This window comes from Saccopteryx leptura, chromosome 2 (assembly GCF_036850995.1).
Source record: "Saccopteryx leptura isolate mSacLep1 chromosome 2, mSacLep1_pri_phased_curated, whole genome shotgun sequence".
Classification (NCBI taxonomy): domain Eukaryota; kingdom Metazoa; phylum Chordata; class Mammalia; order Chiroptera; family Emballonuridae; genus Saccopteryx; species Saccopteryx leptura.
The window spans coordinates 38618982-38862774 of record NC_089504.1 but is presented as its reverse complement, the minus strand read 5'-3'; the positions used below and the strand labels follow the sequence as shown (position 1 = coordinate 38862774).

At 48.7% G+C, this 243793-nt stretch overlaps 12 protein-coding genes, 1 long non-coding RNA gene and 1 pseudogene across 26 annotated transcripts; 3 read left to right on the top strand and 11 right to left on the bottom strand.

Moving 5' to 3' along the window:
* Positions 1-3626: 3626 nt before the first annotated feature.
* Positions 3627-125336, bottom strand: CNTFR (ciliary neurotrophic factor receptor). 3 transcript variants are annotated; one of them, XM_066367808.1, is made up of 10 exons: positions 125324-125336; positions 35605-35700; positions 22519-22603; positions 17779-18012; positions 10440-10557; positions 10094-10260; positions 8832-8995; positions 4909-5089; positions 4332-4500; positions 3627-4242 (listed from the first exon to the last, which is right to left on the bottom strand). In XM_066367808.1, coding segments are annotated over exons 3-10 (1119 nt in total). In that variant the 5' UTR covers positions 35605-35700; positions 125324-125336; the 3' UTR covers positions 3627-4241. The 3 variants fall into 3 exon arrangements, with proteins under 3 accessions (XP_066223905.1, XP_066223904.1, XP_066223906.1); XM_066367807.1 differs by lacking the exon at positions 125324-125336 and adding an exon at positions 44724-44913 and having other exon boundaries at positions 35605-35704; XM_066367809.1 differs by lacking the exons at positions 35605-35700; positions 125324-125336 and adding an exon at positions 32648-32881.
* On the bottom strand, positions 67992-69606 carry RPP25L (ribonuclease P/MRP subunit p25 like). Of its 5 annotated transcripts, none has more exons than XM_066367773.1 (2): positions 69534-69606; positions 67992-68767 (listed from the first exon to the last, which is right to left on the bottom strand). In XM_066367773.1, exon 2 carries the CDS (start codon positions 68732-68734, stop codon positions 68243-68245), a length of 492 nt encoding a protein of 163 aa, XP_066223870.1. In that variant the 5' UTR covers positions 68735-68767; positions 69534-69606; the 3' UTR covers positions 67992-68242. The 5 variants fall into 5 exon arrangements, with proteins under 5 accessions (XP_066223870.1, XP_066223874.1, XP_066223871.1 ...); XM_066367777.1 differs by having other exon boundaries at positions 69494-69545; XM_066367774.1 differs by lacking the exon at positions 69534-69606 and adding an exon at positions 69367-69504.
* DCTN3 (dynactin subunit 3) lies at positions 71113-78731 on the bottom strand. Of its 2 annotated transcripts, XM_066365667.1 has the most exons (7): positions 78585-78731; positions 77283-77367; positions 76501-76587; positions 74115-74198; positions 73097-73155; positions 71624-71683; positions 71113-71429 (listed from the first exon to the last, which is right to left on the bottom strand). In XM_066365667.1, exons 1-7 carry the CDS (start codon positions 78678-78680, stop codon positions 71340-71342), a joined length of 561 nt encoding a protein of 186 aa, XP_066221764.1. In that variant the 5' UTR covers positions 78681-78731; the 3' UTR covers positions 71113-71339. The 2 variants fall into 2 exon arrangements, with proteins under 2 accessions (XP_066221764.1, XP_066221765.1); XM_066365668.1 differs by lacking the exon at positions 71624-71683 and having other exon boundaries at positions 71415-71488.
* Positions 79289-85819, bottom strand: ARID3C (AT-rich interaction domain 3C). 3 transcript variants are annotated; one of them, XM_066365666.1, is made up of 7 exons: positions 85523-85819; positions 83616-83688; positions 81669-81852; positions 81211-81500; positions 80531-80704; positions 80211-80300; positions 79289-79804 (listed from the first exon to the last, which is right to left on the bottom strand). In XM_066365666.1, exons 1-7 carry the CDS (start codon positions 85817-85819, stop codon positions 79704-79706), a joined length of 1209 nt encoding a protein of 402 aa, XP_066221763.1. In that variant the 3' UTR covers positions 79289-79703. The 3 variants fall into 3 exon arrangements, with proteins under 3 accessions (XP_066221763.1, XP_066221761.1, XP_066221762.1); XM_066365664.1 differs by lacking the exon at positions 80211-80300; XM_066365665.1 differs by lacking the exon at positions 80531-80704.
* On the bottom strand, positions 95218-97845 carry SIGMAR1 (sigma non-opioid intracellular receptor 1). Its single transcript, XM_066367771.1, has 4 exons — positions 97583-97845; positions 97256-97456; positions 97033-97125; positions 95218-96205 (listed from the first exon to the last, which is right to left on the bottom strand). Exons 1-4 carry the CDS (start codon positions 97731-97733, stop codon positions 95979-95981), a joined length of 672 nt encoding a protein of 223 aa, XP_066223868.1. The 5' UTR covers positions 97734-97845; the 3' UTR covers positions 95218-95978.
* GALT (galactose-1-phosphate uridylyltransferase) lies at positions 106191-109502 on the top strand. Of its 3 annotated transcripts, none has more exons than XM_066367768.1 (11): positions 106191-106339; positions 106639-106808; positions 107037-107112; positions 107202-107250; positions 107404-107533; positions 107680-107736; positions 107897-108019; positions 108288-108420; positions 108523-108606; positions 108922-109076; positions 109333-109502. In XM_066367768.1, the coding sequence occupies exons 1-11, from the start codon at positions 106258-106260 to the stop codon at positions 109420-109422; spliced, it is 1149 nt and encodes a 382-aa protein (XP_066223865.1). In that variant the 5' UTR covers positions 106191-106257; the 3' UTR covers positions 109423-109502. The 3 variants fall into 3 exon arrangements, with proteins under 3 accessions (XP_066223865.1, XP_066223867.1, XP_066223866.1); XM_066367770.1 differs by having other exon boundaries at positions 106197-106332; XM_066367769.1 differs by having other exon boundaries at positions 106197-106421.
* Positions 111256-120680, top strand: IL11RA (interleukin 11 receptor subunit alpha). 2 transcript variants are annotated; one of them, XM_066367765.1, is made up of 13 exons: positions 111256-111346; positions 114380-114479; positions 114750-114810; positions 115559-115728; positions 115862-115976; positions 116128-116160; positions 116255-116421; positions 117105-117268; positions 118665-118806; positions 119130-119249; positions 119362-119458; positions 119706-119788; positions 120293-120680. In XM_066367765.1, exons 2-13 carry the CDS (start codon positions 114380-114382, stop codon positions 120307-120309), a joined length of 1269 nt encoding a protein of 422 aa, XP_066223862.1. In that variant the 5' UTR covers positions 111256-111346; the 3' UTR covers positions 120310-120680. The 2 variants fall into 2 exon arrangements, with proteins under 2 accessions (XP_066223862.1, XP_066223863.1); XM_066367766.1 differs by lacking the exon at positions 111256-111346 and adding an exon at positions 113096-113165.
* Positions 120779-121638, bottom strand: CCL27 (C-C motif chemokine ligand 27). The gene is given in 5 exon segments (XM_066362858.1): positions 120779-120865; positions 120867-120927; positions 121119-121251; positions 121398-121508; positions 121608-121638. Coding segments are annotated over 5 exon segments (423 nt in total).
* On the bottom strand, positions 124795-125812 carry LOC136394533 (uncharacterized). The gene is made up of 4 exons (XM_066367822.1): positions 125759-125812; positions 125390-125457; positions 125108-125167; positions 124795-124957 (listed from the first exon to the last, which is right to left on the bottom strand). Exons 2-4 carry the CDS (start codon positions 125434-125436, stop codon positions 124801-124803), a joined length of 264 nt encoding a protein of 87 aa, XP_066223919.1. The 5' UTR covers positions 125437-125457; positions 125759-125812; the 3' UTR covers positions 124795-124800.
* Positions 125406-128361, top strand: LOC136394534 (uncharacterized). The gene is made up of 2 exons (XR_010749203.1): positions 125406-125544; positions 128028-128361. It is a non-coding gene; the product is annotated as an uncharacterized lncRNA (long non-coding RNA).
* A 15504-nt stretch (positions 128362-143865) lies between these two features.
* CCL19 (C-C motif chemokine ligand 19) lies at positions 143866-145823 on the bottom strand. The gene is made up of 4 exons (XM_066365662.1): positions 145569-145823; positions 144730-144856; positions 144215-144308; positions 143866-144125 (listed from the first exon to the last, which is right to left on the bottom strand). Exons 1-4 carry the CDS (start codon positions 145687-145689, stop codon positions 144105-144107), a joined length of 363 nt encoding a protein of 120 aa, XP_066221759.1. The 5' UTR covers positions 145690-145823; the 3' UTR covers positions 143866-144104.
* Positions 145824-185109: 39286 nt separating this feature from the next.
* On the bottom strand, positions 185110-188214 carry LOC136391288 (beclin-2-like; annotated as a pseudogene).
* Positions 188215-194335: 6121 nt separating this feature from the next.
* CCL21 (C-C motif chemokine ligand 21) lies at positions 194336-195975 on the bottom strand. 2 transcript variants are annotated; one of them, XM_066367821.1, is made up of 5 exons: positions 195832-195975; positions 195612-195732; positions 195348-195524; positions 195186-195267; positions 194336-195048 (listed from the first exon to the last, which is right to left on the bottom strand). In XM_066367821.1, the coding sequence occupies exons 1-4, from the start codon at positions 195896-195898 to the stop codon at positions 195234-195236; spliced, it is 399 nt and encodes a 132-aa protein (XP_066223918.1). In that variant the 5' UTR covers positions 195899-195975; the 3' UTR covers positions 194336-195048; positions 195186-195233. The 2 variants fall into 2 exon arrangements, with proteins under 2 accessions (XP_066223918.1, XP_066223917.1); XM_066367820.1 differs by having other exon boundaries at positions 194704-195267.
* A 27876-nt stretch (positions 195976-223851) lies between these two features.
* SPATA31F1 (SPATA31 subfamily F member 1) lies at positions 223852-230083 on the bottom strand. Its single transcript, XM_066362857.1, is given in 4 exon segments — positions 223852-227686; positions 228680-228740; positions 229272-229317; positions 229940-230083. Coding segments are annotated over 4 exon segments (4086 nt in total).
* Between the last annotated feature and the right edge of the window lie 13710 nt (positions 230084-243793).

Below are 243793 nucleotides of genomic sequence, written 5' to 3'. Positions count from 1 at the left end.
GTCGCTGGCTTGAGCAATGGGTTACTCAGTCTGCCGTAACCCCCCAGTCAAGGCACATATGACAAAGCAATCAATGAACAACTAAGGTGTTGCAACGAAGAATTGATGCTTCTCATCTCTCTCCCTTCCTGTCTGTCCATATCTGTCCCTCTCTCTGATTCTGTCTCTGTAAAAAAAAAAAAAAAGAGAGAGAGATATTCAGTACTAAAACTGAGAAAGTCCTAGGCAAGCTAGGACTAGTTGGTGATCCTGTTGTCAGACCCATGTGCCTTCAGAGTAGTCTGTCCTCAGACTAGACCGTTCAGACCCTCCCTAGATCGGCCTGTGCCCTCAGACTGGCTCTCCCAAACAAGCTCTCTTCAGCAGCATGTCCCAGACCAGCCTCCCTGCAGAGTAATCATGTCAGACAGGCCATCTCAGACCCACTCACCTTCAAATTAGCCTTCTTCATCAGAGTGGCTCTGTCAAATAATGCCCCCTCCAGCCTCTCCTCAGACTGGCTCTATCAGACTCCCCTCTCAGATCTCCTTCCCTCCTCTGCCCTCATCCAGAAGATAGAGGGTGTGAAGACTATCCCCCAACCCTTTCTGCCCCCAGCACTTTAGCTCTGCACCCCTAGACAGGCGCCACCATCTGAGAGTCAGGTTCAATAGTTCTGCACTATGGGCATAGTGAACATGTGGGCCTCAAAAATATAAAGACACAGGTGCAGGGTGCAGAGCTACAGACTGGAGCCAAACATTCTCTTCTCTCCGTGTGAGAACAAACTTCCTCAGAACCCCAGCCTAGGGAGTTAGTGAGCTCTCTAGCTCTGGAGTGTGCTTAGAGTTGCAGGCTACTCAGGAGGGATTCCTGCCTAGTGTCTCCCAACCACCTCCCTCTCTCCTTGCTGGATGCTGGAAGGCAGATGTGGAATGTGTGTGCAGATAGCCGCCTGACCAGGAGCAGGAATAAAGGGCAGGCACGTGGCCGAGAGGGGGCAGCAGAAGCCAGGACAGCCCCCAGCTCAGGTCAGGGAGGCACAGTGGCCACAGACTACGGTCTGGACCAGTGCAGAAACACACAGAGGGAGGCAAAGAAAGGGAAGGACTGACAGTGACAGCGTCAGGGAAGAGGCACAGAGACACAGAGCTGGAGATACACACAGCAAGAGACAGAGGCACAGAGACTCCAAGATATGGTGATGGACACACAGAGATAGGGAGAAAGGCAGAAAAAGGGAAGATTGAGAGATGGAGACAGAGAGACAAAGACAGGGATGTAGACAGAGAAGAGACGGCTAGAGAAACAAAGAGGGCAGCAGAAATAGGAGATGGAGACAGAGGAGACAGAGATGGAATAGAGACATAGGAAACACAAGAACAGGGACCAGGGACAAAGACATATACGGAGAAAGGAACAGATTCAGTGAGAAGAGGGTAGGGGCAGAGTCAGGTTAGCATTATAGAAATGAGTCACGGGGGTTCCTCATCCTCAGAGCCCCTTGGGAAAGCAAAGAGAACTAGTGAGCTGAGAGGTTGGGCTGCTATGCACATCGGGCCTGGGATCCAACTGTCTCCCAGCAGCGTTTTAATTCTCTGGATTGTGACTTAGCTCCAAGAAATGATGTCTATACTTATCTCCAGCTCCCCAGAACCACCATGGGAAATAGTGGATGTGGAAGAAAAACAGAGGCAGCAGCAGATAACAGTCAAGGTCCTTCAAGGCAAACAGCCTCTGTGAGGTCAAGGGCCAGGACTCCCAAGGAGAGATGACTCCAGGCCCAGGCCCAGTCTGGTTAGAGGCATGACACTGCCCTCCAGCCACTTTGAGTTTTAGGAAGGGGCTGGGTCTCTCTCTTGGGGTTGGGGGCAGGGAGATGCCCTAGTCCTCCTTTCCATCAGCTTCCAAGGCTCCTGCAGGCCTCCTTCCTCCCTCCTCCTCCTCCCCAAGCCCCACATAATTGCTTTCCCATGTTGCTAATGGAGGCCAGATTGCTGATGCCCAAGCCCTGGGTGGGCGGCTGGTAGGTCAGGGTTGACCAAGGCTCTCAGGCAGAAAGTCAGCCCAGACCAGAGATCCCCTAACTTCAGGCCTCCTACCCCAAGGACAGTAGAGAGACCCATTCCAGGAATACAATGTATTTGCCAAGAGCTGCTGGACCTGAGTGCAGGTTCACGCTCGAGCCACAGCTTGCTGGGACCAGATAGACAGGCAGAACTGGGGGCCCAGGGTACAGAGGCAGCTCCACAGCCACTTATCAGATGTTCACCCTGGAAGCCTCTTCCTGTGAACAAGGAGTCAGGTACTCCCATAGCTGCCTATTCAGCTTGAAAAGCCCCAGGCCTTTCTACTTTGACTTTAGGCCTTTGCTTTCCATGGGGTCTCCCACCTGGAACACCCCTCTCCTCTAGTCTGGCCTGTAGGAGAGCCAGTCACCTTCACTCTGAGCCTCTCACCCGGCCCCAAGTCCTGTCCAGGACTGACTCATCAGGGCTGAGGACTATGAATCCTCTTCCCAGAGCATGACCCCAGGCAGGCCTGCTGAGACCAGTAAGGAACGTCTGTCTCTGGACCCTGCCAGAGGAAAAGGATTTGAATTGGGGTGCGTGTGACATGGGATTGGGGCTCAGCAGAGGTGCGGTGTCAGTGCCTGCTGTGGGCAGTGTGCGCCCAGGTCCATGTGCTCATGGCCTTGATCTACTTCTCTCCTCTTGTCCCGGCTCAGAACAGGGCCATGCGTAGATCCCCAGCTTGGAGCTTTCATCTACCCCTTTGCCCCTACCCCCATTCAGAGCTGCCTATCAACTTGGGTCCCAGACCTGGACATTCTCTGCTAAGGGTCCTCAGTGAGGTAGCTTCTACAAGGAGGGCCAGACCTGAGCAGGCCATTGGCAGCCAGGTGCCCCTCCTCTGCGGAGAAATCAAAGGGACCCTGGAGTCCCAGTTGAGGAACTAGAACGGTGTGTGTGGGGTGTGGAGAGGGACTGAGCCTCTTTGGTTGTAAAACCAAAGGCTGATTGTCCTCTGCTCACACTGAGTCCTGTGATCTAACCCCAGGGTAAACCTTGGACTCCACATTTCAAGTCCTGAAGCACAGGCCTGATCCCTAGTCAGAGTTCAGGTGGCCTCCTGCAGGTAGCCTGCCTGCCCAGGCCCAGGCCGCTCTGCACTCAGCCCTCTGACCTGATAGCACCTCCGGACTGTCACTTGGATGGCAGGGATGACAACCACTCCCCAAGCCCCAGGATGAAGTCTGGCCTCCTCATCCTGTGTCAAGCCCTGGCCTAGGTACTCAGGGAGGGCAGCTCCGGAGACGACCCTTGCTAGGCGTCTGCCCCAAGCCTCCAGGACTGACTGGAGGCCCCATCTGGTACCTGCCTCACTGGGCCCCTTACTCCCCACCAGTCTTCCCTTGACCTCCAGGCATCCTTACCCTCCAAAGCAGCAGAAAGCCCCAAACCCAGACACACGTGCCCGAGAGCTGGACTGCCTCTCCCCACCTGTATGGAGAGACTTGTCTCTCCAACTATAATTTCTTCTTCCTCCAGGCCTGAAAGAGGAGGGATCCTTGGAAAAGATACCCTCCCAAAACAGGTCTGTTCCAAGGACTCATGAAATGGTGACATTTAATGAGAACCCCCCCCCCCACTTCCCACCCCTCTATATACATCTATAAAAAATTCAAATACAGCAAGTTACCATTGAGTCAGACTAGAAGGGACAGACAGGGCATTAAATACTGTGGGGTAGGAGCAGGGAAGTGGGAAGATCGTACAAAACAGGAGCAGAGGTGGGGGACTGAAAAGTATGGGCACTGGAGGGAGGGGGATGGCTGGGCCCCCCCAGTGTCAGGAGCTTATAATCTGATGGTGGCAACAGAGACCCTGGGACAGACAGGAGGCTAGGGCAAGAGGAAAACTTGTGGGTGTGACGGGCTCCCCTCAGGCTCCCCAAGGGCTCCTGGGAGTCGCTGGCGTTGGAGGGTCCAGCCCAAGGGGGTAGGATGGGGTGGGGCGGTCTTTGGTGGGTAGGTTAGCTGCATGGTCCTCCTCCCCTGAGGGAGGGCGGAGGGCCGCTGTGGTGTGGCAGGACTAGGGGGTGGCAGGCCCGGGCCTGCCGGGGTCTCTACAAATTGTGTCTGAAGAGAATGCAGAAGGTCCTCCTGCCCGTGTGCAAAATAGAAACCGGGGTCTGCGGGTTCAGCTCCGGCCTCCTGCTCCTCTGCAGGTGCGCTGGCATGTCCTCACGGGATGCCGGGCTCTGGGGAGACAGGGCAGGGCTGTGAGGGGTAAGGGTGGGGCGGGGATCCCCTCAGGCTCTCCTCTGCTGCCCAGCCTCACTTGATTTACCAGATCAGGAGATTGCTGACAGTGGCAGCAGCGGCAGCCAGGGCCAAAGCGACAGGGACACTGATCAAGAAGGGCGCTGAAGGTCCTCCGCTGCTGCCCAGGTCCCTGGGGTCACAGATCTTCGTGGTGGGTGGGGGTGCCAGTGAGCTGGTGGTGCTGGTCGTGGTCTCTGGGGAACATTGGGGAAACTCAGGGCAGGTCGGGGCTAGAGTCCCACCCAGATCTGGGCGTTCAAGAGGAGCACTGTTCTTGCTTCCTGTGTCAGACCAGTACTACGTCCCCCATCAGACAGCCCTGCCTCCGCTCTCAAACATGCCCTGCCTCCCCCATCAGGCAGATCCTGTTTCCCCCAAGGCTCAGAGATGACCCCTCTACCCAGTGACCTCTGCCAAGAACGTCCAGACAGCAAGGAACAGGAACAGCAGGGTCTGGGCAGACAAATGGAACTGTGGCAGCCACACAGAATGTGGAGACCCTGGGGCAGAGGGTCCAAGTCCCAGGAGGAGCTAGAGGGAGCAGGTAAAGCCAGGCAACAGTGCAGGCTGAATGAGAGCACAGGGGGCAGGGGCTGGCTTACCTGGAGCCTGGGCCTCGGTGGTAAGGTGTCGTGGCTCCTCAGTCCAGGGTGTGGCGTGGGCGGCCACGCTCCAGTCACTCCACGTCCCGATCTCGTTGTCCTTGGCCGCCACCTGGATGATGTACTCCTTCCCAGCATAGGCGTCCGTGATGGTGTGTGCAGTGCCGTCAGACAGCTCCACCTGCAGCCAGACCACAGGGGTGGGGGGACACAGGGAGTCAGAAAGGTGAGGCATCCCCAGAGGAAGTGAGAACAATTCTGGGGAGAGGAGAGTGACAACATCGCTTGACCAGGCAGTGGCGCAGTGGATAGAGTGTTGGACTGGGATGCCGAGGACCCAGGTTCGAGACCCTGAGGTCGCCAGCTTGAGCGCAGGCTCATCTGGTTTGAGCAAAAGCTCACCAGCTTGGACCCAAGGTCGCTGGCTCGAGCAAGGGGTTACTCGGTCTGCTGAAGGCCCATGGTCAAGGCACATATGAGAAAGCAATCAATGAACAACTAAGGTGTCACAATGCACAACAAAAATCTAATGATTGATGCTTCTCATCTCTCCGTTCCTGTCTGTCTGTCCCTGTCTATCCCTCTCTCTGACTCTCTGTCTCTGTAAAAAAAAAAAAAAAAAAAAAAAAAAAAAGTGAAGACATCCCTGGAGGGAATGAGGACTTCCCTCGGGGAGAGAGGGGATATTGAGAATAGTCCTGTAGGGGAGTAAAGACATCTCAAGGAGGAGACCCCTCAAGGGAGGGAAGACGGTCCTGAGGAGAGTAAGAAAATCTTTAGGGTGACTGGAAGCACCCGTAGGGAAGAATAAGGAGAGCTTTGCTCAGTGTTTGGACTCTGCTGTAATCCCACTCAGTCTTAACCCTCAGCCTGAGACTTGACCTTAGTCCCAGCCTGGAGGTGATAGGAGTAACAGGTGGGAGAGGATGGCACTGTGCTCTCTTCTCTCATCAGGAAGCCGCTTAGAGGGAAAGTTACAAACACAGACATGGAGCCAGGCTACCTGAGTCCAAATTTTAGCTTCATTCCCTACTACCTAGGTGCCCGGGTTACTTAACTTCTACAAACCTTGCGGCCCCCATCTGTAAAATGGTGTTAACGATCTATCTCATAGGGTTGTAATGAGGACTCACACACACATGGTAAGCACCAGACTTCAGCCAGCTCTGCCATTATCATGAGTTCCAGCTTCGCGCTAGGGTTCCCAGATGCCCGGTGCACCTACCAGCCTGGCCCCAGCTGGGCCTCCCCTACAAGAAGGCCTCAGTGTGGTTATGGCCCTGCCTGAGGCTGAAAGGAGTTGGGGGACAGCTCCTGGGGAGGGAGAGGACAGCAGAACAGCTGCTCCATTTCCTCCTGGAGGCATCCCCCCCAAAGCTAGCCTTATCCTGCTGGTCTCCCCCCATACTCCAGGCTGGCCTGCCTGTCCAGCTCCCCTCCCAGGCCCAAGCTGGGCTCTGGTTCATCTCAGCGGCACCCGCCGGCTCATTAAGCCGCCTCGTAAACAGGGGCAGCAGGCAGAGGCGGCAGAGGAGGGGGCTGCTCTGGGCCACGTCTGGCCTCAGGGCTTTTTTGGTCCCTGTTCCAATCTCCCCCACCCCACCCCAGAAAACTGGGGTCTGGGCTACCTGACCAGACAGGCTGTGAATACATGCATGCTTGTTTATGTGTACTTGTGTGTATGCAGCTGGGTGCAAGTGGAGTGGGAAGCCCCTCCAATTCCCTGTGAGTCTGTGGCCCTGAGGTGGGAGCCACTGGTAAAGGTCAGGGTAAGGGTGAGAGCCATTCTGAGCTCAGACCTGAGCTTAGTGAGTCCTACTCCCAGCTCTGGAAGATCAGTGGATCCCACAGTCCCTCCTCTCCTGGAGTTGGGCTCCACCTCCACCTCTGGTCCTGCGGCTCCCTTTTGCTCTGCAAAGACTTCCTCTGGCTGAGCAGCCCCAGCTCCTTTAGCTCCTTCTCAACAGGATGTGGTCCCTAGTCCCCTCCCTGTCTCCCAGACCTACGTGTGTGTGTCTTTCCCCAAAGGGAGAGAGCCATGGGAAGCAGATCAAACTACCTCCTCCTTGGTGGGCTTATGGTAGGCACCATACCTCTAGGAATACATCACAGAAGCCCAACATCCTCTGGCAGCCTTATCACTTAGGCCTGGGCCCTTCTTGCTAGATTGTCACCAACTCCTTAATCCACTCCCTTAAGAGAATGTACCCTCAATTGGCAGGAATTTCCTAGTGGCTGGCTTCAGCCTCACCCCTGAGTTCCCCATGCAGTTTCCCGGCCTCCCCGAGTTAGGGCCAGAGCAGAAGACTCCAGGAAGGGGAACCCAAGCTGGGTCCCAGTATTCGCCTCCCCCTTGTCCATGGACAGACAGCTCAGGCCTCATGGTGCCCATTCTTGTGCCATTCCTGGCCTGTATCTCTCATTTCCTCCTGAAAACCCAAGTGATATTTTTCTCTATTCTCCCCTCTGTACTCTCACCCCCAATTATACACCTGCCTCTCTCTAAGGTCAAGAATTAGGGAGAGTAGATTCTATTCAGAGCAAAACTCAAGTTCAAAAGAGCCATAAACCTGGCCAGCTGCACTGCCAATGAGACGTGGAACAGAGCTGGCATGTGCCACAGGCCACACATATTCTCGCTGCAGAGCCACGCATACTTTGCCCTGCCCACCTCAGTGTGGAGATCTGCTCTGCCGATGGTGGAGGCCAATGCATGGTTTTGCCATGTTAGTCACATGCATGTATGGTGCATGGTTCCTCCTGCGGACCACATGTGTGTGTGCATGTACCGTGTGTGTGGTGGGCAGTGTGCCAGGTCCACTGCAAGGCGTGTGCGCCGCGACGTGCGCAGGGCTGCTGCCTGTAGCTCGTTAGCGGGGGAGGGGGGCTTGTGAAACTAGACCCTGGTTATTAGCAATGCATTAGGCGCGGGCAGCTGGCCAGGCGGGAGGGACTCCGGCCTCTGTCAGGGAACATGTGAGAGTATGAGCAGCCTTTGTGGAGGCCAGGCCTGCAACCCGGACAGGCGCCCTGGAATCGAATTACGCACTTTAAAGGCTATCTGGAAGGGGGGTATGAGGAGATGGGGATGGAGCCTGGTGGACTCAATGGGGATACAGGTTGGTCCCCAGGTGCCAGCCTGAGTTGCCCCATGAAGCACCCTCCCAGTCCTAGCTCAACAAGAACTCACGGGCCATATGGAGTACCCACAATTCTATGGACCTAGGGCTCTCAAGGAGAGAGAACCTCAGGTGTACCCCAAAGTCCTGTCTGCTCCCCAGAGCTCTGAATCACAGCTTGATTAACATCCCAGACCACAACTTAACCCCATACTGCCCCTTGTCCATTGCTTAGTTCCTAGCCCAGGCCACCTTCTGACCCATAACCTTAAGCTGACCCCTAAGTCAGATCTGACTTCGGAGCCCAGACACTAGTCATGGCCGGAACTCACATCCTAAACCAAACTTGGTTCCACTGCCTAATTCTAACCCCTTGAACCCACCTGTGAGTCCTTGAGGACAGAGACTGTCCTGGCCCTTGGGTCCAGCACAGGCCCAGAGACTGGGCCAAAATATGAGGAAGATACCTACTTAGGGCTGAGAGCCAGAAGTAAGGAAACTGCCTACCCTGCCTACCATTCTCCTCCCAGCATTTCTCTCCACAATTCTGGGGAGCCACTAAGACAGATGTGTTCCCAACTAACGGGAGTCTCTGTGAATCCCTAGGGGCCTTAGATCCGGATACCCTCCTCAGCTCCATCCTCCTCTCAGGCCCAGCTGGTGCCTTCTCCCCTTGGAAAGCTTCTCTGACTGCCCTCAGGCTTTCTACTGGCACAGCTACCAGTGGGGACACAAGTATCTCCCATGCCTGGTGGCTCTGATTCAGGCAGTTGGGGCCTGGGTAGGGTAGGTTAGGGCACTCACATGCTGCCACTGGTCCAGGATGAGGGGTCGGTAGCGCAGAAAGAACTTGAGAGGAAAAGATTCAGGGTCGGGCCAGGTTGAGGGGGTCTGCCATGTCACCTCTAGCCGGCGAGGGTTGCTGGGCACTGGCCGGGCTACCACATTTTCTGGAGGATCAGGCTTCACTGTTCAGGAGACATAGCTTCATTACCACACTAATCTCTGGGAGCAACACGACTTCCTCAACTGAGCCTCCACGTCCACCATGTCTCATCACCAACCACTGTCATCATCGTCATGGTAGCCATCCCTCTTCTCTGCTGTCAAGCCTGGCAACCCCATTAATAACCATCTCATTACTTGAACCTCTCACATTCCTGCTGTCATCAATGACTGTCATTATAGTCGTTGTCACTAGTTCATGATGTCAATATCCCAAATTTCATCCCACCATCCCAACCCCATTCTCATGAATACCAGTCTCCCAGTTACTGAGCCTATGTGGTAGCTCTCCCAGCACCCCCATCACCACCTGATCACCCCCCTGCACCACATCACACACTCCCCACCAAGGCTGCCTCTCCACTTCAGCTTCTCCATTTCCAGACTGAGACGTGGCCTCCCTTGGAAGAGTCTGGGTTTGAAGCTGCTCTATGGGTCAAGGTTAAAAGACAGCCTACAGGTACTGTAGATGTAGTCCAGAGGTAGGCTGAGGATCTGATGGGAACATATAAAGGCCTCGCTCATGTAGAAACAGTCTGCCTGGGGGTCCAGCAACAGGGTGGGGAGGCAGGCAGAGGGTCTGACTTGGAGTAAGAGAAGGCAAGGGGTCTGGCTGGGATGGAGCAGAGATAGGCAGAGGGTCTGGCTGGGATGGGGGTTGAGGGGAGTGCAGTTATCTGTCCCAGTCCTGTCTCCTGTTCTGACACCTCATTCATCACAGGCCGTAAGGAAGCTATTAGTGCGTGGGGGGGTGGAGGCTGCAGCTGCACAAGGGTCTGGCCCAGCCTGCCCCCCTCCCCCTTCTGTATGCTGCGAGAGCCAGGAAGATGATGGGAAGAGCTGCTGGAGAGGTCTCTCGGCCCCTGCAGGTGAAGGACGTTCACTCAAACGTTCACAGGTATATACATGCCAAGCATATCTGTACACGTGTATTTACATTCCACATATACCTTGCACACATGTGAACATCCCACCAATGCTCATATACACCTCTGGCACATGCCCACTTACACAGTCCCACTGAAGTATGCAGCAGGAACCCTCCCCCACTTCCCACGCACCGATAGTGAACTCGTCGAAGGTGATAGCTGTGGCGTTGTGGCCCAGGGCATTGCTGACACTTATCGAGACCTTGTACTTGATGGTGGAGAACAGGTGCATGTAGCGGATGTGGCAGCGGTTCTTGAGGGCTGGGTCCTTCTCACAGACCATAATTTTGGAGCCGTGCCTGGGGAGGGGTGCGGCCCAGGCACTGTTATTAACATCAAGGGTCAGGTGGGGCAGAGGTTGGGGGAAGGTCAAGCCAAAGGCTGGGCTAGGGTCTGGATTGTGGGCTGAGGGTAGGGGAGGTACAGGGGAGAGGTTAGAGGTCAGAGCTGAAACCAGGTCACAGGCACATCTACTCACAGCACAGTCACATTGAAGGTGTTGGGGATGTAGGTGGGGGCAGGCAGATGCCAGCTGCAGTAGAAGCCCTTGGGGTAAGTGTTGGAGCGGCAGCTGAGCACAGGCTCCCGTGGTGGCACTGGAGGTAAAGACAGCATGATCAGGGCATTCTTGGAGTCCCCAGTCCCTTGTTCTAGTATGGGGACAGGTGGGCCCCAGAACCCCAGCTCTCCCCCTCCAACCCATCAGCAATGCCAGAGGTTGGGGGGGGGGACTGTCAGCGAGGGTCTGAGGCTTCCCAGGCCACAGAGAGCCAGATGTTTAATTAAAGAAAAACAAGGGCTGTAAGGAGAGGGAGCCCCCCCCCCACCTGCTCAATGGAGGCAGGAACTGTGGGGAGCAGGGGGCTGCGGGCCTCAGCTCATCAATCACAGGATGGAGGTGATGTCTGGGGGAATCAGCCCAGCCCCACGTCTCCTGCCACACTGTGTCCATTCCCAAACTGTGCAGCAGAGGCCAAGGGGAGTCTGGTTGCTAGGGTGATCAGGGTGTGCTCCCTGGAGAAGAGCCACCCCAAGCTTCCCCTCAGTAGAGAATGAGAAACACAAACACAGGCCTGGTGGTTCCACAGGAACAACAGTACTGGGTGGCTGTTCACGTTTGTATCTGTGCATGTCTGCATGCCTGGGTATATATGTTATATGTGTCTGGGTATGATATAATAAGTGACCCACAATGGGATGTAGGTACCTGTATAGGTGCATCTATGTGCATGGCTCTCAGAGTGTGTCCATAGGTGACTGTGTGTCTGTGAACATGCCTGTTGAGAGGAAGCTTGGTGTGTATCTGGCCCTAGCCCTAGTTTCTTCATCATAGATCCCTTAAAAAGCCCTTGACATGGTCAGCAGCTGGCTTCACTCTGAAATAGGGAGGCCCAGAGAGGGAGAGAGACCTGCCCGGGGTCACATAGCAAGTCAAAGCTGGGACTATAACCAAGGATGGGAATACCACCTACATAACCACAAATATACTTGGGAAGTCTTTTCTGCTGTTTAACCACATTCTGGCTGCGATGAACACTTAGTCCAGCTGTCCCACCCTCAGGCGCTGGGTAAGGCGTGAGGACAGCCGGCTCAGGTTCCTGGAAGGAGGCAGCTTCTGTGATCTGACCCAGGCAAGGAATGTCCTCGGTGGCTCCAGGGACACTGACACCTCCCTCCTATGCCCCCCTCCCCCCCTCCCCACCCCCTGCCTGACAGGTGGACAGGAAATAGGAGGGGGGCAGTTCAATAAGCCAGGGACAGTGAAGGGGAGTACATGCCTATGCTTGCTGAATGGCCATGGTGACACACGGGGAACTGTGGGTCTTTATCCACAGCGTGCACACGACTATGAGTGACTCTGTGATTGCATGTACATGTCCAGTATGTGTGAAATATGTATGTATGTTTGGGCTGAATCCCAAGGACGCTGTGTGGCTTTGCAGCAGGAGAAGGGCTCCGAGAAGCATCAGGAGAGCTTGGGTCTATTCAGTGTAGTGGGCAGAGGCAGCTGCATGCCCCAGACCTGCATGGGAGAGCCAGAGCCCGGCTGAGCCGGCACCAGGGCAACCTGCCGTTCACCCACTGCTGTCTGCCTCCCCTGGAAAGTCTTCCTAGCCCTGTGTCCATCTCCTGTCTGTTCCATGTTCATACTGTATGCCTCCCATATCCCTTCCCTATCTGCCCAGGGGCACAGAGGCGTGGGGGTAGGGTGGGGGGCGGCCAAGGACACAGGAAGTGCCCTGTGGGGGCCTGTGGGCCAGGCCAGGCCAGAGTTGTTGGCAGCCACACCAGAAGGAAAGGACATTCCGAGGTCGCTGAAAAGCTTCCACTCCTCCCTTCTGCTACCCCCCCCCCCCCCCGAGCTTCAAAGGAGAAGGGCGTGGGGGTAGGGGATTGAAGCCTGCAGAGTCAGCTCCTTGCCACCTGGGACTCTTAGGAGGGCAGAGCGGGCCATGGCACTAAACTCACAGACCCCCTCCCCCAACCAGCCTCCTCATTGACCAGCCTCCTTCGTTCCTCTGACAGTCCTTCCCCCTCAAACCAGCCTCCCCTCCAGCCCCTCCCCCAAGTTTCCCCCTCTAACTGGGCAGGTCACCGAGGGCTGGGGGGCCAGGCAGGGCTTTGTCTGTCATCCGGCTACTCCTGCCTGGCGCAGGGCCCTGAGTGAGGAAGGGCTTGGGTTTCCTGACAGGGACCAGGTTTCTCAGAGGGAAAAGGAGGAAAGAAAAACAAAGAAAAGGAAGAAAAGGAGTGACTTGCTGCAGCTGGAGCCCAGCTGAGGGGCCGGGTGGGCGGGGGTGGGGGCGCTGTGAGAGAACAAGTGTGAGGCTGGGACAGTGTGCGATCAGGGGCCTGCTGCGAGCGCACTGCGGGTCAGGGGAGCAGCAGTTTCCTAAGACATGCGATTGTGAAGCGATGTGTGCAACTCTGAGGCTTCATGTGTGTGACAGAGTCTCTGCAGTCGTGGAACTGTCTGATTGGCTATGTGTGACTGAATGACTGCGTGTGTGACTCAGGGAGAGGCTGTTCGAGTTTGAGACTATCTGTGTAAAGCTGTGAGGCTGAGGTATTCTGGGAGAGCATGTGTGAGTGTGCCACGATGTCTGAAACACAGTGACAGCAAGACCACATACCTGAGACACTGTATACAGATGGAGTTTAAGTCTGAATGCATTTTTCAAATCAGGTATGGGAAGGTGCCCAAAATTCCAAGTGTGTTCACACAGATGCACTGCACACCATGTGAGCACGTTAGAAAAGTTTGCATGCATACATACCACAGTATCACTCTCTGGGCACACGAGTGTGTTCCTGAACGCCCAGGCATCCCGAGTTGCCTCTTATGGGGATTTCTGAGATGTCCAAGTGATGCTGTCAGCCAGAGGCAGGATGTCTCTGGGTCCCATGCGGGCCCATGTGTGCGTGTGCATGTGTTCATGTGCCCTCACTGGCCCGGGGTTTGTTTGTTTTCCTCCTAATTGGCTTGTTTTTCCATGTCCATCCCACCAAACCGCATGTTTTTCCTCTCATCTCGCCAGCCCGCCTGGGCTGGAGCCCCCGGCACGCACGAAGCCTGCCTGCTCGCCCAAAGAGGAGGAGGGGCAGGCTGCCCACACCCCTGGCCAGCCCAGATCAGGCTGGGGGTAGGGATCCTTCCAGTTCTAGCCCTGACCAGGCCCCACCCAAACTCCTCCTCCTGCCTGGCATTCAAGGGCCACGGCCTGTCCCAACCTCATTTCATGGCACCCCTTGATACACTCCAACTTCAGGACTCCCAAATGCCCCCTTTCTGCCTCCTACAGGTTGCTCCTTCCTTCCCAGCCAAACAGGGCTGAGGGCAAAGCAGTATAGAACCAGGGGGTCCGGAGCTCCCATCCTGACCAACCAAATACAAATTTAAAAAAAATGGATAAGGAACTGTCCAATTTAAACTTAAGTCTATTAATCTCTGATTTGTTCTAGCTTAAAATCAAAATAACACTGCATCAGCTGTGTCTACTAAACAAAAAACTATTAAAGGGAACCCTTTGACCCTATTTCCTAATGTGTGTGGGGGGGGGTCCTTTCATCATCCTGGGCAGGGGATTCCTCGAGCTGTTTGTGAGTTTCCACCTGAATGCAGGAAGGTGGATTAAGAGAAAGCAATTCAGGGATCAGTCTGATTAGCAGGACTTCCAACAGAATATTTTTATGACCAGGTTGCCATGGAAATAGAGAAATAAAAATCGTATATGTTTAAGATAAACATTAAATAATTTTTTGTTTGAATGACCCACAAATCAGGGGTAACTCTGTCCTGTTCTCTGAGCTGGCAAGAAGGATAATTTGATATCGAGTGTTGCCAAACTCAGTCTCTTGTTACTAATAAAAAGTGACTGAGACAATCATGATTAATGTCCCCTGTTCCTCTGACCAGCTCTTTAGAAGGCAATAAGGCAGTAAGAGATAAGTACCTGTTACTAATGCTACAGCCAATTCGTGGCCAGATCTGCTCTGACAGGCAGGCCGGGGGAGTGGTCAGGCCCTGGGTTCTGATCACAGCATGGTAGCTGCGGGCATGTCCTATGGGTATGGTCTATAGCCATTCCTTCTAGACCCAATTCCCCTCAAAGAAGATCAAGTTGTCAGGGGGCTCAGGGTCACCAAGGTCCAGCCATTACTGCCAACTTTGTCCATCTTGAAGATGTGTGGGAATCAAACTGAGAAGTCAGGAGTGTAAGTACAGTGCCAAGTTGGCCTCATCCTTCTTCCATGACACTAAGTATATGGCCTCTCTACCCCCACTCTCATCCTTCCCACCCTGGTAAGAGCTGGGGGAAAGGCTGAGTCCTCCACTGCAGGTGGGTCAGGGAGGACACCCGTAGGCTGGTCCTGCATTTTTAGACCTGGCCAACAGGGATTACTCCACCCCTGGTTTGCAAGTAAGCCATTTGGTTAGGAACATCATCATATCAAAGGCTTTTCTGTGGGTAAAGGAACATCCCCACCAAAACATTATTTCCACGCCTCCTCTAGCCCTACTGATGGGTTAGTGTTTTTGTGGAGGACCCTGAGCAATCCTTTAACCTAACATTTCCCATGGTTGTCCACACCAATTTCCTGACAACAGGGCAAAGGCCTGCTCCCAGGTCTCTCAAGCATCTCTCCCCTTGGTAGCTGCCAGGGGGAGTACAGAAACCAGCTTCAGATAGTGGAGTACATCACTCAATTGGCATGAGGCTAGAGAAGCTTGAATCTTTGGCTCACGGAGAGAAGAAAACTGTTTTCTGAGTACTTATTCTGTCAGTGGAACCTCTGGCTGGGATCTGGGTGTCAACCCTCAACAACACTGATAACCTTAGCCTTTCAACTTCTCCAAATTCCTCTTCTGAATCCCACTCACCTGGGCTTCCCTGTACCTTCCTGCTGGCTCCTTTTCCTCGTTGTGGCTTCTCTCCATCAACCCCTTATAAAAGGATGGTCTTCGGGCTCGTTCTGGCTCCTCTTCTCTCCTCATCCCACAATCTCTCCTTTAGCCATCTCATCCCTCCCTGGCCTTGATGCTGACAAGTCCCCACATTCCCATTGCTAGCACAGACCTCTCCCCTGAACCCTAGGCCTTCAGATTCACTGACTATCAGCCATCAACTCCTGGCTGTTACCCAAGGAGCCCAACAAATGCATCTATAACAGATATAGGTGGTGCCACAGATCTGTCACCCATACCCACTGCTGCTTCTGCAGTTATTTGCCTAAGAGCTTTCTCTGGCCACTGAAGCCTGCGTTGCCTGCCGAGGCATCAGGCCAAAATTACTAGAGAACTACAACATCCCTGCCCCCACCCAAGGAGAATCCCCCAGCTAAGGATGGACAGGAGTTGGTGTAAAAGCACCCAAGCTCCCTTACCCCTCTGGCAGGAGACCTCTGAGATGCATGTTCCGCCTGAGCCCAGATTTAATGGCTGATAACTCTTTATTGACTAACTTAACTTCCTTTTACTATCATTTTCCCATTCCCCTATGGTGTTTCTATCACCTACCAAACAAACTACTTGCATATGAATTCTCATCTTGGGATGTGATTCTAGGGAAACCCAAAAGACAGTGTCCAAAGGGAACATACTATCTTACACTTGAAGATAGCCTCCTATCATGTCTCTGTTGTAGTGATTGGTAACACCAGGTGTCTTGACTCCTCTTGCTCTCTACTCTCCAGTCCTCCTCCCCACCTCCAAGCCATCACCAACTCCTGGAGGTCTAATCACCCCCTCTCAACTTCCTTGACTCCATGCCCTGGTCCCAGGTCCTCATCATCAATCCTGCATCCACAAACAGCCTCCTTCTCCTGCCTGGCTTTGCCCTATCCAGCCTGCTCTCTTCACCACAGTGGAAGGAATCTTTTAGGACTGTAACCTGATCTTGTCATTCCCTAGCTTCTAGGACAGGCATGGCCAATATACGGCCCGCGGGCCAGATCCAGCCCGCATAATGAGTTTATGCGGCCTGCGATTAAATTTTTAATATGCTCCGCTACTTTAAAATCTCAGCTACTCAGAAGCGGAAGTGTCTTTGTTATTGGAAATTGAGATATTTAAGAAGATAGTGATACGCGGAAAAGAATTCCAATAATTGGTCAAATGGATTTGCGATACTTTATTTTTAAAAATAATTCCATTATAAAGATTTACAACTTTCGTACTCATCTGTACTTGATATGAAGTGTTTGACGTTTAGCGGCGATGTGAAACCCACATTCTTTTAGGCGGAGTTTGCCAGTGCGCACCCAAGGTCAAACAATTCGTTATTTTTGTGGTCAAGTGTGCTGAATCAAGTGGCATTGTAGCATAGACAGTAGCTGCAGTTGATAAATGAAAATGTGTCCAGGCTGTTTGTAAAACGAAATAATTGTTTTATTTGCGATATAACCCCTTCAAGCTCATTCTATTAGTTAAATATTGTTTCGATTGATTGTGATACAGTTTGGATATTTATACGGTATATAATTATATTTTTATTAAAATATTATATATTAAAATTTTTTCACTCACATTTATTCATAAACAAATTACATAATAAAATTTTGTTTGCTTAAACGAATTATTTTTGTATTTAACATTTTTTAATTTTAATATTTCGCCTGGCCCGTGAAAAAAGTTTTCTTTCTAATCTGGCCTGGCGGCAAAAACTGTTGGCCATGCCTGTTCTAGGATCATGATCTGCCCCTTGCCTCCCTTCCCCCATTTCATGCTCTCCCAGCCTTGCAGGCCTACAGTCACACTGCTCTCTGCCAGAAATAACTTTTTCAATGTATTTTCCAAATCCTCTAAGTCTCCACATGCCTCCCACTTGAGGAAGCCTTCCTTCTTCCCTGTGCCTTCCCGAGTGCCCACACCTATACCTAAGTAACCACAGATCCCACCTTCCCCATAAGGCCCTCATCACCAGCCCCGAAGAGCACAAGGTGGAATGTGGCTGCTCTTGCTCCAAGCTGAGACCCCAGGATTACTCCTCATCAGGCCCCAGGAGGGCCATGACCCGCCAGCCCTCCTCCACCCATCTTGTCATAGGAACAGGATTTCAGGATCTCAAAGACCCTGGGGAAGGGAAGGAGAGATACATGTGCAAAATACCCAGGGGTCTGGACTCAGTGGGCAAGACTTGGCTAGGAGCTCAGAAGAGTAGGTTGGGGTGGAATCAGAGAACAAGGGTCAAGGTGATACAGCCCTCCTCCCTCCACCAACAGGAAGGGGACTGGATCCAGGCCAAGGGTCTGGGCTTCACTGATAACCCCTTTGAGTGAAGTAGGACATCGGATGAGGGATTGAGAGCAACACTTACAGCCCACATGTAGGAGAACTTGGTGGCGCGGGTGCCAGGAGTCATGGTGGAAGCAGGCGTAGAGGCCGCTGTGGCCCAGTTCCAGGCCACGAAGCATGAGCTGAGAGCCATTGAGCAGGTCAGGGGCCAGGTCTGTCCCGTTTACCCGCCACGTCACAGCTGCATCCCAGTTGGCAGTCCCACATGGTAGAGTCACATCTGAGCCCAGGCGCTCGTACTGCACGTGGGGTGCCTCTGTGGGGTTGGGGAGGGCACAGAGCAAAAGTCACAGGTCCCAGCCATGCCCAGCAACCAGAATGTGCAAGGATGACAGCCTGTGAAAGTGCACAAGTGAGGAGTCCAGGCCAAGAGGCTCTGTTTCTAATGTTGTGTCTTGGGGAGATGAGGAGTGTGCACAATGTCTGTGGCTGTGCAAGAGTACAGGTATGTGTCTCTAAATTTGTGTGTTTGTAAATGAGCATTCTTGAGTGTGTGTGTGTGTGTGTGTGTGTGTGTGTGTGTGTGATAGAGAGAGAGATTGCTGGGAGGTATTTTAGAACTTGGCGAAAACCCAGTTCACCTCCAGTCTCTAGGTTCTCTTAAAAAGTTTTCTTGACCCCCATGACCCTAACCTCTTACCACCAACAGTCCCAGGCCCAGTCACTGACATCTGCTACCCAGGCAAACTGGAGCTGAGGGGCCCCATTCCTGGATTCCTTTCTCTGTCTTCCCCATCTGCTTCTCTTCCCCATCCTTATCTCTTTCTGTCTTGCCTTTTTCTCTCTCTCCTACTCTGGCCCCCCTAACAAGCCCCCCCCCCCCGCAACCAGCCATCCAGGGCTTGGGCAGCAGCAGCAGAAGAGAGAATGGACCCGGTGGAGGACCAGAGCCCTAGGGAACTGCTGGCAGCTGTCAACTTTGTGAGGCAGGAACTACTTGGGTTGGGGGTGGGGGAGTGCTGGGACTGAGGGAGCTCTCTGACCATTCCTCTCCTGCCCCCAGGAGGGGCCTGTCAGAGCCAAAAGCAAACCCCAGCCCTGGCCTCGGCAACCCAGGCGTGATGGACAGTGCCCAGGAGACTGGAGTGGAAGGGCGGGAGGGAGCACCTGTCGAGAGGCAGTGCTAGATGGGGGAGACATGTGGGAAGGAGAAAGTCCCAGACACCCATCTACAGACACCAGCAGAGAAACAGGCATGGAGGGCCTGGAGATGCAAATCTGTTCTCTACATCCTGCCCCCCAAGTCTGGGAGGACAGATGCTTTCCTGGTCCCAGCCAGATCTGTGGAGTGAGGGTGGGAGGGGAAGAGGGGGAGCTATCTGGGTGGGGGGCTGCGGGATCCCTCGTTAACACTCGCTCAAGTCTCCCCTCAGAGAGCTACCCCACTGAGTTGGGAAATTTTCAGAGGCAGTTTCTGTTAACGAGCCAATTAAGTTGGGCCAGTGGCCTCTTAATTAGACTTGTTAACACCACCAGAACGGCAGGGGGTAGGGATCCCCTATGTCACAGCCAACCCCTTCCCTCTGTTGAAGCCCCCTCCCCAGTGCTGCTTTTCTCTGTGCTGGAACATCTGTCCCTGTTTGTTGCCCCTGTCAGGCTCCCTGTGCTGGGGCTCTCCTTGTCTCTGGGTCTCTCCATGTCTCCAGATCTCTCCCCGGCTGCTTGTCTCTGTCTTGCCCCTCTGTAAGCCTCCCTGTCCCTGTCAGAGGAGAAGGAAGCAGGAAACCCAGCCAGCCCTGACCATTCGTCTGTGGGGCTGGGACCAGCCGAACAGAGGATGAACAGGGCGGAAGGGCGGCGGCTGGGGGCCTTGGAGGCCACAGCTGTGAGGCTGGACCAGAGACTGAATGAGGGCCTCCCCCTGACCAGAGGCCCAGTGTCCAAGGCTCAAGCCATAGAGCCCCCCCAATCCATCAGTCCTAGCCACTTAGCCCCCCTCCAACCTCCCTTCCAAAAACCTGGAGCTTCCAGGAAACATGCCAAGCCCCTCTCTCTGCACCCCACCCCCCAGCAGAGACTCTGCGTCCAGCTGCCTGAGGAGGAGGCTGGAAACTGACCGTTGGGGAGGGGGTGTGGCCATCATGGTCCCAGCGGCAGCACATCAACACTGACCAACAGCAGCTCAGAACTAACACGGACGCAGGATGGCCCTTCAGTCCTGGGGAGCAGGTACAGCCACAAGAAGAGGAAACAGCAACCCAACAGCACAGCAAATGTAATGGCAGTGGGGTAACACTTCCCCACTGTGCCTTATCCACCTCACAGAGGACATGGAAACACAACCCAACGACAATGACAAACCAACGACGTTAAGGACAGGGCAAGAATGAAAAAAATGACAACACAATGTCAGAAGAAAACTATAGGCTACAAGGCACAGGCAGAGGGGGGCAACATGACATGACAATCACACAGTGTCACACTGCTACAATAACACAACAACAGTAATACACACAGCCATGAAATAACCCCAAAGATGGCAGTGATTTAATCCTTTGTCTCGGGACAGCTCTCCTCCCACCCCAAGGGTGCCCCTACTGATGTGCTGTCCATTTCAGAAATTAAATCAAACAGCAGGAGGAGGATGGGGTTCTTGGCCCTGACGCGGTGACAAATGCTCTAAAGGAATCAGCTGTGAAAAGGTTGTTAGAAGCCAGGATGAGAGACAGAGACAGGATGAGGTCATGAACACAGAGAGCACAGAGGGACAGGACAGAGCTGACAGCTCCCTCACACCTGCGCACACAGGCTCACATGGGGACCACATGCCGGAAACAGTCCCCCCGTGCGTCCTAAGCAACTTCACATCGCCACACACATAGGATGAGGACATCATCACAAAGAACAAGCACACACAGGACAACTGTCCATAAGGTCACAGCCACACAGGGACACTGTCTCACTTCAGGGGTAGTAACACCCGATACAAGATCACATGCGTACACGGGAAGGGCACCACCACCGAAAGGCACAGTTACATATGGGAACGTGGTTTCATATATGGGAAGACAGTTTAAGAAGGATGCAAACACACAGACAGAAACACAGAGAAACTATCACACATGGGGTACAGTCTCAACCGTGACACAGTTCCACAAAGGGCACGATCACACAGACAATGTCACACCAGGGGACAGCACAGAAAGACGCAACCACACAGAGAAACACACTCAAATAGGTGCCTTGTCTCACCCACACAAAAACACAGCCTAATACACAAGAACAGTCTAACACACTCACAGAGATGAAGCCTTGGTCACATGTGGCTCTGGTTTATGCACAGGGCAGGGACCAGGCCAACAGTAGAGACTACTGCAGACCTAGGCGAGTCAGGTCAGCACAGGAGCCCAGGGCAGGCTGACTACAGGCAGGAAGTTGATGGGCTGGCCCAGTAGTGGTCCCTCTGGTCCCTGCCCATTGGGGAACAGCTCTGGGCAGGTCAGGCTCTTTGGGTCTCAGTGTTGGTATTACAAGGAAGAAGCTACAGGAATCTCAACCCACTGCCCCCCTTGAAGCCACAGGCTTGAGGGTGGCAGAGCTCAGCCATCAGGGTCTGCTCCGTGCCTGGGCCTCAGAGATGCCGTCACCTTCTCTGCCTCTACCCAAGCCAGCTGAGGTAGGGTAGATAGTGCAGACCACATCCACATGGAAGCTCCCTATTCTTGGAGCCTCCTTCGAGCAGTTTCGAAGTCAGCCCTTGTACTGATGTGGCTGTTTGAGGTGCTGCCTCAAATGCAATAGAAGGGCTGGTGGTCAAGTTAAGAGGGTGTCTGTTTCCCAGTAGGGGTGCAGCTCCTTGCCCTGCGGGCTGTGAGTAGGTCTCAGCCCTCACTGGACATTGGTAGGGGAGAGCACAAGGCTGCCAATGGCACTGCCTGAGTAATCCCTGCGTCCTCCAGCCATTTCATTCCAGCTGACTGACTGACCAGCCCATTTTCTTAGTGCTAGCCCTGCCCCATCTTGTCCTCAGTCTACCATCTCCATCCCTATATTCCCTCTAGGATAAGGGAAAGCATTCCATTCCAGCCTACTGTCTCTCAGTGTCTCCCACTGAATGTCCCAAAAGGCCATAGGGGAATTTCACTAAATACTGTACAGGGGCCCTGGCCCTAGTTGTCCCTAACTCTCCTCCCACCCATCTGTACCCCACATTCATCTTGGTGGAAAGAAGGACAGATCATCTCAAGCCAGAGATACCACAGTATGAAACCAACCAGGAGGGTCAGACCAGGTGGTGGTGCAGTGCATAGAGTGTTGGCCTGGATGCTAAAGAACCAGGTTCGAAACCCCAAGGTCACTGGCTTGAGTGTGGAATCATAGACATGACCCCATGGTTGCTGGCTTGAGCCCAAGGTCACTGGCTTGAGCAAGGAGTCAGTGGCTTGGCCAGAGCCCTCTAGTAAAGGCACATATGAGAAAGCAATCAACGAACAACTAAGGTACCACAACTACGAGTTGATGCTTCTCATCTCTCTTCCTTCCTGTCTTTCTGTCTGTCTCTTTCTCACCCAAAAAATAAATAAATAAAAGAAAAAGAAACCACCCAGGAGGGCCTGGAAGACTATGCCTATAAGACAACATCAGTGGGTCACCCTGCATATCGGTGTCATATGACTCATGTCTTTCTAGGTATTCATGGGTGATAATGCCAGCTTGTGCCAGTATGTGGCTCCTGGGTAGGTGCAGCTATGCCAAGGAAAGGTCATGCTTAGCTCTGAGAGGGGGTGGGCAGGGATGCCCCCTCCTCCCACCCAGCACTCACCCTGTGGACTGTGTCTCTGAGCGTAGACAACGGCAGTAGCGGCAGCAAGCACAGCACAGCAGGCCCATGGGACAGGAATGGCCATCTGTTGGGAGAAACAGGGGCAGCAGGGGAAGGGGCAACATCAGCCTAGGCAGGAACCTTCTAAGGAGCACCGCACCCCCTCTCAGGCAAGACTGGTAAATCCCAGCCCTAGGGCCAGGGCACCTTGACCCCAGATGCCCTTCTTAATAGGGCTCAGGATCCTCTTTCAAGCAATAGAAAAAACATTATTGGCATCTGTACACAAAGGTTTGCTAAGATGATAGACAGCAACCTATAGTGGTTTGTTGTTCGATAAGGCTGCTAGCTGCAGAATGTAGTCAACTGTGAATGAGTGATAGAACATTGGTAATGTTAGGGCCATTTTTCTTAAAATATATATATAGATAGATAGATAGATAGATAGATAGATAGATAGATAGATACACACACATACATATATTTATATATATAATCTTCACTGATGAGGTTGGCTAATTAGCTATAAACATTGCAAAAATGAAAGGGTAATGTTTTAACTTAGTGGGAGGTCTATACTTCTCCAAAGTGCCTTGGTGTGCTCCCGGGGAAAGAGCCCCAAACCTGGATGCTCAGGAGCCCCTCAGATTTTCTCAGTGAGCCTTGCCACTGGGCTCCGGGAAGTTCATAGCAGCAGGGTACCAGAGCAAGGGTCCATTGTGACCAAGGTCAGATGTGGGCTTTTGCTGTAGTGTGCACCAATGATCAAGAGAAGAATGAGGGATTTTCACATATAGGTCCTTGTCAGGGATCCCAGCCCATCCTTTACCCTAGCCACATGCCCCAGGAGCCTGGGTCCCACAGCCCAGCAGATATGCATCATTGTCTATACACACTCATATGGGTCCATAAAGTACACTCAGGACATGACCCCAGAACCCAGAATGGATCCAACTGCCCCCTACTCATTGTCTTGCTTCCTGGAATGGGTCTAGCAGTTCCTTTCCAACCCCACCTCAGCACATGCTCACACCTAAGAGCAGAAAAATAACTATTTCCTGCAGAAAAGGCTGCAAATATTATTCTTCCAACCCAGTCTGAGGACAGGGGGGACTGTCAACCAGACAGAAATAAGCATACAGAGAGCAACACTGTCTGACACTCAACCAAACCCTGCCTGTCAAAGGTGTAGCCAGACACACAGCAAAGATACTAGCCAGAGATGCTGCCAAAACAGCTAAACAGAACCCCAAAGAAACAGCTCCACACAGATAGAGTTAAGACTGGGAGACACAGCCTGACCTGTGGTGGCGCAGTGGATAAAGCGTCAACCTGGAAATGCTGAGGTCACCGGTTCAAAACCCTGGGCTTGCCTGGTCAAGGCACATATGGGAGTTGATGTTAATAATTAAAAAAAAAAAAAAAAAAAGACTGGGAGACACAATCAGACAAAGCCAGAGAACAGGTGATATACAACCAAAGGACCCACCAGAGACACTGTAAAAAAACTCAGTTACATGTAAGCCAACATATAACCAGAAAAAAGAGCAAGAAGCACAGGCAGAAAAACCATCAGCAACACAGCCAGAGAACCAGAGACACTGTTAGAAACCATGCCAGAGAAGCTTCCTGACACACAAGCAGAGAAACACCAGAGAAACTGATAGACACAAATAGGCATACACCCAGAAAAACAGCTAGAGAGAGAACCAGAGATGCAGCCAGATGCTCAGTCAGGAAGTATCCACACCACTAAAAACACTGCCAGGGACACTCAGACACAGACACACTGCCAAACACAGCCAGAGCCACTGTCAGAAATACTGCCAGAGAAACAGCCAGAGACACTGCAGACAGCTAGAACAGGAGACAAATGTGGGTGTCAGCCTGTAGGAGTGGGGGGTGAAGTTGGAGAGAACCGGACTTCTGTGGGCTCATCAATGGCAGAGGGCTCCTGTCTGCCTGTTGCTATACTCGCTCCTCACCAGGCGAGTCCCATCTGCCCTGGTTTTCCTCTAGCCACAGCCCCAGGTGCTCTGACTGCCCCTCCCTGGCACAGCTCATCTCTCTAGGTCCCATGTGCCCTTGGCTGCCGGTCTCAGGCCAGTAACTCCTAGAAACTTAGCTACCACGTGACCTGGCTCGTAACCCTCAGCTACACCCCCATCTTCAGCTACTCCCCAGGTCTAGGAGGTTAAGACAATGGCCAAAGTCACAGTCAGTGGTAGAAGGGCCAGGAAATGAACCCAAGACTGTTTGAATTTAGAGCTGGTGCTAGAGAAAGACAAAAGCTTGTTCTCCAGCTCCACCCTTGCAGGTAGCCCTCAGACCCTCCCCCACCATCTCTGCCATCTGCCTGTCTTTGTCTGCACAGCCAGGAAGATACTCCACCTCACTGCCACCCACTGCCCACCACATGGGAGTAGGAACCTTGACATGGGGAGGCAGCTGGGCAGACAGAGTGGATGGAGATTATGTCACAGGATGGGAGGAGAGGGACCAGGTGGCCCTCTGCTCCCAGCTCCTTCCTGGTCCCAGTTTGGGAGGCAAGGCGGGGCTGTGGAAATGACCTGGCATGGCATGGCATGGGTATACATGCATACAGGCACACACACACACACACACACACATTTGGGCCCCCGCAGGGGGAGGAGTGGCTTCTTCATCAAAGTCGCCTCCATCAGCCCGATGAGTTACTGTAAGGGCCGGGCCCTCGGCCAACCGGGGCTGCAGCCATGAGAGACGGGCGCTGCTGAGAGCAAGCACTGCAGAGAGTGGGGGATGGGGTACCAATCACAGACACCGCATGGTTTGGGACACTCAGAAAAGGAACACTGAGGCAAGGAGAGAAGGAAAACCATGAGTGGAGACCCAGAGGGATAAGAAGGGACCAAAATAGGGAGAAACAGAAGAGATGCAGGAAGAGAGATGGGGAGCATAGGAGATGGGCGGAGAATCAAGGGCAGAAGGAGAGACAGACCTAGAGAGAAGGAGACACACTGGCAGGGTCTCTACGCCCACCCAGCTCCTCCAGTGTGAGGGATGGTGTCAGAGCAGCAGTCCTGGCAAACGTGAGACAAGAAGAGCAGAGCCTTCCTGGGGACTGTAGGACTCTCTTTGGGGACCCAGAAGCCCAGGCCCCAGGGAATAAGGGTGGACTAAAACCCCACCCCATCTCTGTCCTGCAAATGCAGAAAGCCTCAGGCCAACTGCACTTGCCCCTTCCCTCAAAAGCCCAGCTGAGTCCACTCCCAGGTAGGACAGCTGAGGCCAGAGGCATCCAGGCTACACCTCCACGCTGCCTTAGCTCACCTCAAGCTGCCCATCCCAGGGCAAAGACCATCTTTCCCAGAAGTTTTCCAAGTCCACACCCCATGGTTCTGGGATAGATAAATCCCACAAAGCCCCAAATAAGGGCCATGCAAACTGACCCAAGCTCCCCGTAGACCCACTCCAGGGGCCAGCCTGGCTTCCAGCCCCAGTTCTGGAATGAGGAGGGAACAGAGGGCACCTAAGTAGCAAGAAAGAAGAACAGAGCCCAGCAGCCCAAACCCCTTGTCAGCACAAGGAGCCCAGCACTTCTGACAAGAATCTCCGAGTGGCATACACACACAGGTGACACATCAAGAGTCAAATCCTACCCTGGCCGGTTGGCTCAGTGGTAGAGCGTCGGCCTAGCATGCAGGAGTCCCGGGTTCAATTCGTGGCCAGGGTACACAGGAGAGGCGCCCATCTGCTTCTCCACCCCTCCCCCTCTCCTTCCTCTCTGTCTCTCTCTTCCCCTTCTGCAGCCAAGGCTCCATTGGAGCAAAAGTTGGCCCGGGCGCTGAGGATGGCTCTGTGGCCTCTGCCTCAGGCGCTAGAATGGCTCTGGTTGCAACAGAGTAACGCCCCAGATGGGCAGAGCATCGCCCCCTGGTGGGCATGCTGGGTGGATCCCGGTCAGGCGCATGCGGAAGTCTGTCTGGGTGCCTACCCATTTCCAACTTCAGAAAAATACAAAAAAAAAAAAAAAGAGTCAAATCCTGGGCCCCCAACTTACTGTCACTGCCCTGCTGTGACACAAAGATATCATTACACATTGCTAACAACACTCAGTATAAGTAACACAGTTGTACAGTTGACAATTGCACACGGGTGTTGACAAGTCACTATACTGACAAGGATGCAGTGACAGTCACATAACAATAACACCAACAAACAGGGCAATACCTGTTGACACTGACATAATCATAGTGACAGTGACTTCAAAATCAAAAATGCAGTGAAACTGACAGTCACAAAGAATAACAATGACAGTGATATCCACAGTGCCATAGGAATGTTAATAAGACTCAGTAACAGTCTACAGTAATGCTGGCACCATGAAGGGTGACAGTCACCAGCAGTGACAATGATAGACACAAGTGACAGACTCCAGATCAGGAACCTCAGTTATCTAGCTTCTGCGTCTGGCTTAGGATCAGCCCCAGCAAGGTCCCAGTTGCCCTTCACCCCCACCCTCAATCGCTGATCAGGTGAAGGCAGAATCTGAGGAAGGGGAAGTGCGTTTCAGAAAGCCCCAATTTATCCCTGCAGAAGCAAGACAGTTCAGGTTACACAGCCCAACATGGGAGGTTGTATGTTCGGAGCTTCAGGGTGTTGGTTGGTGTGGGTGTGCTGACGGTCAGGTAGGCTCAATCTGGCCTGAACAATGAATGAGCAGGGAGGCCCCAAGTGGTGCCTCCAAGAAATTGAGATCCAACGAAGTTCACTGGGCTGGACTGCCCTCACAGCCCAGGGCTGGGTGAGGTCAGAAACATTCATCTGATGGAGGGCAAATGGCCCATGGCAAGGCCAAGGTGACATCTCCACAGCTTCCAGGCCCCCTTGGAAACCCCAGACTTCAGAATATGTGTGAATAAGGAAAAGGCACTCTGTCCTGGGGCCTTGTCCCCTTCCCTTCTGCCCCCAGCAGCCCTAGAGAGCCTGTCTGGTGAATGAGGCAAGAACTCAGGACAGGACACGGCATGAACTGATTCAAAGGCTGGAGGAACTCTGGAGGCCTCAGAACTCCAGAGGAATTAGAGTGGAGTAAGGAAGAAAGACACCTACACTTGGGAGATGGAGAGAAAATGAGAGACAGCAGGGGCAGAGAGAGGGACAGGGATGTGGTGGGCAGGGAGGAACAGTATTGGCTGAGAGGGGGCCTGGGAGACAGTCCTGGCTGGCGGGAAGCTCCAGGAGAGGGAGGAGGGGTTGAGGCCAGGAGGCCCCCGGATCCCACCAGGACTAGGCAGCCTGGACCACGTGGGCGGTGGGGGCGGGGGCAGAGGCCTGGGCCGTCCAGAGGCTGGTGGGGGGTGCAGGCTGGAGGGAGGGCTGGCCCCTGGCGGCTGGCCCGCAGGCCCCCCACCAGGGAGGGGGTGGAACCAGGTCAGGGGCCAGTTCTTGGGCTGGGGCGGCTGGCCACAGGGTAGGCTCCCACTCCCTGCGGCGTCTCTCCCTCCTGCGTCTCAGTCTCTGCTCTGGCTCTCCTTTCTCTCTGGATCTAGACCTGGCCTTCCTCTCAGCTCTCGGTGCCCCCACCCCAAGGGGCACTGGACTCAGATGCCATGCCTGGGCTCCGGATTCAAGCCCTATCTCTTCCTAGGATACCACAACCCCACACACTCCAGGAGAAAACCCCAGTGCTCAGGGGATAAGACCCCACCCAAACTTTGGCCCCCTCCTCCCCACATAGAAGGGGGCAGGAGAAGCTGAGCACCCGTGGGAAGGGGGGCCAGGAGGGAGGCAGGGGAAACAGTTCCCCAGCTCCAGCCTTTGGCTGAGGTTGTGGAAAAGGAGGCAGCTCAATATGAGTGAGTTGGGGGGTGGGTATCTGCACCTGCTGCTGTGACCTCTGCAGCCGGAGATGGGGGCTGGGGGGGGGGGGACGACAAGATTCCGATGGATTTTGGCAGCAGCCTGAACTCTGAGTGCTCAAACCCCCTGCCCCCAGCCTCTTGCACCATAGGGACCCTGAGATCAGCATGTGCATGCCCTGCTGCACACATGTACGGGTGTGCTGTGGGGAGAACCTGGGGCCCGCCCATGATGGGCCTGGCTGGGCAGCTGGAAGGTGTCCTGAGGAGGTGGGAATCTGAACCCCACAAGCCTGTGCCTACATGTGGAGTCCCACTCCAGAGCGGGCTGCCTGGTGACCTGACATGTGCTTGTAGGTGAACCTACATGTAGGCCTGTGTTTAAGAAGCCCTCTAAGTGCAAAAGGCCTGGGCTTCTCCCTCAAAAGTCAACTGATCCAGCCTGGCCTGTGGTGGTGCAGTGGATAGAGTGCCAACCTGGAACACTGAGGTTGCTGGTTCGAATCTCTAGGCTTGCTGGGTCAAGGCACAAATGACAAGCAAGCAATGAACAACTAATGTGAAGCAACTATGAGTTGATACTTCTCGTTCCCCTTCCTTTTCTCTCTGTAAAATCCATAAATAAAATCTTTAAAAAAAATTAAAAAAAAAAAAAAGATCAACTGATCCAGCTCCCTGCCTCTCAAATGGAAAGCAGGAAGGGACAGATAAATTCCTATCCTCCCTCTGGGCATATGGGCTCTAGAAGGCTTTGCAGAACCTGAGGCACAAACACCAACTCCCCCATCCCTTAACCCCAGTCCAGAGTCCCCTCTGGCTTCTAGAAGAGTGAGGAAGATCCCTATACCTAGAAAAGTCCCACACACCAGTCAGGTTAATTCTGTGAAGAATAGGCTGCTCCTCTTGGAGGGATAGAATGCTGCAGCAGGAGGTTAGACAGCCAGAAGAACTCCATGAAAGGTGGGGGATGGGCAGAGAAATGGGGTTGAATGAGACTTCCCTTAGCTGATGGGGCAGAGGGCTCGCGGCAGATGAAGCAGCAGCAGGATGGAGGTTTTAGGGCCTTCATGGAGACAGAAGGGACAAACTAGCTTTCGAGACTTGAGGGCTGGGACAAAGACCTACTTGCCCTAGCATCTCCCACTACACGCCACCCCTACCCCCATCACAGCTATGGTGTAGACACACCCTCAAATACATGCACAGAAGCCTATGCTTGTAAGTTTGTGTACACCAAATAAAATGGAAAGAAAAAAAAAGCTTGTACACACACACCGGGACTGGGGAGGCAGTGCATGTGAAGAATTGGTTTGTAACAAAAAGAACTGAAGATCATTTTTCTAATAGAACCAGAGTTGACTGGGGGGATGGGGGAAAGACACAGAACTTTAATTGTCTTTGTGTAACAAGGTCCTGTTCTCTCTACCCCCCCCCCCCAACATGCACGTACACTGCACACACTTTGAGGAAGCTTCTGGTCTGCTGGGCAAAAGCAAGCCATCCTTCCTCCCCCTTGCTCCCCTCCTCACAGTGGGGAAGCCAGAGCAATCTGTTCCTGATGGGTAAACACAGGCATGAGTATGCACACACACATTCTCACACACACACCAGCGATTCAGGGTCATATCATACCCAGTGTTCACTCCACCCAGAGTCCTAGCACACACTTGGGCTCTCATGACCACCCTGCAGAACTCCCCAAAGCCCCCACCTCCACATACACGCAGCCACAGCTTTAAAGACACACCCAAAAACCTCTTGCAGACTCTGGCACTCAGAGTCTACCATCATGGCCACATATCACAGCCTCCCACATGGACACCCGCTGCCACAGCCCCACACACGCTGGTGTGCATGCACACATGCATTACACAATCACACACACAAACTCTCACACGTGCTCACTCAGAACAGTGATGGTCTCACATATGGATACCATCACACAGAACAGTTGATCTTCTACACAGATACCATCGCATCTCCAGAAACTCAGAGCTCCCCGGTCACCCTCAGCCCCTCACACCCCTCTATTCCACAGGGGGAAATACTTAGATACACACTCAGGGTAATGACTCTATCCTGGAACCTGGGGTTGCCCAGGTGGTGCTTGTGGGGAGCGGGGGGGTGTGGGGGGGAGAGCTCAGGATAGCCTAAGGCCAAAGGAAAAGGGAAGGAGGAACTCCACTGGTCCCTAAAAAGTGAGTAAATACATTATTATTCCCTAGGCCAGCGATTTTTTAACCGTTTTTATCTCATAGCACACATAAACTAATTACTAAAATTCTGCAGCACACCAAAAAATATATTTGTTGACCATCTGACCAAAAAAATAGGTATAATTTTTATTAATTCACACAGAATGGCTATTGTGCTGGCTGTTGTCATTTTCTTATTTGTCAACCTAAGGGAAAAAAAAGGTCAGTGCCCCTGACTAAAGTCAGGTGTTGAATGTTTTAAATTCTTGCTCTAGTCAGGTGGTTCTGTGGTTAAAGCATCGACCTAGCTGCAAAGGTCATGGGTTTGACCCCGTCAGGGTACATATGAGAAGCAATCAGTGAGTGCACAACTAAATGAAATGAGTTGATGCTTCTCCCCCCCCCCCCCCCATTTCTCAAATCAATGAAAAAAAATTTTTTTTTATTTTTGCAGCACACCAAGATGCCATGGCCAGGGCACACTGGTTAAAAATTGCTGCCCACGTCAGACCTGTGGCAGCGCAGTGGATAAAGCGTCGACCTGGAAATGCTGAGGTTGCCGGTTCGAAACCCTGGGCTTGCCTGGTCAAGGCACATATGGGAGTTGATGCTTCCTGCTCCTCCCCCTTCTCTCTCTCTGTCTTCTCTCCTCTCTCTCTCCCTCTCTCTCTCCTTTCTAAAATGAATAAATAAATAAATAAATTGCTGCCCTAGGTGCAGCTACTTCCTTCCCCAACCACACTTTCACCAGCGTCTGGGAATGATGGGAGCTCCAGGCCGGACAGAAGGGTGAAGAAGCCCCTGAGTGCAGAGATGGTGACACTGGTAGGAGTAGAAGCCAGGAAACCCCAGAAACCAGCTTACTCCCTAGGCCCCCACTGTCTCCCTTCCCCCTCCCCTCTTCTCTGGGATGAGGATCAGCAGTAGCTCTCAGCCTAGCTATCTGCTGTGTGATCCCAGCCTCTTCACAAGCTCTGTGCCCACAAGTGTCTACAGGGCACCCAAATGTCAGGCCTGGCTGCAGGAGGGGAAGGAAGGGGAAAGAGATGGGGGCCTTAACCTCAATTTTTAGCCAAAGCACTGTCATCACTGTAAGGTTCAAAGAGAGATGGGGATAGCACTGACCAAGCTGGTACTCCCCTAAGTAACCACTGAGAAGAAAAGAACCCTAAAATGTCTTTGGAGCCTGGGGCCCTGTGCCTCGCCCCACCCCCCACTCTTCAACACAAGAAAACACCATGTTGCTGTCAAGGCAGAATGGAATCTAGGCTGTGCTGGCCAGGTCTCAACCAGGAAAATGCTGTTGACATCCTCACCACTTGCCACTCCAGGTGTAGCTTGGACCCTGATGCCCCATCCTAAAGGGAGCCTGGCAGGGCCCCATAGAAGCCAGGCAGGGGAGCAAACACCAGGCAGCAGGACCTAAGGGAAACAGGCAAGGAAGTCCCATAAAGCCAGGTGATAGAGACTTGTGGAAAGCAGGCAGTGGGAACAAAAGAAATCGGGCAGAAGGGTCTAGGGAAATTGGGTGACAGGGCCCAAAAGAACATAGGCTGTGGGGGCCAAATGAAACCAGGCAGTGGGGACTAAAGTTAGCTAGGAGGTGGAGACAAATGAGGCCAGGCAAGAGGCCCACAGGATGTGAGGAAAGAAAGATATCAGGAGCTCATCCCCTCTGTCTAGATGTCACCCCCACACCCTAGGCCTCTCTCTCAGTAGCCCCCTTCCCACCTAGGTGGTGGTCCCCTCCACCAGGCCAATGGATACAGTCAGAATCCCCCCCTCTCTCAGAGGCCTGGTCCAGTTGCAGCCAATGGGCCCCCAGCCCCATCCCTGAGACCTCAGGAAGTCCCAGTCCCTCCCACCGGCTGCAGAGGCAGGGGGGCTTTCGCGGGGGGCGAGGGGTGGAGAAAGAGAAGAGACAGCTTGGCAGGGGGACCGCTCAGAGCAGCCGCGGGGGGCGGGGGGCGGGGGCCGAGGAAGGAGCGGGAAGCGCCGAGGCAGGCTGGCTGGCGAGCGCGGGCGGGGGCGTCTCGGCGGCGGCAGCGGAGGTGACAAGTTCTGCGGCCCTGCGGCAGCGCGGCCACTGACCTGTGTCCCCACGCAGGCGCCCTGTCGGTGCCTCCGGCGCTCCGTGGGTCCGCCCGGCCGCCTGCGGGCATCGGGCCCCAGGGGCGCGGGGCTAGGGCCCCAGCGGCCCGGGCCGGCCCCGGAGGCAGAAGCTACCCCCCCTCCAGAAAGTCCTGGCGGGCGGGCGAGGGGCCGTGCTGAGCTGCGAACGAGCGAGGCGGCCAATGGGCCGGGAGGAGGGGAGGAAGGAGCGCGCCGCGAGCGAGCGAGCGAGCGAACCCAGCGAGCGAAGCGAGCGAGTGAGGGACGGCAGGCAGTGAGGTCATCCTTTGAATCTAATTGTCTGAGTCAGGAGGAGATGTGGCACTTGATGCAGCGGGAGGGGAGGGGGAAGGGACCCTCCCGGCTCTGGGCAGGGGGGCCCTCGTCGAACTCAGAGGCAGCCGGTGCCTCCCGGACCCTACCCAGCACCAAGCTGCCTCAGGCCAACCCGGACAGACCCTTGACTGTCTCAGGACTGACCTCTGCTGCCAGGGGGAATCAGTCCCACACCAGCCCCAGAGAGTTGGCGACCTTCCTACTCTCTGGGGGTGATGAAGACCCCCTCCCAGGCCCAGGTCACCTCTCTGTATTTCTGAGAGTAATGGGAAGCCCAAACCCATGCTTCTGCCCTCTGAAGAGAAAGGGGGAACTTCAACCAGCCTTCTAAGTTATTCTGTTCCCCAAGTTTCTTCTCAGTGGAAATTTGGGGGAATCTAGACATTGAACCCCAGCTTCCTGTCCTCTGAGAATATTAGTGCAATGTCAGCCCGTCCTCCAGTTATTGCAGCATCAGGACCCCTACCTGACCCCATAGTCTTCCTATTCTTCATGCCCCACCTTTCAGGAAGGGCAGGAGCCTATCCAGACTCTTAGGGAACTGCCCAGAGAACCAAGCTGCTCATGTGGTGGTGGTGGTGGTGGTGGGAGGCGGCAGCTGGTCCCTGGGCCTGTCAGGTGTGTACACCCAGGCACGCAGCCATGAGCACATGCACACATGTGTACATACACACTGGGGGGGGGGGCACCAGGCAGCTGGGATGCTCACACCAAGGGCCACACACACCTCCCCTCACCCCCATGGGGGAGGGGTGATAAATATTTCAGGGGCTTTTAGCTCTGAAGGGGCTGAAGCTGAGGGAGGGAGGGGTATCCATGATGTCTGATTAATGGGGTTACAGGCTTGGATCAATCCGTCCGCCCGCTGCTCCCTCCTCCTCCCTCCTCCCTCCCTCTGCCTAATGCGCTTTATCAGGAGACGCTTTTCTGACTTGGCAGCGTCGGGTGTTTTAAATAGACCCATTTAGAGCAGGGGTTGGGGGAAAAAGGAAGGGGGGAAGGGAGACAGAGATTGAGACAGGCTGGGAGACAGAGACGAATCAGAAGAGAGACAAGCTCAGAAGAGAGAGACTGGGAGAAAGACAGAAGGAAATCCAGAGACACGGAGATAAGAGACAGGATGAGACTCCCACAGAGGCTGAAATGGGGGGGGGGGAGTGATGGGAGGCCAAAGGAAAGCCAGGGATTGAGGAGCAGAAAGAAAAAAAGAGACAAGAGACAGAGAGAGGAAAGGAGCCACTGGCAGTGGGAGAAACCCAGAGAGAGGCTCTCTGCAAGGGCTCAGCGCTAGCCTGGGAGACAGCAGATATCTGTTATTTCCAAAAACAGTTTTTCATCCACTTTGTTAAATTAAAAAGCTGTTTTTAAAGTGGAGCTGGAGGTGCTGCTGGGGAGGGCGGACAGAACGGCCAAGTCCTCCTTCCAGCCTCCTCAGCCTTCACAGAAGCTGCTTCAGCCTGCACCCCCTGGGAAGGGGTTCTCCGGCTCCCCTGCCCTCTGAGATCCTCTGGGATCCCTGGGGACAGGGTCAGGGCACCTGAGCTACTGTTCATTGGCAGGAAGTTCTTCCTGCTGTCTGGCCTCAGTCCCTCCTGCTTCAGGGAGCCCATTCTCTTGCCTGACTACTAGCCTGCTCTTCTTCAGCCCCTGTTCCAGCTCCCTAAGGTGTTCCCAATTTAGGAAGAGGATTATGTATCCTCACAGCTCAGGAGCTCAATTTCCCAACAAGCCATCAGACTCCTCCCAGGTGTGCCCTGTATAAATATTTATTATCTATTATTGTGTAAATCTGAACTTCTATCAGATGCCCCACTACATGTCCTTCAGTCCCTGGGAACAGTGTAGATGGAAGCTTAACTCTACAGCCCTCTGGAGCCTCCCTTCCTCCTCTTCAGAACCCCAGCCCCATTTTAAGTCTCTGTAATGGTCATGTTTCAGCCTGGGATACCCCATCTCATCCTGAACAACAGCCCAGTCCCAGTTCTGAAGAGTCAGTCCCACAACTCGGGACGGGAAAATGGCCAGTCTGTTTGGGAGCTGAGATGAAAAGCTCGGCTGGCCTTTGTGGGCCTCTGGCGGGTTTTGGACAATAGGCCCTTCCGTTCCGCTCCAGTGCCTCAATTCCTTGAACAACCCACCCCCGGGCTGCCAATCCAGGGGCCTTGCCTGGACTGAATGAAAGGCAAGGAGAGTCAGGCCCAGCCCTACAACCAGCCCCAGAAGATTTTGGACTTTGTGACCTCCCATACTATCTCCTCCAAACTCAGCTGCTTCCCCAGTCAAGCCAGAGAGATGCTTTGGGGGCAGAGAGGGAGCCTGACAATGAGATAGAAACATACTCCCATATCTGGAATCCAGTACCCTCATGCAGAACCTACTTTTCTGACCTGGCTTTGCTCTGGCCTGTGTGACTATGGGTAAGTCTCTCCCCCTTTACAGACCTGTTATAAGAGCACGGAAAGCCTCAGGAGGAAGAAGACAGGGGAAGAGAAATAAAACATCTCAGGCCCTCCTTCACTCGTTTCCCCAGACCTATAGTTCCAACCGCATCAGCCTGATGGCCTAAGACTTACTGCCTCACCTGGATTCCCAGCACATACCTCTTCACCACTGGCTGCACACCGAACACATCAATGTCCTCCTCCTCCCAACCAAACTCTTCCCGAGACTTCAGGGTGGATGATGTGGCAAGGCTGGATTCTAGAAAAGCAAAGGGCACAAATCAGAAGTCTCATAGGAGCCACAGGACTTAGTCCATTTCAGAGCTTTTTCCATACTCGTTACCCATTGTAAAAAGGGGAGACTGAGGCAGGCAGCAGAGAAGCATCTAGAAGAAGAAAAGTTGGGAGTAATCCAAACTCCATCTGGCACTCCTTGCTGACTTCAGGTTCTGAACCAGAGGGGCAAAGGGAGGCAAGAAGCCAGTGGCTGATACCACAGACAGATACACACTCATAGTTACCCACAGACCATCCAAAATCTCCACACAACCAGTTCACAGACACAAGTACCTCCATATCACACGGATTCTCACATGCATACTTACAGAGACACATGGCCACCAGCAGAGCATAAACACCCATCATCTTACCATCTTCTTCCTCTGCCTTATCACCACTCTGATTTACTGAGCATCTATATATTATGTGCCAGAAACTGTTAGGCACTTTATATACATTATCTCATTTAATTTTCTTGACTTTTCCATGAGGTAGATTCTAGTTCTATTCACATTTGACAGTTGAAAAAACTGATTTTCGGGTAAGTTAAGTAATGTGCCGAAGACCACATAGCTGATTAGTTCCAGGACACAGATCTGAGTCTTAGTTCCAAAGCCTTTCTGCTGTACTAGTTTGCCTCTGCAGATCTCTCTTACCTGCACAGTGCAATAATAATATAGTAATGGCTAACACTTGTTCAGAATCCAGACACCATGATAAGTACTTAACATACATTTTTGCACTGAATCATCAGGACAATCTTTGGAGGTAATCCTGTTGACATTTCACAAATGAGGAAACTGAGGCTCAGAGAACAAAAACACCTTGCTTGAAGTCACACAACTCATAGGTGGTAAGGGAGCTGGCCTTGTACTCAGTACTATCTTGAAAGCCACTAATGCTTCTGTGGGTTCCAGTCACTTAACGAAGCCTTCCCCTTCTACAAGACCCCAGGAGATCCTCAGGGTCCAAATGCCCTTTTGCCCCAAAAACTAGTTCCAAAGGCATGATGAGGTATCTAAACACATACTCATGAGAAAGGGACTTCATGTCATCTAACACTGCCCAGAGATGCAGAGAAGCCACCAACTAGGGAGAGATGGCCAGAAACTAAAACAAGGTGTTAGAGACAGGCTGACTGGTGGTAACAGATACAGACACACCAAGAGATAAGCCCAAAGTGAGGGAGGCAGAGAGGAAGACAGAGACAAAGAGACACACACCGAGCCAAACAATGACACAGACAGTGGGAAAAAAGACAATAGAGGGAGAGCAGGGCACAGACAGACATGAAAAACCACAGATCACACCAACATACACAGACCCAGAGACACATATAGAGCCTTCACAAGGAAAAAAACTGTGAAAGCAAACAAGTCTCAGGCCGTGTGTTGTGTGTTGGGGGGCAAGTATGCAGAGTCTATATCGCTACGTAGATTACACCAGCTGCTTCCAGCAATTTCATCTGATTAATAATAAATGCCCCATAATTACAGCCACTCCCCCAGTCCTTTTTCCTGTTTTTTGTCAGCTGCTGCCAGGCCGGCCCCCGATGGACCCCATGGCCCCCTCCATCCTCACCTGCTGCCTTCTAGGAGGCTGAGAGAACATGAACTGATGGGGGAGGCCAGACTCCCAATCTGAGGGGGATTACCCATCTTTCAATCTTAGATTAATGCCTTCTGCCTTCAAGCATAAGGTCACCTCCCTTAGGTCTTACTCAGAACTCTCTCTCTACCCTTGGTATAACCTGTGACTCTTAATACAATCCGGCCTAGGGGCCCAGTCTGAGATGCAGAGAGATGAACTCTGAACTCCCCTTGCCCACTCTTTATCACCCACTGGCTGAAAGAAGTCTCCATTCATAAACTTCCCCTAGCCTTGGAACCCCACAAGCTGAAAGGAGGAAGGGACCAGGACAGGGATCCCCACCCTGTCATTACAACCCAGGCAGCCCCAGAGTATTTGCCCACTTGTGTGCCCTCCCGCTCTGGACAGTTGGGGCCTCCACCTCGCATTCCTGAGCCGCCCTCCCCACCCGGGTCCACCTCCTCCCAGGCTGCCCACCCTAACTCTCCAAGGCAGCTCTATCAGAATCAGCTGCGGGTTTGTGCTGATCTGTTTCTAATCGCTGGGGCCTGGTTCACGCTTGCCCCCCCCCCAATATTGATTCCATTATTTGGAGAGTCATTGACGTCAGGGGCCTGGATGGGTGCCAAAACCGCCTTTTCTCTGGGCCAGGGCCCAGCCCCCAGCCCCTCAGCCCCGCCAGCCCACGATTTCACGGAGGGGTCCAGAAAGGTCAGCTCACCGATCAAGATCACATGGCATCTGCCTTCAGAGGCTGGGCTCTTTTTACCTTTTTGGGACCACTGTGCAGCTCCCTTTTCCTGCAGAGAGGGGCTACACAGAAGCCTGGGAGTGAGCAGTCAGGTGGGGGGCCTATAATAAGGGGTATACAAGAACCTCATTGGGACTTAGCCTTCAGTGAAGGGCTTTTAAGAGGTAGGCAGTGGTTCAGAAAAGTCTAGTTGGGGCAGATTTTTTTCTTTGCCACACACTTACTTTGGAACATCCTGAAACTGGACTTGAAATGGATATTATTGACTACTTGATTTTTATATCTGATATCAGGTGTATCTCCTGATACAGCTCAGAAGGAAGTTCTCTGTAGTGTGGGATAACAGATTACCCTAAATGTTGCCATAATTTGACTAACTGGCACCACTAATTTTATAAGTCTTTGTTTTACATAAAACAAAGGTCCTGTCTCCTGTGCATCTCCTGCCCATGCTGCCTCAGTCTCCCCACATTCTCCAAGTCTCTTCTGGCTCTGTGTCTGTCTGATCAAGATGCAGCCGCTGCTACACCAGCCAACACTGGCAACTCCTAGGCTCTGGTTGGACAGAGTATTTTTAGGATCCGAACCCTGCGTTCTCAGACTGCCATTAATAACCAATACAGACAGTCTGTGGTGCCCACAACAGCTTAACAACCTCAAAGCCCAGCCTCAGAGGCTCAGAGATGGGGTCCATTGCCTTGGCTAGAGTCCAAGAAACCCAGACCTAGAGAAAGGGACATGCTCACAACCCGGGGAGAGAAGGGCTTTCCCACTTTCTGAGAAAGCCTGAAGCTGGGGAGAGAACAGAAATAACCTCCAACTTCTGCCACAAAATCAGGGTCATTGTCCTGTTCCAGTCTAGACCTTTTAAAGGAAGAAGCAGTGTTCTTTGCTTCCCTTCCCTAAGTACAGGGAAGTCCTTCCTTTAGTCTAGCCTGCAAATTACTCTGGTCCTTTGACCAAATAGAGGTATACAACAGAGGCTATTGTATACAGTGGATCTCAAGCCACAAACCCCAGGGAGTGACCTCTCCCTGTGGTTAATTAACTGGCACCACTAATTTTATAAATCTTTTTTCCATATAAAACAAAAATCCTGTCTCCTGTGCATCTCTTGCTCATACTGCTTCAGTTTCCCCACACTCTCCCAGTCTCTCCTGTCCTACTCAATGATTCGTTCCTCAACATTTATTGAGCACCTAATCCCTCACAGGCACTATGCTGGGAATTGGGGTTACAGTTCTAACCATGAGGAGCACTCAGTCTAGTGGGAGAGAAAAAGATGTATTGTTTAATCAACACAGCCCTCCTACTGTGTACCAGGTCTGTGCCAGGGGCAGGATACCATGGGGATCAAAGCAGACCCAGTTCCTGTGTTCCACAGAGCCATGGGCAACCACTATGCACCCTTTCTGAGTGTTGTAAGGGGAAAGTATAGTGTACGGTGAGGCATACTGACTGCCCAGGTCTGGAAAAACCAATCTTCCTACAGGATTGATGATCCATCAGTCCATTCCTAAACCCCAGGACCAGCCCTTGCGCTGACCAGAGCCACTACCAAAATCTAACTTCAGTTCCTTCCACTATAGGTCTGGCCTCAGCTTCTGGAAACTGGTTCCCCACAGTGGCAGGGTCTAACTCTGTCCTCACATCTGCCCCAGCTCCTCCTTCCACCTCTGGCCCCCTCCCCACAGCTTCTGGCTCTGGTGACCCCCAATCCAGTATGACTCTGTTCTTTGGGGGGCTCTCTGCTCTCTGGGGGGACTCTCTGCCCTCTGCAGAGGCAAAGCAGGCTGATGACCTCAGTGCTCTTAGCCTACAGAGACCACTTGCCTTCCCAGCTCCTCTCCACAGGAAGCCAGGAGCCCTGGTGGGTGTGGTCACCCAGGGTCACAAGCGTTTACACAGCTGATGTCCCATAGCCTGTCTGGAAGAGGGGTCAGCTCTCTCTTCTCAGCCTCCTTGCTCTCTGGGACCCCCCCCCCAAACCAGGCACACATGGTCCCCCCCCAACCCATCTGCATTTCAAAGAAAATCCACTCCATATGTTTCTGATTCATTTACACTTCAACTCGCCATGGGGGGACAGAGAGCAGGGCGCCTTGCCTCCAAGACCCCACCCCCATAGGGGGGCTGGAGAGCATGTGTCCCCTTCAGGGACAGGAAGCACTTACAGCCAAGTCATCTGAGCCTGAGAGCCTGGTCCTGACTTCCTGGGTTCCCATGGGGTGATAGTGCACCTCAGGCACCCCACCCACTGGCCCCATAGTAGGAGGGCATGTAAAGCCCAGGCAGTGTCTCCAAGGCAGGTGGAGTCTAGGATTGGTTGCAACCTAACCCAACACAATCCTACCCCATCCCCAGAGCTATGGTTCTTTTGAGGAGTGGGGAACCCTGGACATTCCCTGGAGACAGGACAAGCTGCTTAACAGGCATTCCAGGAGACATTGTGAGCTATAACATAACTTGGCCCCTACCCCTCTCCAGCCAGGGCAGAAAAAAGAAAGAATGGGTTCCAATCTAGTCTCTTCCTTCAGTTACCTTCTCAGTGTCTACCACTTCCCTTAGAATCAGAGATTCATCTGACCAGATGGTGGCGCAGTGGATAAAGCGTCGGACTGAGCCCTGGCCGGTTGGCTCAGCGGTAGAGCGTCGGCCTGGTGTGCGGGGGACCCGGGTTCGATTCCCGGCCAGGGCACATAGGAGAAGTGCCCATTTGCTTCTCCACCCCCACCCCCTCCTTCCTCTCTGTCTCTCTCTTCCCCTCCCGCAGCCAAGGCTCCATTGGAGCAAAGATGGCCCGGGCGCTGGGGATGGCTCCTTGGCCTCTGCCCCAGGCGCTAGAGTGGCTCTTGTCACCGCAGAGCGAGGCCCCCAGAGGGGCAGAGCATCGCCCCTGGTGGGCGTGCCGGGTGGATCCCGGTTGGGCGCATGCGGGAATCTGTCTGACTGTCTCTCCCCGTTTCCAGCTTCAGAAAAATACAAAAAAAAAAAAAAAAAAAAAAAAAAAAAAAAAATTTAAAGCGTCGGACTGGGTTGCAGAGGACCCAGGTTCAAGACTCTGAGGTCACCAGCTTGAGCGCAGGTTCATCTGGTTTGAGCACAGCTTCACCAGTTTGGACCCAAGGTCACTGGCTTGAGCAAGGGGTTACTCAGTCTGCTGAAGGTCCACGATCAAGGCACATATGGGAAAGCAATCAATGAACAACTAAGGTGTTGCAATGCGCAACGAAAAACTAATGATTGATGCTTCTCATCTCTCCATTCCTGTCTGTCTGTCCCTGTCTATCCCTCTCTCTGACTCTCTCTGTTAAAAAAAAAAAAAAAAGAATCAGAGATTCAACACCCTGAAAGGGTCAAAGAAGCCAGAGGTCTACCCCCTCACCTCTCCCATTGTAAAGATGACTGGGATGGAAGAGATGGCTTGGGAGGACTTGAGTCTTATTCCCCCACACCTGACCCTCTCTACCACAGAAGGAATTGACCAAAACTATTTAAGGGGAATGTGAATGAACAAGGCACATGGGAGATTCTAAGGGTACATATCCCTGTACCAAAAAGCTACTCAGACCTTCCTTCCAAGAGCCTAGTCTCTTTACTTCCTTGGGAAAGTAAAGGCAGAAATGTTTAACTGGGTCAGTGTTTACCACCACCCTCTCCATCAGCCCATTACCCAAGTGAGCGATTTGAGCACACATATATCCCCTCCCCACCCCACTGACCTTTCGACCTTTTGAGGGGACAGATCTTGAAGCTTTCTCTATTCCTCAACCCAATTGCCCTGATATATACCAAAACCAAAAGAAAGCATGAACTCATTTGAATATGAGTTCTAAATTCCACTTAATACCAGTGTAATACCACAATCCTAGTGTGCATTTGGATGTTTGAGCCCCAGGATAAAAGTGTTATGATGTGATTCTAAGTGTGGACCCCAAGGTCCCCATGTGAATATGAAAGACTCAAGATGAAAGCAATGAGTCTGAGTGTGAGCACGAGGGCCCTAGAGCAAGTCTGAGTATAAGCCCCCAGATGGAAGGGTGAGTTTAATGTAATTGCCAGGGATATCAAATTGAGTGTGAACTTCAAGATGGAAGTATAGGTTTGATTGTGAACCCAGGTCCCACTGTGCATCTGACTGTAAGCCCCAAGACTAAAGTGTGAGTCCCAGGATTCCCACATGAGTCAGTATAAATAAGCATCAGAGTCCTAGAGTAAGTGTGAATGTGAGCCCCTAGACTTAAAGGCATTCTGAATGTGAGTACTGGGGTTCATTTGTAAGTCTGAGTGTGAATACTGGGTCCCTAAGTGATCCCAGGATGGAAGTGAGAATCTTGCGTGTGATCACTAGAGTTCTAGCTTGAGCCTGAATGTGAGCTCCAAGATGAAAGTGTGAGTCTACAAACCCATGTCCTATGTGAGTCCTCGAATTCAAATGTGAAAGGTCCAAGTTCCCCGTGCGAGTCTGAATGTGCCCCCTAGTCTTAATGTGACACTATGAGCCACAGGATGTAAGCGTAAATGCAGTAAACTCCAGGGTCTTAGTGTGAGTCCAATTGTGAGCCCTAGGACCCCAGTGAGATTCTGAGGTTTCAATGTAAGTCTTTTTTTTCTTTCTTTCTTTCTTTCTTTTTTACAGAGACATAGGGAGAGTCAGAGAGAGGGATAGATAGGGACAGACAGACAGGAATGGAGAGAGATGAGAAGAAGCATCAATCATCAGTTTTTCGTTGTGACACCTTAGTTGTTCATTGATTGCTTTCTCATATGTGCCTTCAGCAGACCGAGTAACCCCTTGCTCGAGCCAGCGACCTTGGGTCCAAGCTGGTGAGCTTTGCTCAAATCAGATGAACCAGCGCTCAAGCTGGCAATCTCGGGGTCTCGAACCTGGGTCCTCCGCATCCCAGTCCAACGCTCTATCCACTGTGCCTGGTCAGGCTCAATGGAAGTCTTAACCAAGTCTGGATAGTCACATGAATCTAAGTATGAGCCTAGACTCCCAGTGTGATTCTGAGTATAAACTCTAGGACTGAAGTGTATAGATGGGAATGAGCACCAGAATGTAAGTGTGAATCTGAGTGTGAGTTCCATTATCCTGATATAATTCTGAGTATGCATACATGTGAATTTAAGTGTCCCAGTGTGAATCTGAGGATGAATTCAAGAAGTCTTGAATGTGAACTTTAAATCCCTAGTCTTTGTATAAGGCTAGGGTTCCTGGTGGAGTATTAGCCCTGATGGAGTGTGAACCTTAGTTCCACATCACCATTCCTGACCAGGAGCTCCAAGAACCAGTCCAGAGGATTTGTATGGGTTTTAAAAGTGGAGACAGAAAGGAATAGTTTTTTGAGACACACAGGACCCTCCATCCCCAGTCCAGGCAAGCCCTACAGCCATAGGACTATCCAATTGTTGAAATCCCATCCCCACATATGCTAAAGTACACTATCACACCCAGAATTAGATACACAAAAATATACTAAGTGTTTCAGAGCCCCTGGACATACAGTAATTATAGATGCACAAACACACTCAGCATTTCAGACTCCCACCATTTCATTGATTACAGCCACACAAACACCCCCAGTGACACAGACACAATTATACCAAGTATCACAGGCAAAACAACTAATGTTACAGACACACTCCTAAAGAGGCATGCAGACACACACCCAGTGTTGCAGACAAGCTGCCAGCCACACAGACACACACAGACGCTTCTCAAAGAGAGACTAGACGGAAAGAGAAAGAAAATCCTGAATTTTCAACAAGGCGTGAAATAGTCCTGCCTGCCTAAAGCTACTGAAGGGGGGAGGGGGGCAAGGAAGCGGGCCGCGTGAGAGCTAGACGCAGGAGGAGAAGCTCTGGAGAGGAGAGGAACCGAGGAGGAGAGCTGTCCGTCTGGTGACCTCCCCGCGGCCCAGCCCCCATGCACAAGAGATACACTACTCCGAACAACACAGGGACACCCAGGCCGGCTTCCACAGAGCCGCACTGGAGGAGACACACACGGGCAGACTCACAAAGAACCGGTAATACATCATAAGCGGACTCACACGGATACGCAACACTGGAGGACTTACAAAGAAACACTGGAGGAGACCTACTACGTGGAGACAGATCCAGGCATACGCATGAGGGAACCACAGACAGGCTCACGCTCGCTCACACACACACGGATTCACACGGACACACAGACACTGGCAGACGCGTCTGTTCACACCCCTGGGCGCTTTGAAGTACAGATTTCTGCGGGAGAAGGAAACTGCCTCCGAGCGCGCGGGGGTCACTGCAACCCCCGCTCCGGAATTTTCCCAGACCCCGCGCGCGCTGCTGAGGGGTGAGGGAGAACAGGGACTCTAGGGCAATCAGCCCCGGCCACCACCCGCAAGCCGACCGTCCGCCCCTACTACCACCACGCCCAACCCCCGCCTCCCCGGTTTGCCCCGACTTGGATGGGGGGGAGGGGGCTCTTCTCCTGTGCCCTGGCCCCGAGTTTGCGGGCAAAGTTTCCTGTGAACTTTCCTGTCCCACCCCCCGCCCGTTTGCGGGGCCACACGTGCCCCCCCTCTTCCCGTGCGCACGAGGGCTGCGGGTCTGTCGGTCAGTGGGAAGGTTTGAGGGTCCAGCAGCGCTCGATCCGTCGCGGGGTACTCACCGCGCCCTCGGACCGCCGGGGCTCCGCGCCTCGTCCTTCTGTCGCCTCGGGCAGGGAGATAGGCAGGGAGCTAGGGGCTAGCACCGTTGCCGGATCCTGCCGCCGAGCCCTGCGCCGCGCGAGCTGGAGCTGGAGCCGCCGCCGCCGCCGCCACCGCCGCCGCCGCTGCCGCCCGCTCTGCACCGGCTCCTCGGCGCTCGGCGGCTTTAACCCCCCCATCCTCCTCCCTCCTTCGCGCGCTCCCTCCCTCCTTCCCTCGCCCATGTGACCGCGGGCGCCCGCTCGGCCGCGCGCACCCTTGCTCCCCTCCCCCTCCCGCCTTGTCTCCCGGTGCCTCCGCGGCCGCGCGCCACGACCCCCTCCTGGCCACGGCACCCGCGCGCCAACGCCTTGGCCCGCTCCCGCGTCTGACACACGCAGCCCTCTCGCGCGGGCACACTCACCCTGCGCGCAGGCCTGTGAGCCACCCCTCCCCAGTCGCCTCGAGCTGGGATGCGCCCCCCCCCCCCCCCACACCAGCCGCTGACACACTATTTGCCCACACGGGCATTCATGGCCCCCTCACATTCGCTCTTTCTCGGGAACGCCCTCAGAACGGCTGTGATCCCCGCGCTTCACGCGCAGCCCCGACCACGGGTCTCAAAGACGCGCGCGCGCACATACCCACACCCACTCCACCGGATCCCCTAAGGCCGCTGGGCGCGCACCCATCCCCCGGGGTCGCTCATTCGCACTCACTCTCTCACTCAGCCTTGGCCAGGTTTCTGCTGCTCACACTCCCGTACGTTCAGGGCCTGGCTGCCTTGTATGACACCCTGGCACACCCCAGGCCAACTCTAGGGGCCCTCCCGCCAGCATCTCCATAAGAGGAGTGTGAGCCAGAGTGCCCAGACCCCACTTTGAGCAGAGGAGGCCAGCCCTCTCCGCCCCTCCCCTATTCCTACCGCCCCCAGAAATACACACACACCCATCGCGTGGCGGGAAGGGGGCTTCACGCTCCTGGGATTCGGAATGGACTAGATCGGGGGCCCAGGTCTTCGCCTCCCACCAAATCTCCGGTGATACCAGCACAACTACCTTCTCCTTCCTCGTCCCCGGACACATGGCCTGGGAAGAAACCTCCACTGGTGTTAAGGGAGTAGGGAGGGTGCTCCTTCTATGTTTGGACGGCACGCGCGAGTTTGACACCGGAGGTCAAAGCTTGGACGTTCGAAGCTTGGACCTCTTAAGGGCGGTGTGCTCACTTCATAAACCCCCGCACCTCGGGTCTGGCTACAACATAGGGGGGATTAAGGTTAGACAACCCGATCAACTTCTGAGGACACGCGAGAACGCAACAGTAAGGGTGGATGCCAGAGGCGAAGTACAAGTGGTCCACTCCCATCTCCACCCCACGAATTTTTCACCTGACCTTTGACCCATAATCCCTGTGCCTTGCACCTCCAGGGAGCTGCTCCACGGCTGGAGGCGGGAGAGGAGAAGGAAATATCTCACTGTTGCCTCACGCCCTTCCCCAGCAGGCTGCCCAGAGCGCCCGGGCCCTTTCCCAATAAATGCCTCAGGGACTCCCATTACGGAGGAAAAACCTTCCCGCCACAGTCCGGGCTTTTCACTTTCACTTCCGTGGCTGCAGAATCCCCTCAGTGCAACCAGCAGGGGTGAGCGGGGCTGAGACTCAGAGAGGGCCGGCTGGGGGACACACAACAAAATAGTGGCTCCCAGCTGAGACCAGCCCACCCCTACCCTCTGTAGGTGTCCCCTATCTGGCCTCTCCGGACCCCCCAACTTCAGGTCCCTGGGCCGCAGACTGGGAGGAGATGGTGGATACCAGGAAGGAGCTGGGATCGGGGGCAACAGAATCTTTGAGGGGAGGGATCAGAAACTGACTCTTCCCCTGTACCGAAACTGGGCCTGGGCGTCATTGGGTACTCAAGGGGCCGCCCCTCTTCTGGAGGGAGAGCAGGAGTCGCGATCGGCGGGTCGCGGGTGGGCTGACTTGACCTCGGGATCCTCCAATGTCTGGGGCTCAGCCTCTTTCTGCCAGGTTGAGAGCAGTAGCGAGTTCCGCCTAGACCAACGTCTCCGCTTAGGGACGCGGGGGTTGCCGTCGGCAATGCCTAAACTCGCGGGTGCCGGGGCAACCGGGGACTGGGAACCAGACATATAGGTGTGTCAGAGAACTAGCAAGGACTAGAGGCGCACGTCGGACGCGATCCCGACATCTTTCCAGCTGCAGTTCCTCCCGGCGTAGCACCCAGCTGCCGCAACCGCGCACGCTTTCCCGGGGCCGCAGCGACATCTGGCGGATGATGGGGGACGCGCGTTCGCCCTTTGGTTGTGGCTTCTGCACCGAGGCAGCGCTCGCCTAGCAAACAGCCAGGTTACGGGCCCCCTCTCATTCCGGCCACCAGCGCCTGGCCCAGAACCGATTCTCCTCCCACCTGAGCTTGGCAACAGATTACTTGTGGATTTCTGCTCCTGCCACTTGCAATGCCTTATCTACATACGAGCTTCGGAGCTTTCTAAGCCTACGTGTTGAATCATCCCGAACCTCACTGAGGGCAAAGCCAGGCTTCTTAGAAGGGGCTTAAAAGCCCTTATAGGATCTGATCCTGTCTCCTTTCCAGTTTTATTAGGCGCCCCTATCCCAGGCCTCCCCAGTTGCACCAGCCCCCTTCTCTCCTGGTGCATTTATCCTTAAGCTAAATGCCAGTTCACCGACACCCCACCCCCAGTCCCTCCTCATCTTCACTATGCCTCTTCCATAAGGGGCAGCGGGAAATAATGCCCCCAGTTCGGAGTTCTAGTGCCCTGAAAGTGATGGTAATCCCAAATTTGATCATCCTAGAAGGCCTAGAATTGGGGAAAGTTCTTGACTTTGAGTCCCTTGAGTTTCATACCCGCCATTAAAGAGGGCTCTGTGGAAGGACTTTTGGCTCCACCTTGGCAGGTGGAGGACCTAAACTTGGACCACTTCTCACCCCCCTACTTCCTCAGGAGTCAACTATGCCATCCTCAGCCTTTGGGTAGCAAGGACCCTTCCCTGTTCCTGTTGATGTGTGTCCTCAGGAAGGAGAGCCCCTGCCCCATGCCCCACCTCCTCCCATGGTCTACCTTTTCCAGTGCTGCTTCAGAAAAGGTGCTTATTTCTAACCTGCTATACCATCAGAAAGTTCCTCCATGGGGCGCATACCTGCTACCCAGTCACAAACACTCACACACAGGCTCTGTGTCTCTCATACAAATGTCAAACTCATCATCATGTAAAGTCACACACCCAGTTTCAAAGAGTCAACCGCCTATATTTAACCTCGATGTAGCACTCTAGGAGTCAGGGTCTTCCGCTTGAGACTGGGAACTACAGGTCCCAGAAGAGACGAACTCCCAAATTGCACGCTTATACACAATACCTACACAAAGACAGTCACACAGCAATGTACTCAGTCACACTGCATGTCACACAGTCTCACATGCAGAGTCACACACTTTTAATCACACAAAGTCCCACACTGGGGTTTGGCCGAACGGCTGGCTCCGGGAGGTGGTTATGTAACGCCCTCACAGCCCCCCCCCCTCGCTCCTCCTCAACACCACCCCCCTGCTTCCTCACGCAGTGCCAGCGCCTGGGGCGGCTTGGCCGAGGCCCGGGAACAGCTCGGCCTCGCGGAGGCTCCAGGCGCCGAGAAACCCGATCCTGACACAGCCCTAGGCCGAGCAAGGGAGGGGGGCCAAGAGCACCCCCCCCCCACACACACACACACACACACTCAGGGTCCAGCCCAGTCCCCCTGGGATGACTCACTTCCCATCCTTAGACACCTCCCAGCACCATCCTGGGACAGCACCTATGGACCACTCACAACACCCCCCTCCAGCAGTACCCCTTCTGGAATCCTATCATCTGGACATCATCCTAAGTGTGCCCTGACCTTCCCACCTTTGGCACCAGAAAACAGCAAGATGCCCTAAAGGTAGAGAACGGGAGAGGGCTGAAGCCATAATGGGATAATGTAAACATTCAGCCTGGAATTGCCCCTAATTCTCTGGAGCTGACTCTTCCCTCCTCACTAGAGTCCTCAAAAGCCACCCTGATAGAAGGAGGTAATATCACTCCTTCTCCAGGTCCCCCTCAGATCTGCCAACTGCTTCCAACATATTCTCTCAGAATTCTAAATTATGTGTAAGATCCAAGGTTTCTCCTCCTTCTCTTTGACATCCTTCCTTCCTCCTTAGTTGGAAGTTCCAATTCTAGTCTAACCCCAATTCCTCCTGTTTTGCTAAGAAGGAAGTTTGAGGGCAGGCAACCTGAGACATTGGGAATAAAATACCCAAACGGAGGAGGGATTAAGGCCCAAGAAACCCCTAAAAGTCAGAAGTCTAAAAGAAGGGGAGAGAACATCTATGTCCACCTTCCAGTGTAACCCCCACCTAACGCTGCAGCCCAGACTCTATTTTTTATAATAGCTTTTGAGTATTTGCCTGGACTGCCGAGGCCCAGGCGAAAAGGGAATTTCCCCTTGTGTTCTCTGTTAATGAACAAAACATTTCATGTTGAAATTCCTCCTCTGCCCCCAACTCAGTGTCTCCAGGGCCCCCAGCCTGACCAAGCAGGGGTACCACTAGGAGAGAAATAAAAGAGTAAGGGACAGCCACCAAGGGAACTATACTTATATTGGGGGGCATATTTTTTCATAAATATAATGAGGGTGTCTTTTTTTTCACATTTGGCTAAAATTACCCACTCCTGTGGCAGCTTCCCAGAAAGGGCGGCAGGAGGGCGGGCGAAGCTGTCCCAAGGACCAGGACATGGCCCCCCTCTCCTGGGTGAGGAGCCTTCCCCAAGTTGTTTTCCTGGTCTCTTCCTCTTGGGTATTTTTTTGATTATTAATCACATTTTCCATCTGCAGACTTGATCCAGACCCCCTCCCCCTGGGGTTAGGGCTGGACAGAGGAAGGTGGGGCAGCCTCTAGGAGGATGAGTTGGGGACAAGATGGGCAGTGACCCTTGGTTTTGGCTGACTTGAAACAGGCTGTCAGTGGCATGTCACAGATCCCATTCTCACTATCCTGGTACATAGTAGGACTTTAATAAACACAAGTGGAGTGAATGAATGAACAAGTTTGCAGCTTTCACAGAACCCAAGTGGTAATGGAAGGCAAAGCCCTTGGAGTCCACCCCCTTATGCTACATATAGGGAAACTGCTCAGAGAGGAAAAGGCACCTGCCCAAAGTCACACAGCACAATAGTGCCAGGGCCAGAGCAAAACCCCAGGAGTGCTGATGGTTCCCCCATTCATCAGGCACTCAGTAAATATGTATTGATCACCTACTGTATGCCAGGCATTGATCTAAGTGATTGGATACAGCAGTGAACCAGACAGACAAAAATCCCTGCCCTTTCAAGGATGTAAAACAACTAGAACTCCACACACTGCTGATGCATGTGTTGATTGGTACAACCACTTTGGAACACTGTTTGGCAAGATCTGCTAAGCTAAATATATGTATACCCTAAGACCCAGCAATTCCACTCCTAGATATATACCCAAAATAAATTATTGAAGAGTTCAGCAAGCATGTTTTTTTTCCCACCAAGAATGTTTATAGCAGTTTTGTTCATAATAGTCTCAAACTGGAAACAACCCAAATGGATGAATAGATGATGGTATAGTAACAGCAATGGAAAAGAATCACCTATAGCTACACACAACAAAAATGGATAAAGCTCACAGAAAATGTTGAGCAAAGAAAAATAAAACCAGACACAAAGAATACATTCTGCCTGACCAGGCAGTGGCGCAGTGGATAAAGCATCAGACTGGGATGCAGAGGACCCAGGTTCGAGACTCCGAGGTTGCCAGCTTGAGTGCAGGCTCATCTGGTTTGAGCAAAGCTCACCAGATTGGACCCAAGGTCGCTGGCTCAAGCAAGGAGTCACTCAGTCTGCTGAAGGCCCAGGGTCAAGGCATTTATGAGAAAGCAATCAATGAACAACTAAGGTGTCGCAACGAAAAGCTGATGATTGATGCTTCTCATCTCTCTCCATTCCTGTCTGTCTGTCCCTGTCTATCCCTCTCTCTGACTCTCTCTTTGTCTCTGTAAAAAAAAACAACAACAAAAAAAACATTCTGAGTGATTTCATTAATATAAAGCTAAAAAACATGCAAAACTCATTTATGGTGATAGAAGTTGGAACTGCAGTTACTATTGGGGGGGGGGGTGTCCAAGAGTGTACATACATATGTCAAAAACTTGAGCTGTGCACTTAAGGCTTGTGTACTTTACTATTTCCTCTGCCTAAAAAATCATTAAAAAATCTCTGCTCTCATGAGACTCACATTTTAGTCAGGGAAGATGGATACTAACCAAAATAGGTGATTATATAATTTGTCCATGTGAGAGTACAGTGTCAGACTCCATAGCCCCCTTAGGCAAGAAGTGACAGCCTAAATGTCACCCAAGAGAAGCCTAGATGAACCCCTTTGTCCTCTCCTATAGTGCCATACTCTTTCCTGATAGTAATTAGTGTGTCATTTAGCTACCTAGTTACTTGTGGTGCCTATGAGCTCCATGAGGGCAGCCCTACAGACTCCATCTTCAGAAACCTTGAGCTGGGTCTTCCATAGAATAGATGCTTCTAAAATTTGAAATAGGTTTAAATAAATGTTGAATGAATAAATGAATGATGCAAGCAAGCAAGCAGGACAACATTGACCTGGGGGAGTAAAGTCCCAGGGTACAGGGGAGGAAGACCATCTGGATGGTTCACAGCCTTGAGAAATGGGAAAGAGTTTGGTATCCAGTAAGGGATTAAACAAAGACCCAGAAGGCTGTCTGAGTGGCTCAGAGACCACATCCTGAAGTATCTTCAGTGCCAAGGCCATGCAGGCATGGAAAGGCACAAAGCAGGTGAGGAACAGACCCAATTTTTGTTTTAGAGAGTTTATTGAGGATGCTGGGTAGAGGCTGGTAAGAAAAGCTAAGGCTAGAAGTGGGGCCGCCAGGGAGGAGGCATTTGCAGTGACCCACAGGAGAGAGCTTTCCAGCCTAACCTGGGGCAGGGCCATGGGGCTGAAGATAGAGGACAGGGCTTTGGAGGAAGCACTCAGATTATTCTTCTCCATCTGCTCCCACAAAGCCTGGAGGAACGCTCATGTCACTCTTTACACAGAGAACAGGCCTCCTGGACATCTTGTTCATGTCTGCCCTCCCAAGAACCTTCCCCTTGGGTGACCCTGGGGTTTGGATTAAACTTGAAAAGAGAAGCAGATAGTCAGGAGGGGATAGAGAATTCACAGGGGGAGAGGCCTAAGGGACAACAGGGAAACTAAGATTTAAGGGACTATGTGTCTGAAGATGGGAAAAGGGGCATGGACTTGCAAATCACAGATGCAGTTTTTCATTTTGTGTTGCATAAATCTGCATGAAACTAATTCCTGCTCAGAAGCATAAAGTCCCTCCCTTCCTCCTTCCCTCCTTTTCTCTTTTCCTTCGTTCCCACCCCAGTGGACCCTGATCAACCTCACACTCAGTTTGTTGTTGTTGTTGTTGTTTGGTTTTTTTTACAGGGACAGAGAGAGAGTCAGAGAAAGGGATAGATAGGGACAGCCAGACAGGAATGGAGAGAGATGAGAAGCATCAATCATCTGTTTTTCATTGGGACACCTTAGTTGTTCATTGATTGCTTTCTCATATGTGCCTTGACCGCGGCCTTCAGAGACCGAGTAACCCCTTGCTCGAACCAGCGACCTTGGGTCCAAGCTGGTGAGCTTTTTTTGCACTCAAGCTGGTGACCTCGGGGTCCCGAACCTAGGTCCTTCTGCATCCCAGTCCAACGCTCTATCTACTGCGCCACCAACTTGTCAGGCACACCCAGTTCTTCATGGAGGAGGCATATGCCTTCAAAGGACTATCCTTTCTGGCGCCAGCCCAGAGTCTGATCCCTGTTGATGTAGAGCTGCCTCCCTAATAACGGGGTTGGGATTTCCAAACAGGACTAACACTAGTTGGCTATGTAGCCCCAAGAATGGCTCCCTTCCTACATCTCCCACAGTTTCATTCCCAACCAGCCTGCACTCTCCTGAGACAGGGGGAGAGGGAAGACAAGAGGCTCTCAACTCGACTGGTCACACTGCCCCTCACATTCCTGAAACTTTATCATTGTGTTTCAGAAGAAGAAAAATTAGAGATTTGAAGACAATACCAGCGACACCCAGACCCAGGGAAACAGACAGAGGCAGAGGGGGAGTCCAAGAGAGAAAACGGAATTAAATTCAGTTTAATAGATATTTATTATCACCTACTGTGTGCCAGGCACAGAAGGAACATTGTGTACAAAAGCACAGATGACTCCCAGGCTTTTGGCATGAGTGATTGGGAGATGATGATGCCATTCACTGAACTGGAGAGAGTTGGGGGCTTGACATGTTTGGTTGAGGGTCTGTGGGATTATGACCAAAAGGGGGAGAATGGGGAAAAGAGAAGCTGAGAGAGGGCTGGCTGGTTGGCTGGCTGGAGGTATGTTGTCCCTGTCCAACAGCTCCCAGTGCCCACCAGACCCTCTGTACTAGTGCTGGTTGCGTAGGCATTCATCAAAGTCTTAGACTGACCTGGACACTGTGAGGGTGCTGGGAGATGACAAGATCAAGAAGCAGGGAGAGAGTGTAATGAGAGGGAGGGGAGAAAATGACTGTAGCCGAAATCCTGGGAATCGTGAGTAAAAGACAGAGAGGTACAAAGAGAGAAAGGAGTCAGGGCTGTCAAAGGACCAAAAAGAAGCTGGTGAGGCCACAGAAAGTTCTGGGGTTTAGCATCCAGGAGTAGGGTGGGACCAGTGGGACCAAGCTGGTGCTACAGAGCTGGCTGATGTATACCCTCCACTAGGGGCTTGTGAGCACAGTGTAGGCCCCTCCTTTCCCAGCCTCCCAGCTGTTCCAGAGCCCTGCTTGGTCTAGGGTCCTCTCTCAGCCAGGCACAGGGGAACAAGAGGATAAAAAAGCTGCCCTGCCCCCAGACTTCTATCCCTGATCCATTGGTGTCTGGCCTTCCCAGGAGGGGCCTGAGCCTTCCTCTAGCTTGGGAGCCTGCAGTGGTCAGGGAACCCTGGGGGCCCTGGGGTTAATTGAAACCAGGGCTAAGACATTAGAAACCATAACGATGACTCCCCAGCTTCCCCGGATAGTTCCTGGTTTTCTTCTCACCCTGATCCTTCCTGCTGCTGACAGCTCAGCTCTCAAGGCCCCCACCAGTTGGGCCAATGACCTTCCTCCCAAAATGAACTAGAAGAGGCCTCCAAACCAGATGGGGCCCAGAGCCAGCCCTCACGGACCTCTCCTCTGCGCTGACAACCTCATTGTACATTAGGTTATCTCCCCCATATCGAAGTTGTCCCCAAATTCTAATCTTAATCCTTTATTTCAGAACCTATCCTAGGGGGTTGAAGTTAGACAATAGAAAAGATTTCTCAATAGTGAAAGAAAAGAAAGAGGTAGGAGATGTGGGGCAGGAGTACCTCTCAACTAGCCGGTATGGGGAAGAAAGAATGAGTCTCAAAGCCTGGGCCCACCAGAACAAGGTGTTGGCTGGGCTGGATCTAAAACATAAGTAGTATAGACTGTACACCAGGTGGCAGGAAGGAGGAGGGAATTCTGTGGCCTACAGTTCCCCTTTTCCATCTCTCTCCTGGTTCTTATGTCTTTTTCTATCTCTCTCTCCCTCTGTGTCTCTCTGACAGAAAGGACAGAAAACATGTTTGTCAGCCTGATAGGAAGGCCCTCCCCCTTCACAGCTGTCTAATGATTCCAGGATTTCCAGATTCCCCAAGAGTGCTGGTGTGAGAATCTGTCCCTACCTCTCTGCCTCTGTATCTGTCTCTCTCCTTGGTTTTCCAGTGAAACCAAAGGGTTCAAATACCTAACTTTACCACTTTATGGCCTCAGGCAAGTGACTTAATAATGTCTCTGTGCCTCAATTGCCTCAGGAGTGAAATGGGATCATAACAGTGCCTATTTCCTAAGCCTTTTGTGAAGATTCAATTAAATGAGATAATCCAGTCAAGCGGTTAGCAGCAACCAGGTGAGTACTCTGCCAGCTCTGGCTTTCTTCCCACTGATGTCTGTCTCTTCTCCGTCAGTCTTTCTCCTCCTCTTCTCTATCTACATTATCCTCTGCCTTTCAGTCTTTGTCTCTCTCTCTACCTTCCTCCTGATCCTTTTTCGCTCCCTCCATCAGGCTCTGCCTGAAGTCCCCTTTCCCCCACAAAGCCTTGTCTGACCCTGCTCCAACCCCATTGACACAACTGGTCCAGGAGGAGGGGTGGGATGTCTGGGGAGGTTTTTAATTCAAACATGGAATTCCTGGAAGCAAGATCCTGCCCAGGCCTGAACATGGGTGAATCACAGTGGATGGTAAGAGTGATTGTGTCTGTGTCCTTTCTGGCAGGGAGGAAAGCTGGGGGCTCAGTCTGGCAGCTTTTTGGAGAAAGAGGGACTTGCCCTGACTGCACTGACCACCCCCACACCTGGGCCCAAGCCAGACCCCCCATCTCCAATGCCTGTCTGGAGGTAAGGTAACCTGCTCAGAGTCCAGGACCAAAAGGGGAAGCCCCCCCCCACCTCTACATACGATGATTTACCTGTCCTCAAAATACTCTGGCCCACCCTCACCCCAAGTTGTGCTCTGTGCTTCCCATACCCAGTTCAAACCTTGTGTGGAGGCATGCTGCCTCTATAGATCCAGCTTCTCTTGTCTCTCTCTATCTCTATTTCTCTTAACCTTGATCCATGATTTTGGCAGCTGCATATGCTCTCCATCCCCAAACTAAAGCTAGCTGCCAGGGATAGGAAACTATGAGGTTTGAAGAATCTTCTTTTCTTCACCTGGACCAAAGAGCCTATTCTTGTGTGAGTGTGTGTGTGTGTGTGTGTGTGTGACACAAAAAGTCCAGATGTCATTTTCATATCACTGTGGACATGTGAAGGCAGAGAATGGTGTGGACTAGGTGCTCTAGAACTGTACAGCAAATGAAGGAATGGCAAACAAAGGACCCCCAACAGGGAATTGGATCGCTGAGGCTGCAGCAGGCAGGAACATGGGTAGACTGTGGAAAGGTTCCTGCTTGACTCTGGCTCAGCAAGGAGTCTTCTCTGGGGGCTAGGATTGGTCTCAACTAGCCCCAGACACCCCCATACCTGGGCTGCAGCCAGACCCCTCACGTCAGCCCTTGGGCAAAGGGCCAGATATGTGAACCATTAAGACTCACCTCTCAGTTCCCTATTCCTGACACAATGACTCAAGGTGCTCACCAGCTTCAAGGAGGAATCCAGAGAGGGAGAAATACTAGGCAGGGTCACACAGCAGGTAGAAGCTGAGACAGTCCTGGTATCCTTGTGGCCAGCCTGGGCCTGTCAGAGCCATCCTGTGACAACACTGTGATAGGGGCCAGACATGAAACAGAATTTTATGTGGGGAGAGTACCTAGGAATCCTTGAACATGTAGGCTGCTGGGCCAGGGTTGGAGCATCACATTAGGCAAGGCAGATATGCAGCTTCCTGTTCTTCCCATCACATAGAGATAAGCACTGGGATAAGAGGTTCAAAGAGACAGAATCAGAGCAAAAGAGAGGCAAGAGAACCTGGGAGAGAGACCAAGAAATAAACACAATCAGAGACGGAGTCAAGCACAAAAATAGAGATATAGAGAAAGAAAGATGTGAGTCAGAGACATAGAGACAGGGAGATGCGGGAGGGAGAACTATGGAATGAAAGACACAGACAGAGCTAGGGAGACACATGAAATCAGAGAGAAACAGTGTCTGAGTCACAGCACAACAGTGACATGGAGTCAATGATAGACAAAGACAGAGAAACTCAGAGATTTAAAGACAAAAAAACAGGAGAGAGAAATAGAGACAGGGCTAGAGACAGAAACAGAGACAAAGCAAGATCAAGAGAGGCAGAGATATGGAGAGAGAGCAAAGCAAAGGGAGACAAAGACAGGCAAAGAAAGAGATCAAAACAGCAGGAACGGGAAAAGCAAAGGACAGAAGATAGTCTTCTTTTCTCCAGTCTCTCCAGTCTGGTCTCCCCAGGGCTTGGGCCCCCCTTGATATTCTTTGGTTTCCATAGTAACAGGGAGGGCAGCACCAAATTTGCATATATATTTACATCCTTTCTTTCTGCATAATTCAACAGGTTCTGTGCATATTCATGAGACTGCGAGTGAAGGTGACTCTCCCAATCCCTGCTTAAAACCTGGCTATGGTGCCCCCTTCTTGAAGTGCATGGTCGTGGCTCCAGGCCCTACCTCACAGGAGGCCCCAACTGTTCCTGCCACACCCTGCTAACAATATTCCCCCCTGCTCTCCAAACAATGCTGTGCACTTTCTTACCTCCAGAGCTTGTTCAGGTGATGCTCCTCTGCCTGCTGGGGATGTCTTCCCTCAGCATTAGTCCTGCTAATAGTACACATGCATGCATGCACATACCCACATGCATGCTCACATGTGTGTACGTATGAACTCTGGTGTAGGGAGTGACCAATGCTCACCCAGGTTCCCTGGTGGAGGATGCTCCTAAGTAACACTTCTTTTATTTATTTATTTATTTATTTATTTATTTTTTGTGACAAAGACAGAGAGAGAGACAGAGAGAGGGACAGACAGAGAGAGAGACAGGAAGGGAGAGATATGAGAAGAATTAATTCTTTGCTGAAGCACCTTTGTTGTTCATTGATTACTTTTTCATATGTGCCTTGACCAGGGGGCTCCAGCAGAGCGAGTGACTCCTTGATCAAGCCAGTGACCTTGGACTTTAAGCCAGTGACCTTGGGCTCAAGCCAGCGACCATGGAGTCATGTCTATGATCCCACGCTCAAGCTAACAACCCTGCATTCAAGCTGATGAGCCCTTGCTCAAGCCGGCAACCTCAAGGTTTCAAACCTGGGTCCTCTGCATCCCAGTCCAACACTCCATCCACTGTGCCACCACCTAGTCAGGCCTAAGTAACACTTCTATCTGGGTGTTTGTCAAAGAAGAGTGCATGAAAGGATCACTGGGGTGTAGGCTGAGCTTAAGGCTGACAGGCCTGCAGAGAGAAACCTAGGACACTGTGGCCTCCAATATGGAAACTGACGGACCGTGGTTCTAGCCAGACTAATCACAGCTGGAATAGTCAAAGAAGCCTCAGGAACAGAAGGACTGAGGTGGTTCAAATGGTGGAGGAGAGGGTGCTAGGACCAAGAACTCTTTCAAAATGCCAGGCTTTGAAAGGTCTTGTGGCGAGGAGTGGCTTATCCAGGGTCTAATCCAGCCATAGTTTTGGCTTCATCATCTCCCCGGGGATCCCTATGGCAGCGTCCTCACTGCTCTTCCTGCCCTGTGCCCCTAATCCACCTTCAGCACTGTAACAGCCAGAGCTATCTAATTTTATATAACATATCACTTCTTTCTGAAAGCCTTCAGTGACTCCATTGCCATAAACATAAAGTGCAAGCTTTTTGGACAGGCACTTAGGCCCTTCTAGTCTGGCCCCCACTCACCTCTGAACTTCATTCCTCATACTCTTGCCTTGAACTTCAAGCTCCAGGATCGTTTCTACATTCCTCTCACCTCTATGTCTTAGCTCATGCCTGCACTTTACTCAGAATGTCCTTTCCACTTTTCTCGAGATAATAGAGAAACATCGCTTCCTCTTCCTTGAAGTGCTGCCTGGACGAGGGCCTCTGAAATCCTGCAGTCTAATGAACTTCCCTAATCTCTGAAATCATCACACCAATAGTGAAATTATCTATATATGTGGTTTGTCTTCACTAGGCTAGAGGTTCCAAGCCCAGTGACAATATTGGTTACATTGTGGGTGATCATTAACTGTTTGTTAAATAACTGAGAAGTCACTGAACTGAGGGCCAAATTTTAAGCCTAGCCTAGCTTTTCCATCTTGAGGCTCCTGGGGGCCTCTGCAAACTCGGCAAAGGGAAGGGATGGGCTCTCCCTTTGGGAATGCTGCCACCTCGTGGCCAGACTCAGAAGGGCAACCAGACATCACCTTCACAAGGCAAGAAACAATGTGGGAAATGGAGGTAGGTGCCCTATAGAACCAGGCCTGATCCCTGAGTTCCAGGCTGGAGCTGATCCATACAATACAAGGGAGTGGGGAGGCAGGTCCTGAGGAGTGCTCAGGACCTGTGCCCAGCACTGGTGTCCTTTGGACATTCTTGATCAGTTCCAAGCAGACAGAATGACAAGAACAAAGGCTCAGTGGCAGAAAAATCTCAAGAGGCATTAGTGTGGCCAAAGCCCAAGGTCTAAGGGAACCAGACCAAAGAGGGGCTGAAGCATAACAGTGACCAAGCAAGAGGGTCCTTTTAGGCCATCCAATGAATAAGTTTGGTTCTTGTTCTCTAATCTGGGCCTGGGGAGACTAAGGGAGCAGAATGATAAATCTGGGTGTGGCCACACACTTGGAGGCTCACTATTCATTCACTCACCCAGTATTATTTATCAAGCACTGACTATATTCAAGATCCTTAGGTTACATTGGTGAGTAAAACAAAGATTCCTGCCCACTCAGAGCTTACAGTCTCATCAGGAGGAGACGGACAATAAATAAAACACTAAAAAACAAACAAAAACACCACTAAAGAAGTAAATTATATTTAAAAGGAAAAAAGAGCAAAAAAGATAGGATAAGGAAGTTCAGAAGTGCTGACTGCAATTTATTTTATGAGACAAATCTGTGTGTGGGAAAGCATCAATTCACTGCTCCAGTTAGTTGTACACCCATTATTTTTTTCTTTTCCAAGTGAGAGGAGGGAAAATAGAGAGACAGACTCCCGCATGCACCTGGACCAGGGTCCATCTGGCAACTCCCATCTGAGGCCAATTCTCTGCCCATCTGGGGCCATGCTCGCATCCAAGCTATTTTTAGCACCTGAGGTGGAGGCTCCATGGAACCATCCTCAGCTCCCAGGGCTGATGTGCTCAAACCAAATGAGACATGGTTGCAGGAGAGGGGGAGGGGGAGGGAAAGGGAGAGGGAGAGGGAGAGAGAGAGGGAGAGAGAGAAAGAGGGAGAGGGGTGGCGCCTGACCTGTGGTGGCGCAGTGGATAAAGCGTTGACCTGGAAATGCTGAGGTCGCCGGTTCGAAACCCTGGGCTTGCCTGGTCAAGGCACATATGGGAGTTGATGCTTCCAGCTCCTCCTTCCCTTCTCTCTCTGTTTCTCTCTCTCCCTCTCTCTCTCTCCTCTCTAAAAATGAATAAATAAAATTAAAAAAAAAAAAAGAGGGAGAGGGGTGGAGAAGCAGATGGTTGCTTCTCCTGTGTGCCCTGACTGGGAATCAAACCTAGGACAAACACATGCTGGGCCCACGCTCTACCACTGAGCCAACCAGCCAGAGCCAGTTATATACCCATTGATTGCTTCTCATATGTACCTCAATTGGGGCTTGAACTAGTGCCCTTGGAATAGAGCTAGAGCCAGAAACCTCAGTGCTCTGGGGGGGAAGCTCTATCCACTGTGCCACTGGCCAGGGCCATTGTCTGCAATTTTAAATGTCATTGAGGTGACATTTGAACAAGGACTTGAAGGAGTTAAGGAAATAACCATGGTATCTGGCAGAACAGAATTCTAAATAAAGGGTACAGCCACTGACTTGGTTTGGAGGAGAGCATGGGAGACCAGTAAGGAGACTATTGCAAGATGAGAAGCACAAACCAACAGAGATTGAGACTGAACAGACCTAGGAAGCAAAACTGGCAGGACTCAATGCCTTCTTGGATATGGGAGGTATGTAACTCCTCCAGTCTTACAGTATTTTTTTTTCTTTTTTACAGAGATAGAGAGACAGAGAGAGGGATAGACAGGGACAGACAGACAGGAACGGAGAGAGATGAGAAGCATCAATCATCATTTTTTCGTTGCAACGCCTTAGTTGTTCAGATTGTTTTCTCATATGTGCCTTGACCGCGGGCCTTTAGCAGATCCAGTAAACCCTTGCTCAAGCCAGTGACCTTGGGTCCAAGCTGGTGAGCTTTTGCTCAAACCAGATGAGCCCGTGCTCAAGCTGGCAACCTTGGGGTCTCGAACCTGGGTCTTCCACATCCCAGTCCGACACTCTCCACTGCGCCACTGCCTGGTCAGGCAGTCTTATGGTATTCTCGAGTCCTCACTATACATGCCACCTCTAAGGCAGCTAGTAAAAATGCTCAGTACACTCCATCCTGGATGACTGTATCACCTACCTAGATGCTCCCCCACAACCCTAACACACATACTACAACCTTCCCTGGCCTCTAATTCTTCAACTTCATCACCAGGGACTTTTCCTCCAGGCCACCTCGCTATTCACTCTTACAAACAAGTCCTGTCATCTCCTAAATCTCTCAAAGTCATTGACTCTTCCATTCCATCCTTTAGCTACAGCTATGGGTTGAATTGTATCCCTCCAAAAAAGATCAATTAGGCGTTCAAGTCCTAACCCTTAGTACTTCAAAATGTGACTTTATTTGTAAATAGGATCTTTAGCTGAAATGAAGTCATTAGGGTGGGCCCTAATCCAATATGACTTCTGTCCTTATGAAAAGGAGAAATTTGGACACAGAATCAGACATACACAAAGGGAAGATGAGGTGAAGATGGATGACTGGAGAGATAATTCTAAAAACTAAAAAAGCCAGAGATTGCTGGCAAACCAGAAGCTAGGATCAACTGAAGGATTTCCTTAAAGATTTCAGGGGAAAATGGCCCCGCTGATACGTTGATTTCTGATTTCTAGTCTCCAAAACTGAAGACAGTAAATTTCTGTTCCAAGCTACCCAGTTTGTGATACTTTATTATGGTAGCTCTAGAAACTGATAGTTATAATGTCCTCTCCTAGTTCTCTCAACTACTCCATCTCACCAAACATTTTTTAAAGGTTTTATTTATTGATTTTTTAATTTTTATTTTATTGATTTTAGAAAGAGGAGGGAAAGGGGGTAGGAGCAGGAAACATCAACTCATAGTAGTTGCTTCTCGTTTTGCGCAAGCCCGGAGTTTCAAACTGACGACTTTAGCATTCTAGGTTGATGCTTTATCCACTGCACCACCACGGACCAGGCTCACCTGATATTTTCACAAGGGTCTCCAGGCCACCAACTCCTGCTCCTTTCTATCTTCACTTCTTTCCAGACCCAGTTTGGATTCCTTGGTCTTCCACTATGTGCACTCTCTTGCTAGTCTCCTCACTATTCTTTCATCATTCCTGCTTGTCTTAACCTCAGTTGAGAATGCAAGTGCTTTCTGAGTCCTCACCTGTCCTACGGGTGCTCCTGGAGCTCATAATCCCTGACTGATGACCCTACATTTTCATGGTCACCAGCCTCAACAGGGCTTTTAACCCTGCCTGGCCATCTTCCTGTTCCTTCCTAGTTATTTCTTCCAATTGCAACAATGGTCTCACCGGCCTCCTCACTGCATCTTTAAACTCTCTTTCCCTGTTGGCTTCCTCCATCAGCCTACAAACACACTCAAGTCTCTGCCAACTCATTAAAAATAAATAAATAAATAAATTTCTCTCTGTAGTCTATATTCTTCTCAGCTATTTATCACCTCTCTCTGCCAATTCACAATGTTTTTTTATTATTAAGTGAGAGGCAGGGAGGCAGAGACAGACTCCCACATGCGCCCCCTACTGGGTTATGCTCTGCCCATTGCTCCAGGTAACTGAACTATTTTAGTACCTCAGGTAAGGCCATGAAGCCATCCTCAGCGCCTGGGGCTAACTTGCTCAATCCACTGAGCCATAACTGTGGGGGCGGGAAGGGAGGGTAGAAGAAGAAAGAGAGAGAAGGGGAGGGGTGGAGAAGTAGATGGTCGTGTCTCCCCTGTGCCCTGACTGGGAATCGAACCCAGAACTTCCACATGCCGGGCTGATGCTCTACCTCTGAGCAAACCAGCCAGGGCCCAATTCACAACTTTCTGAAAGAGTTGTTTAGAAATGGCATAACCGGCCCTGGCTGGTTGGCTCAGTGGTAGAGCGTTGGCCTGGCGTGCAGAAGTCCTGAGTTCGAATCCCGGCCAGGGCACACGGGAGAAATGCCCATCTGCTTCTCCACCCCTCCCCCTCTCCTTCCTCTCTGTCTCTCTCTTCCCCTCCCGCAGCCCAGGATCCATTGGAGCAAAAGATGGCCTGGGCGCTGGGGATGGCTCCTTGGCTTCTGCCCCAGGCGCTAGAGTGGCTCTGGTCGCGAGAGCGATGCCCCGGATGGGTAGAGCATCGCCCCCTGGTGCTAGTGCCGGGTGGATCCCGGTCGGGCGCATGCGGGAGACTGTCTGACTGCCTCCCTGTTTCCAGCTTCAGAAAAATACAAAAAAAGAAAAAGGAAAAAAAAAAAAAAAATGGCATAACCACCTGACCAGGTGGTGGCGCAGTGGATAGGGTGTCTGACTGGGATATGGAAGACCCAGGTTTGAGACCCTGAGGTTGCCAGCTTGAGTGCAGGCTCATCTCATTTTGTTTTTGTTTTTGTGTGGGTTTTTTTTTTTTTTTTTTTTTTTTTTGTATTTTTCTGAAGCTGGAAACAGGGAGAGACAGTCAGACAGACTCCCGCATGTGCCCGACCGGGATCCACCCGGCACGCCCACCAGGAGCGAAGCTCTGCCCACCAGGGGGGGCTGCTCTGCCCCTCGAGGCGTCGCTCTGCCACCTGGGGCAAAGGCCAAGGAGCCATCCCCAGTGCCCGGGCCATCTTTGCTCCAATGGAGCCTTGGCTGCAGAAGGGGAAGAGAGAGACAGAGAGGAAGGGGGGGGGGTGGAGAAGCAAATGGGCGCTTCTCCTATGTGCCCTGGCCGGGAATCAAACCCGGGTCCCCCTGCACGCCAGGCCCACACTCTACCGCTGAGCCAACCGGCCAGGGCCTGTTTTGTTTTTTTTGTTTGTTTTGTTTTGTTTTTCCTTTTACAGAGACAGAGAGAGTCAGAGAGAGGGATAGACAGGGACAGACAGACAGAAACGGAGAGATGAGAAGCATCAATCATTAGTTTTGCGTTGCGCATTGCGACACCTTAGTTGTTCATTGATTGCTTTCTCATATGTGCCTTGACCGCAGGCCTTCAGCAGACCGAGTAACTCCTTGTTCGAGCCAGCGACCTTGGGTCCAAGCTGGTGAGCTTTTGCTCAAACCAGATGAGTCCGCACTCAAGCTGGCGACCTCGGGGTCTCAAACCTGGGTCCTCGGCATCCCAGTCCGATGCTCTATCCACTGCGCCACCGCCTGGTCAGGCAGGCTCATCTGGTTTGAGCAAGGCTCACCAGCTTGAGCCCAAGGTTGCTGGCTCCAGCAAGGGGTCACTCGATCTGCTGTAGTCCCCTGGTCAAGGCACATATGAGAAATCAATCAACGAACAACTAAGGAGCCGCAAAGAAGAATTGATATTTCTCATTTCTCTCCCTTCCTATCTGTCCCTCTCTCTGACTCTGTCTCTGCCACAAAAAAAAAAAAAAAAAAAAAGGCAATGGCATAACCTTTTCTAAAAAAATATAGCCCTAGCCATGTAGCTCAGTTGGTTAGTGTTGTCCTCATACACCAAGGTTGTGGGTTTGATTCCGTCAGGGCACATACAAGAATCAATCAATGAATGCATGGATATGTGGAACAACAAATGGATGTTTCTCTCTTTCCCCCTTCCTCTCTCTCTCTCTAAAATCAATCAATAAAATATATATCAAAAAAATAAAAAAAATTATGGAGGCAAAAACCATACTGCAGTGGCTTAAGAATAGAGTAAGAAGTAAAAAAACTGAATTGGCAATTATATACAACTCTTACACTCCTTCCTAAGCTTACTCAGGCTTTCCGATCTCTAAAGGCCTCACTGCCCTCTGCACCCTCCCCGCATGTCCCCCTGTAGGCCCCAGTTGGGCCCTATAGAAGCCGAGGAGGGAAAAGGCCCCAACTTACTAGCCATCCCTCCCTTAGCCTATGGCCTATTTCTTGATTCTCTGAGTTGGAGACCAAGTTCTTCCCAAGGGATTTTGATTCTAACTCAGTTTCTCTCCACACTACCCCCGTCATCATCCCGGAGATCCCAGGTGGTGCTCTAATGATGAGCTGCCCAACCGGGAGCCCCTTCTAGGACTCTCAGAGCTTGTGATGTCACCTTACAGAATCACTCCTTCAGTACAGGTCACCTGCTTATTCCCCATGATCACTTTACCCTGACCAGTTGGCTGGATCAGGATGGAATGCTGAGCCAAAGATCAATAGTCTGCAAGTAGCCTGGTCCCAAAGCCCTGGGGACCAATGACATTTGAAGATCTGTTGATGGTAGAAGACACATCAGTGGAGACACTCAGAGAAAAGGCAATATGCAGAAACAAGAGGGAGCAAAAACAGGGAGGGAGCAAAAATTAGCCACAAAAATAGAGAGGTGTTAGGCAGTTGCTGATAACACACCTTAATTACCACCATAGCATCTAGGGGTATACTGGATGCTCCACGACTCTCTGCATTTGAGACCTGGCTGGGCAGCTGCTGAGTTTTCTGTCTCTCCTCTAATTGCCCCTGAATATCACCTGCTTCACCCTCAGGGTCTTCCACATCACTGAGCAACCTACCTTAGAAAGCAAAGGATGATGCAGTGTTCAAAGTTGACCACAACCTGCTGGCTCTACGGTCCCCTCATCCCTGCGCTATTGAGGCCTCAAGTCCTGTCCCCTGCCAACTCCAACTTGCCCATCTCAACTCCTCCTGTCTCTACTTAGCCACATATCACTTCAACACTCAAAATGTTGAGGTCACCCTGCTACATGAGCTCAGAAGAGAACTTTATGCTTTCCTGGTGACTGGACCCCCAGGCTACTAGATACATTGGAGAAGACCTCAAAATCCGGTGGGATGGCCCTGGCCGGTTGGCTCAGCAGTAGAGCGTCGGCCTGGCATGCAGGAGTCCCGGGTTCGATTCCCAGCCAGGGCACACAGGAGAAGCACCCATCTGCTAATCCACCCCTCCCCCTCTCCTTCCTCTCTGTCTCTTCCCCTCCCGCAGCCAAGGCTCCATTGGAGCAAAGATGGCCCGGGCGCTGGAGATGGCTCTGTGGCCTCTGCCTCAGGCACTAGAGTGGCTCTGGATGCAACAGAGCGACGCCCCAGAGGGGCAGAACATCGCCCCCTGGTGGGCATGCTGGGTGGATCCCGGTCGGGCACATGTGGGAGTCTGTCTGACTGTCTCCCCATTTCCAGCTTCGGAAAAATGAAAAAAAAAAAATCCGGTGGGAAGACTTATTAGAGATTACTTCATAAGTTATACACATATACCTAACCACTACACTGTACAAACTAATATATTGAACGTCAACTGTCATTGAAAATAAAATCCAGCCTGACCAGGTAGTGGCGCAGTGGATAGAGCGTCGGACTGGGATGCGGAAGACCCAGGTTCGAGACCCTGAGGTCGCCAGCTTGAGCACGAGCTCATCTGGGTTGAGAAAAAAAAAAAAAAGCTCACCAGCTCGGACCTAAGGTCGCTGAGCAAGGGGTCACTCGGTCTGCTGAAGGCCCACAGTCAAGGTACATGTGAGAAAGCAATCAATGAACAACTGAGGTGTCTCAAGGAGAAACTGATAATTGATGCTTCTCATCTCTCTCTGTTCCTGTCTGTCTGTCCTTATCTATCCCTCTCTCTGACTCTCTCTCTGTCCCTGTAAAATAATAATAATAGAAAATAAAATCCAGTGGGAGACCCAAACTGCTCAACTGTTCACTGAGTCTACTACTACCCACAATCCTGCTCTGATCCCTGCAGCTCTGTCTTCCATTGTAATCTTTACCTCTCTTCTCGGGATCCTGACTTGATTTTGGTGAATATGAGTCTAAGGCCAAGGTGAAAAAGAAAATGAGCAGCAAGGGCTTAAAAGGCAAAGATGAGACCTGGAGGGGAGACGTAAAATTAAGGTGTTTTTAAGATTTAAAAAAAAAGCATGTTTGTAAGCTGAGTCATTATTAAGCAATTAATATTTATACAGCTCTATATACCCAGGTGATATCTAAGAGTTATATGTGTGTATTTCTACATTCACTCCTCAAAAAACTCTATGAGGTAAGCAATATATCCCCTTTTTTTTTTTTGTATTTTTCTGAAGCTAGAAACCAGGAGAGACAGTCAGACAGACTCCCGCATGCGCCTGACCGGGATCCACCAGGGGGCGACGCTCTGCCCACCAGAGGGCGATGCTCTGCCCCTCCGGGGTGTCGCTCTGTTGCGACCAGAGCCACTCTAGCGCCTGGGGCAGAGGCCAAGGAGCCATCCCCAGTGCCCGGGCCATCTTTGCTCCAATGGAGCCTCGGCTGCGGGAGGGGAAGAGAGAGACAGAGAGGAAGGAGAGGGGGAGGGGTGGAGAAGCAAATGGGCGCTTCTCTTGTGTGCCCTGGCCAGGAATCGAACCCGGGACTTCTGCACGCCAGGCCGACGCTCTACCGCTGAGCCAACCGGCCAGGGCCGCAATATATCCCATTTTATGGATGAGAACACTAAGGCACAAAGCAGTCACTTACTAATAAGTTAGAGGCAGAACCAGGATTCAAATCCAGGCAACCTGGTGCCTACAACCACAATCATAACCACAATATATGCTTCAGACAGAGAAAAATGTCTCACCTGGCAGAATCCCTAAACTAGCCCAAAGCACATGGTAGACCCACCCAGAGGTCAGGTTACTGCTTGAGGCTAATGACTCTAGATCAGTGGTAGTCAACCTGGTCCCTACCGCCCAATAATGGGCTTTCCAGCTTTCATGGTGGGCGGTAGCAGAGCAACCAAAGTATACACAAAAAGATAGATTTAACTATAGTAAGTTGTTTTATAAAGATTTATTCTGCCAAACAGCGAAAATCAGACATAAAGTACTTGGTAAGTAATTATTATTATATGCTTTAACTTGCTGTAACTCTGCTTTATAAATTTTATAAAGTAACATTACTTCCCTACTTTATAAATCGCCATTACTGTGGAACCAGTGGACGGTTAGAAAATTTTACTACTAACAGAGATACAAAAGTGGGCAGTAGATATAAAAAGGTTGACTATCCCTGGGCAAGATCATCCCAGCACTAGCCTGAGCCTACTCTTCCTGTTTCCAACCTGTGAACTCCTAGGGGACAAGGGTAGAGACTGCCACCCCCTTAATCCCACCTCCACACAACAGGCTGAGCAGAGGGAGGCTTATCACATGAAACTGGCAGAATCTTTATTTCCTAACACTCCCTGGCCTCTGTCAGAAGGCAGATCAGAGGCACTGTAGATGGAAGGCAGAGTACACCTTTCTTAAGCATTATTCCAGAACCCAGCTGAGATCCCACACCTGTCATTCTTTGTAGCATCCCTTTTCCATATGCCAGAGGGAAAGGGAATCAGAACAGGGAGTCCCACTTCTGTGGATTCAAATCTTGTTGGGGATGTTGAGCAGTAACATAGGCTTCTCAGAGAAGGCACAGTCGTCCTAGACATTCAGGCTTGGAGAACAGCTTGGTCAGCAGGTCTTCAGGACCGGGTATCGCGAGCCTTTCTTCGGGGTCGGGGGCCACAGCTAGCGCTAGAAGTGGTGCCCAGGCCAGGGGGTGCCCCTGGAGGCTGGTAGCCACACTCATTGGGGTCCAGGGGGTCCCGGCTGAGCAGTACCCACACTGAAGGTACATGCCGGCGCACTGTGAGGGGATCTAGGCCCGTGTCCGGTGACGTTGGTACCCAGCTGTCCTCTGTCTGCAGGAAGCGTAGCTTGGTAAGCTGGTGCAGGCCTGGTACACGCCGCTTGACAATCTCAGCACAGCTGACAGCCTTCCCTGCAGCCCGGCCAGAACCTGAGAACACCACATGTCTTGCACTGCCGCCCTCCAACCGACCCAGCGCCAGCCCCAGCAAGTTGCGAATTTTGCTGCCATCTCGGACGCGCATCTCCAGGGTATCAGGTGGTAGCTGGGGCATTGGGGAAGGCGCTGGGAGTTCCACAGAGCCAGTTTTACGGTAGTGCTCCATCCTGCTTGCTGTTGCGCTGAATCTCACTGCCCACTGCAGAGAAGTGTCAGAGGAATGGTTGGCAATGTGCCCTAGGCCATCCCCCACCCTGGCTCTCCAGGACACAGCCTTGCTCCTCCTCCCAGACTTTCCAGCAACAAGACATATTTCCTCACTCTCACCTCTCACGACAGGAGCCATGCCTGCCTCACCTTGGGAATGGCTGTACCCCATACAACCCCATCTCCCTGGACAGGGCCATAACCCTCCCTCCACCCAAGGCTGAGATAGAAGCAAATTGCCCAAACGCTGGGCTCGTTAAAATAGGTTCAAGCTCCCTCAGAGGGGGACATCTCAAGCTCCCTAGGACTGGGACCAAGGCTCCCTCATCTTGAGTTCCTTAGGACAGGGTCTGGGCCCTGACCCCAGACTCCCTGAGAACACTGGGTGCTCCTCACCTCAAGCTCACCAAAGACAGGGACAAGGCTCCCTCACCTGGTGAGGGACAGGGCCAAGCCTCTACACCCAAAGCTCCCGAGGCAGAGACAAGAGCCCTCATCAAAATGCTCTCAAACATAGAAATGACCCCGCCATCGCCCAGGAATCCCCAGGACATTGACAAGCATCCCTCACCCCAAGATTCCCAGGGTTACCTCCCCTAACCCAGGTCACTCAGAAACTCAGCAGACGCTTGACGCGGAGGGTTGCTTGGGCCAGACTGCCTCCATCGCCACGGGCAGCTCCCAGTGTCCCGCCGGCCTCTCCTGCCGCCACCCTCACCTCCAGGAGACCCCCAAACCCGCGAGGTTCTGGCTCTCACCGCCGCAGTTAAGCCCCCTCAAGCTCGACCCAGAGCCAAGATGGCGCGCGGGCCGGGAGCGCGCCGAGACCGCGGAAGCGCGCATGCTCGGCGGGGCGGGGTCGATAGCTGAGGGGCGGGACCTGAGGGGCGGGGGCCTCGGGGCCTCTGCCGGAAAACTGTGAAAAAGTGTGAAAACTGGGACGTCTAGGAGTGAGCTCAGCCTGGATGTCCAGAGTCCAAAACCACACGCTCAATCTATGCTGTACCGCCCTGGGGAAGGAGCACTCCTATTGGGGTGGAGAGAGCCCTGAAGTGGAGAGGAGCGGCCATCAGAGGAGTCCCGCGTCAAAGGATGGGAAGGATTTGTCTCTAAGAAGATGGCAGGGACTGCATGACTAGTTCAGACACCGCAACAGTATAGCTGAACCTGCCGGTTTCACTTTGGACGGGGGCAATAGGTTCCGTTTGGAGGGGCTGCTGCTGCTTGGGCGAGAGTCTTGGCCACCGTGTTCTGAGTTTCGACCTCATTCGGTGGACACTGGCTGGTCATGGGGTGGGGGAGCGGTCATCAGGGGCCAGTCAAAATAGTTCGTGTGCATAGTTCACTCTGGCTGCAGTGAAGGAGGGGGTGAGGCAGGGAAATCGGGCTGCAATCGTTGGTGACTCCAGGCAGCTGGGTCCCAGGGATGTGGCCACGGAGACACATCCGGTGCCCGACGTTCAAATGTTTGTTAAATGATTTGTTGAAAGAACCAGATAAATGGCAGTGGGAATGGAGAAACGTAAATTAAATTGGGAGATATTAGGAGGTAGGTGAGGTGAGGAGCTGGCGACTGTTTGGACAGAGGAGGAAAGTGTCCAGGATGACTCCCAGTCTGACTTAATTCGTACAAGCTGAATTTGATATGCTTGAGACCGCTCACGTGGGGTGACATTGGCAGGTCGTTGAAAAGGGGTCTGAAATCACAGCATTCCCTGAGACCACAAGGGGGCAGCAAACACTTCGTGGGTCTAGTGCCAATCTCGGCTCTTTCTCAGCTTCCTCCTTCTCATTCCCGGACGGGTCCCCACCGCGCCCACCCCTTTGCCAAACCCCTGTATCCGAACCTTTTCTGGACTCCCCTTCTCGGCTAGTAGCACCAAGAAAGCTACCAACTGAGAAACTTAAGGGATCCTCTCTGCCTTTGTACATGTTACTCCTTGGTCTCTCAAAGACCTTGCATATCACCCTCTAGGGCTGCCTCTTCAATCCTTCCCTTGTGTCCTGAAGGACCCTATACCCACCTGGTGGGACTGCCCTTTTCCTTAACTCTCACAGTTAGCCTGGGTAGGGCAGGAATCAGATGGTCCCTGCCTGGCATGGAATCTGACACAAAGAGGAAACTTGGTAAATGTAGGATAAATGGATACATAAGTGAATGTTCCACTCATATCAATCAAATGAGAGCATTTGTCCTGAGAGCCCTACACCTCCCAGAAAGCCAGACCAGGATGAGTATAGCTTCTGGTTCAACCACTAGGAAGGTTGACAACTCTGCCCTCCACCACCCAATCCTCACCCTCATCCCCATCCTACACCAAGAAGCTGGCACACTCCTCCAGAGATCTCTCGTTTATTGTTACTGAACTAGGACACTAGCGGGGAGGGTTCAATGAAGAAATTCCAAATAGCCAGACCTGTGAACTCAGGATCCCACCTGAGTATGGACAGGTAGGCTGTGAATCCCATAAATATAGAGCTGCCTCTGCCCTGTTACAAGTGCAGTTTGGCACAGGGCCCTGGAGCCTGGTTGCCCTGGCCCTCCCTAGGATGGGGAGCAGCCATCATTCCTCCGCTGGCTTTACTTGCTTGGCGGCTTCTAGCTGGCAAAGTAGCTCATCCCACTGCACAAACTGCTTGGAGAGAAGCATTGTCTAGTTGCAGGTCAAGGTGAAAACAGGAGTCTGAGTAAGGTAGTGCAGATATTTTGAACCTGCCAAAGGGGGCGGGCAGGAGAATGAGAATAGACATGATGCTGGTTGGGATGGGATGAGAGAAACAGAGATGGAACAAAAGTACAGGGTTTTGGACAGCACTTCTCAGGAGCCTGGCTGAGCAGAAAGGATACAGTTTTGTTGTATTCCTCCAAGAGAGCCTTGGACTCCTCAGTGATCTCCACACACTGGTCCTGTGGGGCCAAGGTATGGCAGAGAAAGGAATTGAACAAAGCCACTACTTCCCATTAACCTTCCTGCATCTTCAGGGACCCTCAATGCCCTCCTCCCCTCCCCTCCAGTAGAGCCTAGATAAGGTGATGTTTAACCTCAGAGCTAAAAGGAGCAAATTTCTAATGGGGTACTTTTTTTTTTTTTTGTATTTTTCTGAAGCTGGAAACAGGGAGGCAGTCAGACAGACTCCTGCATGTGCCCGACCAGGATCCACACGGCACACCCACCAGGGGCCAATGCTCTGCCCATCCGGGGCATCGCTCTGTTGCAACCAGAGCCACTCTAGCGCCTGAGGCAGAGGCCATGGAGCCATCCCCAGCGCCCAGGCCATCTTTGCTCCAATGGAGCCCTGGCTGCGGGAGGGAAGAAAGACAGAGAGGAAGGAGAGGGGGAGGGGTGGAGAAGCAGATGGGTGCTTCTCCTGTGTGCCCTGGCCAGGAATCGAACCCGGTACTTCCACACGCCAGGCCAACACTCTACCACTGAGCCAACCAGCCAGGGCTCTAATGGGGTACTTTGAGGCTCCAAGATGGTTACACTAACAGCAGTCTTAAGGCTTATGGAAAGGGAAGTGGACCACATATTTAAGGATTCATTTCCGCTAGTATATGTCTCCTCCTACCTTGTCCCCTATTTCTGAACCCTTTTTGAATTTGCACTTGAGTCTGGGAATAGTGGGGAGGGGGGTCCCAAAACAGCTCCTCCCCCCACAGTCAAGGACAGCCATCCTCAGTGATTTTTTTTTTTTTTTTTCTGAAGCTGGAAACAGGGAGAGACAGTCAGACTCCCGCATGCGCCCGACCGGGATCCACTTGGCACGCCCACCAGGGACAAAGCTCTGCCCACCAGGGGGCGATGCTCTGCCCCTCCGGTGCATCGCTCTGCCGCGACCAGAGCCACTCTAGCGCCTGGGGCGGAGGCCAAGAAGCCATCCCCAGCGCCGGGCCATCTTTGCTCCAATGGAGCCTTGGCTGCGGGAGGGGAAGAGAGAGACAGTGAGGAAGGAGGGGGCGGGGGTGGAGAAGCAAATGGGCGCTTCTCCTGTGTGCCCTGGCCGGGAATCGAACCCGGGTCCCCCGCACGCCAGGCCAACGCTCTACCGCTGAGCCAACCGGCCAGGGCCCTCAGTGATTTTTTGATACCTCCTAATATCAACCTTTTAGTGTCTCAGAATAGCCCTACTTTGGGAGGCAGAAGACCTGGATGTGGCCCTAGGCAAGTCCCTTACCCTTTCTAAGGCAGACAGAAGATGAAGGATAAACCCCCAAGTTTCCCCTGGAGCTGGTATCAAGGGAGCCTGACACTATTTCTCCAGGCAGCAGGGAGTAGAAGCCCACCACTTCTTTACCTTCCAGTCCTCTCCCCTCCCATACCTGCTGCTGGATGTGGATCTGGGCCAGGCGCTGCAGGCAGGCAGCATGCTCAGGAACGGCTGTAAAACACAACGCACACTGCCCAATGATGCTTGTGCCTTCCCCCGGGACTGCTCAATAGTCTATTAGGTCTTTGGCAGGATTAGAGTATTGAGTGAAGAAGCTAAACAAACGCTAGGCTTCATCGACCGCTGCAGCTAGAGGTGGTGGTGGGGCTCCCTGCTCACCCCAGTCTTACTCTAGGACCCAAAAAGGAGGGTAAGACAAAGGCTCTTAGGAGATAAAACCATGGAGTCACCAGAATTGCCCCATTCCCCAACCCAGTGCTGTAAGCAGGGAGAGGTAAAGAGCTTTACCTATCATGGGATCTGTTTCTTTGCTTTTGGCCCAGTGGGACCAGGGCTGCCTGTCCTAGGGAACAAGGAGCCTGCAGGGGGGCTGAAGATAAATGCCAGTCCCTAAGCTGGCTACCTTAAATCCAACACCCAAAGCCTTGGCCACCACTGTAGGCCCAAAGCTTAAGGCTGTAAGATGCTCAGTAGGTAACTGATCAGTGGTAGGGAGGGGGAACTTAGAAAAATACCTCCAGAGACAGACAAGATGGATATCTGGATTCAATTAAAGTCACTGTCTGCTTGTCAAAACCCAGGCATAGAGGCTGCTTTCAGCAGTGTGGCAGAAAGAATTCACACACAGTCACATACTGGCCAGAGACTCTTAGAGTAAAATCTAGAATCTGCAGCACCTTGAAGGACAGATGCTAAAAGATGGGGTAAAAGGCAAAAGGAATTCCCAGAACTGGGACGCTGGGTTTACACTACTGTCCTTAGGCCCAAATTGCCTGGGATTCTGAAACTGAGCTCTGTGCTCTGGCAATTTTAATCCCAATGCAGGAGGGAGGTACCCCCAGGGTAAAGACAAGGAGCAGACCCAGCCTGAGGTCAGGAAACCTGAAGCATAGGGAAGCCCTGCCCACCCCCACCCCCACCACTCCCCCGCCAGCATAGTGGAGAGGTACCTTTGATATGAGCACTGTCCAGCATGGGCACCAAAGCCTCCACCTGCTCCAGGAGTGCAATCTGGGAGAGGACAAACTGCTCTTCTGAGGTATAAACAGACAAAATAATCACAGCGAGGTGAGTCTGTGCACTGCTACTCTAATGCAAGAGGATGAGAACCTGGCAGGGGAGATGCCTGGGTCCTGAGCTTGGGGCAGCTACTCTGCCCATTGCCCCCTTCCCTAGATGCACATTTCCCCATTCTGCCCCAATTTCTCCTGAATCCCTCGGGTCTGACCCATCTTGAGCCCAGAAAGCCTCTAAGTTTCTCCAAATCCCACTTTTTGCCAAATTTTAACTTGAAGGCCTCTTCCTCTGGCCTCCTATCAACAAATTCAGTGAGCTCCTCTGAGGAGACAATATTTCAGACTTAGGTCCCCATATCCAAGGACTGCTTGGGAGGGAAGGTCTGAAAGAGGAGACATGTGGCAGACTGCCAAGCAGGTTCTGCTCAGTGGCTCTGGAGAACTGGGACAGTAAGAGAAAAGACAAGTAAGGAAAGCATGGCCCTGCACAAAGGATTTCAATGGTTGCAAAGAATGGGAAGGGCATTGAAGAAGTAAGGACTGTTATGTCAAAATTTGGAGGCAAGAGTGCTTGTCAATCAGCAGAGGAAAACGAACTCATTTTGCTAAACTGCAGCATGAGGAGCACAGTAAACAGAACTGGATGGGAGGGTAGATCCAGCAGACTGCAGAAGGCTTTGAATGGCAGGCTAAGGATTTAGGGTTTTATTCTAGTAAAGAGAGAGAGATAGAGACTGAGGTTCTAAAGCAGATAAAGTAGAATGTTGAAAAAGTGTTTTGGGGCTATGCAAGAAGGGGAAGACTGGGATCAAGAAGAGGACTTAGGAGACTGCAACTGTTCATGTGTGAGGGGATAAACACTGAGGCAGTAGTCACAGGGAGGCATGGAAAGGCTGGACTCAAGTCAGTGCAAGAGATCTTCTGAACTTGATGTTTGGGCCATAGCAATGGCTTAGGTACAATCTGGTTCACCACTGTATATCTCACACCTAGAATAGTCTAGATTATAGTAGATGATCATTAAACATCTTTTCAATGAATGAACATACCCAGGTGCTTGGCAAACCTTATCTTATGAAGTAGTTAACTAACTGATGAGCAGCCATTGCCTAGAACTCTGAAATCCCAGAGCTTTCTCAAATGAAAAAAAGATGTTGAAGCCTGACCAGTGGTGGCACAGTGATAGAGCATTAACCTGGGACACTGAGGACTCAGGTTTGAAACCCTTAGGTCACTGGCTGAACGCAGGCTCATCTGGCTTGAGCCCAAAGGTCGCTGGCTTGAAGCCCAAGGTTGCTGGCTTGAGCAAGGGGTTACTGGCTCAGCTGGAGGCCCCTGGTCAAAGAACGTATGAGAAGCAATCTGCCTGACCTGTGCTGGCACAGTGCACAAAGCATCAACCTGGAATGCTGAGGTCACTGGTTTGAAACCCTGGCTTGCCTGGTCAAGGAACATACGAGAAGCAACTACGAGTTGATGCTTCCCGTTCCTCTCCCCCCACCTTTTTCTCTCTCTTAAATTAACAAATAAAATCTTAAAAAAAGAGCATGAAGCAATCAATGAACAACTAAAGTGCCGTATCTATAAACTGATGCTTCTCATCTCTCTCCCTTCCTGTCTCTGTCTCTCTCTCCTACTAAAAAAATAAAATAAAATAAATAATGTTGGTAAAGCAATAATAATGAAATGGAACAAATATAACAATATATTGTAATAAGTTATGTGAATGTGGTTTCTCTCTCATTGTACTATACTAACCCAATTTGAGGCACAACAGCAAAACTAGCACAAAATTTTCTTTTTTACCATTTCACAGAAATATTTGTTCTTTTTTTTTTCTTTCTTTTTCTTTTTTTCGAAGTTGGTAACGGGGAGGCAGTCAGACAGACTCCTGCATGCACCCAACCGGGATCCACCAGGCATGCCCACCAGGGGGCAATGCTCCGCCCATCTGGGGCATCGCCCCATTGAAACTCTTCTCTCCCAAATGCAATGTCCTCTGCTCCCACCCTTTCCTAGAAGCTCTCCTGTCTAGTGAGCAGAAGTGAGGAAGGTTCTAAAGGAAAATCCTAGAGGCAAACCATTAATAGGGCATTGGAGTATCTCCCACTGTGTCTAGCACCATGGCCTATAGCTGGCTCAGAAGTATACCATACCCAATGTCTACTAGAGAACCACAGGACCGCTTCAGGCCTCAGCCCAGATGAAGGCCAGAATTCCAGAAAGCAGCTTCCAAGGCTTTAGCTATTAGGACTGGCAGGGAGGCCATCTCTGTGCCCAAATTCTCCCACAACCTATATCCCTAGATGCTTGTGCACACCTGCTAAGATGAACTGCAGCTTAGAGGCATCAGGCATGGCAATGCGGTCAATGTACTCAGGATCCAGGTATTTGATCAGGTCTTCAACTAGAAAAGTAGCAAGATGGAAAATGGAATAAGGTTGAATAATGGGGATCTGTTTTATGGAGAATATTGGGGGAATAGTCCATCTTGGGGAGAGCCTTGAGTGAAGAGCTAACACACACAGTGTCCATTATCCGGCGTCTACCAGGGCCCCTATCCCCACTTCCCTGTTGCTCGCCACTCATCACCTGCTGGCTGACCTCAAACTTTACAACTGGGAGCATAATTGCCTCCACCACCCTGGGGCCCTTAGTATTCCCATTGACCTATGTTCACCAAAAGTGGACGACCCCTTGCCCCTCAGTGTCACCAAGATAATCCAGAGCTTTATCTGACGTCTAGTTACTGACCAGGTTTCTAGCTCTGACACAATCAGAGCCAAGGCTGGGGCTCTCAGTGCCTAATTAATTTCCTGTCTCTGAACCTTGCTGTGGAAATCCCATACCCCTTCTCCTTTACCAAAGGGATCTTTCAGGCAGAGCTCTTATCCCATAGCTTGGGGTACCGTCATGGGCTTGAAGTTTAACCATAAACTAGAAAGCACACCCCCAATTCACCACATCAGCAGATAAATCTCTTCACATTCTATCCCCAAATGGTGACTCCAGTGATCCAGTAGGCCAAAGAATCAGGGCCGAGTCTCGGGAAGCATAGGCATAGAAAAAAAAGACAGGCAGGCACCCCACAGAAACACTTACTCTTTTTGTACAGAATCTTCACCCTCTCCCTCTTGCTGGCAATGTTCCCCAAAGCTACCTGCACCTTGACCAGGCCATCAGTCACCTGTAAGAGGAGTGAAAGTTATTTCCAAGTGGTAAAACACTCTCATTCTCTCAGACTCGCAAATCTCTTTGCCCCAGAAATCTGGCTTGCTCAATTTCTCTTGTATTAAAGGAAATGCGATTCCACCTTCCAGGAATCCTCAGTGTGAAGAGGAAGATAATTACATACTCCTTGAGGAGTTTCAAGTCTGACTGGGTCGGGGCATAATTAATTATTTTAGAGTTTATGAGGTACTAGCATATACTATATATTCCCCGGTTCCTACCCCCCTAACTGAACCTACCTATACTTTAAGGGCAGAGGGTGATGAATTCCAATGTTAAAGAGCTGAATAGATGGAGAGGCAATGGAAATAAATGATCTTACTCAGGTTTTAGGATAGAGGGTGAGGAGTGCCAAAATTTAAGGTCAAACACATGGGGAGGCAAATAAGACTGAGCAAAGCAGCCAGAGAGGTAGGAGGAAAACCAGGAGGGTTAGCATCATAGATGTCAAAGGAAGATAGTGTTTTTGAAAAGTCAGTTCTCAAATGAGGCACCATCTGCTAGTGACAACTAATTTCACAAGAGTGTACAAACCATTACCTCTGATACACTTAATTCCACGGTATTCCTGACACTCCAACTCCAGTAAAAGATCTTCCCATAGTAAAGAAGGGATGATAACAGAGCTTCACAGTTGTCAAAATTCAGTAACTGGTGTGGAGTGCCTGTCTATATTGAAACACCCAGTAGCCAATCGCTTCCCCTCCTAATCATGGTCCTCTCAGACCTCACCTCGCACCCCCTGGAACCTTTCTTATGCACCTTTTCTCTGCTTCCTCTAAGTCCTACAGACCTCTTTCTGCACAATTCATTTAGCAATTAATTACACAGGGCTCCATGACGTCTCCTCCATTGTGGATTTCAACTCTTACTGAAACTCTCATTAGTCAGCTTTCCGATTATGTCAAGTCTCCCCCAACGAAACCTCGAGGGCAGGGACGGAGTCTTAGTCATATCACATTGAGCCCACTTCAAATTGCCTTAATAACCAGCAGTTCCCTGCATGTCGTGGTCCCCGCGGGTCCAATATGCTTCGGGAAGTCTCGGACTTCTGTTATTTCAAAGGCCGGACTACGGGTGACGGGACTGGAACGGCATCCATCCCGAATCCGTAGCCTGTAGATCGCCCTTGCTCAGCCCCAGAAAAAGACCACTGGACCCAAGATCGCTCACCTTCCGCGAGCCGCACGACCCTCCGGGTCCATACACCCAGCGCTCCAGCTCCTCCACACGGGTCTGTAGCCGCTGCACATCAGTCACAGCCGCCATAGTTGTGCTCTGCTCAGCTGGGGAATTGCCAGAGGGCGGGACGTCCGGCCAAACAGAGAAGTTTGGCCAATCCCAGTGCACCGGCGCAACTCCATATAGAAAGTGACGTCACGATTCAGCCTTCCGGAGCCGGAAGTGACCGGCGGGGCGGGCAGAAAGTGTCTAAAGCTGCCTGGTTACCTAGGCAACAGCCACCTGTCAGATCCTACACTGATTTCCAGTTCCTGCTTGTCAAGATAACCTTTACCTAATATCAAAGAAGGTGCCCCATCTCATTCCCCGAACTTGCGCATATAAATACACCCATTATTCTAGGATTGGTTCATTCCCGTATATCAATATGAGGCCCTGTGAAATACCATAATCTTTAGAGTCTAAAAAGTTCAAGCAATTAAGTGCCTTGCCTAGGGCATTCAGTACTATAGTGGTAGAATCAGGATTTGAACTCATGCAGTCTGATTCATGAGACCAAGCTCTTCTACTCTCATGGACCTTTGCTATTCTGTCTTCCCTCTGAGAACCCCTGTCCCAACACAGTTTGTATATACCACACAATTCCTTTCCAGCGCCCAGATCCAAAGAAGAAGAAAAGACATTGGGGGGGGGGTACTGCAGCTTTATTATCCAGATGTGACCTGAGGAACATCTCCTTCACAACATCCCAACCCAACCCTTCATCTGACTCCTGAAGAGAACCAGGTCTGAATCCAAGAGGTAGGGTCCTAGAGATGATATTGACACAGGGGGGCACATGAGGAGATGATGGGGGTTGCTGGGGCAGGACTCTTTGGTAGATGCTGCTGGAGTAGGCCAGAGAGGAAGTGCCCTCCCTTTACAATGAGGTAGATGTAACATCAAAAGAAAACTCTTTGGCTTCAAGTCCACATGGCATAGGGGTGAGGGTGGGGGTCACTTCCCAGGTCTGAGCCCTAGACTGGACCCTCTGAAGAATCAAGGTGGAGGGAGTGTCTCCTGCCTCCCCCTCTGCAATGGGTTGCAACTCTTAATTGCAAGTGGGAGCTCTCAGGGTGAGGTACTGGAAGGGGGCCCTGTAGAGTTTGGCGGTACAGGGTTAGTTGGGTCCTGGGAAGCTGGCACAGGCTGGCGGCGGGCAAAGAGGATGCCTGGCAAAGGCATAAAGAGATGGTAGAGGGAAAATACAATCAGGAGGGGGTAGGGAAGAGAAACAGAAGAAGGAAACAAAAGTTAGTGACCTGATTGCTAGAACACCACACACATACCTCTACCACAAGCCAATGAGGACAAACACCTTGGGTCAGTTAGAGACTCCTATGCCAATACAGATACTCTCAAACAGATAAACAATAAATATTTACACATGCCTTAGACCCCATGCCATGTAGACAGTACCTTTAACCCATGACAGTGTAGCAATCCACTGAACCCTGTATTACCCATGCAAGTTTGAATGCCCCTGAATCTCATGCCAGTAGAAAAAGTCTAAAATCCCCATGCCAATGTAAATACCCCTGACCGAATGCCAGTGTAGATAGCCTGCAGTACCCATACCAGTGTAGACCACCCCGTTGATCTCTAGGGCCATGTTGATACTGCTGATACCACTGCCTGCCAGATTGAGAGGCCCATCCAGCCGCTCTTCTGTCCAGGAGGGGGAAGGGGAGTCACATTTTTGGGAATCAGACTTCAGACTTACAAGCTCCCCTCTTCATCCCTATAGACAGCCCCCATTCACTTCAACCCCACACCTGTAATCACACAGTTACTTATTGAGGGGCTATCTGCCCCACCTCCAATGCCTGACAGCTGATGGGTCTGTCCTCCTACGGTGCACAAGCCCAAAGCCCTATCAGCAATTAGCCCTTCCTCACCCCTTAGGGGAACCTTGCCACGAGTCAGGAAACTGGGGGGTGCTCCAGGTCGAGGTGGGTCAATTGGCCCCATCAGCACAGCCCTCTTCTCTGGAGGCTCCTCTGGTGCCAACTTCTCCCTTGCAGATCCCAAGGCCAGGCCCACAGGTCGAGGGGTTGAAATCCCACTCTCCTCTGGAAGAATAGGTCATTCAGGTCCTCTGGGCCAACCAACAATCTCTGCTTTTGGTTCTCCCCCAAGGCCCGGGACCAAGAAGCGTTGGTCACCTAAGCTTAAGCACCAGGTTCAATTTCCATTTCCATCTAGAGTCTCAGCCCAAAGGCTCTGAAACTGGAGAGCCCAAAGGGCCTATATGTTGGTCCAAGACAATTTGGAGGATTTCCTTGTTCTCAGTTGTTAAAAAATACAAACAAAGTGTAGAATGGAATTAACTCGGATAAAGGACCTTCGGCCCTGTGCCATAGTACCCCTTATTCCAGAGCTCTCAAAGCTTCATTGACCCCAAACCTCAGGACTCCTAAACTTCAGAGTTCATCAAATCTTAGTGCCTCATCAGTCCCTACCACCCCATACCTCAACGCCTCTCACATTTTAGAGTCTAGATATTTTAATGTTCTGTATATCTCAGTGTACCCCGAGGACTCAGCGACCCCCAAACCGCAGCCCCAACCCCTCACACCTTTCTTAATGGGGCTCGGGCTCAGCTGCGCGCAGGCGTGTGCCGGAAGGCCTGAAGCTGAGAGCTGGGCAGGGCGGTTGCCAGGAGTGGGCGCCGGCAGGGCCGAGCCAGGACCGGCGGCCGGGCCTGGAGTGCCCCGAGGGGGTGGCCCTGCCAAGCCGAAGAGCGGGGTGGCAGTGTAAGCCTGACGACGGCCCTCGCGCCGGTTGCTGTCGATGGCGGCTTGGAGCTCCCCTGGGGAGCTGAGCGCCCGCGTCTCACACTCATATGGGTACAGGTACTTCATGTACCTAGGGGAGGACGGAATATGTGAGCAGAGGCTGAGCCCCACTCTCAAGCCCTACTCCGGGAAGCCCGCCCAGGGCCCGCCTCTCGGGCCTTGCCCCACCCTGCCCCTCCCTCCCGCCCCGCCCCGCCCCGCCCCGCCCCCAGCCTAGTGCTCGCGCGCCTGGCCTTACTGGGTGCGAAGAGTGAAGGCGGCCGACGTGATGGTGGTGGGCAGGCTGAGGCCGCGCGTGACCTCCCGCCACACCTTGCGGTTGATGACTTCCACCAGGCCGCCTTTAGCCGTCACTAGGCGAAACAGCGCGTACAAATCCAGCACCTGCTTCGCCATGATGGGCACGCGGTTCACTGGCGTCCCTGGTGGGGGTTGTGTAGAGTCAGGACAGGAAGACTTAAGACCCAGTCTGCGGGCATCGTCAGACACTTAAGGAGTCTGCTGCCTGGACGAGGCCGGGATACAAGGTGGGCCCTCGAGAAAGTAGGGGAAGAGGGGGGTTGGGAGTGCTATTCTAGGCAGACCCCACAGAGCTCCAAGAAGGGACAGGAGACTAGACTGGGGGTAGGCAAACTTCTGTAAAGGATCAGATGTTAAATGTTTAGGCTTTACAGGCCAAACGGTTCTTTCAGAACTACTACTCCACTCTGCCATTGTAGTCTGAAAGCAGCTCTGCGGCTGTGTTCCAATAAAACTTTATTTACGAATTCTGAAATTCGAATTTCATTCTGGAATGCTATTTGTCTTTTAGTTTTTTACACTATTTAAAAATATCATAACCATTCTTAACTCGCAGGCTGCTAGATTTTGTCCTCAAACTTTAGTTTGCCAATCCCTGGGGTAGACCGTGGGAAGGACTTCCTGACAGTGCTGAAGAGCCCGACTCCCTAAGCAGCAGCCGGCGGTGGCTGCCTGAGGCTGAAGGATTGTGGACAGGAGAAGAAGCAAGCCCTGCCTCAGCTTGCCAACTCCACCGCAGCCCGCGCCTCCCCCGCCGGCCAGCCCTGACAAAAGGGCCTGTCTGCGCTGAGCGATGGGCCCCAGTTAATTCCTTACCGATCCCGTCCCCTTCCGCGGCCGCCTTTGGACCCGAACAATTAGCTGCGGCCTGATTAATGGGGGAAAATTATCGGCCCCGCGAGACCCCCCTCCCCGCTGCAGAGGGAGAGAAGGGAGGCAGGACTCCAGGGAGGCAGAGCTCTGGGCCTGGTGGGGGAAGTCTAGAATACGCTAAGAGCACCCTACCCCAATCCCCAATGGAGGGGAGTCATCAAGGAAGGGGCTGGGAGGGTACACTGGGACCAGAATGACCAGGTCTCCCTGGGGAGCAAAAGGATCTGGGGCCTCACTGAAGGTTTCTGGTTTGGAATGGACTTGTAATGGGTGCTGGCCTGGCGTAGGGGTCTGAGGGACTTTGGCCAGCTCCTGCACTGGGGGGGGGGGGGGCGGGGGAGGCATGCCGTCTAGTTAATTAGCAGCTTATCAGGCCACACTGGAGTGAGTTAATTAGCTTTGTAGAGAGAGATAATGAGTCAGTCTTTGGACACATGAATCTGGGAGAAGCCTTAGTGATGGACTACCACCCACCCTGATCCCCTCCTGGACCCTTCTTGCATTCTCTTTTAGCTCTGAAATTTCTGGAAAGGAATTCCTCCTCCTGCATAGCCCCAACTAACATGGTCCTCAGCCTACCCCTTGAGAAGTCCTTCCTTCAGTCTAATCTTAGTCCTTCTGCTATAGGGCACATTGGGTGTCCCCTGCCTGAAGCAAGGGGAAACTAAGGAGAGACAAGGCTGGAGGAAGGATCGGGGCAAGAGGACCAAGGCATTCTCAGCCCCCTAGCCTGGGAAGGCCCCTGCACCAGGCCAGCCCCCCACCAGCTCTCCTTCCCACCCTCCCAATTGATCCCACACTCATTAACCTGCCAGTGGGCTGGCCACTAATTAATTGCTGGGTGGAGGAGGAGGGCAGGGTCAGAGGTTAAAGATGCTATTGAGGACCCAAAGGATAGGTGCTGCCATGCTCAGACCTCTGTAGAAGGGACCCAACCTGGGGACCAAACCCTAAAGTCTCCCATCCTCAAACCTCATAAATGGGGGTCCTTCCCTTACATCACCCCACTCACCCCTCTTCTGCATGAAGCTAAACAGGTCATCCAGAAATTCCTTCCTCTTGGGGTCTGCATCGAGCTCGTACAGCTGGGGAAGGACTGAGATCATTTTCCAGCTCTGCTTACCCCTCACCCCCTGGGACCCCAACTCAGGTTGTATCCTGAATAAGGGTCCCCAGCTAAATGGGTAAGTAGGGTCTGAAATGTGGACTCCCAAACATTAGGCTCTTTTCTTCTGGTACAGATAAGGGCACTTTTTTCTAATACACACAGAGACCCCTTACTGGCTAGTAGTGCCCTGGGCAGATCAAACCACCCATCTGGGGAGGAGGGGAAGAAAGGACGCCTTGGAGGTTCATCCTGCCCTGCAGGGCATACACAGAGTTCAGAGAGGAAGTGAGGTTGGAGCTGTGCTCCACAATTAGGAAACTGACAGATATATCTGAGGCATTCATTTACTCTTGTTCATTCCTGCAAGGCTTCTAGCTGTTGCCATCTCTGTGTGCCAAGGCCAGGGGTAATGACTCTAACCACCCCTCAGCCACGATGGATGCTCAGAAGCTCCTGGATTGAAGCCTGGGGCCCCTCAGCCCACCTTCTGGTCTAATCTCCTTCAGGGACAGTAGCCTGCCCACTACAGGAGCTGCCACAGAGGCAATGGCCTTGTACCACTGAGGACCTGTGGAGTCAAGACTTGAAAGGCCCAGAGGATAATTCCACACATTCCTAGTCACCTGGAGCCCCATCTCTAGCATCACCTTCTACATACCACCCAGGAGGAACAATCCCTGGGGTAACAGTCTTTTACCCAATAGTAAGGGTTCCTGAGTAACACCTATTGATGACATTCTATTCCTCAATAAGAAATCTCAGTAAAAAATACCCATGAATAACAAACCTCAATGATTCACCTTTAGAGCTATGCTCTCATAGGAACTGAGCCCTAAGTCTTATATGGATGTCCACAAATTACACACTCTCCAAGTAATAGTCCCCATACTTATATACCAGGAGAAACAGCCACTAGAGACCTATCTCCATAGTAGCAGAGTACTGAGTAACACTCCTTTTTATACTAATGTCACAGAGTACTAACCACAGATGAACACTTCTGGAAAATATCCTAGACCAATACCCTACAGGTAACACCACCAGAGTAGCACACCTGGAGTCATAGCCCTACAGAATACCTTCATAGTGAGTGGCTGGAGTAGTGCTTTACAGTAACATCCAAATGGGGTTTGCAGGGAGGAAAAACTCAAATAGGGCCCCTGAGTAAGATCCTGTCATTCTCAGCTGCACAGACCCATTAGTCACACTGTGCTTGTGGCCATCACAGGCTGGGAATTGTCACTCATAGAACGCAGGCCAGCAAAAGGATTTGGATGGGGGAATGTGACAGGGAAGAGATGAGGAGGATATCAGCTTGCCAGAGGAGTGGCAACCTCCATTCTGCTTCCAAAGACAGAAGTAGGCAGCCCCAAACACCCCACTGGTTGCTGAAATATAATCTTGTGACTTGATATGTGAAAAGTTAGGGTAGGATGGTGCTGGCATTGGAATCGCTAGTCCCAGGTGCTCCTCCCTCAAAAGAATTCTTAAAGGTCTCTACACCCCTCCTACTTTCCCTTCCAGCCTCACCAAGAGCCTCCAATCTGTCAGCCTCCATGTTTCTGGGTGTCTTCTGAACCTCTTAATGTTTGCCTATGCACTTCTTTCTGTGTCTCTGGGTGCCTGTCTCTCTCTTCTTGTCACTATCCTTCAGACTTTCCACTGTCCCTATCCAGGTCTCTGTGTCTCTGTCCTTCCATCCTGTAGAGGGCAGCCGGGGGGGGGATAGTGGGGGGAAGGCTACCAATCACCAAGCTTTGCTTTTTGTCCAGAGAGGAAGAGGGGAAGGCCTGACATTGAGGGGGTCCTACCTGCTTGAACTGTTCCTCATAGGTCCATTCATGGGGATGAGGTCCAGAGGGCTGGCTGGAAGGTGAGCTGGGGCCCCGAGTTCCTGGACGATTCTCCTCAGCTACAGCTTCTTCTCCCTCTTCATCCTCTTCAGTATCCTCCTCGTTATCAGCTCCAGCCTCCCCCAAGCCCCTCTCACTGGCCAGCACAATCCGGGGGCCAGGCAGAGAAGCCCGTGGTGGCGGTGGGTGTGGAGGGGCCAGTGGCACCACCGCCTGGGCCAGTCGAGCTGCCTGCTGCCTCTGCAGGGCTTCCATGACAGCTTCCAGGCGCAGTCCCCCCGCTGGTGGGGGGGCTGGCACCAGGCGGGGCCCCGAGGAAAGGGCCGCCTGTGGGGGAGGGCATTATAGGTGTTGAGCCCTGCTGCCCCCACAACCCCCAACACCAGGGGAAGTGGTCATAGATTCAGGGAAGTGCAGGGGGCGCATATGGAAAAAGACAGAAAGATAGCTTTCCCAAAGATTGACAGAGAGGTAGCAAGAGCAGGAGAGACAGAGCCAAAGAGACAGAAATGGGCATTGACTGAGGACAGGTAGAGATTGAGCAGATCAAAGAGGGTGACAAGGACCAAGAAACAGAGAAAGATGAGGGAGAGTGAGAGAGGCAATCCAACAGACAGAAAGAGAGAGAATGACAAGATGTAGAAATAGAAATGGAGATGGGACAGAGACAAGGAGAGAGAAAGGTAGGGAGAAACAGAGACTGAGATGGAGAGAGACAGAGGTATCAGGCAGAGACAAGAATGGAGAGATAGAGGGAAAAAAAGAATGGAGAGATGGCAAGAGATGAGATTGATAGAGATACTGGATAGAGAGACAGCGAAGGTAAGAGAGAGAGGAGCATGAGATAAATATCAAAGACCTGAGTGATAGGCAGGAGAGAGAGAGAGAGAGAGAGAGAGAGAGAGAGAGAGAGAGAGAGAATAAGTGAGACCAGGATTGAGAGAGAATGGGAAAGACCTATGCAGCAGGAGACAGAGACAAGAGAGAGATCAGAAAGAGACAGGGCGAGACAGTAAATAGAAGGGAGCAGACAGAGAGACAGAGGGAAAACAGAGAGACGCAGAGAACTAGAACCAAGGAGGCGCAGGAATAGAGGGCGGCGGGAGCAGAGCCCGGGACAGGGACCGGACCGGGTGGGCAGGGGACGGCGGGGCCTCGACGCCCGCTCTCTGGCTCTCGGCACCCCGCGGCCGCCCGCACTCACCATCCTGGCGCGGCCCGCTGCCCCCGGCGTCTCCACGGCTCTCCCTCTGCTACACCCGCTTCTCGGGCGGCCCCTGCCTCCGCTCGGTTCCCCACGCGGGGTTCTCCGCTGTGCGCTCTTGACGCCGTGCGCTCCTCTGACAACCGTGCGCTCAAGCAGCTTCGCTGGCGGCAGCCGAGGGGGCGGGACCCGAGCGGGGCAGGGCGGGCAGATACGCGGGGAGAGAGGCCCTGGTGGGCTCTGGCGCTCCCAGCCCCCCAACAGGTGTCTCCCCTCCACACAGCCAGCCAGTTTCGAGGGAGGGGCTCTGGGGAGCGCGGGGAACCCTGCAAAGGAGAGTGAGGATTCTACCGCCACTGGACTCGGGACCAGAACCCCATCCAACCTCACAAGTCTTGCCCCCCCCCCACACACACACACACTTAGTGACTGCCTGGCATTCACACACAAACAGCTGTATTCACACACCAACATACCCTGTCACAAGTTCAGGCACACAGCTGCCCTGATTCACATGCTGAGTTACATGGGCATTGCAGTGCCAGTGGCCTGTGATCACTAAGGGGAATCACTCTGCAGGATGTTTGGGTGAGTGTAGAGGACCTGGACATATCTGAAACTTCTCTCCATGCCTTACAGGTGCTGTCCCCAACTGCATGCATGCTGCAGTTTGCATAATATGTGCACACGGTGGTAGACTCACACCTGTGTACACACACTTGGAGGTCTCTGCACTGACTCCATACCTGCATCAGAGTACACATGCTCCACCAATATACACAGCCACACATTTTAAAAAGCTCTTTTGATGGTCTATTATGGACATGTTCAAACATATATACAAAAAGAGTGAAGAGTATAATGAACATTTCAACAGTGATCAGCATTTTGCTCATCTTCACACACATCCTTCCAGCCATGTGTGTGAATCCTGAGTCTGTATCTCCCGACCCCTTGAACCAACTGATTTAAGCCTTACCCTACCCTGTTATCACTCAGATGCTGAGATGCTGTTCCTTATTTTGGGGGTGCTGATGGCAGGTCACAATTCCTCTTCTGAGCAGTCTGAATCCCACTCCTCTCTGGCATTCTCATACATCCCCCAGTTTCTTCCTGTATGCAAGGGAACTGACCTACCAAAAGTAGGAGGGCCACACGGAAGTGATGCCAAGTGTGTGAGAACAACATGTGTCTGTAGAGGTGACACCTGGCATGGATGAGACACTGCTATGTCAAACCCAAATCCAGCTTGGGGGTCATCCTGATCTCATACCCAGTGAGGTAAGTTTCCTCCCAGGGCCAAGATTACCCCAGGAGACAGAAATTCAGGTGTGACTTTTGCTTCTTCTCTCCTTCTCACACCTACATCCCCACCCTCTCCCAACCAGTCCCCTCTTCTCAGACCCAGCTTGCCCTGGCCTTGCCCACCAGCTCTTCTCACCAGGATGACGCCCCTAACCCCTACCTGCTCTCCCTGTCTCCAGCCTCTACCCTTGTCCCCAACCCGGCTCCCACTGCAGCACTAAGGTCTTGTTGTCTTTGGCCCTTCCCTGGCCACAGTGAGGCTCAGTACTGCTCACAGCTTTGGCTCACTCCAGTGCTCTCTCATTCAGATTTCAGAACTGAGCATCAGACCCCTTCTCCATCAGGAAGCCTTGGTGATCCAGTCACCTTAAGTACTGATGCCCCTACCACATAGCTTTGTGTGGTCCTGGGGCAGTCAAGCCCCTTCCTCTGCCCAGCCCTCTCTAAAGCTGGAACCACAGAGGGGGACATCACTGAATGTACAGAGGCAGACGGACATGCCCTGGGGGTCTCCTGGGGGACTAGTGGGCAGACGGTAGAGATTTGTGGAACTCTGTTCCCAGCTTGTTCCTTTTTCCCCACACAACTTCCCCAGGCTGCTCAGAGAAGAGGTACCTGGAGAGAGCTGGACGGTAAGATTCTTCTTGGAGAGGTAGGAACTGGCTTGGGGAATTCCAGTTCTGAGGGTTTGGAGATTGCTTTGCAGGAGTTTGAGGGGAAAGAGAAAACGGGACTGGGAAGATACTCCCGAAAGAAAAAGAACCAATCAAACATAGGAAACCCTCTTTTGGAATCTGAGCCACAAGAGCTACAACTAGAAAGGGCTGAGGGGAAGGAATAAGCCTGACTGGGATCTGGCTTGTTTCTCTTCATCTGTGAAGAGAAAATGCTGTCTCTCACACCCACATATAACCCCTATCTGATCCTGTACCTCAGTGGTCCCCAACCCCCGGGCCATGGACCGGCACCGGTCCGCAGAGAAATAAATAACTTACATTATTTCCATTTTATTTATATTTTTTAAAAATGACCAGATCACCTGACCAGGCAGTGGCGCAGTGGATAGAGCATCGGACTGGGATGCAGAAGGACCCAGGTTCGAGACCCTGAGGTCGCCAGCTTGAGCACGGGCTCATCTGGTTTGAGCAAAAGCTCACCAGCTTGGACCCAAGGTCGCTGGCTTGAGCAAGGGGTTACTCGGTCTGCTGAAGGCCCATGGTCAAGGCACATATGAGAAAGCAATCAATGAACAACTAAAGCGTCGCAATGCGCAATGAAAAACTAATGATTGATGTTTCTCATCTCTCCATTCCTGTCTGTCTGTCCCTGTCTATCCCTCTCTCTGACTCTCTCTCTGTCTCTGTAAAAAAAAAAAAAAAAAAAAAAAAAAAGACCAGATTCCCTCTGTTACATCCGTCTAAGACTCACTCTTGTCACTTGTCTTGTAAGTTCGACAATTATATTTAAAAATACCATAGTTTTGGCCCTGGACAGTTGGCTCAGTGGTAGAGCATTGCCCTGGCGTGCAGGAGTCCCGGGTTCGATTCCCGGCCAGGGCACACAGGAGAAGCGCCCATCTGCTTCTCCACCCCTCCCCTTCTCCTTTCTCTCTGTCTCTCTCTTCCCGTCTCTCTCTTCCCCTCCCGCAGCCCAGGCTCCATTGGAGCAAAGTTGGCGCAGGCGCTGGGGACGGCTCCATGGCCTCTGCCTCAGGCGCTAGAATGGCTCTAGTTGCAGTGGAGCAACGCCCCAGATGGGCAGAGCATCGCCCCCTGGTGGGCGTGCTGGGTGGATCCCGGTCGGGCGTATGCGGGAGTCTGTCTGGGTGCCTCCCAGTTTCCAACTTCAGAAAAATAAAAAAAAAAACAAAAAACAAAAAACCACAGTTTTTATGCCAGTCACATAATTTTATTTTGTGCATTTATTCATCCCACCCTAAAGGCCGGTCTGTGAAAATATTTTCTGACATTAAACTGGTCCGTGGCCCAAAAAAGGTTGGGGATCACTGCTGTACCTCACAGAGACAAAGACAGACACAGACCTAGACTGTCAGTCTTCCAACACATATTTACTGAGCATCTACTTTTAAGTCAGGCACTTAAAAGTGTTGGACACAGGAGCAAATAAAGTTCTTATAATGGCATAATTCTACTGGGGAATAGGGTCAGATGGTGATAAGTAAAACAAAGAGACATAAATCCGGTCAGGAGACTATAAAGGGAAGGGTGTTATCAGTTATTTATCAATGTGTAACAAATGACATGCAAATGCTTAAAACATTTTTTTAATGATTTTTTTTAAAGAGACAAATTGGGGGCATCGATTTGTTATTCCACGTATTCATGCACTCACTAGTTGACTCTTGTATGTGTCCTGACTGGTGATTGAACCCAAACCTTGGCTTATCAGGATGATGCTCTGATCACCTGAGCTACCTGGCAAGGGAAACAGCAAACATTTTTTTATCATACTTCTGTGGATCGGGAATTCAACAGTTGCTGAGCAGAATGGTTCTGGCTTACTGTCTCTCATGAGGTTATAGCAAAAATGTTGGCTAAGGCTGCAGTCATGTTGACTGGGATGGGAGGATCTACCTCCAGGTTGGCTCACTCACACGCCTAGTGGTAGGAGACTGTTTTCCTCAGGTGGACCTCTCCATGAGAGGACTTCATGCCTGAGTGTCCTTCCAATATGGCAGCTGGTTTTCCCCAGAGTGACCCAAGAAGAGACTAAAGAGACAGCAATGCTTTTATGGCCTAGTCTTGGAAGTCATGCACTGTCACTTCTGCCATACATTATTTGTTAAAAACATATAACAGTCCAGCCCACATTCAAGGGTAAGGTAATTAGGCTTTATCTTTTTTAAAAAATTTTTCTTTTATTAATTTTTAGAGAGGAGAGAGAGAGAGAGAGAGAGAGAGAGAGAGAGAGAGAGAAGGGGGAGGGAGGAGCAGGAAGCATCAACTTCCATATGTGCCTTGACCAGGCAAGCCCAGGGTTTTGAACCAGCGACCTCAGCGTTCCAGGTCAATGCTTTATCCACTGCGCCACCACAGGTCAGGCTAGGCTTTATCTCTTAAAGGGAGGAATATAAGAAATTTTATGGAGGTATTTTAAAATGACCAAAGAAGGGCTGCTAATACACAAATGTTAGGAGAAGTACTCTAAGCAGGAATGGGGGGAGGTGGAAGAGAGTTATGGAGATACCTAGAGAAGAGCATTGCAGGCAAATTAGCAGATACAAATATCCTAAGGCAGAAGTTTGCTTGCTGTGTCATATGAAAAGCTAGGATACTGGGCTAGAACAGGGTGGCTGAGGTGAATGGTCAGGTATTTGGTCAGAGGTAACATGGGCCATGGAGTAGGTTCCCAGAGACAGTGAAAAGACTGAATGAGATGGGAAGCTATTGGAAGTGTCTGAGCAGTGAAAGGCTGGGTCTGGCTATTGTGTAGTGGATGCTCCACACAGCATGCAAGCATGAGGACTAATTAAGCCATTGCACTAATCCAGGAAAGAGCTGATAGCTTGGACCAGGATGGCAACAGTGGAGATGATAAGGAATGGTTAGATTCTGGATGTTCCAAAGATAAAACTGGGCCTGACCTGTGGTGGCGCAGTGGATAAAGCGTCGACTTGGAAATGCTGAGGTTGCTGGTTCGAAACCCTGGGCTTGCCTGGTCAAGGCACATATGGGAGTTGATGCTTCCTGCTCCTCCCCCCTTCTCTCTCTCTGTCTGTCTCTCTGTCTCTCCCTCTCTCCTTTCTACAATGAATAAACAAAGATAAAACTGATAGGATCTGCTGATGCCCTGAATATGGGATGTGAGAATAAGAGGTATCCAAGATGACTCCATGGCTTTTGGCCTGGACAGGTGGGTAAATGGAGGTTATCTTGAACGGAGACAGTAAAGACTGCAGGAGGTACAAAATTGGGAAAAATCAGTTTATGTTAGACATTTTAAGTTTGAGATGCCAATTGGACAACCAGGTGGAGATGTTGGCTGGCAGATATATGAAGCGGATATCTGGAGCTCAGAGAAGAGGTTTAGACTGAGACCAGGTATAGATGGTCCTCAAGGCCCAACCGCGTTGTTGCAAGTAGCAGGATTTCCTTTTTCACTGGCTGAATACTATCCCATTATAAATCACATTTATCCTTGAGGGCATTATGCTAGGTGAAGTCAGAAAGACAAATAGTTTATGTTCTCACTTATTTGTGGACTCTAAACACTCACATACAAACCTCTTAGAAACAGAACAGATTGATAAATGCCAGAGGCCCAATGTAGGTGATTTGGGTAAAGGTGGTCAAAAGGTACAAACTTCCAGTTATAAGAGAAATAAGTCCTGGAAAGGTAATGTCCAGAATAGTAACTATAGTTAACATTACATATTTGAAAATTGCTAGAAGTATAGATCTTGAGGCCCTGGCCAGTTGACTCAGTGGTAGAGCATCTGCCCAGTATGTGGATGTCCCGGGTTTGATTTCATGCCAGGGCACACAGATGTGCCCATCTGCTTCTCCCCCTTCCCCCTCTCGCTTCTCTCTCTCTTCTCCTCCCCTCCTGCAGCCATGGCTCCATTGCAGTGAGCTAGCCCCAGGCTCTGGGGATGGTTCAATGGCTTCTGCCTCAGGTGCTAAAAATATGGCTCCAGTTGCAATGGAGCAAGGGCCCCAGAAGGGCAGAGCATTGCCCTCTAGTGGGCTTAACGGGTGATCCTCATCTGGGCAAATGCGGGAGTGTCTCTGCCTCCCCTCCTCTCACTAAAAAAAGAAAAAAAAATCTTGAAACTTCTTTTTTGCTTGTTGTTGTGTGGTTGTTGTTGTTTTTTATAGAGACAGAGTCAGAGAGAGGGACGGACAGGAAGAGAGATAAGAAGCATCAATTCTTCGTTGCAGCTCCTTAGTTGCTCAGTGCTTGCTTTCTCATATGTGCCTTGACCAAGGGGCTACAGCAGAGCCAGTGACCTTGGATTCAAGCCAGAGACCTTTGGGCTAGAGCCTACAACCTCGTGCTCAAGCCGGATGAGCCTGCATTCAACCTGGTGACCTCGGTGTTTCCACCCTGGGTCCTCCGTGTCCCAGTCCGTCACTCTATCCACTGCACTGCCTGGTCAGGTCAATCTTGAAAGTTCTTATACAAAATTTATTTCTCTGAGAGGTTCTAGAGGTTAACTAAACTTATTGTGGTAATCATTCCATAAAATATACATATATCACTGTTATACAACCTAATGTTTTATCAATCATATCTCAATAAAACTGGTGGTGGGGGAGACATATAGATGTTATTTAAAGTCTTGAAATAATTGAGATCACCTGGTTAGGGTGTAGAAAAAAGTTTGAAGGTTAAGTCCTGGAAAGTCAACAGAGGTTGAAAGTTAATATCTAGCAAAGGAGACTGACCCACGGTGGTGCAGTGGATAAAGTGTCAACCTGGAATGCTGAGGTCACCGGTTCAAAATCAGGACTTGCCCAGTCAAGGCACATGTGAGATGCTATTGCTTCTCGCTCCTCCCCTGCCTTCTCTATCTAAAATCAGTAAAAAAAAAGAAAAAAAAAATCAAGCAAAGGAGTAGTGTACTGAAACCCAAGTGTTTATATATATATATATATATATATATATATATATATATATATATACAATATATATATATACATACATATATATATGATTTTATTTTATTTTTAAGATTTTATTCATTTTTAGAGAGAAGGGGGAAGAAGCAGGAAGCATCAACTCCTCTATGTGCTTTGACCAGGCAAGCCCAGGGTTTCAAACCTGCGACCTCAGCATTCCAGGTTGATGCTTTATCCACTGTGCCACCACAGGTCAGGCAGAATCCAAGTTTTTAAGAATGATTGTTTTTTTTTTCTGAAGTGAGAAGCAGGGAGGCAGACAGACCCTCACATGCACCCGATAGGGATCCACTGGCATGCCCACCAGGGGGTGATGCTCTGCCCATCTGGGGTGTTGCTCCGTTGCAACCTGAGCCATTCTAGCGCCTGAGGCAGAGGACATGGTGCCATCCTCAGTGCCTGAGCCAACCTTGCTCCAATGGAGCCCTGGCTGCGGGAGGGGAAGAGAGAGACAGAGAAAGGAGGGGGAAGGGTGGAGAAGCAGATGGGCGCTTCTCCTGTGCGCCCTGGCGGGGAATCGAACCTGGGACTTCTACATGCCAGGCCAACGCTCTACTGCTGAGCCAACTGGCCAGGGCCTTGAGTGATTGTTATCAAATGAAAAGTTGAGAATAATTCTGAGCTTTGCAAGAGATGGAAGAGGACCCTGGGACTAGTTCCTATGTGGGAGAAAGGGATGACAGGGGAGTTGGGGCATTCCTGATAGGTGTAGGATAAGCCTTGAGGCAGAGCTGGGTTACAGGGTGGGAGTACTTGTGGCTTGACTTTGCAACACATGATCCATGGAGAAGCCCCTGCCGGAATCTGTCCTGACCAATATGGTGTATCAAGATGGCCATCTTGCCTGGGCCTCACATTCATTCAGAGCCACAAATTTACTTGTGATGTCACTTACAAATGGTTATACAGTCTCCTATAGCTTTTTTTTCATTGGAATGTCAACCTAATTTTTTTGAAACCATGCGCCTTTCATTTTTAATATACCAGCAATACTAAGAGTGGTCTGGCCTTACCCTCAGAGCAGGGCTAGGAGGAGGAGACAGTGATGCAAATAGGGCACAAAATTTTAAAAGGGCAAGTGTAGCGACCTTGGGAGTCCCTAGGAGTTCACCTTAGGGACCTCTCTTGCCTCACACTAGTTCCAGCCCCATCTAACTCAGACACCACCAGATGGTGTCTGCTGCCCACCTGGGAGCATCCACAGAAGTGAGGGGTCCTGGAGAAGGCAGACTGGAGAGAAACTCCTGTTGTTGGGGCTTGACAAGGTATGCTGGAAACAAACACAAAAAAGCAGATGGGCAATGACTAGGCCTCTTTCTGCTCAAAAGTGGGTGCACACTGCCATCTCGTGGCCATCAGGACAAGATTCCCAGGACTGTTTTCTTCTTGGGCACTCTAAAGTATTATACATACAGCCAGTCTTATAAACTCAGAGAGGCCTTCTTGATGCTTCTCATGAGTTAGCATGTTTTTCTGCTGCTCAGATAAAAAAGAAATGGAACTAACTGTTTGACAGATCTTTATTAACATAGACAGATGGACAGAAATGCAGCAAAGGCAGTGTCTGAAAGCTGTGATGGGGGTGTGTGTGCGTGTATGCAGAAAAGGCCTTCTTTCTAGGATAAAAGGGACCTTGACCTCGGCATTCTCCACATTCTTCTGATTCCCCTGCTGACTTGGTTGCTGAGAGGGTGAGGGACAGGCCAGGAGGGCACTTGCATAGCAGGGGAATAGAGAGCAGGGGTAAGGCATATGGTGAGGACAGGGAAATCAAGGGAAAGGGCATCACAGCTGCAGGTGAAGGGGGCTTCTGATGAAGGCAACACCCCTTCTTCCTCACCCCCTTCTCCAAGTGCTGCTGGGTTGAGGGGTCAGACCCAAGCAGAGTGTATAGCCACCTCCATCCCTAACCCCAGAGCCATGACAGGGTAGGGAAGGTCTGGAAAGGTCTGAGTTGATGAGTCAAGCTTGTGTTATGTTTGAACATGACTGGATGCCTTGATATATATGGTGCTCCCTCTTTAGATGGGTGTGAATGCATGATGTTGCTGTACACATGGGATTCAGTATCTGAGTGTGTGTCCCGTATTTCCCATAGGTCTCTATGTTTGGTGGTATAAGCATGTGTGTCCCTGCTTGTGTACCAGAAACTCAGTATCTGTATTGTAAGTAGGTTTGTCTTTTCACATAGGCTCCAGCGAGGGGATGTGTGCGGGTCTGCCCGCTTCTGGCCATCCACAGGTCCTCCTTTAGGCCTGGCTGGTCAGGGTTCTTGGCCGAAGAGGTAGGTAGTGAGCTCAAGCCGGAGGCCTCGGGCATAGGCGCGAAGAGTGTAGAAGAGGGTGAAGAAATCCTGGGTGCTGAAGATTGTGTCAGCCAGCGCGAAGGCCAAGGTAGATGGGATGACACCCCGGCCATACTCCACCATCCATGTGTTTGGCCCCCACTCCACAGCCGTTGCCTCACCAGGACCATGTATCACTGTCTCCCCTGGGGGACAGGGAGCATCCACATGAGGAGCCTAGCCCTGCCCTTCTATTGCTGCCATCTTCCTGGCCCATAGGCTATCTAGTGGGTAGGGGATGAAGAGAGAGCTTAAGGAAAGGAAAAGGCCTGATTTCACTGGCCAGTTCACTTATCTGGAGGGATTAGAGGCCAAGAATGACTCCTAAATTTTCCTCTGTGGCATTCATTACCTGGGTCATGTCCTCATTTTTGGGGAAACCATGGAGGAGCAGTTCACTTGACCATGGGTCATTGTACAGGAGTTTTGGAAGTCTGCATTCCTAAGCCTCAGTCATGTCAAGCAGAAATTTAGCTAAACTTCGGCTGGGTCCATGTTAGATAGAGAGGGTGATTATACAACTTGTAAGGCTTTCTGAGAAATGTACCTTTAATTACAATGCCTGCTGTGCTTGTAACACTCAACCTCAAACTTAGTTGGAAGCCTAAACCTCTACTTTTACTCATTATAAAAAAGGAAAACAAGTCTGTTTTGCTTTTGGGGATATGAGAGCATTTTGATTACCCAACTGCCTCCCCAACAATTGCTGGAATACAGGAGTAGTAAAACAGTGTCTTAGATAAAAATCAGACATTAACAGGAAGCTGTTATGTTTTTTTTTTTTTTTTCCCATGGAAAACAACAGGGGCCCTCAGCCCTGCCTTGCCCAAACACCTGTAGCTTATCTAGGGGGTAGGGGAGCCAGGGGTAGGGCCCCTCAACGCACCACTTTCCCATGCCATGGCTCTCTCCCCAAACTATGGGCATCCCAAAATGAAGGGACTCCCTTCTCTGACAGAACTTTCCTACCCACCTGGGTAAAAGACCTCACTTTTGGTAGTGCCTTCTCTCCACTGGTGGAATGTGCCAGATATTATGGTGTCCGAGATCTCAGCCCAATAGCGTCCTGCAGGACAATCAGATGGACACCGAATATCAGGGTATCCGCGCCATCACATGGCCTGGCCAAACAGAAAGGAGGGCATGGGCCCTTGTACAGCCCCAGCCTCCCAGTCCGGCCCGCCGCCAGCACTGACCAGAGTGGCCGCCAGAGCCGAGCGCAGTGCCGAACAGCAGCACGTACTCGGACAGTGAGGCATGCAGAAGGCACATGGCGCCCATCCAGCCACCCGCGTTCACGAACACCCACTGCAGTTCCTCGTCAGGCAGCACGTGGCCTGGGTGCAGCCGCCGCAGCTCCACAATGAACCGAGAGAAGGCCAGCTCGTGGTCCAGCCCTGGCGGGGGCAGAGGAGTAACACAATTAGGAACAACACAGGTCCTAATCTGGGGAACGACGCACCCGGAACCCCTAGCTCGGCCCGGGCCTTCCCAGCCCTCCATCCGTTCATTCGCTGGCTCACCCGCGTACTGCCGCGCCAGCTGAGCGATCTCTTCGCGCTGGAAGACGAAGCTCTGCGTGCCCAGCCAGAGCCAGACTACCTGGGCCAGCACGGCCGCGGCAACTAGAAGTAGCGCAGCCCACGCCCACCGCCGGCCCACGGCCCACTGCATCCCTGCGGGAATCGAGACGCAACGCTGCACAGAAGAAACCTGGAGCCCGAAGTTACGCTTCCCACTGCCTCAAAGCCAGTAGCGCGCGGTCCAGGACTCGTTACCCCGCCACCGCCAGACGGCTCTCCCTGGCCAATCGGAACTGTTCGGGCACCCGGGCACCGCCCCCTCGGGTTGTACCATTTCCTCATGGGGGAGCAGGGAGGGCCAAGGGAGTGAGGCGGCGCCGCGCGCAGAAAGTAAATGGGGCGGTTCCAAGCTCTTCTAGCTGCTCAGTATTAAGACGTCAAGGTAGGGTCTGTCTGAGCGCCATCCTACGTGGGGCTAGGGGTTGCTGGCGGTGAAACCCAGAAAGAATGCCCCCCTGGCCTCACTGACTGGTGAAACAGGTCAGCCCGGAAGCAGAGCCTTCCTCCTGGATTTGTAATTCTTAAGGCCCGCCTTTGTTAGCCCAGAAGATGGAAGGGCTGCATTTGAATCTCCTGATGTTACGGAAGGCTTTCTGGAGGCGGTGACATCTGAGCAGTAGCTTTAAGAGAGATGGGAAGGTCCGGATGTACCATGATTGAGGGTTCGATCCCCGGTCAGGGCACATGCAGGAATCAGCCAATGAATGCATAAATAAGTGAAACAATAAATTGATGGATGTTTCTTGCTCTCTCTCTCTCTCTCTCTCTCTCTCTCTAAAATCAATAAATAAATAAATTTAAAGAGAGAGAGAAAGAGAGATGGGAAGGGAAGGGCATTCCAGCATTGAGACCTACTCCAAGAGCAAAGGCATTGAAGAGAGAGACAGCCTGGGTCTTCAGTGCCTACAATTTATTCTTCCTTGTGTAGCACAAAATGTGAGAGGAGTCCCATGTAAACCAACTGAAAGTTATGGCAGGAGAGTGATAAAGGAATAGAAATGAGAGAAAAGAGGCAGCACAGTGCAGTGGTTAAGAAAGAAAGTGGAGGCCTGACCTGTGGTGGCGCAGAGGATAAAGCGTCGACCTGGAAATGCTGAGGTCGCCGGTTCGAAACCCTGGGCTTGCCTGGTCAAGGCACATATGGGAGTTGATGCTTCCAGCTCCTTCCCACCTTCTCTCTCTCTCTCTCCCTCTCTGTCTCTCTCTCTCTCCCTTTCTCTCTCCTCTCTAAAATGAATAAATAAAATTTAAAAAAAAAAGAAAGAAAGAAAGTGGAGCTGGATTGACTGGACTAAAAGCCTGGCTGCTGTCACCTACTAGTTGTGTGATCTTGAGCAAGTTACTTAAACTCTTTGTGACTCAGTTTTCCTATCTGTAAATTGGAATGAATAAAAAGTACCTACCTCGTAGTACATACCTTCTTTGTGATGAAGATTAAATGAGTTAATATTTATAAAGTAATTAATACCTGGCATGTAGTATCATATGTGTTAGCTACGTAAATAAAACACAAGAGAACTGGAAGAGCATGGCCTCACATATGAGAGTAATAAAATGGATGGCACAGTCAAATATAATTGAGAAGTCTTGCCAATAAAATTATGGGAAATGGTCATTAGCTTTCTCAATAGGGGCATGCAGCCAGATTACATTACACAGTCTACTCTGTAATTGGTTAAGGCCAGATGATTATGTTCTAGCTAATGAAGTATAGGCAGAAATTATGTATACCACCTTCAGGTCTGGTGCCTAAAATCTGAAATTTTTACATTCTTTCTCTTCTCTGATATATTATTATAGTTATATTGAATTAAGTAATTAATGGAAAATTCTGAGTGCTGTATAGGACAGAGCTCCCCCTCTCCTCCATAATGGACTGTGGTGCTTAGCCACTGAGTTTGGGGGTTATTACAACAAAATTACTTACCCTGACTAATACAGGGCAAAAGACATGTTACAGTGTACTATGCATTAAATGTAGAGGCTTGAGAGTTGAACTGCTTTTTGAGAAACTTGGCCAAGAATGGAAAGATAAAAAAGGGATTATCTGGAGGAGATTGCAGAATTGAGGAACCTTTTTTTTTAATTGCCTCTGGCTTCTGTGATACTCCTGAGCTGACCATTCTCTAAGAACCCTGAAAAGCAGAGACTAGTCCAAAAATCTGGCCTCTGCCCACCTGTTCCATTCAGAGCTCTCTCGGGCTATCTAGGTCTGCAGCTCCCCTATTAGGTTTTTAGAACACGTTTCTAGCACACGCTGTTTAAAAAACAAACAAACAAAAAACCTGAAGTGTCCTTTCGGCCTTGAAGAGGTTCAGAACAGGACTCCCCAAAATATACCACTTTGGCATGTGAATTATTTTGAACTGGCGCTGATCAAGATTCTGTACACTCACAAAAAACTTTTACCTCTTCCTTAAAGAATTTAAATTTGGCCTGACCAGGCAGTGGTGCAGTGGATAGAGCATTGACCTGGGCGGCTGAAGACCCAGGTTTGAAACCCTGAGGTCACCAGCTTGAGTGCAGGTTCACTAGCTTGAGTGCAGGGACACTAGCTTGAGTGTGGGATCATAGAGATGGCTCCATGGTTGCTGGCTTAAGCAAGGAGCTGGCTCAACTGGAAATCCCTGATCAAGGCATGTATGAGAAAGTAATCAATGAAAAAACTAAAGGGCCACAACGACAAGTTGATGCTTCTCAGCTCTATCCCTGCCTGCCTGTCTGTCCCCCCCTAAAAAAAAGAGAAAAGAATATGTATTTGAAAAATACTGGTATAAACCTTAGGAACATATTATTGAATGTAAAAAAACCCTGCCTGACCAGGTGATGGTGCAGTGGATAGAGCATTGGACTGGGATGCGGAAGATCCAGGTTCCAAACACAGAGGTCACCGGCTTGAGCGTGGGCTCATTCAGCTAGAGCACAGGCTCACCAACTTGAGTGTGGAGTTGCTGGCTTGAGCATGGAATCATAGACATGACCCCAAGGTTGCTGGTGTGAGCAAAGGGTCACTTGCTTTGCTGTAGCCCTACTGGTCAAGACACATATGAGAAAGCAGTCATTGAATAACTAAGGTGTGGCAACAAAGAATTGATGCTTCTCATCTCTCTCCCTTCCTGTCTGTCCCTTTCTCTGACCCTCTGTCTCTGTCAAAAAATAAATAAATAAAAAAATCTTAGAGGAATTTAATTTTGAGGCCTTGCCTGTAATAAGAGTTATTACCGGCCCTGGCCAGTTGGCTCAGCGGTAGAGCGTCGGCCTGGAGTGCGGGGGACCCAGGTTCGATTCCCGGCCAGGGCACACAGGAAAAGCGCCCATTTGCTTCTCCACACCCCCCCCCCTCCTTTCTCTCTGTCTCTCTCTTCCCCTCCCGCAGCGAGGCTCCATTGGAGCAAAGATGGCCCGGGCGCTGGGGATGGCTCCTTGGCCTCTGCCGCAGGCGCTAGAGTGGCTCTGGTCAAGGCAGAGCGACGCCCCGGAGGGACAGAGCATTGCCCCCTGGTGGGCAGAGCCTCGCCCCTGGTGGGTGTGCCGGGTGGATCCCGGTCGGGCGCATGCGGGAGTCTGTCTGACTGTCTCTCCCCGTTTCCAGCTTCAGAAAAATACAAAAAAAAAAAAAAAAAAAAAGAGTTATTACCAAAAATAACTTTTCATGACCTATTTATATGGCAGGGCAAACTTCTAGTTACTGAACATCTACTTTTATCTTGTAATGACCTTCTTGCTCTCTCAAGACCCAAGGTGCCTTACCTCATTCTTAGCTCAGAATGCTGTATATATCTCCTTTTAGCATTCTGTCTCTGAGCCTCTCACGTATGTGGGGGTCTCTGACTTTCTCATGTCATATGTACATATGTAATTATTTATTTATTTATTATTCAAATAGAGGAGGGGAGAAAAAAAGAGACAGACTCCTGCATGTGCCCTGACCAGGATCCACCTGGCAAGCCCACCAGGTGGTGATGCTCTGCCCACCCGGGCGTTACTCCACTGCTCAGTAACCAAGCCCTTCTTAGGGCCTGAAACGGAGGCCATGGAGCCATCCTCAAGGCCTGGGCCAACTCGCTCCAGTCAAACCATGGCTGCAGGAGGGGAAGAGAGAGAGAGAGAGAGAGAGAGAGAGAGAGAGAGAAGTGAGAGGGGGAGGGGTGGAGAAGCAGATGGGTGCTTCTCCTGTGTGCCCTGACCGGGAATTGAAACTGGGACTTCCACACACCAGGCTGACACTGTACTGCTGAGCCAACCTGCCAGGACAGTACATATATAATTAAAGTTGGTTATTTTCTCTTGTTAATTTGTCTCTTGTTGATTTGCTTATTAGAACAGCTTGAGAATTTAGAAGGGTGGAGGAAAGATTTTTTTCTTCCCACAACCTTAAGAGGGTTCTAAGAAAGGAGATTAAAGGGTTGAGGGTCACAGTCACCTTTCCTAAATGTCATAGAAGAGATCACACCTCTGGGATCTTGGAGGGAAAGGGCTGGGTAGGCCCTATCTCAGCCATTCTCCTCTTCCACCAAAATGTGACCTTGGGGAGACACAGATTCAGGAGAGGTTTGACAATAGGACCGAAGAGATATTTCTGAAGAGGTCAGGAATTAGTTGGCATGATCTTCGGAATGTCACTGAAGCACTAGTGTTCTTTTTTTCTTTTTTTGACAGAGACTCAGAGGGAGGGATAAATGGGGACAGACAGACAGAAAGGGAGAGAGATGAGAAGCATCAATTTTTCATTGCGACACTTTAGTTGTTCATTGATTGCTTTCTTATATGTGCCTCGACCATGGGGCAACAGCAGACCAAGTGACTCCTTGCTCAAACCAGCAACCTTGGGCTCAAGATGGTGAGCTTTGCTCAAATCAGATGAATTTGTGCTCAAACTGGCGATCTCAGGGTCTGGAACCTGGGTCCTCTGCGTCCCAGTCCGACGCTCTATCCACTGCGCCACCACCTGGTCAGGCGAAGCACTAGTGTCCTTGAGAAAATGGAGCTGCCTCCAAAATCTAGTCACTCAAACAACAAAAACAGCTGAGAGAGTAGAAAAGTAAATCTTCTGTCCTCCCTTCCTACAACTCCCCACCATTAGCAGCTAGTGGGACAGGTAAAACACCCCATCCCTATTTCTCAGCTCTCTGCTTCCTGCCCCCTACCTGGTGGCCTTTTCAGATTCTAGTCAGAGGTTCCTAGGGCAGAGATTAGATAAATGACCAATGACCTAGTTTTTGAATCTGAGCTGCAAAACACCTGGCTTAGCCTGGTCTGGTTCGGGGAAAGGGGCCTCCTTGCTCCTCCCTAACTTCTAGTTTACTATTTTTCCGTGTTGAGTGTCACCAAACTCTCAGGGGTAATTCTGAACAGAGGGAAGAGACTAGACATTTGAGTGTAAATTCTAGCTTGGACACTTGTCCTTTGGGTGACCTTGAGGCCTCTGTTTCCCACTATGAAATGGGGAAGATGTTCAGACAATGTTTTATGTCTCTTTAAAAGTGCCAGGGGAGAAATTAATTTGAATTTTATTCTAAGGTTAGCCTATTGGTTTGATCCAAGGAAAAGTTGTAGAAGGGAATGGGGGTGTAAACACCCCTGATCCCACCTAGACAGATGGTGGCTACATCTACTGATAATGTTGTCTTCCCTACATTTTCAGATTTCTTATAGCCCTCTTACCTACCCACTTCTTGTGCTTTTGGTATGCGCATATGAAAGAGAGAGAGAATTATGTAACAAAAGAATGTCTAAACCTTTAAAAGAGTTTTTTAAAATTTTTATTAATTTTAATTTATTAACATGGATTCAAGTGTCCCACTCAATATAACACCCTCACCCCCTACCCCTGTGTCCCCCATTTTACCCCCTTTGCCCTCTTCCCCCTAACTGCCTCCTTCCCCCTCTGGGACTTGCTGTCCTGTTATCTGTATCTATGTGTTATGTATATATAATTTCATTAATCCTTTCATAGAAGAGTTTTATAAGGCTTTGTTTGACCCTAATTTTGAGGATGTGCTTGGAAGCAAAATCTCAACGATTGAGAAAATGCTCTGGAGAATGGCAGTTTTGTAGCTCCTTTTAGGCATTTAGGATCAAGGGAAGAGATGTGAGGAAGCTACACTAAATACATTGGCGGTAGATTAAGGAGGCAGGAGAAAGCAAAGTGGGGAAAGCTCTAGGACTGGATAAAAAGCAAAATGGAGAAACACATATTTCTTTTATATTGGTGGGTACAGGATAGTTAATAATTAACATTTATAGTGCTTAGAGATGGTATTCCCGGAACAAGATAACCATGAGGTGTTCAGTGGTCTTATGCTCTCATGCCTGTGGTTATGCCTTCAAAGAGTCTAGAAAAGAAAATTACTCTGATATTTCAAAGATATGTTATCCTAGATGTATATGGACATTGGACAGAGCTCACTTAAGGTAAAGATCAACCTTTACCTGTAGACCTGGGACATGCTTACCTGCTATGAACTGTCCAGTTAGGAACTTGTGATCAGACCATCTTGTGTAGTTACTTTCAGTCACTGAACTTGTTAGGCCTCTGAACTTGTCAGGTTTATTACATAGCCCTCTCCCCTTTTTTTTTTTTTTTTTACAGAGACAGAGATAGACAGGGACAGACAGACGGGAACGGAGAGAGATGAGAAGCATCAATCATCAGTTTCTCGTTGCGAGTTGCGACTTCTTAGTTGTTCATTGATTGCTTTCTCACATGTGCCTTGACCGTGGGCCCTCAGCAGACCAAGTAACCCCCTGCTGGAGCCAGCGACCTTGGGTCCAAGCTGGTGAGCTCTTTGCTCAAGCCAGATGAGCCCGCGCTCAAGCTGGCAACCTCGGGGTCTCGAACCTGGGTCCTTCCGCATCCCAGTCCGACGCTCTATCCACTGCGCCACCACCTGGTCAGGCAGCCCTCTTCTCTTTTAAAGATTTTATTTACTGATTTTTCTTTTTTTTATACCCCTCACTCAAAGTCAAATTGTCTTCTGTCACCTTCTATCTGGTTTTCTTTGTGCCCCTCCCCTCCCCCACCCCCTCTCTCCTTCCTCGCCCCCTCCCCCCGCCCCCTACCACCCACCTCCCCACCTCCCCACCTCCCCACCTCCCCACCTCCCCACCTCCCCACCTCCCCACCTCCCCACCTCCCCACCTCCCCACCTCCGTTGCCATCACATTCTTGTTCATGTCTCTGAGTCTCATTTTTATGTCCCATCTATATATGGATTCATATAGTTCTTAGTTTTTCTGATTTACTTATTTCACTCCGTATAATGTTATCAAGGTCCATCCATGTTATTGTAAATGATCCAATGCCATCATTTCTTATGGCTGAGTAGTATTCCATAGTATTGATATATATATACCAAAGCTTTTTTTTTTCTTTTTTTTTTTTACAGAGGCAGAGATAGACAGGGACAGACAGACAGGAACGGAGAGAGATGAGAAGCATCAATCATCAGTTTTTTGTTGCGACACCTTAGTTGTTCATTGATTGCTTTCTCATACGTGCCTTGACTGCGGGCCTTCAGCAGACTGATTAACCCCTTGCTTGAGCCAGCGAAGCTGGTGAGCTTTTATTTTTTTTGGCTCAAGTCAGATGAGACTGCGCTCAAGCTGGCTACCTCGGGGTCTCGAACCTGGGTCCTTCCACATCCCAGTCCGATGCTCTATCCACTGCGCCACCACCTGGTCAGGTTGTACCAAAGCTTTTTAATCCACTAGTCCTCTGACGGACATTTGGGCTGTTTCCAGATCTTCACTATTGTGAACAATGCTGCCACAAACATGGGGGTGCATTTCTCCTTTTGATTTTTCTTTTTTAAAGAGAGGAGAGAGAGAGAAAGAGGGGAAGAGCAGGAAACATCAACTTGTAGCAATTGCTTCTCACACGTGCCTTGACTGAGCAAGCCCACAGTTTTAAACCAGTGACCTCAGCGTTCAAGGTCGATGCTTTATCCAGTGCACCTTTACAGGTCAGGCTCATAGCTCTTTTTATTCAGTTACTTAGCTCTATTTTCCCAAACCTGTTTCTGCTGACGTGAGGATGGTTATAGGGTAGTACCCACTCCTCCAGCTAATACTTGAGATTGGGGTTCATCTGAAGCAGATCACCCCTCCCGCCAAGTCTGACTCTCCTCCACCATAGCCATTGAGCAGGTAAGTGAAGTAATTGTGGATCCAGAGCTATACCTTTACTTTGCCTGTAACCTTCATCCCGTTTAGGAGGGCAGAGGCCATACCTAACTTGTGCACATAGGGGCATCACTTTGCATCACGTGGAGCCTAGGTGCCTAGCACAGGGTAGATGCTCAGTACATATTTGCTGAACGAATGACCAAACGAATGAGTGAAGGCAGTAAAGAAATCTTGTCAGCGTCCTGGATCTTCAGTAAGCAGCTTTCACAGAGGATTTTTCCAGGGTACTGACTTTAACCCTGAAGTCTCCAAAGTCGCCCTTTACAGTTCTAGGTTGTCCTGAGCCCCGCCCCCAGGTGGCCGGTCCGCCCCCCAGACAGTCACGTGCTGAAGGCTAGCCAATTATCGGGGTACGGGCGGGGTTGACTAGACCGTGATGGGTGAGAGGCGGCGGGACAGAACTCCAGAGGATCCCCCAAGGTGGTCTAATGTCGCGCAGCGGATCGGGTCCTGAGCAGCGCCAGCAGGCATCAGAGGCGGAAGCCACCGCCACGACTTTCCTGGCAAGCGGTAACTTTAGGGCGGCCGGGACTCGCTGGAACGCGCAGCCGAGCCGTCTCCTTCCTTAGGAAGTTGTCGTCCGTACCCTCAGGTGGGCGCGCCCACCCGGTCGGGCCCCAGCGGCGAAGAGACACACCCGTGTTGGGTAGCAGGCTATTTGACGCTGGGAAAGCCCAAGTCGGGTTATTTAGCTCTGGAGATGGACAGGGCCGAGAGGGTGCCTCAGAGCTTGGGCCTGCTGGTGGGTGAGACACATTGACGAGGTGGACGGAGAACTTTGCTGACTGATAATGGCTTTTTGCCCCCAGAGCATCAGCATATCCGCTACAACCCGCTACAGGATGAGTGGGTGTTGGTGTCAGCTCATCGCATGAAGCGGCCCTGGCAGGGGCAAGTAGAGCCCTCACTTCTGAAGACAGTGCCCCGCTATGACCCCCACAACCCTCTGTGTCCTGGGGCCACACGGGCCAATGGAGAGGTAAGCCTTTAGATCTTACATCTGTATGCTGGGTCAGGGGAAGTAGCTTCCCCTTAGAGCTACCCCTCACCCATAGGGTGGTGGACTTCCTTCTGGGTCCTATCTTATCGTGTCTTTTTGACCCCAGAGTGGGCCTTCCCCACCCTCTTGTAGCCTGTCCAGCCATTGAAGCACCACATGACTGGTGGTATGGGGCAGCAAATGCTTCTAGCCCATCCTTGTCTGTAGGTGAATCCCCACTACCATGGCACTTTCCTGTTTGACAATGACTTCCCAGCTCTACAGCCTGATGCCCCCAATCCAGGTAATTGTTTGTAGCTGCTGTTGGGGGGAAGGGAAGCTGGACTCCTTGCAGTGACTTCTGTTGCAGAGAGTGATACTCCTTTGTCTCAGGTCCCAGTGATCACCCTCTTTTCCAAGCAGAGGCTGCTCGAGGTGTTTGGTAACTATGGATTTCCTCCCCTGTAACCTTCAATCCAGGGCCTAGATTGAGTACAGGGTTTGGACCTTGCCCCTAGCACATCCAAACCCTATATTTCTGTCATCCCTCCCTCCCTCCCTCCCTCCCTCCCTCCCTTCCTCCCTCACCACTTAGTAAGGTCTTGTGCTTCCATCCCTGGTCGGATATGACGCTGCCACTCATGTCAATTCCTGAGATCCGTGCTGTTGTCGATGTGTGGGCCGCAGTCACAGAGGAGCTGGGTGCTCAGTACCCTTGGGTGCAGGTCTGTGAGATTGCCCCCTCCCCTGGATAAGCAGAGAGGGGGCGGTGCTGCTTTTGTTCTGGGAATTGGCATTCTTGTTTCCACAGGGTATGGTTTGGAAGGGTTGACTTGGTGTCTTTTTGGCTCCCTACTTCCCTACTTGATAGATCTTTGAAAACAAAGGAGCCATGATGGGCTGTTCCAACCCCCACCCCCACTGCCAGGTAGGTGTGTCAGAGGCTCCAGTGCATTTCTAGGCTGAGTCTAAGCTAGCACTGTGCAGAGGGGAACTGGAGTAAGAGATGGGACAGAGGGAGTATGCTAGTGATGTGGAGGCTTGGGAGTGAAGGACCTGCCATTTTTCTTTCTCCTACTTCTTGATAGGTATGGGCCAGCAGTTTCCTGCCAGATATTGCTCAGCGTGAAGACCGATCTCAGCGAGCCTATCAGAGTCAGCATGGAGAGCCCCTGTTAATGGAATATGGCCGCCAGGAACTGCTCAGGAAGGTGGGAGAAAGCTAGACCTTGTCCCTCACCTGACCCCAAACAACAGAGGTGTATGAAGAAGGGTGAAAAGAAAGTAGCAGAGAGACTTGGTAGGAGCCATTGCAGTAATCTAAAGGAAAGGTGATGGTGACTTAAACTAAGGTGATAATGGTGAAGGTGATGAGAATCCATAAGATTCTGAGTATACTTTTTCTTCTGCTTTCTTTGTTTATTTGCTGACCCCTTACTCACTCACCTTGATGACCTCATCTCCATTTGGTCTGCTCAGGAACGTCTGGTCCTAACCAGTGAGCACTGGTTAGTGCTGGTCCCCTTCTGGGCAGTGTGGCCCTTCCAAACACTGCTGTTGCCCCGTCGGCATGTGCGGCGGCTGCCTGAGCTGACCCCTGCTGAGCGAGATGGTGAGTCTCCCAACTGGAACTTTGGGGACAGGCTCTGGATAGGGGTTGTTCTTATTGGGCCAACTTCTAGGCCACAGGCTAAGAGCCAGGCTTTGATTCCAGATCTAGCCTTCATTATGAAGAAGCTCTTGACCAAGTATGACAACCTATTTGAGACATCCTTTCCCTACTCCATGGGCTGGCATGGTAAGGCTTTTTGAGCACCCATATCTAGCCCCAGTATCATTTCTGGGCTCCTGTGGCCCAGCCCAGTGGATTGCAACCCCCAGCAGGCCTTGGAACTCTTGCTGGGGGGAAGTGTTCAGAGCAGAATTGCTGGGACTAAGGGTGGAGCAGGAACATGGTGAAAATGTGTCCCAGTGTGCTTTCCAATGCCTGATCTGCTGTCTGGCATAGAATGCTGGGGAATGTAGTTTTCAGGTACCTAGCCTGATTGAGGGGTAGGGATTGGGCTCCAGAACTAAGAAGGGCCCTTTCCAGCCATCTCTGCCTTCTTATCAGGAGCTCCTACAGGATCAGAGACCGGAGCCAACTGGGACCACTGGCAGCTGCATGCTCATTATTACCCTCCACTCCTGCGCTCTGCTACTGTTCGGAAATTCATGGTTGGCTATGAAATGCTTGCCCAGGCACAAAGGGACCTCACTCCTGAGCAGGTTAGGACTCAGAGCACTCTGGGTCTCCCTTTCTTTTCTATTTCCTCAAAGGATCCCAACAATCATGACCTTGAGAACCCCCATAACTTGGGCATTCCTAAGGACTCAGGACTGCTCAACTCCTTCATCCTCTGATTGTTCCAACATCCTTATCACCAGCCTCTTGGTCCCACAAGCCCTCCTTTGTTTTTCCTAGGCACTCTGAACTCCATACCACCATTCTGGGCAGCTCTTACCCTCCTTCTTCCCCTTTCAGGCTGCGGAGAGACTAAGGGCACTTCCTGAGGTTCATTATCACCTGGAACAGAAGGACAAGGAGACAGCAGCCATCGCCTCATCACACTGACCCCAGAGCCTTCTGAGAGAACCAGGGCCGAGGGTTTGGGCAGATGTGGGATCAATAAAACTGCGCTCCTCAAACTTTAATCATATATTCTACTGCCAGTGAACTCTAACTCTCGGGAGTCTGGGGTTAAAGGCTGAAGGCACAGCTCCAGCCCAGCTTTTCTTTGCCCACAGGTGTGCAGAAAGCTTAAGGATAAAAAACCTTCCTTTCTAAATCTCTGAACAAAATTAATACTCAGTGTTATGTGTTGTCTATGAATTCTTTTTTTTTTTTTTTTTTCATTTTAGAGAGGAGGGGGAGAGAGAGAGGGAGAAGGGGGAGAAGCAGGAAGCATCAACTCCCATATGTGCCTTGACCAGGCAAGCCAGGGTTTTGAACCGGCAACCTCAGTGTTTCCAGGTTGACGGTTTATCCACTGCACCACCACAGGTCAGGCTATGAATTCTTTTACTCCTAAAGTAACAGGCATTCCAGTTTGAGAAAATGATTAAAAATCCTGTTTTCTTGTCTGTGGCTGAGGCTTTGGAGAAGGTCAGAGTCCCTCTCACCACCACCTCTAGGGTGTCAGCTCATGAAGCCTGGGACTGAAGGTTTGGTGGGGAGCGGGTGAACAGATCCTGGCCCAGTGGTCAGTGGCCAGACCCTGGGCTGCTGGCCAGAACCCTGGCTTTGTGAGTGGCTGCAGCTTGGCTCTACTCCAGCCCACAGGGGCTGAAGAAGTGTGGGTAGGGAACGTGTACGTGGCTTTATGTCTTTGGCTTCTCCAGACTCCCGCTTGCAGCATGTATGTGCAGGCTCTCCAGACCTCTGTTGCCCCTGTGACTCAGTTATTGCAAAGGGCAAAAAAACAACTCTGGGAAGAAAGGGGCTGCCAGAGTTAGGAGTCCCAGATCGGAAGGATGGGATGGTTCTTGGAGTGACCCTAAGTGTACCCCTGCCCCTCTGGACTTGTTTCCTTGATAAAACTCTTACTATGTGTGAACAATAGGTCACACAACCCAGGCGACTTGATGTCACCTAATATCAGTATCCTCCAGACTTTTAGGTGAGGACAGGGCTTGTGAACAATATAAGAATAGCCAGAATGCTGTTTGTTTCCATTCTTAAGGGAATTGAGTCTCTGGGAGAGGAAATCATGCCGAGGCCAGACAGTGGTGACCTGGCCCAGGAGAACCTTGGCTGCCTGTCATCCAGTCCAGGGTTCTTTCTTCCTTGAGAGGGGAATGGTCTGTGACTTGGAGTGTTAATCCTGGTCTGGAAGGAGCTCAAATAGACATGGTACACGTCTTCCTTAAGCCCCCAGTGACTGGAGTGGATGGGAATACTGGATGGTGGTTACTTTCTTCAAGTGTGGGCACACATGCATGCATGCGCTTTGATTGGGGGCATTTGGAATCATCTGGGGAGTTTCAGACAATACTGATGCCTAGGTCCAGTCTCCAGAGCTTCTAATTTAATTGGCTTGGAGTGTGGCTTGGCAGTTTTAAAACTACAATGTTCAGCAATGCCCTTCCTTATCTGGAGTCAAGGGTACCTTCAGCTTGTCCAGTCACCTGCCCGGTGGCTCCTGAGTCACTGAACTTAAGGCATTGTTTGTGGACAGTAGGTAGGGAGAGGGGCCTGAAAGATTCCAATGCTACTGTCCAGGAGGACAGGACTTCGGGAAAGGAACCAGGAATACGGCCCCAGACTCTGTCCCCTAGCAGCTCCTCAGTCTGGACGGGACAGGAAGTGTCCGGCAGAGGTGGGGGAGGAGGTGATTGGCACTTGGAGGCTCCAATGGGTCGAAACCCCCCCTATTTCACCACTTTCCTTCCATTGGTGCCTGGGCGGAGCCACTCCACAGCGGGGCCCGGGGCAGGAGGGAGTAAAGGCCGGGGCAGAGGGCGAGGGCGGAGGGCGCTGGCGGCGGAGGCCGCGGAAGGTGAGGCCTGCTGGGGCCCTTGGGTGTGCAAGAGGAAGCCTTGCCAGGAGAGGGCCAGCAGGGTGGTGTACGATGGAGGGCTCAGTGACTGACCGACTGTCAGTGCGTGTGCCACTGTGAGGCTGTGGGTGATGATGTCTGTGCGGCTCCGCAACTGTGTCACTTGTTACAACTGTCAGATAATGTGACTAAATGTGTCATTGTGTATGCGGCTGTGCAAGGGATTATGTGAGTATCTGTCAATGTGAAGTTTTTGGTGAGAGACTGGGTCGTGTGTGTGTGTGTGTGTGTGTGTGTGTGTGTGTGTGTGTGTGTGTGAGGGCCTGTGACCACATAAGGGAATGTGTTTGGGGAAGATCTCTGTGGGGTTTAAGATCGTTTCTGCCAGTATGAGAGTGGGTGGCTGGGTTTGTGTACACCAATGAGTGACTTCAGGAGTAGTAAAGCAAGAGTGAGATTTGTACTATGTGCGTGTCCTGGGTCCTAATTGTCAGACCATGTGGGAGTGGAGCTGTATTTATATCTGGGGTCCCACTTCAATAGCTAATGGGACTGACCTTTCTTAGTGAGTGTCCAGCGTAGGCAGACCCATCCCCAACACTCTTGGAGGGATCCCCTCCTTTCTGTGCTTAAGGATCCCTGTCACTGGTGTACTGCTTCCTATTTTGTTTTCTTGTCTGATAGTTTTCTTGTATTTCTTTTTCTCCCCCTATTACTCTCTTTCTAGAGCTACGGTTCTCTTGTGTCTCTTCTTCACAATTTTGTCTGCCCAGATCTCTGTGTATCTGTTTTTTAGTTCTGCCTCAAGTTCTTTGCATCTGTCTCTGTATTGCTCTGCCTGACTCCCCTGTTCACCTTTGTCTCTTTGACTACCTGTTGTCCTGTAACAGTGATGAGATGTGGGATCTGCTGGGTTAGAACTCCCTGGAAGACAGGGCATAAACCACCATGAGGAGTTGTGTTTAGGAAGTGCTGTGACCCCATCCCAGAGGTGTGATTGTGGGAGGAAGGGTAAGATGTGAGTATTGGTCGGTATGAGTGTGTGGGTATGTGTAGATGAGAGCTCTGAGTCTGAGTGAAGATATCTGAGTATGTTGGTGTGACTGTATCTGAGAGTGTGTGTCTGAGGGTAAGTGTGGGGTCTTGTGTATCTGGCACCAAGGGACCAAAGGCATTTCCTGGTGCTGGGGCCCAAAGAGTAGGAGTAGAGGGGGTGGTGAGAAATGGCTGGAACATCCAGGGGAAGGATTGGCTTTTCTTTATATCCCCCAACCTGGGGCCTCCCTTCCCCTCAAAACACAGCGAGCTATCCCCTAAAGAAATCTTTACTGGGGAGTGGAAAGAGTGGGAGCATGAGTATGTATCTGAATTTTTATTTGATTGTGTCCATGTTTGTTCAAGGGAGTATCTTTTTGTTGACTGTGCCTAGTGAGTCCACACATGAATGTGGCTGTGTTTGGCTGTGTGAAAACACAGGGAATCTATTACTGATAGGGACATAAGCAGCCCTCCTTTCCCTCTTGTTGGCCCTGGTTGCGTTTGTGGCTTCCTTTCCAGACTGGGGGGGAGGCCTCTTCCCTTCCCCGGGCCTCGGGTGGGAGGAGGGTTGGAGGGGAGGAGAGAGGAGAAGGGGGAAGAAGAAGGAGGGGGAGGGGGCTTGGTTATGAGTGGCTGAGCTCCAGGGCTTAGAGGGGCGGGGCAGGGAAGGGGGAGGAGGGGATGATTCTGGGGTCTCAGAACTGTGGAGCTGAGACGGGTGCTGTAGCTAGTGGGAGGAAGTCTTGGAGGCCATGGACACTTAGCCACTGGGATCACCGAGGTAGGGCGGGGCTGAGCAGGGTGAATGTGGCTGGGAGGCCAGGGGTGAGCCTCTAGATACTCAGAGAGACACACAGACACATGGAAGCCCCTGTTCTGCTCTACTGGGGAGGGGTCTGTACTCTACCTCTTCCGAAGCACCAGCCCAGGGCCCTCTGTCCATCTCCTCCTACTCCTGTTCCCGTGGCCACTTCCCCACTGCCTTGCTTCCTTCTGCTTTTCCCCATCCAGAATCCTCTCCTAGCACCCTCCGAATCCCATACACACATAGTTGGTTACTTCCTCTGCCTTCCTGAATTTCTGCTGCCCCAGCTCAGCCTTCAGCTCACAATGAGCCCCACCCCCACCCCCGTCCTGGTCCCCAACCATCTCCTGGTCCTGTGGACCCCACCTCAGACCCCATCCCTGCACACTCCCAGCTCCTCTCAGCCTCCTTTCCTTCCCCGCCACCCTGTCTCCATCTGCTGGCTTCTCGCCTGCCCCCAGCCTCTGGCAGCAGCCAGGGCATCTGGATCTGCTTAACTCTACAGCCTCAGCCTGCACCCTAGCCCCATCCAGCCTCATAGGCTGGAGACCAGCAAGACTCCAGAGTCAGCCCAGATCAGTGGCCCAAGGAGCCAGAGCAAGGAGCCAGGCAGACCCAGGCGAGAAGAGGCTTGGCAGCCAGAGCAGGGCTAGGCCTCCTGGCAGGAGTATAGGGTGGGTTTAGTCCCACCATGACAGCTCCAGGGTGATGAGGGCTGCCTGAGGTCAGTCAGAGGCAATGATTAGCCCTGGGCCAGGTGGACACCAGGATTTCCAACAGCTGGATTGGAGGGGTTAATAGGAGTAACTGAGCTGGTGCTGGCACTTGGTGCCGGGGGTGGGCGCCAAGGGTGGTGCAGGGGGGTGGTGCTGGCACAGTCTGTCGCCTCCGGCTTTTGTTCTGGGCCCTAAGCCCAAGACTGAGATGGAGAATGTGAGGGTGTGTGTCTGCATGTGCATGCATAGTTCTGTGTGTGTGTGTGTGTGCACATACACACAGCCTGGGGGTGTGTAGTGGAAAGGGGGAACTTAAATCAGATCCCCCAGTGATTTCTGATATTCTTGGCCCACTTGGTACCTCATTTTTGCTCCTAAAAAGCTCCCGTTTAGAAGAGAAGGAAGGAGGCCCCAGCCTCTCATCTCCCATCTTGGGGCTGGGGGATTGCTGAAACTGCCTCTCTCTCCCCACAGATGAGCAGCAGCTGCTCAGGGCTGAGCAGGGTCCTGGTGGCTGTGGCTACAGCCCTGGTGTCTGCTTCTTCCTCCTGCCCCCAGGCCTGGGGTCCCCCAGGTGAGACCCTGCTGTGTGATGTGCCATCCTCACTGTGGCTTCCAACCCATATCTAATCTGTGACCCCTCCACCCAACCCCTGACATTCAACTTGGCAACATCTGCTCTCTACCCTGTCCTCTGATCTCTGTCTCCAGATTATAACATGATACTCTGACCCAATGACCCTATTCGGGACTTAAAAGTCTGCTTTTTCCCAATTACTCTCATAAAGTGGGGGGTTTGGGGAGAGGGGAAGGAAGAGCCCCTCCTCAGAAGTGCCCTCCACAGGAGTCCACTATGGACAGCCTGGAAGGTCCATAACGCTGTGTTGCCCTGGAGTGACTGCTGGGTAAGTGCCCATCTGCCTGCTGGGGTGACACTCATGACCCTTTCTTGACCCTGCCCAGCCCTCATGCCCCTTCCCATCCTTGCCTCTGTGTCTGTAATCCTCACTTTTCTATATGTGCTAATTTTCAGACCATTCTTATTCAACAGAAAATTTCAACCAACATGTACTGAGCACCTGCTAAGTGCCTGGTCTGTTCTACAGCAGTATACAAGCCAGGCAAGATGTCAGCCCTCTCAGAGCTTACATGCTAGTGGGGCAGACAGACAATAAGCAAATAAGAATCTTGCCAGGTAGTAATAATACCTGGCAAGGTGGAAAATCAAAAGAGAGTGCCCTGGGAGATGATAACTGAGCGGTTCTTTTCTATTGGTAATCAGGAAAGACCTCTCTGAGGAAGTAATGTTGAAGCTGATTTGTGAGGTCAGGAAGGAGGCAGCCAGGCACAGGTTGAGGTAGAAGCATTCCTGACAGGAGCCAGTACAAATGCCCCGAGGTGAGGATGAGCTGGACACTGTTAAACAGAAAGATGACTCGCTGGACAGGATGGGAGTGTGCTAGGTAATGCGGGAGCAGGAGGAGCTGAAGAAGGAATGAAGGCAAGGGCTAAATCACTGGGGGCTCTGTGAGTCAGCAAAAGGAGTATGGGTTTTATTGCAAGTGCAGTGAGAAGCCCATGGAGAGCTGTGGCATGGTCTGACTTACTCTTGAAACCTTCCCTCTGTCTATTATCACCTCATCTCATCCCTAGGGCCCCTGTGTCCTGGTTTCGGGACGAGGAGACAAGGCTGCTCCAGGGACCTGACTCTGGGCTAGGGCACGAACTGGTCCTAGCCCAGGCAGACAGCACTGATGAGGGTACCTACATCTGCCGGACCCTGGATGGTGCACTTGGGGGCATGGTGACCCTGCAGCTGGGCTGTGAGTTGAGGAGGGTGTGTTGGGTGGCAGTGATGAGACATGGGGCTCCTGAGAGAATCAAGTTCCCAAGTAAATCCTCTGAGATGGAAGGACTGGGGACTTCTCAGTCTATAGCTGTGCCCTCTGCCTTTAGACCCCCCAGCCCGTCCTGTTGTCTCTTGCCGAGCAGCTGACTATGAGAACTTTTCCTGCACTTGGACTCCCAGCCAGGTCAGCGGTTTACCCACCCGCTACCTCACTTCCTACAGGTGTGTTCATGGTGGGGTGTGTAGATTTATACATTTGGGTATGCCGGCACAGTATGGATATGGGAGGCTGGGAGGGAGGTCCTGAGGAGGCCTTAGAGAGAGGGAGGACCCTCTTTTCTTTCATGACCTCAGTTTTCCCTCTCCCTGCCAGGAAGAAGACAGTGCCAGGAGCTGATGGCCAGAGGTAGGACATGAGGGAGAGGCTGGTGGGCGGTGGGGGATCCGGCTGGATCCCACAATGTGTATTTCCAAAGCCAGAGACCACATCCTCTCTCTAGGATGAGTCCATCTACAGGGCCCTGGCCATGCCCACAGGACCCCCCAGGGGCTGCCCGCTGTGTAGTCCATGGGGCAGAGTTCTGGAGCCAGTACCGCATCAATGTGACTGAGGTGAACCCCCTGGGGGCCAGCACACGCCTGCTGGATGTGAGCTTGCAGAGCATATGTGAGTACCTACCCTAGAGTTCCCCCAGACCCCCACCACAGAGACTCCAAACAGACTCCAGAGTATAGCGAACCAACACAGAACTCTCCAGAGCTCCAAAGAGTTTCCTCCCCACAAATACCCACCACCTCAGCACATAGATTGCCCCCACGGAGATAAAGAAGCCAAAGAGGTCAGAGCTCAGGAGGCAAGGCTACCTCAGCCTCTAGAGGCTGCTGCCACTAACCCCTCCCCACAAATCCTTCCGGGCTGCTGAGCCCCAGAGCTGCCTCTCTGCTTCTAGGCCCTGTGCTGAAGGCAGCCGTATCTCAAGTTCCCTTGTCTAATGGAAGTCATTACTGGCTTCTCCTTCCTCTTGTTCTGTGTGTGGGATGGGGCCTTTAAAGCTCTGGCTGGAATTTGGGTTAACTTATCTTCTTCCTTGGATGGAAAGCAGACTCACTCTTTAATCTACTCAACAAACCTTTCAAAAACCTGTCCCCAGATCTCAGCTCATTTTATAATAAGGATGACAGACAGGTCCTGAGCCTAACGGATGATCAAGCTTAAGATTTCCCCAACCCCTTGGAAGTGCCTCCCTCAGGTACCTTTAGGCACACACCCACCATCCCTTGGGAGGTGGTGGGTAAGGGATGGGTACCTGTCGCCTGCCTGCCCTGACTTTGTATCTCCACCACCCTCAGTGCGTCCTGACCCACCCCAGGGACTGAGGGTAGAGTCAGTACCTGGCTACCCTCGCCGCCTGCGTGCCAGCTGGATGTACCCTGCCTCTTGGCCCCGCCAGCCCCACTTCCTGCTCAAGTTCCGGCTGCAGTACCGTCCAGTGCAGCATCCTGCCTGGTCTACAGTAAGCCTGGAGTGTGTCCCAATTTGGGGCTGTGGGTTCTGTCTCTGGTTTCATGTTCCTGGGTGTTCTGCATGGATTTCTGGCACTGGCAAGTCATTGAAGACTTGTCACCTCCCCATAGAGAGGGCTCTCCATGGGCCAGACTATATGCTGGGTGCTGGGATTGCAGCAGGGGCCAATCCAGTGTTTTTCAACCACTGGTCTGTGGACTAGTGCCGGTCTGCCAGAAGTTTCGGTTTGCCAGAAATTTCGTGCTGGTCTACAGGGTGGTTAACTCTTTTGCAGACTGGCATGAAATTTCTGGCACACCAGCATTGGTCTGCGGACCAGCGGTTGAAAACCACTGTAATAGACCAAGTTTTGCCCTGTGGGGCTGTAACTTTGATGTAAGCCTATCTGTGGGAAGACAGCAGTGACTTTTTAAGAATAACTCTTCTAGGAAAAGAAGTGTCTTTCACCCAAAGGCATATCCTCATATACCCAGATACAAAACACTCATATATACCCAGATACAAAACACTCATATACCCAGATAAAGATAGTGAATTCCCATCTTTGGAGGTGCCAGTGATTGGCTGCATCATGTCTGGGGAGTGGCCGCCTCAGCTAATAACCAATATTTATTGAGTGCTGTTTGCACACCAGGCACGAAGCTACGCATTGTACATGAATTATGTCATTTAGGTGTTTTCACTTCTATTTTACAAATGAAGAAACTGAAGCGGCCCTGGCCGGTTGGCTCAGCGGTAGAGCGTCGGCCTGGCGTGCGGGGGACTCGGGTTCGGTTTCCGGCCAGGGCACATAGGAGAAGCGCCCATTTGCTTCTCCACCCCCCCTCCTCCTTCCTCTCTGTCTCTCTCTTCCCCTCCCGCAGCCAAGGCTCCATTGGAGCAAAGATGGCCCGGGCGCTGGGGATGGCTCCTTGGCCTCTGCCCCAGGCGCTAGAGTGGCTCTGGTGGCGGCAGAGCGACGCCCCGGAGGGGCAGAGCGTCGCCCCTGGTGGGCGTGCCGGGTGGATCCCGGCCAGGCGCGGGAGTCTGTCTGACTGTCTCTCCCCGTTTCCAGCTTCAGAAAAATACAAAAAAAAAAAAAAAAAAGAAAAGAAAGAAAAAAAAGAAACTGAAGCACAGAGAGGCCCAAGGTTACCTGATAAGTTTTAAACCCAGGCAGTCTGACAGCACAGTCTATTTATATAACCATTATGCACTTTTGTCTTCTAAATACTAGGTGTAAATCTGACACTACCAGCCAGGCTGCCTGAGGCCCCCATAGCTCTACCGGGCTGACAGGGACAGGATGGGAAGGAAGGGTGCTCTTTGCAGATTGGGGCTGGGGGACAGGCAGGCTCAGCGCTTATAACCTGGTTAATTCGGTGATGAACCATCTTCACTGCCAGGTGGAGCCGGCTGGATTGGAGGAGGTGATTACAGATGCTGTGGCTGGGCTGCCCCATGCTGTGCGGGTCAGTGCCCGGGACTTTCTAGATGCTGGCACCTGGAGCGCCTGGAGCCCTGAGGCTTGGGGAACTCCGATTACTGGTGAGAGAGAGCCAAGGGAAAGGGCAGAGACATCTATCAGCTGGACAGGTTGGCACGAACAGGGTTGCATGGCACAAGCCCCAGCCATGTGGGCATGACAATTGCTGCCCCAGGCTTCAGCCTTGAATGCCTGCAGCCCTGTCCTGCTTAAACCCTGCTTCTCAGCCTCCACCCCTGTTACATCCCCAGAAACTGGCTCTGCCCTTTCTGGCTCCTCTTCCTATGTACCCTTGTGTCCAAACCAGACCTGGCTTTGCCTGGCAGGCCCTGCCTCTGCCCCTACCCAGTGTGGACAATTCTCTTCAGGTCTTCTCTCTCTTCAGGGGCCCTGCCAAAGGAGATACCAGCTGGACGTCAGCCACACACACAGCTGGAGGAGGAGCCTCTGGTGGACAGTCCTGCTCCCTCACGGCCCTCTCTCCTGCCAGATCCTCAGCCACTTGGTGAGCTGGGGTAGATGGGCAAAGGTGGTAGAGGATGGGAACGTCCTGGAGAAGGGGGCACCAAGTTTGGTCAGGTTCACTCTCACAGTGGTATGTGACCGCCCCTTCTCAGTCCATAGGGACCCCCTGGAGCAGGTGGCTGTGCTAGCATCTTTGGGAATCTTCTCTTTCCTGGGACTGGCAGCTGGGGCCTTGGCACTGGGGCTCTGGTAAGTGACTTGTCATTGGCACCACAGTCTCTGTGATCCCACACGGATTCTCTGATACTCATAGACCACACCCTTTCCCGCCCCTCATGTTTTCCCACTGAACATGTCTGATTCTGGAACCACTTTCCCTTCTTCCCCTCAACTTCATGATTCTGATTGCTCTCCTGTCCCTTTACTAATAAACCCTTTTGGAGGACACTGAGATGTTCCACATTATCAAGAAAACAGTTGCCTTTTTATGTTCCAGGCTGAGGCTGAGACCAGATGGGAAGGATGGACCCCCAAAGCCTGGGTTTTTGGCCCCGATGATTCCAGTGGACAAGCTTCCAGGTGAGCAAGACCTCCAGGAGGTTTGGACTTTGAGATGTGTGCCCTCAGTTTAGGTGTCTGGGTTAAGAGCCAGAGGCCCCAGTCATTGTAAGGGTATTGGGAATCAGAGTTGGGTCTCTTCATTCTTATGATGTCTGGGCTCAGGGATGGGTATTTCACTCAAGTCCCCGAGCTCAGAGTTGGGTCCCTTCCCTCTCTTGCAGGGTATTGGGGCTCCTAGATGAACTCCATCTTAATTTTTAGTGTGTTAAGTTCAGAGCTGGTAACTCTATTCTTGTGGTATCTGAGATAAGACCTGGGTCCTCTCCCTCATTCTTGATGTGCTTTTGTCCAGAACTAGGTTCTCTTCCTTATCTTCAGAGTGTTGGGTCTCAGTCAGAGCTGGGGTACCCTATTCATCCTTGGAGTGTTAAGCTTAGAGCTGGGTCTCCTCCCTCATACTCAGGGTGTCTGATCCAAGATTCAGACCTCCTATCTCCCTGATTTGCCTCCTGCTTTTTCTAGGAGCCCCAAACCTGTAGAGGACCCAGGAAGGCTTCAGCTGATTCCACCTAAAACTCTGTGTTGCTGGTGTGGATGGATGGACAGATAGAACCCAGGCATCACTGTAGATCCTCATGGGAGGAGGTGTCTCAGCTGAAGTTTTGTTTGGACTCTGTGTTCTAAACTTGCCAGATGAAAGGAGCCTGGACCTCTGATTTTATCCCAGAATTAGAGGTCTACCAGCAAAATGTGTGTAGATGTGTATATGTGTCCATGTGTATGTGAGGTAGAGAATATGTATTCTCTGCGTGTATGTATGTAGATACTTGGGGAGTGTGTGTGGGTCCTTGGCTCTTAGCATTGCCTTGGTGGGGGTTGTGGAAGTATGAATAAAGAGAATGAGGATGTTCTTTTGTTTACTGACGTGTCTCCCGGCTTCAGATTCAGGGCTCACAGGAGAATGCAGAGAACTTGGAGACCACAATCAGAGACTGCTTTATTATTTGGCTATTGGTGATCCTGGCCCATTTTCCCTATTGGCCCAAAATTCAGTTTGGGCAGAGTCCCCTGGAGCCTCCTCCCTTGGCACTTAAAACCACCGAGCCAGGCTGTGGTTCTGTGGATGGATCCAGATGCTGTGTTGAGACAGATGAAACCTGAGAAAGGAAAGGTCCAAGGCCATGGTCATAGTTTGGAGACTGGGTTAGGGTCCAGGGATTGGGGCAGAGGCCAGGTGACAGCCTGAGTTGGCATTAGAATTAGCAGCTGGGGCTGGGGTTGGGGTCTGCATCAGGGATTGGGACTGTCAGAGTGAGGTGTCAGTATTAGGGGCAGGGTCAGAGCTCACACAAAAGCCTGGAGGTGACAGTCCCCATCAGCCTCCTGCAGTTCCACCCAAGTGACCTTCCTCAGTAGCTTGTTCAGGAGTCTCTGTTGGTAGAGCTGAGTACAGTAGGTAGTTTTGGGTGGCAGTAGCACTGCTAGGGAAGAATGGGTCCATGTGTTCAGAGGGCTCCTGACCCAAAACCTCTTCATCAGATAGCTGGAAGCTGGATTTCCTAGGACCCTTTTCCCTTCATCCCATTCACCCAGATCCCTGGCCTTCTAGACCCCCCCAAGCGCTCACCTGCTCCAGGATCTGGGATCAGAAGCAACTATAGCACCAGGAGGCTGACGGTGGGTGAGGGCCCTTTATGCTGCTCAGCCTGTATACTTCCTTCCCTCTCCTCCTTCTCCCCTAGCTTTTATCTGGGTACCTTTTACCTGGGGCACTAGGCAAGTCAGAGGCAGGTGAAGACGTATGGCTAATCCTGTCACACTCCTAGGCCCTAGTTACCATAGACCCCTTCTTCTTTTAGGACTGCCATTTTCCATGGGCTCCTAAGTCCTAGGCAGAGAAGCTGGGGAGAGGGGTGGTGCCTGATGGGACTGAAAGTACAGTGACTGAATAAGGGCACCCAAGGATCCTCAGTGGCATCCAGTGATGGACATTTATACCCACAAAGTCATAGCTACATTCACAGTCACATCTCAATCACTTGATCAATCTCACATGGTCAGACAACCACAGACAGAATTATACAGCCCCAGTTATATTCAAAGTCCCACTTCCACACAGTTGTTTTCACAGTATAACAACTGTGAAAATTCTAGTGAGGGAGTTGTGGGTGGAATGGGACGAGAGGTCAAGCCAGCACCAACTTGCCTTCATTTTTCCCTCACAACTTCCTACCCTAGCCTGCTTGTCTTATCAGGAGAAATTGTTGGGAATGAGTGTCTAAAGCAGGCACTTCTGGCTGAGGCCAGTCACATTCAACTAAGCTGGGGAAGGCCTGTTTTGGTGATATTGGGGGTGCCTTGGAGATGCTGAGGTGGGGGCTGCTTTTCTTAGGAAGATGAGACAGGGAGGAAGGGTAGGGTGGGTAAGGAGAGCAGATGAGGGAAGATAAAAATGTTTTGGTGCCAAGTTGCTATCAAACAGGTAAAAGAACGAAGAAATCTTATTCTGTTTTTGCCTAGTTTTGTCCCAGAAATGCCAGCCTCTTGCCAAAAGGGCCTGGGGTTTCCAGACTCAATCCCTGGCTTATTGAGACATCAGACTCAAGAGTTCAATTACTTCTTTTTTGTTCTATTCAAATTCCAGCCTCTTTCCACTGTGGGCCTGGAAGAACATTCCCCTTCTCCACCCAGGTCCAGTAACACCCATCAAGAACCCCCACACCCTCTGCATCCCGTTTTCTTACTAAAGCCCCAAGCTCCCATCTACTTCTTGTCCCTTCTCTCCTAATCCTATACTCAGCCCTCCCCATTTCCCCTCAATCCCCAACTCAAAACGCCTCCTCCAGTCCTTTTCAGGAAGCTGAGAACTGCCCAGGGTGGGGGCAAGAAACTAAATTTAGTGCTCCTGGCACCTGGAAGAATTTCCCACTCTTGTTCTAGGGATTTTAAACCTCAAATTCTGCTCTGTGTTTGAAATGTAAACTGAGTCATAACCCAGTAATCAAGTCCTTATCTGGTTGTTGCAGGGGTGCTTTCTGCAGCATTTTCCACTGTGCTACCTTCCATGGGGCAGGACTTGTCTTGGGATGGGGATTCACAACTTTGCTGGGCATCGTGTTCTGCTGCAACAATCTGGAAGGACCATCAGCTCCAAGAGTAAAAATTAGTCCCCCTCAGGCTGAACAACTGGAGTTTCTCCCTCCTAAGGTGAGGCTTGAAGGCCCTTTCCTGGAGTCTGACTTGTGGATACTCAGGAATTCTGACAGTTTCCCAGAGAGGTATAGACCCAGGGCTGGACAGGCTTCCTGATGTAGACATTGTGATAAAATGGCTCAAGACCCCAGGTCTATTTTTTTTTTTTTTTACTGAGACAGAGAGGGATAGATAGGGACAGACAGGAACGGAGAGATGAGAAGCATCAATCATTAGTTTTTCGTTGCGCATTGTGACACCTTAGTTGTTCATTGATTGCTTTCTCATATGTGCCTTGACCGCGGGCCTTCAGCAGACCGAGTAACCCCTTGCTCGAGCCAGCGACCTTGGGTCCAAGCTGGTGAGCTTTGCTCAAACCTGATGAGCCCGTGCTCAAGCTGGTGACCTCAGGGTCTCAAACCTGGGTCCTCTGCATCCCAGTCCGACGCTCTATCCACTGCGCCACCGCCTGGTCAGGCCCCAGGTCTATTTTTGAAGGTTGCCATAACCCAGAGACATTTTGAACTTCTAGTACCAGAGGCCTTAGGGTCTCTCCCACCCTCTAGTCTGGACTTGTGCCCCAGAGCTTGGGTGCAGCAACTGAGGTGCCATCGTCTTGTCACAGACCTCCATGAGCTGTATGTCTGTCATACATTTTGTGGTCTCTATTAGACCTGTCAGGCCAGTCCTGAGAAGGCAAAAAATGAATTCTTCTGGGCCTGCACCCATCTCTCCACTTTGTCTTCTCCACAGGTAAGGCCAAGTCTCCTCAGCCATAACCTGCTGCGCAGGGGTAGCCCCAGGCTAAAAGTTAGCTTTGCCTTCAACCCACAAACTGGTCTGTCTCTAACTTAATCCTTTGGTACCCTTTCTGGTGCTGGAATCAGTTTTTAATTGAAAGTAGGGCCTGACCTGTGGTGGTGCAGTGGATAGTGGATAAAGCGTTGACCTGGAATGCTGAGGTTGCTGATTCAAAACCCTGGGCTTGCCCGGTCAAGGCACATATGGGAGTTGAAGCTTCCTGCTCCTCTCCCCCTTTTCTCTCTCTCTCTCTCTCTCTCTCTCAATCTCTCTCTCTCTCTCCTCTAAAATGAATAAATAAAAAAAATAATAATAATAAAAAAAAGAAAGGACCACTGAAATCCCTGACTCCTAGCACTTTAGGAGGTAGTGGGTCAAGTAGGTGACAAGACAGGAAGGAATGACAGGGAACAGTGGCCCTTGGATTCTTCTAGGGAGGTAGCAAGAACTGCTAGATGGTTTGATGTTGAGTGTCTTTACGCTTGGGATCAGACTGGAGGACCTGGAAGTTGGGGTATTAACTATAGGGAAAGACCTCCAACAGGTCCAAGTCACTCCCCTGTGACAGACTGAGGAAGGCAGTTTCTAGGACTCTTCCCCTCTTCTCACAGCCTCCTTCCACAATTCTGGGCTTAAGATATTTTAGTTCCACTTCCAAGAAAATAAAATTCTGGCAAAGTCTCGGCTAGGAGGAAGGCGGTAGCAGAGAGCTGGGGTTGTGAGAACACTTTAGTGTGAGAATAAGGTTGGGAGTAAGACCAACCCAGGACTAGTTTCTTCCATAATAAGGTACTCACAGTGATGAGTGTGTATGTAAGGGAGGGGAGCGATGGGTATAGGGTTGAAAGTCAGTCACTGATAGTAACGGGGGCCTGACACTGATGAGGGACCCTTCGGTATAACAGGGACCTGGACATTGAAGGGCACTCTGTTGAGAAGAGAGGCCTTGTCAGTTCAGAACACAGCCAGCATGGAGAGGGGCTCCCAGCTCAAACGACGGCAGCGGCGACACAGGAGGGAAGCACAGTGGCTGCAGTTTAAATCTTTAATACACCGGCTGGCTGGGCAGTGGCAGCGGGTGTGCGGCGGGGGAGGCCGTGACCCGAGCGCTGGGGAACAGGACCCAGGCCGCTAGACAGACAGCTCATCAGTCCCCGCAGAGGCTCTAGTTTCTGCTCCCGGGGGTGTGCCGAGCTGTAAGGCAACCCGACCTGAGGCTGGGCGGGGTCTCCCGGATTCTCCCCGCCCTTGCCCGCCCCTGCCCGTCCCGCCGACCCGATCCGTCCTCCGAGACTGAGCCTCATCCATGCCCTGGAAGGGTCCGCGGTTTCAAAGCCTCCTCACCTCCGCTCCCTCCGCCACATGCGCAGCCACGGGAAAAAGTAGAAGCAGCCCCAGTAGATCCTGCGGAGAGAAGGTCGAGAGCCGCGCTGGGCCAGGAGAAGTTGACCCCATACACTCCTCGGACACCACCCCGAGGCCCCGCCCCTTAGAGGCGGTTCTCTTTACAGCCCACGCCCCTTTAGGGGCCCCACCCCGCTGGCTCCTCCCGACCCCGGGAATTCGCGCCCTCCACCCACCCCGGAGCAGCTTCATCCTCCTCCGCAGAACCCCGCCTCCACTCACTCCTCCTCTGCCTCCAGCGCCACCTCGTATCTCCTCAATCCCGACATGTCCCGGGCTCCGAACGTCTCCTGGGAAGCAGAATGATGGGATCAAGGATTTCCTAACACCCGATCCCCTTCTCTGTCATTCTCAGGATCAGCCTGACTTGTTCTCAGGTAACCTGAGGCAGGCACCCCCGGGAAGACTCAACTGCCACATCGGGGAGGGGGAGTTGGGGTTGAAGATTTTGGAAGCACTAGACGTTAAGAAACTAGGAGGTCGGTCACCGCAGGGTTCTGAGGCATTTAGGGAGTCAGGGTGAAAGGCTTTGCGGTCATGGGACTGGGATATTTGGGGCCCCGGGTGAGGATTTTCGAGGGCTGGGGTCACCTGGAGGGGGGCTGAGGGGTCGGCGCAGCCTAAACTCCGCCCTCCTTGGCTCCACCCCGGAAACAGACCGTTACCGTTACGTCACAGGGACTCCGTCGCGCACCAGGGGTGGGGCTTGCCCATTACCCGGAAGGGGCGGAGTTACACCATTTCTTCAGAAGAGGCGGAGTCAAAAATGTCAGGAGGTGTATTACTAAGGGATGAAGTCGGGGTTTATTAGTAAGATGCGAGGCACTGGACCCTATCTTATAAAGATGGAGTCAGATTTTGGAGTTCTATCCTGGGAAACGGAGACTTTAGTAATAGGCAGCAAGAAAAGAGCTTTGGGACTCTGTCCAGTGCTGTTTTCCCCAATTCCCTCTCCTCCTCTCAATCTCCTTGGCTTCTGTGCTGACGATTGCCTTTCTTGTCTGCCCAATTCAACTTGTATGTCCGTGGGCTAAGGAAGAATAGGCCTCCAGAGGGCCCAGTCTAGACAGGCCAGGCTATGGAAATACTTCTTGACTGAGTGGACTTGGCAATCACTTAATAGCCAGAGGGTCACAGTTTTTCCTCTCTAAGTTGTGACCTACCTTCCTATGATTTTTGTTCCTACAGTCATTAAATCAACAAATCTTTATTGAGTGCTACATTCAGGCGCTGTGCTGGGCATGGGGAGACAGCAGTAAAGAAGATCGGCACAGTCTCTACCCTCAGAGGACTTATCATCTGGATTGGAAATAGGAGGATTGAAAGAGACAATCAGATCATTACAATAAACCTGGAAGACTGGCTAGGAACAGGAGAGGATGCTGTGGCTGTGGTAGAGCCCAGAAAGAGCAGTTAGCCCAGTGTGGGAAGTTGGAAATAGCTGCCCAGTTGGTCTTTGGAGGGAAGAAGGGAGCTTTGTGGCTGGACTGTAGGAGCGAGAGGGACCAGAAATGAGTGAAGTGAAAGTTCTCTCAGGCTGAGGTGTGGAGAATGGATACATCTACTCTTTCCCCCCATCCTACCCTTTCTTACTCTCATAACTGCCTTCCCCTGCCTGGACCACAAACAGACAAGTGACAGATCTGTGGGTGCCGTTTAGGTTTTACTGGAAGCATTGCGATTTAGGTATGGAAGGGAAACTGTGACCCTTGTTCACACTCATATTCACACTCATACTCCAGGCCCTGCCTAAAATGGGTCAGGTCTGGTGCAGAGAAGCTGATGGTCTGGTTCTCTCTTCTGGACCTTGGTTCCCCAGGGTGGCAGTGATTCACATCCCTTCACTGAGATACAGGGCTCTCTCTGGAGCTGTCGTGGGCTAACTGCTATGGCACTTGGTCTGAGGGAGGAAGGAGAGGAAAGGTCATGGGCTGGAGTCTTAGAAAGGGACTCAGAGACAGTAGGCAGGGCTGGGAAGGTCGGGCTTGCTTTGGCAGTTCTGCAGTCTCCGGATGATGCGGTCCACCCAGGGCCGGTCTAAGAGTGTGCAAAACTGGTGATCCCTCAGCATTGTAAACCCGGAGTCAGAGGTCAGGAAAAATAGAGCAGCTCTGGAACTCAGCATCCTGGAAAGCCTGTGTGTGTAGGGCAGAAACTGAGGATCACATCTAGGAACTTGTTTCAGGGGCTTCAGTAAGAAGAAGAGTAAGATGGTGAGCATAGGCCCCAGTGAAAACAGAGGTCTTTGGAGAGGAAAAGACTCTCTACTCCCCACTCACAGGACAACAGTACCCTGTAACCGTCGTCGAGGAGGAGATGGGAACAAAAGGCACCGATAATGTTCCTAGGAAATTGGTATTGGTTCACTTAGAGCCAGGGATGGGTGGGTATTATTGTTAGGGCTTGAGGGTCTATAGGTGGGAAGCTCACAGCGCTGACTAAATTCAGGATACCTGTGTATGCCATAGCTTTAGTGTTTCTCCTCTAACCACGTGCATTGTCCTCTCTTCCTCTGGAAATGAGGCTAGAGGAGGCAGAGCCTCTAGTGAGAAGCACAGCCAGATGCCCCTGGACCCATTGAGGCACAGGCACATCTATATCATATAAGTACATACACGGGACACAGGCATACCGCACCACACAAGCCCATGTATAGATTGTATAGAATACACACAATGCACAGATATACTCATGGTACACAGAGACACACAAACAAGGGTACAGCCATTTGATACATGTATACTCTCAGATTCATGGACACACTTGGACCTGAGTGTGGACTTGACTTAGAGTCCCCTTCACAGACTCCCAGATCTCTGTTGAGCCCTTCATCTTGCCATTTACCTCTTATCCTTTTCAGGAGAGACCAAGAAATCAGTATGCTGAGGAGAGGAGTGGTGCTGTGCAGGAGGCCATGGAGGACGAATAGAGACAGACAAATGTGCAGAGTCTTTGGAAGTAGCAAGTGTGTGGGTTACAGGAATCTTTCAGCTTGTGTGGAGCCTTTATGAGACTGAGACTAGATGAGAAAGAGTGAGCCAAAGAGGGATAGTGAGGGAATTCATGATGGCCCTGTGAGTGTGTGTATGAGCCTGAGTGAGGCTGTAGCTATCACCTATTTATGGCCCCCTAAAGCTTTTGTTTATGTCCAGAAACTTCTTCCCTTTTGTTGTATAATAAAGAATTTGACTGACCTTTGTCCCTGCTTTCTGCGAGAGAGACTAAATCTTTGGAATTTCCCAAGTAATAAGAGTTTCTGTTAGCCTGACCTGTGGTGGAGAAGTGGATAAAGCATTGACCTGGAATGCTGAGGTCTCCAGATCAAAATTCCAGGCTTACCTGGTCAAGGCACATATGAGAAGCAACTACTATGAGTTGATGCTTCCTGCTTCCCCCTTCTCTCTCTCTCTCTCTCTCAAATCATAAATAAAATCTTTAAAAAAAATGTCTGTTATTTATGAGTTCCTTGGGTCACCCTGAGTTTATGCTAAGAGATGAGATGACAGAATGGGAGCTGGTCACCAGAAAGACCAACTGTGTTCTTGGAGAGTTGTGGCTCTGAGCCAGTCCAACCTCTGAGGAGGGGAGGGAGCTAGAGGTTTAGTTAGTCATATGGCCAACAATTCAATGATGCCTATGTAATGAAATCTCATTAAAAACTCTGGATACCAAAGCTCATGAAATTTCCTGGTTGGTGAACACACTGATGTACTAGGAGGGTGATACACCCTTTGTGTCTCCAGGGGAGAAGGCATTTGAGACCCTGAGTGTCTTTTTATTTGGCTGTTCCTGATTTATATCCTTCATAAAAAACATTGTAAGTATAGCACTCTTGACTTTTGTGGGTCATTCTAATGAATTGTTGAATCTGAGGGGGGTTGTGGGAACCCTCTGGACTTGTCATTTGGACAAATGTGGCTGGTGGTGGGCTGAGGACCCTCTTTGTGGCTGGCATCTCAAGTGGGGGGCAGGCGTATTGAGGACCATGTTCTTAAACCTGTGGAGTCTGACACTGGTTAGTGTCTGAGTTGAATCGCAGTACATGAGATGGTAACAATACTTTTCAACAGGATATTTTCTGCACTGTCTTCCTCTATCTGGAAGAACCTTTTTTCCCTCAGTATCCTCCCCATCCCCATTTTCCATTCTTTGTCTTTAGCTCCGAGAATCTTAGCAATCGAAAGTTTGGACAAGGGAAGGATGTGTGGGGTGCTGCCCTGTTACCCTTAGGGGAAGGTTTACAGTGTCTCCTTGGAGGCATTTGAGCCATCAGTATCAAGCCTACACGCCAGAGCTTGGTTCAGGATTAGAGGTCAAAGTAAGGAATGCCTCGCTCTTTCCCAGGTTTTTCCTCACCCCCAACTCTTCTCTGTGATCCTAAGATGGCTGAGAGTGGGAGGAGTGGGAAAGATGGGACCCTTTGTTCCCCTAGATACCCTGAGGACAATCACAAGTAGAGTAAGGTTGGAGAAGGTACCTCTCAGGTCTACCAAGGCCCATCACTGTGTCTATGCATCCATTATCTGAGACCTGCTTCTTCCTTGGACAAGCAGAGATAAAGAGAAAGTTCTTTGGAAGCAGGTCCTATCTCACATCTTAGACCCAGGCCTCACCCTCATGACCTAGCCAGCACTGTCCCTCTCCTCTGCTGACCCATTTTCCTGTACCCTGAGGAAGAGGAATAACTTGAGCACCCCCCCTTACCATGCTTTCCCTATCCTGGGAATTGAGAGGGGATTTCTGAGGAGAGGGCTGGTCAGATCACAGTGAGAAAAAGAAACCAGAGATGAGGGAGGTGAGCAAGTACTTTCCCTACCTAAGGAGAGAGACTGAAGAGACAGAGGCCGGAGGAGGAGACCTTTCCTGAAAGACTAATTGTGGAGTGCCATTCTGTTTCCCACTCCCAGCTTTAGAGCATATGATATGACAAACTTAACTGTGGGCCTGATTTTTCCACCTTATTAGTTTGTCTGTCTATCCATCCATGTGTTCGTATGTTTACCCATCTTTGTCTTTTCATCAGTCTATTTTTTCTTCTTTTTTTTGTGACAGAGAGACAGAGAGAGGGACAGATAGGGACAGACTGACAGAAAGGGAGAGAGATGCGAAGCATCAACTTATAGTTGAGGCACTTTAGTTGTTCACTGATGGCTTTCATATATGTTCCTTGACCGAGAGGCTCCAGCTGAGCCAGTGACCCCTTGCTCAATCCAGCGACCTTGGGCTCAAGCCAGTGACCTCGGGCTTCAAGCCAGCAACCTTTGGGCTCAAGCCAGCACCCATGGGGTCATGTCTATGATCCCACGCTCAAGCCAGTGACCCCGTGCTCAAGCTGGTGAGCCCACACTCAAGCTAAAGACCTTGGGGTTTCAAACCTGGGCCCTCCATGTCCCAGTCCGATGCTCTATCCACTGTGCCACCACCTTGTCAAGCTATTCTTTCTTCTTTCATCTACTCATGTCTTTATTTATCTCCATTTATTTATCCATATGTTCAATCATCCATCTATTAATGCATCCATTCATCTATTTATCAGTTATGGTAGTAATTAACATTCATTGATACTTGTGCCAGGCACCATGTTAAATGCTTTAAATCCATTGTCTCATAACAAATCTATGAATTAGAGTGCCATGAGTTGTGTATTTGTTCACACGAACACTTTTTTTTTTATTCTTCTTTTCCAAGTGAGAAGAGAGGAGGTAGAGAAACAGACTCCCGTGTGTGCCCCTAACCAATTTCCACCCCGCAACTCCCGTTTGGGGCCGATGCTCCACCCATCTGGGGCCATGCTCGCAACCAAGCTATTTTTAGTGCCTGAAGTGAATGCTCCACAGAGCCATTCTCAGCACCCAGGCAGATGTGCTTGAACCAATCAAGCCATTGACTATGGGAGGGAAAGAGGGAGAGAAGGGGAAAAGGGAGGGGTGGAGAAGCAGATGGTTGCTTCTTCTCTGTCCCCTTATTGGGAATTGAACCCGGGACATCCACATGCTGGGCTGATGCTCTACCACTGAGCCAACCAGCCAGGCCACACAGACACTTTTTATACTCCTTTCAATGATTCCTTTAGGGAACTCTTCTCCCACTGTATGTGCTCTTGGTAGGTCTGTCAACCACAGTGTTGTTGACAGATCAGAGTACCCCATTCCCTGGTCACTGTAATATATAGAAGAACATATATTGAGTATGTGTTACAAGCACAATTAATCAGAACTTTTCATGAGAGTTGATGTTAGCTAAAAATGACCTCTGTTTTAGACCACTCACTATAAAAATTTAGACTTGAGGCTTCAGAGGCCACATTTTCTGCTGCTAGAAGAATGAGGTCCTCACACAAAAACTAGAGCAGTCTGGTTAGGAGATGAAGATCTGAACCCCTAGATCCAACCATGGTTGGAATAGACTAAATCTTAATGGAGCTAGTTATGTGATATGACACATTGAACTTTTTGCTTAAGGTAGCCTAAGTTAGGTTTTTGTAATTTACAATGGAAATAGCCCTGAACAATAATTACTGTATCATTATTTCCATTTTACAGATGAGGAAACTAAAACCCAGAAAGGTGAGCATTCCAGCTTATAAATGGCAGAACATTGGCATTTGAAGCCAAACTATGATATACACCTATAAACAGTAGTCCCCATATTCGTAATTTCTCTTTCCACAGCCCAAAAACATTAAATGGAAAATTACAGAAATAAAAAATTCATGAGTATGAAATTGCTTCCTATTTTGAATAATGTGATGAAATCTCGCACCTGTCCCTCTTCATCCCACCTGGGATGTGAATCGTCCCTTTGTCCAGCATATTTATGCTGTATATGTTACCTGCTTGTCAGTCACTTAGTACCTATCTTGGTTATCAGATCAACTGGACTGTTGCAGTATTACAGTACTTGTGTTCAAATAACTCTTATTTTACTTAAGAATCACCCCAAAGCATAACAGTAATATTGGGAATTTGATTATGCTAAGGAGAAACCATGAAGTGCTTCCTTTAAGTAAAAAGACAAAAGTTCTCAATAAGGAAAGAAAAAAATTGTATACTGAGGTTGCTAAGATTTATGGTAAAAACAAATCTGCCAGTGGAATTGTGAAGAAGGAAAAAGAAATTTGTGCTAGTTTGCTGAGAGAGAGAACATTCACATAACTTTTATTAGAGTATACTGTTATAATTAGTTATTGTTATTAATCTATTACTGTGCTCAGTTATAAATAAAACTTTATCATAGATGTGGATATATAGGAAAAAACATAGTATATGTAGGGGATAGTACTATCTACAGTTTCAAGCATCCCCCAGGGGTATTGAAATGTGTCTTCTGCAGATAAAGGGGGTCTACTCTATGTCTGCCTATGTGTCCATTCATCCATTCATCCATCCATCCATCCATCCATCCATCCATCCATCCATCCATCCATCTATCAATTTATCCATCCCATATACAATTCATTTATTTATCTGACCATCCTTCAATGCTGAGACACTAAAGGTAATACACTTCATCTCACTTGACAATTCTGAGACTGGGTTTAGATCATGGATTGGCAAACTTTTTCTGTAAAGGTCCAGACAGTAAATACGTAAGGTTTTTCTGGCCATACTGCCTCTGCAGGGACTGATCATCCTTGCTGTTGTAGCTCTAAAACAGCCATAGACAATATGTAAATGACCAGGCATAGCTGTATTCCAATAAAACTTTATTTGCAAAACAGGCGGCAGGCAGGCTAGCTGGATTTTGCCCATGGACCGTTGTTTGCCAATCCCTGGTCTGAATCAGTATTGTGGTTGGGAACATGTATGCCTTGCATTTGCCATTACTAATGTAGTGGAAACAACAGGATTTTTATACTCAAACTCTTATGTTTGAATCTGGCTTTATGGCCTTGGACAGATGAGAGAACATTTGACAGTTTCCTCATCTATAAAATGGGAGTAATATATATCTTATGCAATATTGTATGTGCCTGACTCATGATGGGCACTTAGGGAAGGTTAGTCCATCCCCATCTCTCCATCATCTAGCATGTATTACCAGTATCAGGAGGCCTCTTTCTTTTTGTGGTGTCCTGGGATGCCGTGAGGACAGTTCAGTCTGGCCTGCTGAGTTCATGAGTCCAGCTTCTAAGAATGAACTTTCATACAAGTTATAGAGATTAAACTCTTGCACACTCTAAATTTCTCTTTTTCATAGCTTGACTCAAACTCTTATCTGCAATAGACAACCAGTCTAGTGCCCAGCAAAACAAAGCCTCCTTAACCTAGAAGCAGTTTATTAAGTCTACCACTCAGGATGTCACCCTATTCCTCAGGTGGCTTTTCAACCTATTTCTCCCAAACAAGTACTCCTCTTTAGGAGAAAATATTGTGTGAATGTGTGCTTGTGTGCCCAATGTCTGCATGTAATCGTGTGTATGTATCTGTATGTGTCCTTGTGTTCATATGGTGATTATAAGCTTAAATATCTGTGCTGTGTCCTTGATGTATGTAAATGAACTGTGTGATTGCTAATATGACTGTGTATGTGTGTATGAGTATGGACATATATAGGAGGGTGAGGGTGTTGGTGCTTGTGTGTGTGCATGTGTTCTAGCTGTTCAATCCATCATTTTGTGGCTGCCAAGCTTACAGAGCCTGCAGGGGGCGTCCAGTGCGCAGGGAAAAGAGAATATGGGGTCCCTCTCAACCTGATGGGGCCTGCAGAGGGCGTCTGGTATATAAAGAAAACAGGATGTGTGGCTCTTGGCCTGTGGAAGGGGGGCTCTTGCCTGATTAATCTGGGCTGTGTTGTTCCAGAAAGGAGCTGGAAATATGCAAGAAATCAGATGAGTCAGCTCCTGAAAGTCCCTGATCCTGGAAAGGGGTCTGCTTCACACCCCATCCTTCTCCAGAAGTTCTTATATCGAGAGGTTTCTGGCCCCTCCAGAGGGGCAGAGCTTGGCCCTGCAGTCCCAGAGTGTGGGTAGAATACTGCAGGACTTCCGGAGGTGATGGGACATCAGAATGGGGGGAAGTCTTAAATAATAGCATACCTCCCTTTCCTGTCTCCTACCCCCTGGAGCTTGAAGTAAAGCCATTGCCAGGGTTTTCTGAATAACTCCGTCCTTTACTTTCTGCAATTTGGGCCACTCTGGATCCCCGGGTTCCTGGGTCTAGGCTGAGCTTGCTTGGGAGAAGTACAGGAGAGAAGGGCCCTTGAACCCAAAGCAGAAGGTGACTTCTGTGGCTAGAGATGAGATGAAGAGCCCTGGGGGCTAAGAGGGAAGGCAGGTCAGACTTCTTGGAGGAGGGAGCTCTGCAGAGCCTTTAATATGGGTGAGGCAGGAGGGAGGGGAGTCCAGGTAGAATGAATAGCAAGCACAGGCTCAGAGGAAAGATAGAGGTTCGTGATTAATCCCAGTGTGGGTGAGGCAGGAGAAGGGTAATTGGCGAAAGAGGCTATGTGTATGGTGCTAAGCCCTAGGGTACTTGGGGCACTTCCTGATGATGCCATGCCCAGTGGTCAAAGTTAATGGAAGACTCCTGTAGTTTACCATAATTAGGCAGAACCACCCTGGACTAGTATCCTTTGTGTGTGAAGGTTTGGGTTGCTTAGCAGGCGACCAACTGAAGTGCCTGTTGGCAGTAAAGGGAATGAATGAGTCATAGAGGAAGTGCAGTAAACAGAATTCTGGTATTCCTGTCCTCTGGCGTGCATGCCTTGTATAATCTTGCTTCAAAAGGATTTTTTTAAACTTTGATCTGTGAATATGATGGAATTAGGTTATTTCATGTGGCAAAAATGAAGAGATATTTCAGATATAATTAAATCTATAATCAGTTGACTCAGTTAGTCAAAAGGGAGATTACCCTGGGTGGGCCTGACCTAATCAGGTGAGCCCTTAAAAAAAGTGTCTAGAGATAAGAAATAAGAAGCAGCAGCAGATGCTTTCATGTTGACCTTGAATAAGCAAACTGTCATGTGGCGAGAGGGCCATGTAACAGGGAGTGGCAGACAGCTCTAGAAACTCAAGGCCTCAGTCTTGGAGCCACAACTGTCAACACCCAGTGAGTCTGGAAGAGGACTTCGAGGCTGAGATGAGGTTGCTGCAGCCCTGGCTGATACCTGAGCCCAGCCTGGTGAGACCTTGAGCAGAGGACCCAGTTAACATGTACCTGAACTCTTGACCCACAGAAAGTATGAGATGACAAATTTGGATTGTTTGAAGCTGCTAAATTTGTGGTAATTTGTTACACAGCAATAGAAAAATAACATAAGAATGAAGTAATAAAAGTTACTTAAGCCCCTGGACCAACTTCAGAACTACTGACCAGAGCTTTTATTCATACTTCCCGGTTATAAAATGGAGCTATTTCTTTAACTGACTCCTCTTTTACTTTGTCCTCCTTTATTCTATTCTTAATATAGGCTGTTACAGTCAGATTACCACTACTCACCAAGATATGGTTTACTTTTTTTCCTCCTGGCAGTCATTCAGTTGAAATTAAGCACGGCTGTGTGACCTACTTTGGCCAATTAACTGTGCAGAAACGGCATGTGTTATTTATTGATAGAAGCATTTGAGCAAAGGTTCTTCTTGCTGTCTTCACTGGCTGGAGCAATCATGGGAACATGTGTTGAGATGAAGGAGCATGCTGAAAGATCAAGATGGTCTGGAATGTTGAACCACCACATGGAGTACAGCTTGGTAAGCATGGGGAATAGAATTTTGTTGTGTTAACCCTCAGACTTGGATCTCATTTATTACTGTAGCATAACCCAGCCTATCCTGGCCAATCAGATGTGTTGTTGTTGGTTTTCAGGTGTTGTAGAATAAAGAGATAAAATAACAACAAAACTAGAAAAGAAATGGATGTTAGCCTGAGATTTTGGATTGTGCTCTGGGCTGAATTGTGTCTCCCCCTCAAATTCATAAGTTGACTGTATCCAGAGATAGGCTCTTTAAGAAGTAATTTAGGTTAAATGAGGTCATAAGGGTAGGGTCCTAATCTGATAGGACTGTGGTTTATAAGAATAGAAAGAGAGAGAGAGAGAGAAAGAGAGATAGAGATCATCTGACCAGGCAGTGGCGCAGTGGATAGAGCGTCGGACTGGGATGCAGAAGACCCGGGTTCGAGACCCCGAGGTCACCGGCTTGAGTGCGGGCTCATCTGGTTTGAGGAAAAGCCCACCAGCTTGAACCCAAGGTCGCTGGCTCCAGCAAGGGGTTACTCGGTCTGCTGAAGGTCCACGGTCAAGGCACATATGAGAAAGCAGTCAATGAACAACTAAGGTGTTGCAATGCGCAATGAAAAACTAATGATTGATGCTTCTCATCTCTCTCCATTCCTGTCTGTCTGTCCCTATCTATCCCTCTCTCTGACTCACTCTCTGTCTCTGTAAAAAATAAATAAATAAACAAAAATTTAAAAAAAAAAAAGAGAGAGAGATGTCATATGAGGACACAGTGAGAAGGCAGCTATCTGCATGATAGGAAGAGGGCTCTCCCCAGAAGCCAACCGTGTTGGCACCTTGATCTTGAACTTCTAACCTCCAGAACTTTAAGAAAATAAATTTCTGTTGTTTAATCCACCCAGTTTATGGTGTTTTATTATGGCAGCTCAGGCTGACTAAGCGGATGTGTTATTTGCTAAAGGCTCTAGTATCTTTTAGGGGAGGAGTGAACTTTTTTGGTCATATAAGCAAAAGTGGTATTTGTTAAGGCATATTCTTAAATTTTTAAGAAGTCTAGTGTCTGGGAAGAAGGGTGTATGTTGCTGTAGGATAGCCATGGGGTGAATGATAGAGATGTTATTTTTTTTCACTGCCCACAACCTTAACTAACCCCTTTCTATGGCCTGAGGAATTTCCTATTATATGAGTTTTAGTTACCAGTAGAACTTGCCTTCCATCACCCAACCCCTTAAGGATCACACACTAAATTTCCTAGCCATCTCTGCAGCTAGGACTTGGGAACATGCCTTAGGCTTAGTCAATGAGAAGCACCTTTCAAGGACCGTGAATAGGAAGCTAGTAGTGATACAAATGAGCAGGGTTAGTAGAAAATCCATTTTGGTGGTGGTAGGAGCAGTGGCAGAAGTGATGTCTGGTTTCCATGGGCAGCTAAGCTGTGATTCCAGAGGTGGAATCTGGTTGGTTGACCATCTAATATTTGAAGGGCTTGCGGTAACAGTACAAATGGAGGTCCACATACCATGTATCTAAATATTTAAAAGTTATAAATCAAGCTTTATAAAATAAAAATCTGTCAAATAAAAATCTCTCTCACTTCCTTGAAAAATGTACTTTCAAAACAACTTGAAGGCCAGGTTTAAGTTAATAATTCTTGGAATCTTTGCAGTTCCATGATGGAATAAGGTGGTAAGGGGGGAGCCAAGCTCCAATGCCCAACTTGTCCGCCTTCTCTTCCCACCACCTATTCTCACTATCCTCCATTCCATCACGCACCATGAGGGGCCTCGTGTGCCTGGTGTAGACACTGGAGTACAAGACCTCATACGTACAAACTCCTTTTATGTTACCTGGAAATAGTTACCTCTTGGCTGTTCTCTCGAGCTAGTAGTGTGTGTATCAGTGCCACAGTCTATCTTAGGAAGGACAGGTCTGAGGAAGAGATCTGCATGGATTCTGGAAGTTGCTTGGGGCCACTTGGGCGAGGAATTGTCTAGTTTACACTTCCTAAAATGTGGTCTAGAAGAAGAAACACAAGCTCCAGGTGAACATGCCTCCTTAGCCTTATGTACTCTTTGCTCCATGTCCACAGATTTGATTGGAGGAGGGCCAGAGCAGAGCTCTCTATAACATGGACTATAGGGCTGGGGTCTCAGTTGTCTGGATGTAAGGGTGGTACTGGCATTTGGCACCCCCTTCTGATGGTGCCACCATGCTGTCCTGGAGGGCTGTCTGGACTGTCCTAACCCTACTGCATGCTTTGCAAGTGGTTCTGGCTGACCAGGCTCCCTTATTCTTCCATTTTCTGTACCTTCCCAGGGTCTTTTCAATAGCTTACTTTTCTGTTTGAATCAGCTAGTGAGTTTCAGTGGCTTGCAAGTAAGAATTTCTTATTAATACATTTGTTTATTTGCCCCCCTTTTTTTGGCAGGGGGCATGACCCTATGTCACGGAAGCTCTGTGATTACTGAGAGCCGCACACTAACAGACACTCTGATTCTTAGGGTAGCCATGCCAGGAGGTGCCATTTACATAGATTACAGGGAAAATGGTGTCCCTGGTGTTGCACGATGATGCTGTCCTGCCTGATAGGCATGGCTGTTCCTGAGAGTGCTTGGATTTCCCAAGAGGGTTGGTGGCCTGTTAGTATTGGAGGGACCTTGACACGAAGGGGAGTCCCGTCACCAGTGGGAACACCAATAGATATTAGTATGTCCTGTCAGGGTTTCTGAATTAATGGAGGGCTTGAGTGTTGTGCCCCTGGTGGGAAGGGTGGCTTCCTTTTGGAGGAGGCTCCTTGAAATGATGGTCTGACAGTATGGGGTCAGTGGGGTGATTGGGGTTTTGATGATGTTGGGTTCAGATTCCCAGGGACCACATTTTGATATCTGGAGCTCTGGGGGACCTGGTTATCCCAGTAGGGCAGTGTCAAAGCTGCTGGGGATAAAGCCATCCCACTTTTGTGGCTTGGAGCCCAGGGAAGCTCATGTCTTCTGCCTCCCCATAGGAGCCACAGGGAAGACCTAAAGGTCCTAGGAACAGAAATGGGGCTGGAAGTCTGACTCCTGCATCTACTCTGATCCTCAGAATTTCTGCCCTAACCCTTGTCTTCCTCCCCTGTCCTGCCTATTCCTAACCCCTCAGGAGACAGAAATGGCCTTCAAAAGTGGGTCCTCCAGGAGTCTGCTCCTGCTCCTGTGGTCATCAGATTCTCTGAAGAGGTCCCACCAGGCTGGCTTAGCACTCCCCTGTGAGGCCTGCCCCTTTTAGAAGCCCTGCCACAGGACCCCTTGTCCTGCTCTACTCATACCCTCTGGATTCCAGCTCTGCCCGCTCCTTCATCCTTATTTTCACTGCAACATCACCAGGTCCTGGCCTCCGTTACTCCCAGAGAAAGGACATGAGAAGGTGGACATAGCTATAGCCTGATCTCTTCTCCACTGCTCCACTTGGTCTGGGAAGACCTCGGGAACCTGTGCTTACTTCCTCCCGGAGGCTCTGGGAAAGCCAGCTCCCCTTCTGCTGGAGGGGCCCAGGAGGCTGGGGGCCCTCCAGGGGGCATCTTTTTTTTTTTTTTTTTTGTATTTTTCTGAAGCTGGAAACGGGGAGAGACAGTCAGACAGACTCCGGCATGTGCCGGACCGGGATCCACCCAGCACACCCACCAGGGGGCGACGCTCTGCCCACCAGGGGGCGATGCTCTGCCCCTCCGGGGCGTCACTCTGTTGCGACCAGAGCCACTCCAGCACCTGGGGCAGAGGCCAAGGAGCCATCCCCAGCGCCCGGGCCATCTTTGGAGCCTCGCTGCGGGAGGGGAAGAGAGAAACAGAGAGGAAGGAGAGGGGGAGGGGTGGAGAAGCAGATGGGTGCCTCTCCTGTGTGCCCTGGCCGGGAATCGAACCCGGGACTTCTGCACGCCAGGCCGACGCTCTACCACTGAGCCAACCGGCCAGGGCCAGGGGGCATCTTTGTGTCTGGGTTCTGTTACTGGGGTTCTGCCTGAGGCCTTCAGCTTCTCTTATTTATTTTTTTCCCAGCTCTTCCTAATAAGCCAAGCCTTTCCACCCCAACTGGATATCACAATTCCCCAACCATCAGCCCTCAGCCCAAGTGCTACCTATCAGGCTACCCTGAGCTGCAATCACAGCTTTGCCATTCAGCTGAATGGACTTGGGAGGTCACTGTACCTCTTTGTGCCTCAATTTCCCCATACATAGAATGGGACTAGTGATTCCTACTTTTTAGGGTTGTTTGAGGATGCAATTTATCATGCACATAAAGGACTCAGTTTGGAGGCTGGCACATGGTTAATATCCCAAAATGATGGCTTTCCCTATTTCCCGTGGACTGCTTCCTCAAACCTGGTGCTGCTGTATCGATCCCCATTTTTACATAGAAAATGGGTCAGCCAAGAGAGGCAGCATGTGTAGTACAGATTCTGAAGCCAAACTGCCCAGCTAGGACCCTCACCTCTGCCACTTTACCAGCTGTCCAGTTTGGGTAAGTTACTGAACATCTGTATCCCAGTTTCCTTAGCTGCAACATACAAATGACAAGAGCACCAAAAGCAGAGCCCAGCACCTGTTAAGCACTAGTAGTGAATTAGCTGGTACTATAGAGCCATGTCCTTCCATGTGGGCAAAGTCTTAGGGGTCATCGAGAAAGTCCTCTGACTAGAGAAGTGCCTGCTTATTCTTACATAGGGGCTCTTGAAGGAAACTCCCTACTTGGGAGTCCTGCCCCTTTGTAAGACTATTTCCAAGGTTTTCTGAGTTTCCCGGAGATCAGAGGAGGGGGGCACGAGGGTGGGGGCTTACCAAGAAATTGAGCATGAGATGATGAAAATATGATCAAAACCTCATGGGGCTGGCTCTGACTGAACATGCAGGCAACACAGACAGCCTCACTGCCTTGAGAACTGGATGTGCTCCAGGTGTGGCTGGTAGAGGGGCATCGTGGGAAAGGCCATGTTCAGTTCTACTTTTTGTTAAGATGTTTACTGGGGCTTGTTCTATGCCAGCCCCAGTGCAGAGCAATGGAAATGGACAGGCCCAATTCCTTCTGCTGGGAACTCTATCAATAGATAGGACCGGGAGCTTTTTATCCACCTATGAAGCTGGGAGCTCCCTGAGCAGGGATGTCAGGTCCCTTCAGGAAGATGCTGGCTACTGGATAGAAAGGTATCACTCCGCTGCCGGCTTTACACCTGTAGCCGGTGCCCTGCACCCTAAAGAGGCAGGTGTCTATCTATAGGCAGGCAGTAAAATCCCCATATCCTGGGTAGTTCCTGGCCCACTAGAACTCAGGATAAATAAAAGACGCCACACTTAGTGAATTATAGTGAATTAGAAAGCAGGTTTGATTAGATGAAGTCTCAGTGCTGAAAATGTTTGAGTCAGGACAAGTCCCAAATTACTGGTCGCAGCCCTCATGTTTCTGGCAGGGGGATAAGGACATAAAACCAAGTGCCCAGCAGGGATTGGTGGCTGAGAATGAGAAGAAGAGGGAGAGAACCAGCTAGGAGGAAAGGCACTGGGTAGAGAAAAGGTGGGGAGGGCTTCATGCCTGGAGCAACCTGGCCTGAAGGAAGTCAGGGACTTTGGGGGTTTGCTCCCAGACTTCCTCAAAGTTTACCATTCACTTCACTAGCTCCTGGATTATTTTTTCTCTTCCTGAGCCTCAGCTTTCCTTATGTTCCTAGAGGGTGATCTGGGGACCCAGGAAATGGTGACATTTCTGAACATGTGTGATTTGGGGGAAGCCCGTTGACAGGGGTTATTAGCCTGAGACCCAAAGATTCATGAGTCAAGTCTTTGTTTTGAGGGACTCCTAAAAATTAAGCATCTCCCAATAGATGGGGGAACTAGATCGAGCCTCGAGAGGAGTAAGGAAAGATCTTGCCTAGAGTTGAACAATGAGGGCCAGAAGAAGGATCGCGGGATTGATGGCTGATCTCTGAGCTCAAGGCCTATTCATGTAACACACAGTGGCAGTGGCAGGGAAGTACTGTTCAGGGACCTCTGTTCTGGGAGCACCTTCTGCAGACCTCCCTCCTTCACCTCCCCTACTCTATCTGGGTGTTCTCCTGAGGGTCCAGAGGGATGATTTGTGTCTGCCTCTGGTAGGCTGACCTCTGCTTGGTTTCACTGGGAACTGAGGATTTGAGGTAATGTGCCTCCCTCACACCTATGCTTGTCCTCTGCCTGCTGGGGTGCAGGGCATAGAATCCAAATGTTATCCACAGCTGGGACCTTTGGAACTCTATGGCTGGCTGATTTGATGGATGGGTTAATGGATTGATGTGTGGGTGTATGGGAAGATGGATGGAGGTTTAATGGATGCAGGAACATTAGATGGATGGATGCATGGATGCATGAATGCATGAATGGATAGATAATTTTCCCAGGCAGCAGAGCCAAACTTCCCAGCCATAACAGTTGTTCTTGAAAACTATCTCCATCCCTCCTATTTCTTGTAACCCTAAGACCTGAGAAATCTGAGGCTTTGAACACCTGCTCTGGGAGCAGAGGGAGGAAGAAGCTGTGATGCTCTCAGCTCAGCAAGGAGGGGCTGGCACAGCCCCCTTACCACTTCTCCCCTTCTAAGCTGCCCGGGCCTGCACAGACCTGGTTTTGTTAACAGCTGAGTTATATCTGGTATAATGTTGGCCACTCTTGCCAGGTGAGATGATCAGTCTGGCATGCCAGCTCCCATTCAACCCCAGTGGCACAGACTTGCTTCTCCTAGCTGGACCTTAAAGACCATAGTTGGGAGGCTGGCCAGCTTCCACAGGGGATTTCCCAAGCACAAGAGGTTTTATCCTCTAAGACAGTGGTTCTTAGCCTGTGGGTCGCTACCCCGGTGGGGGTCGAATGACCAAAACACAGGGGTGGCTTGTCGCAACCCACAGGTTGAGAACCGCTGCTCTAAGAGCTGCCCCGGGTTTCTCTAAGAGTTAGAGGGCTTTTGTCTCCCAGAGCTGAAATTGCTTCCCTGTGAATCCCCTGGTCTAAGTGTTCCCTCAGCCCTGGAGCTCAAAGTGGGCTTCAGGGTGTGGCGGACTTCCTTCAGGCCAGATTGCTCCAGCTTCCCTGGCTGCTCCTCCTTCTACTCTCTGGGTCTTCTCCCATCTCTCACCCGTGGCTCGCAAGTCTCTCTGTCAGTATCCTGAGAACTGTGGCCCCTGATGGGGCTGGCCCTGGCCCTGACTGACTGAGTGAGAGAGGAGGGGTAACCTGGAGGTCAAAGTCTATATGGACAGATGAGCTCTCACCACTGGCTGCCAAGTCTTTCCTCACCTATTTATTCATTTTCTAGAGAAATATTTGTGTGACTGCCTTGTGCCAGGCAGTGTGCTGGACACCATGGAGACAGTGGAAACCAAATAGACCAGATCTCTATCCAGCAAGGCTGACAAACTAGTCATTATAACTCAGTATGATGGGTGCTATAAGGAGAGAGGGCTGGGGTCCCTGGGTGCTTGGGAGGGAGGGAGGGAGGCTCCCTAACCCAGCCTGGGGTCAGAAAATGCTTCCTGGAGGAACAGTCAGCCAGATGCAGATGGGAAGCTAAGCGGGCAGGACAGAGGAGTGTTCCAGACAGACTGGGACTGGTAGATGGGTACTTGACCCCCAGTCAGCAGAGCTAGGCCCCCTGTCACACCTCTATTTAGAGCTGGTTCTTGATAACTCCATTTCCCCCTGTGACACTTGATCCCTGAGACACCTGAATACCAGAACACCTGACTTGGAGAGCAGAGACTAGGAGGCATGTTTGGCCTGTTTGGGGAGCTGACTCAGGCTAACCCCTGTCAGGTTTAGTGTCACTGAATTGTGGAGTGTGACAGGGTTTTAAGGAGACAGGGAGTGGAGTCCTGATTATGGGAGCTTATCCTGAGAATACAGGGTGTTAAGTGGACATTGATGAGAAGGTTTCATAGGCTACAGAGTGGAAAATAGATCCTGCCATTCCATCTCCCCCTTCCTATCCTGGTCTTCCTGAACAGACAGCAAAGACAAATCTGTGGGTATCAGTGAACTTTTATTGGAAGCATTGCAGACTGGGTGTGGAGAAGCTGTGCTGCTGTCATACTCATCCTTGTTCACACTCACACTCACACTCCAGGCCCTGCCCAAGCTGGGGCAGGTCTGGTGCAGAGGACTGATGGTCTGGTTCTCTCATCTGGACCTCGGTTTTCCAGAGTGGCAGTGATTCACATCCCTTTACTCAGATACCCAGCTCCCTTGGAAGCTGTCATGGGCTAACTGCTCTGGTGCTTGCTCTGGAGAAGGAAGGAGAGGAAAGGTCACGCGCTAGGGTTTTGGGCAGAGGCTCAGAGGGACAAGGCAGGGCTGAGAAGGGCAGGCTTGCCTTGGTAGAGTTCCTCTGCAGTCTCCGGATGATGCGGTCCACCCAGGGCTGGTCTGGCGGTGCACAGAGCTGGCGACCTCTCAGTGTGGTGAACCTGGAGTCAGAGGTCAGGGGCCAGAGAGAATGGAGCCCTGGAACCCAGCTTACTGGCAGGGCCAGGTGTGAAGGGCAGAGGCTGAGGACCAGATCTGAAGACCTGTTTCAGGGACTTTCTTGAAGGGGTAGGGGGTTGACAAAGAGAAGAGAGGTAAGAAAGTGGGGGTAGCCCTGGGTGGGTGGGTCAGTGGATAAAGCATCAACCTGGCGTGCTATAGGTCACAGGTTCGACCCCTAGTCAGGGCACATATGAGAAGCAATCAATGAATGCACAACTAAATTGAACAATTCAGTGAAACAACACGTTATGCTTCTCTGTTTCTGTCTTCCTCTCTCTCTCAAAATCAATGGAAAAGAAAAAAGAAAGTGGGGGGTAAATGGGGAAAATGAGGCTTGATGCACTGCTCCCCACAACTCACACAACGGCAGGCATTCTGCAGCCATCCTTCACAAAGAGGAATCGAAAGGATCGCACGATATTCCTAGGGATAGGGTGCAGGGTCACAGACAGGCAGCAGTCCTCTGCGTCGTTAGCACCACCCTGAGCTGGCGTGGGGACAGGCAAAAGAAGGTAGTGTTAGAGCATAGGGACCCTGAGGAGGGGAGACCACAGCCCCAGCTGAGATTCAGGACACCTGTGTGTGTGTGGAGGCAGCGAGACCTGATATTTAGCCAGTATGCATCAATAAGGCCCTCTTGGTTGCTAAATATATTGAAATACTTTTAAGCTGTTTGGTAAACAACCACTGTTTTAAGCTCCCAAATGCCTTTCTGCTGCCTCAGAGAGCCCCAACCTCTCTCCCATGGCTTCTCAATTTACCCAAAATGAAGAGTTAATGCTGATCACAGCACTGAATTGATGGGAGATGGGTGAGTGTGGGTTAGCAGGAGGCTGGGTTAGAAGACCTATGAATTGTTAAATATTTTGACTATTAGTCCTGCCTCAGTGTCTCTCGTTCTCCCCACCTTAAGCAAATATATATTGTGTTCTCCTTCTGCCTGGGAAACTGAGGCAGCAGGAAATAGAGCCCTCAGAAAAATGGGCAGCCAGAGACCCTAAGATACACCAAGAGACAGATACACGTTGGAATTCAGCGGCCCAGGTATACCCACACTCACAGGCGTACACACAGGGCACAGGCACCCGCAGGTCCACTGAGCCCTGCATACCTCACTTGCAGTGTTCTGTGTGGCCAGTGCCAAGCAGTCTGAGATCTAGACATCCCTCTTCTTCCCCCAAGCCTCCCCTCAGCCTTACCCGGGGAGGTCCACAGAATCAGCAGGCTGATGGCTAGGAGTGCAGCTGGGTGGGATGCCATGGAGGGTGAACGGAGGCCGGCCGACAGTGAGAGTGTGTGTGCGGATGAGTCTCTGAGCATCTGCAGGAGGTTGTATGAGGCTACAATTTGGCTGGGAGTGGAAATGTCACCAGTGTCCTCAGGGTAGATGAGGGGGCCTGGGAATGTGAGTGTGGAAGCCTGTCTGAGGCTGTGACTGCTGACTGCCCCTATTTATGTCCCAGAACTTTGACTATCACTGCTGAGAAATTCCCCACATTTGTTGTGTGGATTGCCTTTTGTCCCTCCCCCCCCCCCCCCCCCCCCGTCTTTCTGGGAACCTAACTCTGCCCACCCTCTTCCTCAGTTAGCATTTCACACTGTTGCTTTCCTTGGCTTTAGCTCCAAAAAATCAGCAGTGTATGTAGCCAAGATCTTGGGCCAGCTCCTTTGAGAGGGCCTGCAGTATCATCTCATTGCTGACGTTTACATGATCAACTATAGAGCTATCCTTTAGGGGTGGTGGTCAGGATTAGGGGACCAGAGTGAGGAGTTGTGCTCCCTTCGCTAGGTTTATCCCAATGGTGGGATTCAAATAATTTAACAATTAGTTCTCTGCCCTAATGACCGTTTTAAGTATAAAAAAACAATATACCAAAAGATAGTTTATTATTTTATGCATTTAATACTTAAATAAGAACAATAAAAGAGGCACACAAAACTACATTATGTTATAAGAAAGACTTTTAAAATATTAATGAAAAAAATATTAAATAATACCCAACAAAAAACAATAAAGCTGCTATTTAAGCTAGTTCCATATTTTTTCTTTAAAAATTTTTTTAGATATATATTTATTCATTTTAGAGAGGAGAGGAGAGGAGAGAGAGAGAGAGAAAGAGAGAAGGCGGGTGGACCAGGAAGAATCAACTCCCATATGTGTCTTGACCAGGCAAGCCCACGGTTTCAAACCGGCGACCTCAGTGTTCCAGGTCAACGCTTTATCTATTGAGCCACCACAGATCAGGTTCCATATTTTTTCTTGATTGGCATCCTCACTTGCATTTTCTTTTGTGTGTGTGTGTGTGTGTGTGTGTGTGTGTGTGACAGAGACAGACAGGGAGGGAGAGAGATGAGAAGCATCAATTCTTTGTTGTGGCACCTTAGTTGTTCATTCATTGCTTTCTCATATGTGCCTTGACCAGAGGCTACAGTAGATCGAGTGACCCCTTGCTCAAGCCAGCGACCTTGGGCTCAAGCTGGTGAGTCTTGCTCAAACCAGATGAACCTTCACTCAAGCCTGCAACCTCGGGGTGTCGAACCTGGGCCCTCTGCATCCCAGTCCAACACTATCTGCTGCGCTACTGCCTGGTCAGGCTCACTTGCAATTTTTTTCACCTATGACGGAATGAACACTACTATAGGCACTTAGAATACGCTGTTGCACAGATGAATGTTAAAAAAGAGTAAGGAATGTAAATTTGTAACTTCTACATTGAGCAGCTGACAGGCACCCACCTTAACCCTGATTACAAGTGCCTTTTTAACAACTGGTTTGCCAAACTCAACGAAAAATTAGGTATTGGTTCTGCCGAACCAGTGTGAATCGGCTGAATTCCACCACTGGTTTATGTCCTCCTCACTCTTTTCTTGGTGGTTCTTCACTCCTCTCTGGTGCAGGTGGAAGAGAAGGTTTCCTGGTACCCTTAGAACAAGCATGAAACCTTGGATAGCCCTCCTCCCCCCTAAGTCATCACAGTGTCTGCCCATCCATCGTCTGAGAATTAGATCTCTCCTGTGAGACAAGCAGAACTGAAAGAGAATGCTTCTTGGAAGGAAGCCCAGCACCCCCACACCATATCTCAGGCCTCTGGGATTCAATTTCCTGACTCAGTAAGCTCTGCCTCTTTCTCTATTTGCCATTCTCATATGTCTAATACCTGGGCCAATAAAATAGCTGGAGGGAGCCTGGCCCAGAATAGCCCCCTTCATCTTTCCCCTCCTCATGATCCTGGGAACCAAAAGGGGATTTCTAAGGAGAGGGGCTGGCCAGCTCATATTCAGACAAATTCCCAAATTTTAAGGAATTGACAGATGGGGAAGGGGACAACTGATTTCCCATCCTTACAAGAAAGACTAGGGATAGGTCAGAAGAGGCCTCAAAAGAGAAATTAATATGGGACACCCATTCAACCATTCCATCTAAACTCTGAATTCTCTTTTGGATGAGGTGGTGATTCCCTCATAAGTTATTTATTTATTTATTTATTTATTTATTTTAATTTTTCTGAAGTTGGAAACGGGAAGGCAGTCAGACAGACTCCCGCATGGGCCCAACCGGGATCCACCCGGTATGCCCACCAGGGGGCGATGCTCTGCCCATCTAGGGCATTGCTCTATTGCGACCAGAGCCATAGAGCAATGGCGCCTGAGGCAGAGGCCATGGAGCCATCCTCAGCGCCCCGGCCAACTTTGCTCCAGTGGAGCCTCGGCTGCAGGAGGGGAAGAGAGAGACAGAGAGGAAGGAGAAGGGGAGGGATGGAGAAGCAGATGGGCACTTCTCCTGTGTGCCCTGGCCGGGAATCGAACCTGGGACTCCTGCACGCCAGGCTGACGATCTACCACTGAGCCAACCGGCCAGGGTCCCTCATAAGTTTTTAACTTACCTTTATTCCTACCCATTAATAATAATAATAGTAATAATTGAATTTGTGATTGTTTACTATGTTCTAGGCTCTACTTATATCAAGGACTTTACCACTATTATCTTATCTTGCTTAACTTTTCCAAGAAAACTATTAAATCTTTTTTTGTGTGTGTGTGTGAGAGAGAGAGAGGGACAGACAGGGACAGGCAGACAGGGAGGGAGAGAGATGAGAAGCATCAACTCATAGTTGTGGCACCTTAGTTGCTCATTGATTGCTTTCTCATATGTGCCTTGACTGGGGGCTGCGCCAAGTCAGTGACCCTTGCTTAAGCCAGAGACCTTGGGCTTCAAGCCAACAACCTTTGGGCTCAAGCTAGTGATCATGGGGTCATGTCTATAATCCCACTTTCAAGCTAGTGACCCCACGCTCATGCTGATGAGCCTGCGCTCAAGCCGGTGACCTCAGGGTTTCAAACCTGGGTCCTTGGAGTCCCAGGCTGACACTTTATCCACTGTGCCACCGCCTGGTCAGGCTAAATCATTTTAATTATTATCATATTATCTCTGTTTTACACAGAAGGGAGAAGAGGCTCAGAGCACAAGGTCACATAGCAAGCAAGTGCCTTGAATCCAGTTGTCTTTTGCCATAAATTTGCAGTCTACTATTGTCCCATATTCCCCGTCTGCCACCTGTCCATTGATCATAGAATACTATAGAGAAGTAAGACTCCACAGACAGCATGCCTACATTGGGATTCAGAGTCTATCACCTGCTAGCTGTGTGACCATGTGCAAATGATCTAGTTTCTGTATCTTAGCGTCCTTATCTGTAAAATAGGACTGTTAATGAACCTACTGCTTAGGCCTTTTTTTTTTTTTTTTTTTTTTTAGAGAGAAACAAACAGAAAGGGAGAGATGAGAAACATCAACTCATAGTTGTGTCACCTGAGTTGTTTATTGATTGCTTTCTCATATGTGCCTTAACCAGGGGGCTCCAGTTGAGCCAGTGACCCCTTGCTCAAGACAGTTACCTTGGGCTCAAAGCCAGCAACATCTGGGTTCAAGCCAGTGACCTCCGGCTCAGGCCAGAGACCCTGGCTCAAGCTGGTGAGCCCATGCTTAAGCCAGCAACCTCAGGGTTTTGAACCTGGGTTCTCAGCGTCTCAGGCTACTTGCTAGTTCTTAGGATTATATAAGGTAATCTGAGTAAAGACCTTAGTTTAGGCTGGCAAATAATAAACATTCATTAATTATTAACCATTATTATTATGCTACCCTTTCGTTCAAACATATGTCAAATAATTCATCTAGTCATCTTTCCACTGATATATTCATCCTTCTTCTTACAGTGAATCTGATCATTATCTGCTGTCCTACCCCCATCCATTGTCCACTCTTCTCTACCCTTCTCTGTTGTCTGGAAGGACGATCTTTATAGATGGCATTACTCAGGATCCTTTGCCCTCTAGTTTTTGGATTTGGCCCACAGGACCCAGCAGCAGGAGATTAGTGGGTGGTAGCGTTGGTGGCTGCAAGAATGAAAACAGTACCAGGTGTTAGACTTGTGGGGTCAGACTGAACCTTGGTTCGGTAACCTCGCTACTTGAGTTCTGGCTAGGAAGGAATTCAGAGGCAAGACTCAAAATATAAGAACGAGTTTACTTAGAAAGTCATAGAGGTAGAAGAAATGGGCTTTAGGAAACAAGATACAGAGTCAGAAGAAGGGTAAAGGTTGTGTGGGGTGGGGTAGAGCTGTGCACATGCTCCCAGGAAAGAGAGCACGCTGGGTCCTCTCTCCTAAGGGGTCTTAAGGGTGGGAATTCTAGAGGAGGATTGCAATAGGCTATACATTAACTTTCCAGGTGTGACCTTCAGGAAATGGTCTCCACTGATTGGTCAGCACCAGGGCACCATTAGTCAATGATGTTGGTCCTAAAGTCAGCTGTGGAGTCGCTTGTCTGGTTTTGCTACTTTTCTGGGCCTGGAGCTGAAACACAATGGAGGCCTAGATGTATTTGATGTAGGTCAGAACCTCATTGTCCTGGGGGCTTAATGTTTAAGGCAGAGGTTCTCAACTACTGGTTTAAGAGCTATTGTATAATATGTATTGTATAATAAATATGTATTTCCGATGGCTTTAGGCGACCCCTGTGTTTTGGTCGCTCGACCCCCTCTGGGGTCGCGACCCACAGGTTGAGAACCGCTGGTTTAAGGGCTATTCTCCAGTCCCCTTGTTTGTTCCCCCTTTAAGGGAGTCTAACCCACATGACTAGCAACATGCCAGGGGAGGAAAGGCAGGGGAGGGTCCTAATTGCATGGCCAGCAATATGAAAGGTCAGGGGGTCCAAAGAGCATGACTATGACCAGCAATATGCTAGGGGAGGAAAGATCATCCTGGGGGCGAGGTCCTTGTTTTTCCAGTTTTGCCCATTGCTAGGCACCTGAGGCTTTCCACCCTGATGACTTTATGTACCTGGCCTATTGTCTTTGCTCTGGTGACCTTCTGTTCTAGGCCCTCATCTTTGCTCTACTCATCTCTGTCTAACTCTACCACATACCCCTGTCAAGGATCTTGGCTCTCATTTCTTTCAGGAAAAAGGTGTGCAGGATCACTTCTGTAGCTGCTTCCTGCTGAGGAGAAGCAATGTTTTCCTTCAGAGCCACGCGATCCTTGTTCTCTGTCAGAGGGACGATGAGGCCTGGGCATGGAAGGAGAATGCAGTGGTGCCCAGTGTTGGTAAGGGGTGGTATTCTCTGAGTACAAGTAGGGCTTGCAACCTGGTGAAGACAAACTGTTACAAATCTCAATATTAATGGGGCAAAAGCTAGAATGACAATAATTATGATGACTGGTTTGATAAAAGGAAAGTTTTAGTTTTCAATAATCCCAGGTCAAAGGAAGGGTGGAAAATAAAACTTAATTTGGAGAGTTGTAGCCAATTATTTAAGAAAACTAGAAAAATGGAAAAATTCAGGATCCTGTTTAGTTTCTAGGTGAAAAATTAAACTTTGGGCCCTGGCCGGTTGGCTCAGCGGTAGAGCGTCGGCCTAGCGTGCGGAGGATCCGGGTTCGATTCCCGGCCAGGGCACATAGGAGAAGCGCCCATTTGCTTCTCCACCCCTCCGCCGCGCTTTCCTCTCTGTCTCTCTCTTCCCCTCCCACAGCCAAGGCTCCATTGGAGCAAAGATGGCCCGGGTGCTGGGCATGGCTCTGTGGCCTCTGCCTCAGGCGCTAGAGTGGCTCTGGTCGCAATATGGCGACGCCCAGGATGGGCAGAGCATCGCCCCCTGGGGGGCAGAGCACCGCCCCTGGTGGGCGTGCCGGGTGGATCCCGGTCGGGTGCATGCGGGAGTCTGTCTGACTGTCTCTCCCTGTTTCCAGCTTCGGAAAAATGAAAAAAAAAAAAAAAAAAAAAGAAAAATTAAACTTTGAAAACAACTGAACTAGAATCTAATATCCATAACTGTGTATTACAGTCTCTTGAAACACAATTTCCCCCTTAAAATCACCCTCATTTTTATCAAAGAGCCAAATTAAGACCAGTTTATTTACCATATTAAATCTAGTTTTTCTGTTTTTGAGAGAGAAGAACTGAAAGAGAGGGATAAGGGAAGGGAGAGAGAGAGAGAGAGAGAGAGAGAGAGAGAGCGAGAAGCATCAACTCATTGTTCCACTTGGTTGTGTATCCATTGATTGCTTCTTGTACGTACCCTGACAAGGGCTTGAACTGCAACCTTGGGGTCAAGCCAGCAACCCTGGGATTGAGCTGATGACTTTGTACTTTAGGATGATGCTCTATCCACTGTGCCACCAACAAGATCTTAAGTCCAGTTTCAATTTGGCCTAGTTATTTGCATAAATACAACAATAGCAATTGATCACATAGGCTGTCTTAAATCTGCTTTGCTGGAATCCTGTAAGGAATCTTCAGTTTGAGCTTTAATCAGCCCCTTACCATGAAGAAGCCAAGCCACACAGCTGCCATCAGGCTTTGCCTGCAATACCTATAAATTTGGGTGAATTCTTAAAGTTCTCAAGGTCCCCCACATATCTTGAGGTTCTTTCTTTGCCATCTCCTAGGAAAGCAAACGTTATTCCTTACCTAGAAAGACTGCTATGAACCATGTAAACAAACAATATACCAAGCCATTTCTACAAGGGGCTTTTATGGGCTTTAAAGTCAATCTTAATTCCTTGAAGCTTTCTGGTGATATCCAAAGTCTGGACATGCTTTTCTTAAACGTAATATTCTAATCAAAGTCATAGTTAATAAAGCCATAATTAAAAACTTATTTTATGTGTCCTATTATAAAAAAAATCAGATTCTTATTGGATTCATGCAAATAAACATTGCCATGAAAATAATAATACTCATTAAGAGTTTCCAAATTCTGGAGGAATCAGTTAAGAGGAAAAATATAAGTTACCAAACTGCTTTTTATTTTATTTTATTTTTTATTAAGTAAGAAGCAGGAGGCAGAGACAGACCCCCACATGTGCCCCAACCAGGATCCACCTGGCAAGCCCACTAGGGGGCGATACTCTGCCCATCTGAGGGGTTGTTCTTCAGTGCCAGTGAAATAGCTCTTCAGAGCTATTTCAGTGCCTGAGATGAGACCAGGCCACCCAGCTGCCCTCAGTGCCAGGGGCCAACTTGCTCAAATGGTTTGAGCCATTGCTGCAGGAGAAGGGGGAGGAGTGGAGAAGCAGATGGTCACTTCTCCTATGTGCCCTGACTGGGAATCAAACCTGGGACTTCCATATGCCAGTCCAACACTCTACCACTAAGCCAACCAGCCAGGGCTACTAAATTGACTTAAAAAACAAGTCTTCTGCCTGAGCAGGTGGTGGTACAGTGTACAGAGTGTTGACTTGGAACACTGAGGATCCAGGTTCAAAACCCCAAGGTTGTCAGCTTGAACCAAAGGTCACTGGCTTGAACTCAAGGTTGCTGGCTTGGGCAAAGGGCACTGGCTCAGTTGGAGCTCCTGGGTCAAGGCATATATGAGAAGCAATTAATGAACAACTAAACTGCCGCAGCAACAAGTTGATGCTTCTTATCTCTCTCCTTTCCTATCTGTCCATGTCTCTGTCTCTGTCTCTCTCGCTAAACAAAAACAAAAACACAAAAAAATAAGTCTCCTTATATCTGGAAAACAAGAGGAAAATCTTTGAATTTTTAACAAAGCAGAAAAGAATCAAACTTTAACTCTGTAGTAGCTTACTTTTGATCTTTAAATTCATTTACTTAAATTTATTATTCAGTTTAACCATGTAATTTTTTTCTTAATTTTTTTACATATCTTCTACAACTTTCCTAGTCCCTAGTTTATCTTTTTATCCACTATGAAATAACCAGCTTTAGAACAACTTACTTTATTTCTTTTTATTCAAAACTATCTCCATACCTTATATCTTCTATTATCAAACCATACAATTTTTTCCAATTAATTACAATTATAAACTCTTTGGGTGCCTGACCAGGTGGTGGTGCAGTGGATAGAGCATTGGACTGGGATGCAGAGGACCCAGGTTCGAGACTCCAAGGTCACCAGCTTGAGCGCGGGTTCATCTGGTTTGACCAAAGCTCACCAGCTTGGACCCAAGGTCGCTGGCTCGAGCAAGGGGTTACTCAGTCTGCTGAAGGCCCACGGTCAAGGCACATATGAGAAAGCAATCAATGAACAACTAAGGTGTCTCAATGAAAAACTGATGATTGATGCTTCTCATCTCTCTCCGTTCCTGTCTGTCTGTCCCTATCTATCCCTCTCTCTGACTCTCTCTGTCTCTGTAAAAAAAACCCCAAAAAACAAAAACCTCTTTGAAACCTCTATTTTTAATGACAACTAAAAAGTAAGCAGGCCCTGGCCGGTTGGCTCAGCGGTGGAGCGTCGGCCTAGCGTGCGGAGGACCCGGGTTTGATTCCCGGCCAGGGCACACAGGAGAAGCGCCCATTTGCTTCTCCACCCCTCCGCCACGTTTTCCTCTCTGTCTCTCTCGTCCCCTCCCGCAGCCAAGGCTCCATTGGAGCAAAGATGGCCCGGGCGCTGGGGATGGCTCTGTGGCCTCTGCCCCAGGCGCTAGAGTGGCTCTGGTCGCAACATGGCGACGCCCAGGATGGGCAGAGCATCGCCCCCTGGTGGGCAGAGCGTCGCCCATGGTGGGCGTGCCGGGTGGATCCCGGTCGGGTGCATGCGGGAGTCTGTCTGGCTGTCTCTCCCTGTTTCCAGCTTCAGAAAAATGAAAAAAAAAAGTAAGCAATTAGTATTGTTTAGATTGTCAAATACATTTTATAACTTCTAGAAACCTAGGCTCCTCCATTGGCAAACACACTCACACTTTTAAGAAACATACTTCTAATAAAGTGTAAGACATTCATTGATAGCTCTACATGTATTTTCTAGCTCTCTGTAATAAAATACCAAAAGTAGGTGAACTTAAGACATGTCAAGCAATTACTATTTAACAGCTAAAAAAAGTAATTTGATATTCTCAGATGACTAAGGTTTTTTTCCACCTTCAATAAGGACTACGTATTTTATTTTATTTTATTTTATTTTATTTTATTTTATTTTAGCAAGAGAGAGAGACAGAGAGAGTGAAAAACAGAGACAGACAGACAGGAAGGGAGAGGGATGAGAAGTTTCAACTCATAATTGTGTCACTTTAGTTTGTTGATTGCTTTCTCAAATGTGCCTTGCCAGGGTGGGGGTGCTCCAGCTGAGCCAGGAAGCCCTTGCCAGTGACTCCTTGCTCAAGCCAGCAACCTAGAGCTTCAAGCCAATGACCTTGGGCTCAAGCCAGTGACCTTGAGCTTCAAGCCAGCAACCACTGACTGGCCAAACCTCTCCACTGCCCACTTATATTGGGGCCAAGTTATGTTGCAAAAGAAGCTTGAGGGATTTAGGGTCAAATTTCTCCTATTTGGCGAATACATACCCCAAAAGAGATATCTTGAGGTCCTATGGTTTGGTTTCATAGGACAAATTCTGAGCTGAGAGTTAGAGGAGTCCTTGCTAGTCTTTGGGCTGTTTGGGTCATCCTTTGAACACCTAGTGCCCTACCTGCAGGCACTCAGTGCCCCAACTTGCAGGTACCCAGTGCCCCAACAAATATGGCCTGTTCAAGTGAAGAGTCTTTCCGGTCTTACCAGAGATGCCCCCCCGCCCCCCCCACACACACATTGTTTCTGCTCATACAAGGATCGCCTAGTACCTCAGTCACCTTGGATGGAAAACTCTGGTCTTTAGTAGTTGGGTTAGTGACCTGTTGCCTTTCCTTTCATGTTCCCAAGAGCCTTTGTAGTTTCCCCTTTAATGATAATCCCAATCTCTCCCAAAATATCAGTGAAGAAAAGGGGAAAAGCCTTGATGTGCTCCAAGTACAAGAGCGTATGCACTGATAAGTTACAGGAAGTTGTCAACTTTAGTGGGAGAATCCTGGGGACCAGTGAGGACAAATTTATTGATGTGGGTTCCTTCACCTAGGATTTGGGTATTCCTGCATTAGCTGAGCACCTGGGATTGGTGTTAACAGTCTGTTGGATTGGTTACTGGAAGTCTGGACTTGATATGATCAATGAGGCTGAGATGATAGAACCTCACTGACATATTGTAAAACAGTGCTCCTTAAACATTGAGGTGCATATAATTCATCCCGGGGTCTTGATAAATTGTAGGTTCTGGTTCAGTATGTCAGGGTGAAGCCTAAATTGTTGCATTTCTAGCAAACATTTAAGTGATGCTGATGCTACCAGTCCTTAGACAATACTTTGAGTAGCAAAAAGTGAAAAGGTTAGAGAGATGGAAATTTTGGAGTACACCTATTATGTGAAACCACTAACTGAATACCTCTCAAGGGCCCAGAAACATACTTCCTTCTCCAAGGAAATAAGGACATTATTGTTGAAGGGAACACTAGCTTCTTTGAAAAGCTCTATAGTGGTTTTTTTTTAGTAGAGAGGACATGAGAATGGAAGATGGGAACGGGCAAACTTATTTCAGGAGGAATAATGAATACTTGTGGTAGAGGCCAGATGTTGGCACTTAACCACAAACAATAAAGTGAATAAAATGACTATAAGCTGCAGGGACAAGTGGTAATCAACATGCTTTGCCCACAGGGATCTCTGGTGGTAGCTAATTGACTATAGCATCCACAGGAATGAAAGATGGATAGCTTACTGATGTGCTATCTGACCCTTATAAGTAAAAAACTTTTAGGTCTGGTGGGAAAAAACTTGATTCAAATTATAGTGGGGATTTACAGTTTTTTCCCCCCAGTTCCTTGACTTAAGTCAATTTCCCAGACCCAAAGCCCCTTGAATGAGCAGGGGGTGGAGTGGGAAGGCCTCAGTTTCTTTCACAGGTGGATTGTATAAATCTTATTCTTAGTGGTTCTCACAGTGTTGTCCCTGGATCAGCAGCATTATCATCTCCTAGCAACTTGTCAGAAATGCGAATTTGCCTAACCAGGCGGTGGTACAGTGGAAAGAGTGTTGGACCGGGATGCGGAGGACCCAGGTTCGAGACCCCGAGGTCGCCAGTTTGAGTGTGGGCTCATCTAGTTTGAGCAAAAGCTCACCAGCTTGGACCCAAGGTCGCTGGTTTGAGCAAGGGGTTACTTGGTCTGCTGTAGCCCCCCCGTCAAGGCACATATGAGAAAACAATCAATGAACAACTAAGGTGTTGCAACGAAAAACTAATGATTGATGCTTCTCATCTCTCTCCGTTCCTGTCTGTCAGTCCCTATCTCTCTCTCTCTCTCTGTCTGTCTCTGTAAAAAAAAAAAAAAAAGAAAGAAATGCAAATATGTGGGCTCTGCCCCAACTCCACTGAATCAGAAACCCTGGTACTGGCCCAACAATCTGTGTTTTCACAAGCCTTTCTGGTAATTCTGACATATGCTAAACTTTAAGAATCACTGGTCTATGCCTTCCCAGAGATCTGGATGATATGAACGGGGAACAGGAAATAGTCATATCTTTGGGGGGATTATTAGATACTGTATTGTGATAATACTAGTCTTGGAGGCCCAAAAAACCCCATTGTGGTTTACCAGTCAGAATGAGGGTTTATGGAGGCTGAGTGATAGAAGGATCTTGGTCCAGATCCATCTCACAGTGAGTCTGTAATACCTGTCCAGTGTGGACAAGGCCCACCCGAGGGTGAGGATGACGGAGACGCAGAGACCTGACTCCGGAGACCAGGTTCAATGACACAGATCCGCTTTATTCAGGAAGGAAGCCAGCTTATATACACAGGTTCAGCTTATAGAGTGTTACAGCGTGTTCTTCAAAGCCAATGGCCGAAAAGGTCAGGGAGCTGCCTGGTTGGCGCTGAGCCACCTCCCCACAGCAGGCGAGCTCCCTCCTGGGTGTGCCTAGGAGGGTTTCAGGTGCTGGAGTGTTCTCACAGCATTGCATCAGCCACTGCTAGGAATGCGTTCTGCACTCTACCTACAGTCCAGTGGTTATTTCTCTAGTTTCAGAATGCACAGTGAGAACAGGTATATCTCATAATTAACAAAATCTCCACACTGGTCTTTGATCATAAATGATGAGAATTATAGTAGGAAGGGTCAAGTGGAAGTCCCTTGAACAGTGCTTGCCCTACCACGTTCCCACCTACAATACTGAACTTAAAGCAACACTGCATTGCTAGAGAAAGTTCATGGGTTAGAGCACCTTCAAAGACTTAAAAGATGCTGCAGCCCTTGGTACAGTGCATTACAGCTAACCACCTAAACTCAGACTAGTGATCACCCAGTGATAAGATGAGCTAAGGGCATATCTATAGCAAATCACATAGTTGGATGTGCCTAGCAGCATTCTATTGCTAAATGGACATTGTACACATGAGACCAGACCTTCAGTTTCCAAAGTTGTGAGTAAAAGCATGGGCTCAGATTCCTACTTGTATTTTTTTCTTCTTCTTCTTCTTTTTTTTTTTTTTGTATTTTTCTGAAGCTGGAAACGGGGAGGCAGTCAGACAGACTCCCACATGCGCCCGACCGGGATCCACCTGGCACGCCCACCAGGGGGCGATGCTCTGCCCATCCGGGGCCACTCTAGCGCCTGGGGCAGAGGCCAAGGACATCCCCAGTGCCCGGGGACATCTTTGCTCCAATGGAGCCTCGTTGCGGGAGGGGAAGAGAGAGACAGAGAGGAAGGAGAGGGGGAGGGGTGGAGAAGCAGATGAGCGCCTCTCCTGTGTGCCCTGGCCGGGAATCGAACCTGGGACTTCTGCACGCCAGGCCGACGCTCTACCGCTGAGCCAACCAGCCAGGGCTATTTTTTTATTCTTTTGATCATACTTGTGCCTTCATGGAGAAGTTTTCTACAAAGTTAATAGAGGGAAAAAATGCATGGTCTTGATTTTCAGATAGGTCTCTATGGTATGCTGGCATCATCAGAAGTAGACAGTTGCTTATGTTCAGGCAGGAGGCAGAATTTCAGGTAGTACATTTAATGATCACTTTATCAGAAAGGAGAGGCAGCCTGAGGTTTGATGATCTATTCATCATGTGCAGTGGCTGCCTACAACAAGCCCTGCCCTCACCTCTGTAAATGATCCTTTCACTAAATCCATTTCCATTAAACCATTTTGAGCATGCCTGTTGTTTCCTACCAAGATCCTGAATGATACAAAGCTGGCACAGAGGTTTCAATTAAAATTTAATACTGTCTGGAAAACTTGATGTGAAAGATCCTGAGAATTGGCAAGAAAGAGTAAACTAATAGAAAAAGTAATTTGTACACATTTATTTAATGTTCCAGACACTGTTCTTGGCACTGAGACACAACAGTTAAAAAAAAAAAAAGGAAATAAGAAACAAAACAAAAACTAGATAGATATTTCTGCTTTAGTAGAGTTTTTATTCTAATGGAGACAGGCAATAAGCATATAAGAAAAATATACAATGTGTCAGATGGCAATAAATGCTATAACAAAAATAGCTCTGGCCGTTGACTGGCTCAGTGGTAGAACATCGGCCTGGTGTGTGGAAGTTGCAGGTTTGATTCCTGGTCAGGGCACACAAGAGAAGCGACCATCTGCTTCTTTACCCTTCCCTCTTTCTCTCTCTTCTCCTGCAGCCATGGCTCAAATGGTTTGAGCAAGTTGGCCCTGGGTGCTGAGGATGGCTCCATGGCCTCACCTCAGGCACTAAAATAGCGTGGTTGCAGACCAGCATAGCAGTAGCCCCAGATGGGGAGAGCATCGCCCAGTAGGGGGCTTGCAGGGTGGATCCCGACTGGGATGCATGCAGGAGGCCATCTGTTTGCCTCCCCACTCTCACTTAATATAATAAATAAATAAATAAATCTAGAGGGCCAGGGAGTATTGGAAGGGTGGTCAGGGAGATGTTTTTGATAACATTTGAACAGCGAGGTGATCTGAAGTAGGTGAGGGAGAAAGCCATGGAGAGATCTGGAGGGAAAATGTTCTATGTAGAGAAAACAGTGAGTGTGAAGGTCTTGAGGCAAGGGTATGATTTAGGAGGTCAATGTTATCAGATAATAATAGGGGCCAGATAGTTTAGGGCTTTGCAGGCTTTATGTTTTATTCCAAGTGAGATGGTGAACATTTGGAGGGTTTTGGACAGAGGTGTAACATGATATGACATGTTTTAGAGAGAGAAGAAATAAAAGAGAGAAACATCAATTTGTTGTTCCACTTATGTATGCATTCATTGGTTGTTTCCTGTGTGTGTGTGTGTGTGTGTGTGTGTGTGTGTGTGTGTGTGACAGAGACAGAGACAGAGAGACAGAGAGAGGGACAGATAGGGACAGACAGACAGGAAGGGAGAGAGATGAGAAGCATCAGTCCTTTGTTGCAGCACCTTAATTGTTCATTAATTGCTTTCTCATATGTGCCTTAACCAAAGGGCTACAGCAGAGTGAGTGACCCCTTGCTCAAGCTAGTGACCTTGGGCTCAAGTTGGTGAGCCTTGCTCAAACCAGATGAGCCTGCACTCAAGCCAGCAACCTCGGGGTTTCGAACCTGGATCTTCTGCATCCCAGTCCGATGCTCTATCCATTGCGTCACCACCTGGTCAGGCTCATTAGTTGTTTCTTGTATATGCCCTGATCAGGGATCAAACCTATGTATGACCTTACAGGGGTCCCCAAACTATGGCCTGAGGGCCACATGCGGACCCCTGAGGCCATTTTTCCGGCCCCCGCTGCACTTCCGGAAGGGGCACCTCTTTCATTGGTGGTCAGTGAGAGTTTTTTTTATACTCCGGTCCTCCAACGGTCTGAGGGACAGTGAACTGGCCCCCTGTGTAAAAAGTTTGGGGACCCCTGCTAGCATATCAGGATGATACTCTAACCAACTGAGCCATCTGGCCAGGGCTGATCTGACATGTATTAAAGGCTCCCTCTGGCTGTCAGATGGAGAATAGACCAAAGTGGTGCAAGAATGGAAGCGTCAAGACCAGGTCAGAGGCAATTGCAATAATTCAAGGAGGATATGAGGTTGCTGAGAGTTGGTGAAAAGTGGTCAGGTTGTTACCAGAAAGGATACTTGGGCCTGACCAGGCGGTGGCACAGTGGATAGAGCGTCAGACTGGGATGTGGCAGAACCCAGGTTCAAGACCCCGAGGTCACCAGCTTGAGTGTGGATTCATCTGGTTTGAGCAAAAGCTCACCAGCTTGGACCCAAGGTCGCTGGCTTGAGCAAGGGGTTACTTGTTCTGCTGAAGGCCCGCGGTCAAGGCACATATGAGAAAGCAATCAATGAAAAACTAAAGTGTTGCAACGAAAAACTGATGATTGATGCTTCTCATCTCTCTCCATTCCTGTCTGTCTGTCCCTATCTATCCCTCATCCTGTCTCTTTAAAAAAAAAAAAAAAGGGCCCTGGCCGGTTGGCTCAGTGGTAGAGAGTTGGCCTGGCATGCAGGAGTCCCGGGTTTGATTCCTGGCCAGGGCACACAGGAGAAGTACCCATCTGCTTCTCCACTCCTCCCCCTCTCCTTCCTCTCTGTCTCTCTCTTCCCCTCCCACAGCCAAGGCTCCACTGGAGCTAAGTTTACATGGGTGCTGAGGATGGCTCTGTGGCCTCTGCCTCAGGTGCTAGAATGGCTCTGATTGCGGCAGAGCGATGCCCCCAGATGGGCAGAGCATCGCCCCCTGGTGGGCATGCCGGGTGGACCCGGTCGGGCGCATGCGGGAGTCTGTCTGACTGCCTCCCCGTTTCCAGCTTCGGAAAAGAAAAGAAAAGAAAAGAAAAGAATACTTGGCCTTTAGAGGGTCTGCCTAGGGCCAGCCAGCAGTGTGTGGGTTCTTGACTTCATGCAGGAAAGATTTCACAAGTTCAGGTGATTTTGAGAGTACATTTATTAAAGCTGGGGACAGTGAAACAAGAAAAGGCTTAAGATAGAAGAAGCAACAGGAGAGCTTTGGTGGGGCTGCTTTGATGCTCTAGGATGGATTTACCCTGCTCAGACAGGGGACTCAACTCCACATCGGCTGAATAAGGGGGGTGGGAAGAGGTCCCTTCAGACATCAGGGGTGATCAGGTTCTGACTCACTGGACCCCATCACCCTGGGGTCACCTGGGGACAGTCATGTGGGTGGGTGACTCCATATCCAGAGGGCAGGTTTAGCTTCCATCTCAGCATTAACAAGACACATTTTGATGAAGAATTTACTTCACGGCTGACAGGTAGGTTTTCCCCCATTAACAATGGGAAGAAAGTATAATGAAATCAACTCCAAGTCCCACCAGTCATCGAAGAATTTCACTAGAGAAGAATCAGGTGGAGGAAGGCGGCTGAGCTTGACTGGAGGTTAGAGTTTCTTTACAAACCTTCTACAGCTTTCATAAACTTTTTACAACTTTTACAACCTTCTACAGACCTTTCCACAACTTTCACAAACCTTCTTACCCACTCAGAAACAAGTATCTTTAGAATAGCACACTTTCAAGTCTTGTCCTTCAAAAAGTATCTCTATACATCATGTCTTCTATTACTAAAACCATACACTTTCTTTCCAACTTAATTAGAATTTCTAACTTAGAAACCTCAATTTCCTTAAAAATTAAGAAACCAGCATTCCTTAGACTTATAACTTCTATGAACACATTTAATAACCTTTAGAAACACAGGTTCCTCTATTGGCATGACACACTCACTTTCAAGAAACATACTTCTGGGGATTCCAAGATGGCAACGGAGTAGGTGGACATTCCAACTGCCACCTCCCAGGACCAAATTGGATTACAACTTAATTTAAGGACAATAATCTTGAAAAATCAACTTTGGACTAAAGGAAGAGGACTCTATAAACAAGGATCACAGAAGAAGCCACACCGAGACTGGTAGGAAGGGCAGAGATGTGGAAAGGGCTTCCCCGCTCCAAGCGAGCAGTGGCTGAGGGTCTGGAGGGACTCTCACTGTGGGAAGGGTCTCCCTGAGAGGTGTGGGTCCTCAGCCCCAGGCCTGGAGTTCCAGAGCCTAGAAGAGGCACCCAGACAGCATTTAGCTGTGAAAAGAGCAGGGCTTCCGTCTGGGAGAAAGACTGAACTTTCGGAGACACAAACTCCCTCTTAAAGGACCCGTGCAGAAAATCTCATTCATAGCCACTTACCCGGGGCTCCAGTGGAGGCAGAGCTGAGAGGACTGGAGTTGCATGAGGAAACTGTAAAGTTGGAGGCCCAGGGAGAGACACTATGGAGGATGGCCACCTAAACCCCTGTGCTGAGTCATTGTTCAATACAGCTGTCGCCATTTTTCTTGGGCGGAGCATCCTCTTTGTGCAGCATCAACCTGGGGAAAAGCAACTCCTCTGTCCTGGGGAGTCTCTCCTACCCCAGTCATGGTGATGGGTTATTGTGAGACGCCCGGAAGCAGGGGGTGAGTCAATGGCTCAGGTTTCTGGTGTTGAGACCAAAGTATTCCCCCACACATTTCTGACTCTAGGACTGGTGCTTCCACCTTACAGAAGACTCAGTACGAACTGTCAGAGTGCGGGCAGACCACACCTCTGGGTCTCAGAGGCCACACCCACCAGACTCCTGGGGCCACACCCTACTGACACCTGGTGCTGAGGGATGAGACATACTCACCACCCTTCTTAATTGCTGAATTGCTGCAGGCACTAGACTCTAGCAGAGGTTTTTTAGCAACTGAGCCCAAAAAAGTAGCCAGCAGACAGAGGCTGTAGGAGGCAGGACTCAGGGAAACTTGGCCTTTTTATTTATTTATTTTTAGAGAGAGGAAAGAGAGAGAGAGAGAGAGAGAGAGAAGGAGGGAGGAGCAGAAAGCATCAACTCCCATATGTACCTTGACCAGGTAAGCCCAGGGTTTCGAACCAGCGACCTCAGTGTTCCAGGTCGACACTTTTACCCACTGCGCCACCGCAGGTCAGGCGAAACTTGGCCTTTTAAGCAGAACTTCCCCAGGCCAGTGGTCAGCAAACTCATTAGTCAACAAAGCCAAATATCAACAGTACAACGATTGAAATTTCTTCTGAGAGCCAAACTTTTTAAACTTAAACTATATAGGTAGGTACATTCTTTATTGAGGTAGCGCCCACACGTGGTATTTTGTGGAAGAGCCACACACGTGGTATTTTGTGGAAGAGCCACACTCAAGGGGCCAAAGAGCCTCATGTGGTTCATGAGCCACAGTTTGCTGACCACTGCCCTAGGCCCAGTGTGGGTAAAAGCCAGTCTAGGAGTGCAGCTTGGTATTTTCCTGTACACCCGGGCCCGGCAGAGGCAGCCACAAACTCTGGATTGCTTGTAGCTCCAAGAAGGATGCTGAGAGCCAGTCATGGGCAGTGTCCCCACTGGTCTGCACCAGGTTCCTGACAGGGAGGTCCAGGGTTGGCACATTCAGGGGCCAGCTGCAGAAAGCATTGGTTTAGGACCAAACAACCCTTGCTACAGTGGTATCCAAAAGAAGGGCTCCTCACACCTGGCCCAGCGGAGGCAAATTTTGCTCTCTGCGATCAGCACCAGCACAGCAGCTTATTTGCTTTGGATAGGTGTGGACTGGAGCTTCACAGTCAGCCGGCCTGGGTGCTGGATATTTCACCCTGCAGGGCTAGATTCCACAGGGGGAAGGGAGAGAGGTTTGAAGTATGGACATTTAACGTGTGGATCCCTGAAGTCTATTGTTAGATCAAATTGAGGGGCTTAACCACCTTTGGGAAGGGCACAGTCAGCCACAGTAGAAGACTCTCTCAGTTTTCCTCCCTGAGACCAGGGTCCCACCAGCAGAAAGAACTTCTGCAGAGGGGACTCTTGGCCACACTGAGTCTGAACCTGCTGCTCACCTTGTTGGGGAGAAATAAAATTTGAGTATCCAGCAGTGGCTGAGGGATTAATCTCTGTAGTAGGGGCTACTTTCCTCATACTAAGCTCCTGACCAAGAGACCCCTGATGTAGTGGGTCCCATTAACATTGTATTCACAACCTCAGCTTCCTTAACGCACCAAGCTTGCAACCTGTAGAGAGGTTGACAGGGTGAGGCCAGTCTGATCCCACACTACAGTCTTCCTAAGAAGACTCTGTGGGAAGACCAGGCAGCTGCAAGAAGAGGAGGAGTGCTGAAAAATGGAGACAAATCTTACAGAGCTTGGGGCTTTTATGGAGCTGCTATCATCTCTAAGCAGGCGGAAGCAGATGTTTATACAAAGGTTGGTCCCTCCCGCACTACCCAGGCACAGAAAACACAGACACAAACAGCAAAAAGTGCAGTATCTGCAGACAGGTAGCCCACGGCAGACTACAAACAAGTGACGTCAACCCAAGAAAATCTAGAGCCAACATAACTGGTAGTGGGTGGCATACAGCACCAACCCTAGACTCAGCTAACTACACAAGCAGCACATCCAAACATGGAGTCTAGCAGGCACCAGACACTGTGAAGAATGAATAGACCCAACAGGATAGACATTGCATAGTGTGTAATACACTTGATCAAGGTTGACCCTTAGAGCCAGCCAGCCTGAAGGGATAACTGTACCCACAAAAGGGCCAACTGCATTTAATACTCACATACAATAAGAGGGAAACTAGTACCCCCATGAAGCAGTCCCAGGACAAGGAAAACATGTGGCCTGGAAGTCAGTACCATCAAGCCCATCTTCTTCATAAAGACATCACAAAAATTTCAAAGTCAAACAGCACTACTTAATATACAGACAAAATGGACAGATAGAGAAATGTGACCCAAATGAATCAACAAGAGAAATCCCCAGAAAAAGAGCTGAGTGAGATGGAAGTAACCAAACTACCAGATTCAGAGTTAAAAATAATTATTTTTAGTATGCTCAAGGATCTTAGAGAAATAATGGATGGACCTAATAAGCACCTAAATAAAGAGATAGCAAGCATCAAAAAGGACATTGAAATCATAAAAAAAAAACCCAGTCAGAAATGACAAATATAATATTAGAAATGAAGGTTACACTAGAAGGAATCAATGCAGGCTGGATGAAGCAGAGGATTGAATCAGCGATTTAGAGGACAAGACAAATGAAAGCACAGAAGCAGAGCAGAAAAATGAAAAGAGGCTCAGAAAGACTGAGGAAACTCTAAGAGAGCTCTGTGACAACATGAAGAGAAACAACATCTGCATCATAGGGGTTCCTGAAGGAGAAGAGAACGAACAAGGGATAGAGAACTGATTAAAGAAATCATAGCTGGGCCTGACCTGTGGTGGCGCAGTGGATAAAGCATCAACCTGGAAATGCTGAGGTCGCCGGTTCGAAACCCTGGGCTTGCCTGGTCAAGGCACATATGGGAGTTGATGCTTCCAGCTCCTCCCCCTTCTCTCTCTCTGTCTCTCCTCTGTCTCTCTTCCTCTGTCTATCCCTCTCCTCTCTAAAATAAAAAATAAAAAAAAGAAAAGAAATCATAGCTGAAAACTTTCCTAAATTGATGAAGAAAAAAGTCACACAAGTTCAAGAAGCACAGAGAGTCCCATTAAAGAGGAACCCAAGGAGGCTTACACCAAGACACATCATAATTAAAGTTCTAAAGTTAGGGGACAAAGAAACAATACTAAAAGCTGCAAAAGAAAAGCAGTTAATTACTTACAGAGGAGCCCCCATAAGGATGACATCTGACTTCTCAACAGAAACACTTGAGGCCAGAAGGGGTTGGCAAGAAATATTCAAAGTGATGCTAAACAAGAACCTACAATGAAGACTTCTTTATCCAGCAAGGCTATCATTTAGAATTAAAGGAGAAATAAAAAGCTTCTCAGACAAAAAGGAAAAAAAAACAAACAAAAAAATTCAAGGAATTCATTACAACCAAACCAGTACTGCAAGAAATGTTAAGGAGCCTGCTGTAAAAAGAGCAAAGGAAAATAAATCTAAATAAAGAGGATTGTAGATTTAAAGACTAAAATGGCAATAAATAAGTACATGTCAATAATAACCTTAAATGTAAATGGATTAAATGCTCCAATCAAAAGACATAGGATAGCTGCATGGATAAGAAAACAGGACCATTCATATGTTGTCTACAAAAGGCCCACCTCAGAACAAAAGACACACATAGACTGAAAGTGAAGGGATGGAAAAAAGTATTTCATACAAATGGAAATGAAAAAAAAAAAAGCTAGGGTAGCAATACTTATATCTGACAAAATAGCCTTTAAAATAAAGGCTATCGTAAGGGATCAAGAGGGTCACTATGTAATGATAAAAGGAGCAATTCAACAGAAGAATATAACCATTGTAAATATTTATGCACCTAATATAGGAGCACCTCAATATATAATGCAGATTTTGATGGACATAAAGGGTGAGATCAACAGCAATACTATAATAGTAGGGGATTTTAATACCCCACTAACATCAATGGATAGATCCTCCAGATAGAAAATTAACAAAGAAACAGCCACCTTAAATGACATGTTAAATCAGTGGTTCTCAAACTTTTTGAAGGCGGGGTGCATTTAAAATCCTACAAATAATTGTAGGTGCACTATATACAAATTTCTGAGAAATATGCTATAATAGTTAAGTCAAATATTAAAGAAAAAAATATAAAGTCCAAGCGTGCTTTTATGGTAATTAAACAAAATAAATATGACAAATTAAATTTATTCTGACATTAAAAAACATTTTTATGTTACATTTTTTGAGTTATACTTTTTAGAATTCGTAAAAAAGCGGGGTTAAAAAATGGCTTTACCAGGCGCAGTGGATAGAGTGTTGGACTGGGATGTGGAGGACCCAGGTTCGAGTCCCCGAGGTTGCCAGCTTGAGCGCGGGCTCATCTGGTTTGAGCAAAGCTCACCAGCTTGGACCCAAGGTCGCTGGCTCAAGCAAGGGGTTACTCAGTCTGCTGAAGGCCCATGGTCAAGGCACATATGAGAAAGCAATCAATGAACAACTAAGATGTCGCAATGAAAAACTGATGATTGATGCTTCCCATCTCTCTCTGTTCCTGTCTGTCTGTCCATATCTATCCCTCTCTCTGACTCTCTCTCTGTCTCTGTAAAAAAAATAAAAATTAAATTAAATTTAAAAAATTTAAAAAAATGACAAAAAGTTACATATATATATATATATATATATATATATATATATATATATATATACACACACACACATACATACATACATTCTTAGTAAGATTTAGTAAATTCAGCAGGTCCCAGAGCGAATGTGTTTTTTCATTCTTGTGTTTATGAGAAACATGAGCCTGATGTGTCCTAGTTATTTCTTCAATGTTTGGGCATATATTTGAAAGGCAAACTCTCATTTTCTTGTCAATACATTGAAGAATTTCTCTCTTTTTACTCTTAATTGTGTTGAGGGTAGAAAGTCCTAATTCACATAAATAGGATGTTGAAAATTGTAATAAAATATTCAAAGCTTTTTTAGATATTGCCACATATTTTTCTTTTATAGAAATCAAAAAGGCTTCAAGAGACAATTCCTTATGTTTAATTATCAATCCAACCCCCCCCCCCCATACATATCATCTTAACTTTACACCAAACAAAGGATAGAAGAAACTTGCCTTCAGTCTTTCCGGGGAACATGGGGGGTAGTATAAACAATCCAGCACCACAGCTTAATAGCTTTTTGCAACCTAATCAGGCAAGTGAGGTGGGGGGTTGGGCAGACTGTCAGCTTACAGCCAATTCTCCACCCCTCTGTCCCCCAAAAATCTAAACTCCTAAAATCCTGTTGGTTTTTTGGTCCCCAACAGGCACATATTTCTCTGGAATACCATACGGCGCACCTGGAAATCTTCTAGGGTGCAACAGTGTGCCCTGGTGCACACTTTGAGAACACTATCTTAACTTCATCTGTCCTTGGGTGTGGTTGGCACAAATAGTACTAATTGCATTTCTGCTATCTACCTCCCTGAGCAGGGTGATTTAACTTATTTACCCTCTGGTTGGAGAGAAGTGTAAACCATTTACTCTAAATGTCCTTGGTTTAGGGAAGATAGAATCTTGCAGTTTACTAGATGGGTATAAATTGGCCATTTTACAATCTCAGTTTCCCTGTTTTTTTTTGTTTGTTTGGTTGTTTTTTTTTTTTTTTTTTTTTGTGGGAGAGACAGAGAGTCAGAGAGAGGGACAGATAGGGACAGACAGACAGGAAGGGAGAAAGTTGAGAAACATCAACTCTTCGTTGCAGCACTTTAGTTGTTCATTGATTGATTTCTCATATATGCCTTGACTGGGGGGCTACAGCAGACTGAGTGACCCCTTGCTCGAGCCAGTGACTTTGGGCTCAAGCTGGTGAGCCTTGCTCAAACCAGATGAGCTCACGCTCAAGCTGGCGACCTCGGGGTCTCAAACCTAGGTCCTCCACATCCCAGTTCGATGCTTTATCCACTGTGCCACCACCTGGTCAGGCAGTTTCCCTGTTTCACTTGTCCTGGCTTACTGGCCTGTCTCAAGATTCTGGGAAGATTTTAAAAATAAAGCCAATGTGCTTTGCTGAGAAATTCAGCATAAAATGTAAAAGTAAGAAGAGGCAAAAATATGGCAATGTTTTTGGCTTAAGCAATGCAATGGATGGAATTATATTTAACAAGGCGTTGCAGGAAGCAACCCAATGGAGGATAGACACTCAAATAACTCAATCAATAAAGGAAGAAGAATTTATTAAGCCAGTGGAGCACGTGAGGCTTGTAGTTCCAAAACATGGGCTCCCTGAAGTTGATTTTCTTACAGGTTACATACCTTTACAGTATCTAAGCAATGTGCATGTGATTTCTATGTTTCCTTTTAATTTTTTATTTTATTTATTCATTTTAGAGAGGAGAGAGAGACAGGGGAGAGGAGCTGGAAGCATCAACTCCCATATGTGCCTTGACCAGGCAAGCCCAGGGTTTCGAACCAGCGACCTCAGGATTTCCAGGTTGACGCTTTATCCACTGCGCCACCACAGGTCAGGCTGATTTCTATGTTTAAGGTTTCCCAGGACTCGAGGAGAGGAAAGGGAAAGTTTCAGCGGGGTAAACAAGGGGGAAGGGGTTTTCAGATCACTGGTGTTAGTCAAATAAGTTTGTAAATATGATATATATGTTTGCTCGCTTATAGTTTGCATTGGGTGTGGAAGACGGGCTGTAGGCTGGAAAGGTCCTTATAGCCTAAGGCTTGGTTTTAAGACTAAGCCTTTCCCACCCTTTTAATACAAAGATCTTCTCAAAACTAAGCTTTTCCCACACCCTTGACTGTTGCGTGATGTGGGGTGGTGCACTCTTATGAGGAATCCCATTTATAACTCAGATAATTGGCTTTGTATCACAGACTTCCTTTTTTATATATTGGCTTAAAGGCTTTAATTTCTACACTATAAAATAAGGAAGATGGGGGCTTTCTCGCTCAGATCCTGCCATCAGCATTGCAGAGGAGAGGCAGCCAAGATGGCGGAGTGCTGAAGAAGAAGCCAGTTTGTGCAGAATTTGTGAAGAGAGAAGGAGATGGGGGAACAGAAGTGAATAAGGCTGGTGAGGCCTTTGCTCTAGGAATACTTGGATGAGTCAGTGGCTTTGGGAACCCTGAATAGAAAGGGAAGTGTGTTTCTCACCCACCGGTGTTGTAGGCCATAAATGGCAAGAAGCCACTGTAGATTCAAGACTTAGCAAAAGGCTAAGTTCTCCCCCCTCCATCTCCATATTTGGCTATGATGCTGAGTATTTGTACCCACTCTACTTGCTTCCTTGGGTTGCTGGAAGCAATATACATGCCCTTCCTCTGACTCTTTGTTTGTTTCAGATGTTGGTAGATTTCACTAATGCATCCTGTTTTTTGCCTTGGGAGAGTTCCTGTCTTAGCCTTGGATGTGCAACTTTGTATCAGGGTCCTTGATTTGCATATGGCTATATAATAAAGCGAACTGGGGCTATGGAGCACTTGGATACTGCCAGGCATGTTGAAGAGTCCTCCTGGTCCCATCGTTTTTGTTTTGATAAGTGTGTTTAATTCCACACCGTTATTAGGAGCCACGCTGGTCCGCGGCACGCTGAGTATGAGCTAGGATTAAAGGTAATGGTCCACCAGTTCTTGGCTTTGTTGTTTCATTATCATCTGTCTGAATGAAATGCGAACCTGCATGGGCCAGGCGGCTGTGTTGGTGGCTGCAGCTACTGGCCATAGTTACATACAAATCTTGCTATTCTTGTTTTGTAATGTAACTGTGGGATATAGATAATATATAACTGGCTGACTTGGTTACCCCAGCTGGCTCATTTCCCTTGTATTCTTTTCATTTCTTCCTTCTCAGGGAAGAGGGGGCCTGCCCCTCCTACTGTTGTAAAGTACTGTACCTGTAAAGCCAGTTGCCATGGCCACCATCACAGCCGCTTGGCCCATGCAGGTTGGCATTGGATTTGGACAGATGGTAATGAAACAACAGAGCCACGAACTGGTGGGTCATTATCTTTAATCCTAGCTTGCACCCGGCGGGCAAGTAAAAACATACACTGGGTTTCAAAACCCACTCATTCAGTGCTCACAAAGCTACTGACTTATCCGAGTTTCCTAGAATCAAAGGTTTCTAGCTCACTAGCCTCATTCTCCTTTGTTCCCCATATCCCTCTCTCTACACAAACTCTGCACTAATTGGCTTCTCTTTCAGCACTCTGCCATCTTGGCTGCCTCTCCTCCCCTCCACATGGCCTTACTGTGCTGTCCAACCTGCTCTCTGCTCTAATGCTAATCTCAGGAATTGAGAGAGCAAGCTCCCAGTCTGCCCCACTTTATAAAGCAGAAATCAAAACCTTTAATCCAATATACAAAATAGGGAAGCTCTGATACAAAGTCCGCCCCACATCAAAAAGGGTAGGAAAGGCTTAGTCTTAAAACCAAGCCCCAGGCTACAAGGATCCTGCCTGTCCACAGCCCGCCCCCAACACACATTAATATCACCTGGGCAATGGGCTTCCACATGGGCAGTGCCATCTTTAACAAAGTGAGTGTAATATATTTTATCTGCCCAACAGTATACCTTACTTCTGTGGTTTATGTAGAGACACCAAGTCCAAGTGAATTTTTGAGGAATTTTATTGATTAAGCCAACTGCATATGACTAACATGGGGTATAGCTGACCCAAATCGTGTAGTGTCGAACACTGAGGCTGGTTATATATACCCTTGACCACATACAGGTTGGGGGGAGCATGACATAATCATTAACAAGCTTATAATATTTGTCTAGAGGATTTATAAAAAACATTAAAACTTTCGAGGTAACACAATAGTGATGTCGTTTTACATATCAAAGACATTCAAAAATCTTTTAGTGTCTATCTCCCATTCCTTTGCCTGGAGGTATATGTTACTCTCAGGATTCCAGGAAGGGAGGGAGAGTTAAAATCAGTGTAGGGTGGTATGTAAATTTTGTCTCTTATTTGAAAGGGAAAGGAAGTTCTTCAGATAATCTTAATCCTTTCAGAAAATTATAGTTAAACTAAATGACCCAGTCATCCTTGTAAATCGGGAAACTCCCATATCCTTCTTCCTCCATTCTCTAAAGCAAGGGTCCCCAAACTATGGCCCGTGGGCTGCATGCGGCCCCCTGAGGCCATTTATCCAGCCCCCTGCCACACTTCCAGAAGGGACACCTCTTTCATTGGTGGTCAGTGACGTAAAGCATGGTGTTGCTCACGTACAGTACTACTTCCAGTGATGCGGGACGCACGTGTCACGGCTCGGAAGCACGTCATATCACTTGTTACAGCTAGCAGTGACAAATATGGAACCGGCCATTGACCATCTTATTAGTCAAAAGCATGCCCATAGTTCCCATTGAAATACTGGTTAGTTTGTTGATTTAAATTTACTTGTTCTTTATTTTAAATATTGTATTTGTTCCCGTTTTGTTTTTTTACTTTAAAATAAGATATGTGCAGTGTGCATAAGGATTTGTTCATAGTTTTTTTTATAGTCTGGCCCTCCAATAGTCTGAGGGACAGTGAACTGGCCCCCTGTGTAAAAAGTTTGGGGACCCCTGCTCTAAAGAAAGGACAGGGCAGGCCCTGGCCGGTTGGTTCAGTGATAGAGCGTTGGCCTGGCGTGCAGGAGTCCCTGGTTCAATTCCCAGCCAGGGCACACAGGAGAAGCACCCATCTGCTTCTCCATCCCTCCCCCTCTCCTTCCTCTCTGTCTCTCTCTTCCCCTCCTGCAGCCAAGGCTCCATTGGAGCAAAGTTGGCCTGGGTGCTAAGGATGGCTCCGTGGCCTCTGCCTCAGGCGCTGGAATGGCTCTGGTCATGGCAGAGCAATGCCCCAGATGGGCAGAGCATTGCCCACTGGTGGGCATGCTGGGTGGATCCCAGTCAGGCGCATGCGGGAGTCTGTCTGACTGCCTCCCTGTTTCCAACTTCAGAAAAAAAAAAAAAAAAGAAAGGACAGGGCAAGAAACCTGACTTTCTCTCCTAAAATACAGTGGTACCTTGAGATACAAATTTAATTCTGTAACCAAACTTGTAAGTCAGTCAACTTGTATATCAAACTGCCAATACTGGACCCTTGCACCAATGCGCCAACTAGCGGCAGCTTCCTGAATCACGACTCGTATTGCGGAATTTTGCTCAGATCTCGAAAAAAAATACGGATCAAGTCACAGCTCTTATTTAAAAAAATTCTTATGTTGATCTGTTCGTATCTCAAGGTACCACTGTACTAATATTAATTTTTGCAATTCTTTGGTATCTTACCACACTACCACATTCCCCCCTTTGAGAGTTCAGAATTTCTTTTATATTGGAGTCTCATATTCTTTATCTGATCCTAAGGGGAAGGCCTGATAGTGGTGGATAAAGTATCTATGGGCCATGATTTGTTGCTGTACTGTGGCTTCTGTCATGTTCCTTATGCTGTTTATTAATAATGGCAACAAACACGGACCTATTAAGCAAATTCCTGGGAGTAGTAAGACTGCTCCTATTAGGGTTTTAAACCCACCAAAGGCTGAGAACTATCTTCCCAAAAGGCTATTAGGGTTCCATCTATGCCAAACTTGCATGGGCACATGTAAGTTTGCATGGGCCAGTTTGGTCATCTTCTTGATAAGGTCCTCAACTGCCTGGCCCTGATCATCTATTTGCAGGCAACAATTAGTGAGATTGAATTTCCCACACATTCCTCCTTCTGTTGCTAACAGATAATCTAGTGCCAATCTGTTTTGGTAGATGGCATTATAATACCGTTGCCCAAGGCAAGTCAGTTCCCCAACTGATTCAGTCAGATCTTCTCCTCCTCTGGCTAAGCAGTACTGCCCTATGATAGTGTAAAGCCAGTAGCCATGGCCACCATCACAGCCGCCTGGCCCATGCAGGTTCAAATTTGATTTGGACAGACTGTAATGAAATAATGGAGCCAAGAACTGGTGGGCCATTAGCTTTAATCTTAGCTTGCACCCGGTGGGCAAGAAATACACAGAATGGGAAAACACTTCCCTTTCCATTCAGGGATCCCAAAGCCACTGACTTATCTGAGTTTTCTAGAATCAAAGGTTTCTACCTCACCAGCCTTATTCACCTCTGTTCCCCATCTCCTTCTCCCTGCACAAACTCTGCACCAACTGGCTTCTCCTTCAGCACTCCGCCATCTTGGCTGCTTCTCTTCTCCTCCACATGACCTTTTTCTGCTCTCCTCCAGCATGGGCTCCTCTGCCCCATTTTATAGTGTTGAAATCAAAACCTTTAAACCAGTTACAAATAAGGAAGTCTCTGATACAAAGTCACTTATCTGAGGCAAAAATGGGATTCCTCATAAGAGTGCATCACCCCACATCATGCAACAGTTAAGGGTGTGGGGAAAAGCTTAGTCTTAAAACTAAGCCTTAGGCTATGAGGACCCCGCCTACTTACAGCCTGTCCCCCACACCCAATGCAAATTATAAGTGAGCAAACATATATCATATTTACAAACTTATTTGACTGACAGATAGTGTGTTTTAAAATCCATTGGCTGTCATCAGAGGTGCGGGAGGTCATTACATTTGGCCTAGCCTCTGTGGAACTAGTTCCTTAGCTTTCCCTGGCCATCTGTCCCCTATTAGAGTTCCCCCACATACATAGAAAGAGATTGTATTTAGGGAATGGGCTATTCCCTCAGTCATCCTGAAGAACAAGTTCTTAGTTGTTGATGGGAGTGGTGGTAGGGGTCTAATTGCTTCTTCTTCTTCTTTTTTTTACAGGGTCAGAGAGAGAGTCAGAGAGAGCGACAGATAGGGACAGACAGACAGGAACAGAGAGAGATGAGAAGCATCAATCATCAGTTTTTCGTTGCGACACCTTAGTTGTTCATTGATTGCTTTCTCATATGTGCCTTGACTGCGGGCCTTCAGCAGACCAAGTAACCCCTTGCTCGAGCCAGCAACCTTGGGTCCAAGCTGGTAAGCTTTTTGCTCAAGCCAGATGAGCCCATGCTCAAGCCAGATGAGCCCATGCTCAAGCTGGTGACTTGAACCTGGGTCCTTCCGCATCCCAGTTCGATGCTCTATCCACTGCATCACCGCCTGGTCAGGCTAATTGCTTCTTCATAAAAAGACTTATATGCTTGGAAGGCTTGAACCATGTGGTTCTGTATCTGGTCTCGGATGATGACTTGAGCATAGAGATTTAAGCCAGATCCATTAATGCTAAGGGTTAATACCTCATTTTTCCTCTAGTGGGGATCCAGAGGATTGGTTATAACTAGCTCTAAGAGATTGCACCCATGGTTAGTACAATTTGACAGAGCTGTTTCTTTCTTCAGGTATACTTTCCTCTTCTTGGAACTATCCTTTTCCCAGGTTTCCCATAAGACACATGACCAATATGCTCAGCTGGTTTCACAGGTGAAACTTTGTGAGCATATATACTTTTCTTCTACCCTGTAGCTTCTCTCGTGGCTGAGAGACCCGCAGGTCCTTCCTTCATCCTATGATGCCTGGCTTATGGCTGCACATGCATCAAAACTCAGTGTAACTTGTCTGGGGTTTCCTTTAACTTTGGTCTGGGCTTTTGTTGATCCTTCTATCTATTTCCCCTATCCTCATGATGCTATTTTTATTTCAAATATTGTTGTAGTAGGAGGATCTGTAGGATTATAATAGACATAGGCCTGGTTATCTCCTGGGCCACACACTGAATAGTGAGTTTGATTATAGGTACAGGTTCCTTTCTGAGTTTCCTTACACTCATAGAAGCTATAGGAAAGCAAGGTGGTGGAGACCTTTTGGCCTTCTTTGGTGACATGGATACACTGTTCACAGTCCTCTTCCCTAGTTCCTTTCCCTCCCCAGAGTCTAATTATAAGGAGTCCCATGGCGAGTTTCCTCAGGCTTTAGTCGTATGTGGACCAGCCAGCTCCCGCTTTGTGGCTGGAGCAGAGCAGGTTGTCCTTCTCAGGGTCAACTTACAAGGGTTGGCAGGGTCAGTCTCTGCTGTTCACAAAGCTGTCTCTGCTGGGGCTGCAGGTTTCAGGTGGCAATAGTGAATCGAGGCAGGTATGCCTTCTACCTTGGCAGCAGTGGGAGTGACCAGGATCCCTTCTACCTGGGTCCCTTCTACCTGGGTTGGAGGGGAGCGGGATTCGAATCCTTGACCCACACCTGGTCTCCTTTGGCAGATCTGGGCCTTCTTTTTCAAGACCTTGTATCTATTCTTCTCTAGGTGACGTAGAAGCTCGTCTGTTCCTCGAGCACATCCTTGGAGAGTCTCATGACCTAGCACCAAGTCATCCACATCCTGAAGGAGGACACACCTGATGTCCTGTGCAGGAAACCTCTGGAGGTTACAAGCAAGGGCTTGCCCAAAGATGGCAGGGGAGTTCTTAAACCCTTGCAGGAGCCTAGTCTAGGTATGCTGTACCTTAGCCCCTGTAGCTGGGTCCTCCCATTGAAAGGCAAACAGCTTCTGGCTTTTAGGAGCCAGTCTTATACTAAAGAAGGCATCTTTTAAGTCCAAGCAAGTGAACCATGAGACTTGAGCAGGGAGGAGGCTTAGAAGTGTCTAAGGATTTGGTACTGTCGGGTGCAGAATCACTGCTGCCTCATTACGACCCTCAAATCCTGTACTGGCTGATAATCATTGGTCCCCGGTTTTTTGACAGGGAGCAAAGGAGTATTCCAGGGTGACTGACATGGGATAATGATTTTGTACTCTTTGAGTCTTTGTAAATGCACCTGGATCCCTTCTAAGGCTTTCCTAGGAATCAGGTATTGTTTCTGGCTGACAGGCAGTGCCCAGGTTTTAACTCTATCCTCGCACTTGGTTTATTGCCACCCTGGGGAGAGGGGGGTTCTTCAGCCTAGACTCTAGGGTATTTTTGAATTAGTTTTTGGCTTGGAGGCTTCCCAGATGCGGCAGCAAAAATCCTCTACTCTTCCTCTCTGGGGACGGTTAGAGTTAGAACAAGCCTGGGCTTAGGCACCTGTAAGTCCCCCTGGCCACTGTCAGCAAAAGATATAGTAGCCCTTAATTTGCTCAGCAGATTGCATCCTAATAGGGGCACTGCACAGTCAGGCATGTATAAAAACTGATGTATGACTTTATGACCTCCTGTTGTACATTTATGGGGCAGACAGAATGCCTGTTTGGTCTGTGTTCCTGTAGCTCCTATAATATCCACTCTATGGGTGGAGAGTGGCGCCACTGGCCATGTCACTACTGAGTGTTCAGCCCTTGTATCAATCAGGAAGTCCATCTTCTGGCCCCTACCTCCATGCAGCCCATAGACTCAGTGGGGGCCCCCGAGTCCAGTCGCCCTCAGTCTAAGAGGGACCTCCAGCTATGTTGGACAGTGTGCCTTCCCCTTGGGAGGTGGCTGGCAAGCATGCCTCCCCTTTGTCCCGGTTGGGACACTTATTTTTCCAGTGACAGGTTCCCTGGCAGATGGCACACTGATCACGTCGCAGGGGAGCTCTGCCTGACTGCCCTTTCTTGCCCTTGCCTGTCTTCTTTCCATTTTCGAACAGGGGAGATTTTCCTTTTCCCTTCTGCTCAAGAACTGCGGCTATAAAATCTGCCTTTTTCTGCATTTGGCACTCATCTTCCTTTCTGCTTGTAATCTCCCTGTTCACACAGACTTTATTGGCTACTTCCAGGAGTTGGAATATATTCATTCCTGCAAAGCCTTCTAATTTCTGGAGTTTCTTTTTTATATCTCCTGTACTCTGGCTGACAAAGGCCATATTAACCATTCTTTGGTTCTCTGGATTCTCTGGGTCAAAAGGGGTATAGATTCTGTAGGTCTCACACAATCTCTTATAAAAGTCATCCAGACTTTTATCCTTCCTTTGCTAGCCTCTGCCACCTTGTTGATATTAGTGGCCTTCTGGCCTCCCTTCTGTAGGCCTTGGAAGAGAGCCTCTCTCTATCTCCTGAGCTGTCTCAAGCCCTCCTCTTCATTCAGGTCCCACTTAGGGACCTGGCATCTGGACCCTTGCATATTCCTGAGGATTCTGGTGCTCCTCAGAAGCATTCTCCTCTAACCATTTAGTTGCCACCTGCATTATCCGGTGTCTATCCTCTGTGTTGAACAGAGCAAAGAGCAAATGATGGCAGTCTGCCCACATAAGATAGTGGGTCTGAAATATGGATTGCATGAGATCTATTAGGGCCTGCGGCTTTTCTATATAAGAGGGGATGTGGTGCTTCCAATTGAGGAGGTCGGTGGTGGTGAAAGGTTGATACACCAGCACTCACGGTTCCACTATATTCCCTTGCTCATTTTTTACTGTGTTTCTTACTTCTCTCAGAGGCATCTGCATACCAGGCGTTGTTTTTGAGCATAACCTCCCAGCTAGATGGAGAAAGCCTGGGCCTGATTCTGGCAGTGCAGTGGGAGTCACCTCCAGCTCAGGCTCGGGTGAGCTTATGCTGGGATCTGATACATCTGGCGATGATGGGCCTGAGTCAATGGCAGTCTCTGGGGTGGACAGAGAGTCAGGTATGGATGAGTAGAGCCTCGCCGGTATGTAAGGTGGAGGAGCCAGAGTTTCTGCTTCTTCTGGTTCACTAGGGGTTAAAATTTCTGGCTTTGGGTGGTGCAGTGGCTCTCTGGGTCTGGTGGAACGCTTCCCTGCCTTAGCTACCAATAATGTAGAAGCCTGACCTCTAAGCCAAGTGGGTGGGTGCATAACTAGTGTAAGCCAAGTGTCTATGTAGGGAAACTGGTCAGGGTGGCCTGGATCTCTAGTGACTACCTGCCATACCTTCTGTACAACAGACTTATCTAAGCTGCCTTCTGATGGCCATCCTACCCCAAAAGTGGGCCGTTCTAAGTTACACAAGGTCCTCAATTTCCCTGGGGACATAGTAACCCTGTAATCCCCTGAGAACCCTTTCTTAAAATTCTTGACCATCGTGGCTAAAGGAGTGGGTTTTCCCTGTGAACCTCCCATGCCTGCTATGACAGACAACAGTCATGCCACAAGAAAGAATGGGGAAAGGGAAGGGAAACTTGGAGGGGATGCCACTCGCTTCAGTCCGTCATCAGCTGCTCCCCTCGTGAGAATGGCGGGCCCTGTTGGCTTATGGCAGGCTGATATAAACCGTCAGCACACAATTCTGCCCCTGAGCCGTGTGAGGCACCCTATGGAACTGCGGTTCGGAACCCAACACTCGCTTCGGCCCTGTGGGAGAGAGTGGGAATCCTCTTTCACACAACCTCCCACACACAAGTGGAGGGTGACAAGTCATCACTCCAAAACCCATGGGGTCCATTCCCCACAACCAGTGGAGAGTGCACAGTTGTTGCTCCTAACCTATGGAGGGCCATTAGTGACTCTCTGAGGGTGATCAGGCCTCCTTTCTGCCTAGTAGGACAGGACCTCAGCTAGCTACCCTTGCCCAGTATGCCTTACCATGCTTCAGATGCGCCTCTGTTCCTGTTCCTTTGTTATCTGAATCTTGCTGGGACTGGCAGAAGGGAATTCCCCTTTCCTCCCTGTGAGGTGTCCACACAGGAAAATTCCCGGTGCACACTCAGCAGATACGTCTACAGGACGGTTTGGGGACTCCCCAGTGGGGTACCCGAAGTCTGCCAAATGTGGGTGTCTCTCCTCCTTGCTTCCTGGCCAATGCACCAAACTCTATTGCAGGAAGCGACCCAATGGAGGATAGACACTCAAATAACTCAATCAATAAAGGAAGGAGAATTTATTAAGCTGGTGGAGCACGTGGGGCTTGTAGCTCCAAAACACGGGCTCCCCAAAGTTGAATTTCTTACAGGTTATATACCTTTACAGTATCTAAGCAATGTGTATGTGATTTCTTTGTTTAAGGTTTCCCAGGACTCAAGGAGAGGGGAGGGAAAGTTTCAGTGGGGTAAACAAGGGGAAGGGGTTTCCAGATCACTGGCCATAGTTGCATACAGATCTTGCTGTTCTTCTTTTGAATTGTAACTGTGGGATATAGATCATTTATCACTGGTTGACTCGGTTACCCCAGTTGGCTCATTTCCCTTGTATTCTTTTTGTTTCTTCCTTCTCAGGGAAGAGAGGGCCTGCTCCTCCTTCCACAAAGGTATAAATGAGCCTGACCAGGCAGTGGTGCAGTGGATAGAGCATTGGACTGGGACTCAGAGGACCCAGGTTTGAAACCCTGAGGTCACTGGCTTGAGCTCAGGCTCATCTAGCTTGAGCACGGGCTCATCAACTTGAATGTGGGGGTCACTGGGATCATAGACATGATCCCGTGGTCACTGGCTTGAGATAAGGTCTCTGGCTAGAGCAGTGGTTCTCAACCTGTGGGTCGCGACCCCGGCGGGGGTCCAACGACCAAAACACAGGGGTCACCTAAAGCCATTGGAAAATACATATTTATTATACAATACATTTTTAAACTGCTGGCTAGAGCAAGGGGTCACTCGCTCTGCTGTAGCCCCCCGTCAAGGCACATATGAGAAAGCAATCAGTGAACAACTAAGGTGCCACAAAGAAGAATTGATTCTTCTCATCTCTGTCCCTCTCTCTGATTGTCTCTCTGTCTCTGTCAAAAAAAGAATGGTATAAATGATTGCAATGAAGTGTTTTTTTGTGGGAAGGTCAGGAGCCTTATTTTGACATTTTAAGACAAAGCTGTATTTTGGACATACAAGTGGAGATGTTAAAGTGGTGGTTGGTTAAAAATGAGTCTGGAGTTCAGGGGAGAGATTCTAGCTGAATACAAATTTGGGGGCATATGGATAGCATTTAAAGCCACTCGACAATGAGTATTGACATAAGAGGCCCAAGTTCTAAGTCCTGGTGCTTCCCAACTTGACAGATCAGTAAGATAAAGAGAAATCAGGGAACAAGGAGGCCACATAATCAGGGTGTTATGATGGTACTCACTTTCATGGCAAAAAGAGAAGAGCCTCACGGGTAGATGGTTTAAAGCATCTACTTCCTAGCTATTGGTTTAGGAAGACCAAAGGGGATGGCAGGGTTGGAGTCCAGTGAGGTAGGTTGGAAACAGTTTCTGACCACATATACAGAGCCCTCAGTGTGCTACATATGTCCCCTAGTTCACCCTCTTCCCATCCAAGTTGCCTCTGTTAGGTTCCTTGGGTCAATGTGAACACTGGACAAATCTCTTCCAACCCTCCTTCAAGGAGCAAGCCCAACTTTCAGCCTGATCTGACCAAATCCATGCTCCAGGGGTGGGAGATTTTGTGGACAGAAGGCACTTTAGTCATTGTGGAAGGGGAGGGAGCAGCTGGGCCTGGGACGTCAATCAAGTCTGTGGTGGGGATGAGGGTCCAGGGGAGTGAATGATTGTGGGGAGAGGACCTAGATTAGAGGCACAGAAAGCACTTGCTGAATGGATGAATGTGTGTCTTGAGTCGTGTCCATGGGTCTGTGCCTGACGGGTATGCCTGTCACTCCTCTGTGTGTGTGTATGTGCGTATGTGAGTGTGGGAGGTATACATTAAGTCCTCACTTAATATCGTTGATAGGTTATTGGAAACTGACCTAAGTAAACAACTTTTACCATAGGCTAATTGAGATAAACAAGAGCTATGTCCCCGGGGCATATTTCTAGTTACAAAAATATCACCAAATTTCTAAACAAAGACCAAAAACACTTCTATTATTAAACGCTGAAATAAATGTAAGCTGTACATATATTTTAAAAAGGTTAAGCCTGACCAGGCGGTGCACAGTGGAAAGGAGCGTCAGACTGGGATGCGGAGGACCCATGTTTGAGACTCCGAGGTCGCCAGCTTGAGCACGGGCTCATCTGGTTTGAGCAAAGCTCACCAGCTTGGACTCAAGTTCATTGGCTCGAGCAAGGGGTTACTCGGTCTGCTGAAGGCCCACAGTCAAGGCACATATGAGAAAGCAGTCAATGAATAACTAAGGTGTCGCAACAAAAAACTGATGATTGATGCTTCTCATCTCTCTCTGTTCCTGTCTATCTATCTCTCTTGCTGACTTTCTGTCTCAAAAAAAAAAGGTTAATAGAAACAAGTAAGATAATGATTTTCCGACCCACTTACTTCAGTTCAGATGGGAGGGGTCCAGAGGCTCCCCTGGCAGCTCAGGGTACAAAGCAGGAACACATCCTGGACAGTGTCATTCCATCGTGGAACGCACTCACACACCTGCACATATTTGGAATAGGGGTAGAAACCCAAGTATCCTGAGAAAACCCACGCAAACATGGGGAGAACGTGCAAATTCGACAGAGACAACGGCGGCGGGGAAAGAAACTACGTTTCTGAGGATCAGCTAGCTGTATTTGGTTGTGTCCACGTGTGTGTGCCTGATGTGTCCCCCTCCTAGGCCTGCAGAGGGCGCCCCAGCCTAGGAAGAGAGTCTCTGGAGAGGGGCGCCCCTCTGGCTCTGCATGGCGGGGGGAGGTCTTGAGGGCGAAGTGGGTGGCTAGCTCTAGCAGGAACAGGGTGCGGCTCTGTCGCCACTGGCGGCTCAATGAATCTGGGAAGGACGCTGGCCGAAAGTTCCTGGGCCTGGGACGTCCCCTATACTCCCCCTGCTTCCGGTAGCCGCCGGCGGGAGACCTAGGGTCCGGCCTCGCGGGGAGTGGAGACTCGGGCTGTGCTTGTGACCGCACCCCCGGGCGGCTGTTTTCAGTCCAGCATAGCGGCCCTACCGCCATATGCCCGCCACTCAGGCCTCTGAACCTGGCAGGCCGAGCATCGTGGGCTGGCAAAGTTGGTGTTTGCGAATCTTTCTGTCCCCACCCCCGGTGTTGCCAGGTTACCCTGAGTCCACGGCGCTCAGCGGTGAAGACGTGAAATACTGTTTGCCTGGAAGGCTAAAGGAAGTTCACATCACCTTCCGCACTTATTACAACATAAATGACACTCCCCCTCCACGCTCCCAATTGATTCCTGAAACCACATAAATACGGTGTCAACTTTAAGAAAAAGTTTCTTTATTCAACCGAGGTTTAGTGAGAGCCTAACTGTGCCCTGCGTGATGCTTGGCGCAGGAGAACCTGGGCACACATACGAAAAACGAGTTTTTCCTGCTCATCAGTGGACACAGGAAAATACCAGACCTTTGGCCTAGCATGAGACACATCTGAGCACAAATAAAAATAAATTGATACCAGAAAGACGAAGAAAGTGAGAACAGAAAATTCACTCCACAAGCTTGAGGTTTGCTTTTAGCCCACAGAAGACTGCAGCAATGATGTACCTCAGGGTGGCGGAGTGGGGCAAGAGGGTGTCATAGCCGAGCGCAGTGCAGGGGTGGGCAGTGTATTCTGAACCTCCCTACTCAGGTGATCAGAAGAGTTCGGTTATTCTCTTAATATTGGATTGGAATTTATTATTAGTGCAATCCATGGCTCTAAAGCAGTAAGTCTTCAAGAACATGGCAGCAGAGTGTCCCTCAAGTGTTTTAGTTTGCCACCAACTGAGAAACGAGGCGTGTGTGTGTGTGTGTGTGTGTGTGTGTGTGTGTGTGTGTGTGTGACAGAGACAGAGAGGGATAGACGGACAGGAAAGGAGAGAGATGTGAAGCATCAATTGTTCCTTGCCTTTTCATATGTGCCTTGATGGGGGTGGGGCTCCACTCTACAGCAGAGCGGGTTACTCCTTGCTCAAGCCAGCGACCTCGGGCTCAAGCCATTGACCATGAGGTCACTTCTATGATCCTACACTCAAGCCAGCGAGCCTGCACTCAAGCCAGCCACCTGGAGGTTTTGAACCTGGGTCCTCTGCGTTCCAGTCCCATGCTCCATCCACTGCGCCACTGCCTGGTCAGGCAAGAGAATTGAATGTCTTGAAGAAAATGAAGTTTTCAAGTTCTTGTTAGAAGAAAGTAATGACTCAGGGTTTTTTGTTTTGTTTTCTTTTTTTTCTTCATTTTTCTCAAGCTGGAAACGGGGAGAGACAGTCAGACAGACTCCCGCATGCGCCCGACCGGGATCCACCCGGCACGCCCACCAGGGGCGATGCTCTGCCCACCAGGGGTCGATGCTCTGCCCATCCTGGGCGTCGCCATATTGCGACCAGAGCCACTCTAGCGCCTGAGGAAGAGGCCACAGAGCCATCCCCAGCGCCCGGGCCATCTTTGCTCCAATGGAGCCTTGGCTGCGGGAGGGGAAGAGAGAGACAGAGAGGAAAGCGCGGCGGAGGGGTGGAGAAGCAAATGGGCGCTTCTCCTGTGTGCCCTGGCCGGGAATCGAACCCGGGTCCTCCGCACGCTAGGCCGACGCTCTACCGCTGAGCCAACCGGCCAGGGCTGTTTTGTTTTCTTTTGATCATTGAAAGATGTATAGAAGTTTATTTAAAGTTTCTCAGGGATGAAAGGGGTTGACACTATACATCACAGCCAAAACTTAAAAATCTTTGACTATCCCCCCTTCCCAGATTTCTAGTACATACACTAGTGGCCCAGTTACTTTTATTTTCTCATAAAAAGATTGAAGACCACTTTTCTCTCAGCCACTCCCTCTCCCCTCATTCTCACCCTCAGTTCTTTCCTTCTGTAACCTTTTATCCCATCACCTCATAATTTAATCTTTCCTGTGATTTTGAGTTTATTCAGGTGGGAAAGAGGGAAGAGGAAAGTACTAGAGAAGACAGAGTTGTGCTGGGAAGATGGCAATGGCTTCGGTTTGCTCTAGGCAATACTTTAATTCCTCTAAAAATTAATGTCAGTGTAGTAATTTATTATTAAAATTATAAACCTGTTATATTCTTCAGTTTTGCAATTGATCTGATAAGATTTTCACAAATAAAATCTTTCAAAGCAAAAAAAAAAAATTCCTCTCTCTCATAGAAAAGTTATTTTTGACAATACCTTGCAGCAGTTCTCAACCTGTGGGTCACGACCCCGGCGAGGTCACCTAAAGCCATCGGAAAATACATAATGCATATCAGGTATTTACATTCCGAATCATAACTGTAGCAAAATTACAGTTATGAAGTAGCCACCAAAATTATTTTTTGGTTTGGGGTCACCGCAACATGAGGAACTGTATTGTGGGGTCACTGCATTAGAAAGGTTGAGAACCACTGCCTTATGGAGACTCAAGCAAGACTCCACTTAAAAATTGTAAGCATGAGCTTTGTCCACTGCTCCTGTGTTCAAGTGAGTTCTGATGGTATACAATTCACCACTGGCTCCAGTGTCTTCTATCAGGCCTTTCTCCAATGGATCCTGTAGGGCACATGGACCCCAGCTCGCCTTTCTTGGCTTCTTCCTTGAATTGCTACATGCTGTCCAGGAAAGCCATCATCACCTGGGCAAACTTGTAACACAAGAGAGCGCTCTGCTCCCTGTTACAGAACAAGGCAGCTCAACGGGGTCCTCTGTTAAAGACTTTAGATAGGAATGGTTTCTGCAGGGGATGAGTCAATACCTCTGAAACTGCAGACCAAACTGTGCTAGACAGGACCAGGAGCAGCAAGACTGTCTGCCCCCAGGCCGTGTTAATGTCATTCTAGCACATGGGGACCGCAGAGAAGTAGCCCAATCTGAAGTTATTGATGATAGCCAAGGAGCATCATGGCAGATCTCAAATGCTGACTTGAAGGTTTGGTTTTCTCCAGCCAGGTTAGCTGGATCTGGGCATATAGCAGCTGGTTCTCCATGCTCCTCAGTTTATCAGGTAGTTCCAATGATTGCCATTGCAGTTTACTGTAGTCTTTTTTTTTAGATTTCTTATTTATTAATTTTTTAGAGAGAGGAGGTAGGGGGAGAAACTGGAAGCATCAATTTGTAGTAGTTGCTTCCTGTATGTTCCTTGACCAGACAAACCCAGGGATTTGAACCAGCATTGTCAGCGTTCCAGGTCAATGCTTTATCTACTACACCACCACAGATCAGGCATAGCTTTTTTTTTTTTTAAGACTTTATTTATTTAATTGGGGTGGTGGGGTGGGGCAGAAAGCATCAACTCCCATATGTGCCTTGACATGGCAAGCCCAGGGTTTCAGACCAGTGACCTCAGTGTTCTAGGTCAATGCTTTATCCACTGCACCACCACAGGTCAGGCCCTGTAGTCTTTATGGAACTGCCTTTCCTGCTGGTCAGTGTCTCAGTCTCTGCCTGGGATTCTTCCAGAGCCACAGCTGCTCTCTCCCTGTTCTTCACCTCCTCCAGCTTCTGGACCAGCTTCACTTCCTCCAGCTCCACGACCTTCAGCTCCTCTGGCAGCGTCTCCTTCTTATCTTCATGTATCCTCTCCCTGGTCTCCAAACAGCAGTTGTAGTTCTGACTGTCAGACTCTGAGATAATGAGTTGGGTGTCTAGCTGCTCCAAAAGATTGTCAGTACTGTTCTCACACATGGGATGGTCCAGATATTCTTTGCTGGGAAGGATGTCAAAAATGCTTCTAGTGGCCTTCTGAATGCTCCTGAGAATTCTCCCAGAGCCCAACTTCCCAAGTGCGGCGAAGTTGCTGGAACTGTACCTGGACCTAGTGCCACCACCAGGGAGGGTCCTGCCAGAGGCACTATGTTTAGCTTTTCAACATGTCTCCATCCTGGAGGTAGAACCTTCCTCCAGAGTTTCTCCTGGCTCTCCTTGAGCTGAGGGGAGCCTCAAAGCTGCAGGGCTTGAGGTCTTGAGCTGCTGTCAAGGCTTGAGGTCTCTGTGGACTGAGTCAGCCTCAAGGGCTGGTAGCAGTACTGGCAAATAAAGTGGATAGGCTGGTTGGCTCAGTGGTAGAGCATCGGCCCAGCATGTGGTTCAATTCCCAGCCAGGGCACACAAGAGAAGCACCCATCTGCTTCTCTACCCTTCCCTTCTCCTTTCTTTCTATCTCTCTCTTCCCCCTCCCACAGCCAAGGCTCCAGTGGAACAAAGTTGGCTCAGGTGCTGAGGATGGCTTCATGGCCTCTGCCTCAGGTGCTAGAATGGCTCTGTTTGCAACTGAGCAACGCCCCAGATGGGCAGAGCATCACCCACTAGTGGTCATGCTGGGTGGATCTCAGTTGGGCACATGCAGGAGTCTGTCTGCCTCCCCGCTTCTCACTTCAGGAAAAAAAAGAAAAAGAAAAAAATGTGAATGGAGGACATGGTAGAGGTCTTGACAGTCAACTTCGATTCTAAGTTTCCAGAGATGAGTCAGTTTTAAAGCAATTAAACACTTCGTATTAAAGGAGAACTAGGATTCAGTGATTGCAGTGAGTTTTCATATTTGGGGGGATGATGATTTTGTAAATTTGGGGGATAGTTGATCCTTAGAATTTTTTTCTTCTTTTTACTTTTCTAGTAGAAGACATTAATTGTGTTCCTGTTGAATACTAACATACTAGTATTTAGTAAAATATTTTTACTGTATCCATGAGCAAGGCATTGGAAGTCCCCAAATTTATAATTTTGTATTTTGCTTTATACCTATTTTTACTTAAATATTTACTTGTCTAAACTGCAGCCTTCTGGAAAGTTACCTTTATCTCATCTCCCATTTGGGTCCTTGTGGGTTTATGTCTATACACACAAACACACATCAAAAATAATTGCTGTAGTTTTTAGTTGAGGCTGAAATGAGTGAATATAAATGTATGTGTTTAATTTGCCATCCTTACCCTGAATGCCTACTTGTCTTTGAATTTAATGGTGTTGATCTTTTCTCTAATGATTTGTGTTTTATGGTTTTATATCTTGTTTAAGAAGTCCTTATCTACCTCAAGGTAATAAACACACTTACCTATATTTTCTTCTATTACATATATTTTAAACATTAAGTCCTTAATCCTAATATAATGAAGCATTTGAAAAATATTGAGCCTGACCTGTGGTGGTGCAGTGGATAAAGCGTAGACCTGGAATGCTGAGATCACAGGTTCCAAACTGGGGCTTGCCCAGTCAAGGTACATGTGAGAAGCAGCTACTATGAGCTGATGTTTCTTGCTCCTCCCCCTTCTCTCTCTCTCTCCTCTCTCTAAAATGAATCAATAAAATAAAATTTTAAAAAAGAAAGAATATTGAGCTGGAGACCCTGGGCCATGGAGACTTCTCTGGCTTCACCTGTATACCTGGACATGGATTGATGTGCACGGACAGGCCAGCGACGCCTGGGTCACTGCTGTCCTGCACCTGGATGTCGCGCCGGTGGCTGCTCGGCTGTGCTTGCTGACCCTCATGGTCTCTAACCCTAGTGGTTTCAGAGTCTCCTGCCCCGGTGGGGGGACTGCTAGCTCTGCATGGGGCTGAGATTCAGAGAAGTGGCACAGGTCCAACTCTGATATCTACATTGTAGGACAGATTTGAAAGGAAGTGAGAAATAGATGGAAATGCATTTTAGAAGAATGAGGTTTTCAAAAGGAAGCAGACACTTTATTGTCAGCAATGAAACTTAGCACGATCAGTGATTTTAAAGCATACGGAAAACTCAAGAGATATTGTTAAAACTGGCTGAAGAGACCACTATTTTTCCAACACGCTGGGAGCTCTCAGAGAGAGAGAGATCTCTTTGTTGAGAACTATCGTATTGCTCCCGATGCTGCAGAAGGGTTCTTTAAAATTGCCCATTGAACTTACCCCAAGAATATTGAAGTGCCATGACAGCCAGAAAGATTGCATTACCTTACCTTCCATTTCAAGTCCCTAGAGGAGAGGCTGGGAGGCAGAATTGGAATTCTTCCACTTGAACTCAACGACCAACCAAAGCTAGGCAAATGAATGTAGATAAAAGTGAACAAGTAGAGGGCTAACTAAGAGAGAAATGATTCTGAATTCTACAGAAATCTAAGGATTTGGTTATCTGGTTTTCACTAGGACTTGACTCTGTGAGATGTTCAGGTTGCATTAAAACACCCTGGTGGATAGAAGGTGACAGAAGACAATTTGACTTTGGGGGAGGGGTATACAGCACAATCAAATGTCAAAATAATCTGGAGATGTTTTCTCTCAACATATGTACCCTGATTTATCAATGTCACTGCATTAAATTTAATAATAAACAAAACAAAACAAAACAAAAAAAACAAAACACCCTGGTGATCTTGCATCCAAGAGTTGGTCAGAGGGATATTTATTTATTTTTCTTTCTTTTTTAAATTGATTTTTAGAGAGAGACAGAGAGAGAGAGAGAGAGAGAGAGAGAGAGTGGAGAAGTGGGAAACATCAACTTGTAGTAGCTGCTTCTCATATGTGCCTTGACCTGGGCAAGCCCAGGGCCCGAATCTGCAACCCCAGCATTCCAAGTTGACGCTGCATTCACTGTGCCACCACAGGCCAGGCAGTCAGTGGGATATTTCATCATGGGTGACTGGATTCCAAGAACCCATTGCTCTCATTCTGGGTTGGTTGTACAGTTAACTTTTTTTTTTTTTTTTGTATTTTTCTGAAGCTGGAAATGGGGAGAGACAGTCAGACAGACTCCCGCATGCACCCGACTGGGATCCACCCGGCACATCCACGAGGGGGCAACGCTCTGCCCACCAGGGGGCGATGCTCTGCCCCTCCAGGGCATCGCTCTGTTGCGACCAGAGCCACTCTAGCGCCTGGGGGAGAGGCCAAGGAGCCATCCCCAGCGCCCGGGCCATCTTTGCTCCAATGGAGCCTCGGCTGTGGGAGGGGAAGAGAGAGACAGAGAGGAAGGAGAGGGGGAGGGGTGGAGAAGCAGATGGGCGCTTCTCCTGTGTGCCCTGGCCAGGAATCGAACCCAGGACTTCTGCACGCCAGGCCGACGCTCTACCACTGAGCCAACCGGCCAGGGCCTGTACAGTTAACTTTAATCATTAATCCTGTTGGATGAATGGGATAGTCTAGTTAATAAAACAATAAGATTAATGGAGAGGCCTGATTGGCGGTGGCACAGTGGATGGAGCGTCGGACTGGGATGCAGAGGGCCTGGGTTCGGGACCCCAAGGTTACCAGCTTGAGCGTGAGCTCATCTGGTTTGGGCAAGGGTCACCAGCTTGAGCCCAGGGTTGCTGGCTCGAGAAGGGGGTCCCTCAGTCTGCTGTAGCCCCCCGGTCAAGGCACATGTGAGAGAGCAATCAATGAACAACTAAAGTGTCACAATGAAAAACTGATGATGGATGCTTCTCATCTCTCTCCGTTCCTGTCTGTCTGTCCCTATCTGACTCTCTCTCTGTCTCTGTAAAAAAATAAAAATAAATAAATAAATAAAATTAAAATTAAAATTAAAAAGATTAATGGAGAGAGCTCTCATTGAGCCCAATATAAAATATATATATTTTTTTTAGTGAGAGAGAACTAGACAGAGAGAGAGATGAAAAACATCAGCTTGTAGTTGTGGCTTTTTTCTTTAGTTGTTCATTGATTGCTTCTCATACGTGTCTTGACCAGGGGGTTCCAGCTGATCCAGTGACCCCTTACTCAAGCCAGTAACCTTTGAGCTCAAGCCAGTGACCATGGGTCATGTCTATGATCCCATGCTCAAGCCAGTGACCCTGCACTCAAGCTGCTGAGCCTGCCCTCAAGCCAGTGACCTCGGGATTTTGAATCTGGGTCCTCAGCATCCCAGGTCAATGCTCTACCCACTGTGCCACCACCTGATCAAGCATAGGTTACTAGTTTTTAATTAATTGTGTTATATCTAAGCTAACACCAAAATAATATGAGACACTACGTGATTTTTCTTTAATTTGGAAGAACATACAGAACCTTGGAGGGTGTCAGAGACATCACTTTAAGTATCAGTTATACTTATTTAGAAATACAGATGTACCAGATAATGGAAATGTCTAATAATGCTGCTCATACATGAGTCCCAAATTGAATGACCCCAAGTAGAACATCCTGCAGCTACATATAAAAATGCTGTCTTCAGTTGTGGTACAAGCATCTTAAATTCTCAACATTATTGTTATCGAGTTACTTCCTTTTGCATATTGTCTACTTTTAATCCAAAAGTGCTTGATATTTCTACCCAGGATAACATCTACATATAAACTGAAATGTTTGGCCTCCACTTCCTTCTGTTCTCTTTAATCTGTTTCCAGCTTATTGGCTGAGAGTTGCACCTGCCCAGGGACCTCTCGTGCAGAGTTGTGTCTCTGCAGACAGTGTTGCATTAAGGAAGGTCATTGCTGGACTTTCATTCTGAAGATGATTTTCAAAATGGAGCAAAGCTGGCTATATAGCTTGCTTCTAGCCACAGATAGAGAAGTACAGCTTAAAAGTTACTTGACCCATAAGCAAGGTGCTTACCAAGAAATCAGGGTTCATTTTGTTGAAGAGACATTCAGAACTTGTAGGAATCATCAGTAGATTGCTAAGAACAATGGTAATATTGTTACTTTTATGGATTTTGCTTTTCTGAGTTTAGTTTAAAAAATAACTTTGTTTTTTTGCCTGACCTGTGGTGGCGCAGTGGATAAAATGTTGGCCTGAAACGCTGAGGTTGCCAGTTTGTAAACCCTGGGCTTGCCGGGTCAAGGCACACATAGGAGTTGATGCTTCCTGCTCCTGCCCTTCTCTTTCTTTCACTCTTTCTCCCCCCTCTCTAAAAATGAATAATAATAATAATAATAATAAAAAAGTAACTTGTTTTTAGTTTGTCCCAGGGAATTGAGACTTGAAAATATCCGTATCCTGATTAGTTTTTTTGGTAGATTACACAATGTTTAAATTATTTGTTAGAGGAGATGCATGTTCTCCATTTATTAATGCATTGCAAACCAATTTAACTGACACGTGTCAGGAAAAATTTTTCTAGTTTAATATGTAAGCTAAAAATCTTATTTTTTATATTTAGTGCCCAATCCCTCTTATATTGTTTAAAATTAGCCGGCAGATATTTTCCCTCATTTCCATGGGCTCTTGCAAGATAAACAGACAGTGAAATAGATAAACAGAATAAAAAACAAACAATAAATTTTAAAAATTGAAAATCATTTTGTTTCCATGTTTGTCCTCAGAATTTGTGTTTTGTCTTTCTGACTTTTTGATGTAAAAATAGATGAGACTGTATTTATGAAGAATAAATTCAAATCATAGTCTTCATTTTTGGCAATGAATAAGGATAAAATTATTTCTATGATTACAGAACATGTTGAATTATCTAGGAAATTATCCTTGCAAGGAATTAAAAGGTGCTGTATTTAAAAAGGAAAGAAAAGAAAAGAAAAATATTGAGGCTTTGATAATGGAAAATAGAGGTATTTTTTAAAAAAGAAAAATGTTTAAGAGTTTTAAGAAAAACAAAAAGCTGAGTGACAAAGGAAAAATAAGCATAGTATATGACTTTGCTCTTCAGTGAATGACATTTACATGGTCATAATAATGTAAATTCTGATCATGATCTAAATAGGATGGTATAACTATACTTAGAGGATATGGTGATATGAGGGTTGGTAAGAGAGCTAAATTTCTATTTTTTATGCTACATGGTCAATTGGTAATGTTTAAAATTGATAAATCAAGAAACAGAGATTTAGACATATGTTCACATAGTATTCAGACATATGGAAATAACACCTTAAAAGAAGTAGCTTAAGAGTTAAAAATTGCAGAGATGGACTATTTAGCCTTTTGGTATTTTAAAAATATGAGTGTGTATTATTTGATTTTTAAAAATCATGCATCTTACAGAAAGAAAGAACAGGGCAACATAATCAGAGATGAAGGCAGACAAGGAGAATGACTACTCATTCTCTGGTGGAATAAATAGCATACTGCATGCCTACTCAGGGATAGGCTTGAGGCAAATACCAGACATGCTAGTGTGGCAGGGTAATTTGTTCAGCTTATGTTTTTCTTTTCTCTTTAGAGCAGCAAGGGTTTTGGCAGGGCTGAGAGTAGAGGCATCCTGATGTCAAGGGCCCTCTGCCTTCATAAAAGTCAAAAGCAAATCTGGGAAGAGGTTATACTCTGAAAGGGTTGGGGACAGGGAGGGTTTGGAGAGAGGTTTTTTAAGTGGAGAGGATTAATATCTAAGTCCAGTCTGTGTAAGCAATGGGTTCTAGTCCCTGGCTATGATGGAGCACGTGGCAGGACCGAAGTCGATGGCTCTGGGGTGTAGCTGGGGAGACCAAGTCCAACCCCAGAGGTTCTCGTGACTAAATTCCCATGTCTCAAAAGAAAAGCTAAGAGTTTAAAAGACCAGGACCTGGAGAGTCATACCTGCTGGATTCACAGGGCCCACAGCATTCACTGGTGAGATTGGTGTCCAGTGATAACATGGGGTAAGGGGCAGATAAGGAGCATCCCTGGTGCCTCAGTCTTATGACTTTTGCACAGCCCGTGGCAGGTGGCATCCCAAGAGTGCCTGATGTTGAATCATTAGTGCTCTGGTGCAGGGGTTTGGAGTAGGAATCAAGTTCACTGAAAACTACTGCAATTTAAAATGCAGAAACTCTTGCACATCTGTATTTGTATACTAATATCACACCTGCTGCAGGAGGATAAGTAGGCAGGAGTCCCTGTCTTTACCTGCCTCAGGAGGAGCAGACAGCAAACACTTTTAAAGACTTTATGATAAGTGGCGAGTGCTGTGTTATGCCCAGGTTCCCAGGGAAGGAAAAGGTGGGGGTGGGGGCAGCCACCTCCAGCTTCTTGCACCTTTCTCAAGATCTGTTCCCATCTTTCCCACATGGTCCGGTCCCATCTGATGATCCTCCCATTCCCTAACTGTGGTTGAAGGGAGAATAGGAGGTTTTCTCCTCTGGGGAGGGAAAGGTAGAGGAGAGCCAGGCAGGCTTCTTTGTGGAGAACAGCCTAATTTACATGCCACAGGAGACTTAGTCCTTGGTTATCAAGAGATTAGAGACTAAAGTACCCTGGGACCCAGCCAGGGGAGAAAAGAGACAAGAAGAGAAGTGGAGGCCTGACCAGGTGGTGGCGCAGTGGATAGAGCCTTGGACTGGGATGCCAAGGACCCAGGTTCGAGACCCCAAGGTTGCCAGCTTGAGCAAAAAGCTCACCAGCTTGGACCCAAGGTCGCTGGCTCCAGCAAGGGGTTACTCGGTCTGCTGAAGGCCTGCGGTCAAGGCACATATGAGAAAGCAGTCAATGAACAACTAAGGTGTCGCAATGCGCAACAAAATCTAATGATCGATGCTTCTCATCTCTCCGTTCCTGTCTGTCTACCCTGTCTCTGTCTCTGTAAAAAAAAAAAAAAAAAAAAAAAAAAGGAGAGAGAAGGGGAGGAGACTTTTTCTATTGGAAGGAAACTGAGGGAGTCAAGAAGCCCAGATAAGAATAGAGAACACACAGCTGCAATAAATGAGGAAAGAGGCAGAGACAGGGATTCCACTTTATTAATCAGGACAAAAGGGACTCCTTTTGGGTTTTTGTGAGGGAAGTGGGCTTTGAAGGGCTCCCAGGGCTGGAACTCTGCATAGGGTAGGTTTCAGTAGATGTGTGTTTGCCTGTATTTCATGTGGGTCCAGGCTCCAGGCTCACTCTTGAGGACCCTCCCAAAGAGGTATTTGGAGGTTTGTGTTCAGTAGGTCCCAAGGAGAGGGGAGGGAGTCACTGATAGAGCTAGGAGTGAGAGAATGCCCGATGTTATCAGGGAAGAGATCTTTTCAGGGACTTAGAGGCCTGCAGAGTCATTGGGGATATGTATTCTAGGTCTACCATCTCTTTAATGGCAAGAATTTCTCAGAGACCAGGAGTAGCCTCGGTCCCACCTTACCCATCAACTTCTCTTCTACTGCCCACAGGTCTGGGCACCTGGGAGGGGAGAAAGCTCTTAGGGTAGGTGAGAACATAAAACTAGCTAGCCTGAGCTCTTGACCCTACCCCTTAGTGACACTGCTTCCCTATGGACACAAAGACACAGGAACAGATACTTAAATGGGACACCATGACAGCTCTTTATTCTGCTTATGTATAAATCATATTTATACGGAAGAGGTGGGGTGTAGCGGGGGAGCAGGGTCAAGTCCAGGGTCCTGGGTGACCTTTCCTCAGAGGAGACAGTCCTGCTGCCTCCTCTCACACTTCCTCCTCTGCCGCTCTGGGCCTGGCCTGGTGTGAGCAGCACAGCCATGCGGGTGGGGCTGGAGGTACAGAAGGGATGGCTGAAGCAGGAGAAGGGGTGAGGCAAGACCAGCAGGGAGGGGAAAGCCTGCTCTGGGGCCCCTGAGTCCTCCCTGTCTCCTAGCTTGATTCTTGCCCCTGGATTGGGGGTCCAAACCCTGGTGAGGCTGATGGAGGTCTCCTGGGCTCCAGGCTAGTCACTGGGCTATGGCCCTTTTGGGGTCTGCGGCTGCTCAGTCCTGGGAGGAGAGAAGAGGGCTTAGAAGGATTGATGGTGGCTTTTCTTCACTTCCCTCCCCTGTTCCTTCAGCTTGCTCACCTCTTACAGCCTTTAGAGCCCCTTCCCTTCTTTCCAGACTTGTCCTTCTTACAGCGTTGAACGGCTTTCCGTGGTGGTGGTGGTGGTGACTTGTCTAGATGCTCCATCAGCTCCTGCACCCAGGCCACCTTAGGGTCTGCACATAGTTCTGGCTGAGAGCGCTTCCGAGGTGAGAACCTGGGGTCGGGTGTTAGCAAGTCTGTCCTAGTCGTGCCCACCATGCCCAACCCACTCAGCTGCAACCACCCCCTTGCACCAACTCACAGGATAGCCTGGATGGGACAGTCCGAGCTTAGCTCCTGCTTCCGGTAGCTGCGGACAACCGAGGCAGGAATCTTCCTTAGGCTGTATGTGAGGCAACAGTCCTGTGCCCCTCCATCACTGCCTGCAGGGTGGGGTTCACAGGGAGCCAGCGGCTACTTGCATGTTCCCTACCAGCCTCTCCAGCCCTTTCCCCCCTCCTAGGCAGCTCCCTTCTTGATACCTTGGGTCCGGGTGATGCAGAAGGCCAGGACCAGGACAAGGAGGCTGAAAGCCAGTGACCGAGCCATGGCTGTGGTGAGGGTGAGGCCAGAGTTGTGGGTGAGGGGGACAGCCGCAAGTTGGGGGTCCTGGAATGTGTGGGCTTGGGACTGGTCTGCTGCCTATTTATGCAGCTGATCTCTTTCACTTCCTCTTTCCTTTTCCTTCCTGTGGCACACAGCCAGTCACCAAGCCGCCTGTTAACTTTATTTTTTTATTATTATTTATTCATTTAGTTATTGATCACTTTTAAGAGAGAGGACAGGGGAGAGAGAGAGAGAGAGACATTCAGTTGTTGTTTCATTCACTCATGCATTCATTGGTTAATTTTTTTTTTTTTTTTCATTGGTTAATTTTTAAAAAATGTTTATTGTATTGATTTTAGAGAGAGAGAGAGGAAGAGAGAAGGAGGAGACAGCAACATCGATCTGCTCCTGCATGTGCCCTGACCAGGGACCGAACCGACAACCTTGGCATGTTGGGATGATGACCCAAACACCTGAGCACCTGGCCAGGGCCTTGTGATTCCTTCTCTCTGTGCTTCTAGCTCCATGAACTCCCCCTTGGCCAGTAGGCTGAGGACTGTTCCTAAAATGTAAATCTGGTTATTAAATTGTAAGAGTTCTTTATACATTCTGGATAATGGGCCCTTATCAGTTATATGATTTGCCCCATCCTATGGATTGTCTTTTAACATTTTTGATAGTGTCCTTTGATGCACAAAATTTAAAATTTTTGAAGTCCAGTTTACCTGTTTATTTTTGTTGTTGTTATTGCTGCCTCTGCTTTAGGAGTCATATTTAAGAAACCATTGCCAAATCCAAGGCCATGAAGATTTCCTCTGTTTTTCCTCCAGCTTTACTGAGATATAGTTGATGAATAAAACTGTATATATTTAAAGTGTACAATGTGATGATTTGATATATATATATACATTGTGAAATAATTACTGCAATCAAGATAATTAAACATCTCTATTACTTCACATAGTTACCTTTTCTGTGTGTGTGGTGAGAATGTTTAAGATCTACTTTCCTAGAAAATTTAGCATACAGGACTGTTATCAACTAAAGTCACTGCACTGTACATTAAATTCTCAGAACTCATTTATCTTACAACTAGAATTTTATGCACTTTGACCAACATCTCTCCATTTTCTCCACTGTACAGATCCTGGCAACCACCATTCTACTCTGTTTCTAAGTGTTTGAATTTTTTTTTAATTCCACATATAAATGATACTGTACAGTATAGGGTCCTTGGGTTTCGACAGTCTCGAAATATGACATTTTGAGTTTATGATGCTCACTACCATAAAACCTCTAAAAAATTGAGACGTGAGTGTTTCGGCTTATGCTGTTAGCATTGTACTATTTTTTTACACTTACTTTTTGTGATTTTTTCTGTTGCTACAGTACAGTGTATGGTATAGTATATTTATTTCCTTTTCCTTTTTCTTTGTCTTAGTCTAGATTATGATTTTACAACTGTGTTAGGATAGGCAAGTCACTTAGGCTAGGGTGTGTTTCAACTTACACCAAAATTCAGGTTACGTCACTGTTGTAAGAACGAAAATGTGTCATAACCTTAAGGACTCCCTGTATTTGGATTTCTTTGTCGGGCTTATTTCACTTAGCATAATGCCCTCCATGTTCATTCATGTTGTCACAAATGTCTCTCTTTTTAAAAGCTGAATAATATAGCACTTTATATATATACTACATTTTCTTTAATTCTTCATCCATTGAGAGACACTTAGATTGTTTCCATAGCTTAGCTATTCTCAGTAATGCTGCAATGAGGGAGTATGGCCATCACTTTGAGGTAACGATTTCATTTCCTTTGGCTATACACCCAGAAGTGGGATTGCTGGATCATATGGGAATTCTATTTTTAATTCTTTTTTTATTTTTATTTGTTCATTTTTAGAAAGAGAAGAGAGAGAGCAAGAGAGAGAGACAGAGAGAAGGGGGTAGCAGAAAGCATCAACTCCCATATGTGCCATAACCAGGCAAGCCCAGGGTTGTGAACTGGCGACCTCAGCGTTCCAGGTTGATGCTTTATTCACTGTGTCACCACAGGTCAGGCTATTTTTAATTTTTTTGAGAAAATCTCATCCTGTTTTTCATGATTGTACTCATTTACATTCTCATCAACAATAATAAGGGTTCTCCTTTCTTCCCATATGTAAGGCCAGTATCCATAGCCACCTGATTCATAGCAGCCTGGCCCATGCAGGTTCACATTAGATTTGGACAGACGGTAATGAAACAATGGAGCCAAGAACTGGTGGACCATCATCTTTAATCCTAGCTTGCACCCAGCAGTCAAGTGAAAACACACACTGGGCTCCAAAACCCATTCATTCAGTGCTCACAAAGCTACTGACTTATCCGAGTTTCCTAGAATCAAAAGTTTCTAGCTCACCAGCCTTATTCACCTTTGTTCTCCATTTCCTTCTCTCTGCACAAACTCTGCACAAACTGGCTTCTCCTTCAACGCTCCACCATCTTGGATGCTTCTCCTGGCCTCCCCACGTGGCCTCTCTCTGCTCTCCTCTCTCCTCTAATGATAATCTCAGGAACCGAAAGAGCAACCTCCCGGTCTGCCCCACTTTATAGTGCAGAAATCAAAACCTTTAATCCGCCCTGGCTGATTGGCTCAGTGGTAGAGTGTCGGCCTGGCGTGCAGGAGTCCCAGGTTCGATTCCTAGCCAGGGCACACAGGAGAAGCGCCCATCTTCTTCTCCAACCCCCCCCCCCCTCTTATTCCTGTCTCTCTCTTCCCCTCCTGCAGCCAAGGCTCCATTGGAGCAAAGTTGGCCCGGGCGCTGAGGATGGCTCTATGGCCTCTGCCTCAGGCACTAGAATGGCTCTGGTTGCAACAGAGCAGCGCCCCAGATGGGCAGAACATGGCCCCCTGGTGGGCATGCCGGGTGGATCCCGGTCAGGTGCGTGCGGGAGTCTGTCTGACTGCCTCCCCGTTTCCAACTTCAAAAAATATAAAAACAAACAAACAAACAAACAAAAAAAAACCCTTTAATCCAATGTACAAAATAGAGAAGTCTCGAATACAAAGTTACTTATCTGAGGCATGATGGGATTGTACCACCCCACATCAAAAAAGGTGGGAAAGGCTTAGTCCTAAAACCAAGCCCCAGGCTACAAGGATCCTGCCTGCCCACAGCCTGCCCCCAACACACATTAATATCACCTGGGCGACGGGTTTCCACTTGGGCAGCGCCATCTTTAACAAAGTGAGCATAATATATTTTATCTGCCCAACACCATGGTCTCCAACATTTGTTATCTCTTCAATTTTTTATAATTAGCTATTCTAACAGCTGTGAAGTGCTATTTCATTGTGGTTTTAATTTACATTTCCCTGATGATTAGTGATGTTGAACATCTTTTTATATACCTGTTGGTCATTTGTGTATTTTCTTTCAAAAACTGCCTATTCAGGTCTTTTGCCCATTTTATATAATAAAAAACCTGATTTTTAAATTTAAGATATTTCAATTCAACTCTACAAAAGTTTTAAAATATCTTTAAAATGTTCAGGTCTCATGTATCTGTACTTTTCTTTGGATGATCAGACTGAAGACACATGATTTATATGTTCTCTCTGTCGTCTTACAATTACTATAGTTAAAACAGGTGCCAGCTTCTGAGACTACATAGTGTCTCTGGAATGTTTATTCAAATAACTAAAAAAACCCAAAATTATTTGTTATTGTGGATCACTTACTTAAGTCATTCAGATCAGCAATTTTTTCAATGCAGTTTATAGACAGTGAAAGTTTCTCACAATTAGTAAACAGGGACCGATGCACCCATCTTCTCTATAGGGAGAAAATGGGCATAAAGCTTTATCTCTTTGGCTTCTGACTGGTTTTCTCTTCCCACCCAGGGCATTTTTTTTTTTTTTAAGTGAGAGGAGGGGAGATAGAGAGACAGACTCCTGCATGCACCTGACTGGGATCCATCTGGCAACCCCCTTCTGGTTCTCAATCGAGCTATTTTTAGCATCTGTGGCTGACACACACAGACCAACCAAGCTATCCTCAGTGCCCAAGCCCAAAGCTGGAACCAACTGAGCCATTGGCTGTAGGAGGGGAAGAGAGAGAGAGAAGGGGGATAAGGAGGGGAAGAGAGAGAGAGAAGGGGGATAAGGAGGGGAAGAGAGAGAGAGAAGGGGGATAAGGAGGGGAAGAGAAGCAGACGATTACTTCTCTTGTGTGCCCTGATTGGAAATCGAACCCTGGATGTTCATACACCCAGCTGATGCTCTATCCACTCAACCAACCTGCCAGGGCTGCAATATTATTGACTATACTCTCTATGTTGTACTTTACATCTCATGACTATTTTGTAACTATCACATTTGTATTTTTTAAAATAACTAATCTTTATTAAAAAATTATTTATAGACCTTGGAGAGAGAGAGAGGAAGGGAGAGAGAAACATTTGTCAGGGGGACAATGACTACTTGGAGACCACATGGAGTGCACCGGGGGACCTAGGGGAGACCACTGCATAATCCCCTATATAGGTTTCATGAGACAGCCCAAACCCCCAGTCCTTATGGGTACTTATTAATACACACAAAATAGAAGCAGAGAAGAGAATGAGGAGGTCAGGAAGGGGAATGTCTTTAGAGCAGATAAAAGGGCTCAAATATTCCCACCTATTGATTAATCAAAATGGATAATTCTATCCCTGCTATGAGGCATTCAGCACAGTACTGCATTCAGTACTTTTGTCAGTAAAGCCACTGTGGCTTTTGCCTCAGGGCACTGGACTCTGTCCCTGCTCATGTTCCTATTCAGGGACTCTACATCTCCCCCTCTTTTGTTTGAGCTATCTAATAACGGTACAAATCTTCAATTGATTCGGGAGGACATTTTTCTACAGGTGGTGGTAGTTGCAGTGGAAAGGTGAAGGGCAAGCATAGAGCAAAACAGGTTTTAAGGGGTCACAGGCATGCCTGTATTTTGTAAAACTTCTTTAGCATGCCTGATTAGACACTTAAAAGCACCCCGGGTGATCTGAGGTGCTCCCTGAGTGCTTGGGAATGAATTAGGTCATTTCCTTTTTTTCAGGTTCATTCATGAAGGTGGATTCACTATCAGCTTCAGGACCTCTGGAACGGGATTGCTTCCTAGGGGCTAATGCCAACTCATGATAAAGCTTCATGTTCCTCACTGGTATCCAAAGAGGATCTGTTGATGACAAATTACAGCATACCTTTGTCCCCAGGTTAGCAATTTGACCAGACCCTGCCACTCAGGACTAGCTAATACATCCCAGTACAACACTAGAGGCTTAGGCTGTTTTTTTTTGTTTTTATTTTTCTGAAGCTGGAAACGGGGAGAGACAGTCAGACAGACTCCCGCATGCGCCCGACCGGGATCCACCCGGCACGCCCACCAGGGGCGATGCTCTGCCCACCAGGGGGCGATGCTCTGCCCCTCGGGGCGTCACTCTGTTGTGACCAGAGCCACTCTAGCGCCTGGGGCAGAGGCCAAGGAGCCATCCCCAGCGCCCGGGCCATTTTGCTCCAATGGAGCCTCGGCTGCGGGAGGGGAAGAGAGAGACAGAGAGGAAGGAGAGGGGGAGGGGTGGAGAAGCAGATGGGCGCCTCTCCTGTGTGCCCTGGCTGGGAATCGAACCCGGGACTTCTGCACACCAGGCCGACGCTCTACCACCGAGCCAACCTGCCAGGGCTAGGCTGTTTTTTGGCTGGTATAAAATGCCTCTCAGTTGCAGTAAATCCAAATGAGGAAATGTTAACAAAATTAAGAGTAAAAAGAGCCTTATACAATTGTTCTTGTGGGGTGGGTCTCTCCTTCTGACGCCCCCCTTTTCTGTTTGTGCAGTTGGTGCTTTAAAAGGCCATTGGCTTTTTCTGCAATACTGTACTGGTAAGTTTGGGTGAATTCCTCAAGCTCCTGAGGCCCCCAAGAATGTCCCAACGTTTCTTTCTGTTTTCCTTTCAGGACAATCTTTCTAAAGTCCTTCCTTCCTCTCCTTTTCTCACTTTTGCTCACTTTCTCATTTCCTTCTCTTTTTGTTTCTTCCCTCTGCAACTTTCTTCTCTATTCAGAAATAATCAGTTTTCAGAACAACTTACTTCTTTCATTTTCCTTTCAAAAGTACTCCATACCTTATACCTTTAATCATTAAAACCATTTAATTTCATTCCAATTAATCAGAATTCTCAATTTCCAAAAACCTTAATTTTGGTCAAATAAGTTTGTAAATATGATTTTTATGTTTGCCCGCTTATAGTTTGTATTAGGGGCTGGGCAGCGAAGATATAGTGGTCTGCGAGGTTGCAAGTTGCCTTCCTGATTGGGAGGAACCATTGTCTTGCTAATGTTTACTGGAAGGGAGATTCTGCCCCCACCACTGAGAGGTGCAGGAAGATTCCTTTTTTTACTCCCTGATTCCTTGCTGCTTTTCTCTTGGCTTTTCTTGTGGCTTGCCTGTCTTGGTGAGACACCAATAAACAGAACGGCCCACCATCCTCCAGCTCTGCTGTTTCTTTACCGTCTGCCTGAATTCAATGAGAACCTGCATGAGAATGGCCACGTTGGCAGTGGCCCCTGGCCTTACACTTACCGGCAACTTTCTGTGAGGACTAAGTTAGTAATTAGCGTCAATGTAAGAAACACTTCCAAACCTGTAAGAATTTTTTTTTTTTACAGAGACAGAGAGTCAGAGAGAGGGATAGACAGACAGGAATGGAGAGATAAGAAGCATCAATTATTAGTTTTTCGTTGCGTATTGTGACACCTTAGTTGTTCATTGATTGCTTTCTCATGTGCCTTGGCCGTGGGCCTTCAGCAGACCAAGTAACCCCTTGCTGGAGCCAGTGACCTTGGGTTCAAGCTGGTGAACTTTTGCTCAAACCAGATGAGCCCTTGCTCAAGCTGGCGACCTTAGGGTCTTGAACTTGGGTCCTTGGCATCCCAGTCCGACGTTTTATCCACTGCACCACTGCCTGGTCAGACCAAACCTGTATGAATTTTTATGAGTTTATTTGAGCCAAACTGTCGACAATTGCCAGGAAGCAAAGTCTCAATAGATTGAGAAAATACTCCAGAAAATGGAAGTTTCACCACTTATTTTATACATCAGAATCAAAGGGAAGGCGTAAGGGGGTGTTGGGCAGATAAAATGTATTACGCTCACTTTGTTAAAGATGACGCTGCCCACTGCCCACGTGGAGGCCGTTGCCCAGGTGATATTAATGTGTTTGTAGCCTGGGGCTTGGTTTTGGGATTAAGCCTTTCCCACCCTTTTTGATGTGGGGTGGTACAATCCAATCATGCCTCAGAGAAGTGACTTTGTATTAGAGACTTCCCTATTTTGTATATTGGATTAAGGGTTTGGATTTCTACACTATAAAATGGGGACGGAGTGGGAGCTTGTGCTCTTGGTTCCTGAGGTTAGCATGAGAGAGCAGAGAGAGTAGAGCCAGCAGCGGAAGGAGGCCACGTGGAGGAGGCCAGGAAAAGCAGCCAAGATGGCGGAGTGCTGAGTGAGATGCCAGTTTGTACAGAGTTTGTATCTGGGATAGAGAAGGAGATGGGGAACTGAGGAGAATAAGGCTGGTGAGCTAGAAACCTTTGATTCTAGGAAACTCGGATAAGTCAGTGGCTTTGTGAGCACTGAATGTGAGTGGCTTTTGGAGCCCAGTGTGTTTTTACTTGCCCGCCGGGTGCAAGCTAGAATGAAAGAAAATGGCCTATCAGTTTTTGGCTCCATTGTTTCTTTACCGACTGTCCGAATCCAATGCGAACCTGCATAGACCAGAAGGCTGCTTTGATAGTGGCCCTGGCCATGGCTGCTGGCTTTACAGGGGGTCACATGAAATTGATTGGTGATAGATTAGGGGGGCGAGAGAGAGTAAAGTGGTGTGGGGGAGGTCTCTGGGATTGGGTAAAAAGTAAAAGAGTAGCTACTGAAACTTTTTTTACATAAGGAGGCCCAAGATAAGTACGTTTATTAACATGATAATGTTGTAAAGTAGTGTACCTTAATTCCGCGGGTTTACGTAGAGACATCAAGGCAGGATACAGAAGAATTTTTAGGAGGAGATTTATTAATAAGCCAGCTGCATATGACTTACATGGAGTATAGCTAACCCACATCGTGTGTCCCAAAAATAGCCCTGCAGCTAGTTATATAGACTTGATCACATATAGGTTGGGGGAAAAAGAGAGGAAGCATGATACAATAATTAATTATTAACAAGCTTATAACATTTGTTTATAGCAGTGGTAGTCAACCTGGTCCCTACCCCCCACTAGTGGGCGTTCCAGCTTTCATGGTGGATGGTATTGGAGCAACCAAAGTATAAATAAAAAGATAGATTTAACTATAGTAAGTTGTTTTATAAAGATTTATTCTGCCAAACTTAGCGAAAATCTGACATAAAGTACTTGGTAAGTAATTATTATTATATGCTTTAACTTGCTGTAACTCTGCTTTATAAATTTTATAAAGTTCCTTCCCTACTTTATAAATCACCATTACTGTGGAACCGGTGGGTGGTTAGAAAATTTAACTACTAACACAGATACAAAAGTGAGCGGTAGGTATAAAAAGTTGACTATCCCTGGTCTATAGGATCTATAAAAAACATTCCTACATATTAAAATTTACAAGGTAACACAATAATTATGTCACTCTACATATCAAAGACATTCACAAATCTTTTAGTGTCTATCTCCCCTCCCTTTGCCTAGAGGCATACATTACTCTCAGGACCCCAGGAAGGGAGAGAGAGTTAAAATCAGTGTAAGGTGGTATGTAAATATCGTCTCTTATTGAAAGGGAAAGGAAGTTCTTCAGATAACCTTTATTCTTTCAGAGAACTATAGTTAACTAGATGACCCATTTGTCTTTGTAAGCCAGAAAGCTTCTTCATTCTTCTCCCTCCATTTTCCACAGAACAGAGGAACAAGAAGCCTGACTTTTCCTCTTTAAAATGGCGTTGCCAATACTAAGTTTTACAGTTCCTTGGCACCTTATCACATTAATAATAACAATGAAGCGACTTGTTGTTTCCTGGCCTGGTGGAATGCCTGCCCTGAGGGGGCAGATAAAAGATTACTCCTACATTTCAAAGGCATGTTATCAGGTACATTATTGTAGATGCAAAAGACAACAGACAGGTTTTAAAGCAAGCATTGACCTTAGTTCAGATAGAGAATAACTCCCTAGGACATGACTACCCACCATAAACTGCTTTTAGTTAGAAAGGTTTGATTTAGACCAGGGGTCCCCAAACTATGGCCTGCGGGCCGCATGCGGCCCCCTGAGGCCATTTATCCGGCCCCCACCGCACTTCCGGAAGGGGCACCTCTTTCATTGGTGGTCAGTGAGAGGAGCATAGTTCCCATTGAAATACTGGTTAGTTTGTTGATTTAAATTTACTTGTTCTTTATTTTAAATATTGTATTTGTTCCTGTTTTGTTTTTTTTTTACTTTAAAATAAGATATGTGCAGTGTGCATAGGGATTTGTTCATAGTTTTTTTATAGTCCGGCCCTCCAGTGGTCTGAGGGACAGTGAACTGGCCCCCAAGTTTGGGGACCCCTGATTTAGACCATCCTGTGTTTACCTTAGTTCCCCGAGTTTGCAAGGTCATTGTATAGGCTTTCCTTGAGCTTGTCGGGTTTGGTTTGTGGCCCCATCTTGATTTATTTAAAAAAGTGTTTTTTTTGTCCACATCACCAATATTATATTGATACTTTTATGAACATATTTCAATACCTTTAGAACAGGTTCTTTCACTGGCAAACAAACATATTTGCAAAAGCTATAATAGAGATAACAAGAAGCTTAAACATTAAAAAAAATCAGAAAAATACAGAATCTGGTCTAGTTTCTGATATTCACAACTGTGTTGTAAAGCCAGTAGCAGCGGCCACCATCACAGCAGCCTGTCCCGTGCAGGTTCACATTTGATTCGGACAGACGGTAATGAAACAACAGAGCCAAGAACTGGTGGGCCATTAGCTTTAATCCTAGCTTGCAGCCGACAGGCGAGAAATACACACAGTGGGAAAACTCTTCCCTTTCCATTCAGGGATCCCAAAGCCACTGATTCATCCGAGTATTCCTAGAATCAAAGGTTTCTACCTCACCAGTCTTATTCACCTCTGTTCCCCATCTCCTTCTCTCTGCACAAACTCTGCACAAACTGGCTTCTCCTTCAGCACTCTGCCATCTTGGCTGCTTCTCCTCTGCAATGCTAATTTCAGGAACTGAGAGAGTGAGCCCCTGGTCTGTCTCATTTTATAGTGTAGAAAATTAAAGCCTTTAAGTCAATATACAAATAAGGAAATCTCTGATACAAAGCCACTTATCTGAGGCATAAATGGGATTCCTCATAAGAGTGCACCACACTACATCATGCAACAGTCAAGGGTGTGGAGAAAAGCTTAGTGTTGAGAAGATTTTAGGATTAAAAGGGTGGGAAAGGCTTAGTCTTAAAACTAAGCCTTAGGCTATAAGGACCCTGCCTGCTTATAGCTTGTCCTCCACACCCAATGCAAACTATAAGCCAGGGGTCCCCAAACCTTTTACACAGGGGGTCAGTTCACTGTCTCTCAGACCGTTGGAGGGCCAGACTATAAAAAAAAACAACTATGAACAAATCCCTATGCACATTGTACATATCTTATTTTAAAGTAAAAAAACAAAACGGGAACAAATACAATATTTAAAATAAAGAACAAGTAAATTTAAATCAACAAACTGACCAATATTTCAATGGGAACTATTGCTCCTCTCACTGACCACCAATGAAAGAGGTGCCCCTTCTGGAAGTGCGGCGGGGGCTGGATAAATGGCCTCAGGGGGCCGCATGCGGCCTGCGGGCCATAGTTTGGGAACCCCTGCTATAAGAGAGCAAACATATACATCATATTGCAAACTTATTTGACCCACATGTGTGTTAATGGATTTTACTGAAATATAATTTTCCCTAAAATTATCCTTAAATTTTTTTAAATTTTTAAATTTTTTAATTTTTATGTGCCTTGACCGTGGGCCTTCAGCAGACCAAGTAACCCCTTGCTGGAGCCAGCGACATTGGGCTCAAGCTGGTGAGCTCTTGCTCAAACCAGATGAGCCCTCACTCAAGCTGGCGACCTCGGGGTCTCGAACCTGGGTCCTTCCGCATCCCAGTCCCACGCTCTATCCACTGCGCCACCACCTGGTCAGGCTATCCTTAATTTTTTAAGCCAAATTAATATTATCTTAATTACAGTATTAAGCCAAATTTTAACTTGGCCTGGTAATTTGAACAAACACAACAGGAATAACAATTGATCATATTGGCTTTTTACAATCTGCTTGGCTAGAACTTTATAAAGAATTTTTAGATTGAGTTTTAATTAGCCCCTCAGGGCACACACTAAAGCCAAGTTACATAGTTGCCATTAGTCTCTGCCCGCAATCTTTCTGAAAATGTCCTTCTTTGCCTCAGTTTTAACAAGTTTGTGGCCGCAATGTGGCAGCAAGTATCTGGGCTCAATGTAATTCGGTGCCTACATTTTGACAAGCTCTAATCATTTTGGCTATATTAGGGTGCTGCCCCTTAAGAGGAGCCAATACCTTTTGGCAATCGGCATTTGCGTTCTCATAAACCATTTGTATGGTGAACACCTTTGCTGCTTGTCCTACCAATCGTGAGATGGCAGTTTGCAGGTGATTAATGAAGTCAATATAGGGTCTGTTAGGTCTCTGATGGATACTTACAAAAGAGCCCATAGGGGCTTAGTATCTGGAATCCAAACCCATGCCTTAAAAGGTGCTATAAGAAACCTGAAATAAGGCAGCATGGTTCATGCGGGCCTGAGCTTGGAGAGTGTCATAAACCCCAGCTCCTGTGAGCATATCAACACCAATTGGAACTCCTGAATTCAGATTCTCTACAGCTGTGTCTTAGCTGCATCCTGGTATTGTAGCCAGACACTGTGTTGAGCAGTGGTGGTTATTGCTTTCACTAACTAACCCTTTCCAGTCCCGTGGGGTCATTTCATATCCTGCCCGATAGCTTCTATAATTCCCTTGGCGAATGTACTCTGTAATTCATTTTTGGAGCCAGAGCCCCATTTGCTTCCAGTCTTCATAGTCTAGGCTCCCTTCTCTCAGATACCAAGGACACTGTTGACGCACCACAATAAGCAGCTTTGTGAGTTGCCTATCGGTGACCTTACATCCTGTATTGTGGAAGAGGCCGTGGAGTTGGTCGCACTGCCTAGGGGACAGGGAATTTCATATGCGAGAGGGCAAATGAAGAAGAGGGGAAAGGAGGGGAATCTCCTGGTCTTAAACCACAGATGATCGGAGGCTATTCCTTCATCATCTGTGTCCCACTTACCGGGATGTGTTGGACATCCTTCCCATTTTCTGGGCTTTGGAAGGTCATTTCGGGCAGCACTTTTCATGGAGGCAATGGCTACTTGGAGACTACATGGAGTACACCAAGGGCCCTACGGGAGACTACCTCACAATCCCCTATATAGGTTTCATGAGATGCCTCAACCCCCAGTTCCTATAGGTATTCATTAATACACACAAATAGAAACAAGGATAAGAATGAGGAAGTCTGGAAGCAGAGAAGAGAAGGAGGGAGTCAGGAAGCAGAACTTCTTTAGAGCAGACAAAAGGGCAAGGGAGTAGCTCAAATGTCCCCACCTCCTGATTAATCAGAATTGCTAATTCTATCCCTTTTGTGCTGTGTTCAGCACAGTACTGCATTCAGTACTTTTGTCAGGAAAGCCACTGTGGCTTTTGTCTCAGGGCACTGAACTCTGTCCCTGTTATATGTTCCTATTCAGGGCCTCTACAAACATCAACTTGTTCCACTTAGTTGTACATTCACTAGTTGCTGCTTCTTGCATGTGCCCTGACTGGGGATCAAACCCTCGACCTTGGTGTATTCATACCATGCTCTAACAACTGAGCTACCAGGCCAGGGCCATAATTTGTATTTCTTATCCCTTCACTTTTTGCACCCAGACCTTCATGCCCCTCTCTTATCTGGCAACCATCAGTTTGCTCTCTGTATCTGTAAGTCTGTTTCTATTTTTCTTTTGTTCCCTTATTTTGTTGTTTAGATTTCACATATAAGTGAAATTGTAATATCTCCTATTTTGTTTCTGATTTTATTTTATCCTTGTTCCCCCCCCCCTTAGGCTAGCTAAAAGTTTGCCATTTTATGTTCACAAAAATCAGTTCTTAGTTTTGTTGATATTTTCTATTGTTTTCCTAGCAGTTTCTGAAAAGAAATCAGCCATTCATCATACTGAAAATCTTATATACTTAATGAATAATTTCTTTATGCTGCTTTCAAATTTTCAAAATTCAAAGTTTCAAAATTTTGACTTTAATGTGTTTTGGTGTGGATCTCTTTAAGTTTATCTTGCATGAAATTTGTGGACTTCTTGACTATGTATATTTGTGCCTTCATCAGTTTTAGGATGCTTTCGGTCATTATTTCTTTAACAATTTCTTCTGCCTCGTCTTATCTCTCTTCCTCTTATAGGACTCTTATTGTAAGGTCGGTGGATAGAGGGATGGTCATGTGGGGAACTCAGATCCGCCCACTTTGGCTAGGACCGCCCACAATCAAGCCCGCCAAAGGAAGCTTCCCAGGAACCATTTGGAAAGAAGCGATCGTCTGCCAGCCAGTGAAATTTTACCACGTCATAGTAGCTCCACTTCCCTAGAGGGACCCTTTAAATATCTCCCACGCGGTTTAATCCGTGCAACTTCCCTAGCCTCCATTTTTCTTTCTTTCCTTGGGGCCAGGGAACCTTGCCGGGCGGGGTGTGCGCTCTGTACTCAATAAAGCCGTTTACTTATTCCACACTTTGCGGCTCTGGCCCCGTTCCTTCCTTCTTGGCGGGGAAAAATACCTTACACTTATGATGAGGTATGTTTGATGGAATCCACATGTCTCTCTGATTGTGTTTATTTTTCTTTATCTGCTTCTCAGACTCAATATTTTCAATTGCTTTATATTCAAATATGCTGACCTTTTCTTCTACTTTCTCAAATTTGTTGATAAGCTCCCTCACGGAATTTTTTTCATTTTAGTGATTGTATTTTTGGCTCTTGAATTTTTTGTTCAGGTCCTTTTTATTAATTTTCATCTCTTTATTGATAGTCCATTTTGTTCATATATAATTTTCCAGATTTTCCTTAGTTCTTTGTCCATGCTTTCCTTCAGCTCTTTGTGCATATTTAAGACCGTCAACTTAAAGTCTTCATCTGGTTATGTCCAATGTGTGGGCTTCCTTAAGGATGGTGTCTGCCAAATTATAGTTTTTCCTGTGAATGGGCCATACTCTTCTGTTTATTTGTATGCTTTTTAATTGTTTGTTGAGAACTGGACATTCTGAGTATTATAATGTGATATCTCTGGAAATCTGATTCTTCCACTCCTTAGAGCAGTGGTTCTCAAAGTGTGCGCCAGGGAGCACTGGTGTGCCCTAGAAGATTTCCAGGTGCGCCCTATGGTATTCCAGAGAAATATGTGCCTGTTGGGGACCAAAAAACCAACAGAGTTTTTGGAGTTTAGATTTTTGGGGGACAGAAGTGTGGGAAATTGGCTGTAAGCTGACAGTCTGCCCAACCCCCCACCTCATTTGCCTGATTAGGTTGCAAAATGCTGTTAAGCTGGGTTGTTTACACTACCCCCCATGTTCCCTGGAAAGACTGGAGGCAAGTTTCTTCTATCCTTTGTTTGGTGTAATGTTAAGATGATATATATGGTGGGAGTTTTCTTCACTCAACACAATTAAGAGTAAAAAGAGAGGAATTCTTCAATGTATTGATGAGGAAATGAGAGTTTGCCTTTCAAATATATGCCCAAACATTGAAGAAATTGCTAGGACACATCAGGCTCATGTTTCTCATAAACACAAGAATGAAAAAACTTAACACATTTGTGCTAGGACCTGCCAAATTTACTAAATCTTACTAAGAATGAATCTATAGATATAGAAAAAGATAACTTTTTTGTCATTTTTTTATTTTTAACCCCTCTTTTTTACAAATTTTAAAAAGCATAACAAAAAATGTAACATAAAAATGTTTTTAAATGTCAGAATAAATTTAATTTTGTGTATTTATTTCATTTAATTATCATAAAAGCATGCTTGGACTTTATATTTTTTTCTTTAATATTTGACTAAATAATTATAACATATTTCTCAGAAATTTGTATATAGTGCACCTACAATTATTTGTAGGATTTTAAATGTGCCCCAACTTCAAACATTTTGAGAACTACTGCCTTAGAGTTTGCAGGTATTTACTTGTTAAGGGTTACAGGCATCCATTTTGACTTCTCCAGACAATTTTCCAAGTGTGCAGTCTTTGTTTGTGTGGTCCCTGAAGTTTCAGTTTCATCTGCAGCCAGTCAGTGACTTGGCAAAGGTTTATCTCCCTCTCCCACAAAAAAATGTTCTGTTCCTTTAAATGTTTTGATATATGGCACTGTAGAAGCTGCTGCAGCCCAAGGAGGCTGAAACCAAGGCAAACATCTGCACCTGTCCCTCAGGGATTCACCAAACCAACCAAATTCCCACAGTATCAGTTAGTAGCTAGTTCATGGTGCTCTCTCTTATAAAAAATGTTATGATGTCCAACCACTTTTCTTAAAATTTTTTTTGTATTTTTCTGAAGTGAGGAGCAGGAAGGCAGAGAGACAGACTTCCACAGGCTCTCAACTAGGATCCACCAGGCATGCCCACTAGGGGATGATGCTTTACTCATCTGAGTGTTGCTCTGTTGTGGCCGGAGCCATTCTAGCACCTGAGGCGGAGGCCATGGAGCCATGCTCAGTGCCCGGGCCAACTTTGCTCCAATGGAGCCTTGGCTGTGGGAGGGGAAGAGAGAGACAGAGAGAAAGGAGAGGGGGAAGGGTGGAGAAGCAGATGGACACTTCTCTTATGTGCCCTGACTGGGAATCAAACCCAGGATATCCACACGCCAGGCCGATGCTCTAGCACTGAGCCAACCAGCCATTGCTTCCATCACTTTTTAGCTCAATGATTGCTTTTTTTCAGCTCTTTTCAGCTCAATGGTTGTTATGTTGGAGGAACCAAACCCTCGAGTTTCCTATTCTGCCATTTTGCATGCTGTCATTCTTATTGTTTAGTTTTTAACATTTTAAATCTTTTAATTATTTACAATTTATGCCTGTGTATGATGTGCGAGGATTAGTAGGTCATGACTTAGAATCTATACTTAATACCAGATTGGGACTCCAGAGTGTAATCACCATGTTAGGACTGGAAAATCCTAGGATTGGTTCCCAAAGTGCTAAACTCAGCAGCATGCCCCGCATGCCCAGGCTTATCCCAGTTTCTCAAGGATAGCTTGTATGACGATAAAGAGACCTTAAGCAGGTGTGGAGAGGACAAAGATTGGGAGGGATGCAGTCAGGACAGGGTGGACCAGATGCAAGGTGGTGACAGAAAGACGGTGCCCACGAAAGGAGTGTGCATCAAGGGGTGATGGGATGCAGAGGAAGTGGGGATTGGAGGTGAGGACAGTTTTGGAATGGGGATGAGGATGTGGTCTTTCATCCCAAGGCCCACAGAAGAGAGGGGCTGGGATCTTAGTTAATTAGAAGAGATAATTGAGTTCTTGAGTCTGAGGCTTCAAAACAGGCTGAAACCTTACCCAGGACACGGAGTGCCCTGGCTAGTGAGAGGTAAGCATTCCTTTGACAGGACTGGGCGGGGGGGGGGGGGGGGGGGGAGGAGGTTATATCTCTTGATTATTTAACCTGGGCTGATGGCAGATTGTGGTGCCAGAAAGCTTTTAGTTTCCATCTTTCTAATCTTCTCATCTCCACGTGACCTACACTCTGGGGAGGTGATTAAGTACTGAGCAACCTGTCTCTGAAGAGGTCTCAGAGATGTAGGATAACAAGGGCCTAGGGGTACATTTAGATCATTCCAGAGTAATAGCCTATTAGATTGTTTCCACTGTTTTTAAACATGGCTACACTTCAGAATCTGGTGAGGAGATTATGATTATGATTTTTTTTTTTTTTTCATTTTTCCAAAGCTGGAAATGGGGAGGCAGCCAGACAGACTCCCGCATGCGCCCGACCGGGATCCACCCGGCATGCCCACCAGGGGGTGATGCTTTGCCCCTCTGGGGCATTGCTCTGTTGCATCCAGAGCCATTCTAGCGCCTGAGGCAGAGGCCACAGAGCCATCCCCAGAGCCCGGGCCATCTTTGCTCCAATGGAGCCTCGCTGCGGGAGGGGAAGAGAGAGACAGAGAGGAAGGAGAGGGGGAGGGGTGGAGAAGCAGATGGGCGCCTCTCCTGTGTGCCCTGGCTGGGAATCGAACCCGGGACTCCTGCATGCCAGGCCGACGCTCTACCGCTGAGCCAACCGGCCAGGGCCCGATTATTATTATTATTTTTTAATGTGATAGTTAATTTTATTTGTCAGTATGTCAACTTGATTGGGCCATGGAGTACCTGGACATGATTCTGGGTGTGTCACTGAGTCTGTTTCTGGGTGAGATTAATTTTTTTGTTTGTTTGTTTTGTTTTTGGTATTTTTCTGAAGTAAGAAACAGGGAGGCACAGAGACAGACTCCTGCATGTACCTGACTGGAATCCACCTGGCATGCCCACCAGGGGACGATGCTTTGCCCATCTGGGGCATTGCTCTGTTGCAACCAGAGCGCCTGAGGCAGAGGCCATGGAGCCATCCTCAGCACCTGGGCCAACTTTGCTCCAATGGAGCCTTAGCTGTGGGAGGGGAAGAGAGAGATAGAGAGAAAGGAGAGGGGGAAGGGTGGAGAAGCAGATAGGTGCCTCTCCTGTGTGCCCTGACTGGGAATCAAACCCAGGACATCCACATGCTGGGCTGACACTCTACCACTGAGCCAACTGACCAGGGGAGATTAACATTTTAATTAGTACACTGAGTAAAGCTGTCCCCCAACCTTCCTGAGGATCAGGGACTGTCCTGCTTCCTCTCCTAATATCTCAGGTTGCCTCTCTGTCCCAAGATATTCTGCCTCCTTCTATTTATGCCATCACTGATAGGGCCTCTTATTTGTCAGATGGTGTCCATAGCCTCCTTAGGTCTCATCCTCAACTGCTTTTCTTGATTCAGAAAGTTTTTCCTAGGACCTACCTAAAGACCCTACTTCTGAACTTGAGCTTGTAGTGGTAGACCAGGTTAAGGGAGATGTTCTATCCTGGAGGTATTGGGGTTTCCCTGCTTGCTCCTGGGGCTTAAAACCTAAGTTAGGGGCCCTGGCCGGTTGGCTCAGTGGTAGAGCGTCAGCCTGGCATGCAGGAATCCCGGGTTCGATTCCCGGCCAGGGTACATAGGAGAAACGCCCATCTGCTTCTCCACCCCTCCCCCTCTCCTTCCTCTTTGTCTCTCTCTTCCCCTCCTGCAGCCGAGGCTCCATTGGAGCAAAAGATGGCCCGGGCGCTGGGGATGGCTCCTTGGCCTCTGCCCCAGGCGCTAGAGTGGCTCTGGTCGCGACAGAGTGACACCCCCTGGTGGGCGTGCCGGGTGGATCCCGGTCGGGCGCATGTGGGAGTCTGTCTGACGGCCTCCCCATTTCCAGCTTCAGAAAAATACAAAAAAAAACAACAACAACAACAACAAAAAGAAAACAAACAAACAAAAAACCCTAAGTGAGGGCCTGACCAGGCGGTGGCGCAGTGGATAGAGCATTGGACTGGGATGCAGAGGACCCAGGTTCAAGACCCAGAGGTCGCCAGATTGAGCGTGGGCTCATCTGGTTTGAACAAAAAGCCCACCAGCTTGAACCCAAGGTTGCTGGCTCCAGCAAGGGGTTACTCGGTCTGCTGAAGGCCCGTAGTCAAGACACATATGAGAAAGCAATCAATGAACAACTAAGATGTTGCAACGCGCAATGAAAAACTAATGATTGATGCTTCTCATCTCTCTCTGTTCCTGTCTGTCTGTCCCTGTCTATCCCTCTCTCTCTCTGAAAAAACAAACAAACAACAACAAAAAAACCCTAAGTTAGGGGCATTCAGAGAAAGGGAAGGAAAATGTGGGAGCTTTTCCAGGGACAACAGATACCTGGCTGGACAAAAAGCCAAGGCTGGAAAGAGCTGCTCTCAGAGCAGGAGGGTATCAGCAAGTCCTTGCCGCACACTGGGCTGAAGGTACCTGCACCACCTATGTAGTGGTGGCGGGGGCATCAGAGGGGTCCACTGAGAGAGCCAGTAGGGGACTGGAGTCCAGGTATAAACACACTTATCAGGAGAGGAATTGAGATTATGAAAGGAATTGTTATCCTTCTCTGGGACCCAAGTCAGCCACACAGCCAATTCCTCTGCCCTCAATGGTGGCCTGGGCTCAACCACACCACAGGCCCACTGGAGCTTGGTGAGAGAGTCTGGAGCTTGCAGACTTGAACAAAGCATTCTCTTGGTCCTCATACCAGATTAGATGTAGACATTACGGAAAGGGGACACAGAAACTCAAATGGCTCTACATCTGGTATGTAAATGTCCACCTAAAAATTCCAGACCTTTGGGTGAAAATATGGCTTGGTGAGCTCTTGGGAGAACACAGGTAGTATTGACAGGCTCTGGGGTGGCCGAAGTGCAGAGGAGTGCTGTCCTGAAAGTCTTGGTGCCCGGGGGTGAGAGGTGAGAGGTGAGGGAGGTACGCATGGCGACTTCGGCTTTACCTCTGCAGATGAGTTCAGAACGAACTCACCCTCTCACCGGATCGAGACCCTGAAGGTGAGGAGAGGAGGTATGCTAATTCATTCCCTACTCTCCCCCAGTGTTAGAAGGACCACTACCTCTTTAGGACAGACACCTGGGCCAGGTTCTGCGGGAGCGGCCCTAGGTATTCAGGCCTGGTGGGGGCTTCCAGGGCAACAGATGCTCCAGGTTGGCAGGCAGGATCTGGGGAAGGGTAGGGCAGGAATTTCAGCTCAGAGGCTGGGCTAGTCCCAGAACAGGGCTTGGGCAGGCTGGGCCACTGCAGGCTACCAAGGGTCAGAGGGCTGGGCAGCTTGGTGCTCCTGGGTTCCCAGATGAGCACTGAGTCCTCCAGGGACAAGCTACTCTGATGGTTGTGTAGCTGTTACTGAAGGAGCCTCTGAATTCGTGGAGTGCAGATGACTCATACCTTCCTAAGCCTGTGATAGTTGTGTGCTTAGTGCATTTGTAGATATTACTCGATGTGTAGCTACCTAGGGTTAGGGTTAGAGTTAGGGCTCTGCTAGGTGATCATTGACACAGTGGTTACAGTTGGAGGTGGTAAGCATAGGGCCATGTGAAGATATTGGGGTAATCTGACCAGCATTAGCTTGACAGGTGTGTCTGTCTGGTTTACTCTTTCCTTAGAGTCTGTGTCTGCTGTGTCAGAGAGGTTGGGGGTTCAGGACTCTGCAGTAAACTGGGGATACCCATGAGGATGGGGATGGATGTGTAGGTGAAGGATAGGCTTCTGAAGAGGACAGCGGACTCACTGCTGACTATGACATTTCTTTAAAAGGGTGGAGCCAAATGGATACATAGAACAGACTGACAGCTGTCGGGGGGTGGAGTTTGGGGGACTGGATGAAAGATGAGAAGGAATTAGCCAAAAATATATATACATAACCCATAGACACAGACAATAATGTGATGATAGCCAGAGGGAAAGGGGGTGAGAATGGGAACAGAAAGAGACCTTGGTTGGAGCGGTGGGTACACTATGCCGTGTGCAGATGATGTTTTCTTGAGTTGTACACTTGAAATCTGTATGGTTCTGTGAACCAATGTCACCCTAATAAAGTCAGTTAAATAGATAAATAAAAAATAGAATGACATCACCAAGTTGTGGAGACCAGGGTTATGCATGTGAATCCACGACTATCCTCATTAAAAGATAAGCAATGGAGTAGAATGACAAACCAGAATTTAGAGGAAGGATAAACTGTCCTGGTCAGAGGTGGCACCTTTGAAGGATGGATTTGGACTGCATTTGTGTTCATGGGTCTGTAAGATGGGCTGTGTCTGTTTGCATGTGTGCAAGGCTGTGCTTGTGTCTGCAAGTGTGCTTGTGCTTGCTTGAGCATATCTAACTCATGGTGTTCATGACTATGTAGATGTGTTTTCTGGACATGTCTCTTGTAACTCTGAACTAGTTTCCGTGTGGCATTGTTGAAGTTGTGCCTTTCTGTTTATCTGTCTGTGTGGCTGGGTGTCTCTGCCCATGTGTCTTGGACTGTGTGTGAGGTTCTGCCTGGCCTCTCACTTTACCCTGCCCCTCTCCCCTGATGCGCCTCAGCTGACAGCACTAGTTACACAAGGAATGGCTTCCTTTTCCTTTCTGCTGCCATCTGGATTCCCATGGATCTAGCTGCCTTCCCAGGGCCTTGCCCCTGTGTCCTCTGTGGCAGTCTTGACCTTGGGAGTGATACACTGTGGAAATCCCCCAATAGGCTTCTTGCCTGGCCTTGAACCCAGAAATTTTACAATGCAGGAGAGTAACAGGCAGCAAAGGAGGCTGATTGGCAACACCCAGCCCCTTTCTGGAAACACAGATCTGCCTCTGGCCCCTTCCCAGAACCCCTAGGCCTTCCCCATGCTCGCATCCAGACTATTCAGGGTCCTGGCCTCACTGTCTCTGGGGATGAGAACGCACAGTCCTCTGCAAACCCAGCCAGCCCTGTCGGGGATCTGGTGCTCTGTGTTCCCCAGCGTCATATATGCCTGCATTGTGCTCGTTCTTCTATCCCCACTTGAACTCAAGGTTGTCCTCCTTTCCTTCCTGTCCCTGCAGTGGACAGAGGAACCGTTCTACCGTTCTTGTCCTTCATTCTCTGACAGCTCTGGCCTGTGCCTTGGGCCCCTGCGCCCAGGTGGAGCACCAGGCTTTGGATGGCTGGTAAAGAGCCGAGGCTCAGGCCCCTCTCACATGGTGCAGAAAGCAGCATCTCCATGGGGTTCATTCCTGGGCTCATGCTGTGTTTGTTGCCCTCCCTGTGTGGGCTGCAGCGAGCAGATACAAACATGAAGCTGACAATGTCCTTATTCTCTAGGACTCAGTGTCTAACAGGAGAAGTGATTTAGTAGAGAAGCCACTATTCTTTCCTGCAGGTAGGTGGTCAGTTGTCTGAAATCCCCTCCATAGAATTCTGTAGTGCCCTTGGCAGAGATCAAGGGAAGGGCTCCAGAAATTCATAGCTACTGACCATGACATGATGCTATTCAGAGGGTCAGAGGTAAACTCCAATGTTCCCAAGTGAACATTGATATATTCACAGCACTGGCCACCAATTCTGCAGTAATTCTTTCCATGAAGCTTTTAATTCTGATTTCATCTCTCTCGAGCCTGGAGGTTGTGGCAGGGTTATGGGATGCAACAACATCCTGCATGAATTCACAGGCTCTGACCTTGTCTTTTTTCAGCTCTTGCCTTTGCTGAGAGTTGAGAATGCCAAGGGTCTTGGTTCCAGCTCATATTGTTGTCACCAGCCTTTTTTTACTGGACTTTGGTCAGCACTTGGAACTCTTGCTGCTCCAGGGCTGGTAGGAGCCTGTGGGGGACCATGGGAAGGGCTTACTACCCATAAGCTAGGATGTGTGCACCTTAACCTCGTCTTCCCACCTGGTGCTGCTGTGACCTTTCTGGGTCATTGCCTTTATTCTAGGCCTCCCTGTAATCTCCCTTGCTCTGTAGCTCTCTGACCAATTCCTGCTATGAGGTGTTTAAAACAGAAGTCCAACTCATCCCCTCCAGGAAGCCTCTTTGTCTGTTTCCCAGTTCTCTCCTCCCAACACCAAATACCCCTGTTCCCTGGCTAGACAGTAGGATGTCACACCAGTTCTCTTTCTCTGTTTCAAGTCTCATCTTCGTCCTCATGCTCCATGCATCCATCTAGACGTTGCTTTTTCTGCCACCTCTCCCACTGTGTTTTAAGAGCACCTGCTTCACACGTATGATCTCCAGCTTCAGCCATCTCTTTTCCAGTGGTGGGATTCAAATAATTTAACAACTGGTCTTCTGCCCTAATCACCATTTTAAGTATAAAAAAAATAATATACCAAAAGGTAGTTCATTATTTCATGCATTTAACACTTAAATAAGAATAAAAAAGGTACACAAAAGTAGATTATGAATTTTAAAATATTAATAAAAAATATTAAATAATGCCTGATGAAAACCAAAATACTGTTATTTAAGATATTTCCAGGTGAGGAGGGGCACAAAGAAAACCAGTTAGAAGGTGATGGAAGACAATTGGACTTTGGGTGATGGGAATGCAGCATAATCAAATGTCAAAATAACCTAGAGGCCCTGGCCGGTTGGCTCAGTGGTAGAGCGTCAGCCTGGCATGCAGAAGTCCGGGGTTCGATTCCCGGCCAGGGCACACAGGAGAAGCGCCCATCTGCTTCTCCACCCCTCCCCCTCTCCTTCCTCTCTGTCTCTCTCTTCCCCTCCTGCAGCCAAGGCTCCATTGGAGCAAAGATGGCCTGGGCACTGGGGATAGCTCCTTGGCCTCTGCCCCAGGCGCTAGAGTGGCTCTGGTCATGGCAGAGCATGGCTCCCTGGTGGGCAGAGCGTCGCCCCTGGTGGGCGTGCCGGGTGGATCCCGGTGGGGCGCATGCAGGAGTCTGTCTGACTGTCTATCCCCGTTTCCAGCTTCAGAAAAATACAAAAAATAATAATAATAACCTAGAGATGTTTTCTCTGAACATATGTACCCTGATTTATCAATGTCACCCCATTAAAATTAATTAAAAAGATATTTCCATATTACTTCTTTTTTTTTTTTTTAAGATTTTATTTATTCATTATAGAGAGGGGAGGGGGGGGAGGAGCAGGAAGCATCAACTCCCATATGTGCCTTGACCAGGCAAGCCCAGGGTTTTGAACCGGCAACCTCAGCGTTTCCAGGTTGACGCTTTATCCACTGCACCACCACAGGTCAGGCCCACCCATATTGCTTCTTGATTGCAATGTTTTTCACCTACGGACAGAATGAACATTACTATAGGTGCCTAGAATATGCTGTTGCGCAGATGAACATTAAAAAAAGGTAAGGAATTTGCCTGACCAGGCAGTGGCGCAGTGAATAGAGCAACAGACTAGGATGCAGAGGACCCAGGTTCAAGACCCCGAGGTCGCCAGGTTGAGTGCGGGCTCATCTGGTTTGAGCAAAGCTCACCAGCTTGGACCCAAGGTCACTGGCTTGAGCAAGAGGTTAAGGTCGCTGGCTTGGGCAAGTGGTTACTCGGTCTGCTGAAGGCCCATGGTCAAGGTACATATGAGAAAGCAATCAATGAACAACGGTGTTGCAACAAAAAACTGATGATTGATGCTTCTCATCTCTCCGTTCCTGTCTGTCTCTATCTATCCCTCTCTCTGACTCTCTCTCTGTCTCTGTAAAACAAAACAAAATGGTAAGGAATATAAATTTGTGATTTCTACATTGGGCACCTGCTCAGGTGTCCACCTTAGAGAGAACCCTGATTACAAGTGCTATTTTAACAACCAGTTTGAAAACTCAACAAAAAATTAGGTATTGGTTCTGCTGATTCAGTGCAAACCAGCTGAATTCCACCACTGCTTTTCTCCCACCTGGGCTCACATACTGTTACTAAATTCTTGGACCTTAAATACAAAATAAGACAAAACTTGCCATAGTAACTTCTAAAATTCCTCCCCCCATCTGGCCTGGCCTCTGTATTGCCCCTCCTCATTTGCCATGATCCTTTCCCAGCTCCTAATTTACTCCTTTAAATCTTTTCTCCCTCTCTCCTAATTCTGGGAAAATCTTTCTTCTCTTGATATACAAGGTCCTCCTTCAATAATGTCGCCTTCTAGTTCCTCCAGTGAATTCCTCCTCTGTGCTTTTAGCTGAGGCCAACCATTCAACTTGGGGACTCACTCCTATACTGCATTACTGCACCATGACATTGCTCCAGCACTTTTCGCTTTGCTCTGTTGCATCATCAATTTATTATTCTCAGCTATATACTTTCCATCAACATCCAACATGCTATATCTCTTACACTTAAAAACATTCTTGGTCCTGTTTTATTTTTTCTGTATTTTCACAGAACAAAACTCCTTGGAGCATTTGATTATACTTGCTATCACTAACTGCTTTCATTCTCTCTCAAATCTACTCCAGTCATGCCTTCCTCTCCATTGCTCACCTAAGTCTGTTCTTCTCAAGGTCATGAATAGTTTCTATCTTGTTAAATCTAATAATCAACTCCCAAGTCCTCACCCTACCTGGCTGATTGGCAACTTCTCATGCAGTTGCTTTCTTCTTGCAATGCTTTCCTTTCTTGGCTTCTATTATACCACACTCTCCTGGTTTTCTTCCCACCTCACTGGCTGCTCCACTCAGTCTCTTCTTTTTCATACCCCCGACCCCCAGTGTTTCTTAATGTTGGAGTGTCCTGGAACCCAATCCTTAGTCTCTCCTTAATTTACATTCATTCCCTTGTGATTTTATTCAGTCCCATGGTTTTACATCTATCTATCTATCTATCTATCTATCTATCTATCTATCTATCTATCTACCTACCTACCTACCATCTATCTTTCAATCAATCATCAGTAGCCAGGACCCTCCCTGAGGACCATCAGGCTTCTGTGTTGAGAATAGACTGTTGAAGGGATGATCTCAGGAAGAAGCTGGAAGATTAGTTTTGCTACTGCAGTAATCATAGCAGCAGAAGGAATGAGAAGTGGTCATGTTATGAATTCATTTCAAAGGTAGAGACAACAGGATTTACTGATGGACTGGGTGTGGACTGTTAGGAAAAAGACATCAAGGCCAACAGCAATATTTTGTCCTGAATAAATGGAAAGATGAAGTTGCCATTAATGAATATGGTGAATAGTATGATTGGAGCATGTTTTGTATGTGTGATTGGGTGATAGTGGTGGGTGGGGAATCAGGAGTTCAATTTTATATTTTGAGATAAATATTGGACATCCAAGTATATATGTTTAAAAAAATTTTTTTAATTGATTTTAGAAAGAAAGGGAGAGAAAGAGAGAGATCAATCTGTTGCTCCACATACCCATGCATTCATTCGTTGATTTTTATATTTGCCTTGACTGAGGATTGAACCTGTAACCTTGGCATCGTGTGATGACACTCTAATCAATTGAGCTACCTAACCAGGGCCCCAAGTATATATGTTGATTAGAGACAATTTGGGCATGTGTCTATCCTGTGAGATGATGAGCTTCATTGTGCAAGTCCTGTTTATTGTTGTGTTTTCTATAGTACCTTGCATATAGTAAGTATTCAAATATTTTTATTTTTTTATTTAGAAATTAAATTTAGTGGGGTGACATTGATTAATAAGACTACATAGGTTTCAGGTGAAAATCTCTAAAGCATTTGGACTGTTGATTGTGTTGTGTGCCCATTACTCAAAGTCAAGTCATTTTCCATCACATATTTGTCACATAGTCTGTCATATATTTGTCCCTATTTACATATTAAAATATTTTAATTTCTGAAAACAAGATACTTTTCAAGGTCATTTTTATTGTGATCCTTCTGCGGTTTTTATCAGCAGAGTATTTTCTTCTATGGCAGGATACCCTATTTCATAGTTCTTATCATACTAACACAATGATTTCTCTTCCTCCCTAGTCCAGACTTTTGATTCAAGTACTATTTAAGTATTACTATGCACCAGCCATTATCCTAAGCCCTGCATATATGAAACACTATTGTAACTTTTCAGGCTAGAACAAAGGAGAAATGGAACACAAGCAGAGGGAGTAAAAACAGAGGAAAGGAATAGGGTTGAGAGATATCAAGATTAGAACCCAGTGACTGAGTTCAAGTTTGAGGTGAGTGAGCAAAAACATAAATTTATGGGTATACCATTTCCTGATATTGGGAAAAGTTTGGTGGAGTGCAGGGTGAGTGTTCAGATTTTGAATTAATTTGCATTGCCTTTGGACAACAAGGCTCAGCTCATGCTCACACGATGGGCAAAAGACCTAATCTCAGTATTTACTCACCTCCCTCTCAAAACACTTGGGCGATGGGTTGGCATCCTGGCTCTAGGTTCTGTTTAGAATAAAGCAAATTAGCTTCTTTCCCTTACAATCCCTGGTCAGACGTGTCAGTTTCTGTCTCAAATACTCAAGCCTCTGTCTGTCTGTATGTTCCCCTCCTTGCCTTCCCTTCAGGGTGGGAAACAAGCCCCTCTGCAAATCCTACTGTGAGCTTCACTGCAGGACTCACCCATTCCATGCAGATGATAAGCAGTGGAGGTGGGATCAGGCAAGAGAGTTACAGCAGCCTCCCAGATGAGTTCTCCAGAAAGATCTAACCAATAACCAGGAGGGAGCAGAGAGGGGGAGATTCTATCATTTGCTTTTGACATCCGGTCACATTAGCTATGTGTTTTTGATAAATACAAAACACATCCTGAAAGCTGGAGCACCAGCTTCAGGTACTTCTCTGAAAAGCTCCTCTCCAGATGTGGCCATATATAGAAGTCATCAGTGAATTTTGCCTGTGGGATTCCTGGCCACTGCTTCTTGTCAGTACTATCCTCATGACCACATTGCTCCTCTGGGCCCAAGGATACCATGGGAAGCCATGAGGGAATTCAAGTCTGATATTTCCTTTCAGTGCACCTTGAAGAAAGGCCTTCCTTCTCTGCTCAAGTCCCTTCATTCATTGCCCAGGGTGGGAATGGGAGTTGTGTGGAATGCTGACCCCACTGAACTATAGGTTAAAGCACCTTTCTTAGAAAGGAAGGACATTTTAGCCTCCCTCATGCCATCCCTTAACACAACACAGTGGAGAGAAGGAGCAGACAGACAACTCTTTCTTAGAGATAGAGACTGGATTTTGTATTTTGCTCTGCCCCACCTGCACATTAATGAAAATGACAGTAGCTGTCCTCTTCCAAGGAATGCAGACATTGGGGAGCCTACAAAGTCTTTTGATGGTGCTGGGTCTTCTTGAGCAGGCCAATGTTTCTCTCTGAGGTGAGAGAGAGTGGGTTCCCTGATAGGGTGGCACAAGCCACTCGTGGACAGTGCCGAGGGCAGTGGCGGGGGCGGCTCACACCTGAGGCGGAGTGGAGTTGATGGGCGCGGGAGTGGTGCCAGAGCTTGCTGTCTGAGGAACAGGAGCCATCCAAGAGGGCCAGGCCCACCTGCTTCTCAGTGGGGGCGGACTGGGCCTTCAAGTTCCTTCTTGTCGTCTTCTCTGGCTTAGTTAGCTCCAGAGGACTTTTGGCTGGAGTAATCCTCTTTTCTACATTTTCTTTTCTGGTGTTGGCCACTTTCGCTGTTGAGAACGTGGATTCCTTGTGCCCTTTGCCTTTTGCCTTGAGGTTTACATGTTGCAGAAAGGATTTCATCTTATCTCTTAAGCCCAATTCTGGAAGGCTGGGCGTCTTGTGAGTATAAGCTGGTATCATCAGCCCTGGTAAAACCTGGCCTTGCAAAATTTGGCGCTGCAAAGGCTTATGCTGAATGAGTTGTCCCAGGACAGGCTGGCCCTGTGATACCTGGGGCCCCACAGACTGGGCATTCTCAGGAATCTTTGCTGGTTTGAGGCTGATTTGACTGTCTTGCAGATCATTCTCAGATTCTTTCCCCTCAGGGACTCCTGGAGGTAGCTCTGGGGGCTGAAGCTGAGGGCCCTGCTGGGAACTGTGTTGACAGAAAGTTTTGTGGTAAAAGTTATGTCTCCATTGACTTTGGATCCGGGGTGTCCTGTTTAGAGGCATCCCCTCTGGCCTGTGGGCTCCAGCAAGGTGGCTTTTTTCTTTTGTTGAGGAGAGCGCAAACTCTGTATCTCCTTCCCCATTGTCTCCTGCCAATCTGCGTTTGCCGGGGTCCTCTTTCTTTTCAGGCAGCATGGGCAGTGGGGCTGAGTCCTTGCTCTGGCCAGGGCTTTGGGACTCCGGGCTCCAGGGCTCCTCCAGGCTGGCGCTGTTCACACTTGCCTCCACCTGAACACAAAGCACCTGGCCCTCTGTCATGTCTCCGCTGGGCTGTGACATCTTAGAAGAAGACTGGGCAGAGTCATGGGGCGTTTCTCTGGAACCAGGTTGCTTCTGGGTCTGCTTCACTGCCTTTAACTCAATGGCCAGCTGTTCTTTAAGGTGGAGCCACTTTAGATGTGGGGCCTGGGGAGTGTGTGGTGAGGTGGGGAGCTCCTGGAGCAGTGTTTTTCTTTGGTTGTTTTGACTCCCAGGAGACTCCTGGGTGGGTGTGCTCTCTGGGATTGCTACAGTTTGTTCCCGGGACTCCCTTGCCTTTGTAGGGATTCCCCAGAGTATCTCTAGCATCTTCCTTCTCAGATGGAAATTTAGTTTGGCCAAGAGGGGTTTCTTGATTAAGTAGAGCCTAGAAGGCTCTGTCTGGCTTTCTAGAGGCTCCCTCTCAATCATTCCTTCCACTTGCACTTCAGGCTGAAAGTCATCTGCAATTTCTGCACAAGTTTCATTGGCATCTTGAAAGCACAGCCCAGAGCTTGGACACTGCTCTTCAGGTGAGATCATCTGGATCAGAGGTGCTGCTAAGATTTTGACAGTCTCAGGTACCACTTCCGTGACTCCAGCTTGAGTGGTGATTGCTGGGGCCACGGCCTTGGGGAGAGCCACAGAAAGAGGAGGCAGTCCTGACAAGAAGGCCAGGTACCTGTGCCGCAAAGTCGTCTCCAGTCTCTCAACGGCTTCCTCAGACAGGGCTCGGAGTAGCCTAGGATGCTCAAGGACAGCATCTGGCGAGGTCTGTTGCTGCTGATCGAGGACTCCTGGGATCCAGGGAGTAACTTTCTGTTGTAGGTCAGGGTCGGCGGCTGCCTGTAGCTCCAGGGGCTTGCTCTCTGGGATGCAGATGAAGGAAGCTACTTCAAGGCCCCTGGGATTCTCAGGAATTATGCACTCACAAGACTTATGCACATGTGCAGGAACCTTGCCTTCGTGAATCTGCCCACATTTAAAGTCGATGTGGCTCTGCAGTATTGCCTTGGCCTGGTTAAGTAAGTGTGGCATGAGGACTGACACTGGGTCCTTAAAGGCTGAGAAAGGGTCACCAGCACCGGCGGCATCAAGGGGTGAGGGTTGGGGAGCACTCACGTTGGCTGGGGCGGTGCTGCTCCAGGACGGAGTCTGCTGGCGACTGTGGGCCAGGAGCAACTGGGACTGCTGGATCTTCTGGGGCAGGCCCCAGCGGTGGTGACTTAATTGCCTCTGAAGATGGAATTTCAGCCGCTTCCGGGCATGCTCCGGAGGGAAGAGTAGTTCCTTTGTGAGGACGGAAATGGGCTTACCTGGCCAGGAAGTTTTCACAGTCTCAGGAGACTGGGTTGTGTCACAAGAGTTATGTTGCTCGGGGCTCTGGGTTTGCTGAGTTCTCTGGAAAACAGGTGGCAAACCCCACTGAAGCTGGAGCTGCCTCTGCAGCAGGTGCCACTCCAAGGCTTCACACTTGGCCAGAGTCAGAAATGGGACATTCATCTGGGCTTGTTGATGGTCATAAGGTGTGACCCAGTCTAGGGAAGATGGGGATGATGGTGGGGCTGACTGGGGTGGAGTTCTATGCAGCAGAGGGAGGCAGGAGAGCTCTTTGAAAAGAAAAGGATCCTTCAAGGGCAGGTTGGGCATGTTCCCGATCGTGGAGTGCACTTGTGAGCCCAAGAAGGTGTTAGTTAGGGACTCACTGTGCAGAGAAGGGAGGCCACAGAATAGCTGGTTGTATTTCTGCTGCAAATGGCCCACTGAGCCATTAGCCTGTTGCTCAGTAAGTGAATAGAGGCCACTTAAGTCTTTAAAGGTTGGAGAGGGCAAGGCAAGAGCCACATGGTTCGGGTTTTGCTGGTGGTGGTGCCTTTGTATTGGGTCCATCTTGGACCATTCAGAAACCCAGAGTGCCTGGGTAGCCTGGCCAGCCAGATAGGAACCCCAGGTCTGGAAGGAAATGGCTGCAAATTTCTCAACAGAGTGTCTAGAAGTATTATTTTGGAGGAAAGAAAGGGATTGATTGTTTATAGGTTGGTGAAATAATTGTGGGTTTGGCATAAGCTGCCTCAAGGACTCCTCTACACGCCTGGGCAGCCCCCACCTCTGGAAATGCATCCATTTTTTAACATGTACCTCAAGAATCTGCAAGACTTCAGGACTGGGCAATGGCAGGTGGGTAGGGAGGACAGTGACCATAGGCAGGGCCATGGAATGTGTGAGCATAGTGTTTTCTAGGTTGAGGGTCATTAGAGAGACCTGGGGATGCAAGGACTGTTGACCTTGGTTCCCGTACACAAAGTTAAAGTTGCTCTGTATCATCTCCTCCTGGTTCACTGGAATCATAGGTCCCTCAAACTGTGAAGAAGACATAGTCTTTTGGACACTGGACATGCCTGGCACTTGAAATCCCTGTTCTAGCTGGACATTTTCAGCTCAGTAATCTTGCACACTTACTGAACTGCCTGATTGGGCAGCTGACTGGGCAGCTGACCAGGTTAAGAATGCCTGATCCATTAATTGTGACACTGAAGGGTTTGCAGATGAAAATAAGTGCTCTCTGGAGTGCGTGGAATGATGCCTCAAACTCTACTCAACAGGCATAGTGGACTTGGACAAAATCTCTAGGCAAAGGGTACTCTGTGATGGTCCTGGTGAAGTGGGAAAGATCAGGGTGTTCTCACCCACCAGCAAGTGCTGGATCTCCAGGGCCATGGCATTGCAGATTTGGCAGCAAGAGTCTGCACACAGGAGCCTCCGCACACTTCCCTCCTGAGGAAGCCAGCTCTGGCTGGAAGAGAAAACAGGGCAACTGTTAGTGATGGAGTGACAACTGCCTCTTTGGAAGTCATGGCTTAAACACTGGCCCTGCCCTTCCTAGTCCTGTACGTCCTGGGGCCTCTTCACCACCCTCCAGTGTTCACTCCTCTACTTTACTTCTTAGGGAAATGCCACTTGGCAAGTTATAGTGTGCTGGGTGAGAGTCTGGGGCTTGCTGTGGAAGGTCCAGACAACCCATGGAGCACAGGGCCATGAAAGACTGACAGGTGGTGAGTTATCTGCTGACCTGTGCTGAGAAGCTTCACCAGGAAATGGGATCAAAGGAGGGGGGAGCCAACAGTTAGCTGATGGGGCCTCGCCAGGGCCCTCACCAGGAAGAACCTGGGCTCAGTCTCACTTGGGGCTAAGAAAGGCACAGTATTTAATATTTCCAAGCAGTGGAAAATGAGGTCCTTGTGGGAACTCTGCTTCCTGGGCATAACCAACACTCTTAGAAGCCAAACTCAATCTCTAGAATTCTTAAGACGAGGATGAGATGACATCCTCTTGACTGAGGGCTGTCTCGGGAACAGGACTTCTTAAAGACATAACCAGAGAGGTAATGTCAGCAGGCTCCAGGGGTCTGTCCTTGAAAGGCTATAGGTTGTAAGGAGAATGTGACAATGATGATTTATTTATACACATATTTATTCATTCTCTTGGCTGGATACCTGGTTTTGTGGCTGAGTGCAAACCCATGTAGAGTCTTTTATGAATTAAGAATAGGTCAAATTCTGAATTCCAGGAGCACCATAACCTTAGCCCAGAACAGAACTGGAGACTCCTCCCTCCTGAGACGTCTGAGCCCGCTTTGCCCTGGCAACCCTCTGCACCAGTGCTCCAGCTCCACTGTGTCTGACTCTCTTCCAGCCATTCTGCCCCTCCTCATCCCTGTCCCAGGCCAAGCAGAGAACTCCTCACAGTCCAGACTGGAGTTGGGAGACTATAAAAAGCAAGTGATCACCTTTTCATGATAGAGAGCAGCTCCCATGGCTTCTCAGCTTCTTTCCAGGACCGTCTCCTAGCTGAGAAACCAGGCGACAGTGTTACATGGAATGGGAGAGGATTCAGGGACATCCTATAGGAAGCTGAAGGCCTTTGAATGACAAGACACTGAAAACCCCAACAGTCAATGCAAGGCATGTCCTTGTACAACTTAACCAGATATGATGTGCTTGTCCTGGACCTCAATCTCATTAGATCTTCATAACCACACTGTGAGTGAGGCAAGACCTTCAGATGCCCATTTCATGGATAAAACACTGAGAGATAAGGCGACTTCCACAGGGTCATAAAACAAGTAAGTGACACAACTAAGGACTTTTCTGCCCTACTTCCTCATTCTTCATTCCTTGGGGTAAGGTGGAGGATTTTGGGACATTCCCAGGCTCCAATTCTCCACCCAATAAAGTCTTCTGGGGGAATTTGTCAACTTGGGGAATTGGAACCTTCAGTGGTTAGAGCACCTGGCTCCTGGCAACAGAGGTCACACAGAGAAGTTTCATAGGAGCCTTGCCCACAGAGGAGGGGAGTCAGAGAAGAGACTAGGACTTTACCTCTTGATGCTGCATCTCTTGCCCTTTGCCTGACTTTTTGGTGACGCTTAAAAACAAAAAAGTTAGAATGTGAAACTGGGCCCCCTGTTCTTTTCATGTTCACAATAAGACAAAACTAATATAAATTTCCAAATTCCTTTTTTTTTAAGGAATATCTACATTTCAGTTTTAAATATCTACATTTCCTTCCTCTGCTTCACCCGTTTTACCTCAACATTTCATTTTCCAATTATTTCTCACTTACTTCCACGTTTTTCATATTCCTTACCTCCTTTCCTCTTTCCCAGGACGGTTCTTTAGGGGGCTAAGCATAACATAGGAGGGACAGTGGAATAGATTAAATGGGGAGGTGATTAGTTCTAATAGTCCTAGGACTAGGTTCACCAAGCAGAAGTAGCCTCCACATTGGAAGGACTTCCAAGATCCAGTGAGGTAGATTCATTTCACTTAGGTCTCCACCCAAGGCAGAGAGAGAGGTTTTTGAGTTTTCAATAGAATACAATGCAGGAAAGGCTTGATAATAAATTATATCAAGGCTCTGAGAAAAGTACCATATTAGAGAAACTGAATGTATGGTATAAAAATTGGCAATGAAGAGACTCTGAGATCTTAAAAAGGTTCTTATCTAAGACTTAAACTGTTCAATTGTGGTGTTAATGTTTCCTTACCAGGCAGCAGCTCGTTTTGGTTTCTAACCTTAATCCACGGTGATTCCTTTTCACTTGCCAGATAATTAGGATAATAGTGAAGATGGTGCCATATGTATATAAGAAATAGCCAACATTCGAAAGAACAAAAGGAAAGCTCAACATGGTCTAAACCTCATTAGCAGGAGAAGACCAGCCTTTCCTATATCTAGGCATTCAGGGTCCTAGTGCTTAATGATCACCAATGCTATACTTTGTCCTCTCTGCCTCACAAAGGATGGAACCAGGTCACCAGACTACATCACAAAGCCCTTCTGTGTCACAGGGCAAGTGTAGTGTCAAAGAATTTTATGTCTTAGGGAAGATTGTGTGGTTATTCATTCTGCTGATGAGGGTGTCTGGTTGTCTGTAAAGGTTACGGAGCCAGAGACTAAAGGTGCCTGATCACAGGCAGTGTCTATGCTGCCACATTCTCTTCATTCTCCTCACCTTCCACCGACCTGGTGGCTTGACTCTCTCCTTCATGACAACTGCTAGGTCACCCATCCTCAGAAAATTGAGTGTGTAGAGACACAGGGCACCTCTTGAGGAAGAGGGACAGAGGGATCTCCACCAACTCCCCCACCTGTACTGGCAATGTATCTGAGAAACACACACAAGCTTGGGGAAGGCAGAGTCTTGTTATGACTTGGAAATGGAGAGCCTTGATGTTACAAGCAGTACGTGATGGGAAAACAGAGGTACATGAAGGAGACCATGGCTGATGTGACAGGGAGAGGACAAGGTGGTAGTATCTCTAAATGTATATATGTGGGAAGGGAAGCCTTCGATCTCTTCATGTGGGAAGAGATTGAAACATTACTTTTAACAGGCAAATGAATTTGGCTCACTTCTGAAGCACTATCCCAATGTTTTTGTCCTGGAGCTGCCTCTACCCATGTGACAGCCTTTCTGCTACTTGGTCAGAAAGGTGATTTCCTATAGAAAATAGAGATAGTGACCACTTCCAACTAAGGGTCACAACCTAATTGCTGCATGTGGGCCTACATTATCTTCTCAGCATTTGTGCTGTTTACCTGTTGTTGTTTTTTTAAAAAAGAAAACACCTGATTTTAGTAACTTTTAGCCCCAGATTTCCCCCATCTGATCAGCCCCAGGACCTATCATTCCTATATGTTGACTAAGGATTTAGACATTATGTTACTTGCTTCTGTGGATATTATGATATGACTGCAATATCCCAGGATTTCTGAATTTATTTGAGAGTTTTTTTTTGCTCTGGGATAATAGTTTAACAGCTCAAATTCCTTAGACTCAAAATCTCTTAAGTTATTTTGGTTCTTCCTCCAGCATTCAGTACTCTAGCCAGCTGGCATGGTAAACCCTCCATTTGTGCTTATCCCTGAGCTGGGAAATGTCAGAGATACAAAGACATTTGAGCGATGTTGCCTTCCTACTCTCAAAACACTTAACTATTGGGTCTCCAAGGTAAGACTAATTAATGAACATGAAGCAAGAGTCAAAAATCTAGAACAAAGAGAATTATATACTCATTTGTAAGGCCCAGGTCACAAACATCCTATTTCTTTTTATTTTATTGTTTTATTTTTCTTAAGTGAAAAGCGGGGAGACAGAGAGACAGACTCCTGAATGCAACCCAACTGGGATCCACCTGGCAAGCCCCCTATGGAGTGATGCTCTACCCATCTAGGGCTGTTGCTCCATTGCTTGGCAACTGAGCTTTTTAGCATCTGAGGCAAGGCCATGGAACCATCCTCAGTGCCCAGGGCCAACTTGCTCCAACCGAGCCATGGCTGCAGGAGGAGAAGAGAGAGATGGGGAGGGAGGTGAAGAAGCAGATGGTCACTTCTCCTGTGTGCCCTGACTGGGGATCAAACCCGGGACATCCAGATGCCAGGCTGATGCTCTACCTCTGAGCCAACCGGCCAGGGCACAGACATCCTATTTCAGAGAAGAGAAAGCATAGCGACGATCAGCATTGTCAGAGATGGCTCCTGGGTAGAGTGACACTGCAGTTGGATCTAAAAGTATAGGCTGTGGAGCAAAGAAGCATGTTCCAAGGGGGAGGGAAACTTAGCAACATGCAGAACACATCAACATTTGGCAATAAGAAATGCAGACCATTTTTAGCAGACATTTCAGTGGGTGGATTGAAGAGGACTTGTGAGAAAGATTGGAGGTGCAGCTGTGAGGCCTCTTGATGAAGGGCCAGTACATTTTATTGATTTCAGTTACTGAAGTTAATTGTTTTTTATAAAAAGTAGGCATAAATATACACAGAACAGAATTCAAAAGGCAAGAGAAAGTATGTGCTATGTCTCTTTCCCACCCTTGTCTCCTCTTTTACTTCCCTATGTATCTTTCAAAGTTAATTTAGGAAGTATAAATTGATAAATTTTTCTGCACACATGGAAAGATGTGATACTGTTTCACTCTTTCTTGTTTTAATTATATGGATACATCTTGTGTCTATAATTTTCTTCTTTTTTTTTTTTGTATTTTTCTGAAGCTGGAAACGGGGAGGCAGTCAGACAGACTCCCGCATGCGCCCGACCGGGATCCACCCGGCACGCCCACCAGGGGGCGATGCTTGCCCATCTGGGGCATTGCTCTGTCGTGACCAGAGCCATTCTAGCGCCTGAGGCAGAGGCCACAGAGCCATCCTCAGCGTCTGGGCCAACTTTGCTCCAATGGAGCCTTGGCTGCAGGAGGGGAAGAGAGAGACAGAGAGGAAGGAGAAGGGGAGGGGTGGAGAAGCAGATGGGCGCTTCTCCTGTGTGCCCTGGCTGGGAATCGAACCCGGGACTCCTGCACACCAGGTCAACGCTCTACCACTGAGCCAACCGGCCAGGGCTAGTTTTCTATGAGGCTATAATGCCTTCTTTTTTTTTTTTTTTTTTTAAATTTTTTTTTTTTTTTAAGATTTTATTTATTCATTTTAGAGAAGGGGGGAGGAGCAGGAAGCATCAACTCCCATATATGCCTTGACTGGGCAAGCCCAGGGTTTCGAACCGGCAACCTCAGCATTCCAGGTCAACGCTTTATCCACTGAGCCACCACAGGTCAGGCTAATATAATGCCTCCTTTGATAGAACCTCAATATTATCTTTAATCCCACATTCATGGATATTTAGTTATTTACAATCTTTTGCTCTAAATAATAATGTTGATACAAATATCATGTCTGTAAGTCCTCATGAACAGGTATAAGTACATATAAAATTTGTTAAAGTTAAATTGATGATGAAAAGGTATGACTACTTTAAATGTTGAGTTGCTTATTTGCCCTACCAATTGATGAATTTTCACTCTCACCCAAACTATGTAAGGGTGCCTCTCTTTTCATACTTGTTGATTCAGTATTATCAAATTCTTTATCCTTGTCAAGTTGAGAAATAATAAATTATATCTTATATATTTACAATTAAAAATTTTTTTAGAGAGAGAAAGACAGAAAGGGACAGAGATGAGAAGCATGAAATCATAGTTGCAGCATATTAATTGTTCATTGATTACTTTCTCATATGTGCCTGCCTTAACTGGGGGCTCCAGCTGAGCTAGTGACCCCTTGCTTAAGCAGTGGCCATGGGGTCATGTCTATGATCCCAGGCTCAAACTGGTGACCTGGGGGTTTCAAACTTGGGTCCTCAGTGTCCCAGGCCGATGCTCTATCCACTGCACCACTACCTGGTCAGGCACAAATGTGTTTTAAGGCAGGCTAATTACCTTTTTGTATGTTTATTTACTTTTCTGTTAAATATATGTTCCTATTCTTTGCCCACATGATCTTTTACTTATTGATTTATATGTGTATGGTGATTTTTTTTGCCATGTAGAAAATTTTGCATTTTATGTCATTGAATTTATTAGTTTTATTATTAGTGGGTTTTTTTTTATGGCTTCTCTGATTTAAGAAAACATAAAAAGGTTTTTCCCCCTCTGAAGTTATAAAAAAGTTCTCCCCAATTCTTCAGGTATTCTTATATTTTATGCTTATACCTGTTAGGGTTAAATTAGCTCCTGTAAAACTCATATTCCCCTCACCCAAACATCCCATAAGGTTAGGGTTAATTTGCTTACTGTTCTCTCTCCTAAAAGCTGCCTGGCCTTCACGTTGAAATGTAACAAAACAGTTACCTTCCCAGGAATGTCTGGGGAAGCTTGCACTGGGGAGGGACCTTGCCATGAGGGGAGGTTAAATCACAATCATTGTTTTTGAAAGCCTAGCCACAGACTCAGGCCCCCAGCTGTTCCTGGGAGACTGACCTCTTGGCTGTCTTCAGAATTTACCAAGGACACCAAGTCTGTACTAATCAAAGAACTTGTGTCTCTGCAGCAGAATTCCCCTTGTTAAATTAGTAACCAAGGCCACAAAAACCTCAATATGCTAATCTGAGTTTACCCAGGTGCAGGCACCCCATCCTAGCAAAAACTTGCGACAACCCCCATATCTACCGCTCACAGAAGCAGCTTGGGGCTGACACTCTCTGGTCTTAGTCCACTTGCCCCCAAGTGATTTTAAAATAAACTTTCCTTTTGGAACACACCAGCCTCATGTTTTAAGTTCATCCCCCAGTTTCTGCCTTTCAATACTGTAGAGCCAGAAGCCAGGGCTACCATCAAAGCAGCCTCCCGGCCCATGCAGGTTCCCATTGGATTCGGACAGTCGGTAAAGAAACAGCGGAGCCAAAAACTGATGGGCCATAGTCTTTAATTCTAGCTTGAACCCGGCGGGCAAGTAAAAACACACACTGGGCTCCAAAACCCACTCACATTCAGTGCTCACAAAGCCACTGACTTATCCGAGTTTCCTAGAATCAAAGGTTTCTAGCTCACCAGACTTATTCACCTCTGTTCCCCATCTCCCTCCTTCTCCAGCGTCAAACTGCACAAACTGGCATCTCACTCAGCACTCCACCATCTTGGCTGCTTCTCCTGGCCTCCTCCACGTGGCCTTTCTCTGCTCTCCTCTGCTCTCTCTTCTAATGATAATCTCAGGAACCAAGAGCCCAAACTCCCGTTCCGCCCCCACTTTATACTGTAGCTTCACAACCTCTAATCCAATATACAAAGTAGGGAAGTCTCTAATACAAAGTCACTTCTCTGAGGCATGATTGGATTGTACCACCCCACATCAAAATGGGGTGGGAAAGGCTTAATCCCAAAACCAAGCCCCAGGCTACAAGGATTCTCAACACACATTAATATCACCTGGGCAACGGCCTCTTCGTGGGCAGCGTCATATTTAACAAAGTGAGCATAATATACTCTATCTGCCCAACAATCCACCCCTATGCTCACTTTACTATCCACAATTTATACCACTGGCATCCCTGTGCAAGGAAATTAGAACATTACACAAATTACAACAGCAAAAATAATACAGTTTCAACAATTACAAAGTTACACTTCACCAGTCTCTGAGCACTTTGCCCAAAGTGCAAAATGTCCTCGCTTTCTTTCTAGCCACGGGAAAAGCTTCCCGGGGTAGGGAAGTGCTTCCAGCAAAGCCGCCCCCCACCCCCATCAGGGTATTTCACATTGTCCAAAATCCGTAATTCGTAAATCCATCCAACAAAGGAGCCAATGCCCACTCCAGTCATAGTCCAGGAAATCAGTCCAAGCACATGGGGCGTCAGCCACCCCCCTCATTCCTGCCATCCTGGTAGGTCTTACAGTGTCCCAAAGAGGGGCACATGGCAATGGCAGTCAGCATTTCCATCTCTGCTCCGGATAGCATGTCCAGCCCTGTGTCCCCAAATTGCAGACCTACCAGGGCCGTAGTAGGTGCTCCTTCCAGCTGCGCTTTTACCTTCTGGAGACTGCGGATTGCAACTCCAGTCCGATTCTCCTCATCCTCCAAAGAGGAACTGAAAACACCAGCTCAAGCTGCCGGGCTCGAGCCTCCGTCCGTTGCCGCCTTCTGCTCCGCAGACCTTGCAGCTCCGGACCTGGCCTCAGCTTCAGCCTCAGCCCTGGCCTCCTGCTGCTGCTGGCTCTCCGCAACATCCAGGGCAAGCTGCAACTCACGAACCTCTGAATCCTCCTCCAGCGTTTGCTCCACTTCCAGGCGAATCTCGAACACCTGGTTGGCCTCCTCCTCCAGCGCTTCCTCCAGCTCCAGGGTCAGCATCGGTTTCTCCTGTTTGCTCCAACTCCTTCCACTGCTCGGTTTGCAGGTCCCAGGCAGCCTCTTCCACAGAGCTCTCAGTTTCCTCACACATGGCTGTAAAAGTCAGCCAGCCTACGGTCCCCAAAAGGACAGCCATGGGGAACCCTAACACTAGCCAGTCCTCTACTCCACCACTCAAAGGCTCCTTGCCGATCTGTATCGAATCCTGCCGACTACGCCAAATGTAGAGCCAGAAGCCAGGGCTACCATCAAAGCAGCCTCCCGGCCCATGCAGGTTCCCATTGGATTCAGAAAGTCGGTAAAGAAACAGCGGAGCCAAAAACTGATGGGCCATAGTCTTTAATTCTAGCTTGCACCAGCGGGCAAGTAAAAACACACACTAGGCTCCAAAACCCAGTCACATTCAGTGCTCACAAAGCCACTGACTTATCCGAGTTTCCTAGAATCAAAGGTTTCTAGCTCACCAGACTTATTCACCTCTGTTCCCCATCTCCCTCCTTCTCCAGCATCAAACTGCACAAACTGGCATCTCACTCAGCACTCCACCATCTTGGCTGCTTCTCCTGGCCTCCTCCACATGGCCTTTCTCTGCTCTCCTCTACTCTCTCTGCTCTCTCATACTAACCTCAGGAACCAAGAGCCGGCAACCTCCTGTTCTGCCCCTATTTTATAGTGTAGCTTCACAACCTCTAATCCAATATACAAAGTAGGGAAGTCTCTAATACAAAGTCACTTCTCTGAGGCATGATTGGATTGTACCACCCCACATCAAAATGGGGTGGGAAAGGCTTAATCCCAAAACCAAGCCCCAGGCTACAAGGATTCTCAACACATATTAATATCACTTGGGCAACGGCCTCTTCGTGGGCAGCGTCATATTTAACAAAGTGAGCATAATATACTCTATCTGCCCAACAAATACTTTTGCTTCATTTAGAATTTATTTTTTGAGTAATGAGTGAAATCAGTACCTATATTAGTGTTGGTCAAATAAGTTTTTAAATATGACATATATGTTTGCTCGCTTTGGGTGTGGGAGATAGGCTGTAAGCTGGCAAAGTTATTATAGCCTAAGGCTTAGTTTTAAAACTAAGCTTTTGCCTGACCTGTGGTGGCGCAGTGGATAAAGCATCGACCTGGAATGCTGAGGTCGCCGGTTCAAAACCCTGGGCTTGCCTGGTCAAGGCACATTTGGGAGTTGATGCTTCCTGCTCTTCTCTCTCTCTCTCTCTCCTCTCTAAAAATTAATAAAAGTAAAAAATAAATAAAACTAAGCTTTTGCCCACACCTTTGACTGTTGCATGATAGGGGGTGGTGCACTCTTATGAGGAATCCCATTTATGTCTCAGATAAGTGACTTGGTATCAAAACCTTCCTTATTTGTATATTGGATTAAAGGTTTTGATTTCTACACTATAAAATGGGGACAGACCGGGGGCTCGCTCTCTCGGTTCCTGAGGTTAACATTAGAAGGGAGAGCAGAGAAAGGCCATGTGGAGGAGAGGAGAAGCAGCCAAGATGGCAGTGCTGAAGGAGAAGCCAGTTTGTGCAGAGTTTGTGCAGGGAGAAGGAGATGGGGAACAGAGGTGAATAAGGCTGGTGAGGTAGAAAACTTTGATCCTAGGAAACTCGGATAAGTCTGTGGCTTTGGGAAGCTCTGAATGGAAAAGGAAGTGTTTTCCCACTGTGTATATTTCTTGCCCGCCGGGTACAAACTAGGATAAAGATGATGGCCCACCAGTTTTTGGACCTGTCGTTTCATTACCGTTTGTCCGAATCAAATACGAACCTGCATGGGCCAGGCGGCTGTGATGGTGGCCGTGGCTACTGGTTTTACAATTAGTTAATAATTGCTCTCAATTACATGCAACATATTTAACTACAAAATAGGGCTTCTTGGGGGGCTTTTGGATTTTGCTTATGATGAAGAAAACAAGAAAAGCATTACTTTTGTTGTAAAGTACCTGTTGGGCAGATAAAATATATTATGCTCACTTTATTAAAGATGGCGCAGCCCACATGGAAGCCATCGCCCAGGTGATATTAATGTGTGTTGGGGGCGGGCTGTGGGCAGGCAGGGTCCTTGTAGCCTGGGGCTTGGTTTTAGGATTAAGCCTTTCCCACCCTTTTTGATGTGGGGTGGTGCAATCCCATCATGCCTCAGAGAAGTGACTTTGTATTAGAGACTTCCCCTATTTTGTATATTGGATTAAAGGTTATGAATCTACACTATAAAGTGGGGGCAGAATGGAAGCTTGCGCTCTTGGTTCCTGAGATTAATATTAGAGAAGAGAGCAGAGAGGAGAGCTGAGAGAGGCCACGTGGAGGAGGCCAGGAGAAGCATGCAAGATGGTGGAGCATTGAGTGAGAGGCCAGTTTGTGTAGAGTTTGTGCAGGGAGAAGGAAGGAGATGGGGAACAGAGGTGAATAAGGCTGGTGAGCTAGAAACCTTTGATTCTAGGAAACTCAGATAAGTCAGTAGCTTTGTGAGCACTGAACGTGAGTGGGTTTTGGAGCCCAGTGTGTGTTTTTACTTGCCCGCTGGGTGCAAGCTAGGATTAAAGATGATGGCCCACCAGTTTTTGGCTCCGTTGTTTCTTTACTGACTGTCCGAATCCAATGTGAACCTGAATGGGCCAGGCGGCTATGATGGTAGCCGCGGCCACTGGCTTTACAGTACCCAATCCACAATTCCCTGGGTTTTTGTAGGGACACCAAATCCAGATGAGTTTTGAAGAGTTTTATTAAAGGAGGAAATTTATTAAATATACCGGCCATATATAGTTTACACAGGGCAGCAGTCCCAAATCGTGTGTCTGATTAATATTCTAGGGGCTGGTTATATACCCTTAATTATACATGGGCGGAGGGAAAGCCTGACATCACGGCATAAGCTTATAACTTTTGTTTTCACCTACACAGGTTTGGGAAAAGGATGAAGGGGGGGGGGGGATGGGACACAATTCATTAGCAAGTTTGTAACATTTGTCTATAGGATTCATAAAAAACGTTTCTACACATTAAAACTTATAAGGTAACATAATAGTAAAAATGTCACTCTACATATTAAAAGATATTCCTATATTTTTTAGTGTTCACCTGCCATTCCTTTGTTCAGAGATATATATACATTAACTACACGCTTTCAGAAGGGAAGGGGTAGTTTCCATGGGGACAAATGCCTGTAAATGGCCCATCAATATAAGAAAAGGTTTAATTTAATCTTTTCTCTTCCTGCACCTGGCTAGCTATTCACTTGCTTCCTTACAGGTGTGGGAGAAGGTCAGAGTATCTAAATCTCCTTCCCCTCTGCATTTACAATACAGTGCTATCAGCCATCCTAGTTTTGAAGCTAATCACACAAGCATAGAAATCACACTTACAAAATCTTTCTGCACAACTAGCTCAAATTAATAAAATGTTCTTTAAGCTTCCTAAAATATTAATATTAATTCTGTAACTTTTGATACCTTACAACACTTTCACTATTACATCAAAAGAAATCATAAGACATTCTGCAAATTCACTTTAAAAATCTTATCAGAGGCCCTGGCCTGTTGGCTCAGCGGTGGAGCGTCGGCCTGGCGTGTGGGGGACTCGGGTTCGATTCCCGGCCAGGGCACATAGGAGAGGCGCCCATTTGCTTCTCCACCCCCCCTCCTTCCTCTCTGCCTCTCTCTTCCCCTCCCGCAGCCAAGGCTCCATTGGAGCAAAGATGGCCCGGGCGCTGGGGATGGCTCCTTGGCCTCGGCCCCAGGCGCTAGAGTGGCTCTGGTCGCGACAGAGCGACGCCCCGGAGGGGCAGAGCATCACCCCCTGGTGGGCGGAGCGTCGCCCCTGGTGGGCGTGCCGGGTGGATCCCGGTCGGGCGCATGCAGGAGTCTGTCTGACTGTCTCTCCCCGTTTCCAGCTTCAGAGGAATACAAAAAACAAAAACAAAAACGAAAACAAAAACAAACAAAAAAATCTTATCAGAGACCTGGAGTTCCTGGGCAACCTAATTATTCTTAATCTAAGACAAGACAAGTACCTCCAAGAAGGTATTGCACAGGTGCACTTGTTTCTTTGGGGATAACTTTCTTCCTGGACACCATAAAGCTGGTAAGAACTCAGCTATAAGTTTTAAGGAATTGCTAAAGGCCAAAGGTAGGCCACCATGAAAATACAGAAACTCTGGAAGTCACAGTACAAGTGTTGTGGAGACATTGACTACTTGGAGACCACATGGCATGCACTGAGAAACCTAGGGGAGACCACCACATAATCCCCTATACAGGTTTCATGAGATGGCCCCAACCCCCAGTTCCTATGGATATTGATTGATTGATTGATTTTTTACAGAGAGAGAGAGAGTCAGAGAGAGGGATAGATAGGAACAGACAGACAGGAACAGAGAGAGATGAGAAGCATCAATCATCAGTTTTTCATTGTGATACCTTAGTTGTTCATTGATTGCTTTCTCATATGTGCCTTGACTGTGGACCTTCAGCAGACTGAGTAACCCCTTGCTTAAGCCAGCGACCCTGGGTTCAAGCAGGTGAGCTTTCCTCAAACCAGATGAGCCCACGCTGAAGCTGGCGACCTCGGAGTCTTGAACCTGGGTCCTCCACATCCCAGTTCAAAGCTCTATCCACTATGCCACCGACCTATGGGTATTTATTAATGCATACAAATAGAAGCAGGGACAAGAATGAGGAAGTCAGGAAGCAGAGAAGAGAATGAGGAAGCAGAGAAGAGAATGAAGGAGTCAGGAAGGGGAACTTCTTTAGAGCAGACAGAAGGGCAAGGGAGTAGCTCAAATGTCCCCACCTATTGATTAATCAGAATTGCTAATTCTATCTTTATTGTGCTCTATTCAGCACAGTACTGCATTCAGTACTTTTGTCAGTAAAGCCACTGTGGCCTTTGCCTTAGGGCACTGAACTCTGTCCCTGTTATATGTTCCTATCCAGGGTCTCTACATATAAGAGCAATTCACACTCATTTGCAGGTTATTCTCCATAGACCTTACTGTGTGTTCACAAGAAAGACTGTATGCAGCACGTGAATCCTGAGAAAGTTTCCCTTGTGGTACAAGTAGCAGCCATCTGCACAACACTCTGTAACTTTTGCTGGATGGCTCCAAGCAGGGCACAGGTGGTGGCTGACCTGGTGCCTCTTGGGAAGCCCCAGAGCCAGTGCACCTGGTGAGTAGCTTCAGACCATACTGGATTACAACCCTACCACTGTTATAAAGTAGTGTACTTTAATTCCACGGGTTACGTAGAGACACCAAGGCAGGATACAGAAGAATTTTTAGGAGGAGATTTATTAATAAGCCGGCTACATATGACTTACACGGGATATAGCTAACCTAAATCGTGTAATCTTGTGTATAGCTCTGAAGCTAGTTATATAGACATGATCACATACAGGTTGGGGGAGCGTTGGGCAGATAAAATGTATTATGCTCACTTTGTTAAAGATGGTGCTGCCCACGTGAGGTGTAAAGCCAGGAGGCACGGCCAGGGCCACCATCAGAGCAGCCTGGCCCATGCAGGTTCGCATTGGATTCGGACAGTTGGTAAAGAAACAGCGGAGCCAAAAACTGGTGGGCCATAGTCTTTAATTCTAGCTTGCACCCGGTGGGCAAGTAAAAAACATACACTGGGCTCCAAAACCCAGTCACATTCAGTGCTCACAAAGCCACTGACTTATCCGAGTTTCCTAGAATGAAAGGTTTCTAGCTCACCAGACTTATTCACCTCTGTTCCCCATCTCCTTCCTTATCCCAGATACAAACTCTACACAAACTGGCATCTCACTCAGCACTCAGCCATCTTGGCTGCTTTTCCTGGCCTCCTCCACGTGGCCTCCTCCTGCTGCTGGCTCTACTCTCTCTGCTCTCTCATGCTAACCTCAGGAACCAAGAGCCAAGTCCCGTTCTGCCCCCATTTTATAGTGTAGCTTCACAACCTTTAATCCAATATACAAAATAGGGAAGTCTCTAATACAAAGTCACTTTCTGAGGCATGATTGGATTGTACCACCCCACATCAAAAAGGGTGGGAAAGGCTTAATCCCAAAACCAAGCCCCAGGCTACAAGGATTCTCAACACACATTAATATCACCTGGGCGACCTGGGCGACGGCCTCCATCTTTAACAAAGTGAGCATAATACATTTTATCCGCCCAACATGAGGCCATTGCCCAGGTGATATTAATGTGTGTTGAGAATCTTTGTAGCCTGGGGCTTGGTTTTGGGATTAAGCCTTTCCCACCCTTTTTGATGTGGGGCGGTACAATCCAATCATGCCTCAGAGAAGTGACTTTGTATTAGAGACTTTCCTATTTTGTATATTGGATTAAAGGTTGTGAAGCTAGACTATAAAGTGGGGGCAGAACGGGAGCTTGCGCTCTTGGTTCCTGGGATGATTAGCATGAGAGAGCAGAGGGAGCAGAGCAGAGAGCAGAAAGAGGCCATGTGGCCAGGAGAAGCAGCCAAGATGGCGGAGTGCTGAGTGAGAAGAGAGTTGGTGCAGAGTTTGTACAGGGAGAAGGAAGGAGATGGGGAACTGAGGAGAATAAGGCTGGTGAGCTAGAAACCTTTGATTCTAGGAAACTCGGATAAGTCAGTGGCTTTGTGAGCACTGAATGTGAGTGGGTTTTGGAGCCCAGTGTGTGTTTTTACTTGCCTGCCGGGTGCAAGCTAGAATTAAAGACTATGGCCCACCAGTTTTTGGCTCCGTTGTTTCTTTACTGACTGTCCGAATCCAATGCGAACCTGCATGGGCCAGGAGGCTGCTGTGATGGTGGCCCTGGCCCTGCCTACTGGCTTTACAGGGAGCATGATACAATAGTTAATTACTAACAAGTTTACAACATTTATCTACAGCAGCATTTTTCAACCACCAGTTCACCAGAAATTTTGTGCCGGTCCATGAAAGAGTTAACCACTTGGATGTTGTATAAAGATTATAGAGTCTATAATCATTGGGTCTATAACTTCATACATCAGGGTGATAAACTCTTCTCGGACCCACATAAAATTTTCTGGTGGACCAGCACCAGTTTGCGGACCGGTGGTTGAAAAACACTGATCTACAGGATCTATTGAAAGGAAAAAACATCCCTACATATTAAAATTTACAAGTGTTGGGCAGATAAAATATATTATCCTCACTTTGTTAAAGATGGTGCTGCCCACATGGAAGCCCATCTCCCAGGTGATGATATTAGTTGCCCTTTCTGCTTGGGATGGGTGTGATAATGTTAATATGTGTTGGGGGAGGGCTTTCATGCCAAAAGGTTTTAAAAGGAAAAGAGATCATGTTATTCTGGAGAAGAGGGATTAAATTCTAGGAGTAGAGCAGAGTAAGGCCACGTGGAGGAGAGGAGAAGCAGCCAAGATGGCAGAATGGCAAAGGAGAAGCCAGTTTGTGCAGAGTTTGTGCAGAGAGAAGGAGATGGGGAACAGAGGTGAATAAGGCTAGTGAGCTAGAAACCTTTGATTCTAGGAAACTCGGATAAGTCAGTAGCTTTGTGAGCACTGAATGAGTGGGTTTTGGAGCCCAGTGTGTGTTTTTATTTGCCCACTGGGTTCAAGCTAGGATTAAAGCTAATGGTCCTCCAGTTCTTGGCTCTGTAGTTTCTTAACCGACTGTCCGAATCCAATGTGAACCTGCATGGGCCAGGTAGCTGTGATGGTGGCTGCAGCTACAGGCTTTACATTTGACATAGT

What these genes read in the sequence shown, in the direction of transcription:
- CNTFR (XM_066367808.1), bottom strand. Translation starts at nt 22,603, where the DNA reads ATGGCCATTCCTGTCCCATGGGCCTGCTGTGCTGTGCTTGCTGCCGCT. An exon ending in ACCTTCAATGTGACTGTGCT is followed by an intron (nt 10,261 to 10,439) that starts GTGAGTAGATGT and finishes ACCCCTCCCCAG; the next exon opens with GCACGGCTCCAAAATTATGG. An exon ending in CACCGAGGCCCAGGCTCCAG is followed by an intron (nt 4,501 to 4,908) that starts GTAAGCCAGCCC and finishes AATGTTCCCCAG; the next exon opens with AGACCACGACCAGCACCACC.
- RPP25L (XM_066367773.1), bottom strand. Translation starts at nt 68,734, where the DNA reads ATGGAGCACTACCGTAAAACTGGCTCTGTGGAACTCCCAGCGCCTTCC.
- DCTN3 (XM_066365667.1), bottom strand. Translation starts at nt 78,680, where the DNA reads ATGGCGGCTGTGACTGATGTGCAGCGGCTACAGACCCGTGTGGAGGAG. An exon ending in GGTCGTGCGGCTCGCGGAAG is followed by an intron (nt 77,368 to 78,584) that starts GTGAGCGATCTT and finishes CTCCTCTTACAG; the next exon opens with GTGACTGATGGCCTGGTCAA. An exon ending in GGACAGTGCTCATATCAAAG is followed by an intron (nt 73,156 to 74,114) that starts GTACCTCTCCAC and finishes TGTGTTTTACAG; the next exon opens with CCGTTCCTGAGCATGCTGCC.
- ARID3C (XM_066365666.1), bottom strand. Translation starts at nt 85,819, where the DNA reads ATGGAAGCCCTGCAGAGGCAGCAGGCAGCTCGACTGGCCCAGGCGGTG. An exon ending in CCCGAGCCCCATTAAGAAAG is followed by an intron (nt 80,705 to 81,210) that starts GTGTGAGGGGTT and finishes CTATTCTTCCAG; the next exon opens with AGGAGAGTGGGATTTCAACC. An exon ending in TGGCAAGGTTCCCCTAAGGG is followed by an intron (nt 80,301 to 80,530) that starts GTGAGGAAGGGC and finishes CCTCCTGGACAG; the next exon opens with AAGAGCGGCTGGATGGGCCT.
- SIGMAR1 (XM_066367771.1), bottom strand. Translation starts at nt 97,733, where the DNA reads ATGCAGTGGGCCGTGGGCCGGCGGTGGGCGTGGGCTGCGCTACTTCTA. An exon ending in GCTGGCGCGGCAGTACGCGG is followed by an intron (nt 97,457 to 97,582) that starts GTGAGCCAGCGA and finishes TGCCCCCGCCAG; the next exon opens with GGCTGGACCACGAGCTGGCC. An exon ending in CGGCTCTGGCGGCCACTCTG is followed by an intron (nt 97,126 to 97,255) that starts GTCAGTGCTGGC and finishes ATTGTCCTGCAG; the next exon opens with GACGCTATTGGGCTGAGATC.
- GALT (XM_066367768.1), top strand. Translation starts at nt 106,258, where the DNA reads ATGTCGCGCAGCGGATCGGGTCCTGAGCAGCGCCAGCAGGCATCAGAG. An exon ending in GAGGCTGCTCGAGGTGTTTG is followed by an intron (nt 107,251 to 107,403) that starts GTAACTATGGAT and finishes CTCACCACTTAG; the next exon opens with TAAGGTCTTGTGCTTCCATC. An exon ending in GACCCCTGCTGAGCGAGATG is followed by an intron (nt 108,421 to 108,522) that starts GTGAGTCTCCCA and finishes CTTTGATTCCAG; the next exon opens with ATCTAGCCTTCATTATGAAG.
- IL11RA (XM_066367765.1), top strand. Translation starts at nt 114,380, where the DNA reads ATGAGCAGCAGCTGCTCAGGGCTGAGCAGGGTCCTGGTGGCTGTGGCT. An exon ending in GGTGACCCTGCAGCTGGGCT is followed by an intron (nt 115,729 to 115,861) that starts GTGAGTTGAGGA and finishes CTCTGCCTTTAG; the next exon opens with ACCCCCCAGCCCGTCCTGTT. An exon ending in GCCAGATCCTCAGCCACTTG is followed by an intron (nt 119,250 to 119,361) that starts GTGAGCTGGGGT and finishes GCCCCTTCTCAG; the next exon opens with TCCATAGGGACCCCCTGGAG.
- LOC136394533 (XM_066367822.1), bottom strand. Translation starts at nt 125,436, where the DNA reads ATGTCGGGATTGAGGAGATACGAGGTGGCGCTGGAGGCAGAGGAGGA. An exon ending in GCGCTGGAGGCAGAGGAGGA is followed by an intron (nt 125,168 to 125,389) that starts GTGAGTGGAGGC and finishes TTCTCTCCGCAG; the next exon opens with GATCTACTGGGGCTGCTTCT. An exon ending in ATGTGGCGGAGGGAGCGGAG is followed by an intron (nt 124,958 to 125,107) that starts GTGAGGAGGCTT and finishes GTTGCCTTACAG; the next exon opens with CTCGGCACACCCCCGGGAGC.
- CCL19 (XM_066365662.1), bottom strand. Translation starts at nt 145,689, where the DNA reads ATGCTCAGAGACTCATCCGCACACACACTCTCACTGTCGGCCGGCCTC. An exon ending in GATTCTGTGGACCTCCCCGG is followed by an intron (nt 144,857 to 145,568) that starts GTAAGGCTGAGG and finishes TCCCCACGCCAG; the next exon opens with CTCAGGGTGGTGCTAACGAC. An exon ending in TGCAGAATGCCTGCCGTTGT is followed by an intron (nt 144,309 to 144,729) that starts GTGAGTTGTGGG and finishes CTCTGACTCCAG; the next exon opens with GTTCACCACACTGAGAGGTC.
- CCL21 (XM_066367821.1), bottom strand. Translation starts at nt 195,898, where the DNA reads ATGGCTCGGTCACTGGCTTTCAGCCTCCTTGTCCTGGTCCTGGCCTTC. An exon ending in CTGCATCACCCGGACCCAAG is followed by an intron (nt 195,733 to 195,831) that starts GTATCAAGAAGG and finishes CCCACCCTGCAG; the next exon opens with GCAGTGATGGAGGGGCACAG. An exon ending in GGCTCTAAAGGCTGTAAGAG is followed by an intron (nt 195,268 to 195,347) that starts GTGAGCAAGCTG and finishes CTCTCCTCCCAG; the next exon opens with GACTGAGCAGCCGCAGACCC.